Below are 288,358 nucleotides of genomic sequence, written 5' to 3'. Positions count from 1 at the left end.
TGCCGACTTTCCCATCTTCACAAAAGTTATACTATTCTTATATCAACGTAGTTCTATCCATCCTGAAAGAAGGCTAGTCCTACTGTGCATAGAATCATGGCATGATGGATCCTTTCTTGCGCTGCTCGAGATAAGGAATTGCCTTCTTCAAAAGTTCCATACTGTCGATATAGCTCAAGCAAGTCGACACATTGAGTCTCATAGACTTCTATCAGTGGCCAGGATCTGCGTCCAGTCATATGGGATAAAGTGTCTCGGGGGCCAAGTCCCTTGATGTTGATCAAAATTTGTTGTTCTAATGGATCCTCTGACTGACCAGCTGGCTCAGACAGGCCCATAATCTCTGAAAATTCATCCAGTAGTAGAGACATCTCTCCCCATGAGAATCAGAAGGTACAGGTGTACAAATTTCACCGCTCTACTAACGCTTGAATCAAATTACCGTTGATGATCTACTCTCCTACTGATGATTCCAGTTTCAATCCACAATCGCTCGGATGGTCTGAGAACATATGAGAAAAGATCTTAAGCCAAGAATGGTACCATCAGAAAAGAAAAGGTTCGGTGTTCAGAGTCTGATGTTCAGGAAGACCTTGTCACACCTCATAAGAGATATGACCCTCGGAGAAGATTGAATCAAGTTGACTAGATGCCATCAATATTGACTGGAAAATAAAGAAAAAGTAAGGACAAGACTTGAGAAGTATACACGATTTCTTTTGAAAAAATTGCAGGCAGGATCAAAACAAGGCTGAAAAATCGAGATTCAGATGAAAAGAAAGAAAAGAAAAATCACCTAGAGTTTTGAAGAAAAATAGAGGATTCATGAAAAATAGAGGTTTTGTGAAATCCTTGTAAAGAGGAGAAAATACATGAAAAATAAGGGGTTTTAAAAAAAATCGTCTAGGATTTTCAGAAAATTTATAGAAAAATATAAGAAAATAAAAGGGAAATAACTAAAAAATACATTCAATCACATCCTGCACAATCAAGTATGTGCATACAGCAATCCCTAAAAGACTGACTCTAAATGCAAAAGTTTTGAAATAGTTGTAGGACCCTAATCCTAACTCTAAAGCTCAGATCATCTGTGTCCAATCATGCTATACCGATATACTCGAGTCGAGGCTCGATGTACATGGCATAAAGAGAATTTCTCTGGTTCTAGGCTCATGTTTTCCAACATCCTTGAAAGTCTGTCGATATACTTTGGACTATGGCCTTAGGTATGTTGCAAGGGGGATCAACCCAAATAGGTATCCCAGTTGTGAGACTTTGTCCCAAACTATGGTTCTAGAAGAAAGCGTAGCAACATGGTGGAAAGGTAAAAATAGGTGGGGTTGTTTTTAAAATATGACCAACATGCAAGAAAACAAAAGGCTTTAATGACCTAAAGAAGTAGAATTTTGAAAAATTTATGAAAAGACATCGAGCTCTTTGCTTCATGTCAGAATAGCTTGAAAAGATTGCCAATATGATAAAAAATGCAATTGATTCGAAGTAATTGAAAATAAGCACATTTATGTGAAAAATATTCTCTCTTCTACCTAAAGTATTACCTCCGACTGGGCTAACTCCGTAGAATCAAGAGTCAAAAATCATGAGCCATATCTGAGAAGTATTTTTGAAGAAAGGAAAATTGATTTCTGAAGAAAAGAAGATCTTTTTGAGAAAATCAAATTCTGAAGAAACTTTGGAGATTTTTGAGAAAATTGATTTTTCTAAGTTTTGAACTCTTGAATTGATCAAAAGGATGGGCGTGTAACCCTGTGAAATCTTTTTATGATGCCATCTAAATCTAGATTATGCATGAATGCAATTTGAGAAAATATTTTCTGAAGAATTTATGAAAAATCATTAATAAAAGGATTTTATGCCTTATAGAATTTAGATGAAATAAATTCAACACATATCCAGACTATGGTCACAAATATGTATTGAATATAGTTCATTTGATTATAAAAGAGAAAAATACTTAGAGAAAGTTTTGAAAACATGTTATGATTTCTGAAGATAGCCTAAGAGTGTAGGGCATTTGTGGCTTAAAAGAATATGATAAATTTGGATATTGTTCGTATTCTGACTATGGCTACAAATATGAACTCAATCGAGTTTATCAACTCCTTAGCGAGTGCACATTTCATTCGTGTAGACCATTATAAATTTGAATATGCATGAATCATCATTCATGACACAATTAATATTTATTGAAAATAAACTATATGCAATGCAACCCTAATCTAAGCAGAAAAGAAAATTCTTATTCTAAATTTACAATTTGATTTACATCAATGATTGAATTAAAATAAAGAAAAACTAAAAAGGAGAATAAAGAAAAATATAGTTATGAGTGCCCCCTCAAAACTAGCAAACTCATTAGTGGATAAATGTCGGCTTTTTCAGGATTTATCTCATAATATTAAAAATTGAGGGATTTATCTAGATATAAGCTATTTTCCATGCTTCTCTAAAATAAACATAATAAAGAATGATGCAAAATTGAATAAATAATAAAAATAAACAACTTTAAAATTTGGAATTTTTGAAAAATAGCTAAAATACCCTTAAAACTGACCTTTATTGCAAAATAGGGTTTCTTAAAAAATAATTTTGTAAAATGCTTAATCTGGGGATCAAATGGATTCAAAAGAAAGCAAAATCGAGTGGAGGGCACCCTAGCATGATTATAAACATAATCAAACCATAAAATTATAAAACTTTTCATGAAAAATTTGAAATATTAGAAAAATATCAAATGTTGTCTGTGTTTCGGTTGAATCACGACTCCACGGGCATCCTATTTTTATGAAATAACTAAATAATGCATCACATGAATTTCAAAATTTGTGAAAATTGACATGGACACTTCTAATAATCTTAAAATTGAAATGCAATCGAAAAATATAATTTTTAGAATTATTTGGATATAAAAATTCAATAAAATTATAAAAATATGTGATTTGTTTGTGGTCACGTACCTGTTGCAGTGTTAGACCTGAATCAAGTATCAAACAGTAATGAGAAACTGTAAAATTTCACATGGAGAAACAAAACAAATTAACAAAAATAACCCTTTTTACAAATCAGAAAAATCATCAACGGTTAGGGAGATACATTTTTGGCAAGTTGTACCTAATTCTGGCTTATACGTAACGATATGAAACAGACAAATCCAATTTTGAGTGCAAGTAAATATATCAGACAGTCTTCAAATTTTAAAAACTTTTATATATATATATATATATATATATATATATATATATATATATATATATATATATATATATATATATATATACTATAGATTCTGACAGAAACAATCTACTTTATGGATCATCGATCGAATCTCCGGTTAGGGAGAAATTGTTCTTACAAGTTGGCTTTAATTTTAAATAACGATTGACAGTTGCAGAAATATAGATCTGATTCTTAACGAAAATAAAATATCAATTCACCATAGAAATTTTTAAAAAAATTATAGAACGAACTAGAGATTCAGACGAAAAAAACTTTTTTATGGATCGTCGATCGAATCTCGAGCGACGGAGATATGACCTCGAAAAAGTACTCTTGAATTTTCATAGCGTTTTCCTACCTCAGAAAATAGGTTCCGACTTTGATTTTTAAACATATAGTTACAAACTTTTAAAAATCCCAAATTTTTTATTGAAAATCGTAGACACATGCATGATTTCACCATAAAAAATTCAGATTTTTCTAACGAACATAAGCTGGCAAAATAAATACATTAACATATGGAAAAAATCAAAAATAACGAAACATGGATTATTTTTGTTAAAAATATAAAAAAATGTGCAAATAATGCAATAAATCATGATTTGATTCTTGAACAACTAAAATAAACATGAATATGATGAAATAAACAAAAAAAAATCAGGGAAGCACCGTTGAAAATTCGATTTAGCCCTTGAAAGAGGGATTCCATCTATAGAGAGATCAAATCTCATCTTTTCTTCGACATTAACAAAGAAAACAATAATCTAAGCTATTTCAATGGATTAAAAATATGAAAATCATCCTAATACAACATTAGATCATATTCTTGAATCATCTTGACGGTTCTTGAATGAAAAGCATGCTTAAATTCAATATCAAGAGGGCGGCAAAGGCTAAAATACTAAATAAAGCAATAAAAACTAATAAAAATAATGAAGGAAACCTTACCTTGGGGTTGCAACAATGGAGGAGTTGTTGGAGGAGAGAGAAGTTGATGGATGAGAAAGAGGGAGCAAGAAGGAGAAGAGGAGATAATGAGGGGTTTGACCTAGAGAGGCCCCTTTTATAGAAATTTTTGCCTTGTTAATTAGAGAGTTCAATTTAATTGGAACTTCTCCTAATTGTTTAAGATGAAGGGGCAATTTTTCATAATTGGGTTGACTTTTCAAACTTTTAATTCATTTAAAACCTTGATTAATCAAGCCTAATTAGACCTAATTAGAACTCCTAAATGATTTGAAAAACTCCCAAATGTGGTGCCACCCATGTGGGCCCCGTTTGGTTTTAAAAACGATTTTAAAAACAAGGGTTAAAAATGTTAAAAATAAAGAACAAAATCAAAGACCAAAATGGATTAACAATTCCTTCAATATGGCGCTACCTAAGTGGGCCCCATTGGGTTTTTCAGAAAACGATTTATAAACTTTGAAAATAAACGGGTTAAGAAGAAGGTTTTCAAAAGCGGTTCGAAACAAAAGATACAATGAAAGTTTTAAATCAACTAGAGTCCTAAATGAATTGAGAATACCTTAAATGTGGCGTTAGTTGTGTGGACCCCATATTTGGGTTTTGAAAAGGTTAAAATAAACACTTGAAAAGGGTTTTTAAAACAAGGTTAAAATCACCAGATAAAAATTGAAAGTTTAAACAGAGTCCAGAATCAACTGAAACTCCAGACTAGAGTTCTAATTCAATTGAAACTCTATGATAAAGTCCTAAAACTTTGAATTTTGGTTTTGAAAGACAAATGAAGAGGTTTTTGAAAAATTTTCTCAAAAATTAGATGAGGGTTAGAGTCCTAAACCAACTGAAACTCTTGAGCAGAGTCCTGATATGACTAAAACCCTAAATTTTTTGTTTCATTTAAAAGATTTTTAAAGATTTTTTTGAAAACAAGTAAAAATAGAAATGAAAGGTAGAGTCTTAATCCGATTGAAACTCTGGAATAGAATCCTAGTCTTATTGAAACTCTAAAATTTTGGCCAAAATGAAAGAAATGGGCAAGAGATAAGGTTACCTCTGATTTAAAACCAAAATGAAATTTTAAAAAGGTTAAAAAGGTAAAAAGATAGAGTCCTGAATCAACTAAAACTCTGAAATAACTAAAATTTGAGAAATCTAAATGAAAGAAGTGATCCATAAGCGACACCACCTAGATGGGTCCCATCTGAGAATTGAGATCAGTAAAAAATTGAGTTTAAAACGAATCCAGATCGCTTTCTAAGGAAAATATTTTGAAATAAAGGAATATAAGATCTTGGAGATTGACAAATGGCAAATGTTGATTTAAAAAACATAGGTTTTTGAAATTGATTTCGAAAGAGGGTTTTAAAACTCGAATCGGGATTGAAGATTTTGAAAAACTAGAGTGTTGGATCTCAAGAATGACATGCAACGACATGAAATGCAATGAAATGTCATGTAATGACATGAAATGACATGAAATGACATGAAATGATATGAAATAATACGAAATGATACAAAATGGTTTGAAATGAGATGCAAAATGCCAACCCTGGATGAGAGATTTGAAGTCTCGAGCTCCTGAGAGAAACAAAGAATTAAACATTCTTGTTCAAGGATGAAAATTGAGAATTGAACATCAGACCCGACATTGGATTCGATCCAAATGTGAATTGAGTCTCAAATATAACTAAAACTTTCAAGAAGGAAACTGATCCGAGCTTCGATTAGTGGTTGTACCCGCTGGGGGAATGATAAAAATGGAATTTTGGACAAAATGGCCGAGAAATGATTTTGCCCCTACAGGGCATGGAGTGACATTGGAAACGAGGTTTGAACTGATCTCAACTGGATTAAACTGAATCCTAAGGTTTATGAAGTTAGGTGAACTAAAATGACACTGACTCGAACAAACTCCTAGACTGGATGATCAAGAAATGGTACAATTCTCAGAGAAGTTTGTGAGAAATGCACACTAGAGTGAAGTGGACCACAAAAATGCATTGGGTTTGAGCTAAAATGGAGGCCAATAATATTGAGATGAACTAACTCCGAAGCTCTAACACCAGCTCAACCGACTGGATTTAGCTCAATTTCAGCTTAAATGAGCTGAAATGGGCTAAAATGGACTCCTAGACTACGAAAAATGGATTTGAACTGAAAGCGAGCTACTTGAACTCTTGGTGAGCTCAGGTTAGACTTAGGGGAATAGGGTCAACTGAAATTGACTGACTTAGGAACAATTGACAATAATTTTAGCTAGAATTGAGCTCATTTCTGAGAAAATTAATCAATTTTAGCTGAAATGTCAGAAATGAACAAGATTAGCTCATCGTGAACTCAGGTAAGCTAGAAATGACAAACATTCTAATTGTTCTGTACTTAAAAATGAGCTTGGTTAACTCTGACTGGCAGAAATCTAATCTTGTTAAACTGAATCCTAAGGTTTATGAAGTTAGGTGAACTAAAATGACACTGACTCGAACAAACTCCTAGACTGGATGATCAAGAAATGGTACAATTCTCAGAGAAGTTTGTGAGAAATGCACACTAGAGTGAAGTGGACCACAAAAATGCATTGGGTTTGAGCTAAAATGGAGGCCAATAATATTGAGATGAACTAACTCCGAAGCTCTAACACCAGCTCAACCGACTGGATTTAGCTCAATTTCAGCTTAAATGAGCTGAAATGGGCTAAAATGGACTCCTAGACTACGAAAAATGGATTTGAACTGAAAGCGAGCTACTTGAACTCTTGGTGAGCTCAGGTTAGACTTAGGGGAATAGGGTCAACTGAAATTGACTGACTTAGGAACAATTGACAATAATTTTAGCTAGAATTGAGCTCATTTCTGAGAAAATTAATCAATTTTAGCCGAAATGTCAGAAATGAACAAGATTAGCTCATCGTGAACTCAGGTGAGCTAGAAATGACAAACATTCTAATTGTTCTGTACTTAAAAATGAGCTTGGTTAACTCTGACTGGCAGAAATCTAAGGTGGCCAAGGGGTAAAATGGTAAAAAAAAATTGATAAAATGAAGTGAAATGACACCTAAACTTGGATCGACCAAGGCTAGACTCCTAAAGGGATTGGCATCTGCTAAAAGGGGGTGTCTGAAAATGTATGAGAAAAATTTGGGGTGTTTACATATGCCCCTCTTCGCTACTAAGCTGGTTGAAAGTCAAGCTTACCGACAAAGAAAAATACACCAAATTTGGGCTATAAAATGCCCCAGTTAGAAAGATCTGACTAGGTATGAAAGAATTAATCCTAGAAAAATATGTTGGATATGGAATGAAGAATGAACAAGAAAATTCACATCATCGAAATGAGGCTCAGTCTTGACCCTTACCTAAATGGAAAGAAGATATCTCGCAGAGGAGGCTCAGGTTTAACCCTTACCTGAACGGGGGGCTATAGTGGGGTCCTCAAGAGAAAAGATTGAGAAAACCATGAAAAATACCTCATAAAAAAATGAGGGGCTACAAAGAAGGCAATGAAGATCGGGTTCCCTAAAAGCTTTGGAAAAAGGAGTTGATCTTGGGTGCCTCATGATTGAGACTAAATAGCTTTTGAAAAATGACCTTTTTGTGAAAGATGATTCAGGTTTAACCCTTATCCTGAAAGGGAGAAAAATACCTCGTAGAAGAACGAGGTTCAGGCTTGACCCTTAACTTGAACTGGAAAAATACTCGTGGAAGAACGAGATTTAGGCTTGACCCTTAACCTGAATGAGAATGAAATCCTTGAAAGAAGAAACCATGATGGAACCTTCGGGTTTTGCATAATAAATCCTAGAGGTGTTTGCAAAAGGAAGAAAATGGGGTTCTCTAAAGCTTTGAAAAAGGGATTGATCTTGGGTGCCTCATTGCTGAGACTAAATAGCTTTTGAAATAACCTTTTGCTGAAAAAATAAATGTTGGCTCGACCTTGAACCAAAAATAAAAAAAAATGAACTGTCTATGGGGAGACAGTGAGAAAACAGGAAAATGTGCGAATCTGAGAGCCCATGCACTCAGATTAAAAACAGAAGTGAAGGATCTTGAAAACCCATGTTATCAAGTCCTAAAAAGGGATAACAACAATGTCAGGACATATCAAAGTGGGCATCAAGCTCTTTGCTTCATGTCAGAATAGCTTGAAAGGATTGCCAATATTATAAAAATTGTAATTGATTCAAAATAATTGAAAATAAGCATATTTGTGTGAAAAATATTCTCTCTTCTACTGAGTGTTTTACCTCCAACCGGGCTAACTCTGTAGAATCAAGAGTCAAAATCAAATTATTGTTGTTGAGTTTCTTCAAGGAAGCTATCCATTTCCTTGATATGAAAAGAAAGAAAGAATTTGCTCTCAGTATCATAAAAGCGATTTGTAAAAGGATATTGATAAAAGAATTTCACATAAATAAAGAAGATTCTTGGCAGTTTTGGCAATTTGATATCCGAGATTATCCCTGATGTTCTTTTTGCACTCTTTTAAGACATGAAAAGTAAGCTTTCTTGGGATTTGGCAAGAATTTTATCACATCAACCTTCAACTCGGTGATGTTCCGATTTTCCCTAGAAGGACACATCACATGCTCTTCAACTTTGGAGATGATCTGAGTTTTTTTGGTCCCAAGAATTATATTAATGATGTTGTCTCTTTGATTGAAATCTCTTGATAGTATTTTGTACTCTTTTGAGACATAAAAAGTAAGCTTTCTTGAGATTTGGCAAGAATTTCATCACATCAACCTTCAACTTGGTGACGTTATGATTTTCCCTGGAAGGACATGTCACATGCTCCTTCAACTTGGAGATGATTTGAGTCTTCTTTGATCCCGGGAGTCTAACTCATCCATTAGTCTTCAACTTGACGATAGTTGAGAGATCCCTTTTGCAGATAATTAATTGTAGCTTGAATGATTGAAGAAATATATTGAGATTGAGTGGATTCTTTTTTGCTCAAGATATTTCTACTGCCTTATTACCAGAAGAATAGTCTTTAAAAATGTGTCATAGTTATGATCAATATTAATTCATTTATGGCTTTCAACATCATTGAATTTTTTTTACCGGTCATATCGAGGATTTTTCTTCATCCTTTTGGTCGATCAACAGAAAAAGATTGAATTTTGATTCTTTCTTCGCAAGAGCTCTACCCTTTTGGAAAGAATACTGAAGGTAATTTGAGGTAATTCTTTGTGCAGTAAAAGTTTTGAGATCAACTATTTTTTATGACAAATTGGCAAAATATTCTTGAATTCCTTGGTGAAGAAATTACTTGATATTCAATTGACATATATGTGGTTAGATTCTCCTCTCCTTTCCTCAAAGGAGAGACTCAGGCTTGACCCTTACATGAACGGATAATAAAAAAAATACTTCTCTCTTCTCTGAAGAGGAGGTTTTTGCAAAATGAACTTTCAAAGAGAAATTAAGTTTTCATCAAAACTCCCTAACTTTAGGCTTGTCTTATGGAAAGGTGGTCGATTGGATAAGGTTGATGAATTGTCATAAAGGAGCAAGTCCATCACACTGTCCCCGAAAAAGGGTCCTCGATGACAGGATGACCTAACAAAAAATATTGGGGGGCCATGAGGAGAACGAGCTTCTGTCGAAGCTCTCCCTAAAAACAGGGTTCCTTATGTAACAATAAAAAATTATTTTGCAAACTGTTGGCGAAGATACAAGTTCATTCAAACTCTTCCTAAAAAGGGGTTCAGTGAATGAACGAATATTTTCATGTGAAAGGAACGAGCTCTCTCAAACTCTCCCTAGAAAAAGGGGTCTTCATAATAATGCAAATGAATAGGAATGAGTGTAAATTGATGCAAATGAATGCAAAATTAATGCAAGTGGGTGCATATACATGTAAAATGAGAGATTGGTTTATCCTGCCTGCATACAGGATGTTTTGAGGTAAAGATAAATTTTCAAAAAAAAAATGCCCTAGTGTAACTAGGGAGGAAGATTTTGAATAAAAGAAGGATAATTGATGAATAAGGCGACAAGCTTCTTGACTGAGAGATGTCTTCAAGATCATTTGTCACAAGAGACACATTTCGAAAAGGAAAAAGAAGCAAATAAGGTGACACCAAGCTATTGGAAAGTTTGATGATTTTATTGATGCTTTAAAATCAAGGAAAGAGAACGGGATTACATTATCCTTTCGATAAAAGCAAGATGAGAAATGAGAAAGTGCCGACATTGTCAGCTTCTGAATGATTGGAAGAAAAACTCAGTCAGGTTGACTGGTCCTCCTTTTCATCTTCAACGAGGAGCTTTTTGTCAATGCAGTCTTGAACAATGTTCTTAAGGATGAAGCAGTTTTTTGTATCGTGCCCTACTGCTCGATGAAACTTGCAAAACTGTTCTTTGAATCTGCCCATAATTGCTGGGGGATCAGTGACTTTAGGCAACCGGACAATGTCTTTCGCAAGCATATATTTCAGGATACTCTTGAGTGTCTGATCCAGAGGGGTGAATTCTCGATCAGTGCTCCAATCCTTGCGCTTTGATTTTTTCTGGTCTTTCTCCTTATGTTGAGGGCTAGATTGGAGAAGTTTATCATTGTTGATGTCCTTCCCTTTTTGCCTTTTGAATCTCTCCAAACTGCTACCATGATTATTCTTGTTGCCTTTGCTATTATTGGCCGAAAAAATGGAGTGAGCCTTCTTCTTGGCATCGTGACTGCTTCTTGCAATGGTAATGCCTTCATAGACCCCATTCTCCATTCTCGTCTCGAGCCATTTGGCTCGTTCAATGAGTTCAATGAAAGACTTGGAGGGTGAGGTAGAGATGAGACTCCTCAAAGGTTGTGAAAAGTTGTTCAGGATAATTTGGAGTGCATGCTTCTCTGAAATTGGGCTCCTCATTTTATTGCAGGTCTCTCTCCATCTGCGAATGAAGTCTCTTGCTTTTTCATTTTCATTCTGCTTTAGATTACAGAGATGGCTTAAAGTTGGGAGCGCCTCTGTGTTGAACAGAAAGCGTTCAATAAACAAATTTATAACTTTATCAAAATCCTTGAGCTCGATGGGATTGATATGCTCAGCATAACATTTAGCGGCAACTCCTTCCAAGCTGTGGGGGAAGCATAGAAATAGTGCTTTGTTGTCCCACTTGAACCTTGAGCATTCAGCGAAAAACATGGCGAGATGTGCTTTGGGGTCGCCAGAATCGTCGAACTTGATGAATTTTTTTGGGGAGGTTCTCCAGATTATCGTCTCCTTCTAAGCCGTCGTAGAAATCTTCACTTGTGAAGACTTTCTTACCTTTGTTGCGGGCTTGAAAATCCTTGACTACCCTAGCCATTTCCTTCAATTGAGCTTGCAGTGGGTCTTCTATGATTTGAATTTTTAGCTTGCGGCACCCCTTTGCTCTCGGCCATATTTCTGAAATGTTGGGGGTACCTCATATTCTTCATCGATATCTTCCGTTGATTCTGTTCCATCTGAGATATCTTCTGGCTGAACCTGCTTCTTGGAAGTCTTCTTGGCCTTATGACCATGGAACTTCTGCCTGAATGGATTCTTCTCTGAACTGGTCCCGGTCTGTTCGCTCATCATTTTATTCATCATTTTCTGGAACATGGCATATATCTGCGGATCTATGCTATCATCCTCTTGTTGGTCGTAACTTCTGACTGAGCGCGGGGAGTCCATCTCTTCTTCTGAAGCTGATGAGTACTGAGATGGTGTTGTCTTTCTTCCTGACCTTGTCTGAACCATCAAATGTTGTGAATGCTCTCTGCAAGGCAAAGACCTGATTAGATTCTAAGGGAACTTGTTTTTTGAAAGAAATATTTATTGGAAATATGGTAGACAATTTGAAAAAGTATCTCATTACTAGGGATTGAGTCGTCGCAGGAATTACGACAATGGTGTTGTCATTCTTTACAAATAAACAATGAAAATTGTGCCTTGTTACCTAGGCGAGGTCGTCAAACCATGATAGAAAGAGAGAAAATTTTATTGGAATGAGAAAAATATGATTCTATTGATCTTGACAAAGAGGTGGAGGACAAACAATTTGCCATCATTCATAATAGTCGGCAGACACTTTAGGACCAGGAAAGAATTTGAGAATAACAAAGGAGTCTCAGCCGTAGCAGGCGGAATGATATGCCTCGGACCATTATATAGAGATGAGGTCGAATTATGCCATAGCTCCTGATAGTAGTCGAGCTTCAATGTACTATTGTCTCTGAAAAAATTGCCGAACACACCGCTCTGGTTGATAGTAAGTGCAGAAGAAGGGTCCCAATAACTTGAATCGTTTGTCATAAGCATAGGTATATCTGGGAGGGGATAATTGTCGATCAAAGTAGTCCTAGACGATATCATCTTCTTGAATATTGTTGATCATGGACCGATACTGTGCCACTGGAAGGATCTCTTGACCATTGTATCTAAAAGAACTTGCTTGGGCTGGAATGTGCTGGAAGAACCAGAATTGAAGGGCATAAATGCATCCTTCGACGAGAATGGACTCTCCAAGTGTGAAGCGGGTCAACCCTCGGCACAAGAAGGCGAGCGTTGCCATGGCTATGAAGAGACGGTTGGTTTGTCGATTTCCCCATCTTCTCATGAGCTGGATTATTCTGATATCCATGTAGTTTTGTCCGTCTCGGAAGAGGGTCAATCCTACAGTACATAAAACCATTGCATTCTAAATTCTTTCTCTGGTTGTTCTTGATAGTGAGTTGACTTTGACGAATGTCCCGTACTAACGGTACAACTCAAGCAAATTGACATATTCATTTCCATCTATCTGGATCAGGGGCCAAGATCGATGGCATGTCATACGAGCTAAGGCATCTCGAGGGTCCAAACCCTTGACATTAATTAGAAATTGATGTTCCAACGGTTCTCCTGGTTGACCAACTGGCTCTGGTAATCCCATAATCTCTAAAAAATCATCCATTAAAAGGGTCATCTCTCTCCACGGAAACCAGAAGGTACATGTTCGTAGATTACAGCGCTCCGCCATTGCATGAATCAGGTTACCATTGATGGTCTGCTTTTTGATTGCTGATGTCAGTTCTAATCCACACTCGCTCAAATGGTCCAGAAACATGCGAGAAAAGCTTTTGAGCCATGAATAGTACCACCGGGGAATGAAAGTTCTGGTGTTGAGGACTCGATGTTCAAGACGACCTTGTCGCACCTCGTAGGAGATGTGACCTTCAGGAAAAATAGGATCGATTTGACTGGATGCCATCAGACTGAAAATAGATGAAAGCTTTGAATCAGACTTAGGGAAAATATGAAAAATTTGGAAAATTGCAGGCAGGATAAAAATGAGGTGGAAATTTCGAGATCCAGTAGAACGAAAGAATGGAAAATCACCAGGGGTTTTGAAAATAAAAAGTAATAATTTTAAAAATCATCCAGGCTTTGTAGAAAATAAGAGAAATATTTTATGAAAAATGAAAAATGAGGATATTTGGAAAATGTTCTAATAGTTTAGAAAAATTGGGAAATATGAAAAAAAATGAGGAAATAAGGTGCATACAATCACATCCTGCACAAACACTTATGCACATACAGCACTCCCTAAAAGGCTGACTCTAGATGCATGATTTTAAAAAGCAGTTGTAGGACCCTAATCCTAACTCTAGGTTTAGATCATCTTTGTCCAATCCAGTTATGTCGATATACTTGAGTTGAAACTCGAAGTACGTGGCATAGAATTTCAACTCCGGTTCTAAGGTAAGGTTTCCCAACATCCTTGAGCACCTACCGATATACTTCGGACTGTGGCCCTTAGTACATGGTAGGGAGGCGTCAACCCAAATAATTGGCCCAGTTGTGAGGCTCTGTCCCGAATTAGGGTTATGGAAGAGAGCCCAGCAACGTGAAGACTGGGTAAAGATAGGTAAAGGGGGTTTAGAAAAAATGATCACATGCAAGAAATAGAAGGCTCTAAATCCTAGAGAGATAGATTTTTGAAAACTTTTGAAGAAGCATACATTGTTTGCATTCAGATCCTAAATTGAGGAGAGTTGTGTTTAGACCTAAGTCTATGTGAGCATGAAAGTATCTCCTCAATATAGTCCTACCAAACCATGCCTAAGCTATATGCAATCAATGTCAGCTAGGTCAGAATCTAGGCTCCTAGGTTCGCATGATATCAGAAAGTAAAAGAGTTGACATTTTGAGAACACAATTTCGATAATTGAACTAAGTCAAACACACTTTTGATCAGACAAGGACAGGTCCCATCACGGTCGCCAAACCTGTTATTGTCGCAAAGTTTTTTCCTTCCCTGTGGGAGAGAGGGAAAACCTTTCGCGAGTCAAACTTGACCAAAATTTGAAAATTATTTTAAAATACTCACCTCCATTTTGAAAATAGCGAGAAAATTCTGAAGAATGGGACTTGACCTGTCAGTATGAGGTTCGACCGTTCCTAGCGCCTTTACCAGAGGTAATAGAACCAAAGACCAAATGTGTGCTTGACTTAGCTGAATTATCAAAATCGTGTTCTATCCTAAATGCACAGAGAATTCAGGCATGTGCTATGAAACTTTATAAAATGTAGGTTGGAAAACATGATGTATGCTTAGAAAATGCTTTGAAGTTGGAAAATATTTCTAAGGCAAAAGATGGAAATCAATCTCTCAGAAAAACTCTGATAAAAGGATTTGAAATCTCAAGAAAGTTTATAAAGATTTGGAAAAATCATGAAGGAATGAGAATCTTGGGAAAATAGAAAGAATTCTTGAGAAAAGATAAGCATTTGAATGGAAAATATTCCCACTTTGAAAATCGTCTTTGGAAAATGATTGAAGATTCATAGGAAAACTATCTTGAGAGAGGAAATTGAATCCTAGGAAATGGAAATCCTGAAAATCCTGGCCTTGAGGAATTGGAAATTGATTTTAACTCTGGAAAATGATGGAAAGTTTCATTTGAAAAAATGGAAATGAAGTCTAAGATGAAATATTTTCTGAACGAATCAGGGAAAACTTAGCTTGAGAAAATCAATCTTTGAAAACATTTTCAGAGCATCTTGAGAAATTGATTTTTTTGGAAAAGGATCTTTTTGACTTTATCAAAAGGAAAAGCCTATGAGTTCATGATGCAAACTATCCTGAATGAATGAATGTCTTTTCATGAAAATATCTTTTCAGGAAAATATGCAGTTTTAGAATTAAACTAAGGTAAGATTACCACATATTCTGACTATGGCCGTAAATATGTTTGTAATTTACTTAGTTAATTCTAAAATATTTTGTAAAAAAATCATGGATATGCAATGAATTTTGGAAGATAGCCTAAGAGTGTAGGCTCGGTGTGACTAGTAGGAAGATGCTGAATCTAGGTCTCATCCATATTCCGACTAGGGCCGTAAATATGGACTCCACCGAGTTCATCAACTCCCTAAGAGTTGGTGCATGTTTCATCCATGTACATCCATAGTGATTTTCTAAATACAATGCATGAATCATATAATCAGGATATTGCATAAATTCAAACTATATGATATGCATCCTAATCTAAGCGGGAAAGTAAATCTCTTATTCCAAAGTTACATTATTACATCACTAAATAAAATGAAAAAAGGAAAATTGCAGATTTCAGCTTTTTTCCTTGAATGTCCCTGCCAAACTTGAAATGGGGTTAGCTCGAATATGTGGGTTTTTCCAAGATTTTCCAATAATATCCTGAGATTATTGGATTGAGTTGGATATAAACCCAATTTTCATACTTCCTTGATATTTGAATAATGCAAATGCATGAAAATTAGGTAATAAATAATTTGAAATAAGGAATTGTGGTCAAAATGACCAAAATACCCCTAATATTGAGGTTATACCTTTAAAATCAGGGTTTTTTGAATGAGTTTTGACAAAATTTGGGGATTTTAAAATGCAAATGGAATCAAACGATGATGAAATGCATGATGACATGGTATTAAATATGATGGGACTGTTAAAATCAGAATTGACATTTGAAATTTGGCCAAAATAACAAATTTCACTTGTTTTTCGCCCGGATCAGGGTTCCACTAGAACCCTGATTTGATGATACGGCTAAACCGGTCATCAAACGGTTCTCAAATCATTCCAAATTCGGTAGAGAACATCTCTCTACCCTTTGAAACAGCATAGAATGATAAAATGCATGAAATGACATTATAACAAAGAATTATCGATTTACAACAAAGAATTATAGAATTACAACAAAGAATTATAGAATGCTAAACATTACAACAATTTACACTAATGAAAGTTAAATGCTACAACTATTTTGTAGCAGAATAATCCACACCCAATTCCTGTGTTGTGTTGCTCACTTTTGAATTGAACTGAGTCTGTCATGAAACAAAATAATATCAGACACTATATTAAGTTCAACAAGAAATGCAAACATCCTCCCAAAATTGCTACATACCAAAAGACTTGTCAAACTCTTGCCATTGTTCTACTCAAACAGGTCGGGAGGATTGCAGGTTCCAATATTGTAGTGCACGTCTGTAGGGTATTTGATGCAATAACTCGATGTTGAATAGATACACATCGATCCACGATCCAAGATCCAAAAATATCTCATCACACGCGGAAGCTTTTACGAAGATGAGTCTGAATAGGACTCAAAAAAATAGATTTTTGGGACTCGTGCACTCTATTTTGATAGAGGCAGCCCAAATAAAATTTGTGCACGTCTTACATAGCTTTCCAACAAATCTAAAAACACTGGATTTGAATCAGCGGTGTCTATCCTACGGACTCAAAATGGGGACTGACGAACAAGGTTATGACAGACTTCCAAATTCTATAGATAGTCTGTTTGACAGCATTTTCAGCCCTGCAAACAATGAAGTTTGTAAAAACTCCCAACTGAGAAGTCAAAGGTCAAATCCAAACCTTTCCAACGAACTAAAATTCAGAATTTTTTAAGTTTTCTATATGGCTCTACAAAATTTTGAATTCTGGAAAATGGTGTGAGTTATTAATAATAGAACTAAATTTTCTACTATTCAACAGTAGAAAAGATTGATATTTTTGAGGTACTTAAATAAAGATTCAATTAAAATTCAAAACATAAAAATTGTAGATCTAGGTTCTAGATTCCCACAAAATCAAACAAATCAGATTTTCATGCAAGGAATCTCCAGATAACGAAAAAATATCGAACACCACTAGGAGTGTTTTGAACCAAACTGGTAACAGTGGAGTCCTGTCAGTCTGAGACTTTGACAACACTTTTTAGAGACTCAAACGGCCGATTCACGAAATGGACTCAACCAAAAAGTTGTAGGAAAATGTTTTATCTTTCAGGGAAGCTAAATAATGAAAGAATCCGACCAGTATTGAGGCCGATACAGGCAATTTTTTAGAGTTGTTCCAGACAACTTAGGATTCAGGCATCCGGTTTTGATAGGAAACTGAGTTATGTAATATCAAAGATAAAACAATATATTTCTTGTGAGAAGAAGCACCACTTTGTAACATGAAAGACTTCTATTCATTCAATTGAAAAAAATCACACATAACCAATTGCAACTCACAAGCAATATACTTTGATAGAAACAACAACAAAAAAAAACACAAATGATAAAACAACGACAATGTAATAACAAATGAACCCGAAAATATGATATCCGGATAAAGAAGACAATGGATGTCGCTGGAAAGCAGTCGACACCGAAATGACGATTCACAAACAGACACTTGAATCAACCACTAACTCGAACCATGAACATTTGCATCAACTTGCAAGGTCAATCTTGACAAGATCACCTTCACACCAAAAAAAAAAAACTTTCGGTTCCACCTTCACCAAAGGAGTCTTTTTTTCTCAAAATCAGCCACCAAAAAAAAAAATCCATCACTCTAGAACCAACCACACACCAAAAATGAAAATGAAGAGCCCCCTCCTCCCTTTGGTCGACCTCCACACATTAAAAGGCTTGGGGCATGGGAAAGGGTCACATTAAAGAGCCAAATGGCCTTCCCAAGCCAAGCTCCAAAAACAAGCTTGACTAGCCTATTTTTGGCCATGAGCATTAACAAGGGCCAACAACAATTTTTGACTTAAGTCAAAACTGAATTTGAATCCGACCCACATTGGTCCATCCCAAAGTGGCGCCAACTAGGGATCCACTGGGATGGATTGAGATCCAGATCTGAATCATGCAGCGAATTGGATCCTGTACCAAAAACACATTAGAAAATGCAAATACAAAAAATAAAAAACTACCCACATTCCCCATACACCCTCTAGTACCACAAAAAAATCCTATAGGGTACCAAAACTATCTGGATCCATAGAATCTGGCTCCTAAAAAAAAAGATTACATAAAATAAATATTGTTGATACAATATCCAAAATATGATTCCACGAAGATGCAATGGAATCGAAACAACAAAAGAAAGAGCGTGTTGAGCATCAACTAAATGTAAGATCCACTAGGACAAGGAACGTCCTGCAAGTGTGTGGATCGCCTTGGGTAGCGATGCCCGGATCAGGTCTGGAGAGTTGGATTGGGATCCAACTCTGCTTCTGAACTCTGAATCTCTGGATGCTCTGCATTATCCCTCCCAGGTTGAAAAGGCTTTGTCCTCGAAGTTGACTCCTCTCTTTCAGCATCACCACGGTACCGCTCCAAGTGTTTGACGTTGAACAAGTTCAAAGTTGTGAATTGAGGTGGTAACTGAACCCTGTAAGCATTAGAATTAATGATGTCAGCAACTGCACAAGGACCAATGCGCTTAGGCACCAACTTACCATGTAATTCAGGAGGTAAACGTTCTTTAGTAAGAGTAACCCATACCAGATCTCCAAGTTCAAACAATACCTGTCGATGCTTTTTATCATAGCTTGCTTTATATTTACTGATTTTGTCTTGAAGATTCAAATATACCTATTCATGAATATCTTGCAACAAAGAAACACGATCTTGAACAGAATTTAAAACAGGACCAATAACAGGAATATGAGCTAAGTCAACAGGACAACAAGGATTAAATCCATACAAAATAGTAAAAGGGCTAAATCCAGTAGAACAATTAACAGATTTATTAAAAGAAAATTCAGCTTGTCAATTATTTGAGACCATAACATTGGTTTATCATTAATTAAAGCTCGCAACAAGTTTCTTAAAGACCAATTAACAACTTCAGTTTGACCGTCGATCCGAGGATGATGCATAGTGCTAAATTATAGATTGGTTCCTAACTTCTTCCATAATTGTCGCCAAAAATGTCCTACAAATTTAACTTCTCTATCTCAAGTGATAGTTTTTGGAATGCCATGCAATTTGTAAATCTCCTTGAAAAACAAATCCGCAATATGAGATGCATCCATGGTTTTTCTACATAGAATAAATCGAACCATTTTTGTGTATTGATCGATGACCACAAAGATAGAATCAAGACCATGAGAGGTCTTAGGCAACCCTAAAATGAAATCCATAGTTATATCTTGTCACGGTTTCTCAGGAATAGGCAAAGGCAAATATAACCCATCATTAGTGATGTTTCCTTTTGCGATATGACATGTATGACATTTCTCCACAAATCTATTCACATCCTTTCGCATGTGAGGCCAGAAATATGTTGAAGACACCAAATGCATAGTCTTGTCTCAACCAAAGTATCCTTCATTTTGTATCTCAGAAATCAAACGTTGTCTCAAGGAACAGTCTGGGATACAAAGCAAATTTCCCTTAAATAAAAATCCATCAATCAGGGAGAAATTGTCATGAGGTTGGATATTCACTTCATTAATAACTTTGGAGAAATAACTATCTGACTCATATAATGATGCGAATTCCTCAAAACCCCAAACGGATAACTTCATAGAAGACAGAAGAATGGTTTTTCTGCTTAAAGCATCGGCAACAACATTATCCTTTCCTGCCTTATGTTTCAGAACGAATGTGAATTCTTGCAGGTACTCTACCCATTTGGCTCTATGGGCATTTAACTTATGCTGACCGTGGATGTATTTCAGAGCCTCATGATCAGTATGGAGGATAAATTCTCGATGCACCAAATAATGCCTCCAGTGCATTAATGCTCTAACAATAGCATAGAATTCTTTATCGTATGTGCTATATTTCAGTTTGGCTTCATTCAGCTTCTCACTAAAGTATGCAACAGGCTTACCTTCTTGACTCAACACAACACCAATTCCAACTCCAGATGTGTCACATGACAATTCGAAAGCAAGTTTGAAATTGGGTAAAACTAACATGGATGTTGAACAGAGATAGGACTTTAAATGCTTAAATGATTGTTGAGCTTCGGGATTCCATTGAAAGGTCTTTTCTTTGATACAATCAGTCAATGGAGCAGCGATACTGCTAAAATGCAGAATGAACCTCCTATAGAAGGAAGCTAATCTATGAAAACTACGAACAACAATAATGGAGTTTGGCACAGACCAATCTCGAATTGACTCGACCTTTGAAGGATCAACAGATATACCTGTCGTCGAGACCATATAACCGAGGAACAAAACTTTAGTGGCCTAGAAGACACACTTATCTATAGAAGCATAAAATTGTTCCTTTTTTAGGATATCAAACACTAAACGTAAGTGTTCAAGATGCTTAGGCTCAATTTGACTATATACGAGAATGTCATCAAAATAAACAACCAGAAATTTGTCGATGTAAGGTTAGAAAATTTGATTCATGATTCTCATGAAGGTAGATGGAGCATTGGATAGACCAAATGGCATTATGAGTCATTCATAGAGACCATCACTAGTTTTGAATGCAGTTTTTCATTCATCGCCAGGCCTAACTCGTATTTGATGATATATTTTATGCAGATCTAACTTGGAAAATATTTTTAAACCAGTCAGTTGATCCAACAGATTGTCCAATCTTAGAATGGGGAACCTATACTTGATGGTTATTTTATTGATGGCTCGGCTATCACTGCACATCCGCCATGTTTCATTCTTCTTTAGCACAAGAAGAGCAGGAACCACGCATGGACTAAGACTTTCACGAATGTGACCCTTAGTCAGCAATTCTTCAACCTGTCTATGAAGTTCTTTATACTCCGTAAGACTCATGCGATAATGCGGGGTATGTGGCAATACCGCGCCAGGTTGTAAATCGATATGATGTTGGACTTCCCGTAAAGGAGGTAATCCATCTGGTAATTCATCGGGAAAGACTGCATGAAACTCCTCTAATAGGGGTGTGACTCTAGAATCCAGGGTGTCAAACTTTGACTCACCATGCAATGAATTAGAATCAACTCAGAATAAAAAATAACACATGTTAGATTGACTTAGAGCCTCTTGGAGCTCATGTTTGTGTAAACACCCCAAATTTTCACTCACCTCCCCGACATCTCCACCAACTATTGTGAACCAACCTTTAGGATCACCGAAGGGAAAAATGGTCATTCTCTGAGCTTGAATCCTGCAAAACTCCATATTTCATCCCCGATTCTCAAAATTTTCCTATTGTTTTGCTCAGAATCATCTCCAATCACAAAATCTTAAAGTCTAATTCACATCACGAGATTGAAATCTTCAGTTCTTCATGCAGTATAAAATCCCCTGAGACATGTCATTGCATATCATTGCATGAGCATTTCATATCAGTGCATGACATAACATGTCATTTTGAGGTCCATAACTCTCGATTTTAAAATTTTCAATCCAGATTTGAATTTCAACTCTTTTCAAAATTGATTTCAAAACCCTGGGTCTTCAAAATTGTCAATTTCTCTCATTTAAACCCCAGGACCTTAGATTGTGAAAAGTTTTCTCAGGAAAATGATCTGGATAGTTTTAATATCAATTTCCAAATTTTCTCAACTGGACCGGCTCTGCCGGAAGAAGGGGACAAAGCTTCGAATTTAGCAATTTTATCCCAGATTTTACCCTTTTATCAGCAATTTCAAAAATCATTCTTTTACAAAATCGTCTCATAGGAGCCACCTCTTTTCAAAATTTCCGCAATTAGGCCAAGTATTTCTTATTTGCCAGTTAGTCTAGTTTTTTATGAAAATTCTAAAAAGAGGTTTTACTTTCTTGCTTTTATTTCAATAAATAAGCAATGTGGGGTCCACCCTGAGGTGGCGCCACATATGCCTTCCTTTTGTAAAACTTGAATTTCGAAAAACCCAAAAATATAGTATTCTTGTTCCTGAGGTGGCACCACTTGGCACTTTCTCTCTCCTTCCATTTCTCTACCATGTGTCAGTGTGGAGTTCACCCAAAAGTGGTACCACATGTCACTTTCTCTCTCCTTCCATCCTCTGCCATGTGTCAGTGTGGAGTTCACACAGAGGTGGCGCCACATGTCACTTTCTCTCACCTTCCATTTCTCTGCCATGTGTCAGTGTGGGGTCACCCTGAGGTGACGCCACATGTCCTCCTCCTTGCACCTCCATTAGTTGCCACTTGTCCTCCCTATATCTCCCTCCTTTTACTTTTTGACATGTGTCGGTGTGGGGGCCTCTTTGAGGTGGTGCCACATGTCCTCAGTCTTCTTTTTTATTTTCATGACACGTGTAAGTGTGGGGTCTCCTTGAGGTGGTGCCACATGTCATTCTCTTTCTCTCTTATTCACTTGACACTTGTCAATGTGGGGCCACCCTGAGGTGGTGCCACAAGGCTATCCTCCCTTCCTCCAGAACCCACCAAGTTTAAATTTCAAATGATTCCTGAGGTGGCGCCATCTGAGGTACTTCCTTCTGCAACTGACATGTGTCAGTGTGGAGCCACCATGAGGTGGCGCCACATGTCCAGCTCTCCCTTCTTCAGAAAAAGTAGAAACACCCCCCTTTTGAGGTGGCGCCATCTCTGAAAAGAGCTCTTCTCAAAAATAGCTCTGCAGCTTGCTTTTAGGAAAAGACAAAACCAAAATTCAAAAGGCTTCTGAGGTGGCGCCATGTGCTTCCTCTGCTCCTTCCCTCTGACACATGTCAGTGTAGAACCACCCTGAGTTGATGCCACATGTCCATCTCTGCTTCCTCCAGAAAAAGCAAAAGTTCAAATTTTCAAATTCTACACTAAGGTGGCGCAAATCTAGAATTTGCAATTTTATTTTATACTTTATTTATTTTACAAAATCCCAAAGTGAGCCCACACATAGGTGGCGCCACATGAGAAGCTCCTGCAGAGAAAATCAAGCCAACCTCATTTCAAAAAAATTTAAATTCTGCTGAGGTGTCTTATTTACAAAATTTGTATTTCATTTGTTTCAAAAAAATCCAAAGTGGCATCCTCTAAGATGGCGGCACATGGAGGATCCAGATTCATTCTGTTTGAATTTCAAATCTGCCCAAAAATCTATAAATACCCTAGCCCATGCCCAGCTGGAGGAGGAGGAAGAGTCTTTGCTTTTTGGATATCAATTTCAACCTGAGTTTTAAATTCCCATTTTCTTCTCTCAGTCCATGCCCCCCTTTGGTCCCATCTAAAACTTTGCACCTGAAGCTTCAGAAATACCAGAAGAACACAAGGTGAGCTCCCATTCGAGTTGATTCTATTGAAATAATATTCTTGTTTCAATTTACATACTGAATCCCATGGATTTTTCGTTTTAAAGAAAGGGTTCGTCCGAATGATGGATCGAACCATTTTCATAAAATGACATATATTAAGTGTGATCATACTTCCTTGATGATTTTCTAGTATTAATGCATTAGATAAATTTAATTCATATTTTATTTCATTAATTTAACATATTTTAGAAGTTAATTAGGTTGTATTTAGTATTTATTTCAATTCTGTCTAGTTTCTGTAATTCTCTATCTTTAGCAGTCAGTCCACACGTTATTTTATGTTTTTATTTTTCTCAAAAAATGCCAAAAAAATCACATTATGGGAATATAGTTGTTCCTGATAATCTGCAAAACATCAGAATCGTTTGAGTTCATTTGCTTCATTCAAAATTCAAAATGCCAAGTCGGGTTTTAAGACCTGAGAAACATTGATGATGTTGGATCTCAACTTGTAAAATCGAGATCTCTTTCTTGGGAGATCTGATTCCCAACCTGAAAATTGCTATTAACTCGAGTTAGAGTCTAGTATTTAATTTGATTTTATCAGTTTTTTAAGATTTTTTTTTTTTAGCTAAAAAAAATCTAAGAGCTCGGGACACGTGTCAGAGCCCAATTTGAGCCTCTGAGACTCTGGATCAACTTGGGTTGACTGGTTCTCTCTGAATATAGCTCCAAATCCGGATCTGTAAAAAAAGAACTTTATTTTCTAAATGCCCTCTGTTTTATTCTGAAATTTTCTAATTTTTAAGACAGTCGGCATCCCATTTTCGTATTTTTTATTTTAGTCTTTTGTTTTGGTATTTATACCTACTCTTCTGATTTATGCGTATAATATCATATTTTTATTTCTCTGTCGGTTAGCCAAATGTTGTATCCATACAAATTAAAGTTGTTTATATGCATGTTAGTAGTTCCCCTTTTAATTTTCGGAAATTTTGGTGGTCAATTATCATTTTTTAGCCATTTTCACAGCATATCCTATTGATTTCAGTCCTATCAGAATTAAATCTCTACTACCGAACTCACCGTAGGTCAAATCCTGGGGCTGTAAAAGCAAAATATGTTCATTTTCATGTCCTTTAGCAGCCTGAAAAATATCAAACATTTCTATGGTGAACTTCTGCATTATTGCATTAAATGCAATGTTTGGTTCATACCCATATGCGAAATTCACATATTTTAGAATTTTATTTGAAATTTTGCATCGATAATTCTTTGTTGTAATGTTATAATTCTTTATTGTAATTCTACAATAGAAATCACACTACAAATATCATAAAAATTGATACTAGAAAACACATAATATCTTGCAAATCAATATACAACAATTGAGCATAATATATTACAAATCGATACGGCAATTCAACATAATAGCTTACTAATCGATATTAATAAACAAAACAATATTTCACAAAAATATGAAAATTTTTATCGATATGGAAATGTGTATTGATAGCATAAAAATCAATGTTAAGAATCAGCATATAAATTGATATTAAGAATGAAAACAATATCTTAAATCGATATTAGGAATCAACATAGAATTCAATATCAAAACAATATCTTAAATCGATATAGAAAATCCTATTGATAGATTAAAAATAGGTATTAAGAATCAGCATAGAAATCAATATTAAGAATCAAAACAATATCTTAAATCGATATTAAGAATCAGCATAGAAATCGATATTAAGATTCAGAACAATATCTTAAATCGATTTTGAAATTCGTATTAATATCTGAAAAAAATGATATTTAGAATCAAAACAATAACTTAAATCGATATTATAAATCAAAACATCTTAAATTGATATAGAAATTCCTACAGATATCTTAAAAATCAATATTTAGAATCAAAACCATATCTTAAATCGATATTAAGAATCAAAACAATATCTTAAATCGATATAATATCCTATAAATTTATTATACACATCGTGTTAGGAAGCAATATCTGCAAATCGATGACAAAATATCATACAAATCGAGAGGGAAATTCCTATTAATAGCTTAGAATTTGATATTAATAATAAGCATACAAATCGATATTAGGAATCGATTTGTAATATATTATACAATATTATATCGATTTATAAGATGTGTCAATTTGCAAGATATTTATATTATGATTTTGAAACGTGTGTTTGTGGAATTTACATTATTGTGATTTGCGCGCTTGAGGTGGCGATTTGCGTATTCAACACATGTGTGCCAGGTGCGTAGTTTTGGTTTTTGGATCAATGTGAATTTTGTACACAGTCTTATAAAATTTGTATACACAAACTACAAAATTTGTCATAAATGTATGTACACAAAAATTGTCTTGTTCGGCAAATTGAATATTGAACCACAAATTGCTCTCTCTTTCTCAGCAGTAGAACGTAACCCTCTTCACTTTATCCTTGAGAATAGGTAGACGTTTAAAACGATTTCCTCTTACTTCTAGGGGGGCTCGTGTCCTTTATTGCTTTCTAGGTAATCTTGCAGTCTGAGTTTTTGTATCTTATGCAATTAGAAAATTCATCAATTTTTTGCATAGTTCTATGCGGAATCCAGGTATATCATCCTGAGAAAAAAAAATGAAAGTCAGACCAATATAGAAACCCTTACACCAATAATATAGGATAATAAAACATGTTTAAGTGTACGGCATACAACAGTGAATTCTGGTTCTCGTCCATAGTATATTGCTCCAATATACTTCATTACAAATATGTCACAATCGATGCCATTATTTTGTAAAGGAGCATCCTCTGTGACGTGAAGCCTCCACAGGCCAATGACGACACCCAACATGTCTCTAAAAAATCCAACCTGTGGTTTATGCAAAAGCAAGTAAATTCTGGGCCACGGTACAAGATATGATAATCTTATAGATAGAAACTTACCAAATGCACAATGTCACGGTCTACACCAATGTTATAGTCCAAGGAGTTATATTACCATATTTTTTTATTTTCTACATCCAACACGTATAAGACCCAATACTTTTCTGATTGTCACAACGTAGGAATCAATATCTGCAAATTGATTATAAAATATCTTACAAAATCGATATGGAAATGTGTATTGATAGCATAAAAATCGATGTTAAGAATCAACATATAAATCGATATTAAGAATCAAAACAATGTCTTAAATTGATATTAGGAATCAGCATAGAAATCGATATTAAGAATCAGAAAAATATCTTAAATTGATATGGAAATTCCTATTGATAGCTTAAAAATAGATATTAAGAATCAGCATAGAAATTGATATTAAGAATCAAAATAATATCTTAATTTGAGGTTAAGAATCAACATAGAAATTGATATTAAGATTCAGAACAATATCTTAAATTGATATGGAAATTCCTATTGATATCTTAAAAATCGATATTTAGAATCAAAACAATATCTTAAGTCGATATTAAGAATCAAAACAATATCTTAAATCGATATTAAGAATCTACATATAAATCGATATTAAGAATCAGCATATAAATCGATATTAAGAACCAAAACAATATCTTAAATCGATATTAAGAACCAAAACAATATCTTAAATCGATATTAGGTATCAGCATAGAAATCGATATTAAGAATCAGAACAATATCTTAAATTGATATAAAAAATCCTATTGATAGCTTAAAAATAGATATTAAGAATCAGTATAGAAATCGATATTAAGAATCAAAATAATATCTTAAATCGATTTAGAAATTCCTATTGATATCTTAAAATTTGATATTTAGAATCAGCATAGAAATCAATATTAAGAATTAAAACAATATCTTAAATCGATATGCAAATTCCTATTGATAGCTTAAAAATCGATATTAAGAATCAAAACAAGATCTTAAATAGATTTAACATCCTACAAATCAATATGGTCACAAACCTTTTCACTTGACCAAAAGTCTGCCATTTGGTCATCGTTACCCCAGTATTGTAGTCCATCTAGAAATCCAACTGCGTATGACATTCGACGGACGATACTCTGTTGAACGAAATAGTAATAATAGTGAGTTTAAAACATGAAGGTACATTAGTAAATCAAAAAAGAAAATAAACATATAAGATAACTGATATACCATAAAATAAGGGGTGATGACGCGGACCGACATGATTGTTCCCTTGCTTTGAATATACATGACGAAATCATGTATAGTCTCATTACAACAAATATGCACTTGTTAATATACATACCCATGACATACGTAAATGTATAACTGATAGTGGTTTTATACGTACAAAATTACTGATAGTGTTTCCTTCTACAAATTCATCTCGCATCTGGTCAATGTTCTCTTCGAGCACTTTGTTGAGTTTTCTGACACCTTGTTTTGTAAATGTTGCACTGAAATTAACTGAATATTCAGTAAACGAACTGTAGCATTATATTCAGTAAACGAACTATAAACGACATAAAAAAGATGAAGCAGGTTAAAGGAATTAAAGGTACCCTTTTTTTGTGGACATTCAACTGAATCGCAGTGTCCTTCTTCGACATCGATACAGCTTTTGCGATGAAGGAGGTTAAAGGACACATCGATTTTTCTGTTCGTTGCTCACGAAGCAGGTTATAAGAAAGACTACAGTTCTTCTTTAAATGAAACATCGCCTATTTCATGCTCTTAAAGAAAATGTCTTGTGTTTCTTGCGGAAAACACTACTGAAGTTATGCGATGCTTCATTCATTTATTCTTCACGTCATTTCATGTCCTGCACATTTTCAAAAATCATGCCCAAAGAATATAATAAATAAATAAATTATATTGTGCATTAATTAAAAGACACCATTTCATTTGCTAGTATCAACAAAATGGCATTAGTACGTGTAAATGAATGACACGTCGCATAACATCAATAGTGTGTCAAATGACGTTTTCCTAAACTCTAAACCCTAAACTAATGTTATGTGACATTCCTTGCACTTAAAGGAAACACTATAAATAATAAACCCTAAACTAGTAATCGCTTAATGATTGAGCAAACCTAAGTACAAATCATGGTAACTTCATAATCGCTATAATGCGTAATCGCTATTATAGAAATCGTTATACATAATAAACTCAAAACTAGTAATCGTTGTACGATTTAGAAAACATAAGTACAAATCGTGGTAACTTCATAATCACTATGCCTATTAAACGCTATACTAAGTAATCACTATCACAGGAATCACTATAAATAATAAACCCTAAACTAGTAATTGCTATACAATTTAGCAAACGTAAGTACAAATCATGGTAACTTCATAATCGTTATACATAGTAATCGCTATACAGAGTAATCACTATCACAGGAATCACGATACATAATAAACCCTAAGCCAGTAATTGTCATACGATTTAGCTAACATAAGTACAAATCATGAAAGAATTATATAATTACAAACCTAAGTTTATGTAGTCTTGTCGATTTTTTAGTGGCACTTTTGTGTTATTAAAGAAAGAAATATATAATTACAACAAAGAATGATAGAATTGCAACATAGAATTGTCGGGATACACAAAGCACATAATATGTTTATTCAATGGCACTTGATGACTCAGATGGACATACAAATCATCTCTTTCTTTACCTTGATGGAGTCTCTTTATTCGGTGGCCTTTTCGTTCCCATGATCTTATTAAACCCACTGGTAATCTTCTCAACCAGTGACCCAATTTGTCTCCCTAAATTTTGCATGTCCTTCCGTAACTCCTTATTCTCTCTTTCTAGCATCGCTAATGTGATGCCCCAAACCTCGACCATGGAAAAAACTTTGAATTTTTAAGAAAAAAAAAATTGAAAAGAGTCTTTACAATAAACAGTGGAAAGCAAGGACACGGGGAGTAACTGAGACGCAAGGTCGCAAGTCTGAGCGGGCCATAGGTTCAGAAAAGCATATCCAACATATTTTAAAATTCACATGGGTATAAAATCTAAGTTTAAGAATTATACAACCCATAAGTTTAGTGATACAAAATGAGACAAATTACAACAAGTCTATCAGAGACTCAAAAACAGGAGAACATCCCCTCCAAACCCAAAACCGTACAGGAGCTGGATCAACAGATAAGTGTGGGTCCCCAAGCCTCCATCGTGTGTCATCGCATCGCCGTTGTACCTATTCATCGCCTGCATCCCCATAAAATGAGGTCAGCACTCTTGCGAGGTGGTGAAGAATCAACAACATTATATCTCATTTCTCAGGGAAAGGCAGGTAGTGAGAAAAGTGTAGCATGTGTACAAGTACAAGTGTCTGTGTCAGGTAAGTGCACGTGTAACAGGTGCTAATAGGGTAAAGCAGTGAACATAAAATGGAGCAACTATAATACGAGTAGCTAAGAAACAGTAAGGAATATAACAAGTACTAAAGCAAACAAGAAAGTAAAGTAACTACTATAGTACGTTAACTGTGATTGGTTAGTCTTTAAGTTCTTTTGATTACTCCTTCAGGTACGCGAAAGAACCTCGCATTCTATGAGCCATGCACCCGGCGTCTGTTATTCAAATTGTAAAGTGATAACCGATGATGCTACAGACCGAGTAAGCCTAATGCGAGCAGCACGCAGCTGAGAGAAACTCTTGCATAGGTAGGGATTGCAATCCATACTACTGCAGTAGTAAGGTATTTTAAAAGATCACCTCAACCTCCCTAATTCTGAGTGACTGGAGGTCAAAGGACGCTACAGCTCTTGTCAAAACACGTATCGTAGTAACGACTAGTCACTCAGGGTTATACCATCCACCCTCTCTAAGGTGAACCATTTTGTAAATGGGCGCGGCAAGTTTATCTTGCTTAGGCTCATTTATTAACTCATACCTCCCTTCGAGGTGTTCATGCCTCGTGGTCCCCGCAGGGTACGCAAACGAGGACTTAGCTTGCCCATTCATGTGATCAGCCTCACACGGCTAACAAGAGCACATCGCTCATGAAAGCGATCATAACACCATTTTCTCTTTTGCATTACTAGGGTATATACATACGTGAGCTCGCTCACGAACGAGGGGACACTGCCCAAAGACTCTAACAGAGTTCAAAACTACAATAGTGTGCTACTCATACCCTATGGTATTCAAGTTTTTGTGTCACTCTTTTCATTACATGTACAATGTGCACTTCGTGCACTCATCAATGCCTCAAACACGAGACCAAAATGTACCATTTTCGAGGTATGTACCAAGTAGTATAGGTGTCAAGTTGTGCTACGTGCAGGTGTGATCTAAGAACCACATGATCTTAAGTTAATTGCATAATTTAAGATACAGAGGCCATGTTCACATTTTAATTACGTGAGAATGTGCAAGTGAGTGTATAATTCTACAATTTCAAGAGATATGCAATTTAAGAGCATAACGTAAATACAACTGCAAGTACATTGAGCTGAAACAAGTAGTGCAAGCTTATAATTACAGTTTCAAGTAATTAGAACTTCAACTGTCAATATTTGGAAATTTTCGCATAACGAGGCCACTTTCATAGAAAAGATTTATGAATTCGGTACACTCATGTGTTGAGATTGAAATCTAGAATATTCTCATTTGTATGGGAATTACATGCGCATTTCCAAGGTGGATCGCCGCACTCGCGGGAGAAATGATGTAAATATGTCACAAGGACAAATATACGTATATGCATCACTGGGTTATTAATGTTCACAAAACATCTTGCTCTGATGCTGACAAGGTGGAATCAATTCCATAAGGGGATTCGTGAATTCGACACACTTACGTGTCGATAATGAAATCTAGGATATTCCCAACTTATGTGAATAACAATGGCAATACCACGGTTGGGGTACCGCACCGGCAGACCCAATGATGATATGACGAAAATCCTAAGGCTTACAACAAATGTAGGACTTATATCTGCGTGGGTGGCACAGGGCTTACCTAACTAGTCATACTGAAACATCCATACAGAGATCAAGGAAGGTACGAGGTTTGCTAAGGATTCGTACTCCAATTCGGCTACCCCTCACGGTTAAACCTGAGGTACAAAGTACCTAAGTGATGAAAACACTAATTTGGGTCTAAGGGTTACAGATAAAACATATGGACAAGACACATGTACCTATTGGGTCTGAGATAATAGTGGAGCTTGTAGGTCACAAAACCTACATTTAGACATGGCACACGGGTGTTGAGTGTCCGACTGGGTTCAATTAGACCGCAAACTCATGTCGTCCCACATCGATAAGTTCACAGTCTAATTCACATTCTTTCTTAATATGCATAACACTTTTACCAAGGAAAAACCTGTCCCCAGAGGCTGGCCCCCTTTTGACCAAACCCCCCTTGGGTCACACACGGCACTAGACTGAACCTAAGGGTTCAGTCCATATCCTGCACTCGTAGTGCAGTCCAGACCAAAGTCCGGTTGTGTCGGCTAGACCACACAAGCCCGCACCTAAGCAAGTTTAAATTGGGGCAGCAATGGGGGGAACGAGAGTCGGGTCTGGTTCTCTAGACCAGACCATAGTTCAGAATTGAACCCAAATATTGGGTCTAGAATCAAGACACAACAAGCTTGGGCTGAGTGCCTAGGAAAGCTACGCGGGTTCAACTAGCCCCCAACAGCTAGCTTAATCACAACACGAGTAGGTGCGGGTCTGGTCCCCTGGACCAGACCATAGTCCAGGACCCTCGCTGGAATGAACCCAAAGGTTCAAACTGGGCTAATCCACAGCAGTGGCTTGAAGCAACGAGCCCAGGCCCGCCAACAAACCGGGTGCAACTAGCACCTGGCGGCTATCAAGGTGCTAAGGCCAAAACCAGGGGTGTTAGACCTACGGTCTGGTCCTCTAGACCAGACCATTCGGTCTGACAGAAACGCTGGTCTGGGCCCATGGCTCAGACCATATGTCATGGTCGGGAGCCCAGTCCAGACCCTCAAGCCAAATGGGCTTCCCCAACACTTGTCGCGAGCACAAAGAAGGAAGGAGAGAGGAAATAAAGAGCTAAGATAGGGAGCCTGGGGTGATCCAAACTGGGTCTGTCCCAACATGGGACGGACCCACCGAACCCTGCAACCCAGCAAAAAGAAACAGCAACCAGAGGGTAATGGGGAAAAAAAAGAGAGAAGAAAAAGATACTAGTAAAGAGAAGCCTGGGCGATACTTAGGCAAACACAAGGGTGCGGAAAAAAAAATAGAAAGGGAGGCTTTGGTTAATCTAACAACTTACTTTCAGAGATTACAAGTGCATCATAAGGACCGAGAAAGAACCATTTCCTCGTTCTTTCCTTTTTGAACAACAACGAAATTAGAGGAATAATGCATAAAAATGAAAAAAAATATGATTGTTGTAGCATCCTCTTTCCTTTCATAGACCAAAAAACATAGAGGAGATGCTCAACCATACGAGTTGAACATTTGAAAGTAACGAAAAGTATCACTAAATCCACCGAAAATCCATGCTTGCATGGAGGAAAAAGTTTCAAAGTTTCATTATTCAAGTCGTATACGTTTTCTAAGAGAAATAAAGAAAACGAGGGAACATGTTATCAAATCTTCACCTTGCTACGGTTGAATGTGAGGCTAGGATGCACGAGCTCCACGAAGGTGGTGGCTAAGCCACACCACACAGCTAGAGGAAGAGAATGAGAGGGTGAAAGAGGGAGAGAGAGAGTGAGAGCTCCAAAAATCGCCAAAAGCTCTCTATCCCTATCTCACTTCAAGGCTTAAATATTAAGGGCCCAAATAGACCAAGGGTTGGGATTAAGGCAGGGGCAGATGAGTGGCTAGGGCGTCTCACTCCCCTCAAGGTTCTGAAATGAAATGAGTGCCCTGCATGGCCGCCCCTTCCAGCCAATGCATGTGTGCCCTATTGGAAAAGAAGGCAAACCTACTTAAGTGCCATGGGGAGTAACCTATGATCATCGCAAATTTTTTCCTCTTGTATCCTTCTCTCTTTTCCTTCTCTTTTCTTTTTTTACCTCTATTTTCCTTTTTGAAGGGTAATAATAAAAGACAGAAAAGAAGAGAGAAGAGAAAAGAAGGAAAAGAGAGAGCAACTCTTCTACGAAGGTCTCACTTGACCTTAACTTTGAAAATATTTTTTAATATTACTCACCTCTGTTTTGAAAATTTTGTGGGAAAATGGAGAGACGGGATTCGCTCATCGGTACGAGGTTCGACCGTTCCTGGCGCCTTTACCAGGGGAAATTGAACCAAAGATCGAATTTATGCATTTTTGCTTTGCCTAAATATTATCTAAGAATTTATTCTAAGTCTAGAATGCACAAAAAATCATGCTTGTGCAATGCAAATGCAAAGATATATGCTTTTGAAAAAATAGTTTAGAAATTCTGGGATTTTTCAAGTGATTCTGAAATAAAAAATGGAGTAAAGAAATGATTCAAAGGGTTGAAATTGATTTGAAAAAGTTAGATTTTAAGTTTAACTCAGAATTTGAAAGAGATCTGGAAGAAGAGACTTGAAATTCCAAGTCTTGGAGTAATCAGAGACTTGAAAAATAAATCTTGAATTTGAAGAAATAAAGGAAAAGAGGAGATTTGAAACTGAGATAGAGATTTTGAAGTAAAAAAAATAAATTTTCAAAGTTAGAATGAACTTTGAATTTGATTTTGAATCTAGAATTTGAATTTGAGATGGAATTTTGAAATGAGATTGAATTCCAGATTTAAAGTCTGAAGCTAGAATGGATCTTGAACCTAGGTGGGATTTGAAAACAGAATTGGATTTTAGATCTGGAATTCAGGATGGATTTGAATCCGAAATCTGAGATCCTAAATGGAATTGGATCCGAAATCTGGAATTTAAGATGGAGTTGAATCCGAAATCTGGGGTCCTAGATGGAATTGGATTTAAAGTTTGGAATCCAAGATGAATCTGAATCTGAAATCTGGAATCCTAAATAGAATTGGATCCAAAGTCTGGAATCCAAGACGGAGTTGAATCTGAAATCAAGAATCCTAAATTGAACTGGATCCGAAGTCTAGAATCCAAGATGGACTTGAATCCGAAATCTAGAGCCCTAGATGGAATTGGATCCAGAAATCTGGAATCCAAGATGGAATTGAATTTTAAATCTGAAATGAATTGGGTTTTGCAATCTGGAATCTAAGATGAGATTGGTTTTGAAAATCTGAATCCAAGGTGGAATTGGGTTCTAAATCTAGAATCCAAGATGAAATTGGATTTTGAAAATCCAAATGAGACTTTGAAGATGGATCTGAATTTTGGAAATCCAGATTTGAATTTAAAAGTGGGCTTTAAACTTAGAGAAAATTGAATTTTGAGATTTAGGATCAATCTCAAAACCCTGATTTCAAATTGAGAATCAAGACTCAATCTTTAGATAGAACTTTGAAGATTTTGAAAAATAAAGGATAAACTTGATTTAAAGCTTGAGTTTTGAAATTAGGAGATGAATCGGGAATTTCAAAGTTAAATTGAACTTTGAAATTTGATCTGAAATGCTAAATTGAATTCGAAATTGAATCCTGGAAATGCAAATGCATTTGAATTTTCAAAGTTGAATTTAACTTTGAAATTGGATTTGAATTGGAAATTGAATTTGGAATATAGAAGTGAATTCGAATTTTCAAAGTCAAATGGGACTTTGAAATTGAATTTTTGAATTTTGAAATGAGATAGAAAGATGAATAGAAATTGCAGATTGGTTTGAGAAATGAAGAAGATATTTGAAGAATTAACCCAAAATCACTTGGATTTTGAAAAAGAATTTTGAAAATATGATGTAATTTTATCCTAAATAATGAATGAATTTAAAGGATTTTGAAAATTGGATATTTGAAAAGCATATTTCATTCTTTAAATGAATTGAAATAAGATTGAAGATATAATACATTTCTGACTATGGTCATAAAATGTATTATATAATAATCATATTTGAATTCAAGTGAAGAATAAAACATATTTTGGTGCCTTTATAGAGTTTAAAATGAAATTAACTCTCAATATATCCTGACTATGGCCATTGATATATATTTTGAGTTAATTTTAAGTAAAACTCTGATAAAGGAAGAAAAATATTAAAAAATATGATGATTTTTTAAAAAGATCCAGTGTAGATCTAATGTTATTTCATAAAAGATGAAAATCATAAGTTTTGTTCAAACCCTGACTATGGCCATTGATGCAAATCATCAACTTAGAATTTAATCACCTCTTATTAGAATGGTGAGTGTGTTATTCGTGTTCCACCATTTGTGAAATTTTGCAATAAAAGAGGAAAAATGATATGAAAACAAGCAATTCTAGAGGATGTACATGCTCATACATTCTAATCTAGTACAAGAAATGTAAATTCTCATTATATCTAGCTATTACATTTCTGAAATTGAAATGGAAGTTACAATTCCTAAGCTAAGAAGGAAATGATATTTTCTGTACATTTCTGTAACACAAAGTTAGCACAAAATAAACGAATACAGAGAGAGATTACAAATATCACATTGAATTTGGAATACAAATGATGAAATTGTTAGATACGTACTTTGTGTCAATGGAGATGCCATGTAAATGACATAATGCATCTTGGAATGATATATTTAAACTAACGAGGAATGAATATAAAAAAAATGTGCATGTAATATCCTGAAATAATGAAGAGAATGGATGCGTTGAACTAGTGGGAAGATGCACATGCCTAAGTAGGGTATTCATGCTCAATTAAAGGGGAATGCATATGGAGGTTAGCACATGAAGGACAAGGGCAGGATGTGCATGATTCAAAACTGATGACTCTACAAATTCTGGCACAGTGCGGCAAGAATCTTCATATTTCCCTGTTGCCTTAATTTTATCAGTTGTGGTATTGGGATCAACATGGTTTACCAATTCCCCAGATCTGTGAGAAGGACCAGTTGTCGAGGACTCAGAATAAACTTGAACTATCAACTAGTTGCAGTGGTGCATCCTAGATCAGAAGTTATCAAGGAGGTCTACCTAAATGACTTACAGGACTTGCATTACCTTCAACATCTCTAGTATGCATATGAATCCGAACTGCAACAGTCAAAATTTCCATAGATTATGAAAATTGCTAATGAGGAACAGTATCTGAGCCAGATTCTGCTCCACCAGCGACTATGATGGCGGGTCCTTGTAAAGAAGCTGACTGGTTGGTGGTTGGTGACAGGTGATGGAGGGAAGCCTTGTGAAGGTATGGCAGCTACTGCTGTAGCTACATTGGGTGAGTGGTGTGGGCTGAAGGGTACAGCAGGGAACATTTGAATCACTATGGGGTTCAAGTGAAGATGAGGTGCAACTGTTGTGTTAAGAGCACAATATCCTGTAAAGTACAAGATGTTGCGTGTTGTTAGTAGGAAGGTGTATGGAGTGTGAATAGTGCCTTTTGCAGCAGGCGCAAAAGATGGCTAGATGGAGGTTGTAGCAGAGATTTTGTGATGTACTGTGTGGGGTGAGGAAGAACAGTGCATTTTGCAGAGAAAAATGTCATATCTTAAGAAAATCGGTAACCAAAGTGCACAAATAGAATGTTATGCATATTGTATAGACAACTTGGTGTTGGATTCCTCCTTCCTGTTTCCAAGACATCCTTCATCATAGATGCATCCATGAAGATTACCAGCAATTACGTCCTTTCCAGAAGTTGGGGCATCCCTGTGAGCCAAAATTTCATCTCATACATCATCTCTTTTATCCATAGACCCTAAAACCTGGGGTACTGGAGATTCATCATTCTTTTTCTTACAGAATTCATTGTCCCAGATGGTGATGATGTGGCTGTATCAATTAGGATTTTCCTCATCGACCCTTAATGCGGCAGTCTCTGTACTGAACTGGATTGGCAGAAATAAAGAAAAGAAACTGTATACACAATATAAAAAAAATGAAAATGTTACTGGAGTGTAAACTCCTTTTGCCACATATTCAAATGCATGTTTGCTAAGAAATAATGCGAAGAGGTATAGTGTATAACAAAATAGAGCCCAGTTATAGTGTGAACAGGGTGTCTCCACATATATCGCCACTTCTTTGACTGGTTTCAGAGATTTAGAAAGGGGACCTTCCCCTGCATCGAAAGCCTTATGTACCACCTGTTGCCATAGGTGTTTAAGCTTGGCTTCCGCTAATGGCTTTTGCAGGAGTTTTATTGTCCCAAGTGCTACCCATTTCCTCAGGATGCCCATGCAATCTACATCTCAAACAATGAAAACATTGGAGCTCTTGGCATCACCTACTACTTCTAAAAGCTTCATTCCCCTCAAGGAGTGTAGGAACAACGTGATTTACTCCTTTTGGCTTGGCTTTAATCCCAACAGCTGAAAGGGCATCCTAAAAGCAAAGTTCTGGGATCCTTAAGGAAGTCCTTCCATCTAGACGAGTCATCCGCAAAGAGGGGGGGGGGGGAGACCGTAGTTGGTTCAGACCATGCTCATCACAAAACACCCATTTAAAACCTTCATATCAAAATCATTCACTGAAGGTCTAAAACGAGGTTACCCTTTTTTTACCAACAACACTAAACTATATCCTAAAGAGCAAAGGATTCATATACCGAACATGACCTGATAAAATAAAGCAAGGCCACTCAAAAACGTGAACTGCAACAACAAAAAGTTTTGAAAAACAAGTCATCTCGTAACAGGGGATCAAGTCCTCACTATTGCCAGCCACAACATGATCGGATCTCATAACGCAGGAGATCAAGAATCTGGAGAGAATAAACAGGAAATCACAGATAGATTGCCATGTGGGATGGCCGAACCTGAATCTTCCCTACCAGAGATTAAATGGGACCCATATCCGAATGGACATAGTTTTATTGGATGGTGCAACGAAATTCATTAGGAAGATCTCGGAAATGCTAAGGGTATCATAAGAAAAAAAAAAGGGTTGGATGACATCGAACAATGAAATTGCTAGAGAAACATAGAGAGATGTAACAAGATCTTAACATAATGCAAGTCAATCATTAATAGGGTAATGGAAATCAGATACAAACCAAAAAAAATTAATGAAAGAAGAGCAAGATGGACTAAATCATAAAATTAAACCAAATGCAAAAATTGTAGAAAAGGATGAGAAGGAATCTAAGGGCCTCTCTGAAATGTGTCTCTGCACCCTATGATTCATCGGCAAACAGGTACTCAATGCTTGGATATGCCTCATCTGGGTGTCAACGGCCGAAAAGAACCAGAGAAATTCGAGAGAAGAATGCACAGATGTAGTGATTACAGATGTAGTGATTTTAGAATGATTGAGGTGCTCCTTGATGTGAGGAAATAAAATGTAGACGATAATTAAAATACGTAGCAAGGAGAATACAAAACAAAAGGAGAATAAGATCTCAACATCCTAAAAAAAAATAAGAAAGAAATCAAAACGGAGAAAGGAGATTGTCGTAATACAAAATATGAATCGGAATAGAATGTAAATGCAATAGCAAGATATATAAAAAAAAAGGAATTCGATATTTGAATGAGATTGTTCCTTTTTGCTATAGCATAGGGATGGATTGACGTTGCACAGGCAACTCAACACCATCAAGAATGTTGTAATGAAGCCATAATGGAAAAAATTCCAAGGAAAATAAAGAAAAAAAAAAGGAATCAGAGGGGAGATGGAGAACAACTTACCCGATTTCTTCTTGTTGCAAGGGGGGGGGGATCCGATATACTTCCCTTCTATTTTCCTCTTAAACTCTTCTTCAGATGGAGAATAAGAAGAAGAGGGGAGGCAGCTTGATCGAGAGGAGGTTCGGCCAAGTGGATTGTGGGATGCTCCCCGATATAGTGGATTAACAATGGATGCCTTTCATGGATGATGAAAGGAGAAATGGCGTAAAAAAATGAATGGATAGCTCAGAGAGACGTGTCGAGTGAAGATAGATGTAATTCCCCCCCCCCCTCCAATGAGACCCCTGTGCTCATTTTTATAAGAAACGGAAGAAGGGTCGAGAAGGGTGCGAGAAGGTTGGGAATCGATGGTTGAGGGAGGATCATGCCGATCAAGGGTCCTCCCTCTCTGATCAACCGCGATGGCTTCTCAGGAAGAAGCCGCTGGGCTCTTTTCAACGGGAGTCCCTCTACTTTTTAGAAATTTTCAAAAAACAGTGGTTTATTTTCAAAAAGTTTTTCAAAAACAGGTTTTTAGTAAAACAGATCTCAAAGGGTTTAAACCATATATTTTTTGTATATTTTTTCCTTTTTTTATTTTTTTTGTTCTTTTTCTTCATATTTTTTATTTTTTTGTATTTTTGAAATAAAATTCTAAAACTAAGGGAAAATAAGAGATTTAAAACTATTTTTTTGTATTTTTGAGAAATATTTACAAAAGAGGGGTTTTCAAAGAATTCACATTTAAATCCAGATTTTGAGGAAATATTCGAGTTTTGAACCTTGAATCGAGAAATACAGAGCATCGAACCCAAATGGACACTGGATCAATTGTCCGAGCCTTTGGGAAATTATTTTTGGTATTTTTGGAATTTAATTTTGAAAATTGGATAACGAGGCTCAGATTTGGATTTTAACACTGGGTCCGGATCCAAAATTGAGTCAGATATAGAAAATGGATTTGAGTAAGTCAGGGCTAGACTAGGGATAGTCAGTGTCTTGGTTAGTGTTAGAGGTTTAGAAGAGTCAAAAGTTATTTCAAAAACTCATTTTAAAAGTTAGTTTTTAAAACTAGTGATTTTAAAGGTTTTTAAAAGTGCTTTAAAAACCCAAATGTGGAAAATGCCAAGTGGCATCACATTTGGGGGATTTCTAGGATAGCCTAGGGGTTAATTAGGCATTAGTTAGGATAATTTAGGATAGGGGTAGGATACTAACTACACCCCAAAATCGCCCTCCCCCCTTTAGAGAGTCCAAAATTTTTAAAGGTGTGATTTTCTAAAACCTAATTTTTTTCTATAAAAACTCCCCATAGGGGGACAATTTTCCCAATTGCTCTCTCCTTGGATTCTTGGAGCTTCTCTCTCCTCTCCAGCCCTTCCTCCATTGCTGCAACTCCAAGGTAATAATTTCTTCACTTTTATTTATTTTTTTTAGTGTTTTTAATGCTTTAAAATTTGATTTAGCCTTGGACACCCCTCCTTATGTGGATTCAACCAAGATTCAATCTCAAGAATCATCAAGAACGGTCCATGAAGATGATCTAACTCTGTTTTTTGTGTTTTACAGGGATTCTAATCCATTAGAATCGATTTTAGCATTATTCTTTTCATTATTAACCAATAAAACATGTGATTTACCTTTTTAATGGGTTAAATTCATGCTTTTAAAGGTAATATTAAATTTCAGTCATTGATTCCTGAATTTTTATTTATTTATTTGTTTATTCATGTTTATTACATGTTTTCTAGCATATAAATAATTTTTATTTACTGTTTTATGGTTTGTTTTATTGTTTTTCAATAGTTAATGCATGATTTCTTAAGTTTCTTAGATTTCTGTGTGTTTTAAGTTTAGAACAGTCAAGATCATACTATTTCGGATTGAAGTACTTGCTGTTAATGTCTGATTTTTTTATATGTGATACATGCATATGTAAATGAACTACTGTAAAAAAATCAGAGATTTTGGGATTCGGGAACCCTGTCAGAAAAATCAGACATCAAATCAGGTTTTTAAAGCTTTAAAATCGTTGTTAAAATCAAGAAGGTAACTTGCTGTTATGATATTTTTATCATCTTATATCCGATTTGAAATCTGTAAAGTGTCATGGATTCATATTGATTATATCTATCTATTGTGAAATTTTGAGATTTTTTTATATCTGTTTAGTATTTTTCCTCTGACAGAAAGTATGATTTTAAATTTAAAACTCGTTAGGGTTTACCAAAACCCTAATCAGACTTGTGTTATTTATATATCCCAAACCACAGATCCGATTTGTAATCTGTAAAAAGTGAGTATTGTTATTTTTATGTTCACTGTTCACTGTTCACTGCTAAAATTTCAGAAAGTTTTGATTAAGTTTGCTATTTGTTTCTGTATTTTCAATCTGAAGTAGCCGTTTTAACCCCTATTAAATTTGTTAGATTTTAGTTCAGATTGCCGGAAGGGTTTCTCCCTAACCAAAGATGCTTTTTCCGATCTGTAAATTGGGAAATCTTTGTTTTTCTTCCTAGTTTATTTCTGTAAAAACTCAGAAGTTTTAATGGAGGATTGGTCCCTGATTCGGGTCTAACTCTGAAATTGGTTTGTGACCTAGTTTAAAAATAACTTATTTTAGGTTGTTAATGCAATTTTCGGATTAAATTAATGTCAAAAATTATTTTTATAATTCCAATCTGACATTAGGGTCATAACAAGTGCAAGTAGCAATTTTTATGAGTTTTGAAATCCGTTTGATGCCTGAATTATTCAAATTGCAAAACAGGGTCTCTGAAAGATCCAAAAACACTGCCAAAATCATGATATTTGTGATATTTCTTGATTTTTGTGTACAAGTTCATGTTTTAGGGTTTGTTCATGTTTAGAATCATATTAAGATGTTACATGCTTAATTTTGTGCTTATTTGACTTTATTTCAATCATAAATCTCAAATTTTTATCAAAATCTATTTCAGAAAACCCTGATTTCAAGGCCATAGTCTTGCTATCGGGGGTAGTTTGGTCATTTGACCTAAATTTCGAAATTCTAAACCCTAGTTTTCACATTTTTAAGCATGTCACATCATATTTAGTTTGATTTATTTTCATTTGAATTTTAAAAGTTGCATTTTTACAAAATATCTTTCTAAAAACCCTGATTTCAAGGCCATAGTCTTGCTATCAAGGGTATTTTGGTCATTTTGACCCCAATTTCGAAATTTCAAATTCCATTTTCATATTTATTCAATCTTATTTCATATTTTATCAATTTTGATTTAAGGGAATCATGGCAAAAAGGCTTATATCTAGTAAAATCTAGTAATTTCTAGATATTACTCGGTAAATCTAGAAAAGCCAACATATCATCACTAACAAAGTTTTCTAAGTTTTGTATGGACATTGAAGACTTTACTTTCCTTTAATTTCTTGTATTTAAATTTGATTAGTGATGTAAATTAAATTAAATTTGGAATAAGAATTTAAATTTCAGCTTAGACTAGAATTACATTGCATATAGTTTAATTCTGCAAATATTAAATGTTTGATGAATGTATCATTCATGCACATTTTCATAAATTCACTATGGTCTACACGAATGGCACATGCACTAGCTCTTATGGAGTTGACAAACTTGGTGGAATTTGTATTTATGGCCATAGTCAGAATACGAATGAGACCTAGATTTGTAATCTTCGTATTAGCCACATTCAGCCTACACTCTTAGGCTAACTTCAAAATGCACTGCATTTCTCAAAAATACAAAAAGATTTTCTCAAATTTTCAAAATCAAGTCTTTCAAATCCATATTCATTCATTTCATTCAATTTGCAAGTTCAAATTCCAAATCAAAAAATCAATTTTCTCAAAATTTTCTAAGTCTTATTCAAAAATTGATTTTCTCAAAACATTGAGTTTTCAAAGAATATTTCAAGTGTTTCTCAAGTTCCAAATTCAATTTTCTAAGTTATATTTTCAATTCCAAAATTTGAATTCAAAGAAATCAAGTTTTCCAAAGTTATTTCACATTTCTCAAAATCGATTTTCTCAAAATCGATTTTCACAAAAACCTCTAGATTCTTCAGAAATCGATTTTCACTTTCTCAGATACAATATCTCAACCATGATTCACGATTTTCCAAGTGTTATATTTTCCAAGAATCTCCAAATATTTCCAATATTCAAATCAAACATCATGTTTTCAAATATGCATTTTCAGAAATTCATAGCACATGCCTGATTCTTTGTGCATTTAGGAAATAGAACATGATTTAGGCAAGTTGAGCAAAGTTAAGCACACAATTGATCCTTGGTTCAATTACCTCTGGTAAAGGCGTCAGGAACGGTTGAACCTCGTACCGACAGGCGAGTTTTATTCTTCGAAATTATCCTGCATTTTAAAACGGAGGCGAGTTATTTTCAAAATCTTTTTCAAAGGCCAGTTTGACTCGCAAAAAGTAAAAATTTTGCGATGATAACACTTGCCAAGGCTAGAAACTTACCATACTGGTCATCAAGCTTCTGAGCCTCCACAATTCTAGGCAAAAACTCTGATTGAATAGCCAGACCTGTCAATCTAATCGATCCACTACCAATCGAAAAAGGCTTCCAAGTCACGAAATCTTCAATCAGCTTCTGGCTCCACACGAGACTAGCCAGAACACTACTCGACTTGCAACTAAGCGCATCTGCCACTACGTTCGTCTTACCAAGGAGGTAAGACAATGAGAAGTCGTAATCCTTGATAAACTCGAGCCAATGTTGTTGTCTCATGTTCAACTCCTTCTGAGAGAACAAATACTTGAGACTCTTGTGATCTGAATAGACCTCGAACGATTCTCCATACAAATAGTGTCACCATGATTTCAAAGCAAACATTGTTGTTGCTAACTCCAAATCATGCGTCGGGTAATTTCTCTCATGAATCTTCAATTGCCTTGAAGCATAAGCAATCATCCTGCCATGATGCATTAGCACGCAACCCAAACCGGTTCCAAATGCATCTGTATACACCACGAAACCACCTCTGGCTGAAGGCAATGCTAACACCGGTGAGGTCGTCAGCTTAGACTTCAAGATCCGGAAACTATCTTCACAAGCATCACTCCATTCGAACTTGATGCCTTTACGCAAAAACTTTGTCAATGGTAAAGCAATTCTCGAAAAGTCCTGGATAAATCGCTGGTAATATCCTGCTAACCCGAGGAAACTACAAATCTCTCAAACATTCTGAGGCTGCTTCGAGCCTAATACTGCTTCAACCTTTGTTAGATCAACTGACACTCCATCCTTGGATATCACGTGACCCAGAAACATAACTTGCTCAAGTCAAAACTCACACTTGGAGAACTTGGCAAACAAATGATGCTCACGAAGTATACTCAGAATGATACGTAGATGTTTTTGATGCTACTGAGAACCCTCTAAGTAGATCAAGATATCGCCAATAAACACGATCACAAAAGTGTTCACGAATGGATAAAAAATCTGGTTCACCAAATCCATGAATGCAGTTGGTGCATTTGTGAGGCCAAAAGGCATCACCACAAACTCGTACAAACCATATCTCATTCGAAAAGTTGTCTTTGTGATATCTTCCTTTTTAATACAAAGTTGATGATAACCTGACCTAAGGTCAATCTTTGAGAAAATCTTAGCTCTCTGCAACTGATCGAAAAGGTCCTTGATCCTAGGTAATAGGTATTTATTCTTAATAGTCGCTTGGTTGAGTATTCTGTAGTCAATGCACAACCTCAAGGATCTGTCTTTCTTCTTTACAAACAACATTGGTGCATCTCAGGGGGATGCACTGGGTCGGATAAAACCTTGCTTCAAAAGTTCTTCCAATTGCCGCTTCAACTCTTCATGCTCTGCCAGAGCCATACAATATGGTGCCTTACAAATAAGAGTAGTTCCAGGCAATAACTCGATACAAAACTCAATCTCTCGCTTCGGAGGTAATCCGAGCAATTCCTCTGGGAACACATCGGGGAACTTGTGAACCACGTCCAAGTCTTCAATCAAAATTAACTCAGGCTCAACTGGGGTAATACTGACCAGAAATGCAGTACCCCCATTTCGTAAATACTTCTGAGCTTTGAAAGCAGAAATCAAACGAGAAAGCTTGATCTCTAGAACAGGATGATTAGGCAGGAATAAGACTACCTTGCCTTCTCTACAGAGGACTTGCGTAAGATACTCGAACAACCAATCCATGCCTAGAATGACGTCGAACTCAGTCATATCTAGCAGCATTATGTCAGCTGGCAAGTTTTGTCCTACCACCGACACCTCGATGCTCGAAATATAAGAATTGCAAAATGATTGATCACCTGTCGAAGTACGAACCTCAAACGGGTAATTCAAAGACTCTACGGTCAAAGACAATGTTCTAGCAAATCTGACAAATATAAAGGAATGTGAAGTGCCACAATCAAATAACGTAAACGTTGCATGACCAGCAACTGAAATAGTACCTTAGACCAATTCGCCTTTGGTCACTTGCTCCACTGTTGCTGCGTAAGCACATCCTGCGATAGCTTTCTGGTTGCCTTGTCTCTGCTGATGCGGTTGTTGTGGCTGATGTTGATGAGGTTGCCTCTTCTGAATTGGCTGTGATGTTCCTGGTGTGTTTCTCTTCTGATCATTTGACTGCTTTTTTCGGCAATCCTTTATGTAGTGGCCCATCTTGCCACAATAGAGACATCCTCCAGTGTCACGAGGGCAAGGTCGACCCGGATGGTCGACGGGACACTTGGGACATCCCGTTGCAGCTGCAATCTACCTTTGAGGCTGTTGTTGTTGGTGATGATGCTGCTGGTACTGGGGTTGTCGATTTTCATACTACTGCGGCTGGTTGTTGTATCGGTTCTTCTTTGAAGGTGGATGGAATTTCTTTCCACTAGAATTCTTCTAAAACTGCCTCTTCTTAGGCCAACTTTATTGGCCTTGCTGCTGCTGTTGCTTCCCTTTGAAAGTTGGTGTCCTCTAGACTCAAACCACTCTTGTTCTAAAAGCGAGGTTGTCTCAAGAGCCTCATCCACGGTCGTAGGTGCACGGGTAACCTTGGTGCGCAAAACAGGCTTCAATCCTCGAGCAAATTTCAACTCTCGGTCTTTCTCAGTGGCATAAAGGTTGGGACAATATCTCTCAAGACTGCGAAGATGAGTAGCGTACTCCGCCAACGTAGAATTTTCTTACTGTAGGTCAAGGAATTCTTGCATCTTTTTGCTCTTCTTGTGAGCTGAAAAATATGCTGCGAAAAAGGTCTCCACGAACTGCTCTCAGGTGACTGGCTGGTTCTCAAACTTGATCTCCCAGGTGGTAGCCTACCACCTTTTTGCATCCTTTTAGAGACGGTATGTCCCGAAATCAACCTTTTTGTCATCATTCACTTATAAAACGTGAAAAAATCTGTTTGATCTCTCGCACCCAGTCTTTTGTTGCTTCTGGTGTTGATTTTTCGTCGAACGAAGGAGGGTTCATACCCATGAATTGCTTGTAGGGAACTGCAGTAGCAGGAACTTGAACAGGCGTCCTCTATCCTTGGGCGGTCTGCTGAATATGATCGCCCATGTTCCGCATAGCTTTCGCCTGACGGCCAACCACCTCTGTGAGGTTGTTGAGTGATTCCATCAGGTCGTCGCAACGAGCACGCCAAGTCATCTTAAACATGCAAACATCATATAAGCAACGAGACAAGTCCTTAAAGCAGAATTTCATTGCATTAATAAAGAGGTTTCATGCATTATATGCCAAAAATACCCTTCATTAAAGATAAAGTTACAAAAACACTACCAACTGCATAAGCAAAATCCCAAAAACGTAGCACTGACTCAGTGTTTCCAACAAAACATCATAACATCATCAAGGCTTGCTAGTGTAAAAGTTTTGGTAGTCCTTCCAACTTCCATAGCGTCACGGCCTAATACGTGGAGGAGAAGCAAGAGTTCTCAAGGGCGTATCAGATATCTCTTGGACTTCCATGAGTACTGGAGGCATAGGTGGATCTGGCACATACTCTGAGAAAACTGCGTAAGGATAGGATTCTGGCGAATACTGAGGAGAATCTGGTGAACCACGTCTATCTCCCTCCTGACTGTCCACTTCGACAATTGTTGGTTCAGTGACCGAGGATACATCATCAATATTGTCGGTGTTGCTCCTTCAAAGCTCATCGCGAAGTTTAGTCTGACAGTAAGGGCAATCGCTCAACTCATAGGAACAAATCTGTCCAACGTGATCCACAAGACACTTGGCACACGGAGGTGCCTGCTGTGCCAACATGTGAACACCTCGAGCTAGGTGTTGAACCGCTCGGCCCAAGGATTTCTCACCTCGAACCAAGTCTTGAAGAGCATCCAAAATCTTCTCGTAACTTGGGTTTGTCGACATCTAACCCATGCACATATAAATAAGCATACAATTCTGACTAAGAAGTAAGGAACATGTAAATGGCATAACTTCAAATCTAAACATACATACAGTGCGATAGACGATGCACGTTGAAGTCTTCGACCACACTTAAACAAAGCTCTGATACAAATCTCTATGATGCCCCAAACCTCGACCATGAAAAATCTTTGAATTTTTTAGAATTTTTTTTTTTGAAAAGCGTCTTTACAATAACCAGCGGAAAGCAAGGACACTGGGAGTAACTGAAAAGCAAGGCCGCAAGTCTGAGCGGGCCACAGGTTCAGAAAAGCATATCCAACATGTTTTGAAATTTACAAGGGTACAAAATCTAAGTTTAAGAATTATACAACCCATAAGTTTAGTTATACAAAATGAGACAAATTACAACAAGTCTATCAGTCACTCAAAAATAGGAAGAACATCCCCTCCAAACCCAAAACCATACAGAAGCAACATTAGCAGATAAGTGTGGGTCCCCAAGCTTCCATCGTGTGTCATCGCATCACCGTTGTACTTATTCATCACCTGCATCCCCACAAAATGAGGTGAGCACTCTTGCGAGGTGGTGAAGAATCAACAACATTGTATCTCATTTCTCAAGGAAAGGCAGGTAGTGAGAAACGTGTAGCATGTGTATAATAAGTACAAGTGTTTGTGTCAGGTAACTGCATGTGTAAAAGGTGCTAACATGGTAAAGCAGTGAACAGAAAATAGAGCAACTACAACACGAGTAGCTAAGAAACAGTAAGGATTGTAACAAGTATTGAAGCAAACAAGAAAGTAAAGTAACTACTACAGTACGTTAGTTGTAACGCCCCAACTTTTTATAGTAAAAATTTTTGGAGTAAAATTTTTTTTTGAGATAGCGAAAGAGTGAAAATAAGAGTTGGGTGCATTACAGGGTGAAACAGAGAAGTACCAAAAGCATATCATTCATTAATTAAAGTGTTAATGTCATTAATTACATCTCATAACAGAAATGTAAATTTACTAATCAGAGTTGAAACATAAAATACTGAAATAAATGAGATCTTTTGGCTATATTCATAACGACACCCCGATGCTCTGATTTAGTTGCTACCTAAAAAATATTTAAAACAGAAGGGTTAGACTCCCCTGTCTGTGTAAAAAGCATTATATTTATATGTGGTGCTTAGTGTCCTGTGTACAAATATGTGCAAATATCTAAATTTACAGATAGCAGGTAATTTGCACTATTCTAAGAAAATAAACGTGTTTTCTACTTTATGATACAGTATGAGAGATAACTAGACTAAAAGTACATTTATTCATACAAGCATAAGTTGTAATTTTTACAAGTTCTACAAATGTCATATCAACAGTACACAATTCTTTAGGAATAAGCTTCCAGTCAACTTAAGTTTTTTTTTTATCTTACTCTTACCCTGTGGGTACGCACAGGCATAGACCGCGTAGCGGACCGAGACCATACGGGGGTCTATTATTTAATAACCCGTATGAATAGCCGTACGGATATCCTAAGGGGACGGTTCGTGACCAAGAGAAAACTCCCTAGTGGCTAGAACAAGAATTAGGATGAACCCTTGACACTTCTGCAGAAGACTTGGATCTACCATCTAGGACGCAGTGGTAGTCCTGGCCCTCTTAACTCCGTGGACTAGGGACCAGGTGAGATGCCTAGCTCTCACGAAAACTTGAATGTCCACGAAGCTTGTACCACCTACCCTCTCTGAGGTAGACCATGGGTCTAGTAACATACACCGTCTTTCAGGTGTACCTAGAGCCCGGAGAATCCGGTAACATATATCGTCTTTCAGATATACCCAGAATCTCACAAACCATATATTTATGCATACATTTTTATTTATCAATTATTTTCTTGTGCGAACCACTGCACCACGAGGATTTCTAACATCCTGAACACAGCTCGAGGTTCCCAGTCTTGTATGAATTCGAGAGCCAGAGTGCCATAAGCACCATCAAAATAGCATTTCCCAGAATTATGGCCTGACTCGATGCTTATAGTTTCATCAAACTTTGGAAAACTGGTACTTCAAACTTTTGTGATCGGTGAAGACTTCGAACTGTTCCCCATATAAATAATGTCTTCAAACCTTTAAAGCAAAAACCACGGCCGCCAACTCCAGGTCGTGAGTGGGGTAATTTCTCTCATGAGTCTTCAGTTGTCGAGATGCATAGGTAATGACCCTGCCATGCTGCATCAGTACACACCTCAGTTCTGTACCAGAAGTGTCCGTATACACCACGAATCCTCCGCTTCTAGATGGTAAGGCTAACATCGGAGTTGTAGTAAGCTTAGCTTTAAGAGTTTAAAACTTTTATTCACTCTTCTCACTCCATTCAAACTTTACCCCTTTTCGTAGAAGCTTTGTCATTGGCATAGCGATTCGGGAGAAGACTTGAATGAATCGCCTATAGTTGCCAGCTAATCCTAGGAAACTTCGGATTTCGCTGACATTCTTTAGTTGTGACCAATTCATCACAGCTTCAACCTTGGCAGGATCCACTGAAACTCTGTCCTTCGAGATCACATGTCCAAGGAACATGATTTCTTTAAGCCAAAATTCATATTTCAAGAACTTGGCATATAACTGATGTGTCCAGAGGGTTTCCAAAATGATTTTTAGATGTTGTTTGTGTTCCTCCATGTTTTCCGAGTATATAGTATGTCATCAATGAAGATTATGACAAAAGAGTCCAAGTATGTCCTGAATACCCGATTCATCAGGTCCATGAACGCCGCTGGGGCATTAGTGAGTCCAAATGGCATCACCACAAACTCAAAATGCCCATATCTGGTTCGAAACGCTGATTTTGGTATATCCTCATCTTTTATTCTCAACTGTTGATAACCTGACCTCAAATCAATCTTAGAAAATACCTTTGCTCTTTTCAGTTGATCAAATAGGTCCTCAATACGGGGTAGAGGATATTTTTTCTTCACAATTGCTTGGTTCAACATTCTATAGTCTATGCATAGTCTCATAAACCCGTCCTTCTTTTTCACAAACAAGACTGGCGCTCCCCATGGAGACATGCTCGGTCGTACAAAACCACACTCTATCAACTCCTGCAACTGCTTCTTCAATTCTTCTAACTCTGTTGGTGCCATCCGATAGGGTGTTCTTGATATTGGCTTTGTACCTGGCATTAGTTCGATCCCAAACTCGAATTCCCGCTGAGGAGGAAGTCCTGGAAGTTCTTCCGGAAATACATCGAAAAAATCGCAGACAATTTCCAGATCTCCAATTGGAATCTACTTCATTTCTCCTCCAATCATACTGACTAGGAAAGCCATATCTCCCCGACGGAGAAACTTTTGGGCTTTGAGGGTCGAAATAACCCTTTTCTTTATTCCAGATCTTGCTAGTCGGAATTCAACTTCTGGCATATCCGGTCGAGACAGAATTACTTTTCGTTCTCTACGGAGAACTCTAGCATAGTGTTCAAAGAGCCAATTCATACCCAGTATGACATCGTATTCGGTCATATCAAGTATGATTAGGTTGGCAGGTAAATTGCGTTCTCCTAAAATAACTTCTACTTCTGGCATGTAGTTCACACAAATTTCATTGAATCATATAGGGTTATATACTACTAGTTCTTGCTTCAATGATTTTGTGGGGATTCTAAGTTGTTTTTCAAAATATAAAGAAATGAAGGAATGAGAAGCTCCACAGTCAAATAAGACAAGGGCAGCTTGGCCCAAAACAAGCACGGTACCTTGCACAACGTCCCCCTTCTTCATTTGGTCAGTTGTGGTGGCATACACTCGTCCCGCTATGAATTGTGGGGCCGCCTGTAGCTGTGGTGGCGGTGCACGGTGTCGCTGAGGTTGTTGTCCTCCAGTGTCGTGTCGTGCATCATCGGCCATTTTCTTCTCGCACTCCTTGATGTAGTGCCTCATCTTTTCACAGTAGATATAACCTCCTGTCTCATAGGGACATTGTTGTCTGGGGTGAAAGCGGTTGCACTTTTGAAACCTTTGATTTTGTCCTGGCTTAGGTTTGGTGTCATTCTTGTGTCGTGGCTTCTTGTTCTGAGGGTGGAATCGCGTCCCACCAAACTTCTTGAATTCGGGTTTTTTTAACCCCGATTTTGTTCTTCTGCGACTTTTGTCCCTCCTTCCAGTCGTCATCAAGGAGAGCCGTCACCTGTGTGTCCGGGACAGATAGGAACAATCATTACAATTTAATGGTTAACGGTACCTTATAAACCTTTATGCCACTAATACCACGAAGAGAAATTGTCTTTTACTTGAATAGCCTCATCGATGTTTTTGGGCCGTCGAGTGTATAGACGGTTCCTCAGACCCGTATTCAAGCCTCGAGCAAACTTCATTGCCCGATCCTCATTCGATGTATACACATTTGAGCAATAGCATTCCAAACTATGGAACTTAGTAATGTAATCGGCTAGGGGCATCTCGCCCTGCTGCAGATCCAAGAACTCCTGCATCTTCTTTACCCTCTCGTGCTTGGGAAAATAGGTGGTATTGAAGACTTCTATGAATTCAGTCTAAGATATTGGGCCGTCCTGGAACTTGACAGCCCTGATGGTTTCCCACCACTTTTCAGCATGATCCTTGAGACGATAAGTCCCAAAGTCCACCCGACGCTCCTCGGGCACCTCCAGTACGCGGAAGATATGTTTGAACTCTCGTATCCAACTCTCAGCAGCCTCCGGATCCTTCTTTCCGGAGAAAGCAGGAGGATCCATGTCCATGAATTTCTTTTAGGACATATTCTCACCGTTTGTACTCTTCTTGTGGGCAACCTGGTGTAAATTATTGCACATCTGCTGCATTGCCGAACCCTATTGACCCACCACCTCGGCTAGGTTATGTAATGTATCCATTATGTCATTGCAATGATTTGACCACGTCATCTATGTGGGTGAACAATTAAATAAAAAAAAATGAATTTGTCACCAACCTCCATATAATTTCATAGAAACACAATATAAAATTTTACCAATTTACTTATAAAATTCTAGAATCATATTATACCCTACTTAAAGGGTCATCGTGATCGCTGGATTAGCCAAGATCTCAAATTATTTAGTCCCGCTCTGATACCAAAGCTATAACGCCCCAACTTTTTATAGTAAAAATTTTTGGAGTAATTTTTTTTTTTGAAATACCGAAAGTGTGAAAATAAGAGTTGGGTGCATTATAGGGTGAAACAGAGAGGTACCAAAAGCATACCATTCATTAATTAAAGCATTAATGTCATTAATTACATCTCATAACAGAAATATAAATTTACTAATCAGAGTTCAAACATAAAATACCGAAATAAATGAGATATCTTGGCTATATCCATAATGACACCCCGATGCTTCGATTTAGTTGCTTCCTGAAAAACATTTAAAACAGAAGGGTCAGACTCGCATGTCTGTGTAAGAAGCATTATGTTTATATGTGGTGCTTAGTGTCTTGTGTACAAATATGTGCAAATATCTAAAGTTACAGATAGCGGGTAATTTGCACTATTCTAAGAAAATAAACGTGCTTTCTACTTTATGATACAGTATGAGAGATAACTCGACTAAAGGTACAATTATTCATACAAGCATAAGTTGTAATTTTTACAAGTTCTACAAATGTCATATCAACAGTACACAATTCTTCAGGAAAAAGCTTCCAGTCAACTTAAGTTTTTTTTTTATTTATATTACTCTTACCTTGTGGGTACGCACAGGCATAGACCTTGTAGCGGACCGAGACCATACGGGGGTCTATTATTTAATAACCCGTATGACTAGTTGTACGGATATCCAAAGGGGACGGTTCGTGACCGAGAGAAAACTCCTCAGTGGCTAAAACAAGAATTAGGATGCACCCTTGACACTTCTGCAAAAGACTTGGATCTACCACCTAGGACGCACTGGTAGTCCTGGCCCCCTAAACTCCGTGGACTGGGGACCGGGTGAGACGCCTAGCTCTCACAAAAACTTGAATGTCCACAAAGCTTGTACCACCTACCCTCTCTGAGGTAGACCATGGGTTCAGTAACATACACCATCTTTCAGATGTACCTAGAGCCCGGAGAATCTCGTAACATATATCGTCTTTCAGGTATACCCAGAATCTCACAAACCTAATAATTATGCATACATTTTTATTTTTTAATTATTTTCTTGTGTGAACCATTGCACCACGAGGATTTCTAAAATCCTGAACCCAGCTCGGGGTTCCCAGTCTTGTATGAATTCGAGAGCCAGAGTGCCATAAGCACCATCAAAATAGCATTTTCCAGAATTATGGCTTGACTCGAAGCCCACAGTTTCATCAAACTTTGGAACTAGGTTGTTTGCAACCGCATCCCACATACCATGCCATCTACGCGGTGCAATATATATATATATATATATATATATATATATATATATATATATATATATGTGTGTGTGTGTGTGTGTGTGTGTGTGTGTGTCTTTAGGCAAGCTCATAGTGAAATCACCTAGCCTTCGCGCAACACGTTGGCTGTCATGAGCCTAATTAGTGCTGGAATGGGGTCCAACCCAGCAGCAAATTGGATTTAGTTGTAGCATGTGGTCTATTTTTTTTTTATAAGTCTAACATTAGCCTTTCTAGTTAGGGGCACAACACTGATATACTTGGAATGACATGTGGGTTATGTAAACTAAGAAATCAACAAAAGTACTAATATCACTGGAAGTCCAAAAAAAAATTTGAACAATAATTCCAATCCATCAATGACTATAAATAGTAATATCATGCTGAGATTTATTTCACAAGATGGGCAAAATAGGAACTTATTTCTACCTATCTCACAGTTTCTCTTTTTTTTTCCTTTTTTTTTTAATTGGATATGGTAACCACCTTACAGCTCTGCGGCACACTTAAGTCAGTGTTCTGTTGTTAGGAGCAATGTGGCCCAGTTCTGGCCGTCCGTCAATACCCAAACCTCACCAACAATCCTCGCCTCTTAGGTTGCTGAGAGGCATGTTGTTCATGGCTAGCACTTAAACGTCCCGACCAAACCACCCTCAAAAAGCCCAATAGGACTAGGGAGGGTCTGTATGATTCTCATTCAGATCACGTTACACCAAAATCATAATATATCATATATATATATATATATATATATATATATATATATATATATATATATATATATATATATATCATATATATATATTCAATATGCAAACCTTGATGTATAAAAATTATATGTGAAATCCCATCGTGTGTTATGATTGAGTCTGTTTCAAAATGTGTCATTCATAAGTGTGTTATACCCTATTTAATTATGGGTGTTGGTTATATATATTGCAAAAGTTCACAGTTCATTAAGTAATAACCCAAACTAAAATTTCCAGACCTAACGTCATAACAACAAGTAATCAGATGTTATGTCAAGCCATTTACATTCCAAACATTAATCCCAGCCAATACATGGTGCGGCAGAGCATAAATCAGTAGCCTATCTAGCCCATGTTTAACAAACTGTCAAAACAACATTTAATAGACGATTTAAGCAAAAATCATTAGGTCAAGGCAAAGGCTTACATCTACGGGGGGTGAACAGACATGGGTCTCAACAACAGCCTTGTAAATAACCAGATTTACGTTACCTCTAATGAACCCTTGGACAACAGATCTGGGAACAACATATACATATATTTTTTTTCAAGATCATGTGACATGGTCTGTGTATATTGCTGAGCATATAACTTAAAATTTCTAACAACTATTGGAAGTTGAATGATTGTCACATCTCTGTGTTTTCAATACACATACACTCCACTGTAGAGTCACCCACTTTAATCGTTTGTTTCAAATGCCCATCAAACGTTTGGGATGAGTTCATATCCAGCCCTCCATCACTCGGGCCATCCAAAACCCAATGTTTTTTTTTTTTCATCATCCCAGTCCAGAGCTTGGACCCCTATATAACCCATCCATGTCTGGTATGGTTTAGTACAGGTTTCTAGGCGGCATCACGCCCCATAATCGTACTACAAGGCAGTGAGTACGACACATAAGTATAGTGCCCCTTACCTTGTTAAAACCTTCAACCGGCAACAATGGTGGTTTCTTCCTCACGTTGGAGCCGGCTACGTCCCAAGGGAGAAGACCCTCTCATTCAACTATGGAGATCAAGTACCACGGTGAGAAAGAAAGAGAAAACGTGTAGAGAGAGAGAGAGTCTCCAGTTGTTTCCCTCCTCATTAACTCCCCTTACTTAGGGGAAGTTTTAATTTTTCAAACCCTAACCTCCAGCCCATGTTTTGTGTGGTTGTTTAGAAAATTCCAAGATTGCCCCCTTTATCTCATTAGCAAAAATCCTTTCCAAGGTTGCTTTATGGGTACCCATCATCCCATTTGGTGGGATTCCATTACAAATGTGGAAAAAGGTGAAGTCAGGCATATCCACAACCTTTTTCACATTTTTTTTTTTAAAACAAGCAAAAAGATTTAGTTAACTAGTGCAAAAAGGACTCCGTGCACAGGGGGTTTTGAACCAGGGTCTTCCACCAAAGGGGCAACGAACCCCACCACTTGTGCTATATTACTTTTCATTGCAAAGTGTGTGGATTAAATTATATTTAACTCTTTCAATTTCGTTTTGAATTAAATGCAAAAAGGTAAGGTTGTTCATTTTCACATGGGTGCACATTGAGTTTTGAACTTGGGTTGCAGCTCCACACTACTGTGCGTCCAACCACAATACCACACCATCACTTGGTGTTTACTTTTACAAAGAAATTCCTTTTATGTCTTATTAGGACGTTATCCCCCCCCCCCCCCGTTGGTGGATCTTACCCGTTACATACGTGGATATTTGCTTCTGGTTGTTCCAACCTTGCACTCTCTTTAACTGTGCTTCGGATCCCACGCTATCATCTCGGAACCATTGGAATTTTCCGTTTGGCCCCATGAACCGGATCGGATTATCGGATCTCATTATGGTCCATATTCAAGTACCACTTTCGAGGGTTTGTTACCGGTTTCGTTCTAGAAACCCCAAATCATCAAAATTATATTGCATATCATAAAATCTTACTATTTCACATAAATGCTTCACTTTTATTCATTTAGAATTCCATAAATTTCATGGGTTTTACATCCTTCCCCTCTAAAAGAAACTTCGTCCGCAAAATTTCTAATATATATATATATATATATATATATATATATATATATATATATATATATATATCAATCAAACAATTGAGGGTACTCATCCTTCATTGTTGCTTCTGGTTCCCACGTGTATTCTTCTAAGCCATGATGTCTCCATCTCACTTTGACTAATGGGATGATCTTGTTTCGCATCACCCGCTCACTGCGATCTACGATTTCGACTGGTCTCTCTTCTACGGTCAAATCTTCTTGCACACTGATGTCCTCAAACTGAATCATGTGTGACGGATCTTGAATGTATTTTCTCAACATTGATACATGAATACATTATGAATCTTGGCAAGTTGAAATGGTAACTCAACTCGATAAGCAGTTTCGTCGATCCGCTCCAATATTGAGAAAGGTCTGACGTATCTAGGACTCAACTTTCCCGTCTTTCCGAATCTAAAAACGCTCTTGGTTGGTGATACCTTGACAAACACTGCATCTCCCACTTCGAAACTAAGCTCTCGATGTCGTTGATTCGCATAGCTTTTCTGTCGACTCTGTGCTGCTCTAAGTCGATCTCGTATCTTCTGTATCTGTTCAGTGTAATGTTGAAGTACCATTGGTGACTCAACTGTTCTTTCGCCAACTTCGTCCCAATGTACCGGAGATCTGCAAGGTCACCCATATAATGCTTCAAAATGTGCCATACTGATGCTCGCGTGGTAGCTATTGTTATAAGCGAACTCTACTAGTACCACGTGAGTGTCCCATTCGCCTTTCCAATCTAGCATACAGGCACGTAACATGTTCTCTAGTGTCTGTATGGTCCTTTCTGACTGTCCGTCGGTCTGTGGGTGAAAGGCAGTACTGAATTTCAACTTGGTTCCTAATGCCTTTTGTAACTGCCCCCACAGTCGTGAGGTGAACTGAGGGTCTCTATCAGAAATAATCGAGACTGGCACCCCATGTAGTCGTACTATCTCCTGGATATACAGGTCGGTCAGGCTCTTCAATAACTGGCCCTTCCTCATTGGTAGGAAGTGTGTTGACTTAGTGAGTCGGTCAACCACTACCTAAATAGAGTCATGGTTCTTCCGTGTTCGTGGTAACCCCATCACGAAATCCATCGTGATATGCTCCCATTTCCATTGAGGAATTTCCATCAGCTACATCGTCCTTCCTGGCCTTTGATGCTCAATCTTGATTTGTTGACATGTCAAACACTTCGCGACGTATCTGAAATTATAGCAAAAATTAGCATAATTCTGATCTTATATTGATAGAAAGAACAACCTAATTAGAATACATAAATGGTATTCGTGAATTGGTTACCTTGCAACATCGTGCTTTATACCATTCCACCAGTACCTATATTGTAGATCTTTAAACATCTTGGTACTGCCCGGATGAATGGTATACTTGCTCTTATATGTCTCTGCCAATAACTCTACTTTGGTCTATAGATCGCCCGGCACCCATAGTTGATCCTTAAACCATATACTTCCATCCTCTTTGCATTGGAAAGCGGTGTCTTCTTGCAACGCCAATGCCTCCATCTTTCCGTACTGCGAGTCTTCTTTTGGCTTAATCATGATCCGCTCTCGCAGTTCCGATCGTACCGTCAGGCTAGACAACCTAAGTATGCCTTGATCATCGGAGAAAGGTCTCCATTCTGTGAACTCAAAAATCATCTTCCATCCAAGACTTACCAGGCTAGAAAGATTTCCCCCAGCCTTGCAACTAAGGGCATCAGCAACAACATTTGCTTTCCCGAGATGGTACGAGATTGTGAACTCGTAGTCCTTGATGAACTCAAGCCACCTTCTTTGTCGCATATTGAGTTCCTTCTAGGAAAACTGGTACTTCACACTTTTGTGATCGGTAAAGACTTCGAATTGTTCCCCATATAAATAATGTCTTCAAACCTTCAAAGCAAAAACCACGGCTGCCAACTCCAGGTCGTGAGTGGGGTAATTTCTCTCATGAGTCTTCAGTTGTCGAGATGCATAGGTAATGACCCTGCCATGCTGCATCAGTACACACCTCAGTTCTGTACCAGAAGTGTCCGTATACACCACGAATCCTCCGCTTCTAGATGGTAAGGCTAACATCGGAGCTGTAGTAAGCTTAGCTTTAAGAGTTTAAAACTTTTATTCACTCTTCTCACTCCATTCAAACTTTACCCCTTTTCGTAGAAGCTTTGTCATTGGCATAGCGATTCGGGAGAAGACTTGAATGAATCGCCTATAGTTGCCAGCTAATCCTAGGAAACTTCGGATTTCGCTGACATTCTTTAGTTGTGACCAATTCATCACAGCTTCAACCTTGGCAGGATCCACTGAAACTCTGTCCTTCGAGATCACATGTCCAAGGAACATGATTTCTTTAAGCCAAAATTTACATTTCAAGAACTTGGCATATAACTGATGTATCCAGAGGGTTTCCAAAATGATTTTTAGATGTTGTTTGTGTTCCTCCATGTTTTTCGAGTATATAGTATGTCATCAATGAAGATTATGACAAAAGAGTCCAAGTATGTCCTGAATACCCGATTCATCAGGTCCATGAACGCCGCTGGGGCATTAGTGAGTCCAAATGGCATCACCACAAACTCAAAATGCCCATATCTGGTTCGAAACGCTGATTTTGGTATATCCTCATCTTTTATTCTCAACTGTTGATAACCTAACCTCAAATCAATCTTAGAAAATACCTTTGCTCTTTTCAGTTGATCAAATAGGTCCTCAATACGGGGTAGAGGATATTTTTTCTTCACAATTGCTTGGTTCAACATTCTATAGTCTATGCATAGTCTCATAGACCTGTCCTTCTTTTTCACAAACAAGACTGGCGCTCCCCATGGAGACATGCTCGGTCGTACAAAACCACACTCTATCAACTCCTGCAACTGCTTCTTCAATTCTTCTAACTCTGTTGGTGCCATCCGATAGGGTGCTCTTGATATTGGCTTTGTACCTGGCATTAGTTCGATCCCAAACTCGAATTCCCGCTGAGGAGGAAGTCCTGGAAGTTCTTCTGGAAATACATCAAAAAAATCGCAGACAATTTCCAGATCTCCAATTGGAGTCTACTTCATTTCTCCTCCAATCATACTGACTAGGAAAGTCATATCTCCCCAACGGAGAAACTTTTGGGCTTTGAGGGTCGAAATAACCCTTTTCTTTATTCCAGATCTTGCTAGTCAGAATTCAACTTCTGGCATATCCGGTCGAGACAGAATCACTTTTCGTTCTCTACGAAGAACTCTAGCATAGTGTTCAAAGAGCCAATCCATACCCAGTATGACATCGTATTCGGTCATATCCAGTATGATTAGGTTGGCAAGTAAATTGTGTTCTTCTAAAATAACTTCTATTTCTGGCATGTAGTTCACACAAATTTCATTGAATCCTATAGGGTTATATAGTACTAGTTCTTGCTTCAATGATTTTGTGAGGATTCTAAGTTGTTTTTCAAAATATAAAAAAATGAAGGAATGAGAAGCTCCACAGTCAAATAAGACAAGGGCAGCTTGCCCGAAACAAGCATGGTACCTTGCACAAGGTCCCCTTTCTTCAGTTGGTCAGCTGTGGTGGCATACATGCATCCCGCTACGCATTGTGGGGCCGCATGTGGCTGTGGTGGCGGTGCACGGTGTCCTGAGGTTGTTGTCCTTCAGTGTCGCGTCGTGCATCATCGGCCATTTTCTTCTGGCACTCCTTGATGTAGTGCCCCATCTTTCCATAGTAGAGACAACCTCCTGTCTCACAGGGACACTGATGTCTGGGGTGAAAGTGGTTGCACTTCTGACACCTTTGATTTTGTCCTGGCTTAGGTTTGGTATCATTCTCGTGTCGTGGCTTCTTGTTCTGAGGGTGGAATCACCCCCCCCCCCCCCAAACTTCTTCTTGAATTCATGTTTTTTGAACCCCGATTTTGTTCTTCTGCGACCTTTGTCCCTCCTTCCAGTCGTCATCAAAGAGAGTCGCCACCTGTGTGTCCAGGACAGACAGGAACAATCCATTACAATTTAATGGTTAACGGTACCTTATAAACCTTAATGCCACTAATACCACGAAGAGAAATGACTTTTTACCTGAATGAATAGCCTCATCGAGGTTTTTGGGCCCTCGAGTGTATAAATGGTTCCTCAGACTTGTCTTCAAGCCTCGAGCAAACTTCATTGCCCGATCCTCATCCGATGTATACACATTTGGGTAATAGCGTTCCAAACTGTGGAACATAGTAATGTAATCGGCTAGGGGCATCTCGCCCTGCTGCAGATCCAAGAACTCCTGCATCTTCTTTACCCTCTCGTGCTTGGGAAAATAGGTGGTATTGAAGACTTCTATGAATTCAGTCTAAGATATTGGGCCGTCCTGGAACTTGACAGCCCTGATGGTTTCCCACCACTTTTCAGCATGATCCTTGAGAAGATAAGTCCCAAAGTCCACCCGACGCTCCTCGGGCACCTCCAATACACGGAAGATACGTTTGATCTCCTGTATCCAACTCTCAGCAGCCTCCGGATCCGTCTTTCCGGAGAAAGCAGGAGGATCCATATCCATGAATTTCTTGTAGGAAATATTCTCACCGTTTGTACTCTTCTTGTGGGCAACCTGGTGTAAATTATTGCCCATCTGCTGCATTGCTGAAGCCTGTTGACCCACCACCTCGGCTAGGTTATGCAATATCTCCATTATGTCATTACAATGATTTGACCACGTCATCTATGTGGATGAACAATTAAATAAAAAAATTGAATTTATCACCAACCTCCATATAATTTCATAGAAACACAATATATAATTTTACTAATTTACTTCTAAAATTCTAGAATAATATTATACCCTACTTAAAGGGTCATTGTGGTCGCTGGATTAGCCAATATCTCAAATTATTCAGTCCCGCTCTGATACCAAAGTTGTAACGCCCCAACTTTTTATAGTAAAAATTTTTTCAGTAAATTTTTTTTTTTGAAATAGCAAAAGTGTGAAAATAAGAGTTGGGTGCATTACAGGGTGAAACAGAGAAGTACCAAAAGCATATCATTCATTAATTAAAGCATTAATGTCATTAATTACATCTCATAACAGAAATATAAATTTACTAGTCAGAGTTCAAACATAAAATACTGAAATAAATGAGATCTCTTGGCTATATCCATAACGACACCCCGATGCTTCGATTTAGTTGCTACCTGAAAAACATTTAAAACAGAAGGGTCAGACTCCCCTATCTGCATAAGAAGCATTATATTTATATGTGGTGCTCAGTGTTCTGTGTACAAATATGTGCAAATATCTAAAGTTACAGATAGCAGGTAATTTGCACTATTCTAAGAAAATAAATGTGCTTTCTACTTCATGATACAGTATGAGAGATAACTAGACTAAAGGTACATTTATTCATACAAGCATAAGTTATAATTTTTACAAGTTCTAGAAATGTCATATCAACAGTACACAATTCTTCAGGAATAAGCATCCAGTCAACTTAATTTTTTGTTTATCTTACTCTTACCCTGTGGGTACGCACAAGCATAGACCTCGTAGCGGACCAAGACCATACGGGCTTCTATTATTTAATAACCCGTATGACTAGCGATACGGATATTCAAAGGGGGCAGTCCGTGACCGAGAGAAAACTCCTCAGTGGCTAGAGCAAGAATTAGGATGCACCCTTGACACTTCTGCAGAAGACTTGGATGTACCACGTAGGACGCACTGGTAGTCTTGGCCCCCATAACTCCGTGGACTGGGGACCTGGTGAGATGCCTAGCTCTCATGAAAACTTGAATGTCCATGAAGCTTGTACCACCTACCCTCTCTGAGGTAGACCATAGTTCCAGTAATATACACCGTCTTTCAGATATACCTAGAGCCCGGAGAATCCGGTAACATACATCGCCTTTCAGGTATACCCAAATTCTCACAAACCTTATAATTATGCATACATTTTTATTTTTCAATTATTTTCTTGTGCGAACCATCGCACCACGAGGATTTCTAAAATCCTGGACTCAGCTCGGGGTTCTCAGTCTTGTATGAATTCGAGAGCCAGAGTGCCATAAGCACCATCAAAATAGCATTTTTCAGAATTATGGCTTGACTTGTAGCCCACAGTTTCATCAAACTTTGGAACTAGGCTGTATGCAACCGCATCCCACATACCATGCCATCTACGCGGCGCAAAACACACACACACACACACACACACACACACACACACACACACACACACATATATATATATATATATATATATATATATATATATATATATATTTAGGCAAGCTCATAGTGAAATCACTTGGCCTTCGTGCAACACGTTGGCTGTCATAAGCCTAATTAGTGCTGAAATGGGGTCCAACCCAGCAGCAAATTGGATTTGGTTGTAGCATGTGGTATGTTTTTTTTTATAAGGCTAACATTAGCCTTTCTAGTTAGGGGCACAACACTGATATACTTTGAAGTCCAAAAAAAAATTGAACAATAATTCCAATCCATCAATGATTATAAATAGTAATATCATGTTGAGATTTATTTCACAAGATGAGCAAAATAGGAACTTATTTCTACCTATCTCATGGTTTCTCTTTTTTTCTTTCTTTTTTTTAGCTGGTTATGGTAACCATCTTACAGCTTTGCAGCACACTTAAGTCAGTGTTCTGTTGTTAGGAGCAATGTGACCCAGTTCTAGCCGTCCATCAATACCCAAACCCCACCAACAATCCTCGCCTCTTAGGTCGCTGGGAGGCATGTTGTTCATGGCTAGCACTTAAATGTCCAGACCAAACCACCCTCAAACAGCCCAATAGGACTAGGGAGGGTCTGTATGATTCCCATTCAGGTCACGTTACACCAGAATCATAATATATCATATATATATTCAATATGCAAACCTTGATGTATAAAAATTATATGTGAAATCCCATCGTGTGTTGTGATTGAGTCTGTTTCAAAATGTGTCATTCATAAGTGTGTTATACCCCAATTATTTATGGGTGTTGGTTATATATATTGCAAAAGTTCACCATTCATTAAGTAATAACCCAAACTAAAATTTCCAGACCTAACGTCATAACAACAAGTAATCAGATGTTATGTCAAGCCATTCACATTCCAAACATTAATCCCAGCCAATACATGGTGCGGAAGAGCATAAATCAGTAGCCTAACTAGCCCATGTTTAACAGACTATCAAAACAACATTTAATAGACGATTTAAGCAAAAATCATTAGGTCAAGGCAAAGGCTTACATCTACAGGGGGTGAACAGACATGGGTCTCAACAACAACCTTGTAAATAACCAGATTTATGTTACCTCTAATGAACCCTTGGACAGCAGATCTGGGAACAACATATACATTTTTTTTTCAAGATCATGTGACGTGGTCTGTGTATATTGTTCAGCATATAACTTAAAAATTTTGACAACTATTGGAAGTTGAATGATTGTCACATCTCTGTGTTTTCAATACATATACACTCCTCTGTAGAGTCACCCACTTTGATCGTTTGTTTGAAATGCCCATCAAACGTTTGGGATGAGTTCACATCCAACCCTCCATCACTCAGGCCATCCAAAATCCAATGTTTTTTCTTTTTTTCATCATCCCAGTCCAGAGCTTGGACCCCTATATAACCCATCCATGGCTGGTATGGTTTAATACAGGTTTCTGGGCTGCATCAAGCCCCATAATCATACTACAGGGCAGTGAGTACGACACATAAGTATAGTGCCCCTTACCTTGTTCGAAGCTTCAACCGGCAACAATGGTGGTTTCTTCCTCACGTTGGAGCCGGCTACATCCCAAGGGAGAAGACCCTCTCGTTCAACTATGGAGATCAAGTACCACGGTGAGAAAGAAAGAGAAAACGTTTAGAGAGAGAGAGAGTCTCCAGTTGTTTCCCTCCTCATTAACTCCCCTTACTTAGAGGAAGTTTTAATTTTTCAAACCCTAACCTACAGCCCACGTTTTGTGTGGTTGTTTAGAAAATTTCAAGATTGGCCCCTTTATCTCATTAGCAAAAATCCTTTCCAAGGTTGCTTTATGGGTACCCATCATCCCATTTGGTGGGATTCCACTACAAATGTGGAAAAAGGTGAAGTAAGGCATATCCACAACCTCTTTCACAATTTTTTTTAAACAAGCAAAAAGATTTAATTAACTAGTGCAAAAAGGACTCCGTGCATAGGGGGTTTTGAACCAGGGTCTTCCACCAAAGGGACAATGAACCCCACCACTTGTGCTACATTGCTTTTCATTGCAAAATGTGTGGATTAAATTATATTTAACTCTTTCAATTTCATTTTGAATTAAATGCAAAAAGGTAAGGTTGTTCATTTTCACGTGGGCGCACAATGAGTTTTGAACTTGGGTTGCAGCTCCACATTATTGTGTGTCCAACCAAAATACGACACCATCACTTGGTGTTTACTTTTATATAGAAATTCCTTTTATGTCTTATTAGGACGTTATCCCCCCCCCCCCCCCCGTTGGTGGATCTTACCCGTTACATACGTGGATATTTGCTTCCGGTTGTTCCAACCTTGCACTCTCTCTCTCTCTCTTTAACTGTGCTTCGGATCCCACGCTATCATCTTAGAACCATTGGATTTTTCCGTTTGGCGCCATGAACCGGATCAGATTATCGGATCTTATTATGGTCTGGATCCAAGTACCACTTTCGAGGGTTTGTTACCGGTTTCGTTCTAGAAACCCCAAATCATCAAAATTATATTGCATATCATAGAATCTTACTATTTCACATAAATGCTTCACTTTTATTCATTTAGAATTTCATAAATTCCATGGGTTTTACATTAGCTGGGATTGGTTAGTATTTAAGTTCTTCTGATTACTCTTTCAGGTACGTGAATGAACCTCGCATTCTGTGAGCCATGCACCCGGCGTCTATTATTCAAATTGTAAAGTGATAACCGAGGATGCTACAGACTGAGTAAACCTCATGCGAGTAGCACGCAGCTGAGAGAAACTCTCGCATAGGTAGGGATTGCAATCCATACTACTGCAGTAGTGAGGTATCTTAAAAGATCACCTGGACCTCCCTAACTCTGAGTGACTGGAGGTCAAAGTACGCTATTGCTCTTGTCAAAATATCTATCATAGTAACGACTAGTCACTCAGGGTTGTACCATCCACCCTCTCTAAGGTAAACTGTTTTATGAATGGGGCATGGCAGGTTTATCTTGTTTAAGCTCATTTATTAAGTCATACCTCCATTTGAGGTGTTCATGCCTCGTGGTCCCCGTGGGGTACGCAAATGAGGACTTAGCCTACCCATTCACGTACTCAGCCTCACGCGGCTAACAAGAGCACATCGCTCGTGAAAGTGATCATAACACCATTTTGTCTTTTGCATTACTGGGGTATATACATACGTGAGCTCGCTCACGAACGAGGGGCCACTGCCTAAAGACTCCAACAGAGTCCAAAACTACAACAGTGTGCTACTCAAACCCTATGGTGTTCATGTTTTCGTGTCACTCTTTTCATTACATGTATAATGTGCACTTCGTGCACTCATCAATGCCTCAAGCACGAGACCAAAATATACCATTTTCGAGGTACATACCAAGTAGTACAGGTGTCAAGTTGTGCTACGTGCAAGTGTGAACTAAGAACCACATGATTTTAAGTTAATCGCACAATTTAAGATACATAGGCCATGTTCACATTTCAATTACGTGAGAATGTGAAAGTGAGTGTACAATTTTACAATTTCAAGAGATATGCAATTTAAGAGCATAACGTAAATGCAACTGCAAGTATATTGAGTTGAAACAAGTAGTGCAAGCTGCTAATTACAATTTCAAGTAATTAGAACTTCAACTGTCAGTATTTGGAAATTCTCGCATAACGAGGTCACTTTCGTAGAAAAGATTTATGATTTCGGTACACTCATGTGTTGAGATTGAAATCTAGAATATTCTTATTCGTATGGGAATTACATTCGCATTTCCAAGGTGGATCGCCCCACTCGCGGGAGAAACGATGTAAATATGTCACGAGGACAAATATACATATATGCATCATTGGGTTATTAATGTTCGCAAAACATCTTGCTCTGATACTGACAAGGTGAAACCAATTTCATAAGGGGATTCATGAATTTGACACACTTACGTGTCGATAACGAAATCTAGGATATTCCCAACTTATGGGAATAACATTGGCATTACCACGGTTGGGGTGCCGCACCGGCAGACCCAACGATGATATGATGAAAATCCTAAGGCTTACAACAAATGTGGGACTTATATCTGCGTGGGTGGCACAGGGCTTACCTAACTAGTCATACTGAACCATCCATACAGAGATCAAGGAAGGTACGAGGTTTGCTAAGGATTCGTACTCCAATTTGGCTACCCCTCACGGTTAAACCCGAGGTACAAAGTACCTAAGTGATGAAAACACTAATTTGGGTCTAAGGGTTACAAATGAAACATATGGACAAGACACACGTACCTATTGGGTTTGAGACAACAGTGGAGCTTGTACATCACGAAACTTGCATTTAGACATGGCACACGGGTGCTCAGTGTTCGACTGGGTTCAATTAGACAGCAAACCCATGTCGTCCCACATCGATACGTTCACAGTTTAATTCATATTCTTTCCTAATATGCACAACACTTTTACCCGGGAAAAACCTGTCCCCGGAGGTTGGCCCCCTTTTGACCAAACCCCCCTCTGGGTCACACGCGACACTGAATTGAACCTAAGGGTTCAGTCCATATCCTGCACCCGTAGTGCAGTCCAGACCAAAGTCCGGTTGTGTCGGCTAGAACACCCAAACCCGCACCTGAGCAAGTTTAAATTGGGGCAGCAGTGGGGGGAATGAGAGTCGGTAGTCCGAGTCTGAAGCCAGATATTGGGTCCAGAATCAAGACACAGCAAGCCTGGGCTGAGTGCCCAGACTCGAAAGCTACCCGGGTACAACTAGCCCCCAGCGGCTTGCTTAATCACAACACGAGTAGGTGCGGGTCTGGTCCCCTGGACCAGACCATAGTCCAGGACCCTCGCTGGAATGAACCCAAAGGTTCAAACTGGGCTAATCCACAGCAGTGGCTTGAGGCAACGAGCCCAGGCCCGCCAACAAACCGGGTGCAACTAGCACCTGGCGGCTATCAAGGTGCTAAGGCCAAAACCAGGGGTGTTAGACCTACGGTCTGGTCCTCTAGACCAGACCATTCGGTCTGACAGAAACGCTGGTCTGGGCCCATGGCTCAGACCATATGTCATGGTCGGGAGCCCAGTCCAGACCCTCAAGCCAAATGGGCTTCCCCAACACTTGTCGCGAGCACAAAGAAGGAAGGAGAGAGGAAATAAAGAGCTAAGATAGGGAGCCTGGGGTGCTCCAAACTGGGTCTGTCCCAGCATGGGACGGACCCACCGAACCCTGCAACCCAGCAAAAAGAAACAGCAACCAGAGGGTAATGGGGGAAAAAAAAGAGAGAAGAAAAAGATACTAGTAAAGAGAAGCCTGGGCGATACTTAGGCAAACACAAGGGTGCGGAAAAAAAAATAGAAAGGGAGGCTTTGGTTAATCTAACAACTTACTTTCAGAGATTACAAGTGCATCATAAGGACCGAGAAAGAACCATTTCCTCGTTCTTTCCTTTTTGAACAACAACGAAATTAGAGGAATAATGCATAAAAATGAAAAAAAAATCTGATTGTTGTAGCATCCTCTTTCCTTTCATAGACCAAAAAAAATAAAGGAGATGCTCAACCATACGAGTTGAACATTTGAAAGTAATGAAAAGTATCACTAAATCCACCGAGAAGCCACGCTTGCATGGAGGCAAAAGCTTCAAGGTTTCAATATTCAAGTCATATACATTTTCTAAGAGAAATAAAGAAAACGAGGGAACATGTTATCAAATCTTCACCTTGCTACGGTTGAATGTGAGGCTAGGATGCACGACCTCCATGAAGGTGGTGGCTAAGCCACACCACACGGCTAGAGGAAGAGAATGAGAGAGTGAAAGAGGGAGAGAGAGAGTGAGAGCTCCAAAAATCGCCAAAAGCTCTCTCTCTCCTTCACTTCAAGGCTTAAATATTAAGGGCCCAAATACACCAAGGGCTGGGATTAAGGCTGGGGCAGATGAGTGGCTAGGGGCGTCTCACACCCCTCAAGGTTCTGAAATGAAATGAGTGCCATGCATGGTCACCCCTTCCAGCCAATGCATGTGCGCCCTATTGGAAAAGAAGGCAAACCTACTTAAGTGACATGGGAAGTAACCCCATGCACCACTTGGAATGGAGCACTCCCCATCAATGCCCTTTTTAAAAGGAGCATAAAGGGATTTTCGAAATCCCATGGGGCGCCATCCTATGTAGTGCCTTGGAGGGTGCCCCACCCTCATAATGAGGCCTCATGCCTCATCATGAGGTCATGCTGATGGTGGGCTGGGCCAATCGTGGCCCTCCCTATGGAACTCGCCCCACCCTCTTACAATAATGCCCTAGCTCCTGCTGGTCAACGTGACCAGCAGATCTTTGTGACCTCCATTGTTCGAAAAAACTTCAAAAATGGTCGACGAAAGGCTTGGTCAACCCTTTGACCCATCATACAAAACGCACTTGTACCATAATTCATTAAATTTGTGGGTTAAGATCAAAGTATATTACGACATATATATTTATTTATTTTATTTTTTTAATACAATTTCCTTTCTTAAGCTTTCCTTAGAAGAAATTTCTATCTCCTACAAAAATTGTTCTTATTTGAATTCTCGTTCTATCGCTAGGCAATCTCCCATAATTCACATGCACTGACGAGGTTTTTTCATCGTTTGGGTCTCAAATTTGGAGACAAACTATACATATATGTTATAGACTTACCCTTAAAATTTTGAAAGTCAATTCATCACGGATTTTCTTCATTTGCCATTTACATTCTACTTACTAGATTTCGGACCTCGCATATCTAAACAGGTACAAAAATGAAAAATTCATGAATCGCACAAGAAATTTTATAAATTAAAACACTTCACGTAATATTAACTCAAAAATATCGTGGACCTTACAGCTAACCTTTTACCGGACAATACCTTCTTCTTTGGGAGTTATGTTTGCTCCTTATCGTGTACTGCAATAGAGGGGATCATAGTATCCGCTAATGGAACACGATGGACGTTGTGTCTATGCTGGAAGATGACATGCTCGGGGACAAGAGTGACCTTACTTTCAGGTTACTTCTCCTCAATTTGTCGATTTCGATGCATGGGTTGCCAATATTGTTTGAAGTAGTTAGGGTCATATTGTCGTTCTTTATAAACATATGGTATGGTACGAACAACTCCTTTGTTTCAGCTATCCAAATGTTTCCTGAAGTGTTCATGCCAATTCACGTTCCTGGCCCCACCACTATTCATCTTCCTTCTCAATACCACAAGCACTTTTGGTATCGACTGTCCCAAGCCAGCTTGTAGGAGTACTCGACTACCATGCTGCAACTCAGCTTCATATTTGTTAAAGAGCCAAATATCGCAGACAGACAGTCTCGCAGCCACAACAACAACCCCTTCATCGTCGTCATCTCCATCTCCATACGGTCTCCACACAACCTGTATAATCAAGATTGTGGTTTAGATATAGACATAATTATTCATGCAAAATGCTGAATGTAATAACGATTTATACTAAGGAAGACAAAATCCTAAAGCAATGATTACTTAAGAATGATAAACATTACAATGATTTACGCTAATAAAAGTTAGATGCAAATGCGATAACAATTTGTACTAAGGAAGACAAAATCGTAAAGTGTTGATTACTTAAGAATGCTAAACATTACAACGATTTACGCTAATGAAAGTTAGATGCAAATGCGATAATGATTTGTACTAAAGAAGACAAAATCCTAAAGCGATGATTACTTAAGAATGCTAAATATTACAATAATTTACGCTAATGAAAGTTAGATGCAAATGTGATAACGATTTGTACTAAATAAGACAAAATCTTAAAGCAATGATTACTTAAAAATGCTAAACATTACAACGATTTATGCTAATATAAGTTAGATGCTAAGGAGATAACAATTTGTACTAATAAAGATAAAATCCTAAAGCGATGATTACTTAAGAATGCTAAACATTACAATGATTTTAAACCATTTACCTCGTTTAATTGCAGACCATCTAAAATGAACTGAGCATTTTCCTCCTTGACATTTATTGAAGCCCACTAGCTGGTGTTGGAAAAAACATAAACCACAGGGCCACAGTGAGGACGCAAGGCGACAGTATGCTCCTACATCTAGGCCTACAAAAATAATATATTAATAAGACTACAACCTTCAACGAGCTTAGTCTACAAGTACTAAATATGTAATAAACAAATACTTGAACAAATGGCCAAAACCCTCCGACGGTTTTCATACCCTTACTCTCACGGTAAAGTTGATTGTACAAGTGTGCGAGCATAGCAACACCCCAGGCCCAGTTGTCGACTTCATCTAAGTCTTTCAGGAACTGCAGACACAAGTAACTTATTCTTGAACCAGAACAATCAGAAAATAAAGTAAGTCCAAAAAAATAGAAAAGGAAGTCGCAGAACTCTTGGTCAGCCGCTTTAGATGCACATGCATCGGACTGGCCTTCCCATTTTTTACGAAAAAAATAAACTTTCATAGATGAGGAATTGCTTCCACCAGAAATATACTCAAACCATTCCTCTATCGACATTCCTAGAAGTGTCATGCACTTGTCCCATGGGTTATAGTTTGAATCTCGTGTTAGGACAGCACTTTCATGGCACTTAAGACCCGTAATTCATGCCATATCTTATAGGGTCATGGTGTTCTCAAAACCCCCAAACTAGAATGTGTTCGTGTTATGGTTCCACTTATTGACCAGGTGGGTCATGGTGTTCCATCAATTTTCAAAATAATGTTGGTCTAGAAGGTCGCCGAAGTATACCTTTTGTAATCAGTGCTTCTGTTATTCGCTCAGTTTTCTGTACCATGACAGAACTACATGCCACTGACACCGGCCTTTTAGCTTTTCATTTGTTGCTCTACTTCTCTTCTGACTTGCGTATAACACAAAATATCAAATCACAATTAGTCCCATTATACATAGTAATCGCTATAAATAGTAATCACTATACATAATAATACATATCACAGTAAATCATGGCCGACTAGAGCGATTTGTATATCAAATCACTTTTAACAAATGTCATTTCATTTGCTCGTATTATAGCTATATGATTTAGCAAACTTAAGTACAAATTGTAGTAACCTCATAATCGCTATACACAGTAATAGCTATCATAGTAATCGCTATCACAGTAATCATTATATAGAGTAATCGCTATACATAGTAATCACTATACATAGTAATAACTATACAAAGTAATCAATGTCGCAGTAATCGTTATACATAGTAATCACTATCACAGTAATTGCTATACGGAGTAATCACTATTCATAGTAATCGTTATACATAATAATACCTACAATAGTACATCGCAACATATAGTAGTGACTAAAGTACCTTGGTCATACTTTTATTCTCTTAATCCACTTCCTTCCTCTGCTTTTGTACTTCTTCCTTCCTTCGCTCCTTCACATCCATCCTCTGTTTTTTTCTTTTCCTTTCTTTCTCTTCCTCCTTCTGCTTCTTCTTTTCTTTTTCCTTCTCTTTCCCGTCCTCCTTCTCCTTCCTTTCCCTTTCCTTATCTTCCTCCTCCTACTTCTTCCTTTCTCTTCCGCGTCCTCCTTCTCTTTCCTTTGTCTTTCCTTCTCTTCCTCGTCCTCCTTCTCCTTCTTTTGCCTTTACTTCTCTTCCTCGCCCTCCTTCCTTATCTTCCCCATCCTCCTTCTCCTTCTTTTGTTTTTCCTTCTCTTCCTTGTCCTCCTTCTTCTTTCTTTGCCTTTCCTTCTTTTCCTCATTCTGAATTTACTTTCTTTGCTTTTTCTCTTCCTTCTTCTTCAATTGTCTTTGCTTCTCTTCCTCATTCTCCTTCTTTTTCAATTGTCTTTGTTTCTCTTCTTCCTCATTCTTTTTCTTCAGTTATCTTCGCTTCTCTTACTCCTTCTCCTTATTCTTTCTTTGCTTTTCTCTCTCCTCCTACTCCTCCTTTTGCCTTCTTTTCCCTTCCTCCTTCTCCTTATTCTTTCCTTGCTTTTCCCTTTCCTCCTTCTTTTGCCTTCGCTTCTTTTCCTTCTCCTTATTCTACCTTTGTTTTTCCCTCTCCTTCTCGTTCTTCTTCGTTTGCCTTGATTTCCTTTGCTTTTTTTCATTATCCTCCTCATTCATTTGCTTTTGCTTCTCTTCATCATCTTTCTTCTTCTTTTTCATCTTTACTTCTTCCTTATCATTCTTCGTTGGATTATCATCTTTAATTTCTGACGGATTAGGCTCCACTCTATACTTTACCAGTAATTGATCCCTTTCTTTATCATTCTCAATCACCATTATTCTATAGTACTCTTCTAATTGCTCATACAAAGCATAGTATTCGACAATTTCGTCAAGAGTCATCCCCTCTAACGACGAAGTGTTTCTTTTCCTACGAATGTAAGCCATTGATAAGTTGCACAACACAAAAACATCGTTGTAAGATTTAGCAAACCTAAGTACAAATCATGGTAACTTCATAAATCATAAAAACACAAGGTTACACGAAACTCACTGAGACAAGCAAAGGGTGCTCCAGCGAAAGCAAACGACGACAAAGATTTTTTGTGGAATGTTTAGGGGGCAATATTGTGAGGAGCTCCTTTTATAGCATAGGGGTTTAATGTTTATGGGACCCGCCAAAGATTTTATAATAAAATAACATATACCTTTTTATGTTTTAGGCGGTTTACGCCAAAGATCAAATATCATACAAATCGATATGAAAATTCGTGTTGAGAGCTTATAAATCAATATACATAATCAACATACAAATCAATATGAAAATTCTTGTTTAGGGTTATAGGTTTTAGGTTTTAGGTTTAGGTTATAGGGTTTAGGGTTATGGTTTAGGTACGGTTGAGGTTTAGGGTTTAAGGTTTACAGTTGAGGTTTAGGGCTTAGGGTTAGGGTTTTAGGGTTTAGGGTTTAGGGTTTGAGGTTTAGGTTTATGGTTTAGGTTTAGGGTTTAGGGTTAGGGTTTAGGGTCAGGGCTTAGGGTTTAGTAATATATTAAGGGTTTAGGGTTTAGCGTTAGGGTTTATTAATATATTAAGGGTTTAGGGTTTAGCGTTAGAGTTTAGTAAGATATTAAGGGTTTAGGGTTTAGGGTTAGGGTTAGGGTTAGGGTTTAAGGTTTAGTTTTAGGTTTAGGGTTTAGGATTTAGGTTTAGGGTTTAGGTTCAAATCATTGCTCATTTAGCGATTTCAATGGAAATTGTTTCAAAGCATCATACCTATAATTAAATAGCTGTAACGTGAATCGTTATCGTCAACAAGTATAAATCGCTATTGCATCAAACATATAAATCGTTCCTGCTTTAAATGTACAAGTCGCTGCTTCAAACATACAAATTCATGCAGAAATCACATCCTTTATAAGTACATATTGTTGTAACGTTTGAGCTTCAACAGTAAATATCGTTGAACAATTTAGCAAACTTGAGTACAAATCTTTGTAACTTTATAAATTATAAATCGCTACTGCATTAAATTTATAAATTGTTGCTGCTTTAAATGTATAAATCATAAGTTGCCTCAACAATTTGCCTTTGTTACGAAAATATGTGTCATTCATTTATAAAAAAAACATCATTTCACATCCCGCTCATTGTCAAAAATCAATATGCCTTGTGAGATCTGGATTCTGGTTGATGATTTATGCAATTTACACAATGACGTCTATTGTTGGCCACAATGATTTGCCTTTATATAAAAAATAGTGGAATAGTATAACGCAAATCGCGATTGTAGTAATATACTATCGATTTGCAAAATATTGTTTTGTTTATTAATATCAATTTGTAAACTATTATGCTGAATTTTAGTATCGATTTGTAATATATTATGCGATATGTATATCGATTTGTAACATATTATGTGTTTGCTAGCATCAATTTGTAAGATACTTGTATTATGATATTGAAACGTGTGTGTGCGACATTTACATTATTACGCGCTTGTGGTGGTAATTTGCGTATTCAAATCGCTGTTCATTTAGCAATTAAAATTGACGCATCATAGCTGTCATTAAATTGTTGTCACGTGAATCGTTATTGTCAACACCCATATACGATAAGTCATTTCTTTTATTGGCACGATAAATAACAACTCGATGCATAGTATAATGTGATGCAACTAACGATCATGACAGATCACATGAAGAATGATGTGCATGTAGATTTAACTTTGCATGGTCGGTAGGAAGAAATCCTTTTGCCTCATAAGTGCGCATAGTTTTCATTCTCCTCCTCCTTTCTTTGCTTTTCCTTTTCTTCGTCATCCTTCTTCTTTATCTTTAGTTCTTCGTCATTTTTCTTTGTTTGCTTTTCGTCTTCAATATCTGATGGATCAGGCTCCGCATAATAAATATCCAACAACTTGTTCCTGTCTTTTTCATTCTCAACGTTTATTGTATTTTGGTACTTTACATAACCCTCATATATATCGGATTGCCAAATGATTTCTTCAAGAGTCATCCCCTCCAACGGTGAAGGATTTTTGTCTTATGAATTATAGTCATTGCTAACCTGCACAACACATAAATTTAACCAGATCATTATATGTTACAACCGCCTCCCCAAGTATATATTATTAAAAATTATCACATTCGTTACACAATCACCAACATTACAAGTCCTCATAATATTTGACTTCATAAGTAAACATCGTAATACAATTTAGCAAAATTAAGTACAAATCGAGGTGACTTCATAATTACACATCACTACTGCATCAAACGTATAAATCGTTGCTGCTTTGAACGTACAAATCGTTGTACAAATCACACCCTTCATAAGTATATATCGTTGTAAATTGTAAATCATAAATGTATAAATCATGAATTATAAATCATAAATCGCTACTGCTTCAAACGTATAAATCGTTGTTGCATCGAATAAATCGCTACTACATTAAATGCATAAATCAATATTAAATTCAAACTTACAAATCGTTGTAGAAATTTAGCCTTCATAAGTACATACCGTTGTAATGTTTGCCTTTCATAAGAACAAATTGTGCTAACTATTTTTTGACCCCCAGAATGTGGATAAGTACAAATCGATTTGTTTCAGTATAAAAATAGGTGTTATTTAGCATGAATAGTACAATCAATTGCAAGATTTCACATTTAAATTTATAAATCGATTTGTTTACATGACAAATCCTCAGACAAAACTCATCGAAATGACACAAGTTTTGCTAATTCGACAATGGAGGAAAAACACCTAGAAGGTAGATGCAGCCGATGGTGGCAACAATGCTTTGACTACGCTCCGACGACAGTAAACGATAAAAAGGGGTGCTCCGACGATAGCAGACGATGACAAAGAGGTACTTCGATAACAACAAACGATGATAAAGGGTGCTTACGCGACAGCAAACGACATCAAAGGTTGCATCGTCAAAGGGAGTTCCTGTTATAGCAGATGGTGCATCGTCAAAGGATGATCCAGAACATTTAGGGTGCCATGTTGAAAGAAACTTATGTTAAAGGAGAGGAGTTTACTCCTTAAAATGAAAACGATGATGATTTTAACCCTTTATGATGGGAGGACATTTTTGTTTTTTATTCAAAACATCGTTTTATGGTGTTGAAAACGATACTTAAAGTCTTTGAAAACCCAGAGGACTTGGATGCTAACCGTGCTTACATAATTGGCGCTCATTGGGACCCGAGAACCCGGGGGAACATATAACCTGCTTCGCACCCTCACAAAAACATCATGGCAGGACGTGGCCCTACCCAACTACCACGGCGATAAATACCCCTCCCAACCTCTTTCGATCATTTCCTTCTCCAAACCCTAATTTAATCTCTGGGGATCCCTGATTTTTGCCCCTTTTTCCCCGATTTGTGGCGATTTATGGTCTTTCTTGGTTGTGATTGAAGCGAATTCTTGCTATTAGCGGAGAATTTTGGGCTTCTAGGGCATCGGGTTCTATCTTCCTGGGCCTCGCTTTGGCTCCTTCCTGTTTACTTCTAGTTTGTTCGTCAATTTTCCGATTCCGTTTTGGGATGTTCGTTGAATAGGTGCGAAGAGGTTGATTCTTTCCTCCTTTGGCGTTGATGAGTTTGTGAGGATTTTGATTATCAAGGATGTTCTTCACGGGCGATTCGTCGACTCGGAAGAGGGTCGACCTAGGAGGACGCAGCTCGAAGGAGAGGGACAGGCAGAAGCTTCTAGAGCAAGCGAGGCTCGAGAGGAAGCGTCGTCTAGGGTTTCGTCAGCAGACACTTGCTGCAGTGAAGATTCAGGTATGGATTGGTTCCCTTCGCTCGTCTTTGTCTCTGAAGCCGGGATAAGCAATTTTGATCGATAGCGAATTTCTGGGGGATTGTAAAAATGACAATGCATGTTATTAAATTGCCAGTGGTTGCCACCCTTTATTTTCTCTAACTTTTGGGTGTTGATAGTTTCTTTTTTTTTGGATTAATTAGAATATGCCTTGCCACCACGGTGAATAATATTATAGGCTTGTGTTTTTCTTCGTTCAGTTTTTAGTCTGAATACTCGGATGATTGAATTCACCATGAAGATGATGTAGTTGTCTGCAAAGACAAAAATAAAAGGTCAGAAGCAATGGATAACTGAAATATGTAAACCAGCGAAATATGTAAACTTGTATGTTTTTTTTCACTTTTTTCTAAAATCTCACCATAAGGATGCGATATAGATGTTTGGTTTTATAGAAACAGACTCTTAGATCATCCGATTAAGATGTATAGATGGATCTTTTAAGGCTTGAAAATCAACTGCTCAGAATTTTTGTAAATATTCAAGCATACAAAATCACATTTCTTGATCCAATTACAATGGTCCAATAGTAGATTCCAAGCAAATGGACCACGCCTAATACATATGCAGGGTTAGATTTGCAAAAAACCCTATGAAAATCTCGATTCGTACTAGTTTACATATTTCAGTTTCCCCATAAGCAATATAGCTAACTACTTGTAAGACATACAATGAGCAAATCATGAAGGAAAAATAAGAATGCACTTAGGCCTATGCATGAGCAAAATAACAAACGAAAACGATTCTACAATGTGTCTGCACTTTGACAGTCAAGCTTAAACTTCACCAAATATAAAGAGCAATTCATGAAGGAAAAATAAGAAAGCACTTAGACCTAAGCATGAGCAAAAGAACAAATGAAAGCAGCTATCCCTATGCATCTAGACATGGACAGCATACTCAAACTTGATTGACAATCACATTTGAACTTGACCAAGGACTTTGAGAGTTTGAAGAGAAGGTGAGGAAAAATGTAAAAACTTATTTAATAGAAGTCAAGATATGGAAGCAAAATAGTCAAAGAGAAGAACTTTTGTCAAACATCAGAGCGATCTATTTTCATATGCCTGGTCTTTTTATGAAATTTCAAATTCCTGGCGAACTTTATCAGTTATCACAATTCATGGAAGTTTGGTCAGTGGAAGTAATACCTGCATCATTTGAAAGCTATATAGGCAATGCAAGTCTTGGGATTATTTGAGCCATAGCTTGATGCAGTTGCCTCTATAGTGGGTTGCTCTAATTGTTACACCTTGTCGCTATTCCAAATTTTCAATTAAGAAAATAATCACGAATAAAAATGTAGAATTATAAAATATTCAGTTGCTAGAAAATCGCCCAACACAGTACTTTTTAAAAAGATGGACATGTGGTTATTGATATATATGCACACACATGCAAAAATGCGCAACTGCATTTTATTTTACAAAATGCTCTAAATATAAAGTTATAGACAGTCAATTGCAAGCTAAAAATCTAGAGCATGTCATAGGTGTATGATTAACTAATATCTATGGCCAACAAATACATAGTTAACAATAGACACTTTTGATACTGCACATTGATTGGATCATTATATTGATAAAATAAGATGGTGTAAGTTCGAAAACCGGTTGACCCATACCCAGGAGTATCCAATACTAGTACAGGTGCACCACTAGTATGAGGAAGTACCCATTTGACATAGAAATGCAGTAAATCCAATGGGAAGGATGTCAAAAAAAGAGTGCATGGTTTGTTGTCTTCCAAACATATCCAAATGGCAATTGCTACTTGACTGGCCCGCCCGATAACGGACCCGATGGATCTGTACAGCCACTGAAAGCCCGACACTAATTGGGTTTGGCTTTTGCAGTGATGTCCATGACCTGCCCGAAAGACCCAATAATGTGACTGCCCAAAAGACCCCATAACATTACCCGCCTGTAAGACCTGATAAACCCAGTTGCCTAAAAACTAAAAAAAAAATGACTTGACAAACCAGAGAGGGAGAGAGAAAGAGAGGTTTCCACTTCTCAAGAAAGGAGAGAGGGAGAGAGGCATGTGTCTCTCTCTCCTTCTCTCCTGTCACATCTTGACAGTGACTGGTGGTAACTTTGACAGCTGCCAGCCTGCCACTTTAATTTTTCCAAGGCTGTAAGGGCTGCAAGAAAGGGGGGGTGGGAGGCACATTTTTTAAAATTGAAAATCTATTCATTTTTTTTTGTATTTTTTTGGACCCACAAAGGCCTGACTCGGGCTCAACCCTATGCCCGAGCCCGACCGATTAGTTATTGGGTTGGGCCCAACTCAACATTGATCAGGCAAGAACTTCAATGTTCGGCCCGAGTTTGGCCCAAGTCGGGCCGGGTACCCAATTGGCCATGGGCTGCCAGACCTGATGTCCAGCCCTATACTTGATGGATGGATTCAGAGCATTCATAAGCTAACAAAAAAATGTATTTTTGATGTATGGCTTAGAAATAAGCATTTGTTTGGGTGTTGGCGATAGTTATGGCCATATTCCTTTGTCCTAATGTTATAAACTTATATGTTGTACCAAGCATGTGCACGTTGTATGTTTGCATATGTGTAACATAGATAGAGGCACTTGTTTATCACATAAAATTTGACTAATTGCCACCAACACAAATCATCCTAGTAATATGTGCATGTACATAAGTACATGTGTGCAATGTTGTAAGTATCATACTCTATCGTACGATACAATATGGATCGTAACTTTGGGAGAAAACAATATGATACACACTCGTATTGTTGCACCCTCCTCAAGTTCCAGTTGGATTGGTTCGGAGTCTGGACTAGAAGAGAGTCCCTGGCTAGCAACAGACATGTACTCTAGTCTGAGCTCGATAGAAGCAAGAGGATCGGACCTGAGGTTATTGGCTATCTAAGGCTAGGTGGACGTGTGTGGGGTGCAGACCCCCGTTGGACACGAAGGGGCAGTGGTCTAAGAGTAACCATGGTGAAAGTTTTGGGAAAAGGTCTATGAAAATGAGAAAATCAGGTAGGCTAAAAACGATTCCAGAGGCCAATCGAGAGAGAGTTTCGATTCAGATCTGATATTGACTGAACCAAGGGCTTGCTGGACACCTAGGGATGTGTGTCAGGGTTAGAGTAGGCTGCCAGAGGTGGATCACTAATATGGGTCGTTGGAGGCTAAGAAAGTCAAACAGTAAAAACAAGGCTTTTCAGGTAGATGCGGTTTTGGTTCTAAGGCTACGGAAAGCATGGTAATGCAACCTAGGGTCTGGTTATAGGTTTAGAGAACTAATATAAGAGGTTTAGAGGGCTGAGTAATTGAGTTAGGCTTCAGAGAGGGCGGTACAACAGAACCATGATTGCAGAGGCTTCCAAATATCTTCCCCGGGCAATGTAGCCTTCTTGTATCTCTAAAAGAAAACACGTGAAGGGCTTGGGCCAATGTAATAATCTATTTTTTGAAAAATAAATGTATTAATTCTTACCAGTTATCATAATTTTAGTGAAGAACAAAAGTTTGTGTAAACTTATAATATTCTTCATGCATATTCTCAATATTTGCACTTTTTCTTCACACACATACACATTACACACAAAACACAGATATATATGTATGTATGTATCTCATTTCTGTTTCCCATCTTGGCAACCGTGGTTTGGATCTATTTAATGATCCCCTTAGGAAGATGAAGAAACAAAACAAAAAGTTTCTTCTTTTATATTCTTCTGCCTTGCTTTCTTCTTTCTTTTTGTTACTTACAACTGTTCTCTGAACTTCTAGAGTGGGGAATCATAAAGCACCTTGTGTGAAAGTTTGAAAGTCAAAAAGTTATGCCCTCCCAAGGAAGTTATACAACTCACATGATTGTAAAGATTTCTTGTTGGGCAATAACACTAAATAATTTAAGGATATTGTAGAAACAAAAAGACCATAGAGAGGTAAATGAGCCAAGTGCTTCATGATGAAAGTTACCCTTTCTTGAAACACTAAGGATGTCTGTGGAAGGAACAAAGAAAAAACCAATATTCATTTTATGCATTTTTTATTAACACTTGAAAGGCAATTGATTAAGTTTAGCTTACCATGGAACTGGGTATTGTTTGTGGTTCTAATTGCATGGTGCGATACATTTCTTCATGGTTGGCATTCTCGGATCTGGGTATTGCATTGGCTACACCTGACTTGGTGACTCGGGCAATTCAACTTGATAACTCGGGGTGCATCATGGTTTTCTATTTAATTTACTAAAAATAAATAATCATATATTTTGTAAATAAAAAAGCATTTCCCAAAGAATATATCCATTTGAAATATGGATTTCTCATATATATATATTTATATAAATATATAATTATTCATATATATTTATATTATCTTAATAACAAATCTTGTTTACGGAATATTCTCCATAAATTATTATTTGAAGGTATTTTCAAGAAAATGAGTTTTTTTTTAGAAAATCATGACAAACTAAACAATTGAAACAGAGAGAGAGAGAGAGCAGTTTGGGTTTGGAGAGATAGCATGAAATATCACAATAGACATGTAAATAAAGATATGGGACAGAGGACAGATGGCACAGGCGAAGTCCTATATCGAACATAATGTAAAAGAATGATCCTTCCATAATCTATAAAAGGAAGTTCTCTCTCCTTCACGCTTCACAACTCACAATGGCCTGCCCACATCACATGAGTTTTCTGCTTTTCTACCTTCCATCTTGGGAAAAGTAAAGATGCAGTGAAAGCTTTCTTCCATCTTGGGATAAGTAAAAAGCCTTCCAACTTCTGTTGGGAGCAAAAAAGAAATTATTACTTTTGTGGTTTTTGAAAAATCATGAAAAGTTACATTTTTTTTTCCGGACTTGGCTGAGTCACCATAAAATTCAGTTCACTCGGCCAAGTTTATGTTAAGACTCAGCGGAATTCAATCATTACCAAATAAAATTGATTTTCTGACTCAGTTACCTGCTGATATGAGAGTTTTCCAGCCATACATTTGTTGTCTCCTATAATTGTTGGTTTGGTCTTTTCTGAGAAACCAAGGTGGGCATGAGACTGCATCCTACTCTTAAGTTCTATGCGAGGATTATTTCTATCAGATAGACTTACAATATATTAAGGAAGAGAACCCCTCTTATTAACACATTCAACTTTGTCAACTTGATTCTGAGGTATTAAAGCATAAGTGAATTTTCATCTAAGTCTTGTTTTGTTTGAGATTTCCAGAATTTCTAGACGTATGTAAAAGATGGTGCCTAGGTCCCTTCTTCTAGCGTGATGGATCTGACGTAGAGTAAGGAAATGGTAAATATATGTAAATGTTCGTAAACACAATGAGCATTTGATTATGTGGAAATTTGTAGTCATCATCCATGTTTATGTATTTCATACTAGAGTCCATGCTTCATCTTTCAAACTACAGCTACTTGATGATGTGATGTGACATAAGAGACCTGCATTAGATTGGTTCTTGGGAATGGGAACTTGAGAGATGCTGATGCACAGGGATGAGATTAATGGTGTAAATGTACTTTTGTTTTCCTTTTCTCTTTGTTATTCACCATATAGCTCTTGGTAACTGCTTGCCACCCTTGGAATTCTTGTCACGTGTGACTACTTTTCTTGGTAGCTGCATTAAAATCCAAGCAAAGACGACTGCGGGGCCTTATGCCAAGTCACATATGTTGTTATTTATAACTGATACACTGGTAAATTTGAATGATTGTATCCTATTCAGAAATGGTTCAGAGGGAGGAAAGCTGTCAAGGTAGCATGCCTAAACGTACGAGAACAATTCTACACTCAATTTGGGGAGCATTGCCAGAAGGTGGACAGGTCTGTTTTTCTTCTTTTGTATAATCCAAGGTTGTAAGTTTTGTATCGTTACCCGTATCGGTTGGGCCCAAAGTAACACTGTACAGTATCATATTGTAAACGTATCGTAAATTTTTAATAAAAAATTTTCAAAAATAAATAAATAAAAATAATCAGAAAAAATTAGCAAAAATTCTAAAAAAATCATATCACATGAAACAATGATGAATTGCACAAAACACAACCATAAAATCACATATGAAGCATTTATGTCTCCACGAGCTGCTATGAATGGCATGCATATCTCCTAAGAAAAATGTAAATTGTGAAATAATAAACAACAACACTAAGCTAAGTCGTAAGATCCATAACAGTGCATGTTTACATAAACAAAAACAAAATCTCCAAGTGTTTCTCAATACTTAAAAATTTTACATAACCATTTTTTTTTTAAGTTCAAACAAAAATGAAGACTTCTTCTTCTTCTTCTTGCAAGAGATCAAACCCTAAATCCCTCTCAAGTTAGTGAACACAAACTTACCTTAAGGAGTCTTCTTATATATTTCAAACAACAACAACAAATTGAGTGCAACATAAAATGCACTGATTGTGTATTTTAAGATACACCCGATGTACGTACGATACAGACCCGTATCTCGATACGGGTGTGTATCGTATCGATTAGGTATGATACAACACTATAATCTACATCTAGACAATGAATTTGGTGTTGGGATCTTATTGTGTGCGCCTCTTTTTTCTAAATGTGTAAATTATGTTGTATTGGAGTGTGTTGGATGTACTTTTTTTTTTCTGACAAGTTTCTTCTAGCAGGCATTGTTTCAAACCTGACTCAGATTTTCTTCTTCAATTGCTTTTCTTCTTCAATGCACGTGATGTTGGAGACTTTAATCTTCTAGTGGAAGCCTGCCGCTTACTGCGCCATTTTGTTGACAATAGCGGTATGATGTTAGCTTCCATAGCAATTTTGACTAGGTTCTTGTTCATTGTTTACATTTATACTCTCCTTGTATCATTCCACAAGTGCAGTTCATGATTTTTTTAGTCTTTGCTTATTTTTCTTTGTTTTTTTCCTTTGTGTCTGTTCTAGCAGATTAGTAAATTATTTTTAGTGAAAAAGTATTCTCATTAATAGTAATTGAATGAAGGTGCCTCTGTGCATGCATGGATGCCTCAGGCCAGGCATGCATAGGTTAATAAATTTGCATAAATGGTGTGTGCACATGTGCAAGCACAACACACAGAGGTGCAGAAACACACAAATATATGTGCTTTTGTATGAACTTAAATCTTTGATGGGCTGCTTGCATGCATGGCTGTATATGTTGCACATATTTATCACTGCATGATATGGTCTACCAGTTGTCTTCATAGTATTAGAAGTGTTGCTTCATGTAATGTGATTTCTGTAACCGTACCTGTATTTACATTTTTTTCCTGTGCTTGTTATTCTTTTTATAGCGAAATCTACTAATATTAGAAGTTGATCATGTTCTCTATTGCGTGATTATAGAGGGCAACCACTATTTGCAGCCATGCGGTCTCTCTCTCTCTCTTGCTATTATGTCCTTGCTTTTCTCTTCCTACACCTATTTTCATTGCATTTGTTCTTTTTAGCTGTTAAAAGAAAGAAATACAATTAAAGTGGGAAAATCAAAGGAAAAGATAAAATACTTATCATTCAGAAGTGATAACATAGAGATTTTCTGCAAAAGAAGGAAAGGGGTGGAGTAGGGATGGTAGGGGAGGGGCAACAACTGGTCAAGTTTGTTCCCGTTGTTATGTGCATGCCATTTTTCTTTAGCCTGTATATTTTTTCTACTTCTGACTGAAATCTGTGTTTTTGCTATTATTTGAGCTTTTTGTTTTTAAACATGACTTCTTTCTTCTTTAATGTTGTCCTGGCTTTTTCCTGAAAACTAGTTTCTAGTTTCCCTGAGGGAAATGTCAAAGAACTCATTTTGTTAAAAGTGCAGATATTGTGGAACATTTAGATGGATCCAAGTCTTATCTTGTGGAATTTGTTAGTAACTAAAGTATCTGGGAGAAATGAGTGGCAAAGGCTGCCCTTGTTGATACCCAGCACATAGCAACTGGAAATGACCTGGCATAAATTCTGTTGTCTAAATATTATCCAGTTTGTCTTAAGAAGTTCTAGTTAGAGGTATGGCTTGATCAATTGTGATTTAGCATTTAGATAAACGGCATCCAATTTATTTTGAATTTTGGTAAGCTTGAACATCATAATTTAAGATGGATTTTGAGAAGCTAAAAGTAGAGCAACTTTTTTGTCATCAAATAAAATCAGTTGCTTGTTAGTTGGCTGTCAAAGTTAGGGGTGTGTAATGGGGCCCATGGCTTGCCCATTAGGCCCGTGGGCCTAATCGGGCTGGGCCAGCCGCCAGATATATATACATATAATAGGTGTGTATAATCACAATATAATGATATTATAATATATATATATATATATTAATACATATATATTTATATATATATTTTATTTATATATGTACATAAAAGTTACACACACACACACACACACACATATATATTCGTGCTAGGGACGGCCGGGCCCGTGTCGGCCTGCTTTGGGCCTGGCTGGGCCAAAGGCCTGTTTCAGGCCGAGCCAAGGCCAAATTTAAAGGCCCAGCCCCGGCCCATTGCCCACCTCTAGTCATAGGTGATTCTATTCCACCAAAGGAAAAGGTGCAGTGGGTTTCTTGCTGGGTTATGATCCAAATGCGATGCCATAGTGGTATCCCTTTATTGTTAGGGACACTTGCCTGCCTTTGAGGGTTTGAGGCCTATTCATATGAGATTATCCATCTTAGCATAGACTAATGACTCTTAGCGTGCTGAATATGGGCACTTTATCTTTTTTGGTTGTTAGACCCTTTTTGGATGACAAGGGCAAAACCTGGTTTTTGGCAAACCAGGTTAAATGGCCTGTTTGGATGGCCCAAACCAGGTTTTTATCAACAACAATAAAAAAAAAAAGAGGGCCGACCATCAGCTGGGAAATGGTCGGGCCAGTGTTGCCCTTGCTGGGTGACATCGGTCCGGCCATTTCCTGGCTGGCTGGTACCAGCTGTGCCATTTTCCTTCCGTTGACTAGCTGGGGTACTGGTGGTGGGGGGATAACAAGAGAGAGAGAGAGAGAGAGAGAGAGAGAGAGAGAGAGAGAGAGAGAGAGAGAGAGAGAGAGAGAGAGAGAGAGAGAGAGAGAGAGGTCTCTTTTGCAAAAGTGGGTTGAAAACCCTGTTTTGCCCAAATCAAGTTTTACCCAAAACCTGGTTTGGTGGCACCCAAACAGCCACCAAACCTGATTATTTGGGTAAAACCTGGTTTGACACCCAAAACCAGGTTTTCACCTAGGTTTTGGGTGTCATCCAAACAGTATCTTAGGCTTTAGAAATCAAACATTTCTGGGATTCAGCTCCAAAAATTAACAAACTCCAATGTCAATGTAGCTGCATAGTACTGGAAAGAGCGGGAGCAAAAGAACCTATAATCTACAGTTTTTTTTTTGTGCAGAATGGTTGCTGACCCAGATCAAAGTGATTGTTTTTGCTTGACAACATCTAGCTGGTAACTGTACTTGTGCACCTAATCAGTTACACCGATAGGTCATCAGCACAAAATGGTTGTTAACATCTTTACCATGATCATGATGGGATGACCTCACTGGAATTAAGGAGCTTTCGTAATATTGATATTGGAGCTAGCAACCATGTGATACAAATATATGAGTTGTCTAACTTAAGCCTTTAGTGTGGTCATGGAAATATCCTTATCTGAGAATGAATAATTTATGCATCTTTAAGTCCTTTATTTTTTCTAATCCTATTCTCAACATAAGAAAGAATTTATTATTTATGTGATGTGGCTTTCATTCTTCTTTTACTTCTTCTGTCTATGTGAAGGATCTCCAGCAAAAGGACATGTGAGGGAACTCCAATTATGGGAGTTAGTTCCCACAGTCCTAACCATTTCTGGATCCTTAACAGGTTCTGGAGTGGAAAAAAATGTCTGAAATTCTTTTTACAGGATATGTGGAATGAGATTTTTTTTAACTGCAGGCTGTCAGACATTAACTTCACGCTTTCTATAAGTTGACAAGAAGTGGGCATCTTTCAAAATGAGACCACGAGTCTTGTGGATTGAAAACTTTAAACTTCCTCAAATAGCTTGAGACTTGCTTGTCTGCACTAGGGTTGTATGAATGACCTTCAGGAACTCAATAAAAAAGACATGCCAAGAGTGAACTATAACTTTCACATCTGACTGCTTCTCAGGTTGCTAAGTTTTGGATGTATGAAACTCATGCCATGATCTTGTTGTTTCCAAAGTTTGTTTTATGTAGAGACTAGCTCATGCAATCTATGACTGAATCCGTGTCTATCTGTTTGTCCTTGTGTATGTACATGCTTCTGGGTGTATGTGCGTGTGTGTGCACATCTGCATGGGGTGGTGTGTCTGTGTTTGTGTTTGTTGGTGTCTTTGTATGTTGTCCGCGTGTGCCTGTGTATGTGTGTGTGTGCACGTGCATGTGTGTGTGTGGTTGGTTTTCCCTTCAAAACAAGTTCCTTTTTTCCCCTCCATCCTTTCTATCCTATTCTGCTTAGAGCCTCCCAAGAACAGAACCTTTATTCACTTCATCTATTTGTGAATATGCTTTAGTAGAAAGCGAGCCATCCAATCCTATACAACAAGAAGAGAATAACTAAGACCAACAAGAATGACCAGTCCTATCCGATCCTTCCCAAAATCTATGAAGTAGGGATAGTGGATGCACTTTTCATCATTCCCATGACTTCTCCTTTTTGCTTTTACGGTTAGTAAGCTTTCATAGGGTTGTCTAGTAGGATTATGAAATGAATGAGGCTCAAGAGTGGGGAAGGTGATGATTAGTCATAGTTGGCAAACTCGGCGAGTCGACTCGGGAATCACCCGAGTCGACCCGCATCAGACCCCAACTGGGTCACGATTCAGGAGTGCCGGACCAACCTATTAAATAAAATTGTTATCATGTATTTTATTATTTTAATGCATAATTCTTATATAAAGTCACTTGTTATGAAGAATCTAATATTGTTCAATGAAAAAAGTTAATAATGTATAATTATATGTTTTTGTAACTTAGCTATTGACATATTAGCTTGAAGTTTAGTTATTTCCATGTCTTATTCATATGCTTACACTATAAAATATAGAGTCCTGACTCGTCCGAGTCACCGAGTCAACCCACTGACTCGGTGACCCAGAAGGGGTCCGATCCGAGCCCGAGTCATGAGTTTGCCAACTATGGATAGAGTATCTGGTGGGTGGATCTTTAAATTGGCCTTTTTTCTTGAATGTTGTTACTGGTCTACCAATGCTGCCCAATCCTTAGATGTCATTGCCCAATACCTCACTAATGCTTTCTCTCTCCTGTTCGTTTTAGTAGCGAGATAAGAATTCAGTTGTCTGACGACTCCCTAGCTGCAACCTCTCTTCCTTCAACCGTGCACGTGTTGGTGTGTACATGCATGTTGCGGGTGCACGTGCATGCACACGTGTGTGTCTGTGTGAGCGTGCATGTGGACGAGCACTTGCATGCCTACGGGCATGTGTGTGTGTGTGGAGGCTGTAGGCATGCATGTTCGTGTTGTCAACACTGTGAAAGAAGTTAGCTTTTATGATAAAAATTCCATTAGAATTAAGTTAAAAAGTTCCTATGGTAGAATTCCTTTCGTCTATGTTACCGCGACACGGCACCTTGGGTGCCATACCCGTGTCGACACGGGTACCGGTACCTGGACAAGGCATTTGCTGTGTCCTATATTATATTATATTATGTATTATATTTTCAATATATAATATATATTTTAGATACATAATATATATATTTTCAGTATATATTTAGCCGTGCCCCCGTACCCATATTTTTTGAAATTGCCATGTCCTACCCGCACCCGCACCCAGCTGACATAGCCTTTCAGACTTTTTTTGCAAGCACATTTTCCTAATTAAACTACTTTCATGCCAACAACCAATGACATCATTTACTCAAATTTCTTAGTGCCCCTAGATATGCGTTTGCTTCATCTTGGATGAAATAATATCTGACTAGCATGGTTCTACTGGCAGTATTAAGTATTAACCATTGAAGGTGAATGAGTTCTTTTTTTTTTTTTCGTCTGGTTTGCAATTTGTAACTGTATCAATATCTTCCCCTAAAACGATCCTCTGAATAATGCATCTATTCATATATGTTGCTGATAAAACTCAAGCTTTTATCTCTAATAATTTTTTGTTATAAACAGGAAATATTATGAATATCTTTGGATTTTGTGACCTTCCACCAAAGAATGCTATTGTCGAGAATAGAGTGAAGCGATTTTCTTTTGCTTGCATCCAGGCTATCCATCAGAACAGGTGAGTGCCATAAAAGTTTTGTTGCATCCATAAATTTAATATATGGAACAAGGTTCTATTTCCATTCCATTTTAATTTATTTAGGTTAAGCTCACGATCTTAATAATTAATTAATTGAAAATGAGAGGAACACTGAAACCATGGTGCTGGGAGAAGATTTTAAGTCAAATCTCTAACTCTTATTCAATTGGATTACTACCAAGTATAGTTTAAAATTTGCTGAAGGGAACACAATGGGGTCCATGTGGGGGCACGAGAGTTTCCCAATGGGTCTCTCTCTCTCTCTCTCATATGGAAGACACTTCCTTCTCATCTCGTGAAACCAATTGGCTCTTAATCTTTTAAAACCTACAATTGTTAAATTCCAAAGTATCCTTAACAAATAACAATCTATTTCTGTCAGAGACACAAAATCCTTGAATCAATTCACTTGCAACTCGAATTTACAATTGGTTTCAGCCAAAGGGACAGCTACACCATTGTCGCAAATGTTGATAATATTTTGAGAATATTGTGATCTTATCATGATATGTTCAAAAGCCAATACATTCTCAAAAAACACAATATTTTCATATTTCTTTTAAAATATCATGTTTTTATCTTGAATTCTTGATATTAATGTGACGAACACAAAATTCTAATATTTTATAATTTTATATTTCTAATATTTTTATATTACTGATATTTTCTTGAGATTCTTTCTGAAACTAAACAAATTTTAATTTGCCCAAAAGGGCTCCATTCATCTGGTAGAGGCGACTTGGTAACATCACCAAGCTGAAGGGGCATCAAGAGTTCAAAACCCATAGGTATGCATCCCTTGCTCATCACCAAAACTGGGTGTACTCCCTTGTGGGCAAGTACCAATGAGCTTGCGAGTGAGTGAGGTGGTCTTCCTCGATTATCCAAAGAAAAAGAATCTTAAGTTTTCCTCATGGAGATTTTGTGAGAATTATATTTTTAAGTAAATGATTCCAAGAATGATATTTTGTTGGATTAGGGTACACTAGTAATCTTAAAAATAGTTTGATATTTTAAGATATTTTTGAAGGTACATTTTACATCCTAAAGGACTAAATGAAAGGTAACTTTAAGTATTTTCAAGTGCCTTGATTATTTTATCGTTCATAACTTTTGAACAACGGGTAACTAGTGTGTGTTAGAATATGGTGCTTATTATATGTATATATATATTTGTCTGTAATATGTTTTACCTAGAGTTACTGAAAGCACCTAGGTAAGTGGGGAAGCGCAATTTGTCGCGCTTCCAAAACGCGCGGGGAAGCACCATTTTTAAATGGGAAGGGCACTTCCCTTTTATGGGAAGCACACTTCCCTTTAATGGGAAGCGCACTTCCCTTCACGCTTCCCCCTCGCCTCTCCCATTTTTTTCAATTTTTTTTTATTTTTTTATTTTTTTCGCTTCCCCCTCGCTTTCTAGGTCGCTTCCGGTTCGCTTCTTAGGTCGCTTCTGAGACGAATCCCGATTCGCTCCTAAGTGGTCTCTCGCTTCCCGCTCTCGCTTCCATGGTTTTACCCTTAGGGGTATTTTGGTATTTTGACCTTTGTAATAGGAACAACCCATTAGGGGCTAACCTGTCTTTTTCTTATTTTTTTGTATTTGTCTTTTGTTATATTGTCAATGACATATCTGTCCTTGACAATATAACTGTTGGGGGCTCCCTGACAGTTAGAATTCTAACTGTTGGGAGCTCCTCACTCCCTCTTTTGTGTATAAACATGGGACCTTGAGTCCCTTGTAAAGCATGCATTTTGTGTGCATTAACATTACCTATTACATAACATACAATATATATATATGATTATATATATATATATTATAACACATTTACCATTAAATAAAGATTATATTTTTTATTTTTTGAGTGTTCCTCTAAGCAAGTGGCTATTGTTCTTGTGCTCCTTTTGTGGGGGTTGTATTTGCCTCTTGTTTAAGCTGTGTGGGGACATCTTAATCTCATTAATGTTATCAGAGCCATCGACATTTTGATCTTGGTGGAGCTTGTTCGTGTGGATGTGAGATCGTGGACTCGTGGTATCCAAAAAGAACTCCGCTTCCATTCTCTCTCTCTCTCTTTCTATTCTTGTCTCCATGGAGGATAAACGAGAAGGGAATGTCATCATGTCTGTGAGACTCAACAACACGAACTATCTGATGTGGGCATCCATAGTGAAGCATAAAATTTGAGAAAAAGGTCTATGGGGCTTGTTTGACGAATCTAAGAAACAACCAAAACTTGCTTTCCAAGAATGAGAACGACAAAGAAGTAGCACTTCAACGAGACAAAATGAGCAAAGCCGTTGCGGACTACGAAATTAGATGGAAGGAGTGGAACATGGGTCATTCCAAAATCATGGGATGGCTCATTAGTAGTGTTGATATAAAGAAATGTTCTAGTTTGACAAAATTTGAATTGCGAGTGATGCTTAGAAATATCTCCAAGATATGTATTCCCTAAGGGACATAACTCATTTATGTAACTTCCAAAAGAAAGCGATGACTATGAGACATGAGCATAAGAGAATATTGCAATGCTCTTTCTCTCCTTTGGTATGAACTTGCTCGCTTAGAGTCTAAGTGGCACTGTTCACTTGACAACCAAACTTTTTTATCATTTTGTAAATGGGCTTAGACCTGAAGTTGACGAGACCAAATTGACTCTCTTTCGTAGAGGAGGTGTTCCTTCTATAATTGAAACTCTAGAAGAACTAAATATGGAAGAAAATAGATATAAGAAACCCTCCTCTATCAAAGATGAAGAATCTGTGCTTACTATGTCAAGGCCCGAAAATCACACAAGGACTTACAAGCCTCCTCACTTTGGGAGACTTAAATGATTATGGAAGAAACTCAAATGACTATGAATACAAAAAGAGTGGTAAGATAATATGCCACACATCAAGCCATTTTGCCCAAAGAGAAGAGAAGATCAAAGCGATGAAAAAAAAGTGGCCTCTATGGGGCCATCAAACTAGAAGGGTGGTGTAAATGAAGGCTTTAAAAATATGTCACTTGCTTAACTCATGGAAGTTTTTTAACCACTATTCAAGGCTCAAGCTTCTTCTCTTTCCGGTGTGGCCGTCCCCTGATAAGAATTTTTGGATTCTTGATTCCGGTGCTTCGTTTCATATGACTCCTAATGAGTCCATACTATCCAATTGTCACGTTAACTCCAATGATTCTTATGTTTCAACCGCCGATGAAACATCTTTAAAAATCCAAGGTTTTAGTACGTTGAAAAACTCTTTTAAAATTAAACAATTTTTATGTTCCAAACATTAGAATTGTACCTAAACTAAATTTAAATCTTCTATCTGTTTCACAAATTACTGGCCATGGATTTAAGGTCACCTTTTCATTTAATGATTGCTTGATACATGATCTCCAATCTGAGAAGCCGATTGGCTAAGGCCACAGAAGAGGTGATCTTTACTACATGGATAATTTAAAACTATCTAATCAAGTTTTTTGTAATTTTATTAAAAATAACAATATTGAAATTTGGCATAAGAGATTAGGACATCCAAGTATGTCAAAAATGTATTTATTTATTTTTTTTTGAAAAATCAATGAAAGAGATTTGATTTGCAAAGATTGTATTCTTGAAAAAATGAAATCTCTAACTTTTGGACCTAGCCATTTTGTATCTAAAGAACTATTTGAGTTAATACATTCGGACCTATGAAGGCCGACACCGATTATGTCTAAGGGAAGAGTTTCTTATTATGTTATATTTGTGGATGATTATAATAGGCATACATGGATTTATTTTTTTAGACTCAAATCCAAAGTATTTGATTGTTTTCAAAAATTTCATAATTGTGTCAAAAATCAATTTAAAGCCTCCATTAAAACATTTAGATTCGATTCTGAAGAGGAATTTTTATCAAACGATTTTTAAAATTACCTTGATCAACAAGGGATTATTCATCAAAGATCTTGCCCCTACACCCTACAACAAAATGGGTTAGCCGAAAGAAAGCATTGACACATTATTGAAACCACTAGGACTCTTTTAGTATCCAAAAATGTTCCTAATAGATTTTGGTTCGAAATCGCTCCTATGGCGGTCTACTTAATTAATAGAATGCCTTCTACTATTCTTGAAAATATTTATCCTATTGAAAAATTATTTAAAATCCCTTCCAATTATAAAAGATTGATAATCTTTGGTTCTAAATTTGTTGTCCTTTCTAGCCAAAATGATAAGCTTTCCACCAAGGTTGTTCCTTGTATTTTCTTAGGCTATGCCGAAAACCAAAAAGGATTTAGGTGTTATGATATTGCAAAGCACAAACTTTATTTTTAAGAAATGTAGCTTTTCTTGAAAAAAAAATGGTTTTAAAAAAATTGAGTCTAAGAAACCATGTGATTACTCTTTTTTGTTCGATTTAGTGCATGATATTGTTGTTGAGCATGATATTGTGGATGATTGTATGAATGAAAGTAATGATATTCATGATATGCATGAGAGTGATAATGATGACACTCATGAAAGTGATATTATTATTGTTGAATCTCACATTGAAATACAAACTTATTATTGATGAACTCAAGACCAACCACCATATGCATTAGAAAGATATTCCCAAAGTCAAGACACAGATCGATCTAATGTTTGAAAATCTAAGAGAATATCCCAAGCTCCTAGTAGGTTCGTATCTTATGAGTCATTTGAACCCAACTATAGAGCTTGTCTTATGGCCATTCACTTTTATGTTGAATCATCCTCCTATAGTGAGGCCAAAAATCATCATGAATGGATTAAAACCATGAATAATGAATTAGAAGCTCTATAAAAGGCCAAAACTTGGGAGATTCAGTCCTGACAGTTAGAATTCTAACTGTTGGGAGCTCCTCACTCCCTCTTTTGTGTATAAACATGGGACCTTGAGTCCCTTGTAAAGCATGCATTTTGTGTGCATTAACATTACCTATTACATAACATACAATATATATATATGATTATATATATATATATTATAACACATTTACCATTAAATAAAGATTATATTTTTTATTTTTTGAGTGTTCCTCTAAGCAAGTGGCTATTGTTCTTGTGCTCCTTTTGTGGGGGTTGTATTTGCCTCTTGTTTAAGCTGTGTGGGGACATCTTAATCTCATTAATGTTATCAGAGCCATCGACATTTTGATCTTGGTGGAGCTTGTTCGTGTGGATGTGAGATCGTGGACTCGTGGTATCCAAAAAGAACTCCGCTTCCATTCTCTCTCTCTCTCTTTCTATTCTTGTCTCCATGGAGGATAAACGAGAAGGGAATGTCATCATGTCTGTGAGACTCAACAACACGAACTATCTGATGTGGGCATCCATAGTATGAGCCCAACAACTCTGTGAAGCATGGGCTCATCTTAACATTTCCCAAATAGGTTGCGTAAATTGAAGGAAGTATACCACTCTGTCCCAAAACTCATCATCAAGAATAAATTTCTTAATTTTTTGAGCCTTCATATCATCATCAACACGATAGAATGTCCAATTTTCATCAGTCACCATGTTAATCAAAGCATTCTTCACACTTTTAATCTTTTTCATCATCACAATGATGGACGCAAAACGTGTTTCAGCGACCTTCAACAATTTCAAATCAGAATGCCTATTAAATATAGTATTAGCACGATGGTGGTTAACAACAAAATTCCTAATGCTTTTGACATTTCTTTCTAAATCTTCAATCCATGAACATAAAGCATATGCTTGTGAATTTTCTTCTTCTTTGGGGTTGCATATGCTCTTTAGGGCTAGATTTAAGATGTGTGCTACACAGGGAGTCCAAAACATATGAGGGTACTCACTCTCCAAACTCAACGCTGCACTTTTACGAACCGGAGCGTTGTCTGTAATGATTTGTACCACTTTCTGATCACCCACTTCTTTTATCACTTCCATAAACAATCCCTTCAAATACTCTGCATTTTTATATTCCCCAGATGCATCAACTGCTTTCAAGAATATTGGGCCACTAAGCGAACAAGCAATGAAATTGATTAATGGACGCCTTTGAATATCTGTCCATCCATCAGATACAATGGAAACTCCATTTTGCTCCCATGAATATTTTTTAATTTCTAGCAACCTCTCCACGTTTGCCCTCTCTTCTGCAAGAAGTGTGGTTCGTATTTTTTCTGAACTTGGAGGCACATAACCACTCAAATTACAATTTGCCAAGGATGTTACTAAATCCTTCCAATAAGGATTTCTAGCCGCATTAAATGGGAGTGAACCAGAATAAAAATAACTCCCAACTTTTCTATCCAATTCTTCTCTTCCATATGTATTGAATGCTGCTTGTATCGTTCCTCTACCTCCTAGATTGACTTTTCTTTTTTTTTTCAGTATCTTCTTGGTGGCTTGCAAATGGCACACTGAGTGCAGAAGAATCGGCCATTGCCTTTCTCTTCTCATATTCTTCTTGTATTTTCTTGTATTGCCTTCGCATTGCCTCATCAACTTTTCTGCAAGCTGAAATGCCATGTCCTGGTATCTTCAACAAATGAGCCTTCACTCTTGTGTAAGACCCAACAAAATCTTTTTCGCAGAGCTTGCATCGAAATCTTTTGTTTCCACCACCTCCTTCTCCAGTTTTTGCAAGTTTATCTACATGTATCCATAGTGGCCCCACATCATCAATCCCACTACAACTATCAACAAAACTAGCAGCAGAACTCACATGTTGGGATGAGGATGACGCAAGTCCTTTCCCTTTATCCGTCATTTTTATCCTGAAAACACAAAAAAAATACATTACAATTTTCAAATAAATTCGAAAACACAGGGAGAAGGGGGGGCTCAGCCCCTCCCCTGCCAACCCAACAAGAGAGCGAGAGCGAGGGGGGCTCGGCCCCTCCCCTGTCGACAAAAAAAAAAAAAAACAGATGGAGGAGGGCCCCCCTGTCGACCCAAAGAAAAAAAACAGATGGGGCTCGGCCCCTCCCCTGTCGACCCAAAAAAAAAACAGATGGGGGAGGGGCTCGACCCCTCCCCTGTCGACCCAAATAAAAAAATAAACAGATTGGGGAGGGGCTAGGCCCCTCCCCTGTCGACCCAAAGAAAAAAACAGATGGGGGAGGGGCTCGACCCCTCCCCTGTCGACCCAAAGAAAAAAACATATGGGGGAGGGGCTCGGCCCCTCCCCTGTCGACCCAAAAAAAAACAACAGATGGGGGAGGGGCTCGGCCCCTCCCCTGTCGACCCAAAGAAAAAAACATATGGGGGAGGGGCTCGGCCCCTCCCCTGTCGACCCAAAAAAAAAAAAACAGATGGGGGAGGGGCTTGGCCCCTCCCCTATCGACCCAAAGAAAAAAACATATGGGGGAGGGGCTCGGCCCCTCCCCTGTCGACCCAAAAAAAAAAAAAACAGATGGGGGAGGGGCTCGGCCCCTCCCCTGTCGACCCAAAGAAAAAAAAAACAGATGGGGGAGGGGCTCGGCCCCTCCCCTGTCGACCCAAAAACGAAAAACATAAAGGGGAGGGGCTCGGCCCCTCCCCTGTCGACCCAAAAAAGAAAAACATAAAAGGGAGGGGCTCGGCCCCTCCCCTGTCGACCCAATCGACCCCAAAAAAAAGGTAGATGGGGGAGGGGCTCAGCCCCTCCTGTGCCGAAAAATGAGGGAGCAGGGGAGGCTCAGCCCCTCGCCTGCCGACCCAACAAGAGACCGAGAGAGGGGGGGGGGGTGCTCGGCCCCTTCCCAGCCAACCCAAGAAGAGAGTGAGAGACATACCTGCGAAAGGAGAGGAGGAGCCGAGAGGAGGAGTCTGGGAGGCGGAGCTGGGGCGGCGATGGGAGAGCTCGAGCTCAGGGGGAGAGAGAGAGGAGAGATTAGGGCAAAATTTTTTTTTGCCCTAATCCTCCTCCTTTTCATCTGGGGGGGGATTTTTTTTTCTCCCAAAAATGTGGACAAAAATGACCCTGGGTGCGTTGACCGCACCCAGGGTCGTGTTGACCGCACCCGGTGCCGCACCCGCACGCGATCCCGCGTCGCGTCGCGTCGCGTCGACGCGGGTGTGGCATCTGTTTTGCCGAGTCCCTGTGACATAGGTGTAGATAGGTATACAAAATCAAAACCAAAAGTGATGAAACACTAGAAAGATACAAAGCTAAGCTAGTAGCTAAAGAGTATAGCGAAGAATATGGAATAAACTATAAGAAAACCATTGCCCAAGTAGTTAGGATGACCACAATTAGAACTCTCATCACTATAGCATTTATTAGAAAATGACCTATCTTTCAAATGGATGTTAAAAATGCTTTTCATAATGAAACCCTTAATGAAAAAGTCTATATAGAACCTCCTCCTCGGTTATATTTGACACACGGGAAAGTTCTTTGTATGTGAAACTCTTTGTATGGTGTAAAACAAGCTCCTAAGGCTTGGTATGATCGTTTTAGCAATGTGATGATTTAATTAAGATTTAGATCTTGTCATACTGGATATTACATTGTTTGTTAAGTCTTCTAATGCAGGTCTAGTCATTTTACTCCTCTATGTGAACGATATGATTATCACAGGAAGTGATAAACAAGGAGTTAGTCGTATCAAAGATGTTCCTAAAAACAACTTTAATATGACAAATCTTGGTCTTCGATATTTTCTTGGAATTGAAGTAGCTATATATTTTTTTTGTCTCAAACTAAGTATACAACCGAGATAATTAGAAGGTCAGACCTTACTGATGAAAAGAAAGTTGACACACCAGCGGTTATCAATGCAAAAATAAAGAAAGTTGATGGATAGTGATGAAAAGAAAGTTGACACACCAGCGGTTATCAATGCAAAAATAAAGAAAGTTGATGGATAGCTTCTGAATGATCCAACCCCATATCTTCAAATGATTGGCGCCCTAAATTACCTTTATATTACTCATCCTGATATTGCTTATGCTATTCATACCAGAGTTACCAGAAGCTTCTTAGATAGGTGGAAAGCCCGCTTCCCGAAAACTCGCTTCAGAAGTGCGATACTGAAACGAAGTGATTAACAATCACAAAGGAATGCCACTAAGGGCTACAGGCCATCACAAATACACAAGGACCACTATTGGGTCAAATACAATCTCACAAAGGAGACATGCACAAGATCAAAATCTCACCAAAACACAATGAAAAATAAATAATTTTTTATCACTTCAAATATGCTTGTAAAAAACATAACATTACATGGAGTAGAGGGGCTCTATTTATTGAACCATACATGGAAGAGATGGAGGCAGTCCAATAGTCGTTGACTCGTTGGAATGCCTCTAACGGTCATATTTATGATCGTTGAGAGCAGTCCAACGACTAGTTGAACTGTCTCCCAACAATCATATTTGACTTAAAGTATTAAATGAAAAAAAATCAATAAATATAAAAAGACTATAGCATCCCTATTAGACTGTGTTTATTACAATAACCAAAAAGACCAAAATACCCATGATATATATATATATATATATTTATTGATACATTATTTTAGCACTCCCCTCAAACTTACGGTGAGATCATCAAAAGTTTGTTAAGAAGAAAAAAATCGGGGTAGAGGAAGAACTTTAGTGAAGAAGTCCGCAATCTGAAATTCAAACAGAACATATAATAAAGTAATCGTCCATTTCAAATGTTATTCTCGAACGTAATGGCAATCCATCTCGATATGCTTCGTTCGTTCATGAAATGTATGATTGTTGGCTATATATGACACTTTTGTTATCACAACATAACTTTGAAGGTTCTGAGACATCAATGCCCTAAGGATCTCATCCACACGACGTTAGTTGTTATAGTAAGTACCCTATATTCAGCTTCTGTGGACGATAAAGACACTTTATGCTGCTTTTTACACCTCCGATGATATAAGGGAATCACCTAAAAACATACAAAAACCCGTTGATGAGTTTTAGTTATTGGGATCTCCTCTCTAGTAAGAATCAATATATGCAATTAGATTTAAAGATGAGGAAGAGGATAAGAATAACCCTTTAGATATTGTGTTTTAGATGTATCGAACTATTCTCAACACAACATTCATGTGAACTAACGTTGGCACATGCTGAAATTGACTTGCAGTAGGTACTGCATGCACAATATTTGGTCTAGCAATAGACAAGTACATTAGTGATCCAATAAGTTGCCTATAAGGAGTTGGATCATCTAATAAAACTTCGTCTTCAACTCTCATTTTGGCGTTAATCACTTCAGGAGTGTCAACATATTTTGTATCTGTGATTCCTGAACGTGCAACAATATCTACTGCAAACTTTATTTGAGACAAAATGTATTATCTTGACGAATAAGCTACTTCAATACCTAAAAGATATATAAAAAAACCAAGGTCAGTCATATTAAAGGATTTCTTAAGCATAATTTTAATTTTCTTAACTTCCTTTCGATCATTCCCAACGATGATCATATCATCAACATACAAGAGTAAGATGAAACGCGAAGTGCCTGTAGACCTTATAAAGAGAGCACTGTCAGTGTAACATGATTTAAATCCAAGATTTAACATAGTTCTACTGAATCGATGCTTTAGGGTCTTCTTTAAGCCCATATAAAGCCTTCCGAAGGAGAAGAACCATAACCATTTTCAATAGTCAGACTAGGGGGAGGATCCGTGTAAATTTCTTCACTTAAATTTTCATTTAAAAAAAAATATTAACATCTAACTTATATATAGACCATTTTCTAATGAACACTACTGCAACTAGAGTCCTAATTGAGGTCATACGAGCTACTGGAGCAAAAGTTTCTTCATAGTCTATACCATATTCCTGAGAGTATCCTTTTGCAGCCAACCTAGCTTTGTATCATTTTAGGGATCCATCACTCTTTATTTTGGTTTTAAATACCTATCTACATTCCATTGTCTTCTTTCCATTGGGCAGATGTTGAACTTCCCAAGTATGGGCTTTATGTAATGCATCTAATTCTATTTTCATAGCTTCGACCCATTCTTTTTTGTCTTTGGCTTCTCTATAGTTGGATGACTCATGATATTATTGAATTGCTAGAAAACGTGCCCTATAATTTGGAGGAAAAAAAATTATATTAGACAAACCTACTTGGGGTTCTAGGAATTCGTTCAGATCTTCTAACACTAGGTTCTTCTATACTGAATGATTGACCATATTTTTCAAATGCACATGGATGCTCCCCATTATCATGTCTAGAGTATATGAATCAATTCTCTTTCTTCACTTGTTTCATTACTTGGCTCAACATTATCACTAACTTTATTTTCATCATTTTTATTTATGGACTTAGGTAATAAGTGAAACAAAAAAGCATACTCAAATTCTTCTTTAGGTCAAATCCTTTTCTTTTTTAAGAAAAGTAACATTTCTAGACACAAAGTTTATTATTTTTTGAGTCATAACATCGATGGCTTTTTCGATTATCGACATATCCAACAAAAACACATTTAATAGCTTTGAGAGAGAGTTTGTTGTATTCTTCAAGAAGTACAAAGCATTTACATAAAAAAAACCCTTAATCTTTTCAAATTAGGAGTAGTCTTAAAGAGTTTTTCAATTGGAAATTTGTTTTCTAAAATTTAGAAGGCAATTATTTATCAAATAAACTACGGTTAGAGCGGCTTCGGCCCAAAACTTTTTTAGAACATCTTTTGAAATAAGTAAAGTTCTCGTGGTTTCAATAATATAACGATGTTTTCTTTTGGCAATTTTGTTTTGTTGAGGGGTCCTAGGACATGATTTTTGATACAAAATATTGTGTTTTTAAAATAAAATTGAAATTCATTTGAAAGAAACTCTCTCCTGAGCCAGAGCGAAAGATCCTAATATTGGTTTTAAATTGATTTTTAATAAGATTATGAAAATCTTTAAAACATGAAAAAACTTCGGATTTGAACCTGAGAAAGTAGATCCAAGTATGTGTACTAAAATCATCCATGAATGTAACATAGTATGAATAACCACCTTTTGACATGACAGGACTGAGACTTTATACATTCGAATGCACCAATTCAAAAATTCCATTAGTCAAAGAAGTTCTAGATTCAAAAGGCAACATTTGCATTTTTCCAAGTATAGAATCCTTACATACATATTTTTTTCTTCACAATTTTTTTTAAACAAAAAGAGAGATAGTTTGGGTATACTTGGGTGTCCTAATCGTCTATGCCAAAGATCTAAGTCAATTTCTTGGGCATGATCACAAAAAGAGTGTTTAGGGAGACATCAGAAGTCCATATAATAAAGGTCTCATCTTTTATGTCTTTGCCCAAACAAAAGGAGAGATCCTGCACCCAATAAGCCTTGGATAAAAAGAAGAACTTACAACCATCATAAAAAATTTGAGAAATCGAAAAAAGATTTAAATCAAGTTTTGGAATAATCCTAACATTTGAAACAAAAAACTTGTTTGAATCACTTGTGATTTTGTCTAGATTTCATATACTTTTAACTTTTAAAGAAGTACCATCTATAGTTTATACACATGAAAAATATGAATTAGTGCAATCGGATAGTAGTGACTCATTATGTGTCATATGAAAAGAGGCTTCCGGATCCGAAATCCAAGAGGACTTACTCGAAGGAGAAGAAGAGACGACGACACCGGATCTATGAGTGGCTTTTAGGATTTGTGATATGGCCTCCACAATTTAGGTAATCGTCAAATCATTGAAGTTGCCTCCCTTGTTTCTTGAGGTTCTTCACCTACCACGACCATCTTTTTTTAGTTTGGGACAATCCGACCTTATGTGCCCTGGTTATTTATAATAATGACAAGTAATTTTACTTCCTTTGTAACCTCCTCCATTGTAGCCTCCCCTATTATATCCTCCTCCATTGTATTTTTTCTCAAAGTGAAGATGTTTATATGTTTTTACATAGTTTACGGGTCTTGATACAACAAAAACCTCATCACTAGTCTTGTGCATTCCAAGTCTAGTTTCTTCTTTGCATATTTGAGCAAGGGCCTCACTTATAGAAAGAGCGGAAGTTCTATGAAGTAGTGATGATCGGACTTGCTCAAATTCCGGTCCAAGACCATATAAGAAAGATAAAAGATTCTCTCTCTCTCCCTTTGTTGCTTCATTGCAATTGCCGAACCTTTTTACTTGGGTTCTAGCATAGCCAATTCATTCCAAATAGGGGATAAGAGACCATAAAAATCTCTTACACTCTTATCTCCTTGCTTGGTAGTACGTACCTTATCTTGGAAATAGTGTAGTCGAACCATATCCTTTGAACATGTTCTTTAAGAGGTCCCATGCATCACATGCTTTTTTTAACTATGCTATTGGTAGCAATCTTGAACTCTATGGTATTCATGAATCATGAGAGTATTTTAACATTATTAGCCTCCCAATCCTCCACTTTTCCTTGTTATTCTTGCCAATCTTCTTTTCTTCTTCGGAAAAATCATTGATTTGGTATCTTTTTCTTGTTAGCTTAAGTTGAGGTTCATTAGTGGTGCTACTAACATGACCCCATAGTTTTTCCCCTTAATACGGTTCCATGGCGATAACCCACATCAAATAGTTGCATTCATTGAGCTTGTAGGAGATGACAGAGGGAGATTCTCTTTCACCCATGGTAACAATCTAGGTGAAGGAGATGTCTTGAAGATGAAGAGCAATGCTTGAAGATGACCACCATCACAAAGTAAGCACACTTAAGATGACTTTTAATACTACAAGAACCCTAGGCTCTGATACCATGAAATGAAGTGATTAACAATCATAATGGACTACTAAGGGCTACAAGAGAACATAAACACACAAGGACCACTATTGGGTCAAATACAATCTCACAAAGGAGACAAGTACAAGATCACAATCTCACCAAAACACAATGAAAAATAAATAATTTTATATCACTTCAAATATGCTTGTAAAAAGCATAACATTACATGGCATAGAGGGGCTCTATTTATAGAGCCATACATGGAAGAGAGGGAGGCAGTCCAACCAACGATCGTATTTATGACTATTGGGAGTCCAACGACTAGTTAGACTGCCTCCCAACAATCATATTTGACTTAAAGTATAAAAAAAGAAAAATAAATAAATATCAAAAGACTATACACTCTCTATTAGACTGTATTTATTACAATAACCAAAAAGACCAAAATACCCTTGATATACATATATATAAATATATATGTATATCTGATATATATATATCCAAGGTTATAAGTAGTACCCAATAGTAACATCGTATTGTATTGTATTATAAATGTATCATAAAATTTTAATAATAAATAAAAAAACAAAAAATAAAGAAAAACTTGAAGCATTTATGTCTCTATTACATACCACAAGAGTCATATATCTGCTGTCTTCAGCGTATCATACAAATCAATTGATTTCCAAAACATGGTTCTTTTAGAGCATTAGACAAAGAAATTTATCAAGGTCTTCGACTTTCTATTTGTCCACCCATCTGTCATGATGCTACACCCAGTCTTTCTCCATGCCTTCCTCATCTTATCACAATAAGCCTTTACTTTATTCACATTAGCATCTAAAATCTTTCCAAAGCATGATGCTGATCCTATGCTATGGGCTTTAGAATCAGAAGTAGTGAGCTCATCTTTGTAATACACATTCTCGTAGGGCTCTTCATACGCCATTTCTGCCTCATTCATCTTCTCTTTCTTGTCTTTTTCTTCTCAGATCATCAAGTAATTGCTGGCATCCATCAAATTTCTTGACGTGCATGCGACAACATTATGACGTGTTCAGGCTAAATGATGCTTCAACCGAGAGATACCACCCAAAAACTAGTTTGGCAATAGTTGTATTTGATTCTTAATCGGTTTCTACTCGTTACTTGAGTGTACCATTGCCATGTCGGATCTTTCAATGCCATTTTCCCCCAAAAACACTCAATAACAAGCAAAGAATAAATATTTTTTACCTTAACCCACTTTCCTGAGTGAAAGAATGGGTGCAAATGCACTCTTGAGAAAATCACAAAAGCCCTCTCCCTTGCGCACTAATCGCCCCCTGGGTTCCCTTCCAAGAGCCTCCACACATATGTAGAAGTCGGTCCTTAAGAGGGCTTTTAAACCAAAAAACGAAAAGGCCTGTTTTTGGGTCTTTTAAAGTGCGTCAGACTCGTATCGTACGATACGATATGAGTTGATACAATGGTGTATCGTACGATATACCCAACACAAGTATGATAAACACTCGTATTGTATCGTTAGACCAAAAAGTAACAATGCATATCGTGCTGTATCGTACGATACGACACGTTACAAACAACCTTATATATATCGATACATTATTTTAACAAATACTCCTCACTTCCGAAACTTGATGGAAATCTCGATTCTCCCACGCTTCTCCTATGCTTTCCACACACTTCATCTATTCTTATTATAGGTTTTTTCACTCTACTTTTTGTATTTTCTCTCACGCTTCTCACTCACTTCCATGTGCTTTCTTTAAATTGACAGTCATCATTTTTAGATTTGTTAAAAATTTAATTCTTACACTAAAAAATCATGAAATTTAATAATAGTCACTTTTATTTTAGTTTTTATTTGCGTTCCATTTTTATTCCTGTTCAATTCTTATATTGTTTTTTTATCCTCGCTTCCTGCTTCCTGTACATTTTAAAATGCATCGCTTTTCGCTTCTGCTTCCCGTATCATTTTTTGCTTCCGCTTCCTAGTATGCCAACTTTGATTCATACAGCTAGTCAATTTCAGTATTCTCCCACTATAGTACATATGAGTGCTGTAATGAGGATAGTTAGATATGTTAAAAATATGATTAATCATGATATATTTTTATCATCTTCATCCCCATTAGATGTTATTGCATATTCTGACTATGATTGGGGGAGGAGATGTAAATGATCATTACTCAACCATTGAATTTTCTATTTTTGTGGGTGATACTTTGATATCTTGGAGATGCAAAAAGCAACAAAAAGTGTCCATGTCTTCTACAAAATTCGAATACCGTTCCATGACCACTACGACTTCTGAATTTAAAACAGTTACTGGAACACTTGGGAGTTTATATTAACTGAACTCTCAAAATTATGATGTGAAAAAAAGAGCGCTGTCTATATTGCAAAATATTTCATGAGCGAATAAAGCACATTGAAATGGATTGCCACTACGTTCGTGAAGAATTTCTGAAGAAGACCATCACATTGCCGTATGTGCTATCTCAGTATCAACTTGCATAATTTTTCACCAAAGCGCTTCTGTCGCCCAGATTTCACTTTCTCCTTGGCAAACTCTAAGCTGTTGCACTGTGTGTTTGAGGAGGGTGTTAGGATATGCATTTAGGGGGGGGGTGTTAGAATATGATGCTCATTATATATATGTTTTTATATATATATATATATATATATATATGTCCAAATACATATGTGTGTATATATATATATATTTATTTATTTGTGATTGTAATATGTTTTACCCTTCATGGGCATTTTGGTCTTTTGACTTTTGTAATAGGAACACCCCATTAGGGGTTAACCTGTCTTTTTCTTAATTTTGCTTTTCTTATATTTTTGTATTTGTCTTTTGTAATATTGTCAAGGGCATTTCTGTCCTTGACAATATAACCATTGGGGGTTCCCCAACCGTTATAATTTTGGAACTCCTCCCTCTTTTGTGTATAAATACGAGACCTTGAGTCATTTGTAAAACATGTATTTTGTTTGCATTTACCATTCAATAAAGATTATATTTTTTATGTTTTGAGTGTTCCTCTAAGCCCCTAAGTGGCTATTGTGCTTGTGCCCCTTTTGTGGGTTTGTATTTGCCTCTTGTTTGAGGTGTTGAGACTTATTGATCTCATTAGGGTGTGTAGAGCAAGGTTACCGGGAAGGGAGACAAAAATGAGAAATGTGCTAGGGAACAGAAACAGGAAAGGATGCTATATATAATTATATATACATATAAAGCCACTAGAACACATTATCTGGAAATATGTGAACCAGAGCGTGAACTAGGTATTTCCAACTCTTTTTTTGCAAATCTGACCCCGTAATGTGTTTGACATGGTCCATTCGCTAGAAATCGACATTTGGATCGTGCATTTTTGACAAAAAATACGATTTTTGAATGGTTGAACATTTACGAAAATTCAGAGTCCTTAATTTTCAAGCCTAAAAATATCCTGCTTATGCGTCGTACTTGGACAATCTGAGATCTGGTCTCCATAAAATCAAGCATGTAGATTGCATCCGTATGGTGAAATTTAAGGAAAAAAAAATGCTCACGAAAATCTCGGTTTATACTTCTTTTTCACATATTTTCAATCAATATATTCTATTCTCTCTCTCTCCTTTATATATATATGGGATAATATTTGTGCTATTGAAGGCACAAAACTAGAGTATAAATCACCTTCTTTTCATATTTTTTTAACTTTCATGGTCCATTTGCTAGAAATTGACTTTTGGATCGTGTATGTTTTGACGAAAAAATGTGAGTTTTGGATGCTTGAATATTTACAAAAATCCCGAGTCATCAGTTTTCAACCCTTAAAAGATCTCAGAGCTGGTCTCCATAAAATCAAGCATGTAGATTGCATCTCTATGGTGAAATTTATAGAAAAAAACAAGAAATCTCACAAAAATCTTGGTTCGTACTACGCTTCACATATTTCCAATCAATATATTCTAGTGTCTCTCTCATTCATATATATATATATATGGGATAATATTTGGTGCTATTGAAGGCACAAAACTATTGAGTATAAATCACCTTCTTTTCATATTTTTTGGACTTTTTTTGTAGATCGGTCCTTATGGATGTGATCTACAAGGTTCATTTATTAGAAAATAAGTTTTGAATCATGTGATTCTAACATATAAGCATGTCTTCTAAGGGCTTAAAAAAATGAATGGCCCTATAATGAACTAAAGCAGTTCATATCTAGGCAACTCATGTTTGCACTTTGTTCTACTCAATTTTATTATGAATTGAAAATTGGTGGGTAGATAAGGTTAGATGAGGCCTTGCTTTGGACTTGACTAGTATTTTCTAGAACCATGTTCAAATGCACAAAACTCAGGTCTTACCCATTTCTATTTCGATATTAGTGTGAGCATTGTATGTATCCATAAAATTGATATTGGTTAAAATGAGTAAGCAATCCATGTCCTATCATTTTTCATCCCTCCAACCATTTTTCAGCCCTAACCATTTCCTACACAATTCATATGAAGAAAACTTGGCATGGTTTTATTAACAACTGACTATTAGATTGTGGCTTCAGTGGGTTGAAAGCAGAGTTACCAGAAGCTTCTTAGATAGGTGGGAAGCTTTCTTCTCGGAAACTCGCTTCGGAAGCGCGATACTCCTCGCTTCCGAAACTTGATGAGAACCTCGATTCCCCTACGCTTCTATGCTTTCCACACGCTTCATTTATTCTTATTATATGTTCTCTTAACTTTTCATGCTTTTTATGTGTTTTCTTTGACTCTTCTCACTCACTTCCATGTGCTTTCGCTAAATTGGTAGTCATCATTTTTAGATTTTGTTAAAAATTTAATTCTTACACTAAAAAATCATGAAATTTAATATAAGTCACTTATATTTTAGTTTTTATTTGTATTTTATTTTGATTCTCATTCAATTCTTATATTTCTTTTCTTTTTATTCCTCGCTTCCCGCTTCCTATATAGTTTAAAATGCATCGCTTCTCGCTTCCGCTTCCTGTGTCGTTTCCCGCTTTCGCTTCCTAGTCTGTCAACCTTGGTTGAAAGCATGTCCACTTTAAGGTGTAAATTTTTTATCAGTGGGACGGATATGAATTTTTTTATTTAGATCCCTTGTAGATGCATTAAAATATGTATGCAGGGGCAGTTACGACTGTTAGAACTACATGCGGGGAGACAAGGTTGTTTCTAATTAAGGTTCTGTTAATTCAAGGGTCTGTTTTAAGCCTGTACTTTTGCTTTAGTTATGGATTAAATAATGTCTTATATCCTGCCAGAAGTCCCTTGGTGTAGTACTGATTAATCAAGATAAAAATGATATACATAAGCAACTAAAACTTTGGAGGATCATGCTAGAAAAAAATGGTTTATGATTTAGTAGAACAAAAAGTGAATATATGGAGTGCAAGTTTAGTACAAAAGCTAGTGATAGCAATGCCATTAGAATACAAGAGGTGCCTATTCAACAATGCTATAAGTTTCAGTATTTAAGGTCTATATCAAGGTTGTAAGGATCATATCGTAAACTGTATTAGTCAGGCCAAAAACAAGATAAGTATCGTAAAATCATAAATTTTGAAAAACTTTTAAAAAATAAGAACAATAGCAAAAATTCTATAAAATCATAACACACAAAACAATTATGAAATGCACAAAATGCAACCATAAAATTACATATGAAACATTTATGTCTCTATGAGCTTCATAAGACATCATCAAACATCAACTATCTCACAAGAACAATGAAAAATATTAAATATCTTGCAATTAAGAACATGCCACTAGACTCATACTTTCATATTACATGAACAAAAATATTAGCAATAGTTGCACTCGATTTTCAATCGGTTTTCACTCATTACTTGAGTGCCCCATTGCAATGCCGGATCATCTGATGCCATATTTGTTGGAGTGTGGAGCATGGTTTCTACTTTGATATAAATCTTTAATTTTCGTAGATCCAACTTCGTGGTAAGTTGGTAGGGGGTTGTAGGGGGCAACACCCCTTGAGGCAATTTTTTTTTGGAGAGTAGCTTTGTAATTTCACTCATAATAAATATTTTTACCTTAACTCATTTTTTTTGAGTGAAAAAATAGTGGAAATGCACTTTTTTCTACCTTAACACACTTCTTTGGGTGAAAAACAGTAAAAATGCACTCTTAACGAAATCACGAAAGCCTTCTCCCTGGTGCAAAGGTCGGTTCCCAAAATGGTCTCACTGCTTCTAGGGTGCGTGAGAAACTCTCTAGTATGTTCTATACAAATGAGGGTTTCGACCCTCAAAAGCTGTTTAAAACCCAAAAACATGATAGCACTATTTTGCCCATTTTTAAGTTCGCAAGCACTGCATTGTACGATACAATACAATACAACACCGTATCGTACGATACAACACCATATTGTATGATACATGTAATACACCTATGCATCAATACGCCGGTTGGGTTAAGTGGAGATAGGCTAGTGGTTTGTTATGTGATAAAAGAGTACCTCTACGATTGAAAGGGTGTTTCTATAAGACTGCTATAAGACCAACATTATTATATGGAGCTAAATGTTGGGCAACTAAAAAATGACAAGAAAGAGTGCATGTTGCAGATATGTGTATGTTAAGATGGATATTCGGGGTTACAAGAAAGGATAAAATTAAAAATGAATATATTAGAATGCACCTAGGAGTCAGACCAATAAATGATAAAATAAGTGAATGTTGTTTAAGATGCTTTGGAAATGTTGTACGAAGATCTCTCACAGTGCCGTGCCTGTGACAACGGTTGACATAGTACAAGTAGGAGTTAGGAAAAGAGCAAGACCAATGAAGATTTGGAAGGAGGCACTTAGAGGTGACATGAAAGATTTTAAAGTGACCGAAATTTTAGCTCTAGATAGACAGGAATGGAGAAACAGGACTCGTAAACCTGACCCTATGTAGCGGGGATAAGGCTTGATGATGATGATGATGACGAGGAGCAATATGAAGAATTAAGCATCTAGCACATGATTTTCTTTTCAAATAGATTCATATCTTATCATAAACTTCTCATAGTCAACAACACTAGATTATATTGGCAGGTATGCCTGGACTAAATTTCGGAATGTGATGAATATACACAGGTGGCACCAGCAGAAAATAAACTGAGTTATTAATTGGGCAGAAGTTGATTCATGAGCAAATTTATAATCTTTGAATCAAAATATGGACTATTTGATAAAGAATATCACGTAGAAATATATTTCTTCTTGATGGCGCCTTTTTTTTGCTGCTTACCTAATTTGTACTTGCACAAACTTCTGGATGACCGACTTGTATGCCTTTAAAGAAACCATGCTTTGTGCATAAGCTTCTGACATGACTTCTGGATTTGCGTTGCTTCTCGGGCAATACGCTTGCCATATTATGTTTTCCTGAATGAATTATTGTCCTCTTTCCTTTTGTTTCTGTATGGAAAGAGGAAGGAGGAGATTACTTTAAATGATATGTCATGGACAAGATGCAAATATAAGATGGTTGAATTCATAATTTAACTCCTGAAATCAATTGATGTACGAGAAAATTCAAAGTCGAATCAAGCCCTTTCCATCAGAATGTAATTGTTAGTATTAGGAAATAAGACCTTTGAGCACAATGTTGTTTTGGTTGCCTATATTGTCTACATTGTTTTGATGTGCCTAAAGAAGCAGATCCTAATCCTAGTTTCTCAATATTAAAAACTTCTGACTTGGCTTCTGTTTTTAACTGTAATATTTTTCTCATATGTGCTCTTATGGCTGGCTCAAGCATACTTATCCTTTTTTCCCTAACTCACCATAGGGATCGACTGAAGGATCAGCTTTTTCTATCCCCTAATTCTGCTGGCGTGCCATCTGTGATTTTACTGGAGACAGTTGCTAGCTTGATAGAACCCAAACTTCCCTGGGTTTGCAAAGTTGTTGGATTTATTACTGAACAAAATGCATTTGGCTTGTTAAGGGATATTATTCTAACTGGGCTGGTATGCATCTCCTTTGGAATTTTCTCCACCTTGAATTGTTCTTTCATGGAACCTTTTTTCTTTGTTCTCATTGATTATCATCTTTTACTTGCTGTTTGTTGTGGTGGTGTTATTCAAAAATTTCCAAGTGGTTTATCTTCAATCCACAGCTTCTCTTCTATTGCCAAATAGATGAGATAGTGGTTTGTGCATGTCAACCTAAGTACATAACATGGGTACTCCAAACTGCTTAGGGTGTCCATGATGATGCTGGTACTTCTGGTTGTTGGTGCTGGACGCTTCTAGGTGCTGCCTTATGTCACATGGACACTTCACTTTAACATGCATGTCTTGTGTAGACACAACATCACACCAGTCGCACCATGGCACTTCATGGACACAGTCAAACCTATATTAGAGATGACTACCGTGTTCCTAACTTCATTTATCCTTTTAATGATCTAGGTTGTTCATTTTTCCTTTTCTTGCTTGATTTTTCTCTTAAAATTTGCCATTGATTGCATTATATATCAAATTTCAACTTGAATTTCCTATTAATTATGGCTCTAATGATTTAGAATGGTTCAAGAATTTGCACTTGAGGGTATTCATTTTTCATTGCTTTAAGAAATTTGAATGTGCATTGTCTAGCACATGCACACACATGCATAGACGAGGACGTGCACCATGGTCATAAATCTCATAACTATGATTTTCTCGGCAAAGGAAAATCTTGCAATAAATTTTCAAAAAATATTTTTTGAGAAAATCTTAAAAAAATGCTACATACAGTTTTTAAAATATATAGAAAATATGAGAAAAAACATTAAAAGCATACAAAATATAATGAACATAAATATCACATTAATAATGCGATAAGATCAGGATCGAAACACGATATTTTTAAAATATGTGATATTTTTGGAATTGTATTGTTTTTTAAAATCTCATCATAAAAGTGCAAGATTTAAAAAAAACGGTGATATTTGTTACTATGACGTGCACACACACACACACACACCATACATTCATAACGTATGGTTGTGTCCCCTATCCTAGTTCTACGCAACTCCCATGTTGTGTCAAGCGTCTCTGTGTCATGTTCTGTACCCGTCTATGGCATAAGGGCTGCCTCATATAAACATAGTACATAATCTATAAGATAATTTGTGTAGCTCTATAAATATTTTGTAGTTTTTATTTATTTTTCTTGTATATGTTTTAGTGTGACTTGTAGTTAGTGTCTGTGTGTGTGCGGGTGCGGGTGGAGGTGTGTGTGGGGTCATATACAATGCATATCGTGTATATTACCTGTGTACATGAATGCAACATACATAACCAGTTGAACCCTCTCCTCTTTGTAGAACGACAGTCATACCAGCCTTACTGATGTCGTAACATGAACCAAGGCCAATACCTATGTGATATATATATATATATATATATATATATATATATATATATATATATTTGTTTGTTTATATTAAGACCTGCTTGAAACATGGTACTTTTCCGATGCTAAATCATAAACCAAAATGGTTAATTGACCATGTAGGAGAATTATAGACACATGCACAACATAAACCATTGGCTGAGACAGGCTGCTACCCCGTGTTCTAGAGATAAGATGATACAGCAACCTGCATGGGCTTTGGTCTAGCTAGGCATACACTTTTTAGTGACAAGAAAGGGTATGCCTCTCAAGAACAATATAACAGTATACAAAGTAAATTATGGTTCTTTTTTTTTTATTTTCTTATTTTTATTATTTCTCTTATTCTGATTAATTATTTTAATTAATATTTCAGTTGGGTCAAATATTTTGTTGATGATGGTATCCTTAACAAGGGCCTTGACTTTTCTCATCTTTTGCCTTCCACAAAATTGATAAAAAAATGATACAACTAAACAATGGTGTGCTGCATCTAAAACAGCCTATTTTATGTAACCATCTATAGCTTTAGCTCTCTGTTCGTGGGGAATTCTTGGTTATTTAGCACTTAAAAGAGAAAAAAAGATTATGCAGTGCCTCTTCATGAAACTTCTGACAGTCTTATTTGTATTAAAATGGACAAACAGAAATTGAAAAAATCACTCTAAACTCCTTTTTGGGTTCAACAGCTTCTTTTGATAGCTCTAATATCTAGTCGTGATCAGATTTGGTGAAAACTCAAGTTCTAACAGTTGGTACTTCTGAATTATCATGTCTGCGTGCGTGCATGCATCTGCGTGCCTGCGTGTGTGTGTGTTTGTGCATGCTGTGTGTGTGTGCGCTTTCCTCTTTCGTAACATTATTAACTAATTATGACCCAACACCTTTTGACCTTGTATATTCTTGTAATGAGAGGCCTGCATGCATGGACATGCTTTCTCTTGTATTTGCTATTTGCTGTTTCTAATAGTGGGGATGGTGGTGGTGCTGTTGTAGAGAAGCACGTCTTTTGGAAGTTCCTGCAGTAGAGCATCATCCTTAGAACGCGTTCTCACTATTCTTGCTTCTCATGTTGATTCATTACCATGCACTTGTCCAAAAGTTGATCCTCAGCGGAGTTTCCCTTCAAAAGTTCTCACAATTCCTTTTCTTTGGAAGCATTTTCCATATTTTAAGAAGGTAACTTTATGGTTTTCCTGTACTTTCTTTTTTACATATTTTATCAATTCATTCTATAAGTCTGGTTTGTGTTTTTGTCCAATCTCTTACAGTAAATGATTAGCAACTTATTCATACAATATGCAGAGAGGCACAGATCGTGCTATTTTATGGTAAAAGAGGAAAATAATTCTGCGAATAGTTGTAGGACAGAAACCCTATGCGCTGAGAAAATTTGAAGATAGATGCATTTTCTATTATAAGTTCTTGATTGCTAGAAATCCTGGAACATTAAAAAGATTCTAAAATAGTTTAGTTTTATCATTCAAAAAGTATTGCTGCATACATATCTGCGAAGAGTGGGTGCTGTTTGGGTTATTTAGGATCATTCGGGCAAAGCCTAGGGTAAGGCATATGATAGAGAGCAGCAGCCACCATGTGAAGGATCAAAAGAAAGAAAGATGAGGTCTATGAACAAAGTACTGGATATGCCAACATACTGGATTCTCTCTTCCTTTTTTTTTGTATTCTACCTGTTAAATACTAGCAGGGTGTAGCAGGCTACCCATACATCGGGCTCTCGATGAATGAAGTTTATCTTAAAGTTTTATTATGACAAAACTAAAATTCATGAAGATATTAAAATAAGTATACATTAAAATAAAATGTTTTGATCTTAATTAAAAAACTGCATGTGATAATATTAAAGCAAACAACTACCTTTTTATACCCTTCGTAGTTTAGGAAGGAAGCTCTAGAAAAATTAATCATGCATCCTTTTTTACCCGTCCATCTACTGAGAAAAAAAATTAGAAAAAGTAGAAAGCTAATTTAATACATTTTGTGGCTAAACAGTACACAGGAAAAAATGAACATACCATTTAGGTTAAGCAGTGCCTGGCAAAAATTGTAGTGGCTATGTCACATTGGTGCTGGTGCGAGTGCAGATGCGGATGCGGAAATACAGAACTTTCAAAAAACTTGGGTGCGGGCTTTCGGGTATGGTGTGTGTGTATATATATATATGTCAGTCTTGAGTTTGAGTTGACTCAAGTTTCACTCAGACCTGGGCCAAAACAGATCCAGGTCTGATTCAAATCTGGGTTGCTTTGACCCAAGTCTGAATAAGATCTGGGTCTAAACAGATTCAATTCCGGTCAATCAGACCCAGGCCTGATTTCAGACTCAGGTTTGATTCAGACCTGGATCCATCCAGGATAACTGAGGTCTGATTCAGAACTGGATCAGATCCAGACCCAGGTCAGATTCAAACCTGGATCTGGTCCAGATATGAATCAAACCTGGATTTGGGTCTGATCCAAGTCTGAATCCGACCTGAGTCTGACCCAGGACTGAACCAGGCCTGGGTCTGATTCTGACCCAGACCCAGACCCAGGTCTGATTCACAGCGGGATCAGCCTGGGTCTGACCCAGTTATGATTCAGATTATAACACCTGGCTGCATAATTGCGCCAGGTGTTACAAGGCACCTTAAATGTTTGGAAAAGGAAAAGGAGAGAGAGATAGAGGAGGAGGAGCGGAAGAACTGGAGAGAGAGTATTTTGTTTGAGGGCTGCCGAAGGATTGTTGAAGAGTCGTCGCCGGTGAGTGGAGGAAAAGCACGGGAGGAAAGGGGTGTGTGTTCTTTTGACTCTTTTTGATTTTTAAAATTTTGTATTTTTCAAAATTTTGGCCAAAATGAACTTGGTCAGCATTGACTGAGTCCATTTTGGGACATTTCTAACCTCGGGTGCGAGTTGAGTGCATGTCACAGGCAAAAAGTTACCCTTCCTTTCACCACACGGAGAGGGTGCTTGGCGAACCCTGACCACCCTGACCGACACAACTCACCTTAGAGGATGTGTTTAAGCTTTGGGGCAACGAGCTACATAAGCCTTAGCGAGTGTGGAAGCGAATTCAAGGCCGTGCATATCCTATGCATGCTTAGCACAAACGAAGACTTGAACAAGCCAAGCTGAGTTGGTCGAAAGCATAGCAATGCCAATGCCTTTGGCGTAGAAGTAACCAAGCCAACGATGGACATATGCATCACCTTTCTATGACGAGTGCACAAGCAATCGAGGGTCGAATAGACAACAACGCGTCTGAACACGCGTCACGGACACGAGAACATGAGTTCTAACAGGGCGTGAAATGGGCAGGTACAGAGTCCTGAAACCTGTGGGCCCCGTGGGGCGTATAGTGCACCCCTCGGGAGACCTCCCATTGCGGTAGAAAAAGGTCTTGCGACCTCCAGCCGAAGGCAGTTGCTAGAATGACTTAACACAACTCTCTAGCCAAGAGGAATCATTGTTGCTCGACATGCACTCATTGAGCCCCTCGCATGGGTGCGAGGTTGGGCAGCAAGGTGGGGAGCAAAAGCGGGCCCCAACACATGCTTTAGACGCTCAAGAGGGGAATTTGCATACTCATGGGTACTCCCGTGCGCACCAAAGTGCTGCCCATCAGATATAGAGGTTGCCTCTTCAAGACCGCATGGTTGGCATACCAATGCTAGCTATAAGAGAAATGGTCCTTATATAGGTGTTATGAGATCTGACCCCCACTACTAGGAATAACTTGAAAAACACTTAGGAACCATAAAATTTTACTTAGCCAAATTCTCGAAAGTCTGCCCGAATGAAGTATTGAATTTCGCCAAACTGACCTCACCATGGTCTTCTCTATATATGAATGTGTTGGCAAATTTTCGATCTTGGGTAGTAAATTCTCAACGTGTATTGAGGAAAGCGGGCCCGAAGTTTTAGGCGGTCTCGTGTGGGCACCGACGAAGCACCCCCCGACGAAGTTGCTCATTTTCATGTTCTGACTTTACGGACGTGTTATTCGTATATGATGAGTAGGGGAATGCCAAACTTTAATAAAACAAGAAGTCTTCACACACCTCGCTCAAGAGGCACAAATCACACCCACAAATCGTTCGAAGCACAAAAAACCACTAAGGGATTATGAAGAACACAATCACAAATTGCACATGCACAAGTCCACTATGGGACAATCCAAAAAGCACTAAGGCTTACACAAGCACAAGAGTGCAAACAATATCAAAAGAGAGACAACACTTAAAAACAATGAATTTATTTATCAAGGAGCTTCAAAGAAGCTTACAAATAGAAGGGGCTTTAAGCCCATATTTATAGAGAAGAAGAGGCCAAGAGGGAGCCTCCAAATAGACGTTGGGAGTAGTGTTATTAAAAACACGCCTTGAGGTGCAAAAGGCACGCCTCGCCTTGAGGTGAGGCCCTCTGTGCCTCAAGGTGCCAACATGAGACATGAGGCGTGAAAAAAAAACGAAGAAGAAAAAGTTCTTAGTTACTTTTATATGTTTATATTTAATTAGTTTCTTTACATTTTATAGGTTAATCTCATTTTTTATATAATTAGTTTTCCAGTTATGTTAGCAGTTTGTTAGTTATTTTTATATGTTATATTTAATTAGTTTCTTTCCTTTTTATATGTTAATGTCATATGTTTTAACTTTTATAGGTTAATCTCGTATTTTTAGTACTTATTTGAGATTTTCTATTGCTTATTGGTTGTTGCTTTATAGGACATTATATTTTTCAATTATATAATTAGTTGCCCAGTTATGCAATAAGTTTCTTAGTTACTTTTATACATTAATCTCATATTTTTAGTACTTATTTGAGATTTTCTATTTTTTATTGGTTGTTACTTCATCAATAAAGCATTTCTTTATTTATTTGTATTTTTAGATATTTTTCTACAATTTTTTTAAAGTTTTCAAAAAATAATTTTGAGGCTTATGCCTCGCCTCAATTTTTGGTGGAGCGCCTCGCTACGCCTCAACGCATTTCACAACACTGGTTGGGACGCTCCCAACGGTCATATTTGTGACCATTGGGAGTACTCTCAACGACTATAATAAGGCATTTTACAAGAATTCCCTTACATAATGAGATTAAATACAAAAAATTAAAAGAATAAAGAAAAACTTATTTTCTAGCATGCACAAAATGACCAAACTGCCCCTGGTGGGCAATCTAAATTATATTATGAATTATAGTTATATCCCCCCCCCAAACTAACAGTGATGTAAAGGAAAGTTTGCAAATACAAAAGAACCCATGTCTTTAAGAGTCTTCATAGTCTCCATCATGTTTCTTCATTAGTTCCTTCCATTGAATGATGATTAAAGTCTTCAATATTTTTGTTCAATCATTTGCTCAAAAACGACTCTTCAGAACCTGTAAAAATGATCAACACGCCAAATATCCCAACTATATAAAAGAACATATATATCATAAAAACAAAGAACATTTTTAAATATTATTTGTTTAAAATATATTGATATTATAAAAGAAGGCATAAATCATTCATCACTTTAAACATTCATGAAAACATTTATGGAAATATGCACAATACCCCAATACTTTGAAATGAGAAGGTAAAACCTGCTAGGAAAACTTCAAGAGTCATGCATAAGATGTGAAAAACTCAAGAAACAGGATTTGTCAAGAAAAAACACATTAATGTATGCAAGACATAAAATAGGGTTTGTTGAGTAATATTAATACAATGAATAAATGACTCACAAAAAGGTGTTTAAATCATAAAATCCCACAAAGAAAAGTATTTGACTCATAAATAGATTTACTTTTGAGAACAAGTCATTTTTACACAGTGAAAAATATAAGAAATAATTCAATAAAGGCTATGATAAGTCAAATATGAGAAACATGGATGAATCAAACATTATGTTTTAGAAGCAGTATTAATCATGCATATATGAACGAATCATGCAATAGTTTATAGCAAATGAAAGAGTCACTTAATCATGCAATAGTTTAGAGCAAATGAAAGTCACTTATGGACCAATAAAAACTTTTCTAAGAGAATAACTTATAAGAGTTTTAAAATTCAACAAATCTCATGAAATAATATTTTTGCAAATAGTAATATATATCTAAAACACACAAGGCAGCTTATCATGAAAAAAATTTAAAGTGTCCGTAATCATGCAATTAGAGCATATTCGATACAAAATGCATGAAAATATTTCAATAACCATTTTTTATATAAGGATAAATGAGTAGTAGAAATTCAGAAATTTTGTGAAGAAATTAAAAAAATCTCATATAAATCTCAACAATAGCTTGACCATTACAAACAATCACCTCACTAGACCTTAAATCCTCAAAATCAAGTGTATCTGCTACTAGAACAAGAGCATAAACATAAAGCCACTAAAGGGCCAAAGACACACACAAAGGTGTGTATAAACATCTCTTGTTTACATATAATGATACTCTAAACAATTGTATCAACGATTAGAATAAGACAATAATCATAATGCCAATAATAAGCTAAAATCACACACGAGGTGTGAACAAACATCTCTTGTCTACATATAATGACACTAAAAGACAAGAGTATCAATGACTAGAACAAGAGCATAAACATAAAGTCACTAAATGGCCAAAGACACACACGATGGTGTGTATAAACATCTCTTGTCTATATATAATGACATTCAAAACAAGTGTATCAGCGACTAGAACAAAAGCATAATCATAATGCCAACAATGAGCTAAAATTACATACAAAGGTGCGAATAAACATCTATTTTCTACATATAATAACATTAAAAAAATAAGTGTATCAGTGACTAGAACAAGAGTATAATCATAATGACAATATTTGGCTAAAAACACATACGAAGGTGTGAACAAACATCTCTTATCTACATATAATGACACTTAGATAAGAGGCATAACAATGGGAAGACACTCGAGGTAAGAAAGCTTGTAATGGAAATACACTAATGTCACAAAAAAGAATATCAATTTTAACAATCCTTCGAAACACCATGGTTTCAAACAATAGATTGCCATCATAAATAAATAGAGTTATAAGCATTCATAATAATAACAATGGCCAATCAACAAATGAGTGATACTCACAAATCTAGAGATCAATCAACCGTCAGTTAGAGCCAAACCACAAATTACAATCTAAACTGACATAAAACGAGATGCACACGACTCACCCCAACAAACATCTCTGAGCAAATAACAAGGCCAAGAAAATGATGCATCATATAAAATTCTGTGATGGACAATCCAAATGCCATAAAAAGCAATACATACTCACATAATTTAATTTTCAAATAAGTGAGTTCATATCAAATATTCAATTTGAAAAAGCAAGTTTCAAATTAAGTCCAGTAAAGTTAGGTAAAAACCTTGTAAAGGTTTGTGCAATCATATGCACATAAGATATTAATTTATAATTTTTGATAAAACCTGTAAGTAAAGACAATTAAGGTTACATCAATAACAATGAAGAATGAGTATGGCCAATATAAACAAGCTATATAGAGAGAGAGCTCAATATAGGTTATAAGTCTATTATGAGACAACAATGGTATACAACATAAAATGGGCCAAAAACTTACAAAGGTTCTCAACGAACCATACACAAGACCAAGAGCATACCCAAGCATACTGAATCATAGATACTCACAAAGAGATTAAAATTCATGCATATCCAATAATCTAATAACTTTAAGGCCACATAAAATCCACTATAATATTTAACATTTTATAAATGACAAGCGTTGTTAATAAAAAAAATTACTGTTCATTAAAGATCCAAGTGGACAAGCATAACAAGTGTCTATTAGGGGCACACCAACAAAGCCCACAAATGGGCATCAGTAAAAGGCTCAAGATATAAATTTCATTTGTTGAACAAAAAAGAAGAGGCATAGAAAACATATAATCATAGTAATTAGAGTCCTTAAGAAACCACATACTTAGTGTAAAAGTATCTTCAACAAGATACCAAGAACAATATTACAATATTCTTGGAAACAAATGTGAACACACACGCACAACAAAAACACTTGTGCACAAAGAGCACAATACAAACTCACAGATGCACAAATGCGAACCCAAAAGTCATAAGTTCCACTAAAAGAGCTTGGGCTATAATCCCACAAGCTTAAGAAATACAAAGGGGAGAGCCCCTTATTTATAGAATGCAAGAGGCCTTGGAGGGGCCAACATGTAGACGTTGGAGGCCCTCCAACGGTCACAATTGTGTCCGTTGGAGGGGTCCAACGTCTACACGGTTGGGCCCTCCAAGGCAAGTCAAAGTCAAAAAGAAAAAGACAAAAGAAAAGAAAAGAAAAGAAGAAAAAAGAAATTACATGCATATTCGAAATGTGAATACACATAAAAATAAAAGGAAATACCTAAACTACCCCTATGGCTAATATTGAGAAAAATACATATTATATATATATATATATAAGTATTATATATACATATACATATACATATACATATATATATAGTATATGTATATGTAGTACTTATATATATAAAATATGTATTGTATTACAAGATTAAGATACATAATTTAACACCCCCTCAAACTTAGGGCAGAATGACCAAGAGTTTGCCAAGAAGAAAGTTGAATCGCAGAGCACACAATGCTTTGGTGAAGAAATCAACCAACTGATATTCTGATGTGACATATGAAAGGTCAATGACTCCTTTGAGATACGCCTCATGAACATAGTGACGATCCATCTCGATGTGTTTAGTCCGCTCATGGAAGGTGTGATTTTTTGCAATGTAAATTGCATTTTTGTTGTCGCAGCACAACTTGGTGGACCCTTCTATTGTGATCCCCATGTCTTCTAGCAACTTATGGATTCATACAATTTCCATTATAGTAGTTGCCATGACACGGTATTCAACTTCAGTTGAGGAAAGTGATACTTTTTGTTGCTTCTTGCACCTCCATGAAATCAGTGAGTCTCCTAAGAACACACAGAAACCAGTGGTGGAGTGACGGTTATTTGGGTCACCTCTCCAATCAAAGTCAGTATAAACAATTAATTTTAAATCAGAAGAGGACAAAAAAACTTCCTTATTTAGAGTACCCTTTATGTATCTTACGACTCGCAAGATGACAATCATGCGGACTGAAGTTGGTGCGTGCTGAAACTGGCTTGCAGTATGGACTGCATGAGAGATATCTGGTCTGGTAATACTCAGATACATCAAAGACCCTACAAGTTGAGTGCAGGGGGTAGGATCTGAAAGAGGAATCCCATAATCAATTTTCATTTTAGCTCCTACTATAGCAGGAGTTTCACAAACCTTTTCATCTATAATGCCTGACCTGTCAATGATCTCAGAAGCAAACTTAGTTTGAGATAAAAAGTACCCTCTATGAGAGTAAGTTACTTCAATACCCAAAAAATAAGTTAGAAAACCCAAATCAGACATTTCAAATTTATCTTTTAAAACTGACATTATATTTTAAACCCCAATAGTATTACTTCCTGTAATGAGCATATCATCCACATATACAACAACAAAATCACAATCCCTGCAATGGATTTTCTAACAAACAAAACACTGTCAGTAAAGCAAGAAGAAATATCATTTTCCAACATCACAAAATTAAACCTATCATACCAAGCCTTAGAGGCTTGTTTTAGGCCATAGAGTGCTTTCTTAAGACGAAGCACTTTCCCTTTGGGAGTCTCCATTCCAGGTGGAGCATCCATATAAACTTCTTTATTCAAATCACCATTCAGGAAGGCATTCTTAACATCCATTTGATAGATGTTTCGATTGTTAATGAATACAACAATGATGAGACATCGAACAATGACCATTCGGGCCACATGTGCGAAAGTTTCTTCATAGTCAATCCCATACTCTTGACTATAACCCTTGGCAACTAATCGAGCCTTATATCTCTCAAGAGATCCATCACTCTTAGTTTTAACCTTAAAGACCTATCTACACCCTATTGTTTTCTTAATCTTAGGAAGATCTTGAAATTCCCATGTCTTAGCCTTTTTTAGAGCTTTGAGTTCATTTCCATCGCAACTATCCATTCAGGACTTTTACTTAGCTTCCGCAAAGTTTCTAGGTTCTACATAAGAATGAATAACACTCAGACAAGCTTTATATCTAGGTGAAAAGGAGTCATACGATATGAACCTAGATGGAGCCTTTCTGTGTCTTTCGGTTCTACGAAGATTTTCCTCTTCACGAGGAACAATCTGACTACCATATCTTTCAAGAGCACTTCTAAAGGTGCTTCTATCTCTATGAATATAGGTGATGGGATCTCTAGATGGTCCTTCATTGATAGGTTGTTGTGAGGAGATTTTCTCAATATCAATATCACTTGGGTCATTTTGATTTGACTCATCATCACTAGAATCATCATCTTTGGCTAATAGTTCAAATAAAAAAGAATAGTCAACATTTTCATTATGTGATTCAGAACTTTAAAAACCACTCAGATTTTTCAAAAAACTCACATTTCTAGAAACATATAGTTTGTCATTTTTAATGTCATAACACCGAAAACCCTTATGGGTTTCTGAATACCCAAGAAAGGCACAAGAGATGGCCTTTGGCGAAAGCTTATCATTTCTATCTGTAAGGACAAAACACTTACATACAAACACCCTTAACCTGCTATAATCATGTTTTTTTTTTATATAACTTTTCAAAAGGAGAAATTTTGCTCAAATTTTTTGATGGAAGTCTATTTATGAGATATACCGTGGTAAGGGCGGCTTCAGCCCAGAGTTTCTTTGGAATGTTTTGCGAAATAAGCAAAGTTCTAGTAGTTTCTATAATATGCCTATGCTTCCGTTCAGCTAACCCATTTTGTTGCGGGGTTTTTGGACAAGATTTCTGATGAAGAATACCATAACTTTCAAGATAACTCTTGAACTCATTTGAAAGATATTCACCACCAGAGTCAGACCTAAGAATTTTTAAACTTCCATAAAATTGATTTAAAATCATCATATGAAATGTTTTAAAAGTTTAAAAAACTTCATGTTTATGTTTAAGAAAATATATCCAACAAAACCTAGTGAAATCATCAACAAAAATAACATAATACGAGAATCCTCTTTTAGATATTACAGGAGCGGGACCCCATACATCGGAATGGACAATTTCAAAGGGTTTTGTCGAAAACATGGATCTTTGAGAAAAAGGTAGACTTTTCATTTTCCCAAGAATACAATCATTACAAATAAAATCTCCTTTACAAAGATGTTTAACAAAAGGCAAATAAGAGATTTTAACAATGTTGGGATGACCCAGTCTCTTATGCCATACATGAATATCTTTGTTTTGAACAACATTACAAAATTGATTCTTGGAGACTTGAAGAAAGTCAATATAGTAGAGGTCGCCTCTCCTAGAGCCTTCCCCAATCAATCTCCCGGACTGGCGATCCTGAATCCAACATTTATCAGAAGTGAATTTTACATCGCAATCATGATCCGAGAGTTGAGAGACCGAAAGTAAATTTAAATTTAGTGTAGGTATAAGACAGATTTTAGGGATAAAAAAATCTTGTTTTTCAAAATTTTCTATTCCTTTAATTTCAAGTAGTGTTCCATCCGCCGTTGAGCGAATATGCATAACAATAAAAGGAAATACTTAAACTACCCCTATGGCTAATATTGAGAAAAATATATATTATATATATAAGTGCTATATATACATATATATAGTATATGTCAGGGTTACCGGAAGCGCCTAGCTAAAAGGGGAAGCGCGCTTCGGAAGCGCGAAACGTCGCGCTTCCGAAGCGTGGGGGGAAGCGTCCCCCTTTTTTGGGAAGCGCGCTTCCCTTTAATGGGGGACGCGTTTCCCTTTAATGGGAAGCACGCTTCCCATCATGCTTCCCCCACGCTTCCCCCTCGTTTCCCCTGTTTTTTTCATTTTATTTTTTATTTTTTTTTATTTTTTTCGCTTCCCCCTCGCTTCCGAGATGCTTCCTAGGTCGCTTCCGAGACGCTTCTCGAATCGGTCCTAAGTGGTCCCACGCTTCCCCGCTTCCTAAAATTTTGAAAGTGCCTCGCTTCCCGCTCCCGCTTCCTCAACTGGCAACCATGGTATATGTATATGTAGGACTTATTATATATATGAAATATGTATTGTATTACAAGATTGAGATACATAATTTAACACTTAGAACATCATTTTTGATATATTATAGGAATATACACCAATAATCATAAAGACATTAATATACCCAAAATATACTTTGTTTCAAAAGATGCTCACCAATGAAAGGAAACAAGGTCCTCCAAAAGATATTTACCACAACAACAAAGTGGACACTCAAAGAGTTTCACCAAAGTACCTAAAAAACATTCACAAGCCACAAAAGGGCTCACACTAAGTCACCAACAATGGACACTCAAAAGAGTTCCATTAAAATACCAAAAAGAATACTCAAAGAACCACAAAAAAGTTTACTCACAAACACCCACTAAAGGGGTACAAGAACAAGAGATAAAAATACTGATTTTATTGATCATAACACATGCAAGAAGCATTAACTTATTTTAAAAAAGCTCTACATAGATTTCAAAGAACATGCTTTGACATATGTATGAAATTATCAATAATCCTAAAAGTGTTTAAATTTTTTCAAAAAAAAAATACTTTGAATGAACACGTACACAAATTTACTAATGGATATACACGAGAGCATAGAAAGTATATATTTTTGTAGAAAAATAAAAAAATGGAGGATTTATCATAAAGAGCTCAACAATATGTGCTACGTATGAGTTAATATCAAAACACAAACTTTAGTTCCAATTTAATTTTTAAAGAAAACACATTTTTCATGATTAAGAAATAACTATAATATTTCAAACAAAATTTTCAAAAATATATCAATACCTTTTTAAAGATAAAGAACTAAAAAATTATCTATATATAAGGATTTTAGAATACATACCGAAGCCCACAACATGTAGCTCTATTTAACTTGAAAGATTACAAGAGAGAAAGAAAGATGTATACAACACAACCTCTTGGTCCCCACAATCACCACGATCACATGGGTACCATGATCACGTGATGATCACACTTCAAAGTTCCAAGAACACCCTCGCTCTGATACCATGTAATAAAACAAGGAGTCTTCACACACCTCACTCAAGAGGCACAAATCATACCCACAAATCGTCCAAAATACAAAAACCACTAAGGGCTTATGAAGAACACAATCACCAAGTGCACATCCATGAGTCCCTTATAGGACAATCCAAAAAGCATCAAGGCTTACACAATCCCAAGAGTGCATAAAACATCAAAAGAGCGACGACACTTAAAAATAGCTTCAAAGAACCTTACAAATACATGGGGCCTTAAGTCCTTATTTATAGACAAGAAGAGGCCAAGATGGAGCCTCCAAATAGACGTTGGTAGGCTCCCAATCACTATAAGAAGGCATTTTACAAGAATGCCCTTACATAATGAGATAAAATACAAAAAATTAAAAGAATAATAATAAAGAAAAACCTATTTTCTAACATATAAAAAATGACTAAAATGCCCCTAGTGGGCAACCTAAATTATATTATTAATTATAGTTATATATATATATATGATATACATAGTCACATATGCATGGAAGACCTCCAATTGCGGATGTGAAGTTGAGTTGGGCCATAGGTGGCCGAAGACGCCTCTGAGGCATGGAGCATGGAGATGAGCAAATGCACTTGAGATAAAAGATACACACCAACGCTTTCTTGTCGAGGCTCTATCGAGCGTGTTGTGTTGCCTCGTGCTGCCACCACATGCCATAGCAATCAGCATGGGCTTTTCACTTAGCAACGCTTGCATTACCATAGGCACCACCGCAATGCGCACCCCATGGCACACCATATCTTGTTAGTGACGAACAAAATTCAGAACATTCTCCCCTACTAGAACAAAGTCGATGTCCTCATTGATAGTTCATCGATTTGGAGGTCGTTAGTTCATCGATTGGGAGAAGACTAAAGCCGAAGTAGTAGAAGTTGAAGAGCAAGCATCCATCAAATACTATGTGGTAGGCAATGAATGCAATCAGCCAGGTTCTGAGAGAGATCTTAATGTTGGTCCCTTAGAGGTTGGTGGGGGCTAAGTCCCTGAGAGAGTGCCCGACTCCCATTTTTCGTCACACTTGAAACAAAACCCTTTCATCCTCTTCTCTTCGATGGTGGCTCGACTCAAACGCTCCACCTTAGGGGTAGTGGAGCCCCCACCTGATTTGGGAGGCCTCTGGTAAGGAAGAGTTTCTCTACTGCAGGTGTCGGGGGTCTACTCGGTTTCCGTAGGGCCGTGAATTGCTTATTCTTCTCAATGCAACGAGAGAGAATAAAGCAATCACTCAACATACAAGGTTTGTGAACTGTAACTCCACCCATATCTCCTCCTTGAGTGCACCCACATACGCAACCATGAGCGCATGCTTCGGCCAACCATGCACCATAGAATTAAGATCTTCAAATTTCGCTTGGAATTCTTAAACGAATCTACTTTGCCTCAACCCATGTGGGCCTCCTATGCTCTTGCATTTGCCATTGCAACCATAAGGAGATTTCACCCTCTACATTCATAATCACCCAATCCATCTTATATTCTTCCGACATCGATTGGCCCATGAAGAAATTCTGAGCCTTAAACAACCAATCATGTACATCTGATCCGCTAAGCTTAGGGAAGTCATACCTTTGCATGTCGGCTTGGCTAGGAGTCTCCGCATGTGTCCGTTTCAGGGTGATGCAGTCTTGTGCGGTTTCACTCAACAATTGGTGGGCCGACACCTCACGTCACCCAAAGAGGGGTTCAGTGGGTCGAAGGGGTACATTAACGTGCCCATTGAAATGAAATAAGCGAAAATAAACACAATGTCCTATAATAGACATTCACAAGCAAAATGCAAAGAACAAGTCCACAATGGACAAGAATTACAAGAAGCACAACAAAGGGCAGGTTGTGACTTGTTGGTTCTGTGGCGATAGGCATATTTCAAGACAATGTCCAAAGCGCCTTGTGAAGGACGACGAATAGGCCAATGAAGTATAGGCAAAGAATTGCGACACTGAGGTCATGCAACCAAGGATGGGAGCTATGCGGTCGATCAACGCAGTAAGAAGCTGTGCAGTCGAAAGCATATCGGTTAGTAGAGAATTCATGTATCTATAAGTCATTGCAAATGGAAAGTCTACTACGACAATGGTAGACTCTGGAGTCACGCATAATTTCGTCTCGCCGGAAGAGGCAAAGCGGTTGGGCTTGAAGCCCGAGCCAAAGCAGAGGACCATCAAGATGGTGAACTCTGAGGCCAAGCCCATCCTTGGTGAAGCAAGGGATATGGCTATCCAAATTAGGAGTTAGGTCGGCAAATCCAATTTCTCAGTGGTGACCCTGGACGATTTTTGAATGATTTTGGGCATTGAGTTTCTTCGCAGCCAGAATGTGATGTTGTTGTCGAAGTTTAACTCGTTGACGATCATGGAGCCAAACTTTTCACACACGGTGCAGTGCCTTATTGTAAAAGGCAAGTCTTTAATGCTATTTACCATACAATTGAAAAAGGGTGTCAAGCGAGGAGAACAGACATTCCTAGTTGCCGTGCGCACCGAAGAAGGGAAGGTAGAAGCAACAGTGCCGTCGACCCTTGCCCCACTATTGGCGGAGTTTCGAGGAGTGATGCCCTCGGAATTGTCGAAGCGTCTGCCGTCGAGACGTGCGGTCGACCACAATATAGAGTTAATCCCGGGAGCAAACCCCCCTGCCATGGTCCCTTATCGCATGGGATCTGCTGAATTGAAGGAGCTGCGCATGCAGCTGGACGAGATGCTGGAGGCGGGCATTATTCGTCCTTCCAAAGCACCCTTTGGTGCTCCTATGCTCTTCCAGGTGAAACATGATGGTTAAAAATAAGTATCCGTTGCCATTGATAGCGAACTTGTTCGATCAACTAGGTAGTGCCTATGTCTTTTCGAAGCTAGATTTATGATCGGGTTATTGGCAAGTGAGGATTGCTGACGGTGATGAGCCCAAGACAACTTGTGTCACTCGCTATGGTGCTTACGAATTCCTGGTGATGTCATTCGGGTTGACCAATGCTCCGACTACATTCACGACATTGATGAATAATATCTTTTACCACTACTTAGACAAGTTTGTGGTGGTCTATCTTGATGACATCGTGATCTACAACAATATCATAGAGGAACATGTCGGGCACTTGTGAACAGTGTTTTAGGTGCTGAAGTAAAATGACCTCTGTGTCAAGCGAGAGAAGTGTCTCTTCGGCCAAGAGGAGATTAGCTTCTTTGACCACGTCGTGGGGCGTGGTTTGCTGCTCATGGATGGGCAAAAGATAAGAGCTATCCAGGAATGTAGTCTGCCAACCAAAGTGCCAGAGTTGCGGTCATTCCTTGGCTTGACAAACTACTATTGACGGTTCATCGAAGGCTACTCTCTCATTGCTGCGCCCCTCACGGATTTGCTGAAGAAGAATCAGGTATGACTCTGGACATGAGCCTGCCAAGATGCTTTCGATGGCTTGAAGAAGGCCCTGGTAAGGGAACAGTGCTGCGGTTGCCGAATCACACAAGACCCTTTGAAGTCCACACAGATGCTTCAGACTTTGCCATCGGCGAAGTTATCATGCAGGAGGGACATCCGTTTGCTTATAAGAGTTGAAAGCTGAAGGATGCGGAGAGGCGCTACACTGTGCATGAGCGTGAGATGACAATCATCGTGCACTGCCTCAGGACCTGGCGGCACTATCTTCTGGGTGCCTAGTTCGTCGTCAAGGCCGACAACGTCGCCACAAGATATTTTCAAACACTGAAGAAGTGGGCATTGTCAAATGTTCCTAGCTGAGTTCGACTTCACTTTAGAGTATAAGGTGGGGAAGACCAATGTTGTTGCTGACGCTCTGAGTCGCAAGGCAGAACTGGCGGCTGCTCGGGCGGAGCCTTCCAAAGTTCACTTGCAGGGTGTGTTGGTGGACCGCATCCGCGAAGGAATGCAGCAGGACACAACCACGCAACACCTTGTCTCTCTCGCGCAAGAAGGAAAGACTCAACGATTCTGGCTACGGGACGACCTCCTTGTGACTAAAGGGGGACGCGTCTTTGTGCCGCAGTGGGGAAGCATTTGCCGCAAACTGCTTAAGGAGTAACATGATACATTATGGGCCGATCATCCAGGTCAGGAGCAGACCTTAGCACTCCTTGAGTGCGACTACTATTGACCGCAGATAAGAGACGATGTTGAGAGGTATGTGTGAACGTGCCTCGTCTGCCAGTAAGATAAGGCGACAAACCAGAAGACTGTCGGCCTCCTTAAGCATCTACCTATTTCAGAACGTCTTTGGGAGAGCATTTCCATGGACTTCATTGTTAGTCTGCCAAAGGTAGATGGCTTCAGCTCCATCTTGGTGGTGGTGGATCGTTTATCTAAGTATGCCACCTTCATCCTAACTTCGAAGGAGTGCCCCGAGTTGTTCATCAAGCATGTTCTGAAGCACTGGGGTGTTCCAAAAAGCACGGGCAAATTATGACGTGAAGTGTTTCGGCTACTCGGCTCCGATCTGTTTTTTTTCAACAAGTTTTTACCCACATATGGATGGACAGACGGAGCGCATCAACGGACTGTTGGAGCAATACCTCAGGCACTTTGTTAGTGCCAATCAAAAAGACTAGGTGAAGCTCCTAGACGTGGCCTAATTCTGTTATAATCTTCAGAAGAGTGAGTTTTCAGGACACAGCCCGTTCGAGATAGCTACGGAGCAGTAGCCGCTGACCCCACATACTCTAACCGCACAGGAGAAGGCAAGGTCATCCTTTGCCTATCAGTTTGTTCAAGACTGACACGAGCAGACCGATCTGGCGAAGACGTTTCTGCACAAGGCGACTAAGAGGATGAAGAAGTGGGCGAACAAGCATCGTCGGCCTGCTGAGTTCCATGTTGGGGAACAGGTGTTGATGAAGCTTTACCCTGATCACACATGCATCTTCCGTGGGCGGCACCGCGGACTGATTAGGAAGTACGAGGGACCATTCACCATCATCAAGAAAGTGGGCAATCTGGCGTACAAGCTGGACATGTCCCCTGACTTCAAGGTGCACCCGATGTTTCACGTGTACAACCTGAAACCGTTCTATGCGGACGAGGGGGATCTAGAACGTAGCGTGCCACAATGCACTCCTATCTTGCAGAGGGTCCTGGCAACACAACGGGCCGTAGGAAAGAGAAGTTAAACTCTTGGCCTTTGGAGAGGAGAGGGCAGAGAAGAAAACATCCTTTGTGAAAGTTTTTTTGCTTCTTGCATTGATTTGACTCTTTAACAAAGGATGCATGATGGGTAGAAGGCTGACCAAACCTTAAGCCTCCATTGGTTCAAGACAAAATCAAGCTACCTTTCTTTGATCCACTTTGCTTAGTAGGGATAGGGAAGAGAATGAAAAAAGTCTGCAGATGATGGCCATGTTAAATTTGAGGATCTTACGTGGTGGAGCTTGCTAAAATATGTGTACATACATACATGTCTTGTCTAGAATACCCAATAGGGGTATTTTAGTCTTTTCACATAGTTGTTTCTAGAAACAACTATTTTATTAGGTTAGATTTTTCTTGTTTTAATTAAATGTAACTTTTTATTTCTTTTTTCTTTCTTTTTGAATCACATTGGGGTCCCACCATAGAGTCGTTGGGACCCCCAACAATCATATTTATGACCGTTGGGAGCTCCCAATGACTCTACGTGTGAGCCCCCAATGGTCTCTCACTCTCTCCTTTTTGTGTATAAATAGGGGACCTCTCTCCTTGTATTTCTAATGTGTTCTCAAGCTCTCTTCAATAAAGATCTTATTCTTTACTTGCTTATGTTGCCTTTTTAAGGCTTTTGTATTATCCTATTGTGAACTTTTTACTTATATTCCTCCTCGTGTTTGTTCATTATTAGACTTTGTTAATGCTTTTGCATTCTTGGGTTATATTTTCGCGTACCTTTTTACATGGTATCAGAGCAAGGTTATGCTCTTGATTTTGTTAAAACCGTCTATTGATAGTTTGTAATTCGGGAATCTCTTCCATACTTTTTGCTTATCCTCTCTCTAAGTCTCTATGGAGAATGAGCATAAGATTGATCTTTCCTTCATGTTAAATGACACCAACTATATGACGTGGGCATCCGCCATGGAGAACAATCTCAAGGGTAAGAACCTTTGGGGAGACATGATGGGCTCCATTCCAGAACTACAACTCAAACTTAACAAAATGAAAGGAGGACAAGAAAAGACTCTAAAGGGAAATGCTCGCACCAAAGCCATTGAAGATCACTAATCCAAGATAGAGGATTGGAAAAGTAAACATGCAAAAATCCTTGCATGGTTTATGAACAACATGAAGCTTAAGATATGTGCCAACATAACAAAATTTCGCAAAGCAAACGAGGCATGGTTATTTATGAAATGTATGTATACTCAAAAAGACCTTGCAAGACACTTTTTTCTTCAAGAAAAAATTCGTACCATTAAGGAAGGGGACATGAGTGTCCGCGATTATTTTAATACACTTAGTCTTTTGTGGATTGAATTATCTCTTTTTGAACCCAAATGGGTTGATAGTGAAGATGTTTAACTTAGAAGAGAGCAAACGGAAAAATAACACTTTTTTCAATTTTTACACGGGCTTAGGCCTGAATATGAACAAGTTAGATCTTCCCTCCTTTACAGATCTAAGCCTTTTCCCTTAGAGGATGCCGTTGCCGAAATATGCCAAGAGAAAACTCGTCTTGGCATGATACCAAGCCCGACAATCATGTAAGCCTCCACACTTTGGGAGACAAAATGGCTATAATGGAAACTATAGTAAATCCATTTTCCATCATTTCCATGAACTGGGACATATAAGGCCTAATTGTCCCAAGTTATATGAAACCCCAAAGAACAAAGTTGCTTCTGTCGAAGAAATTACACCATGGAAGAACCAACCAAAGGAAATGATTTTTTTTCACTAGCTCAATTATCGAGGGCACTTCAAATTCTACTCAAATCTCCATCTACATCGAGTGCCACCATTGCCTCTTCCTCACCTACAAGTATGTCTTCTTGGATCCTTGATTCAGGGGCTTCTTTTCATATGACATCTCTTGAGAGTGGTTTATCCGAATTATGTACTAATTCAAAAATCTCTTATGTTTCAACTGCCGATGAAACATCTTTTCAAATTATAAGTGTTAGAACTTTAAATTCTTCTAAAACCTTTTTTTTGTCAAATGTTAGAGTTGTTTCACAACTAAATCTAAATCCTCTTTTCTTTTCTCAATTTTTCGATCATGGATGTGGAATCTCCTTTTCATCTAAGGGTTGCTTCGTGCAGGATCTCCAGTCTGGGAAGCTGATTGGGCAAGGCCATAGAAATGAAGATCTCTACTACATGAACTATTTAAATCTTCCTACAAACTCTTTATGTAATTATGTCCAAGATAAAAATATTAAAACTTGGTATAAAAGTCTTGGACATCCAAGTTTATGTAAGATGTACCTTTTTCCCTTTTGGAAAAAATCTTGTAATTTGAAAAATTTTGCTTGTAAGGATTGTATCTTTGGAAAAATGAAATCCACTCCCTTTCCAAATAGAACTTTTATTTCTAAGAGACCTTGTGAATTAGTGCATTCGGATTTTGGGAACCTTCTCCCGTCATATCAAAAGGAGGATACTCATATTATTTGACGTTTATTGATGATTTCACTAGATATGTATGTATATACTTTCTTAATTTCAAATCCGATGTCTTCTCATTTTTAAAAAAAATTCATATGATTGTCAAAAATCAATTTTCAAGCAACATCTCTATCCTTAGATCTGATTCGGGTGGTGAATATTTGTCAAATGAGTTTAAAAAATATTTAGAAACAAATAGAATTTATCATAAAAAATCATGTCCTAGAACTCACCAACAAAATGGATTAGCTGAAAGAAAACATAGACACATCTTGGAAACCACTAGGACATTGCTTATTTCTAAAGAAATTGGGCCAAAGTTGCTCTAACATCAACTTATTTAATAAATAGAATTATCTCATCGTCTTTACAAAATATATCCCTCTATGAAAAATCATTTGAAAGAACACCAGACTTCAATAGATTAAGGATTTTTGGTTGTAAGTGCTTTGTGCTTTTTCATAAAAGAGATAAAATTGTCTCCAAAAGCTATTGAATGCGCATTCTTAGGTTATGGAGAAAACTAAAAAGGATATAGATGTTTTGATCAAAAAACAATAAACTATATGTTTCTAAAGATGTACCTTTTTAGAAAATGAAAATGGTTTTGAGAAGACTAAAGACAACAATAAAGTTGACTGTACTTTTTTATTTGATTTTTTACCACAAGAAGAGTTGAACTCTTGTGACGAAGGGGATAACCCCCTAAATGTCAATGAAAATGGTAATAAAAATATGGAAGAAGAAATATATATAAATGATGATATTGTTGATAGACCTATGCAAACTTATACCTGGCGTGATTAAAGAATTCCTCTAAATGCTTTAGAAAAATATTCTCAAAATTCAAATTTAGAGGAAACCTCTTTTAGGAGATCCAATTGTATTTCCAATCTACCAAATAGATTTGTATCCTATGACACATTAACACCAAAATATAGGTCATGTTTAATTGCATTACATTCATTTCATGAACCATCTCATTATAATGAAGCAAAAAATCTTCCATAATGAGTTGAAGCTATGAACTTAGAACTTAGAACTTAGTGCACTTGAAAAGGCTAAAACTTGGAAGATAACTTCGTTACCCATATGAAAGAAATCTATAAGATGCAGATGAGTTTTCAAAGTTAAGACCAAGAGTGATGGGTCTTTAGAACGTTACAAAGCTAGACTAGTGGCTAAGGGATACTCTCAAGAGTCTGATATTGACTATGAACAAACATTTGCCCCCGTTGCCAGGATGACTAGTGTTAGGACCCTCATAACCGTTGCATCTATTAAACAATGACCCATTTATCAATTAGATGTGAAAAATATTTTTTTAAATGGTGAGTTAAGTAAAGAAGTTTACATGGATCCTCCATCGAGGGTTTGCATTGAAAAAGAAAAAATTTTTAAACTTAAAAAAGCCTCCTTATATCATCTAAAACAAGTTTCAAAAGCTTGGCATGATAAATTTAGTAGTGTTATGACTCATCTGGGTTTTCATTCGTGTTACACTAACACTACTTTTTTTGTGAAAAGTACAGGTTCTATGGTGGTTATTCTTCTACTTTATGTAGATAATATGATTATCACTGAAAGTGATAAGAAATGAATCAATGACATTAAGAATATTTTAAAAGAAAATTTTGACATGTCTGATTTAGGATTCTTAGGATACTTCTTAGGTATTGAAGTTGCGTACTCTCCCAGAGGGTACATTCTTTCTCAAATGAAACTTGTTGCTGACATTTATATTAAGTCTAATATTTCAGATAATAAGAAGATTGAAACCTCTGAAGTCATTAATGCCAAATTGAGGCCGAAAAATGGGACTCTACTCGAAAATCTTACCCCTTACTGCCAACTTGTTGGATCACTCACATACTTATCCATCAATCGGCTAGTCATAGCTCACACAATTCATTTAGTCAGTCAGTTTCAACATGCTCCTACCATCGTGCATATGAGTGCTGTCTTAAGAATTATCAGATATATCAAGAATACTATAACCAAAGGGTTTTTTCTTTTCTCAACCTCTTCATTTGATTTATATGCCTATACTGATGCTGATTGGGGTGAATCTCAATGATAGGGTCTCAACTACGGGTTTCTGTGTGTTTTTAGGTGACTATAATCTCATGGAGATGCAAGAAACAACACAAAGTATCTTTATCCTCAACTGAAGCCGAATATCATTCTATGGTCACTACGACCATAAAACTTGTGTGGCTTAGAAGTCTTCTCAGTGATATGGGCATAGTCATCTCCACACCTTCAAAGATGTGCTGCGACAATAAAAGTGCAATTTACATCGCAAGCAATCATACTTTTCATGAGCGGATTAAGCATATTGAGATGAATTGTCACTATATACGTGATGAATATTTGAGAGAAACTATTACTTTTTCATATGTCACATCCGAGTACCAGTTGACGGATTTCTTCACCAAAGCTCTTCCTGCTCCTCGTTTTATTTTTTTCCTTAACAAACTTTCGGTTATCTCCTCGTAAAGTTTGATGGGGGGTGTTAAAATATATGTACACACACACACATACACACACACACACATATATACATGTCTTTTCTAGAATACCCGATAGGGGTATTTTAGTCTTTTCACATAGTTGTTTGTAGAAACAACTATTTTATTAGGTTAGATTTTTCTTGTTTTAATTAAATGTAACTTTTTATTTTTTCTTTCTTTTTGAATCACATTGGGGGTCCCACCATAGAGTCGTTGGGAACCCCAACGTTGGGGCCCCCCAACGTTGGGGCCCCCCAACGTTGGGGGCTTCCAACGACTCTATGTGCGAGCCCCCAATGGTCTCTCACTCTCTCCTTTTTGTGTATAAATAGGGGACCTCTCCCCTTGTATTTCTAAAGTTATATTTCCGCATACTTTTTTTACAGCGCTTTCTCTTTTATCATGTTGCATCACCTCTTTGGGCATAGTAACATTCCCTCGATCCATCTTTTACCTTTTCTGAGGGTAATAGGAAAATCAATGTCTAAAAGAATGCTTCTATGAGTTCTTTAGCACAACTTAAGCTTGGGCCTGATTTTTGAGAAGCATCAGTAAATGATGAGAGGATCAAGCAAGACAATACTTTTTTCTCCTCTGGTACGGTTCTGTATGGCCTTTCGTTCCTCAAGGATAATCATATCTTGATCTCCTTAACTTGGTACTGACGGCAATAGACAAGTGTTTGGCTCCTTACCTCTTGAATCGATTCCCATCACTCTAAAAGTACGGTTGATTTCCAAAGTGTAACATTTGTAGTTACATCTTTTTTTAATAGGATGATAGCACTTGTATCCCTTTTGAGTTGGTGAATATCCTAAAAATATGCACTTAACTGCTCAATGATCAAGTTTATCTTCGAGAGTTGGTAAATATATGTACGTGGTATGTACATATCAAGTTATCAATGCCAATAGTTTCCATAAATGTTCTACACATGAAGTTATAAACTCTCAATTGCAAATTAAAAGTGTAGAGCATGTCAACAATATATAGTTAACTAATAAACAATAATCGCTGAATGTATGGTTAAAAGTAGACACCTTAATGTTGAGAGTAGGCTAAATACTGGTTGGATTATAAGATGGGTAAAATTAATCAACGTAAGTTCAAAACCTAGTTGACTTGTATCTTGGAGTACCTTGTACCAATACGGGTGCAACTGTTGACCTATACTTTCAGTTCCAAACTAATATAACATTGTATGTTCTTTACTAATAAGAATAAGCAACCAGAAGGACTTAACAATTCCAATACTGCAATTGTTTGGCTGTTCAGATAATTCGAGGAGCAAATTGCTCAAAATTTTGTCTTTGTTATATAATCTTGTTCAATTTGGTGTCGCTATGTGGTTTTTCAGGTCTTCACAACTCAGGGTCTGGGTGGAAGCTATGTTCGGCAAATGGCATCTTTCTTGCCTCTTGGCATGAATGCACTTCCAAATGGTATCTCAAAGGAGTATCCAAGCTATGCTTGCTTGCTTGGAAATACTCTAGAAGTTGCTGGCATTGCATTGTCACAACCAGACTGTACCTTTGAGAGGGTAAGTCTTCTAGCAATCAAGTCATATTTGTCAAACTTTCCATTGTGCTAAACGTTCAAGATTTGCATATGTTTCTCATTTTCACAGAACACTTTCCAGTTATACGAAATGATTCTTTTCATGCACTTTATATTAGGTTAGTGCTAGTTATAGTATCTAAGAGTATTGATTGATTATGTGCTAAATTTGAGTTATGATCCTATGCATGAAGTGAAATGTTGTTGGTTTTGATCAGTTTTGGGTACATTTTATTGTACGTAAAATTTGGGAGATGATGTGGATATTAATGTCTTTGAGGTAGTTGGCATTGACACATTTTTTCTTTTATGCTCCTAATAATCCTGCAAATAACTCGAATAAAGCAGGAAAGGTACTTTAAATTTCTATTTGTTCTTTTTCAGTACTAGCTGACTTGAGGACCAGCTACAGGCTTCTAAGAGGTCTTGTAGCTGCAGAATGTCCATGCACTGGACTTATTATGATGTTTCAGGCTCAAACTACCTTTCTTAAAATGGTTGAGTCGGACTTTATTAAAAACAATACAATCAGGCCAGATCAGTCAATTCACATTGGAAAGCACATTAATTAAGGGACTGAAATGCCATTCCCACAAAATCAACTAATTTTTGCTCGCACTGGTCTGAATCAGACCAGTTCCTTCAAACCGACCTTCGTTGATATCTGTATATGAACAACTGGGGAAAAAATGGTGACTGGAAGTCTTGCTTAATTGGAAAACAGCCAGGCAGTTATCACCATGTTTAGGGTCTTTTTTCCTGTTTGGGCTGAAATCAAAATTTGACTACTAAAATCGCAAGAGTATTCACTGATGATTGATTTCTATGCTGAAAATGGCCGGGATAGGATCCCCAAAACCCTCAAATCCAATCTTTTGAGCAAAATCATGCCAAAGAAAGATATTTTCTTCAGTATTGAACTGCTTTCTCATATTTTGATTACTTATTTTTTCATTTTCTTCATACAGCTGCATCATGCTGAACAATTGCCCTTTTCCCTCTAAAAACAGTTTGCTAGCCGGTTAGTTATGGGTGGTCAAGCTTTAACCTGACATTGTATCGGTTTTCACCATGTCAGGTCTGGATTCAGATCCAACTTGGATATGGAGAGGATTACGGGTCCAGAACTAACCTGAACTTTTGTGATGCAAAGCAAAGACCATTATCCCCTATATTTTTTTTATAGAATAACAGGTCAGGCTAGACTCTACAAAATCCTAGCTCATTTGTTAAACTACTACCCGGTTGTGGACCCTCACCTAATTATACTAAGCACATATGCCCCAAATCCAACATGGATTCAGATGGGCTTAGATTAAAAAATGTGGGTTGTATCAGTTCGAAAGCCAGGCTGAATTCCAATCCACTTGTCTATGACTTCCAAACCAAATTTAATGGATTATTCTAGGATATGGATCTTCAAGTAAAATCATAATGTGCATCTGGATCAGATTAGGATTTGAAATTTGGATTCAATTATGTCACGTAGGTGCGGGTGTGGGTGCAGTTACGGGTGCAGAAGGTATGACATGGGGACTTCTAGAATTGCTGGGGTATCGTGGCATATATATATCTATCTATCTATCTATCTATATATATATATATATATATATATATATATATATATATATATATATATATATATATAGTGATCAGGTCAGATTCATACACATAAAAATTTTATATAAAAAGAAGAGGAGGGGGAAAATGATATTTTTCATAAAAGAAAAGTTTTTTTGGGAGGACTGTTTTATATTTTGAGTAAAATAGAAAGGGGGGAGGGCTTGAACCTATCCGCCCCCTCTCTCTCCCTTTGAGGTGAAGTAGGTCATCCCCTACCCCCTCTCTCCCTTCCTCCCTGAACCCTTCCTCCTTTCTCTATCTCCTTCCTCCCTGAACCCCTTCTCCTTTCTCTTCTTCTCTCTCCTCTTTTTCTCACTTTCTCCTTCCTCTTCTCTCTTTGTTCCTCCCTCTTCTCTCTTTGTTCCTCCCTCCTCCTCCTCCTCCTCTCTGCAGCCGGTAGTTCTGGGGAGTGTTGTGTAACAGGGTTTTTTTGACACCAATCAAATGTTAAAAAAGAAGATTCGGTTCGGGTTTGGGTTGGATTTGACCCAACCCAACCGAACCCAAGACATGCTGGATACGCACCCAACATCCGTACTCATGCCCTGCCATGTCGACATGGGTACGGCGTACCCGTGTGACATAGGGATTCAGATTCATCCTTACCCAACATCCGTACATGGTGGGTCGGCTTTAATCTGATTGGGCTCAAACTAGGTTAAAAAGGTTGTCCTCGTCCAGATAACTTGATAAATTTAGGGTTATTTAGTGTTGAAAAATGATATTAGGATGCTTTTGACTAGGTAACATCCTAAAAGTAGCAACATATGTATGTTCATATGGGGCTTAAATCAGTAAAGATATAAATTTATTGCAAATTCTTCATTCAATCAAGTATGGGTTGGTTTGGGTCCTGATAGGGGTATTTTGATAATTTCCCTGTACCTTTTTATTTTTAGGTTTTTCTTTTAGTTCTTTTATTTCTTCCTCTTCTTTTCCTTTTTCTTTTTTATTTTTGTATGTAATAAGGACCACATGGGGCCCCACCTATCTAGTCGTTGGGGCCCCAACGGTCATATTAATGACCGTTGGGGCTCCCAATGACTAGAAGGGAGCCCCATGTGGTCCCCTCTCTCACTATTCCTCTATAAAAAGAGGGCTCTCCCTCTTGTAATGTATTGGCTTTTGAAGCCTTCTTGTTCTCTTCTTGAATAACATTTTCATTGCCTTTTAGACACTTTACCCCTTAGTGGGTTATTTGTGCACGTTACGTGCTTGTGTTCTTGGCTCTTTGCTTGCCTCCTTTGAAGAATTCTTTGCATCATTTGTGCTTCCGCTCTTTTCATTACAGTTGGTGCAGGTTGTTTTGGGTTTGGACACAAATCAAGGTTTCTAGAAAGGGAAACAGATATGGGAAATGTCTAGGGGAGGTAAATGAGAATGTTGTTTTTTTAGGCTCATGAGAAATAGGGAGCTGGAAATGGGAGAAATGAATTGGGAAACAAAATGTGAAACAGATTAAAAAACATTTGGGAAGCATAAACATTGTTGGTTTTAAATTTTAAATGTTAGAAAATGAAAAACATAAATTTTATAATGCATTATACAGTCTTTTTCCTTTTTGAAAGACTCTAAACTTAGGTTGTATACCACAAGAGAAACTAGGTTTTTCAATATATAGCAAAATCACCAAGTCTTGTACTACTTCCATTGTTTCTTACTAACTTTCTTACATTATTTGTATTGTTCTTGCTCCTGCTGGAATGACGTTCCCCGAAAGCGAGAAAAATGGTTCATTCGTACTTTCTTTCCACTTTAGTATAGTGTAGAACCTTCACATACGGTAGTGCACACCATGTACTTCAAGAAAAAAGAGTGAAAAAATAATTAAACTGCATTCAAGAATGGCTGGAACTTCAGAAGTACAAGAGGAATGTGCCTTAAGATACGAGAGATTGTTGTATGCACTTTCTTATGCTTTAAATCTAAAGATGCTTTTGGTGGAGCTAGTAAAGGCCCTGTCAGGTGCAAACCACGGAAGAGATGGAAGTAAAATTGCCACCATGGTATTTTCAACAAGCACAAAAAATGGTGTAATCATGTGTGTTTTGCTGATGGAATTTCATTCTCATTCCAATATATCATTCCTATAATTAGCAGTAGTGCTAGTTGTGAAGAGATGCATATTGGTGCATCACTTTCCAATAAGAATGAAATTATTAGAAGCAAATCCATTGAATTCTTAATCATTGCCTATTAGTAACCCACTCCATAGATGGATCCAATCCTACTATTGTGATTAGCTGACAGTCTGGATTTGCATTCACATCCATGGCTGAAGCATACATCAATTACAGTGGAAACTGCTTCAACATCAACCTCCTGCATCAGTATCTCCACACCCACCTCCTTTGTTACTGTGCTTACAACAACCATTTGCTTACACTGTCACCTCCCTTGTGCTATATCTACTTTCTTCATCCAGCCTCCTGCATGTCTCATCACTGTTATCATGTCAACAACCACCACTACAGCATCCTTCCACTCCCATCACTTCTGTGGAATGAGGTGTGGGAAAGAGTGAAACCTGGACTTTCTATACTAGTTAAAAAAGCAAAAACAATAGTGCAACCTGTCTTCCTCAAGGACAAAAAATATGTAAAAGCTAAACAAGCAGCCATGAGGAAGGCACATAAATAAAAACAAGTGCAAAAACGGAATCGTCACCTCCTAACTAATGATAAATGTAAACATTCATCTTTTATCGTCTGCTTAAAGTCAAGATGCCTTAACTGAAAATAGCAAGAGTTTGGGGAACTGCAATCCATAAAAAAGGAATGAATAAAAGTACTTTGTGACGAGCATAATGGAAATGTTGATGTCTTCATGCATGTACCTGTGCATGTTGTCATTTGTCTTCTCCTGGAATTCGATACTTGTTCCAGTTCAGATAGCAATCTTATTATTAGTAATAAGGTGGTACATCTGAAAGATGATACATATATATCACTATATTACGACTAAATCCATCAATCACCATTGTAATCTGAGTTTTTCCTGCGAATTAAATCAGACATCTTTGTTTCTTGCTGTTCCAAGAGAGCAGATGAACACCAAGGATAATAAAGGTGATCCACCAAACTTAAAACTTTTCCCATGGGTCAAGATCTGATCCATTTTCTACCTCTTTGACCAATCTATTTATCTGATATTATTTGCAAATCAGCGATGCATCCGTGGCCACTTCATGTGTCAATCATCTCAGGAGCAAACCAAAGAAAGGGCAACAGTTGCGCTATTCTGATTTGCTTCCATGTAGGATTCCTTCAGTAGCCATTTGTAGTCTTTTTGCTTGAAGATTATCATCATCAACATTAGTGGCCTCTAGCGATGTTTTTAGTTATATTTTTTGCTTTCGTTTTAAATTCATAGTTCCATAAAATCTTGAATATGTAATGTTGTGGAAATGTTTTGATTCTCAGCCTATGCCCTTGAGTTGCTAACCTGTCTGATTATTTACCAAAATTTGTTATGCTACAACTCTAGACAAAAATGTGTAGCATTTTATGATAATTTTACTTAGCAGTTGATACTTTCAAATATTATGCCATGATTTGGTTAATTATGCTTTTTTATGTTATCTTTTCCTATTTAATTGAAATTTTAGTTCCCCTTAAAGGTTAAATCATTGCTGTCTTGTCCAGGCCATGGATTTTGCTGTTGTTTTGACGTTTTGGCTGGAATCTTTGCCAATTTCAATGAAGGCCATCAATGAAAATACGATAAGTATGTCTTTTGGACTCCATATAATGCTCGTGTGCCCTTAACGTGAAACAGAATAATTTTTTGCTTGTGCCTGTCTTGTGTTCTCTCCCACTCTCCTTTCTTTTTGTGTATTTTTTGCTTCCAATATGACAATGATTTGTATTTAATTTTTTCTTTATATCTTGAATTCGAGTATTGTGAAGGCAACCTGATTTCACATGAACTCACATTTATCACCCCTGTGTACATGACCAATACAGATTGATAATTTTTTTCCATGTGAAATCTAAAAGGCCTTTAATGGACCAAAGGGTGGCTACTATTCAAGTTGAGTCAAACGCCTTATCTAAAGTGTGTTCAAGGAGCACACTGTGAATACTAACTGAGAACCCTCTCTTGGACCATTAGTAATACTGCTGACTTGGCTATTCGCTAGTGAATTAAAGTGGTATCAGATTCTGGTGTAATTTCAGCCAATACTTGATTTGATTCTGCAAATGATAGCAATTAAGGTAAACTTGAATTTGATCAAGAAACCACAAAAATCGTCTAGTTCAATGAACAATGACAAGTTGAACCCCATGTCCCACAATTACCGAAGAATATTCATGAAGTCTTAAATCTCTTAAGTTGTAATCTCTACCTCGCATCAAGGAAGGCACCCTATTTAAGCCAAAATGAATGAATGCACTATTTGAAAAATCACCTTTTCAGGAACCACACAATCCCTTTAATATATTGAAGAGGATAGTGAACCACTAACGCATAGGAAAAGCAAATATGAAGACTTTCTCTAATGTTAAGTGGCCAGAATTTATCCAACTGTCTTTGGAAGAGGTATATTAAAAGGAAGATTAAGCACTTGCAGAGAAGATGAGGCTCATCAGGAGGTCCGAGTGATATATTTAGATGAATCTATTGCGTTTGGAACATAAATAATCACACCCAATCCTAGCCTATAGTTGGACAAAATGGTCCTTGTTTCTTGGTTATGATCCTATGTCACATGGGTATGGGTACGAAGGGTACAACAATGAAATTTCAAAAAATGAGGGTGTATATATATATATATATATATATATATATATATATATATAGAGAGAGAGAGAGAGAGAGAGAGAGAGAGAGAGAGAGAGAGAGAGAGAGAGTAATGGGTCCGTGCTAAACCAATTTGGTGCTAAACCACATGCTAAATGGGTTTTTCAGGCTTTTTTCATTTTATTTTTAAATTCTGACCGTACAGATGTGATCTATTTTCTTGATTTTAGAGGGATCAGCTCTAGAAGCGTTTGATTCCAACACAATGCTGGGTTTTTATAAAGTTCAAAAAATCAATGGTCCAAAATCTTTGTAAATTTTTGAGGCTCCAAACATCATTTTTTCATCGAAAACACATGATGCAGGTGTGGATTCTTAGTAAATCGACCATGCCTAACACATTTATGGGTCCGGAACCGCATAAAAAGCACCGGAGAAGCCCGAAAAACCCATTTAGCACGCGGATTAGCACCAAATTGGTTTAGCACGGACCCATATATATATATATATATATATATATATATATATATAGAGAGAGAGAGAGAGAGAGAGAGAGAGAGAGAGAGAGAGAGAGAGAGAGTTTGGGTCTGGATTATATGTGGATCTTTATTAGGGTCCATATTAAAAAATTAAAAAACAAAGTCTGTAACTGTAAATTTTGAAAATAAGGGGAGGGTAGGAGTGGGGATCAGGACAGGCGGCCCGATGGGCCAAGCCGACTTGGCCCGCCATGGGCCGGGTTTGGGTCAAGGTTTCAGGCCTGGACCCGTTAGCTACCGGGCCGAAACCCAGCCCGTTATATAGGTGGTCCGGGTTTGGGTCGGCCCGCGAGTTATCGGTCTGGCCCGACGGTCCTGAGCTTTTTATTAATTTTTAATAATATAAAACTTAAAAAATTAATTAATTGCATAGTAACTTGATAACTATTATTATTTACCTAATTAGTTGCATTAATTTTATGAAAACTAGAAAGATAATTATTTGGGTACATGGGAACTTGTTAATTATTTATTTTTTACCTAATCTGTTGCACTAATTAGTTGGGTTTGGGTTGGGTCGGTCCGGGCCCGGCCTACTTCACATTGACCCATTGGGCCTGGTCATGGGCTGCTCTTTAAACCCAAGCCCGTTAAGAATAGGGCCAAAGCCCGACCCGCTAGTAAATGGGCTGGGCCGGGCCATCTCCCTGCCAGGCCACACTTAATGACTGGTAGGCTGAGCTCTAAACGGGTCTGGGGTGACTCTTTGGTTTGACTTAACACAAACACCTGGCACTGCAAGGGCAGTTGTCAGTTTGGTTTGACATGAATCAGATCTGGTCTGATTCATGTCTTTGGCTGAATGAAACGAGACATGGGTTCTCATTCAATCTGAATCAGATATGTGTTTGGATTCATGTATGATTCGATTAAATCAGATCTGATTCCAACTAATTCAGATCTAGATCTGGGACCAGATCTGATTCCAAGTCCTATATCTGTTTTTGGGTTATTTTTCGTAAATCTGACCCTGCAGATGTGTGCTAGGAAACGATACTTGAGTCATGTTTTTTTGATAAAAAACAATATTTTTAAGCTTTGAATGTTTATATAAATCTTAAACCGGTGATTTTTAAACCCTATAAAAACCAAGGTTGCAAAATTAGGAAGCGAAAGCAGGTAACGATACGGGAAGCGAAAGCGAGAAGCGAAGCATTTTAAAATTTATAGGAAGCGGGAAGCGAAGTATCAATTTAAAAGCAAAATATTAAAAAAAATGAAGCAATATGGTAATTGAATAGGAATCGAACAAGAAACAAATAAAAACTAAAATAAAATTGATCATTCTTATATTTCATGATTTTTTCAGTAAAAGAGTTAAATTTTTGTTAAAATCTAACAATGATGGTTACTAATTTAAAGAAAGTACATGGAAAGTGAGTGAAAGCGTGAGAGAAAATACATGAAAAACATGAAAAGAAATGTAAGAGAAGCATATAGGAAACATAGACCATGTGTGTGGAAAGCATAGAAGAAGCGTGGGGGAATCGAGATTCCTATGAAGTTTCGGAAGCGAGGAGTATCGCGCTTCCGAAGCGAGTTTCCTAGAAGCGAGCTTCCCACCTACCTAAGAAGCTTCCGGTAACTCTGATAAAAACCTACCTGCATACCGGAATTGGACGATCCAAGAGTCCATTCCTATAAAATCAAGTATGTAGAACACCTGTAGCGTCAGGTTTAAGGAAAACATGAAAAAAATCCTTCGAAAGCCCGGTAGGCTTGCAATAGGCAGCTACCACCTATTCTCTCTCTCTCTCTCTATATATATATATATATGTGAGAACTGAACATATTAGGCTCCCTTTTTTTGTTAGGTCTCGTTAGACCCCCATAGTTTGAGGTATTTTATGTTAGATATGAACCGTTAGATGTGTTTATCATGCTCGATTTAGTAGGAATTGACTCTTGGATCATGTTTTTCAACGAAAAAATGTACTTTTATGAGTCAGGAAAATTTGATGCCTTTATAGCCATTGATTTTTGGATCACCGGAAAAACCTGTATGCAGGTCAGATTACGACGATTCAAAAGCCGGTTCCCACTAAAAAAAATCTATAGATCACATCTATGGTGTTAGATGTGAGAAAAAAATACTAAAAACTATAATTTTTGAAGGGACCTAACGAGAAAAGGGGTCTAAGGAGCACATTACTCTCTCTAATACACACACACACACACTTGCACCTAAGTTTTTTGAAAGTGCTGCATCGCCACACCTACAGCCGCATCTATGTGACATAGGTTAAATGCTGAAAGTGAGATATGTATGTGAGAGTTTTTGTTAATTTTTATATAAAATCCTGAAAGCATGTTTAATATTACTGATTATCTACTTATATAGGTATGTGCTGTTGTGCTCCTCTCTGTGTGTATGTGTTACAGTCAATTTTTCTGTGAAAGGCATAAACAAATTTTGTTGATTATACTGAATATGTTATGAGTAATTGAATATATATATATATATATATTGCGAAAGCATGTGCAATTGTGTACTTGTCTGATGAATATATCTTATTACCAAAATAATTAATTTTTTTTGTATATGTTTTTATTTTTTAGTTGGGGGTACCGACTATTCCCTCCTAGTCCTCAACTACTCTTTTTAGGGGTCTACTGACTGGGCACTTCCTAGCGCTTTTGACTACTTAGGACCTTAGATTCAAGCTCAGTCTGGATGTCTGGACTATTTGAGTTTTGCCAAGCTCAGGCCTAGTTGCGTTTCAGATTCAACATGCAGCTCGAGCTGGGACATAATGGTCCTTCAAGTACCTGCCTGATTTCTTATCCTATCCATAAGGTTGAAAGTTTTGATTGTTTTGAGGTTTGGACATGCAACTTGTTCGAAATGTTGAACAATTCCCCAATTTAAGCATCAGAATAGGTCATTTTGTTCTTTTTTATGACATTAGTGATTAAGTTATTGTTTCCGTGCATTATATATTTCCCTAGGATATCTCATGTTTGTTCTCATCTGTCTAATTACAATGAGAATAGTGGTCTACAATCCTTAATGCAATGGACCTTCTTTCCTTCCCTTTTCTCTCTCTTCAAGCTGTTTGCTTCTTCTTTTATCCTCTATTATATCTGTGCCATTTAACATTATTAGATCTAGGTGCATTTATAAAGAGATGGATCTTTTAACCACTATTATAAGAGGTTAGTACCAATGTTTTTTCACATGCACAAGACTCTGAAAATCCCCTTGCTCGATTTTTGCATGTGGATCGCTTGTAATAGCACCTAGATTTCCCTGGTTGACTTCCCTCTGTAGGGGTGGACACCAAGCCAAGTAGCCTACGGGCTGTTGGGCACCTGGCCCTCCGGCCGGGCTCGGGCCTCACTTTGAGGACCCTTTCTGATAAAAGTCAATTTGGGTGTGGGTATACCAGACTTTATGAGAAAACAAATAAAATTATATTGTGCATTCATAATACATATTTTAGTTTTGGGTCTTGGGTCGGGCATAAACATGACAAACCCCAACCCATTGGATTAAGAAAGTGAAGGGCTCTTCCTTTTATAACCCATGGAGGGATCTTCAATTTTTGTAAAGGGGCGATTGTTTTGGATATGTGATTATTCATCCCACAAAGTAATTATACATGGTATATGGATGATATATGAACACGTTTCTTTTTATGTATGTCACCATTTAATACTCTCCCTCTCTTTCCAAGAATGCCAGCACAACATTTAATGCTCTCTCTCTCTAATAAATGCCTTACTATCTATGTCACATGGGTGCGGGTGCGGGTGCGGGTGCGGGTGCGACACGGGTGCGGCACAATTTAAAAATTTTTGGACACGGGGACTCGACAAAAATATATATATATATATATAATTATATATATATACTTTTATTTTATTTTTAAAATGCCACAGCACAGTCTGTGTGACTGTGCACAGTCCACAGCACTGTGACTGTGCACAGAAGTCACAGTCTGTGACTATGCAACTGTGCACAGTCACACAGTCACAGACTGTGCACTGTGCACACTGCACAGACTGTGCACAGTCTGTGACTGCAGCACAGTCACGGTCTGTGACTGCAGCACTGTCACAACACTGTGCCTCTTTTTATATATATATTTTTAAATAAAAAATATAAAAAATTGGTTTTTTAGGGACATTTTTGGACTCGGTCAAAGTTGACCGAGTCCAAAATGTGGACGGACTCGGCCTGGACTCGTTGACCGAGTCCGACTCAGCGTTGACCGAGTCCGGACCGAGTCCGGGCCGAGTCCGAAGCCGCACCCGAGTACGCACCCGTGTCGGGGCGTGTCGACTCGGGTGCGGCACCTCCTTAGCCGAGTCCGTGTGACATAGCTTACTATTAATATTCCTTCCCTCTTATGCCAAACAAAAAACAAACCTTTAGTCCTATATCGATCAGTTGAGAGAGGTGTGCCCCTATCTAGTGCATATAAAAAGATTACATCCCTCTTCCTTTATAGACTATAAGACACGGGTCCTTTTTGGACCTATGAGTCAGTTTGCCCCGATCCAACCCGATTAAATATTGTCAGCGGGTCGCGGGCATGCTTTTCATGCCCGAGCCTGAAAAAAGTTGGGCCTAGCCCGACCCGATAACTATTGGTTCAGGCTTTCGGTGGCCCATGATTCTTATCAGGCCCTAATGGGTAGCTAATCGGGTCATTCCGACCCGACCCAATGTCCACCCCTAGCACTTTGTGAATTGAAAACATATTTCTGGATAGCTATTCAAGTACAAGTTACATGATTTTACTATGAGACTTCATATTTTTCATATTTGTTTCAACTATGGAAGCTGGATCCAGTTTAAGAAATGCATGCAAGCTTGTCATTGCAGGATCATTGTGCACTATTATTGTCTATAAGAGGGCATTTAGCTGCTCAAGCCATGCAATTACCTTTGGCATGCATAGGAGGTTAATGACTTTGTCCTGACTTTCATCAATAATTCCTTAACCTGAACTAGTTTAGTAGATGATTAGCAAATCTAGCTGATAATTGCAGTCTCCACAGTGGCTATGATCACCTTTACTGAGTTAGACATTTCTTCCCTTGTATTGCAACTTTATGCCAGCTTCATATGTGGATGTAGCATCACACCTTTCAAAATTCCTTTTCTACTATCTGATCTCATTGCTCGTATCATATGTGGGGTTTGGCGGGTGGATAGATTTTCATTTGTACATTCAGAAAACTGAAGTTGGAGTAATTTGGAAATACATGGTATTAAGTGCAGAATGAATATTGGATGATCATTAAATCTGTTGTAACATAATTGAAACTGTTATTTTGTATTTAGCTGGCTGCTGGAGGCACTTTCAGATGATGCTTGTGCTTTTGTAATGTGTTCATATATGCTTAAGTTTCTGATCAAATGCTACCATTTGCTTTGAAAATGTATTAACTGTTGTGTTGCTTGGTGCCAGTCTTTGTGTTGGTTGTTCTTTTCACATACCTTTTAATGAAAAATTTATGTTTCAGCGTTTGAAAAAGGATAATTTTCATAGCAATCTCCTGCAAATGTCAGATATATATTATTAGCGCTTTTGAGTTTATAATGTTTTGTAGCTTCGCTTGCTTTCAACTGTTTCAATTGGCAGATTCCAAGGTTGATGATGATGGTGATATTGACATGGATGAGGAACCAAAGGAGGTCTTTCTGGGAAAAGATTTGGAACAGCAAATTTCCAATGCCATAGATTCCTTCTTCCTAAAGCAGTTGGTGTGCAGTATTTCCATCTATTGCCTCTTATATGCTGTCAGACATATTAAGGGCCCTTCTACCATTGGATCTTTTTTTTTTCAAACCAACTGCTTTGTGCTGAAATTGATATTTTTTGCAAATTGTAGGTAAATAATGTATTGAAGGGAATGAAACATGATTATTCACATGAAAGTGCACTAAGTAACTCTGAGATAGCAGCTGTTGGTGCAATCTGTGCATTACTGCATGTTACTTTTACAATATTACCATTGGAACGCATTATGACTGGACTTGCATACAATACTGAGCTTGTTCCTACCCTTTGGAACTTTATGAAAAGGTGCCATGAGAGTCAGAGGTGGCCACCCTTGTCTGAGTTAACAGCATGCTCATCTGTGGATGCTCCTGGATGGTTGTTACCTCTGTCTGTTTTCAGTCCAGTATATAGGTAAGGTTTCTTATTTTTTTAAGGTTCTGAGTGGAATAATATATTCGGTCAAGTTTGTAGTTTCATCATTTGGTAAAGGCCACTCATTTTTAAGCATCCTGTTGGATTGAGTACTTTTGACTTGTGTATCATGCATGACTAACATGTTATTTTCTATGTTGAATCAGGCACATGCTGATGATAATAGACAACGAAGAGTTTTATGAACAACAGAAACCACTGACTCTGCAGGATGTCAAGACCTTAATAATCATTTTGAAGGAGGTATGACTAGTGGTTGGGCCACTACTTATGCATCATACACCAGCTTGAGTTGGTGCATTGATTGTACACAGGGGAGATGACTTTGTGAATATTCTGATATGCACTGTATTTATGTAGGCTTTGTGGCATCTCCTGTGGGTGGTTCCTATAAAGAACTCTACAGGACAGAAATCTACTGCGAGTCTTTCCAGTCACAAGCGGCTTTCGATTGAATTTATTCACCAAAGAGTTAGTATTGTGACATCTGAGCTTTTGGCACAGGTATAATAATGTGTGGTTCCTTTGAACTAATAGAAACAGCCTGTTCTAAATGATTTTCTTCTATTTAGTATATTACCCCTAGTTTTATTTTCCACTCCATGCTCGCATGAGTGTGATTTTCTAGTTTAAATTTCAATCCATCATCCTGCATTGGCTTGTGAACCACAACCATAGGAAGTATTCTGTACAATGTCTTGAACATTTTTTGACTTGTACTATTTTCTTGGTATGGTTGGCTGGGATGGAATGCAGAGTAACAAGGGCAGGTTCACCCAAAATCCCTTAGGAGGAGAATATTGGAGCTTCTGCAGCCTTCATAATCTGTTGGTATATTACCTTGGCAACATCATTCTAGTTGGGACTGTGCCATTGTACATCACTGTGGGAGGCTTGGAAAGATACAATGTCTTCAGCACATTCTCGTATCATAATTCAAACCTTATGTCGATGAGAAACTAACCTCTGGTGTGAGCATGAAATTGGACATGATTCTGGTTGACTTCAATATACTTGAATGTAACTTGAAAAATCAGCAGTAGAAGAACAAAATACAGATCTCCACCTTTATAAGATATGGAGATAGGGACAATCAGTATATCTGAGAAGAAATGGCCTTGGATCTTTATTCTCTGATAAATATGTGTAAGCCATAAATTTAGAAAACTTTTTTTCACAAGGCAATTATTTGATGATAGTGTCATGAATGTGTTAAGCAAAAAGGAGAGGATGGCCGAGTGCAGAATTACTGCTGTTGAAGATGATTTGTATGCTTCCAAGTGACTGAACCAATTTTCATGTAGTTGACTAGTTAAACTCATCTAAATAATATAATATCCTCACTCTATGATGAGTCCCAGTTTACTAGCTTTAACTATATGGTCTTTTGATAGTGCAATCTATAGAAGAAAAATAACATGACCCCCATGGTAAATATTTGGAGGGAAATGGATTGCCTCCAAGGTGATGAGAAAGCCTAAAGCTCATGTGGAGCTTGATGAACTACTAGTTAAGGAAAGTAACGGGGAAACACTTGAGTGCTCACTAAGTTGAAGGAGGATATCTTCAGTAATATTTTGGAATGACACATCCAAGAAGAAATCAAGAGACAAAGGTGTACGATCTCATGGTTAAATGTGCGGGGCCAAAATATGAAACTCTTTTATGTCATGATCTCGACAAGAGAAAGAACAAAAAAACTGTCTTTTTAAAGGTGGGTTCATCTCATTGTCTAGGGGAATCTGAAAATGTACATACAATCACCTCACAGTCTCACACTTTAAAGAAAGATATGGAAGATTCCCAAAGAAACTTTTCCTTCCCTTGCCTTTCCTAGTATCAAGAGAATATTGGATAGTGTATTGAGTCTTCCTTCTAGGAAGGAGAGATCATGGGAACTATTTGGTCACTTATGAGCAGTAAAGTGTCTCACCATTGTTGGTTTCTAATTTGTTGCTTCAAATCATTCTAGGAGATATATGAGCCAATCTGTTAGGGGTTTTCAAGTATTTGTACTCTAATGGTGAGCAAGAAATACCGGTGAATGATTGTTTCAAATATTTGGGATCTATCATTCAAAAGTATGGAGAAATTGATGGAGATGTAAATCATAGGATAAAGGTTGGGTGGATGAAATGGAAAAGTGCAATTGGAGTGTTGTGCGATCGTAGAATGCCATTGCGGTTGAAGGAAAAGTTTTATAGGACGACTATTAGGCCCGCTTTACTATATGGTACGGAATGTTGGGCTGCCAAGAGAGATGATATTCAAAAAATGAGTGTAGCTGAGATGGATGTGTGGAAATACAATAAAAGATAAGATTCGGAACGAGGAGATACGTAAGAAGGTAGGCGTTGCACCCATTGAAAATAAGATGAGAGAGAATCGTTTACGGTGGTTTGGGCATATTCGGCGAAGGCCTAATGATGCTCCAGTTAGAAGGATGGAGAGATGGGAAAATATATTAGTTAAAAGAGGTCGGGGTAGGCCTAGGAAGACATGGATGGAGGTGATAGGAAAGGATATGAATGCTTTGAACCTCACCGAGGACATGGCATTGGATAGAAATGATTGGAGGAGAAGGATTCATGTGGATGACCCAGAATGATTTTCTTTTTTGGTTCATATCGCTGACCCCAATTGTTTTGGGATGAAGGCGTAGTAGTAGTAGTTGTTGTTGTTGTACTCTAATGGTGCTTTTCTCAAGGCATGTATTGTTCTCTCTTGCTACTGCTTTCAGCTAACACTGCTACTAAGAAATGTGTATAAAATCATTGCCAAGGCATATAAAGAGGTTAAATAAAGTTACTAATGATAATAAGGGAGCCTTGATTGGAATTAGAAATATCGTGAACATGGTGGCAACTTTAGATAAAGTATATTGGGACTTTCTCATTCTCTAATGGAGAAGATGGGGTTCAATCCATTATAGGCTTGTTTTTCATTTTGATCTATTACCATTGCCATAATTGGTAGGCTCTTGGAGCAAGGAGGCAAATATGTTCAGGCCGCCCTCTAATGAGTGAGGACCTATGCCTTCTCTTGACGAGAGCACTATAGGTCAAATTTTTAATGTACTAGTTTCCGAGCATTACCCCTTCAATCCCTTTGTTATAAGTCAGTTACATTTTCACTTTTGGTATAAGCAATGCCATGCAAAGTCAGCAGATGCTGGTAATTTTTTATCTTTTAAAGATATTTCAGGACTTGATACCAATCCTCACAAAATTCAGTTTGCTTCATTTAGTCTTTAATGGGAAAGCAGAATTTTTTCTTTCCAATACTCAATTTGATCTAAGAAACTTCCATTTAAATGCCTTGGCATGTCATTGTTTAAAGATGCCCGGTTGCTTCTCCTCGGAAGGACATTAAAGACAAGAGATTGTTTGTGGTAGTCAAGATACCTCATGCTATCTAGTATATGGACTATTGTTAAACCGATCCTTGCAATTGTACTGTTATGTTATATGTCCTTTCAATTACTAGAATAACTCATTTCATTCATTGTGAATTTGTGAGAGCGATTTAAAACTTCCTTTGGAAAAAGGATTCTATTTATTTCTTGTTTGATGAGTTAAAAGCTGGTCTTTATGCCCATCAAATAGGCCTCAATATTGTTACATTAGACCACTGTCACCGATATCGCTGATATTTTGAATATATCGCGATATCATCGGCAATTTCAAGCTTGCTGATAATATTGGGAATATATCACGATATTTTCAAAATATCGGCAAATGAAAAATATCGTGGTAATATCACGATAAATTTTTTTTTAAGTTTGCATTTCCTATTTTTTATTTCTTTTATATTGTAAAAACTTTAAAACATATTTATTTATATTTTTGAAAGAAAAATAATACAAAACTTATTATTTTCTTAGGTTTTTTGTTGTTATTTATATATATTTTTTTCAATTTTTTAAACTCCTGAGATATTCCCGAGATTTATCAACTTTTGAAAATCTCTCTGAGAAATTACCTCTAACAATACAAGTGACTATGCATTAGACATCCTCAAGTTCCATCTATCAAAGGCCTTAATATTAGGATATTGGGTATGCTTGAAAAAATTCTTGTGACAAATGGTAGTCAGAGCTTACTATTATGAGGCAACTATGAATTATGTAGCTGGCACTAAAACTAGTGGAACAATGTAAATGGGAAAATTGCTTCGGTCTTTGGAAGTTATGGGGGTTAAGGAACTTTTCTTAGAAAGATAGGCTTACAAAGATATCCACTTTTTGGGAGAACCTTTAGATTAGGGAAGGAGCTTCTTAGGTCCAATTTCCCCACCCTAGGTTCCTTGGCACATTGTCAAGACAAAACCTTGGAATATCACATGATTCTTTCAGATCATGGTGGGTAGGGTGAAGATCACTAACAAGAGAGGAATATCATGGTGGGTAGGATGAAGAAGATCGCTAACAAGAGAGGAATATCATATTGTGCTATGATACTCTGATAGTAGAGTAATGATTAGAAAGCAAATTTGACAGCTCATCAACGCAATGAATGAGTAAAATGTATGTTTATATATGCAATGAAACAAGTGCACAAAGACCATGCTACAAAGGGGATAAAAATGTGCATATTCACAAATACAAGAGCCACTTACGGGCCAAGTACAAAAGAGCCACTAAGGGCTAACACATAAAGCTCTCAAATGAGAGCAACAACACAAATAGAAAAAATAAAAATATTATTCCAAAATGCTTAGAATAAGCATACCTTTACAAGAGGGGGTTTATCCCTTTCTATACACATTAGCCCATACACAAGGCCATTGGGACCATCCCCAACAACTAGAAATATTGTTGTTGGGGAGGTCCCAACATCTCTTAAGGCCTTTTACAATGATGTCCTTAACCAAATGGTTAAGGACAAAAGGGTTAAAAATAAAGAAAATATTTTGATGACCAATGTGCCCCTGATGGGTGGGGGTAAAGAAGATAGTTCAAGACCATAAAATTAGGTTAGCCACTTGGAACATAGGGTCTTTAACTGGTAAGTTGGTAGAGTTAGTAGATGTTATGTGTAGGAGAAAGATGGATATTTTATGTCTACAAGAGACCAAATGGGTAGGTGAGAAAGCAAAAGTGATAGAACCTTGAGGATATAAGATTTGGTATACAGGAATAAATATGAATAGGAATGGAGTAGGGATTGTTATTAGTCGTAAGTTTATAGATAATGTAGTTGAGGTCCGTAGGAAGGGTGATAGGATTTTACTTATTAAATTAGTATTAGGTACGGATATTATTAGTATTATTAGTGTTTATGCATCTAAGTAGGTTTAGATGATTCCATTAAGCGTCAATTTTGGGAAGATTCAGATGGAGTAGTACAAGGGATATCTTATGGAGAAAAGCTTTTCATCGGCGGTGACCTTAATGGACATGTAGGCATTAGTAGGGATGGATTTGAGAGTATTCATGAAGGCTATGGTATAAGAGAAAGAAACGAAAGTGGAGAAAGGATTTTAGATTTTGGTTTGTCCTATGATATGATCTTAGCAAATACTTGGTTTAGGAAGAGGCAGTCTCACCTAGTAACATTTAAAAGTGGGGTTAATACGAGTCAGATAGATTTTTTCCTACTTAGAAAGAGAGATAGGGGTTGTTGCATCGCTTGTAAGGTTATATCGGGAGAAAGTGTAGGTACACAACATAGAGTATTAATTTTAGATCTTAGAATTAGACAATGCCGCAAAAGGGATAGACATAGGATAGATCCTAGAATTAAGTGGTGGGCACTGAAAGGAGCTAAACAAAGAATGTTTGTAGAGCAGGTAGTTAAGGAAGCTGATTGGTGTCTCGAGGAGGATTTAGAATCAATGTGGAATAAGATAGCGGGTGGCATGAGAAAGGTGGCTAATGAGGTATTGGGTGAGTCTAAAGGCGGTGCACCGCTAGATAAGGATACATCATGGTGGAACGAGGATGTCAAATTAGCTATTAAGGTTAAAAGAGAGTGTTATAGAAATATAAGAGTCGTGATAATAAGAATTTGGAGAGGTATATGATAGCAAAAAAGAAAGCTAAAAAAGTAGTTCGAAACGCGAGGGATAAGGTATATAAGAAGGTTTATGACAAGTTGGATACAAAAGAGGGCGAGAAGGATATTTATAGGCTTGCAAAGATGAGAGATAAGAAATCGAGGGATCTGGGTATGGTTAGATGTATCAAAGATGAAATGCAAAGAGTTTTAGTTAAAGATGAGGAGATTAAGGAGAGATGGAAAGATTATTTTGATAAGCTATTTAATGGAAGTCATGTTCAGGATCTTGGAGACTTCTCCATTCCTTTTCATGAGATGAATCATGACTTCATGCGCAAGATTCAAAAGAAAGAAATTGCAGAGGCTTTGAAGAAAATGAAATCAAGAAGGACAGTTGGCCCAGATGGTATACCTATCGAGGCTTGGAAATGCTTGGGTGAGAAAGGTTTAGAATGGTTGACAAATCTTTTTAACAAGATTTGACAGACAAATAAGATGCTTAATGAGTGAAGGAAGAGTACTTTATTTATCTTAAAAATGCTTAAGAGAAGCATGAATCACAAGAGGGGAGTAACCCCTATATATACACAAAGGGGAGAAAAGAGAGACTCAACTAGCTGTTGGGCTAGTCCAACGGCTAGTTGGCGCCAACCCAAATGCTAAAAAAAGAATGACAAAAATGCCATCAAGGGCATTTTTATCATAAAGCAAAAATAAATAAAACAAAAAAATAAAAATACATGATTTTCCTAAAGTACAATCTAAAAAGAAAGAATATATATATACATATGAATGCATATATATATATTTATATATAATACACAAAAAAATATATATTCATAAAGAATATATATTTAACAATAACACCTATATCCTTTTTTATTTTCAACATATCCTAAGAAAATACAATGAATGTATTTTGGGGAAAGTTTATCATTTTTATCAGTGAACACAAAACATTTACAACCAAAAGCCCGTCTTTTATAATTGGGACTTAGTTTGAATAAATTTTCAATAGGAGATACATTATTTAATGAGGATGACACCATTCTATTAATTAGGTAGACCATCGTAAGAGCGGCCTCAGCCCAAAAGTTCTTAGGAATGTGTTTCGAAATAAGAAGAGTTGTGGTTTCAATAATACGACGATGTTTTCTTTCAACTAAACCATTTTTTTGAGGGTTTTTTCCGCAAGATCGTTGATGAAGAAGTCATGTTGGTCAAGAAATTTTTTAAAATCATTGGATAAAAACTCTCCTACAGAATCAGATCTAAAAGTTTTGATGTTAGTCTTGAAAGGATTTTTGATAAGGTTCAATGGGAGCGAGACCCCAAACGTTCGAATGCACTAAGTCAAATGGTTCTTTAGAAACAAACTTACTAGATCTAAAAGGTAGAATTTCCATTTTCCCAATGATGCAATCTTTACACAAAAAGTCCTTTTGATTATAATTCTTTTCAAGAAAAGGAAACAAATACAATTTTGATATACTTGGATGACCTAATCTCCTATGCCAAGTTTCATATCACAAGAATGGCATGTATCATATGTTTTAATTTGTTAAAGAACCATTCTATGTGCATACATACATGTATATGTATACATATATATATATATATATATATATATATATATATATGTGTGTGTGTGTGTGTGTGTGTGTGTGTGTGTGTGTGTGTGTGTGTGTGTGTGTGTTTCATTTCTCATTCAATTCTTGGTTGATTCTCATTTTGCCTCCAGTCCAGTTCCCACTTTGTTTCTTGTTCAATTTCTGTTTTGTTATCGGTTCAACTTCCACTTTGTTTCCAAATCATTTATTCTTGCTGCGTAAATTTTTTAAAGTGCCTCCAAGTTTCCACTTCTTGTATCATCTCCCACTTCCGCTTCCCTGTCTGGCATTATTGTATAATACCTTTCTTGTTCTCAGATGTTTTGGAATTTGAAAACTTTCAATCAGGTAAATCAACTTAGTGTAGCTCATAGAACACGTTTTACAGCTGGCATGTTTTTTTGCTGCCACAAGATGTCTCTATTCTTTGCTCTTTTCATGACAATCAAAAGATCAATATATGGGAACAAGTTGGTAGTGAGATTTGAGCTTCAGATTGAACAGTATGGCTACCTAAGTTAGTTGTGATTTTCTCATTTATAGCTGCATTATGTTGTCTAATGACCACCATTAGTTGCACTGTTCTTGAAACATCTGACATCACTTAATGGTTGTTTCTTTCACTCATTTTTTTCTCTGATCAAAGCTCTCTTTAAAAAATGTTGATAATAATGATACTGAGAAATGACATTTATATTCCAGTTGCAAGATTGGAATAGCAGGCGGCAGTTTACATCACCTGATGACTTTCATGCTCATGAAGCAATCAGCGAAAATTTCTTTTCTCAGGTAAACACTTTTAGCGCATGTGGGTCTCTTGTTTGTCTTCAGAAGGTATTTATTTGTGGTTTTCTCTTCAGGTTGTAATTGAAAACACGAGAGCCAATAACATATTAAAGCAAGCTCCTTTTCTGGTGCCATTTACGAGCAGAGTCAGAATTTACACTGTAAGCGATGATTTTTTACAAACTTGATGCCAATCACTGGAGACGTTTGGTAGCTTGAAATCACTGTCCTATAGCTTGTTCACTTTAATCAATTACTTGTGAAAGTTGATGGCTTATATTGGGCATGATGCTGGCTTTGCAACCATCTATGCTAGGTTTCCTGGTTGGTAATGGCTTACACTCCTTGGGTTATTTTATCAGTCACAGTTGGGAGCTATACGGCAATCAAATGGGGCTCATGCTGCTTTCACTAGACATCGATTTAGAATAAGACGTGATCGAATTGTTGAAGATGCATTTAGTCAGTTGAGCCTATTGTCTGAAAAAGATCTTAAGGGAATGGTATGGAATGAAACTTTCAGTCAATGAGATGTTTTTTACTGTGATAATTCTAAGAAATTGAATGGCTACTGTTTCAGCATGTTTTTTCTCATAGGAGGCAAGTATGCTTTTATATGGTCTGTTCTAGGTTATATGGCTGATTATGCTCTGATGTTTTTCATTTGTGATTCATGCAAGATCCGGGTGACATTTGTCAATGAATTTGGAGTTGAGGAGGCTGGCATAGATGGAGGAGGGATTTTTAAGGATTTTATGGAAAACATAACCAGAGCTGCTTTTGATGTGCAATATGGCCTATTTAAGGTTAGTTCTATTGCTGAAACATGTTCTTTATCTTCATTTTTCTGTTAGTCATTGTGATGTTTATAACGGTGGATTTTTCTTACATTCAAAACTTGTTGATGCCTTGGTCTTCTCTCTTTCATTTTCATTTTTCCCTCACTTTTTTTTCGTGGTATCTTGTCACCCTTTTATTTATGTTTTTTTTTTCGTGCCTTGAAAAAAACAATAGGCTTTTCTTTTATCCTCCTGTTTGACTTTGTGGTTTGATATCTGAACTAGCACCCTTCTCTATTTTAGGTGTTGGCACTGCCTAAAAGGAAATTAAGTTAACTAAAGAAAAAAAAGTGAAATTTTTGATCTCAAAGGTGTCTCTTCTCTACTTATCAACAGTTCCAAAACTGACCACTGACATTGAATGGTAAAATTTAACTCAGACACTGACTGAACCAGTTCAGTTCAGGTTCGTATGGGTTTGGATGCCTGAGTTGCCTTCTATTAGTAGTGCCATCCCTGGTCGAACTTGGGATGTACCTAGTCGTTCTGTATCTGAATATGACCTTAGGGCACATGTACCAGGTCCAGGTCTACTTGAACCTAATTAGTTGGGATAAGATCCAGGTCCTGGATGGGTTGAATGGGGACCGACCATCCTTATGTTGTGAAACTTGTATATTTTGAAATTTTTGCACATAACGATGTCCTAACTTATTCAGAACTCAATGGAACTCATATCTAGTTTATAATGTGCTAGCCACTTACAAGTCCAATCATTATCTTTACTCTCCAGATCCCCACCCAAATTAGTGGAGTCTGTTTTTGTGAGATGAACTCTAATTAATGTCAGATCGTGTCTGGTAAAACCCATCCACTTGGCAGCGTACATGCAAGTCCTTAGAGCAAGCAGCTACTTGGATAAAGACCTTTCCGACTGCAGCCAGGTTACAAAGTTATTATTGGGCCTCGTCCTGGTTTGTAAATTGGTTCACAGTCACCTTCACTGTTGATAGTGGCTGCTTATGGAAGTTGAAATTCAGGACATGGAAGTACAGTCCTTATATACATGGTAGCACATTTAGGGTCCTTAAGTATAGTGACTGAACCATGTGGCCTTTTTATTTTCTTACCACTTTTACTATTGTTCCTTCTTTGAGAAGAAAAGAAAATAAAGAGGGAAGGAAGACGAAGAAAAAGAACGGAAGGATAAGGTAGAGGAAAAAGATAGGATGGATGGAAGGAAGAGGAAGAGGGGGAGAGAAAGAGTCTCATCAATTGCTTTTTTTCTTTTTTTAATTCCTAAGATGACTCTTCTGGAAAAGACCATTCTGTGACTTTCTTGGTCACCCTTACTGAACCAACTTGAATATGAACTTCAATTCAGATCAAGTCTTATCGAATTGGATTTCCTTTTCGTGCCATATGGCTCTTTTCCAAAAACAAAACTTTTAAAAAATCTCACAAGAAAAACTCTTGCCAAGAAATTGCTGAGACTGATACTGGTAAGTTTGATCTAAACACAAAGTTTATGGAAAGTAGGATATTTTGGTTTTTTCTTGACAGTGCTTCTAGCCAACTGCCTACCCTGCATATTTTTGAGTTTTCTTGAACCAACTGCTTATATCCGTTTCTTCTAATTGTATTGGTCTTTCTGATAAGTTTCTTCTCCATTGTGTCTAGTGTTAGATATGTAATTTTACTGAAAAAAAAGTTGTTGAGTAGTAGCATGCTAGTGGTTATCCTCATTGACAAGTTCATGTTTAAAATAAGGTTGTGCTACATGTAAAGATATAGGATCCATGGGAAGGACATCTCCATTGAACAGCAAACTAAACTGCCCTTCCCCTTCAAATTTTTAGTTTAGCTACAAGCTATGTAACACAGACTCTTCTAACAGGGCACCACACTCCCGTCGCACCCACACCCATGCGGGTGCGACACTTGGACACAACTTCCTTTGTGTCAGGTGAAGTCAACCACACTGAGGTTCATTTCTGTCCAAAAGTAGATTCAGTTAACCCTAACCAAGTCTAGTTTTATATATATATATATATATATATATATATATATATATATATATATATATATATATATATATATATATATACACACACACACACACCCTCCTTGCACCCCTACATCCAAGTTTTTTTAAACTGCCACATCCTCACCCGTATCTGCACCCGCACCCACATATACACGCACACCCACACCTATATGACATAGGCTACCAGTATTAACTCATCCACAAGCAACTTGTATTCTCTACAGATGTATTACCTTCTGTATTTAACAACTAAGAAGGTACAAGATGATTCATATGATGCATGGTCCTGGTCTCTAAATTAAAACCATTTGGTGTTCTTGTAACATACCATTGAGGCCTTGTAAATGACCCTCCAAATAATTCTCTTTCTTCTCTTTGTTTGTAGTCTGGCTAGTTTTTCTCCAGGTATATAGGCATGGAGCATGTGTGGTGCAGCACCTGCCTGTTTGGGTGTTGCAACCTATTTGATGGATTGGACCCGGTTTGCTGAAATCCGTGAAACCCAATGTACATGCTTGAGTCTTTAGGCAAAAAAAAGTAAGGAAAGAGGTATTTCCATTGTTGAATCTTGGGTTGCGAACAGGTTGGATTTTGGCCTGATTCTGACCCGACTGAAGATAATATGGGCAGATCTGGGTTCAAAATATTGTTCCATTTTTAGAACTGACCGAACCCAAAGCTTATAGTTTCCAGTTCAGTTGGATCTGGGACAGAACTGGACAAATAGATATATAGAGGCAGGTCTGACCCGACCCGACCCGACCCCTTAACCATGTGTTTTTGTAAAGTGAAAGGAAAGAGAGTACTCCAAGGTGTATATAGTAACCTATGTCACATTGGTGTGGGTGTGGTGCAGCGATGCTTCACTTTAAAAAAAACTTGGGTGCGGGGTGTGGGGAGGGTATATATATATATATATATATATATATATATATACATACTGTAATGGTTTTAAGTTGCCATTACTAATGAAAAAAAATAATTATCATATCATAAAACAATTATTATATCATCAATTTATTATGCATAAATTCACACAATAAATCAAATTAACTACGAGTAACGAAGTACAAGTCAAGCATATTGCGTATCAATAAAAAAGGCAAACAATTTAAGCAGAAAAGAAGCAAACAATGCATAATTGCATACCAAAAGTATATCATACACAATGTATATGATGATAACGTAATGATCTTAATAATTTTCTTCTTCTTCATCAATTTCATCATAAGAAGGAAGAACTGACTCAATTAAGTCCATGTTTGCGGTGTTGAAATCATGCTCCCCTTCCAAGTCATACTCATCTAGGTTTACATCCCAAAATTTAGATGATCGTTGTCTATACTATAATTAAAATTTAAAAATGTTAAATACATACATATTTAAATGAACTACGAAAGCCTGGGTTCAGTTGTGTTGAACCCAACAAACCATGGGTTCAACTCTATTGAACCCAACAACAATGGGTTCCGTAGAGCCGAACACAACAACTCTCGTTTCGGTTCTACTAAACCCAAGAGCATAAACTAGCAAGCCTAGGTTCAACAGAGTTGAACCCAAGGTTGGGTTTAGGTTCTGTTGAACCTAGCAAACCTGGGTTCTGCTCTGTTGAACCTAGCAACCATGAGAGCTGATCTTGGGTTCGGCCCTTGCTAAAATGAGGGGAGGAGGAGAAGGAAGAAGGAGAGAGAGAGAGAGAGAGAGGAAGAGGAAGAAAGATTGAGGAGAATAAAGAGCGGAGGAGGCAGTGGAGGGAGGAAGAGAAGGAAGAAGAATGAGGAGGATTACCTGTTGCCGTGGGTGCCAGTAGGAGGAGGAAGAGCAGGGACGAGAGGCACAAAGGAAGGGTCGAGAATGATGTGTGTGTGTGTGTGGGGGGGGATTGTGTTTTGTGCAAATGTGCTAACACGATTTTTTTGGACTGAAATGGATTTGAGTCCATTTATGGACACTTATAACCCTGGGTGTAGTTGACTGCACCGAGGAAAGTTTGGCTGCACCTGTACACGCGGGTGCGGCGACCCTTTAGAAGAGTCCATGTGACATAGATAGTAACTGTAAATAAAATATATTATGTGTGAAATTTATAAGTGGATGCCACTGCCTTTGATTTTGTCAACGGAGGCAAGGCATGTTTTGCTCCACTTTTATTATAAATTTGCCACTGCTAATGGAGTTTGCGGATCTACTATCATAAAACTAGGATCCAGTCCCAAATTCGGGTCTCTCTGTGAGTTCCAAGTTGGATCCAGGTCTAGATCCAAACTAACTGCTGTAAAATCAAACCTAGGACCTATTTTGCCTAGGTCGGACCCATTTGCAACCCTAGTTGATGATGCAAATGTAATAGCTCGTTAGAAAAAAAAAATCGCGTCCGACTCGTGTCAGACACGTGCCCTGCACGTGTCGGACACGTGTCGGGGTTTGGTTCTCTGTGTCGGGCCCAGATCTGGGTTCGAACCGGACCCGAGCCTGACCCGGACCCGGGTTCTCGAGGCCTCGAGAACCTGCGTCTTTTAAAAGATGCATGCGTCTCAGGCGAGGGTTCAAAACCCTCTCCCCTTCTCTCTCCACTGCTCCGTCTCTCTCACGCTGCCGTCGGCGATTAGAGACACCGGTGAGCAACTCTGTCCGACCGCCTCCTCTCTCAGTCCGGCAGGACTCCCGACGACGCGATGAACCCCCTCTCCGTCCCCTGTGTCGCAGGACGTCGGCGATCGAAGCCGACGACAGCCTCCAAGCTCCGGTGGTCCCCCACCTTCACCGCCTGTGTTCCTCGTCGTTGCCGACCTCCGAGCCTCTTCGCCTCCCCCTCTCTGAGTTTGGCAGACTTCCCGTCGGTCACCTGCGACAACAGCGACGACCTCCTGACTGGCGATCGGCTGTGCCAGAACCCTGACGCCGGGAAAGTCGGTGCCCCTTCCACTCAGCCTCTCTCCCTGTTACATCGGCGGTCTCATTTCCTACGACCACCTGACGTCTACAACTGCCGGCAACAGCACCGTCGCTGTCCCCTCTCTGCTGTGGTTGCCGTGGTTCCCGATGAGTCAGCGAGCAACCCCGGCGGCCCCGTTGCTGCGGCCTTTCGAGGTGAAAAACCCTTCCCTCCTTTTCTTCTCCTTTGTGAGGAGTTGGTCGACAGGGGGTTGAGCCCCCTGTCGTTACCTCTTGTCGACAGGGGGTTACCCCCCTGCCTTTTTGCAGTCGATCGACCGGGGGGGCTCAGCCCCCTATCGTCGCCTCTTGTCGACAGGGGGCTCCACCTCCTGTCGCTTTATTGTTTTTTCGGCAGGGGTTTCGCCCCCTACCTCTTGGGGTCCTCTCTCAGGGGGCTTTGCCTCCCTACCCCATCCTGTGTTCGGTAGGGAACAAGCCCCCTTCCTTCTTTTGTTTCCTGGCAGGGGGCGAGGCCCCCTTGTCGTTGCTCTTGTTTTTTGGCAGGGGGCTTCGCCCCCTTGCCTTATGTTGTTGTCCCGGCAGGGGGCGGAGCCCCCCTGCTCTCTTGTTGTTTCTCGATAGTGGGTGAGGTCTCCCTGCCTTTGTGTTGCTTCTCGGCAGGGGGCTTTGCCCCCCCCCCCCCCCTTCTTTTGTTTGCCGGCAGGGGGCAAGGCTCCCCTGCCTTCAGTCGTTTTCCCTGCAGGGGGCAGAGCCCCCCTGCACCCTCTGTTACTCCTCGACAGGGGGTTCTGTCCTCCTGCGTTTTGCTGGCAAGGGGCGAAGCCCCCCCTGCTTTCCTGTTTTCGAGCAGGGGCTTGCCCCCTGCATTTCATTTGTTCTCCGGCAAGGGGCTTTGCCCCCTTGCCTTGTTCTTGCTGTCGGCAGCCCCTGCCTGTTTCCTTCCCAGCAGGGCGGTGCCCCTGTCCGAGATCCTGTTCTGACAGGGGGTGTTTTCCCCCGTCTTGTTGTGGCATGTCTCGTTGTGGCAGGTGTGGCAGGGAGCCTCTGCTCCCTCCCCTGCCTTTCTCTGTTCCGGCAGACAGGGAGCTACTGCTCCTTGCCTTTGCTTCTGTTGCCAAGCAGGGTTGAGGCCCCTACATCTGGCACCCTTGTCTGCAGGATGCAGAAGTTCCTGCCTCTGCCTCCTGCAGGCAGGAGGCCTTGCTGCCTTTGTTGCTTCTCATTTACATTATGGCATATACTAACGCTCTAAGCTTTCCAGGTTGAACGGTGGATCCAGCTCGCCCTTGTGGCTCGAGCTCGTGCTTACCTACGCTGCTGGTGTAAGAGGACCCGCAACCCCTTAAGGTAGGGGATTCTTGCGTGAAAGGACAATGAACGAATAAATGCTAAAATAAGGAAGATAACTAAAAGAGGATGATATATGTATACGTATAATATATATACGTATGTCTTTACCTTCAAAGACACGGTTTCACGATCCTTGTCCTCTTTACTTTCTCGCACTTTCCTTTCTGTTGCCGCCGCACTATATGTGCCCGGGCTTTTCATTCCTGTCTTTACATTTCATGTCTTTTAACTCAAGGATGCGGTTTCGCGATCCTTGTCATCTCTATTTTTTCGTACTTTATTTTCCTGCTGCCCCGCGCTTTGTGCCATGGCATTTACTTGTATATGTCTGCCTTTTTACTCCAGGACATCCTGGTCCTCTTTTACGTTCCCGCACTTTGCTTTCTGCATTTACTTTTATTGCCCCGTGCTTTATGCGCCCTGGCCTTGCTACTTGCTTTACTCTTCGTACTTTACGTTCCTGTGCTGTGATGCTGGCTGTGCACTTACTTTTGTATGTGTTCGTCTTTACCTTATTGACGCAGTTCGTGCATATGCATTGCTCATGCATGCATTCTTATCTCTGTCGTATGCTTCTTTACTTGCTTACGCTTATCGTTTAATCGAGGTGCAACCCCATGCCTCGTGAGTCGTCCTTTACACTTGCTTAGTCAGTATAGGATCTCATACCTCGTGAGTTGCTTGCGTAGTTGTCTGCTTGTGTGTTTCGATGATCGATGTATGATTTCATACCTCGTGTGTAGCTCTAGCGTTCTACCCTCGCGGTGCAGCTTCGCCTATCGAGTCTTGCCCTTCGATTTGCCATTGTATTAGCATGTGCACAGGTTTGCCCCTTGTCAGCTTGTACTCCTTGAGTGCAGCTTCGAGTGTATAGTGTATATCGTTTCACTTGTCTTAAAGGTCACGACACACACTTATGCACTTCGATTCTCCAAAGATGATGGTCTTAGGTGCAAACCTATTTTCAAGGATGCATAGCTTTGTAAAGCAGAGATAGCAACTGGATCTCTCAAATCAATGTATTTGGGAGAGGTGTGTTACAACCTCAGTTCGCCTATCCGATACGACTTAGATAACCCTGTTTAGGGGCCTGTGCACGAGTAGGGTGAGGACCCTATTGAGGTATTTGCGCCATCGTTAAATCGGTGTTACATCACCTTTGATGCGAGACCTAATTTCTAGGCTTTCTGGTCAAACCACGATAGTTGGCGCTCTTCCTTCTCTCACGAGATTATTGTTGGATTTCTTATGAGGAATCCGTGCTCCCCCTCTTGTAGTTGTACTCTTAGTCACGTACGATATGTTTGGACTACGAAGAGCAGGACGAGAGGTCTGTAGTAACCTCTAAGCGTGTATTGACGCATTAAGCTAAATCCTGTTATGTTGATTTCGCCTGATAGGCAGAATGCTTGCGATTGTCTAAAGGACCCGAGCACGATAAGTTGGAACTTGAATGAGTTCACTGTGGAGTTCTGTAAAGCAAAAGTGTTGAGATTTCCTGCGAGAAATCCATGCCCCTCTTATCGTGGTTGTACTTTTGAACAGGTACGTTGCATACTACGATGAATAGGATGAGAGGTCTATGTCTACCTCGAACATGCAATGGCATGTGCTTGAGATCACAAGGGTGATGTTTCTACCCTCACTACGGGTTGACCCCTCTCATCGTGGTTGTACTTTTGAACAGGTACATTGCGTACTGCGGTGAGTAGGATGAGAGGTGTATGGTTGCCTCGAACGCGCGATGGCGTGTATAATTCACATAAATGATAATCATGCGCCTTCACAGGCAAGATGCTCGATTGGGTTGAAAGACCAGAGCATGTAGAATGGAACGACGGTTAAGAAACCCCCCGTCGTGCTCATTCAGGACAGTTCATCAAGAGAGAGGTTGGATGGTACAAAACTCCGATGGACAGTCATTAATGACAATCTTGGGCAAAGATTCGACTTCTCCAGTCATTGGAGGTTAGGGGAAATCCTTCAGGCCACTTATGCAGAAGTTCGGATGCGCATCCATTGGGCCTTTGTTTGCCTTTGGGGATTTACTCTCTTGGTCACTGGTCGTCCCCTTAGGAGTGGACTCAGTCAGTCATTCAGGGTATAATAAAATACATTGCATAATGAACCCCTGAATCGATTCCGACTGTTTCTACGTTTGCCTTGTGCGTACCTACAACAGCGGATAAGACAAGATATAACTTACACAGATGATTATGAGATATGCGTGTTGTGACGTGCATTGCTTGCTTGCTTGCTAGCTCGATAGTTCGGTACGCTACTCGTTGAGCTATGTACGCCTGTCGAGGCGTTACTCTAGTTGGTTAAACTGCTTACGCAGTTCTTTGCTAAGTAATAACTACCTTCCCATACTAGTCAATTACTTATACTATTAACATTATGCTAGTTATTACATTTTGTGATATAACCGCTACCGTATGATTGCTTATCATGTGTAGCTTATGAATTGCTTGTGATCCAATAGCTTGTGCCTTACGATTAATGTAGTTGTTTGCCGATAAACTGAGCCATCCAATGGTACTTGTATGTTTTGCGAGCATCGTTATGAATGTTCGTCTTATTCACTTGCTTTGCTTGACTGGTGGATAGAGTTAGTTACTCTTCACCTATAGTATCTGTGGGATTGCTATAGTTGCTTGTTTAGCACTATGATCCTTACTGCTCTTGTATTGTAGCTGTTTGCTTTACTAGAGCTTTGCTTACTTCATAGCACGTTTTGTCCAATCTGCTAGTCTTGTTTTTCCCTGCTTCATTTAGCAGATATCTTGCTTATTGCAACATTTGTTCTTTCTTGTCTTTTGCACCCCTACTAGTCTGTTGTGAGACTGACCCATTTCATGGGTAGGTGCTGAACAGGTTGAGACAACTTGCGATGACACGATGACGTGATGCATTCAAGGCAAGGCCCCTTTCCTGACGTTGCGCTCCTGATAATACTTTTGGTAAATGTGGTATAAAGTCTCTTTGAAAGTATTTATTCTGATTAGAACTCTGGATTTCTAAAACTGTATTACCAAAACTTGGTTCTTCATTTCATTTCAATAAAATATATATTTGAACTGTAAATCGGTTTGTAAAAGGGGAAGTCTGCATTCGTGTTGTAATGCACCCAAGGTCTAGGGATTTGCTAGTTTAAACCTGATCTTCCGCTGAACTTCTGTTTCAAACTCTGATAAATGATTGATTTCAAAGCTTTCAACCTTTCTCATAAAAGGTTTCAAATCCACGATTTTGGGGCGTTACAGTAAATGTTCTATTTTATGTAATCCATTATATATTAAAACATTTTTGCACATATAACTTATTCGATTACTCTAACTAGTTATTATGTATTAAACTTTTAACATTTAATCTATTTAATCTTCCTCCCTCCCTCGCTATATGTGTGCGTGCCGGTCTCTTGATGAACAAAGTCTATGTTGATGATGATTTTAATGGTTCATTATGGTCCACTGATTTAGACTTCTTCTCCCTTTCCCTATACAAAAAAGTCTGATGTTGCTATGGAGAAGTTCCATATGATACTTTTCAACATCAAAGTGAAGTATGGTACTTAATCCCGTTTTCTTTAATGCAATGCCCATTAGTGTTCCAAAAGTCTTTTTTTCGGGCTCCAGGAGAGGAAGATGCAGTTTGGGTTGACATATAATGCGACTTGTCAGACATATTGGCTCACATGGATTTCCCTGTTCTCTCCCCCATCCATATGCTCCGATTGGAACTGGATATTTCGGAATAGGCTGCTGGTATTGATCCATTGATTTAATGGGATCCGTTTCTCTCAAATAGGAAGGGATATTGCAAAAAATGTACTTCCAAGTAATTGCTCCATAGATCCTAAAATCATGTAAGGAAGGGGATTCCTATTTGTCCAGATGGTACTTCGAACTTGGAATGAGCATGAAGAAATTAATGATACTTCTTTATTTTTTAAGTTGTTCTGCCAGATTGGTAGATCAAGATCTTTGGTCTTCACCCAGACCCAATGAAAAAAATTGGATCACTGCTTATGTATTTGTTGAGAATGATTCTATAATATTAACCTGCATTTTAGTGCAAAATGAAACGTCATCATGCTCTTGAACGGCAGAATCTTTCTTTTATCATCTTTATACCATCAATATATTCCACTTTGATATGCATAATCCTAGGGGGTGGTCTTTTTCCCAGGTGAGATTTCTTTTTCTAAATTCTTTTTTAAATGAACCTAGGTGAGCAATTCAAAGGCCTAGTTCTTCCCCTTTCCCCAAGTAATCAAGTTGAACCTGCGTAACCCAAGTAACATATGGAACTGGGTCTGGTTTTTATATTTTCAAACCAGACCTTGTTCCAACCCAAGTGTTCTATCTCATTCTATTTAGTTTTATGCATCTTTTTTCATTTGCTAGGAATGGAGAAAGGGCCACATTATTGTAGTTTCATGACCTGTTTAAAAGTTAATAGCACTATTAAAAAGAATTTTTTGGTTTGTGTTTGTTGCATGCCTTCATTATATCCATTTTCTTTGTTGTAGGTATTCGTTACATTCATCATGGGATCCTACATCTTTGTCAAGCTTGTTCTTCATTCCCTATGAGTCCTGTTCTATCTTATCATTCTGATTCTCTATTGGCTATGTAGGGAAAAACACCAACCCGTAATCAAGAAGATAAGTATCCAGCCCGACAAAAAAAACGAAGGAAGAAAAGTGACAATTTCACTAATATTTTTTACTTTTTCACACATAAACTACAATCCCCACACATATTTGTAGGTATTGTTATAGCTGAAAGTATCAAGATGGAGTTCAGTTCTTTGTTTATCATCTCTCCATCTTTGGATCTCTCCTTATGGTCATATTACTATTTTCTTGCCAGTCTTTCAGACTTGTATCTCATCTCTTATTATTTATTGAAGTTGTGTAAGCATGAGTGGTTAGTTCTTTACCATGCACTTTACCTTGTTAAGATTCCATGATATCAAAGTCAGCATTTAACCCCGAAGATATTTCATATCTATTTCTAGCAATGACATTGGTAGTCATACCCACTATTATGTTTCGGTAATATTCTCAACATTGTTGTTTCATTCTTCACTTATTAATTTTCAACTAGCATTTTAGAGGAATGCTGATATGCTTTTTTTTTCTTGACTTTCTTTCCTTGTATTTGATGATTATTTCCACGTGGCAGCTTGTCTCAGTAACCTCTGTAATTTGCCATAGGATATTTTAAAAAAAATTACTTCTTTTATTTGTTCTTTTTGGTTTCTCAGTAGCTTTTATCGTGGGTCAGTATACTTGATGCAAATGTTTAACTATCTTAATGATGATGTTCATTGAAAACAAATCTTACTGTTCATGTAAAATTATGTCATAGTTTTCAGAACACCATCTGCTTGTTTTTTTTGGCATGAAAAATGATATTGTTTATTTCTTATCGTTGCATTTACTATTTGACACGAGTTTCTCTGGATTCATTTGTGTGACAATTTTTTTATTTTAGTTTCAAGCTTTCAGTGGCTTATATTAACATTTTAGGTTTCTTGCACACATTGCATGTATAGTGCTGACTAAGCTGTCTGGAACTGCTAGGAAACCTCTGATCACATGTTATATCCAAACCCTGCCTCAGGAATGATACATGAACAACACCTCCAGTACTTCCGGTTTCTTGGAACTGTCCTTGGAAAGGTATGTCTTAACATGCACAGTGAGTTTTGGATGGAAGCTACCATGATAGTTATTTTTGGTGAATCCTTGGAGCTTTTTCTACATTTTTCATTTACAAAAACAAGTCCTATGGAAGTATGTTGGAGTTACAGTAGTTTGCTATCTCCTGTTAATTGGAACCAGTAACCAATTTTTATTTCTATCTTTTCAAACAGACAACTATTGCAAAAAATAATGCAGTTCATATTTTGCATTAATGGTACTAATTAGACATTATATATAGAAATGCTTACACGACAATAGAATGCGAGATCTGTTTTACATAGAAACTTCAACTAGTCAGCCATGTCTGTATTTGATACATCTTGAAGCCAACACATTGACAATTTTGGACGCTTTCTGCATCTTCAATTTTTAGCTGGCGAGAGGTTAAATGCTGTGGGACACTATCATGCATGTAGAGACATTTTTTAATTTTTGCTTTAAGTTTTCTTTTCTTGTTTGCGTTTGAATCATGCTTCTGTGGTTAATTTTATTAATTTTGTCAAAAATGTCAAACATCTCGATAATCTAGTTGGAAATCATATACATTTTTTACATGAATCAAGTAACAATGATTTTTTTTAGGCAAATCATGTAATAAAGAATTGTACAAATACTATTAGCTTATTGGCTTATTCTCATACCACACTACTTTTGTTTCTTTGCAAATCAGGAAAATTCTGTTGATTTTTTTTCTGCTTCATGTGTATTATTTTGAACACACACCTGCACACACAAGTTTTTTTTTCGTGTTAAATTTAAGAGTATCGAACTAGCATGAAATTATCAAACTACACATAAGGTGGTGGCACTTTTTGAAAAATCTGTTGCTGCTTTCCATGGAAAAAAGAAAAGGTCATTTCATAAAACTAAAACCATTAAACTAGCTTTGTTTCTTTTAGAAAAATGCTATTTGACTTTTACATCCCTTCAAATAAAATGATCTGATCTATCCCTAAAAGTAACAATGTAAACCTGAAAAGTTCAACCACCTTGATGGTACTTCGGTAATTTATGTTAGTTGAAGTCACCGAAAGTTAATGCAATGGATTTGAACTCTGAACTATGTGTGTGTCTGTGTGTGTGTTTGTGTGCAGAGTTGTCAACTTTCAAGTGATTTTGTGGACATTAACATGTTCATGAAAAAGTTGTGCCCTGATAGATTTCAAAGGGGTTGTCTTTTTATGCATTAATTGTTGCCATTATTAGTATTCTAGTAATTATAAAGAGCAGATAGAACATTTGTTAGCTGTACGTGGGAAATGCACTGTCACAGGCTATTTTTTCACGACCCAGTGCGCCACCAGGACGAGGTCAGCCTGTGACATGCACAATGTCTTTTAATAAATTTTTTTTCTTAAATTATTGAAGTGTTCATTGTGGTGACAATTAATATATCAACTCACTGTGATTTTTATATATGTTAGGGGTATAAATTTGTCAGAAACTTGCTTGTATCCTGGTATCTAGTTCTCTAAGTTTCGGCATGCCTTAACACTGACCCCTGCCTGTATTCCTGGTGATATAGGACAAAATGAACGTAAAAACCATTTTATTCCAAAAGATAGATGGGTGGGTCAGGTGATTAAAATAAATCAGCCGCTAGCATTGTCATAGCAAACACTTGGAAACTGATTGTGGAATTTTGATCTTTATGTCTTTTAGCAATGATTTACTTGTGTTCTTCTATTCAGTGAATTAACATTTGTGTAGTCATGTAGGCATTTTCATGTACTTTAATTTTAATTATTCAAGTTATGATGTTCTGGTGTTGGATTGTTTCCCAGTTTATATTTTATTTAAATATGAATTCTTGTGTTGTATTTCATGGCTATACTTTTTCTGCTTAAATGTCTAGGCAATGTTCGAGGGTATTCTTGTCGAAATACCTTTTGCGACTTTCTTCTTGAGCAAGTTGAAGCAAAAGTAAGTCCACTTTAGCCAGTTAAGGGATGTCACTGCATTATATTTGTGGTCAAGTTCCTTGTATTTTTTAATGAAAATAATGCTATATTAATTGCCCTTGTTATTCATGTGTTCTTCATTTTAATTTAGTTTTTGAATATATTATGTTGCTGCCTACTGTGACATATGGATCTTATGATTCCTTTCCAATTTATGAGGAATTTTTGTACATACAAGCTTCTCAATATTTTAGTTTTAATCATAGTCACCTATATCGTTCAAGGTAATTTCTCGGTGAGGGTTTTTATCAGAGAGATTTTCGAAAGTTTCTATTTCTCGGGAGTTTAAAAATTTGAAAAAGTACAAATAATAACCAAAAAGATAATAAAATTCAGTTTTGCATTATTTTTCTTCCAAAAATATAAAGAAACAAGTTTTAAAAGGTTTTAAAAATATAATGAAACTAAAAAACAGGAAATACAAACTTTAATATAAAAAAAGAGTTTTTTCCCAAAAATATTGTGATATTATTGCTATAATATCATGATATTTGACTTCTGACAATATTTTGAAATTATTGCGAGATATTCACGATATTATCGTCTACCTTGAAATAGCCGATATTAAAGTGATATTTTCAAAATATAGCCGATATAGGTGACACTTGTTTTAATCATCATCAATTGTTCAGATAACTAAATCTATCTGTTCTTTCCCTTAGAGAATGCTGGCTGAGAGAAAAATTAAAAGAACAAAAATGTGAGGAAAAACAATTAGATAATTTGCAGAGGATGTGGTTCATGGGGGATCTATTTAAGAAGAATATCTTTTTTCAGTTAAATTCAGAAGACAAATAGATAATCTTCCGAGGATGTAGTTCATAAGGGATCATATTTAAGAAAAATATCTTTTTTTAATCACATTCATCGATATCGCTGATATTTTGAAAATATCACGATATTATTGGTATTTCAAGGTCTGTTGATATTTTCCCAAGATTCTCAAAATTTTGTCAGAACATAAAATATCAAGTTATTATCACGATGTTTTCCCGAGATATTGCCCAGATCTTCAATTTTTTTTTTTTATATTTTAAGTATCATTTTTTGTTTATTTTATGTTTTAAAATGTTTTTTATTGTTTCTTTATATTTTTGCAGGAAAATACTATAAAACCTATTATATCTTATCTTTTTTTATTATTCTTTATATTTTTTCAAATTTTAAAACTTCCGAAGTTTTCCCAAGTTTTTTCGTAGAAAAACAACCTACAAAAAAGTTTCGAGAAAAACCTTCTCCAGAACGGTATTGATGACTTTTTAATTGCACAATAAATTTTGGTAGAAATCTTGATTGCTTCAAGTTAGACCAATGACATAAGAAGCCAAATGACTTGACAAACTTGACATATATGTGGGTTCTGGTAGATGCTAGACATGGGTATGGCTTATTTGTTTTAGTTAGTTTTCAGAAGAGAAGGGTGTGGCGGTGGTTGGGTTGTATGTGTTAGACATGCACATGGAAGCATACACATAAAAGCACATATTAGAAACGAATAACTGCAGTAGATGTAAAGAAAAGAATGAAGTACAAAATGTAATGTAAATAGAACGTATAATCTGTTGTATACATAACATGCATATGTGGCAATGTGCACTGGACACCAACACCGATGCATGCATGGTGGGCACTTATGAAGCACCCAAGTTGTAACGCCCTAAAATTTCGACTTGTGATTTCGAAAACCTTATCGAAAAACCCTTTCAAAAATTTAAAGTTTAATATTTAAAAACAACAGCGGAAGGCATTTATAAAGGAACACAAGTCAACAATCCTGGGTACGTTAGCTGAAAAACCATCATTCACATGTACAACATCTTAAAGGAATTTAAGAAATAAGGCAATCGATTAAAATCTGCAGTTTATTACAAAATGAGCCTTTTATTCCAAAGTTCAATAAATCTAAGAAAAACTCCAAAAAGTCCCAGAGCCAAGCCGCCAGCAGAAAGAAAATGAATCTTGATCCACGTTGCACCACGCCATCGGCCGCCAGTGAAGTCCTACTCCTCACCTGCCCATGAAATGGGTCAGTTTCATAACAAACTAGTAGGTGCACGAACAGATAAGTAGAATGAGAATAAAACAGGACATTCATGAGATAAGCAGTTATGATATTTAAGCAATTAAAGCAGTTGTAGTCTATTCTAGCAAATGTAATAAGTGCAAAGAGAAACAGTGTAAGTCTCAGTCATCTATATCTATTCCTGAATATATTCTTTAAGTTCTGATATTAACTGGCCTGTGGGTACGCACAGACGCGAAACGTAGAAACAGCCGAGACCGATCCGGGGGTTTATTATGTCAGGTGTTTTCATTAACCCGGATGGCTGACTGAGTCCGCTCCTAAGGGGACGGTCAGTGACCAAGAGAGTAAATCCCCAAAGGCATTCGTGGCCCATGGATGCATCCAACTTCTGCAGAAGTGCCTGGGAGTTACCACCTAGGATAATTTATGGTAATCCCAATTCCCCTAACTCCGATGACTGGGGAAACCGAGTCTTTTGCCCGTGGGGTGGTTGTTAACAACCTGTCCATCGGAGTCTTTGTACCATCCATCCTCTCCCTTGATGAACCGTGAAGATCGAATGGGTACGACGGAGTTTTCTTAACCGCCGCCCCATCCTACATGCTCTGGTCTATTAGACCCACTCGAGCATCTTGCCTGTGAAGGCGAAAGGTCACCGTTTATGTGATCTCAGCATTGTGCCAATTGCACGCATCGAGGTTGCTACAACCTCATCCCCCAACCATCGTAACCCACATAGGACGTACTTGTCCAAAAGTACGGTTGTACCTCCCTAGAGATACGACTACGATGAGAGGGCAACATAAAATGTTCTATGATACTTTTGGTTCATGCATGTATTGCCTTATAAGCAAATGGGCCTGTGGAGGCCGGTATTATCTCATTGATATCAATAAAGAGTTGCTTGATCACTTCGAGGTACTCAATGACCCCCAGTACTATTTGTATCATACCTGTCTTCAGTTCTAATGATAGTAATTTGTGGGTTTCTCGATAGATAACCCATCACAAAGTTTTGTAAAAATCTGTATTATACTTGGCATGCTCGAATACTAAGAAACAAGAAGTCTCATACAAGATTCATCAGGCAATAACCAATAATGCATCTATAGTAACTTATAACAAGGAGCAAGGCGGAAATACAATAATAAGATCTTTCTAGCAAGGAGTCTACTCGTAGAGCTCACAATAAGCATGTAATTTCAAAACAAATACGAGAGCGGGAACACCATACAGACAATCACCCGTTAAGAAATTCTACGAGTAAGAATGCATGTCAAATAAACTATTCAATCACAGAATCCTTATAATTTATTTCATTTACACAAACCCTTCGTGCGACTTTCCCCTACCTCGGGATGTCGTGCAGCTGCGTGCGTCTACGCGTGTAGATGATACGAGGCTCGGGCCGCGGAGCCAGAGTGGGGGTCCGATACGAAGTCTGCAACAGTGCTACGTTAATTATCATGCGGAGCAAAAGGACAATCCTGTCTATAGGAAAAAGAGAGGCAGCAGAGGTGTGCCCCTGCTGGCCGAAAACAGACAAGCGGTGGGGGAACAAGCCCCTGCCTAAACATAGCGCAGCGGCAGGGGGTCACCCCTGCCGATGGCCACCAAGTGGCAGGGGCTGAGCCCCTGCCAACGGCACACAGTGGCAGGGGCTGGGCCCCTGCCGACAGCAATGGATGGCAGGGGGTCAGCCCCTGACGAAAGCATAAGGATGGCAGGGGGCCAGCCCCTGCCAGGAGCAAGAAGGGGCAGGGGCTGAGCCCCTGCCGACAGCACTGGACGGCAGGGGGGCCAGCCCCTGCCGAAAACACAGGTCGGCAGGGCCAACCCCTGCCGACAGCACGAAGTGGCAGGGGCTGAGCCCCTGCCGACAACACAGATCGGCAAGGGGCCACCCCTGCCGACGGCACAGGTCGGCAAGGGGCCACCCCTGCCGACAGCACAGGATGGCAGGGGGCCAGCCCCTGCCGGAGGCACAGGTCGGCAAGGGGCCACCCCTGCCGACAGCACAGGTCGGCAAGGGGCCACCCCTGCCGACAACACAGGTCGGCAAGGGGCCACCCCTGCCGACAGCATAGGATGGCAGGGGGCCAGCCCCTGCCGGAGGCACAGGTCGGCAAGGGGCCACCCCTGCCGACAGCACAGGTCGGCAAGGGGCCACCCCTGCCGACAGCACGAGGTGGCAGGGGCTGAGCCCCTGCCGACAACCCAGGTCGGCAAGGGGCCAACCCCTGCCGACAACACAGGACGGCAGGGGGGGCCAGCCCCTGCCGAAAGCCACAAGGTGGCAGCAAAAACAACAAAAAAAAGGGGGGGGGGGGGTTGCCGCAGGGGCCACCGGACCCCTGCCGGCACTCCGGCGATCCCCAGCGAGAGGCGGGGACGACAGGGGCTGCGTAAGCCACCTATCGGCCCCGATGGCACAGGGAGGCGGTGGGAGGCCGCGGCAGCGGCTGTGAGCCGTCGGCCGGCCTCCCGGCGAGGTGACAGGAAGGGCGGTGAGGAAGAGAAGAGGGAGGAGAAGAGAAGAGGGAGGAGCATACCTGGGAGTGGGGGCCGGCGTCGGCGGCGGGCGCAGCAGGGAAGGAGACCGGCGCGGGGGAGGAAGCTCGAGAGGGCTGCGAGAGGGAGGCGAGACTCCCCTCGCCCTCCGACCTCTCTCTTAAAGGCGAAGGGGGGCACCGGAAGGGGAAACCCCTGGTGGGTTTCCCAAATCCTCCCGCAAGAGAAGGGGGAGAAGGGGGGGGGGAGTGCGGCGCTCGGGACCCTGCGTCGGGTTACGCAAAACCCTAAAATAAAAAGGGGCCCGGGTCGGGTCCGGACCCGACCCGGCCCGGGTCCAAACAGTTTTTTTTTTTTTTTAAAAAAATGGGATTTTACACAAGTTGTATGGGATGCACTTGTCATGAAGACCTTTGTGCATTACCAAAGCTATGTTAATAATTTTGTTTCTTTTCTCAGTTTGGTGAAGATGAAAATTTGCTTCTTGTTGAAGAAGCTTAGATTTGAGTTCACCAAATCTTAGTCATGGGTGCTTTACCAAAGGCAATGAAAATCTTGTGTTCAGAACCGAAAACTTGCAAAGTCTGTCCTTTGATATGCTTTTTTGATATTGTACCTGTAATGAAATGATATCCCTAAACATGCAATAACAAGCCACTAGTGGGCAATAAAGTCACAAGGTGCTTAGGCACAATAGCATTAGAGAGCACAAAGGAACATAAAAAAACAATGTATTTTATTGATAAAAAGTTCTAAAGAGCCATACATACAAGAGGGGACAAGGTTTCTTATTTATTCAACAAAGGGGAGCTCCCCAACGGTCACAAATATGACCAATGGGGAGAATCCCAACAGTCCTATAATGTGGACAGTTTAGTCCGTGGTCAAAAAGTCAAAAAAGTGAAACTAGAAAAAGTATAAATAAAAAAGAGAAAAGTCCCTAATGGATTATGCTAAGTACATGTGATAAAAAGACAAAAATACCCCTGAGGGTTACGTTAATATACAACTATTATACATATATATCAAAATATATATGTATATAATAGCATACATGAATACGTAAGTGCATACATTTTAACACCCCCCCTAAACTGACGTGATATCACTGAAAGTTAAGTAGAAAAATAAAACGAGTGGAAAGGGCTTTGGTGAAGAAATAAAAAAGTTGGTACTCTGATGTGACATACGGTAACTCAATAGTTCCTTTTAAAAATATCTCACGAACATAGTAGCAGTCTAACTCAATGTGTTTGGTTCTTTCATGGAAGGTGTGATTGCTTGCTATGTAGATTGCACTTTTGTTGTCATAACACATCTTCGAGGATTTGAAGATTAAAACTCCCATGTCTTGAAGAAGAGACCTAAGCCAAACAAGCTCCATTGTTGTCATTGCCATTGCGCGATATTCTGCCTCAGTTGAAGATAACGAGACCTTCTGCTATTTCTTATACCTCCAAGAGATCAACAAATCCCCTAAAAAAATACAAAAATTAGTAGTTGAGGCTCTATAATTTAGGTTACCACCCCAGTCAGCATTAGTATATATAGTTAGATCTAAAGATGATGATGAGGATAAAAAAAACCCTTTTGAAATGGTGTTTTTAATGTATCACACAATCCTCATAACCCCCATATGCACTGTGGTAGGGGCATGCTGAAACTGACTTGCTGTGTGAATGGCATGAGCGATATCTGGTCGGGTGATAGAGAGGTAAGTGAGAGATCCAATCAATTGACAGTATGAAGTAGGATCTTCAAGCAATACACCATCTTTGAGTATTAATTTTGCATTTATGACTTCTGGGGTCTCCACTTTCTTTTCATTTGAAACTCCTGACTTAGCACATATGTCTACAACTAATTTCATTTGAGAGAGAATATATCCTTTTGGAGAGTAGGCAATCTCAATTCTTAAAAAGTATCTCAAAACCCCAAGTCAGACATATCAAAAATTTTCTTTAAAATTGATTTAATTTCAATAACACCTTATTTGTCATTTCCTGTGATGATTATATCATCAACATATAGCAGAAGAATCACAATTGTAGTACCTGTTTTATTGACAAAGAGAGCAATGCCATTATAAAAAGGGATAAATCCTAAATTAATCAAAACATTACTAAATTTATCATACCAAGCCTCAGGAGTTTGTTTAAGACCATACAAGGCCTTTTTAAGTTTTAATATTTTTCCATTTAAATTAACTCCTTGAGGGAGGTTCTATGTAAACTTTCTCACCAACTTCTCCATTGAAAAGACATTTTTAACATCTAGTTGGAAAATAAACAATTTTTTAATAGAGGCAATGGCAACGAGAGTTCGAACACTAGTCATTCTTGGCTACTAACCTTGCATTATATCTTTTTAATGATATGTCACTTTTGGTTTTGACTTTAAACACCCGTCTACATCCTATAGGTTTCTTGTCTAAAGGAGGATCAACTATTTCCCATGTGTTGGCTTTTCTAAGAGAATTAAGTTCTATTTCCATTGCTTCAATCCAATGAGGTTTTTGTTTTACATCATAATGAGATGGTTCATAATAAGAGTGAAGAGATAAAAACATTCTCTAAAGCTTGGAGAAAATGAGTCATATGATACAAATCTACTTGGAGCAATAGAGATTCGATTTGATCTCCTAAGTTATGATTCTTCTAATGGTATGTTTTGAGAGAACTTGTCAAGGGCACATGGGTAGTTACCTTCCACCATCTAGTTTACACATGCATATCATTTGATACATTTTCATTTAAACTTTCATGTTGATGACTAACTTCATCAACAATCGGCTGATCAATAATAGAGTTATTGTCAAAAGAATCAAACACCTCAATAGAGTTAGACTCATCATGTCTTGGTAATAGATCAAATAGAAATGAGTAATCAATTTCTTCTTTAAGTCCTTCGCTATCAAACCCATTTTCATTTTCAAGAAAGGTGACATCTTTTGAAACATAGAGCTTTTTATTTATCAGATCAAAACATCGGTACCCTTTTGAATTTTCACCATATCCCAAGAAAACACATTCAATGGCATTTGGAGATAGTTTATCATTTTATGAGTAAGTACATAACACTTGCAACCAAAGATTTTTTGTCTTTTAAATTTGAAAGTCATTTTAATAAGTTTTTGAAATAGAGAAATATTTTGTAACGAGGACGAAGGAGTTCTATTTATTAAGTTGATTTTAAAACGACTTCGACCCAAATTTTTTTTGGAATGTCCCTTGAATTTAAAAGAGTCCCAATGGTTTCTTTTATATGTCTATGCTTTCTTTTCGCCAATCCATTTTGTTGCGGAGTTCTAGGACAAGATCTTTGATGACAAATTCCATTTTGTTTCAAGTAGCTTCAAAAATTATTTGACATGTACACTCCTCCCGAATCTAATCTAAGAATAGATAAGTTGCTAAGAAATTAATTTTTAACCATTATATGAAATCCCTTTAAAAAAGAGGACACATCTGATTTATGATTTAGAAAATAAATCCATGTGTATCTAGTAAAATCATTAAAAAAAATAACATAATAAGAGTAACCTCCTTTTGGACCGGTGAAGGTGTTAAAATGTATCTCCTCCTAAAATCGTTGATGTAAATATAAATATATATACTTATATACTTAGAGATACATATACATATAATATTTATATGTATATGTATCTATATATATATAAGTATATATATTTATATATTATTTTCTTTTTGTTCACCCAATAAGGGTATTATTGTAAATTTCCTTTTTGCGCATATTCCAATAGGAATATGTTGTATCTTTTCTTTTTATTTTTTTATCTTTTTGTTTTTTATTTTTTATTTTATTTCTTTTCACCTTTTCACAAAAGGTGCATTGGGGATCCCCCAATAGAGTCGTTGGGGGGTCCCCAACGGTCACAAAAGTGACCGTTGGGGGGTCCCCAACGGTCACAAAAGTGACCGTTGGGGGCTCCCCAACGACTCCTTTGGGAGCCCCTTTGCACCCTCTTCTTCTTGTATAAATAGGGGTGATCCCCTCTTGTTTTTTCTAAGCTTGAGAGTCTCAAGCATTCGGTTCCTTCTATAAAATACATGCCATTGTGCATGTTTATTGTTTTTACGCTTTTGCGTATTTGTTCAAGTGTTGTGAGAGTGCCTTCGTGCACATCTTTTCCATATTTTTTGTGCTCGTATGTGTATTGTCTTTTCATAGACAATTTTACATGGTATCAGAGCAAGGTTGATTATTGAAGATCGTGGGATTCTCCTTTTTTCGAGTGCCTCAAAAAACGTGCCTTCCGATCCTTGAAGATTGAAGTGGTGGATCTTTCTTCTCAAATATTTTAGAAGAATCTTGTGCAAAATTGGTGTTGGAAATATTGTGTTGGTACGCTTTTTTCTCTATCTCTCTTCTCTCTAATGGGCGAAAAAGAGTCCCATTTTGCTCTTGGTTTCAAATTAAATGGGTCCAACTATCATGTTTGGGCCGGAAATATGGAGGCTCATATAAAAGGGAAAGGCCTATGGGGATATGTTCTTGGCACAATTCCGGAATCGGAACCCAAGATTACCATAGTAAAAGAAGGCGAAATCAAGATTCTTGAGGGAGAAGAAAGAACCAAAGCTCTTGAAGAATACTCCAAGAAACACGATGAATGGGAAATGAAGAATTTCAAGATTCTCTCATGGTTTTTCTCATCCGTAGAAACCAAGATTAATGCCAACATTATTAAATTCAAAAAGGCATCGGAAGCTTGTCATTATCTTGAAAAAATGTACACCTCAAGGGATCTCTCTCATAAGTATTACCTTCAAAAGAAGGCTATCTCTCTCTCCCAAGGTGAAATGACGATTAGGGAATACTTTGTCGATCTTTCCTCTATTTGGGATGAACTTGCAATGCTTGAACCAAAATGGAGTGGAGAGGCAATTGAGCTCCGTCATAAGCAACTTGAAGAAGATCGGTTCTTCAATTTCTTAAATGGGCTAAGGCCCGAATTTGAGCAAATAAGGTCATCTCTTCTCTCCTCTTTCACTCCCCCTTCTCTTGAAGATGTTCTCACCAAGTTAAGCGGTGAAGAGACTCGTATGAATTTATGTAAACAAGGACCAAATGTCCTTGCAGTCCCTTGTAATATTGAAGAACATAGTGAGGTCAATGCCGTATCAAGACCCGGAAACAATGTAAAAACCTATCGTCCCCCTCATTTTAAATTCCAAAATCAAGGTGAAAATGGTGGTCAAAGAGGAAGAAGGGACTATAGCAAAACTATTTGTCATTTTTGTAAAGAACCGGGACACATCAAACCCGTATGTCCTAAATGGAAGAGACTTCTAGCTATGGCTACCACTGGTGTACCACAGAAGGATGAGGCGTCTTCAAGTGAGACTCTTTCTATAAATCAAATAGTGGAAGCCCTTCAACCTCTCCTCAAGGGATCTACCTCCGGTGCGGCCGTATCCACTTCTTCTCCTCCAGGTAAAATCTCTTGGCTTTTGGACTCTGGTGCATCTTTTCATATGTCCCCAAACTTTTTGTCACTTTTCGATTATTTGAAAAACCGTTCCCCATCTTATGTCTCCACTGCTGATGGAACCTCCCTTGAAATTAAAGGAATAGGTAATTTTGAAACTCAAGAGTTTTCTATTCCAAAAATCAGATTTATATCTAAACTTAACTTAAACCTCCTCTTTGTTTCTCAACTCACGGACCATGGCTGTGATATTAAATTTTCTTGTGACAAATGCTTAATACAGGATCGCCAGTCCGGGAAATTGATTGGGGAAGGCTTTAGAAGAGGAGATCTATACTATATGGAATCTCTTCAAGTTCCAAAAGTTTTGTGTAATGTTGCCCGACATAAGGATATAAATGTATGGCACAAAAGACTTGGTCATCCTAATGTAAAAGCTTTTTTTCTTGTAATGACTGCATTCTCGGAAAATGCGCCGCTTACCTTTTGAGCAAAGAACTATGTTCTCTTCCAAAACTTTCGAAATTGTTCACTCAGATGTTTGGGGACCCGCACCTGTTGTTTCAAAAGGAGGTTTTTCTTATTATGTAATATTTGTGGATGACTTTTCCCGTTACTCGTGGATATATTTTCTTAAGTTTAAACATGAAGTGTTTTCATGTTTTAAAAATTTTCACTCAATGATTAAGAATCAATTCAATAGCAACATAAAGATTTTTAGAAGTGACTCTGGGGGAGAATATCTCTCCAATCAATTTAAGGTATATCTTGAGGATCACAGTATTATTCACCAAAGGTCTTGTCCTAAAACACCTCAACAGAATGGGTTGGCTGAAAGAAAACATAGGCACATTATTGAGACCACTAGGACTCTTCTTATATCTCAAAATATTCCTAAAAACTTTTGTGCCGAAGCAGCCCTTGCTTCTGTTTATTTAATAAATCGTCTTCCATCTAGGTTATTAGGTAAAATATCTCCTTTTGAGATATTACATAAGCTTGAACCTGATTATAATAGGTTAAGGGTCTTCGGATGTAAGTGTTTCATACTTACGGATAAGAATGACAAGCTTTCACCCAAGGCTATCCCTTGTGCTTTTCTTGGTTATTCCGAAATTCAAAAAGGGTTTCGTTGTTACGATCTTCGAGAGGATAAGCTATATGTCTCTAGAAATGTAACTTTTTTAGAAAATGAGAGTGGTTTTGAAAAAAATGTTTCTCAACAAGAAATTTTGATTACTCCTTCTTATTCGACTTGTTATCTAGTAATGATGACATATCCAGTGATGATGATGTATCATTAAACCATGATGAGGAAAATGGTGAAGATATTGGTGAACATAATGATCCAGAAAGTAGAGTTCCAAGTGAGCCTATTACCTACTCTCGTAGAAACAAAGACACCTTTAGAAGTGCTATTGATCAATATAGTGAGCTTTCCACTCCTCTTGACCATAGAAGATCTGAAAGAAATAGAAGACCTCCAACTCGCTTTGTATCGTTTGATTCTTTTTCACCCCGATATAGGGCTTGTCTTAGTGCTATTCACTCTTATTTCGAACCAAGAAATTTTGCAGAAGCTAAAAAATGTATAGAATGGCAAGAAGCCATGCAAAGTGAACTTAATGCTCTTAAAAGGGCAGGAACTTGGGATTTTCAAACTCTACCTATAGGAAAGAAAACTATAGGCTGTCGATGGGTCTTTAAAGTTAAAACTAAGAGTGATGGTTCTTTAGAAAGGTATAAAGCTCGCTTAGTTGCTAAAGGGTATGGGCAAGAGTATGGAATTGATTACGAAGAAACCTTTGCCCCTGTAGCTCGGATGGTTACCGTTAGGTGTCTTATTACTATTGCATCTATTAAAAATTGGAACATTTTTCAAATGGATGTTAAAAATGCTTTTTTAAATGGTGATCTTAACGAAGAACTATATATGGATGCCCCACCAGGCATGATAATTCCTAAGGATAAAGTTTTTCTTCTTCGTAAGGCTCTCTATGGCTTAAAGCAGGCCCCCAAAGCCTAGTATGATAGATTTACCAGTGTAATGTTGGAAAATGGTTTTTCATCGTGTTATACTGACACTGCTTTGTTTACTAGAAAATCTAATGCAGGGATTGTAATTTTATTACTTTACGTTGATGACATGTTAATAACAGGTGATGATGTTCAAGGAGTCAAGGGTATTAAGTCCGTCTTGACTTCAAAATTTGAGATGTCAGACTTAGGTTTTCTGACATATTTTCTTGGAATTGAGGTTGCCTATTCGCAACGTGGTTATTTTCTATCTCAATCTAAACTTGCCTGCGAGATTATTGACAGGTCAGGTATTTCTGATGACAAAGTATGCGAAACTCCTGAAGTTGTGGGAGCAAAAATGAAGATTGACGACGGTGTTCCTCTAACCGATCCTACTCCTTACAGGCAGTTGGTAGGGTCTTTAATGTATCTTAGCATTACTCGACCCGACTTGTCACATGCTATACACATCGCCAGTCAGTTTCAGCATGCTCCTACAACCATTCATATGAGTGCTGTGCTCCGCATCATCAGATATTTGAAGGGAACGGTAAATAAGGGAGTATTTCTATCCTCTTCCTCTGAATTGAAATTGCTTGCTTATACTGACTCAGATTGGGGAGGTGACCCTAGTAACCGTCACTTCACCACTGGTTTCTGTGTTTTCTTAGGTGAGTCCTTGATCTCATGGCGATGCAAAAAGCAACAAAAGGTCTCCCTGTCATCCACTGAAGCCGAATATAGAGCCATGGCATCTACCACCATGGAAATTGTATGGATTCGAAGTCTTTTGGAAGATATGAGAGTGTTTATCAGAGAACCAACAAAGTTGTGCTGTGACAATAAAAGTGCAATTTATATTGCCAAGAATCACACCTTTCACGAGCGAACAAAGCATATAGAGATGGACTGTCATTATGTCAGAGAAGAATACTTGAAGAAGGTCATTGATCTACCATACGTAACGTCTGAGTATCAGCTTGCTGACTTCCTCACCAAAGCTCTATGTTCGCCCAGATTTCATTTCCTCCTTGGCAAACTTGCGGTTATCACACCGTAAGTTTGGGGGGGGTGTTAAAATGTATCTCCTCCTAAAATCGTTGATGTAAATATAAATATATATACTTATATACTTAGAGATACATATACATATAATATTTATATGTATATGTATCTCTATATATATAAGTATATATATTTATATATTATTTTCTTTTTGTTCACCCAATAAGGGTATTATTGTAAATTTCCTTTTTGCGCATATTCCAATAGGAATATGTTGTATCTTTTCTTTTTATTTTTTTATCTTTTTGTTTTTTATTTTTTATTTTATTTCTTTTCACCTTTTCACAAAAGGTGCATTGGGGATCCCCCAATAGAGTCGTTGGGGGGTCCCCAACGGTCACAAAAGTGACCGTTGGGGGCTCCCCAACGACTCCTTTGGGAGCCCCTTTGCACCCTCTTCTTCTTGTATAAATAGGGGTGATCCCCTCTTGTTTTTTCTAAGCTTGAGAGTCTCAAGCATTCGGTTCCTTCTATAAAATACATGCCATTGTGCATGTTTATTGTTTTTACGCTTTTGCGTATTTGTTCAAGTGTTGTGAGAGTGCCTTCGTGCACATCTTTTCCATATTTTTTTGTGCTCGTATGTGTATTGTCTTTTCATAGACAATTTTACAGAAGGACCCTATACATCCGAATGCACTAATTCAAAAGGATGAGTAGAAATAAAGGTTCTACGAGGAAAGGGAATAACTTTTATTTTTCAAAAAATGTAATATTTATAAGATATATCTTTTTCATTTCATATATTTTTCAAAAAAGGAAAGAGATACATCTTCGAAAAACTAGGATGCCAGAGTCTCTTATGCCAAGTATCAATACTTTTGTCTTGTATATAATTACAAAATGACTTGGGTGGAAGGGATAAAAAATCCATAAAGTAAAGATCGCCTCTCCTATGACCTTGCCCAATCAGCTCCTTGATTGGATATCCTGCACGGTGCAATTTTTAGATGAGAATTTTTTTTTGCAACCATGATCGAAAATTTGAGAGACGAAAAACATATTTAAATTTTATTTTGGAACCTCCTTTATTCTTGAAATAAGATTTTTTTGAGAATTTTTTGAGTCAAGTGTTCCAAAACTATTTATTTTTAAAAAAGTTCCGTCGGCCGTTGAAACATAAAATATGTAAAATTAGTGCAAACTTCAGAGATAGCATTCTTATGCGGTGTCATATGAAAGGAAGCACCCGAGTCAAAAATTCACATACCTGGGCGAGATAAAAAACATGCAATGGCGACACTCGAAGCAGAAGATTATTTGAGAAGTTGTTGAAGTGTCTTTGATATTTGGCTAAGTGTGTCTTAATATCTCCTCCATTTTTGCTTGTTTCTTCTTTCTTGGGTGTGATTTATCTAATGGAAGCGATTTTGCCTTTAAGCTTTGAGCATGCCGGTTTAATGTGTCCCGGTTCTTTATAATAGTGGCAAATAACACCCTTCCTACATCAACTATTATAGTTGGAACCATTATTATAGTTATTTTGTTTTACAAAGTGGGGGTGGGGGGGGGGGGCTTATAGGCCCTTACATTGGAACCCGACCTAGTAACGGCCAAAACATCATCATTCTTATTGGTCATATTAAGATGAGTATCTTCTTGACATACCTCGGCAAAAGCATTTTCAAGAGACATTAGTTCTATGAAGGAAAGAAGACCTCACTTGTTCAAATTCCGGTTTTAAACCATGACGGAATTGAAAAAAGTGTTCCTTCTCAGTTTACTCTCTTCTAATCTCAACATCTTCAGGATCTACCCATTTAGGCTCAAGAAGTACCAATTCATCCCAAAGAGGAGACAAAATACTAAAATAATGCCAGACACACATGTTCCTTTGCTTAGTGGATCTAATCTTGTCTTAACAAAAATATTGTCTAGTAAGATCCTTTTGGGTATACATACCTTTAAAAAAAAACCAAGCTTCATTAGCTCTTATAAATTTAGCAATGTTGTCACATATTTTTAACATTATTCATAAACCATGCTAAAAATTTTGCATGGTTGCTTTCCCAATCCTCTACCTTTATTTGATGTTTATTGATGGCTTTAACACATTCATCTCCAACATGAGCTTTCTCAACACCTTTTTCGACTTTGGTGAGCTTTAACGATGGTTCAAGAGAAGTTTTCATCACAAAGCCCCAAAGTTTCTTTCCTCTAAGATGATTTTCCATAGCCGAAGTCCACATCAAGTAGTTGGATCCATTGAGTTTGAAGGAGAGCTCTACTCTTAATTCATACTCCACGACAGAAATGAGATAGGTAAAGAGGAAGAGAGGGCAACACACCTTTGCCACAATCTTCAATCACCACAAGCAAGACCTCAAAGATCAAGTTTACCCAATGGGCTCTGATACCATGTAATGAAATGAGGGATCACAAGTGATATCCCTAAACACGCAATAACAAGCCACTAATAGGCAAGATAAAGTCACAAGGTGTCTAGGCACAATAGCACAAGAGAGCACAAAAGAACATAAAAAAATAATGTATTTTATTGATAAAAAGCTCTAAAGAGCCATACATACAAGAGGGGACAAGGTCCCTTATTTATACAACAAAGGGGTTCTCAATAGAGCTGTTGGGAGCTCCCCAACGGTCACATTTGTGACCATTGGGGAGAATCCCAACAGTCCTATAATGTGGATAGTTTAGTCCGTGGTCAAAAAGTCAAAAAAGTGAATAGAAAAAGTAAAAAATAAAAAAGAGAAAAGTCCCTAATGGACTGTGCTAAGTACTTATGATAAAAAGACAAAAATAGCCCTGAGGGTTATGTTATATACAACTATTATACATACATATCAAAATATATATGTATATAGTAGCATAAGTAAGTGCGTACATTTTAACAGGACCCTCCATGGAAGTTACTTGCTCTATAACTAGTCTTGGTCATATATTGTAAGAACTACCATAATTGAGTTTCTACATGTGGCTCTTGCAAGAGTTACTTTAATTGGTACGTTTTTTGGTATTGGGATCTGTTTGATCCAATGATGTGAAAAATACTGGTTTTGGCAATATTTCTAGAGAGGCAATTTCTTGGCATATGCTAGGTTTTCTATAAATTGAAAAATCCCTATGAGATAAAAAGAGAATATTGTTTATATTATTCTTCAAAAACATTAAAGCAAATGTAAGTTTATCATGGGAACAGTCTAGTTAAAATACCTTTTTTAAATAATTTAGTAAAATAAAATACCTTATTACTTTTATACTTTTTCAAGATATTCTTGATGTTTTTGTGTTTTGAAAATATTATGATGTTTTTCCTTTTTTGGACAATTTCAGAATATTGTTGATGCTTGTGTTCGTCTTGACTATTTCTTGGCAAGGGTTTTTCAAGGGAGATTTTTGAGTTGTTTTTCTCGAAAAAAGTTTTCGAAGCTTTATAAAAAGGAAAAATAAAATAAAAAATCACAAGATTCCTTCTCCTTGTCCATTTTTTTTCTTCTTAATTCCTCTTCCTTCTTTCCTTGCCTTCTCCATCCTTCTTCCTTAGTTCTCCTGCTCAGTCAATGAAAGCCCTAAATGTTGAGGGTTGAGATCCAGCGAAGGGTTTTGTTGCGACTCTTATAACTAAGTTTAATATCCTTCTTGAAATGTTTTATTTAAATCTTTCCAACTTTTCCATTTGGAAACTACAGCACTAAAATCTTTTTTGAAATTACCAAAATTGCCTCTCTTCAAAAGCGGCCGTCTATTGATGGTGGCTGACTTGGGGCTTTTTTAAATAAAGCAAATTTTGAAAACTTCTCAAGATTTTGGAAAACGAAACTCAATTTGATTTGGCTAGTTTTGTGGTTGGATCACTTTCTTTTAAAGGAAATTTTGGTTACAATATTTTTAGTCGCGATTTTTTTTTAAAATCTTGTGTATACAAACCTTTAAAAGTGTGATATTTTCAAATATTGCTGATATTGGTGACCATGTTCAAAACCATATCATATTTTGTAGCGTTCCGAAGAAGTCGAAGGATTTGGTGCTTTACTGACTTCTTTTGACTCCTATCATTCTAGATGTTTTTGGGTCTCTGAATCATTGCATCCATCTATGATGTGAGCTTCTTCTATGAAAAATCTGATAAAATGGTGTTTATCTTCTTGATCCCTATTTTCTACACAAATTCCTTAAGTATGGATCTCGAACTCTGAAACGAAATCCTTAAGAATATGCACTGCATCTGGGACATCCAGAATGGAATCACGATCACTTCTCATAACTGCATGCACTTGTGGTAATAAACAATTGGATCAGAATTGTTGTGACTTTCATCGGACTACAACTGCTGCAGAAAAACTAGCTTTGGATACTTGCTTCCTTGCCCTTCATTTGTTTTGTGGAGATCTACTCCTATGCTCACTGGAGATAGATTCCTACGCTAAGTGTTTTTGTGTGGTTTCTTTTTTGTGTTTGCATGTATGGGCCAAAACCTAGTCTAAAGTGTTCAATGCTTATGTTAATATAGTAATAAAGACTTTCATATAAATGTGCTTCAAATTCATGTGAAAGTTGAAATAAGGTGTAAGATAAGTGTACTGGAGATGTGCTTATTAAGCCTTTCTAACTCTGAAGCTTCCTTCTTCCTTGAGTCAACGGCGTCTGAAAAACCAAACCCTAAATCTTGCTCGTTCTTTAATTGAAAAAAAAATGAACGTCATTTATGCAGCTATTCATTTGATATTTAAAAATGCTTTAAAGTAAAAATTTCAACTTTTTTTATTAATTAAAACATAAAAAATTATAAGATGAAACAACATTTTATTCAGTATTGTTACTAAAGAAGATTATGTTACCAAAATAAACAAATTAATTAAATAAGAATGTAATGGTGCATGGAAGAACCTCATAAATATTACATGGCTGTTGGCAAGATGTAAACAAGATCTAGTGGAGCTGATCTCTGCCATTTATCTCCCATTTTGATTCATGTCGGAGAGTCATCTGAAGCCCAAGTGAAAAGGATAAAGAGAGATAGGGACGATACTGAAGGATCCTTTACCCAGACAATGGAATTGAGAAGACATTAGTGCATTATAGTGTTCATTGTTGAGTAGTTCTTACTTTATCAAAACACCATTGCAACATACTAATAATAGTGTTACATCATGATACTATAAGAAATGCAGTACATGACACGCATTACAAAATTGACATATTCAGTTTCCCTTGCATGTCACCGAGCATACGCTGTTTCATACTGCTGGTTCTAGAGTCATTCTGGAGCAATGAATTCCTGATCACATCCTCATCTGTACATGCTGGTATACTGGATGGCATGCCATTCAACTAGGATGAAGTTGTTACTAGTCACGTGATACAATTTTAGGTCATGCAGCATGCACTATTAAATAGCTAGAGTTGTTCTCCTTACATAGCCATAGCACACACTGAAAATAACTGGTGTGTTTTGCTATGCATTGAATCTCTGGGAGAATTCTTCCATGTTGGTTAAGCAAGCAGTTTGCCATTTCATGAATGATGACCAATTAATGCAGATTAGAACATCGTGGAAATGTAAAGTTGAATTTATTTATTAGAATAAGCATGAGTAGTCTTGGCAACTTCTTACGCCTTTCATTAGCTACAGTGACATAGTGATAACAAGATCACTTCTAGATTCTAAAAGCCTTTTTGATATTATAATTTCCTTTTTTGCTGCTTTTGAATATCTGATTTTCAAATTTTTAGGCATAACTACCTCAATATTATAATTTCCTTTTTTGCTGCTTTTGAATATCTGATTTACAAATTTTTAGGCATAACTACCTCAATGACTTGCCTTCTTTGGACCCAGAATTGTACCGGCATCTCCTTTTCTTGAAGGTATGCTTATGGTAATTTTCACATATATTGTTTTTTTTCCATTTTGGTGATTCATTCTCTTATCTTATAAGTTTGCTCAGAAGTATTTGGTCTGTTGTAACATTGGATTTACCAAGTCCAATTTGATGGTGTGATAGTAGGCTCCGAAAAATTCTCCAGTCCTTTGAACGCAGATCGGGCATGATCATCAAAAAGACAAAAAAAGATAGATAAGAGGAAGAAAAAGGGAAGAGGAGATGAGAGGGAAAAGGGAGAGTATGATGGAGAAATGGGGTCTCAATAGAAAATAAATAGGTTAAAAAAGATATATAGGAAAACAAGCTGCTTCGGCCAAATTTTTAGAAACAGGGCTGTTTTATTCTTATTTATTGAAATCTGTTAACCTTCATTAAAAATAAACATACAAACAACTTTAAATATTTAAAGTAACCGTAGATTAAAAAGTTTATAAATACATCCAAAGACTACCCTAGAGTCACTCTGATGCCATCAGCATACAAAAGCTAGGAAGCAACACTAGTTACATGCTCATAAAAAGTCTAACCCAAGTTGCAAGAGCAAAGAAAATTAAAAAGGGAAGGGACACAGACCATAATGTGAATTAATAAGAGAGTTCCACAATGCACATATAATGACTCAATGTGTTTACTAATTTCCTTTCCTCATTTTCTTTTTTTTTCAAATGAGACTTTATGGGATGTTTCAATTTGTGGAAAGCAGATTCTTAGGCAACCATTTTTAAGCTGAATTCCAAATAAATTGTGTTTGATGTTTCTATTTTCAGTCAACAATTTGTTAACCCTATGGGTTATGATGCAAAACTGCTCCCATATGAACAATGGTGGGAGCATGCTGAAACTGGCTCGCTGTATAAACTACATGCATAATTTCAAGTCTCATAATTGAGAGAGATAACAATGGCTCAACAAGTTGTCTGTATGCTGTTGGATTTTCAAATGATTTCCCATCATCAATCTTCTTTTTGACATTTACAACTTCGGGAGTGTCAACCTTTCTTATCATCTGACATACCAGGCCTCTCAACAATATCTAATGCAAATTTAGATTGAGTCAACAAATAACCTCTAGAAGAATAAGTAATTTCTATACCAAGAAAATATTAAAAAACCCCCAAATCAGTCATTTCAAAATGTGTTTTAAGAAGTCTTTTAATGTATTTAACTCCCTGTTTGTTACTTCCTGTGATGATCATGTCGTTCACGTAAAGATATTACGAATAGTGAGTTGATCCCTATTTCAAAAGGAAATTATTGAAATACCCCTAATGAGTATTTCAGTTTACATATAATTATATATATATATATATATTGGGTACACTATCTTAACAGTGATGAAAACAACCATGATGAATGGACATAATAGGTAATGGATCAGGTCTAAGTGTAATGAGATATGCGGAAATACAAAGAATCTTTGCATGCTTGCTTTTCTAATCTTCCACTTTAGATTGATGATCTTCAATGGCATTTATGCGGGCATTTCCTTCAGGGGATTTTTCTTGATCACCATCCATCTTGGTGAGTTGGAGTTGCGGTTCCGGAATTGTGCCCATAACGTATCCCCAAAGCTTTTTACCCTTGAGGTTGTTCTCCATGGCGGCGGCCCACATCATGTAGTTGAAACCATTAAGTTTGAAAGAGTGATCAATCTTTTGTTCTCCTTCCATTTTAACCTCTCTCAAGAAGATACACCAAGGAAGAGAGATACAAAATAAAAAATATATAACTAGTCAACTAGTTATATAAAAAATCAAGAGCATAAACCTGGCTCTGATACAATGTAATGAGATATGCGGAAATACAAAGAGTGCTATAAGCACTTACAATGTCCACCAATGGACACACAAAAGAGATAATAGCCAAGTCCACAAGGGACAACACAACACAAAATATAAATGCCTCTTTATTGAAAGAGAGGGAGCTCTCAAGAATGAAAATATACAAAGCGGTTCACCCCTATTTATACAAATAAAATGAGAGAAGGGGGAGGCCAAATGGCCTCAAAAGAAGAGCCACAAAGGGGGCTCCCATGGAGTCGTTGGGAGCCCCCAACGGTCACAAATGTGACCGTTGGGGCCCCCAACGGTCACAAATGTGACCGTTGGGGCCCCCAACGATTCAATGGTGGGGCCCCCTTAAGTGGGTAAAAAAGAGGAAAATAAAAAAGAAAATAAAAAAATAAATATAAACAATAAAAAGATTAGAAAAACAAGTACCCCTAATGGGTACATGTGAAATGACTAAAATACCCCTATCGGATATTGAATATATATATATATATATATATATATATATATATATATATTATTTACATGTATTTTAACACTAAGTCGGGGCAGATCTGAAATTGGCCTAACCCATACTCATGAAGTGCCATTATTGGTACCAGTGTTGACAGCTTGACATGGGTTTGGCACCCTTATGGAAATACCCATGTTACATAACTTTTTACATGCCTCCTGTATATTTGTTTAGATGTATTGCAATTTTTTAATGATTTCATCTCTATATTGCAGTTTTAGAGCATTTATTTTTCTGCTGTCGTTGGGACCTTGTGGTTGCTTAATTTTCATGATCAATGTCACATTTATTTGGATGATTGTTGAGAGTGAGATTTGGGGTCAAACATTGCAGCATTATAAAGGCGACATTTCTGAGTTAGGCCTATATTTCGTAGTCGTAAATAATGAGTACGGTGAGCAAATTGAAGAGGAGCTCCTTCCAGGTGGAAAAGATTTACAGGTTACAAATGAGAATGTAATAATGTTTATTCACCTTGTTGCCAACCATCGTTTGAATATTCAGGTGATCTGTGCTCCCTCTGGTCTATTCTTTTGCGAAGGCTGGTTTCTGTTTTATCTCAACACCACAATTTTTTCCTCAATTGCAGATTCGTCAGCAAAGTTCAAATTTTTTGCAAGGATTTCAGCAGCTCATACAGCTAGATTGGATAGGGATGTTCAATGAGCATGAACTCCAGGTATATTTGTTGGACTTTTCTGGTTATCTGAACTTCCTAAATTTTCTTTATTGTTAAATACATCTTCAGTATATTTTAGTTCAGCTGTTTAGAAAATGAATTTTCTAGGAAGTTTTCTTTGTTTTGCCCCTTTTGCTTTGACTGCTGCTCTTTCACGGTTTTAGTTCACAAAAATGCAAGTATGAAATGGTTTTGTTGTTGTTCATAGTTAAGGAGCTAGCCAATGAGTCATTGACTATTTAATGTACTACTAATAAAACTCTTCTTTTATAGTCAATCTTCCATATATGTGGCTTGCTTTTAAGTAATTCAAGAATATTTATGTTTAGTTTTAGTATCCTCATCTACGTGTGTAACATCCTTTGGAGCAAATATTGAAAATAGTTCTGTTGATCTATACCTAAAACCACGTGTTTGATATAAATGTGGTGCATGCAGAAATTAGAGACGATGATTTACCAGACAGTCACATACTTCTCAAGTTCAGCTTGAACTTAATGCCATTTGTTAAATAAGCCAGGCTCAAACTCTTAAAATTTATGTTTAAGAGATCAATAAGCCCAAGAGCTTGATAGAATGTACACACCACAATAAAATTTATTAATCAAAATGAAATGAAGTTCATTGTTTGTATTCAGTCCCAGCTTGAGCTTGTTCTTATCTTAACAATCTTCAGCTGAAGTTTAACCTAGTTTCCAGGTTAATGAACTGAGCTTTAACAGCCACAGTTCAGCTTGAACTCTTTTATGTTCTGCCCTATTCAGAAACTTTTTAGCACATAATTTTGAAAAATTAATGATTATTATTTTTTCATCCATTGCTTGCCCTTTTTGTGATAAATTTGCTCTATAATGAAGTCTGCATTTAATTATTCTGAGGTTTGCGGCTGCCTGTAACCAAATGTGTTGAATCATACTAAAATATTGACTGTGTCAACATACTAAAATGCTACAATCACCCTGGGTCTATGTCACAAGGAAATGTGGGTTTGAGTCACGTGTTCTAGGTAAAGAGACATGACGTGACATCATGCAGGAAGCACAGACAATGTGTTTTTGGCATTGGTTTCTATCATTTGTTCTTTTTCTTAATTTTATGTTTTTCCAAATGAATTTTAGTAGATTTTAAAAATTCATGCATATGTCAAGGAATTTTCTTTATGCGCCGCTTTGACTGATCCTCATGGTTCTGTTCCTGAACTAGCCAGCCGGCCTTGTTAGCTGTGTTGAGTTACTGAGAAGTCTTTATTCAGTGCTGGTGATGGGAACCTGTTCGCCTGTTCGCCTTCATAGTGTTTGTCTTAGGTCATGGGAACCTGTTCGCCTTCATAGTGTTTGTCAAAATTTTGTTTTGTAGTACCCGATCTCAATTATTTCAACAGATTGGATGGAAATTATATCCGACTATTTTCTTGTCCACAGTCTCACTTTAATAAATAATTTTCTATTTATTTAGCAGATTTTTTTTATAAATTCAAATTTCAAGAGAATTGTAATGGTTAGTTCAACAAAAGATCATGAAAATATCTTTGCAAGGTTCAACTTGCAATTCTTATTCTCTGTTAGGGAATCAACCATAGATTATTTTCTTTCATTGAGTTTTTTCTTTTTTAGGTGGTGGCATTCCGTGCTGATCTCAGCTTGCCAATGTCTGCATTGCTACAGGAAATTGCAGAGTGAGATACCAAGAAATGAACAAGGGTTTCTAATTCAGATATTGTAATGCCCCCAAAATCCCGAACTTATAACTTTTAGGAAAAATTTTGAAAGCCTTGAAATCATTCATTTATCAGAGTTTTAAATAGAAATTCAGCGGAAAATAGTAATTTTGAAACAAGTCAACGGACCTTGGGCGCATTACAGTGTAAACTTTCTTTCATAAACAGATTTGGAACTCCGTACATTTAAGAAACCAAATAGATTATGAAAATGCAATTTTTAACAATTTAAGACTTGTACAAAAGAGATTTTTTTCAAGAAAACCTTTATGCAAATTTATCGGAATGTCCTCAAGAGAGAAACGTCAGAGAAAGAGTCTCATCTTGGTACCATCACGTCATCGTGCCATCGCCTGTCTCGTAAACCTAATCATCACCTGTACCAATAAAATTTGTCAGTTTCATGAAAAACCAGTAGATGTACACGTAAGACAATAAAGAATAAAAGTTAAGCAAATGCATATTATTTAAGGGATTTTAACAAGGAATAGGCTAACATAGCAACAAGTAAACTATCTCTAGCATAGCAAAAGTTTATACAAATGAACAATTGGTTATGCAGTCTAAACAAGTATCTCTAATATGAACAATTGAACATGCAACCCTGTAAGTGTTCCCGATATGAACAATTAATTATGAAATCAAGTGAGTTATTAACTACCACAAGATAAGAGTTTATTCATCACAAGATATACACAATTTCATGACAAGTAGATACATGAATCATAAAATGTAAGCAGTTCGTAAATCTCAAACTTATACGCGATTACACCATAAGCAGTTCTATTAACAAGATGTAAGCAACTTATAAGACAAGCAGTTACATTAGTCATAAGTTGTAAACAGTTCGTAGATTACGAGTTGTAAACAATTGCACGACAAACAATTCTATTAATCATAAGAGACTCGTGCCAACAGTTGTTGTAAACAAGATATTTATTGTTTCGATATTAGTTGACCTTGGGGGTACACACAAGGCACGACACGTAGAAACAACTGAGACTAGTTCGAGGGTATATTATGCCATGTATTTTTATTATCCCGAATAACTAACTCAGTCCGCTCCTAAGGGGACAACCAATGACTAAGAGAGTTTTCTCCAACGACCACTCGTTCAAATGATGCATCCAACTTCTGCAGAAGTGCCTAAAGCTATCTTTTGTAGCCTATTTTTTCTAACTCCGATGATTGGGAAAGTCGAGCCTTTTGCCCGTAATAGCCATTAATGGCCTGTTCATCGGAGTTTTCGTATCATCCATCCTCTCTCTTGATGAACCGTGGCGAACGGGCACGACGGAGGTTTCTTAACCGCCGCCCCGTTCTACATGATCTGGTCCATTAGACCCACTCGAGCATCTTGCCTGTGAAGGCATATAATCACCATTTTGTGAATTTCAATATTTGTGCCCATTGCACGTTATGAGGTTTTATCGACCTCACGAGCTACTCATCGTCCCTGTCCAAAGGTACGACTACGACAGTAGATAATGTTAGAATTGTATTTGTATCGGATATGGATCCGATATTGGATCCATATCCGAGCGTATGCTTTCCCCATGCTTGGGCGGTGGCATACTTGTAATTCTGTATATTTTTCATGTATTTTGTTCAGTAGCGTTAGATCCTATATATATCTTATTAAGAGAGGGTCACGATATTTTTTAACGTGCCCTACTTTTCATTTGGCATCCTCCTCCTCTCCCCCTCTCCTCTCTTCTCTTTATTTTGTATTTTCAGATTGAAGGCTATTCTCCAAAGCTTGAAGGCGCACTATCTTGAAGCCCTATTCAGATTCTTTCATGGTATCAAAGCAACCCACGATCGACGCCTGTTTCTCCAGCCACGAGCGAGTCTTCTCCAGCCACGATCGACGAACTGCTGAGTTACGTCTGCCTTCTTCATCACGCCTGTCAACCAGGCCACGATCTGCTGAGTTTGATCTTCATTCTTCAGCCGAGTGCCTGATCCTCATCCTTCAGCCGAGTGCCTGATTCTTCAGCCGAGTGCCTGATCCTCATCCTTCAGTCGAGTGTCTGATCCTTCAGCCGAGTACCTTTGGAAACACAAATATTATATCAGCATAATCATGTCCACCCTCTCTTCGAGTTTTCTCTCCCAACTCATCTCCCAAAAGTTAACCCATTCCAACTATTTGACGTGGAAACGTCAGATAGTCCCTTTCATTAAGAGCCATTGTCTATATGGTCATATTGATGGCTCTACTCCAGCCCCGCCTGAATTGATTTTGGGTGAAACAAAGGATGCTACTAGTTCGGTGACTGCTACAGATAATATCCCTAATCCAGCATATGCCGTATGGATGGCACATGATCAGGCTTGAGTTGCTTATATTACTTCTACCCTCTTTTGAAGACTTAAAGGCAAAATTGATCCAGCATGAGGCTAGTAGAGTTCACAGGCATGATGCTTCCATTTCTACTTCGCCTAGTATTTTAGTTACCTCTACACATGGTGTGTCAGGACAGCGTGCACATACTTGGGCTCATACATCCGGACAAGGAAAGGGTATTCTTCCTACTCCTCAGGGCAGCACTCTTGTTAACATGCCAAAGCGTATCCCTACATGTTTCTATTGCAACAAGAGAGGACATGTTAAATCTGAATGTTGGCACAATCCTCAGAACAAAGCTAAGGGAGGTCGACGTGATCACAGGCCAACCCCCTCTATCATTTCTAGAGCGTCTTCCTCCTCATTCACGCCCGATGCACAACAACTCTTAATGACAGCTATTTCTAATCTGAATCTCAAGCAAAATGATGATGGTGTCTGGTATGTGGATTCTGGTGCTGCCGCCCATGTGACTGATGATGCAGGTAAACTCTCTAGTGCATCTCCATATTTAGCAAAAGGTTCTGTAGTTACAGGTGATGGCACTCACCACAAAATTACTCACATTGGTAATGCATATGTTTCTTTGCCGCATACTTCTCTTCCTTTACACAATGTTTTAGACGTCCCTAATGTCAAGAAAAACATTATTTCAGTATCTAAACTCATTGATGACTCTTCCACATCAGTTGAATTCACTCATTCCTCTGTTTTTGTCAAGGATCCTCTCACCAAGACGATATTCGCTGAAGGAATTCGTGAAGGCAACATGTACGTCCTCAAAGAAGCTCCTCCAGTGTCCAAGTCCAGTTCATCTGTTTCTTTTCCTATCAGTCCGAATGAAGTCAATTTGACTCAAATTGATATGCCGTCCATTTGGCATAATCGATTAGGCCATTGTAGTCATTCTTTTATTTCTAGCCTTGTTAATAATGGATTGTTGCACAAATCCAGTCTGAGACCTGTTAGTGAGTCAGGCATGTGCTCAAGCTGTCAACTTTGTAAGAGTCATGCCCTTCCCTTTAATTCCATCAATAAAAGAGCTTCTAAATTGTTTGAAACGATTTACTCTGATGTTTGGGGACCAGCTCCTGTCTCATCTCCTTCCGGCAGTAGATACTATGTCATTTTTGTTGATTCTTTTTCTCGCTATACATGGATACACTTCATAAAACACAAATCTGAAGTGTTCCGTTTGTTTAGCCAATTTCATGCCCTCATCCAAAATAAATTTTCATCCAACATAGTGCATTTTCAATGTGATGGTGGTGGTGAATATTTATCATCTGAATTTACTGAATACTTGCTAAATCATGGCATCACTAGACAGATATCTTGTCCACACACACCACAGCAAAATGGCATTACAGAACGCAAGCACCGACACATTGTAGAGACTGCCTTAAGCATGCTCCATGACACTGATCTCCCTATGACTCTATGGACTGAGGCATTTCACACGGCCGTTTATGTTATAAATCGATTGCCTTTAGCTCTTCTCGCAGGGAAATCTCCTTTCTTTCTTTTGAATCATGAGCATCCTAAGTATGATGAGCTTCGGGTTTTTGGATGCATTTGCTATGTTCATGTTGATTCCAGCCTCCGGAACAAACTTCAGGCTCGGGCTATAATGTGTCAGTTTGTGGGCTATGCAGACCATTATCGAGGCTATAGGTGCTATAATCCCCTAACAGGCCGTATACATATTTCAAGACATGTTGTTTTTGATGAACTCAGATTGCAGTTTCACACTTCTTCCAAGGCTATTCATGATTCAGCGTCCAGACTATATGATCCATGGTTATGTGCTAATATCTTAGGCGATGGGATTCAACCGACCACTTTTCCAGCCCCTTCTGACAGTACTCACATTGAAGCAGAAATGTCTGATGCCCAGATGGATAGTACTCACATTGAAGCAGACATGTCTGATACTCAGATGGCTGATCCTCCTTTAGACAGATTTTTTGGCTTGGTTTATTCTCGTCGCACTCCTGCCTCTACTACTGATTCTGTCATTGTTCCTTCTCATCCACGAAGGTCCACTCGAGCGAGACATCCCGTGGATAGATGGATAAGCTATAACACTTTCACTTTGGATTTTCAGCTTTTTATGACCAGTTTGCATAAACAGACTGAACCAAAGTGTTATTCTCAGGCCTCTCAAAATTCCCGTTGGATTGAAGCCATGAATGAAGAAATGGAAGCCTTGAATGAATGTCAAACATGGGAAGTCGTTCCACGGCCAAGGGATAAGAATGTTGTTGGGTCTAAATGGGTTTATAAAATCAAATATAAACCAGATGGCAGTATTGATAGGTATAAAGCTCGACTTGTGGCTAGAGGATTCACTCAACAACATGGGGAAGATTATGATGAGACTTTCAGCCCTGTTGTTAAGATGAGTACCATTCGAGTTATTCTCTCTCTTGCTGTTACTTTTGGATGGTCATTACATCAACTTGATGTCAAAAATGCTTTTCTTCATGGTTTCCTTAAAGAGGACGTCTACATGGAACAACCACCCGGATATGCTACTAATGATTCTAATCTATGGGTATGCAAGTTGCACAAGTCATTATATGGGTTAAAACAGGCTTCTCGTTCATGGTTTGAAAGGTTCTCCCTTCACATTCAAGAAGCTGGTTTTCAGAAAAGTGCTCTTGATCATTCTCTTTTTATCTATCACAAAGGAGGGATCACTACTTGGTTATTGATATATGTGGATGACATTGTTCTCACGGGAAATACTTCCTCTCATATCGTCCAAATTAAAGAAGTGTTAGAACAACACTTCAAAATGAAAGATCTCGGGGACCTCAGATATTTTTTGGGTGTTGAATTAGACAGGACTGAGGATTCCCTCACTCTTTCTCAACACAAGTATGCCCTTGATATTCTCACATCCTCTGGTATGTCTGATTGTAAGCCCATTAACACGCCCAGCGTTTTGCATGCAAAGTTGAACGTTTCAGATGGCAGTCCTGCATATCCTGTTCCAACCCTTTACCGCAGTATTGTTGGGAAACTTCAATATTTGACATTCACTCGGCCCGACATTGTATATGCTGTCAATCAAGTTTCCCAGTTTATGCATGCTCCCACAGACACTCATATGGAAGCTGTCAAGCGTATCTTACGTTATCTCAAGGGGACTATTGGCGATGGACTTACTTATAAACGCATGTCTCCTACTGTGGATGGTCATATTATCTCTACTTACACTGATGCTGATTGGGGAAGCGATCTTGATGAACGCCGATCTGTTTCTGGCTATTGTGTCTTTCTCAATTCTAATCTTGTCTGTTGGAGTAGTCGCAGACAACGCGCCATTGCAAAATCCAGCACAGAAGCTGAATATAGGGTCATGGCTGCTGGCACTGCCGATGCTACTTGGCTTCGTCACCTCCTTGGGGAATTATCTCTTCCTATTGCTCAATCTCCATGCTGGTTGACAATCAAAGTGCCATTAAAATTTCATTCAATCCCATACTTCACAGTCGTACCAAGCACATTGAGATTGATCAACATTTCATTCGTCAGAAAATAGAAGATGAGGAAATCTCCCCTGCATATATACATACTTCTGAACAAGTTGCTGATCTTTTCACCAAAGCACTCACTGGATCACAGTTTTGGCATTTGAAGAACAAGTTGGGCATGATGAAAACTCATGCACAACTTGAGGGGGGATGTTAGAATTGTATTTGTATCGGATATGGATCCGATATTGGATCCATATCCGAGCGTATGCTTTCCCCATGCTTGGGCGGTGGCATACTTGTAATTCTGTATATTTTTCATGTATTTTGTTCAGTAGCGTTAGATCCTATATATATCTTATTAAGAGAGGGTCACGATATTTTTTAACGTGCCCTACTTTTCATTTGGCATCCTCCTCCTCTCCCCCTCTCCTCTCTTCTCTTTATTTTGTATTTTCAGATTGAAGGCTATTCTCCAAAGCTTGAAGGCGCACTATCTTGAAGCCCTATTCAGATTCTTTCAGATAAGGGTTACTCAAAAGTACCCCACCACAGAGTAAGTCCATGCATGTCTGCCCTCTCTAGAAAATTCAAAATCCCCGTAGGAAAACATTTTCTCGAGATCGAGGCACTAGTACCCAATTTTGCATTTTATCGAAGAGGGCGAACATTAGTACGTGTGTTCGCATGCCCTGCAAGGTTTGCACTGGAAGAATCGCAAGAGTCAAATCCTCGCATCATGAGTGGCAGCTCAAGACAGTAGTAACAGAACACAACATCAACATGACACGCATGCCTTGCGATACCAGTAGTGGTGCAATCGATCCCCAAAGTGAAAAGCTGCGCATTGAGCGCAAAAACCTTAAAAGCAGTGCACGAGGTACAAAACCATACATCGACCCAGTAAATACGAAAGCAAGTAAATGTGTGAGGCAATGCACGAGGTACAGAGCCGTACCTCGACTAAACAGATGTGTAAGCAAAGCCTGTGCATGAAGCGCGACGACAAAGTAGGAACATAACAACACATGCAAAAGCAAAATATATGCACAAAGAGCGACAACAAAGTAAGAAACAATACATGCAAGTGCAAAGCATATGCCCAAAGTGCGACAACAAAGTAAGGACAAAAGCAATAGATACAAAAAGTAAATGCGAAAGAAAGCCAATGCACAGTAAGCGCGGCGGCAACAAAAAGCATTAAAGCAAGTAAAGACAGGAAAGTAATGACAGAAATTTAAAGACAGGAATTTAAATGCGGAAAAGAGCCTGTGCATGTGAAAGCGCATGGGTGACAAAAAGTAAATGCAAAGAATAATAAGCCTCAGCACATAAAGCGCGACGACGACAGAAAGTAAATACAGAAAATTAAATAGGACAAGGATCGCGAAACCACGTCCTTGAGTAAAAAGTGTACGTATGTGTATATATATATATATTATTGTCCTTTCTTTTCACATTTTAATTTTAATTGCTTAATTTAAGTTCATCCATTGTCCTTTGCGCAACTTTCCTCTACCTTGGAGAGTTGCGAGGCTGCGTGCGCCTACGAGCTTACGTAATGACGGTCTCGGGTCACGGGGCACGCGTGGGCTCCATTGTGTAAGATGCAAAAAGTACACATGTCAGTAAAATAATCATGAAAGAGGAATAGAAAAAGGGGCAGGGCAGCGCCCTCGCCCGATATCTGCCATGTTGAAACAAACAAGGGCAGGGGGTGAATCCCCGTGCCGGAAACACAAAGGCAACAGGGGCCTCGCCCCCACTTGCCGAGAGGGTAACAAGGGCAGGGGGTGAGGCCCCTATCGAAAATCCTAACAATGGCAGCGGCTCTGCCCCTGCCTGACAAAATAGCAAAGGGAGGCAGGGGCTTTGCCACTGCCTGCCGAGAGAACAGAGAGGGGCAGGGGTTTTACCCTTGCCAAAAAAACTAACAGCGACAGGGCATTGCCCCTGTCAGACCGGGAAGACGTCGATGGCAGGGGCGAAGCCCCTTGCCGGAAGGGTAGAGGTGGCAGGGGCTTTGTGAAAAGAAGTCGTTTTTGGTTCTCTAATTTAAGTCGGGTCTGGACCCGATTTCTGTAATGGATCAGATCCAGATCCAAAGTGATGGATGTCTGTTGTAAATTTGTATATTATTAGAGGGTATTTTAGTACCCTAAAAAGGTTATGTAATAGTTATATATTAAACCTCTTATAGAATGTAAATCACGCTGGAGTTAAAAGAACGAGTTTTTGCAGCCTCTTCTTCTTCTTCTCGTTTTTCTCTTTCCTACACAGGTGAATGTGGAGATCCTCACTTTCCAACATGGTATCAGAGCAGCGTTGAATGCTGGGCCTGAGATTGCCTTCCAGAAAGATCGCCCCTATCCAACTCCAACTCTGCGTGCGTCTTCTTCCTTTCTTCCCTATTCTACTTCGGCCCTGGTAAGAATCCTTTCAGATCTGGTAACCCGACCTCTGGGTATGTCTCCTCCTTCCTTTCAAATCTGGTAACCCAGTTAATGGTTACGTCTTCTTCTCCTTTTTCAAATCTTCTTTTCTGTTTTGTCAATGTGTGATCATCTTCAGATCTGGTAACCTCTCAGCGCATGTTCTCTTATATTCTTTTCTGTTTTGTCGATGTGTGATTATCTTTTTCAGAACTGATTCCCCTATAATCAGTTAACTGATTCCAGAGGTGTTCACTTAAATCTGCATATTTAGTCGTTAAGATTAATACTTGTGATGTTTCTTTCCTTTTTTCTTGAATTATTAATTGTCCTGTTTCATGTTTATCAAATCTGAAACTACTTCCATCTTTTGATATTCATTATTGAAATGTTTTAAGTCTGGATACTATAGATATAAAGATCGATATTGTGCTGCCACAGTTTGCAATATTCTGTTTCACTTTTTCATATTCCTCTGTGCGATTTTCAGGTTGTGTCTCGAAAATTGTTTAAATCAGTTACCTATCTGGTCATACCGGAGTATAATAAGTCTGTTAAAAAAAAAGGCAGGACACTCAGGTGACTGAATTTTTGTTTGATTCAGACTCTTCTTTCCATTTTCTTTACCAATGGACTCAACCTTCCCACAGTCAGGTCTTTCCTCCAACTTCCTTAGCCAATTTGTTTCTGAAAAGCTGAATAATTCCAACTTCTTGACTTGGAAAAGGCAGATCCTTCCTTTTATAAGGAGCCAGGATCTCTCTGGTCACCTGGATGGATCGGTCTCAATCCCTCCAGAATTCACCTCGCAGGAAAAGACAAACGATAAAGAGGCACAATCCATCGTTCTTCTCAAAAATCCAGATTATGTCGCTTGGATGAAAAGAGATCAAGCATTAGTGGCATACATCACATCAACACTCTCACAGGAAGTTCTTGTTGCCATTCCCGATGATTGTTCAGCCAAAGAGTTGTGGGACAAGTTAGTTCAGACATATTCACAGATCTCTGAAGCAAGAATTGTGTTTCTCAAGCGAGAATTTCAAATGTTGAAGAAAGATTCGATGTCTATTATGGAGTACCTGAATAAAATGAAAGGCATTACAGATCAACTGGCTATTGTGGGATGTCTCGTCAGTGATAAAGACAAAGTGCAACAGACCTTGAGTGGATTAGGGCCGGACTATCATGTTCTGGTGACATCCTTGTTGTGTCTCCCGGAACTTCCAAAATTTGAAGATCTTCGTGCAAAACTACTGCAGTATGAAATGACCCTGAAAGGGTTCTCTGAGGATACCCATGTTCATTCAGGAACTCAAGATGTGCTGGCCACGGGACTGACTTATGGCAAAGGTAGAGGAGGAAATTCTTTTCGAGGAAAGGGAGGACAAGGGAGAAATGTCTTTAGTGGTCGTGGTATTCTTCCAACGCCCAATATACAGGGACAAAGGCCTATTCCTACCTGCTTCCTATGCAATAAGAAAGGACATATTAAGGCAAATTGTTGGTTCAATCCTCAAAATAAGGGAAAAACTCCACAAACAGAGGCTAAGAAGGATGGAGAAGTAAAAGAGTTGTTATTGGCAGCCTTAGCAGACTTAAATATGAAACAAAATGATAAAGGCATTTGGTACGTCGATTCCGAAGCAGCGACACACGTCTCAGGTGATGCGGGTAAACTCTTGAATCTTAACCCTTATGTTGGTAAGAGTAGCATAGTCACATGAGAGGGTTCTCATCACTCCATCTTGCATATTGGAAATGCCATTATACCCATGTCCAAGTCTTCTCTTAATCTTTTAAATGTTATTCATGCTCCTAATATCCAGAAGAACATTGTTTCTGTCTCAAAACTTGTTGATGATGTTAATGCCTCAGTTGAATTTACTCCCTCTTCTGTTTATGTCAAGGATCTTCGCACGAGGGAGACATTCGCTGAAGGAAAAAGACGAGGCAACATGTACATCTTCCAAGAAGATCCTTCCTTCGCTGTTCATTCTGCTGATTCATCCTTGAAGCCTCAATATTCGTCTTTTGTTCCTTCTAAATATGTGTTTGCCATATCTGAATGTAATAAGCCAACTCTTTGGCATAGTCATTTGGGTCATTGTGGTCGTCATTTTATTGAAAAACTTGTCTCGAATAATTTCATTCCTAAGTCCAGTCTGAGTTCAGAAGCCAATGAAATAAAATGTCCTAGTTGTCATTTATGTAAGAGTCATGTTTTGTCTTTCAATTTAATTAATAAGAGAGCTTAAAGGCCTTTTGAGACCATATGTTTTAATGTTTGGGGCCCTGCCCCATTTGCTTCTGTTTCTGGTAGCAAATATTATCTCATTTTCATTGATAGTTATTCCCGCTATACTTGGATATTCTTCATGAAACATAAATCAGAAGTTTTTAGATTGTTCCAAAATTTTCATTCCTTTGTCAAAAATCATTTCTCTACCAATATACTCAATTTCCAATGCGATGGAGGAGGGGAATTCTCTTCCAGTGATTTTGTTAGTTTCCTTCAACATAATGGGATAAAGAGAAGAGTGTCTTGCCCACATACACCTCAACAGAATGAAATTGCAGAGAGAAAGCATCGACATATTGTTGAGAGTGCAATGAGCATGATGCACGACACTAATTTACCTATCACTCTACGGACAAAAGCTTTCCACTCCACAGTTCATGTCATAAATCGATTGCCCATGACCATTTTGGAAAATAAGTCTCCTTTTTTCTCTTTATTTGGAATACATCCTGACTATCATGAATTACGTGTGTTTGGATGTGTTTGCTATGTTCACGTTGACAACTCATTGGGAAATAAGTTTCAAGATAAAGCATTGAAATGCAGGTTCGTGGGATATGCTGAAGACTATAAGGGGTATAGGTGTTATGATCCATTGAGCAAACGTGTCAAAATATCTAGGAATGTCGTTTTTGACGAGATGAATTTTCACAATCAGCCTGTTGATCCAAGTTCTCATATTGCTAGTTCAGGTTCAAGTGTTGAGGTGTGATCCATGGTTAAATTCAGAACTCTTCTCTAATGCTAGAGAAGATTGTCCTGCAGATTGCAGCCAGAAGGAAATATGTCAGGAGTCATCAAATATACCCCAAACAGAAGAGGTTACCACACAAAACTTGGAGCCAGTAAAGTATAAAGGTATTGTATACACCCGGCGAGAAAAAGAGCAAGAGCCCTCATCCACTTCTCGTGATAATGATTCTGGTCCTTCTACTTCCGCTCCACATATGTTGGACAACATCAGAAGATCCACGCGGGCCCGACATCCGCTTGACAGGTGGGTTATAAAAAATTTTCATTGGATTTTCAACTGTTCCTAACATCCATAAATAAAGAGGATGAGCCTCTCACTTTTTATTAAGCTGCCAACTCTAGAAGATGAATCGAAGCAATGAATGAAGAGATGAAAGCTTTACATGAATGTGGTACCTGGGAAATTGTGCCTAGACCACTTGACAGGAATGTAGTTGGGTCGAGATGGGTATACAAGATAAAATATAAACCAGATGGGAGCATTGAAAGGTATAAAACTAGACTTGTAGCTAAAGGGTTCACACAAGAACAAGGACAAGATTTTGATGAAACCTTCAGCCCTGTTGTTAAGATGGGAACCATTCGTATTGTGTTGGGTCTTGCCATTGAACATGGATGGACGTTGAGCCAGCTAGATGTTAAAAATGCATTTTTACATGGGGACCTAAAAGAAGAGGTATATATGGAACAACCCATCGGGTATGCAGAACAAGATGCCAATCATTATGTATGCAAGTTGAAAAGAGCTTTATATGGATTGAAGCAAGCTTCTCGGTCCTGGTTCGAGAGTTTTTCGTTGGAAATACAGAAGCACGGTTTCTCTCGGTCTCTTCTAGATCACTCATTATTCATCTACAATGAACGAGATGTAACCACTCTTCTGCTAATTTACGTCGATGATATTATCATCACAGGGAACTACAGAAATCATATTGAGGAGGTAAAGAATATATTAAATCAGAGATTCAAAATGAAAGATCTCGGTGATCTGCGATATTTTCTTGGAGTAGAAGTTGATAAAACGTGTGATACACTTACTCTTACTCAACACAAATACACGATGGATATTCTTAGTAGAGCAGGCATGAAAGATTGTAAGCCATTGGCAACTCCAAGCATCGTCCATCAAAAATTGAGTTCCAAAGAAGGAGATCTATATAAGGATCCCACTAGATATCGCAGCATCGTGGGCATGTTACAATATCTGACCTTTACCAGACCTGACATAGTCTATTCGGTAAATCAAGTATCTCAGTTTATGCATGAACCTCATACATCGCACATGGAGGCAGTTAAGCGAATACTTCGTTATCTAAAGGGTACAGTTGGTGATGGGCTGGTGTACAGGAAAAGTGAATTAAATAAAGGTGGTCATGAAATAATTATATATGCTGATGCTGATTGGGCGGGTGACCCAGATGAACGACGGTCTGTATCTGGTTATTGTAGTTTCATTGGATCCAACATGGTCTCTTGGAGTAGTAGAAAGCAAAAGGCAGTCGCTAGGTCAAGTGCAAAGGCGAAGTACAGATCGATGGCTGCTGCGACTGCTGAGGCTACATGGATAAGACATCTCTTAACAGAGATGGGAGAACCGATTGTTCGTTCACTCCTGTTGTGTGATAATCAAAGTGCCATCAATATGTCCTTTAACCCCATCTATCACAGTCGAGCAAAGCATATTGAGATTGATCAACATTTCGTCAGAAAGAAGGTTGAAGAGAAAGAGATTGAACCTATGTTTGTGCGAACTGAAGAGCAAGTTGCAGATATATTCACCAAAGGACTGACGAAAGATAAATTCTGGTTTCTAAAAGGCAAGTTGTTCATGGTCTAGGACCATGCACAACTTGAGGGAGGCTGAAAAGAAGTCGTTTTTGGTTCTCTAATTTAAGTCGGGTCTGGACCCGATTTCTATAATGGATCGGATCCAGATCCAAAGTGATGGATGTCTGTTGTAAATTCGTGTATTATTAGAGGGTATTTTAGTACCCTAAAAAGGTTATGTAATAGTTATATATTAAACCTCTTATAGAATGTAAAACACACTGGAGTTAAAAGAACGAGTTTTTGCAGCCTCTTCTTCTTCTCGTTTTTCTCTTTCCTGCACAGGTGAATGTGGAGATCCTCACTTTCCAACACTTCGCCCCTGCCTGACCCGAAATAGAGGGCCGGTAGGCGGGAGTGTGGGCTCGGGTGACAGGTCGGGCCCCGCCCCACACGTCGGACAGGAAGGAGACGAGGAGGGTCGAGCCCCTCCTCTGCGAAGTAGAGGCGCAGGGAGGGGGCCAAGCCCCTCCACTGTCGCTTGTACCCCAAGTGAGAGGGGAAAAGGGCGAGATGAAGAGGGGAGGAGGGGGGCTCGGCTGACAGGCCGAGCCCAGCCTTGCCCGTCGGTCATAAGGGAAACGAGGAGGGGCCGAGCCCCTCCTCTCCGAATCAGAGGCGCAGGGAGGGGACCGAGCCCCTCCCCTGCAAAAACAAAAAAAGGGTGGGTGCAGGGAGGGGTTTCTTTGCGAACCCGACCCAGAGCGAGCGAGAGGGAGGGCAGCGATGCCCTCCCCTCTACCGCAAACAGCGGGAAGAGGAGAAGAAGATAGAGTCTAGGAAGACGAAGAAGACAAAGACCATGAGGGAAGACAAAGAGAGAGAAAGAAGTTTACTTGAGAAGCGGCGTTGCCAGCGAGACGAGTGTTCTAGTGAGGGTTCCGGTTACAGTAGGTGCTCGAGAGAGGGTGAACTCGAGAGGTTGGGAAACCGAGAGGGAGAGGAGGTAACAGAGAGAGGGAGGCAGGTTGTGGCGGAGGGTCGCCGACCGCTGTGGTAGCCGGTGGCCTGCCGAAAAAACGCAGCAAAGAGGGAGAGAGGGCAAGCGGCGGCAGACGAAAGGAGAAGGGGAAGGTTAGGGTTTCTCATACGAGAAACCCTAACCCTCGACCTTCTTAAAAAGAGCTCGGGGGGAGGGGGGGTATACCCGTGTTCGGATCCGGGTCAGGTTCGGTCTCGACCCAAAATCGATTTTTTTTCAAGGGTTTTACAGATCTATGAAAAAATCCTTAGAATCTAGTTTCTCTACTCTAAAACCATGAAAACCAAAGATGAAAATGTTCAGGATAAAGTAGATTGAGTTTGCTAGCACCAAAGGAGAGTTCAGTGGTGTGCACATACAGGAAGTCTATAACCCTTTGACATAAAAAACTCCCAGTACAACGCCAGCTTTGTAGCAAGCAATCAAAGTACTGCTGCTTACAATGTTGAGAAAACTGTCCATGCAAATATGAAATATTACACCAACAAGATGCAGGTAAGTAAAATAAGATCAAATAGAGAACTTGTCTTTCTTTTAGGAATAAGCAACAGTACAGGGAAGTTTGGCACAGACCCACATAGATTCGTAGGTAGTCCAATTCTTGATGGTGTATTGGATGGAAAAAATGTATAAAGAAAGAAGAAAATATTTCGATGACGCAAAAGAAGGGGGAATCAACCGACAACCACCACAAGGGAGAAAACAATCGAGAGAAATCCCAAAATGACAAAAACTCAATGAAGAACCAACATTTTAGAGCTTGAAGAGGATTGAAGTAAAATTCAAGACTTGGGAAAAATGAGCATGCACTTTAGCAATTCAAGTTGGTGTAGGAAAGCCCTACCAAATTCTCCCATTTTTTATTCCTTCTAGGTGAAATCCATTTCTTTAGGGCTTTCTCACTGTTTGTACCTAGTGGGAAACTGAACAGATTTTTTTTTTTATATTCCAAGGGTAAACACCGCACCATTCAATCCACCCCCTCCCCCAAATCACCGACCGCACATTGGTTGACCTCCAGTTGGTAAAACCCTTGAGACCACCCTGCCCACCGAGGAGTACACTGTTAAAATACTGTGTATATATTTATACTTAACTGATATATGTATATTTATACAATATTCGTATATCAGGGGTATTTTGGTCACTTAATAATATGTATTTTATTACAGTTCATTAGGGATTGTAAGGTCTTTTTTTATTTTCTTTATTTTTTTGTTTTTTTTATTGTAAATCCAAAAGTGCTGTTGAGATGACAGTCCAACTAGTCGTTGGACTGCCGCAACGGTCATAAATATGACCATTGGAGGCAGTCCAACGACTGTTGGACTGCCTTCCTTAAAGGCATGTGAGGCTATATAAGTAGAGCCTCACCTCACTATGTAAATTATGCTTTTTCTAAAGCATTTGCGTGTTAATACAAAATCCATTTTTTATATTGTGCTTTTGTGGATTTTGTGCCTTTGTACTCTTGTGGAATTCGTGATTTTGTACATCTCTTTTATGAGATTGTAATCGGTCCATTAGAGACCATAGTATACTTGTGCACTTGTGTAGCCCTTCGTGGCATTGTGATTGTGCACTCTTGTTTCATTACATGGTGTCAGAGCAAGGTTCTTGAAGTGGTGAAAGCTATCTTGGGATTGCTCTTTTTGTGGTGGTGTTTTTCAATTCTTAGTCCTTGAACACAAGTCTTCTTCATTATGGGAGAAAGAGATTCCGCCTCCGTCATCTTCTACAAGCTCAACGAAAACGACTATTTGATGTGGGTGACCGCTATGAAAAATCACATCAAACGTAAAAGCTTTGGGGTTTTGTTAGTGAAACCACTAATGAACCTCACCTTAAATTGACAAGAAGAGAAGGAGATCAATTTAAAGCCCTATCCGAAGAAGAAAAGGAGATAGCTTTGCAAGAATATCAAAACAAGTTGGAGGATTGGCAAGCTACCAATGCTCAAATTCTTTCATGGTTCATGAATACCATGGAGTTCAAAATCGCCATCAATATCATCAAATTTAAAAGGGCATGTGCTGCATGGATTTTCCTAAAGAACACCTTCATTCAAAAAGATATGGCTAGGCTATATTATCTTCAAGAGAAGGTACGTAATACCGAACAAGGAGATACAAGTGTAAGAGACTTTTATGTTATTTTATCTCCTATTTGAGATGAACTAGCTATGTTAGAACCAAAATGGCAAGGTTCGGCTATTGAAATGAGGAAATTACAAGTTGAAAGAGAAAACATTTTATCTTTTCTTTATGGTCTCCGATCAGAATTTGAGCAAGTTAGGTCCTCATTGCTTCATAGGACTTCAACTCCTTCTATAAGTGATGCTCTTGCTCAAATTTGTTAAGAAGAAACAAGACTTGGAATGCACAAGTCAAATGATGAGGTTCTTGCCGTATCAAAATCCAAATTTTTTGTAAAAACTTATAAACCACCTCACTTTGAAAGAAAATTCAATAAAGGACATAATGAGAGATGATACAAAGGAGGATACAAATGTAAAATTATTTGTCATCATTGTAAAGAATCAGGGCATATAAAACTAGATTATCCCAAGCTCAAGAAAGTGGCCGTCGTAACTGAAAAACCTCAAGAATCAAAGAAAGGGGACAACTTCAATGATTTAACAATTGCCCAAATAGCAGAGGCCGTCTCACAAATTCTTAAAGTCGCTCATTCTACATCCGGTGCCGCCATCTCCTCTTGTTCTCTTCTGAGTAGGTCTTCTTGGATTTTGGATTCGAGCGCCTCTTTCCACATGACTCATAATGAGTCTCTATTATCCGATTACACTAATTCATATTTTTCATTTGTATCAACCATCGATGGTACTTCTTTAAAAGTTAAAAGTATAGAAAACCTCAACAATATTTCAAACAAAAATTTTATTCCAATTGTGAGGGTTATTCCAAATTTAGATTTAAACGTTTTTTCGGTATCTCAAATTTTTTATTATGGGTATAAAGTATTCTTTTCATCTAAGCCTTGTTGGGTGCAAGATCTCCGGTCAGCGTAGCTGACTGGGCAAGGTCATAGAAGATAAGATCTTTACTATATGGATTCTTTATGTTTACCCAAAAACTCTTTTTGTAATCATATCAAAGATATTAATTTAGATCTTTGGCATAAAAGATTAGGACACCCAAGTATATGCAAATTATCGCATTTTTCATTTTTGAATTTTTTTTGTAAGAATAAAGAATTTGTATGTGAAAATTGTATACTTGGAAAAATGCAAATGATGCCTTTTGGATCTAGAACTTCTTTATTTAATGAAATCTTTGAGTTAGTGCATTCAAATGTATGGAGTCTCACCCCGTTATGTCAAAATGTGGTTATTCATGTTAGTTTTTAGTAGACATACTTGGATATACTTCCTTAAACTCAAATCCGAAGTTTTTTCGTGTTTTAAAAATTTTCATAATCTAATTAAAAATCAATTTAAAACAAATATTAAAGTCTTCCACTCCGACTCAGGGAAACATTTTTTTCAAATGAATTTTAATTCTATCTAAAAACTCATGGTACTTTACACCAAATATCTTGTCCTAAGACACCCCAACAAAATGGTATTTTCGAACGAAAGCATCGTCACATTATTGAAACTACTAGGACTCTACTCAATTCAAAAGGAATTCCAACAAATTTTTGGGCCAAAGCCGCTCTCACCACGGCATATCTAATAAATAGAATGCCTTCTTAAACTTTGGAAAACAAATCCCCTATTGAAAAACTTTTTAAAATCTCTCTCGATTTGAAAAGACTAAGGGTATTTGGATGCAAATGTTTTGTGCTTCTTGAAAAATATAACAAACTCTCTCCTAAAGCTATAAAATGTGTTTTTCTTACATATGCCAAAAATAAAAAAGCCCATCTATGTTATGATCCAACAAATGATAAACTTTATGTTTCTAGAAATGTAAAATTTCTTGAAAATGAAATTGATCTTGAAAAACCTAAGGAAGAATCTCAGTATGCCTTATATGATTTGTTACCTAAATCAAATAATGAAATTATTGATAGTAATGACATTGATCATTTTGAGTCTATTAATGGACTAAGTAAAGAAAGATAACCAACTTATAACTGGTCTGACTATTGAAAATGGAATGATTCTTCATCTTCAAAAGTTTTTATATGGGTTTAAACAAGCTCCTAAAGCATGGTATGATTGTTTTAGTGGAACTGTGTTGAATCTTGGATTCAAATCTCACTTATTCTGCTTTTGTATGTTGATGATATGATCGTCATTGAGAATGATCAGAAGAAAATTGAAGAAATTAAAATTATGCTTAAAAAATCTTTTGATATGACTGACCTTGGTTTTTTGAGATATTTTTTAAAAATTTAAGTAGCATACTCGCCAAGAGGGTGCATTTTGTCTCAAATGAAGTTTGCAGCTGATATTATTGCTAAAATGAGAGCTGAAGACGTAGTTTTATTAGATGATCCAACTCCTTATAGGCAACTTATCGAATCATTAATGTGCCTATCTATTACCAGGCAAAACATTGCAACATGTAATACATACTGCAAGTCAGTTTCAATATGCACTCACATCGGTTCACATGACTGCCATATTAAAAATAGTTCGATATATCAAGAATACTATATCTAAATGGCTATTCTTATCCTCTTTAAATCTTATTGCTTATACTGATTCTGATTGGGGAGGAGATCACAATAACCGTCACTCAACTACAAGTTGTGTATTTGTAGGTGATTCCCTCATTTCTTGGCGATGCAAAAAACAACAGAAAGTTTCTTTATTTCCCACGGAAGTTGAGTATAGGACGATGACTATAACAACCGAGGTCGTGTGGATAAGATCATTACTTTCAGATTTGTGTATTGATGTTTCAGAACTTTCAAAAATATGCTGTTATAACAAAAGTGCCATATATATAGCCAACAATCACACATTTCATGAGCGAACGAAACATATTGAGATGAATTGCCACTATGTTCGAGAAGAATACTTGAAAGGGATGATTACTTTACCATATGTTCAGTCTGAGTTTTCGATTGCGGACTTCTTCACCAAAGCTCTTTCTCTACCAAGATTCTTATATCTTCTTCACAAACTATCGTGATTTCATCGTAAGTTTGAGGGCGAGTATTAAAATACTGTGAATATTATACCTAACTGATATACATATATTTATACAATATACGTATATCAAGTGTATTTTCATTATTTAATAATATGTATTTTAGTACAATCCATTAGGTATTGTAAGGTCTTTTTTATTTTCTTTTATTTTTTTTATTGTAAATTCAAAAGAGCTGTTAGGGTGACAGTCCAACGACTGTTGGACTGCCTCCCTTAAAGGCATGTGAGGCTCTATAAATAGAGCCTCACCTCACTGTGTATCTCTTGCTTTTCTAAAGCATTTCATGTGCTATTATAAGATCTATTTTTCTATTGTGCTCTTGTGGGTTTTGTGCCTTTGTGTTTTTGTGGAATTTGTGCTTTTGTGTATCTCTTTTATGAAATTGTCATCGGTCTATTAGAGACCATAGTATATTTGTACACTTGTGTAGCCCTTCGTTGGCATTGTAATTGTGAACTCTTGTTTCATTACATACACCCAACTTCGACCTTGTGGCAAGGGACGCCACCTGTGGGTTTCGAACTTGTGACATCCTGTCAACTTGGTGACATTCGCAAGTCACCCCTACTGTAAATATGAATGGTTTTTTTTCGTCTTCACTTGATTATATCTCTTTTTTTTTCACTTTTGGCTCTTCTTTGGTGAAATGCAAATTTTAGTTTAGAGATTGCAAGACTTATCTTTCTTTTACATTTGCCTTTGCATTCAATTTCTTTAGGTTTTCATTCTAATGAAGAGGTGTACGTTGTTGTGGAATTACTTGAACAAGTGTTGTTCGCTTTTATTTTAAGAAACTAATGTTGTTTCTTCTATCTTGTTGTCTTCCAGCTTCTTATTTCAGGATCACTTGATGGTATGGATGTTGATGACTTATGCTCAAGTGCACATTATGCTGGTGGATATCATGAGGTATTTTCATTTCTCTTGCCTATTGCAAAGTTTCATGTTTTCTTGCACATCATTGTGCTTTAAATATTTGACACCCTCCTTTTGTACAAGGCTTTCCATTCATCCTATTTCACTTTACATTATATGTGCTCACTCAGCTGAAGATATGCTAATAGCTTGACAGCTATTGGTTTTATCTTTGTAGTATCAACATGAAGACCACTAATACAATACAGAGAAGTTTGGTTTCAAATTTGTCTTGTTGCATCTTTAGTACCAACACTTTTTTTGTCTACAAATGTTAAAAGTTCTAGTATAACATCTTCTGCTGCTTCATTGTCATTCATCATTGCATAAATGACATCTTTAGCTTTCCGCATGACAGGTTTATTTTGATCTAAAAAATGTAAAACATGAAAAATTTAGCAACTAATTAACAAGTTACAAATTAATTAACAAAATTGAAACTAAATACATGTTTAAGATGTAAACATCATCTTAAACGAGAGAGAGAGAGAGAGAGAGAGAGAGAGAGAGAGAGAGAGAGAGAGAGAGAGAGAGAGAGAGAGAGAGAGAGAGAGAGAGATTTCATTCATACTTTAAGGATCTGAACCCAAAACATATCAGACAAAAGTTGAACTTTTGATCTACCAATATCTATGCACACATAGAATGGGGTCAGGTTAAACTTGGTTTCAACCTACGTTACAGCATATTTACGCCTGACTATATTTACTCCAAATTATTATTAAAAATGTGTAGTTTCATTAAAAAATACATATAAAATATTTGGGTCAGCCGCATTGGATCACATATCCAAGAAAAATTATATCCCAAACCCTACCCACATGTTACACTGTATAGTTTTGCGTCAGCCTGAACAATATTTAGGTCAAAATTTTTCATGCCCATACCCGACTATTCGGGTTTGGGTATCTAACACAAGCCTGACCTATTTGCACCCTAAGCACTATCACATTGTAACTTTTTTTTATATTATCCTTTCCATTTCTATCTTTCTTATTATATATAGTCATATTGTGCAATGATTTCTAAAATTTATGTATATTTATATTTTTAATAATTTTTAAAAAACATAATCTTTATTTATAATTACTAATTTCCATGTGTATGAAGCTCTAATGCTATTCCTAAAATTAGATTTTACATTGATAATCATCCTCAATTTCATTCTTATTTCAACAATTTAGATGGTGCTCTATCTCTCTCATGTGCAGATGCACGTGCCTGCCCACTAGTTTGTTCTAATAATATATGGGTTTGGATTAAGTTAAAATCCAAACCCATATATAAAGATATAGGTTTGGATTTTAACTCGATCCAGGCCCCATATTTTTATATATGGGTTTGGATTTTAATTCAATTTAAACACATTATATGTATAGTTAAACAATGTCTTTTTGATGTCTTATATTTTTTTGTATTTATCTCTTCTTTTATTCAAGGTATACTCATGTATTGTATACCTATTAGGTTTAGGGGTTAAGTATATTTAAAAGTATATTTTTAGGCTAGTTTAGGTATTTTCTTATTTTTTATTTTTGTTCTTATCTTGGTCATTCTTAGGATGACTAAATAATTGTTTTTTCCCTTTTGGTCATATTTCAAAATGACCAGCTAGCTGTTAGGCATAGTGCCTAACAGCTAGTTGGATGGGAGTCCAACTAGCCATTGGAGCTCTCCAACTAGCCGTTAGGCTAGCCCTCTTAATATATTAGTGAGTGTGAGAGAGTAATGGGTTTGTGAATGTATGTAATGTAAACATGAGATGTGTGTAATCGTATGATGCGTAAGTTTATGTTATTTATTATTCAGTTTATTAAATCAAGATTTATATTTTTAATTATTTGTTGTCGTTAAACCAGTTTGTGGTTTTCTATGCCTTTGTTAAATGCATTATGATAAAGCATAATGACTTTTTTGTATTCATTTGCAATCCTTGTCATAAAAACATTACTATTTTTAATTTATGTTGTGTGCCTCGGGTTCCATATCACGACATATATATACTAGAATATGAGAACTACGGCGTGAACCACGATTTCCATGGATTTTTGTGCTTTTCTCTTAAATCTAACTGTACGGATGTGATCTACATGCTTGGTTTTATGAGGGCCAGCTCTTGAATCATCTGATTATGATGCATAAACAAAATGTTTTAAGGCTTTAAAATCTTCATAAATATTCAAGCATCCAAAGATTGTATTTGTCATCGATAATACACAATCCAACAGTTGATTTCTAGCAAATTCACCATGCTGATCACATCTACATGGTTGAATTTGCAAAAACAGTTTGGGAAATGCCCAGTTCACACAGTAGTTCTCCTATTTCTAGTTCTCATATTATAGTGACTCTCTATGTATATAGCATCATACCCTTGTACCTGCATTTTTAGAAATTGCTGTGTCATACCCTCGAACCCGTACCTGCACCCCATAGCTATATGACATATGGAAGAAGTAGAAGAGACTGGAGAGAATAAGAAGGCATGAGATTTTTCATGTGAAAATTAGATATGGAGGAAGAGGGTTTTAGAAGGTTATATGCATTTACCAGGCTTTAATCATGTTGGATGGAGCCAGAGGCTCAATAAAAGATATCCTGATTAAACAGAAGTAACCCGTGTTCCTTTAATGTGTGGTTCATACCTCTATGTGAAAAGCAGTGAGATGGGTACCAGATATGACACAGAAGCCACTTGGTGTGATGTGGTGGCTATGTAAAACTGCATGTTCAGCTATACGTGTTTGTTTATGTCTGTGTAATCTCAGTTAATAATGCATGAATGCTGTATTATAGTTATTGCAATTCAGAAATAACCTATTTACTTGACTGCCTGTAGGCTAAAGAAACTATAGGGGAAGTTTTAAAAGGAATAGTTTTTGGTATGGATATCTTGCTAGAAATGGATGGATTTGATCAAACATGACACTGACAACGTCCATCTAAATTATGGCCATCTCCATCTCTAGTGATGTGTTTCCCATCTATCTCTGTATCTAACCATGTCAACATGCAACATGAAAACTAACGCATCCTTGTAGTAGGTTTCTCTTGGTACTTGAAATCCAGTCGTTACATAATAGAATAAAGGACTTATAAGTTACAAAAATAACCCTGCCTGCTTCTTTGAGCAATTTTTTGTGGATATGCTCATGAATTTAATATTCTTTCTAGAGGCTGTTATCAATAATGCAGAACTTTATATTTTTATGTTATTCTGTCCTTTTCCAGTGGTATTTTTGTTGAGCATTTCTAATCATCTCTGATTTTTCTCCTTTCCAACAGAAGCATCCTGTCATTGAGATGTTTTGGGAAGTCCTAAGGGGCTTCTCACCAGAGCACCAAAAGAAATTTTTGAAGTATGTATTCTTGTCCTGTCTTGTCAAATTATGTACTCCTGCCTGTTGACGACATACTACCAGTTAGTTTCAATTGTCTTCTCAGCATGTCAATGGGAAATATTATGCAAGTATGCTTAAAATGTTGGATCTGGACCTTGTTTTTATTTTACTATTGGTGCTTGATTATACCAATCTTTTGATATTATATTATCCATGATATACTGTGTGTGTGAGCATTTGGTTGCACAAATGCATGCATATGTTTGCGTGTGAATGCGAGCATGATTCTTTGTGCATTGCATGGTGTCTGACGGGGTTTTATGATTCTATTTCTTGTCAAAACTTTTTTCTTCCCTTGCTCAGTGTTAGTTCCATGCATGGGATTGCCTCCATATAATATCTTTCAAGGATGAAATTCTTTTTGAATTGTTGAAATTTGTTAAGCAAAGCACATATTTTTGGAAATGACTTTTGACATTTTTTCACTTAAGTTCATCATTTCATAGTTGGCAAAATTGGGCCCAATTTCTACTTTTACTACAATAAAATCCAGCAATTTGCTTGCCTAACAACTTTTTCACGTCTTAGCATTACACCATATTCTTCACCTGTTCTTTGTGAAGTAATTCCCTATTTCCTGCTCAAGGAAATTATTTTTTTTAAAATCACATCCAACGAGTGGAAAATATTACACATGCTCTGATCAACTTTAGAGATAATTTGCACATGCATTGGTACGACCTTAATGCAAGTAAAGATCATAAAGACTCCTGGTGACTCGGGTGCACAATCATGTGTTAACTGTCAACCTAGATGATAATGATTCATATGTTTAAACTGGAAATCTGTTGGTACAATATATGTGTTCATATGCCGTTGAATTGTCTAAAGTCAAATATTTGGCACATTGTTCTTCCCATCTAGCATGATGTCATGTGATGATTAATGGTTGCTAAATTAAATGAATTTTAGAGACCTGAAGAAAATGCATGTGATAGAAAGGCTGGACAGAAAAATACTTTTGTGAAGTTTGTGGAAGAACCAAGGTTACCAGACTAGGAAGCAAAAGCTCGAAACGGTACGGGAAGCGGAAGCGAGAAGCGATGCATTTTAAAATGTATAGGAAGTGGGAAGCGAGGAATTATATATATATATATATATATATATATATATATATATATATATATATATATATATATATATATTGAATGAGAATCAAAATGAAACACAAATAAAAGCTAAAATAAAAGTGACTAATATTAAATTTCAGGATTTTTTAGTGTAAGAATTAAATTTTTAACAAAATCTAAAAATGATGGCTACCAATTTAGAGAAAGCACATGGAAGTGAGTGAGAAAGAGAAAACACTAAAAATATGAGAAGTTGAGTAAGAGAACATACAAGAAGAATAGATGAAGCGTGTGGAAAGCATAAAAGAAGCATGGGTTAATCGAGGTTTTCATCAAGTTTTGGAAGTGAGAAGTATCACGCTTCCGAACCCAGTTTTCGGGATATTTTGGGTTCAAATAATTGGCAGTTCGACCTTGGGATTTACACAAGGAATAATTTAACACATGAAAACCCTGGAAGAAGATTAACATGTTCTCTTTGCTGCTGCCTTCCTTTTTCAGAATTTAATTAGCTATGCCACATTTTCAGTTGATAACCTTTGGATATTACTTGCATGTCTGCAGAGTCAATGCTGTTATTTTTTTTTTTATCAAGTCGTTTATGTGAATCATGCCAAGCCCCAGTTTCTGTATAAAGCATGATTAAGCAAAAGCTTTTCTGGCTCATACGCTTGGGGCCTTCAACAACCTTGGCGGTCTCACAGTGCAGATCCTTTGTGCTTTACAGTGATAGATTGCCAGTGACTTGATTCAGTGGAGTTTATGTCAGTAATGCTCACATGTACATGTCTCGACCTGCCCCTAACAGAAAATAAAAAATAAAGAAATAAATTGTGATTTGCTATTGATATCTCAGGTTTGTTACTGGATGCTCTCGTGGACCCCTTCCTGGATTCAAGTACTTGGAACCAAGATTTTGTATACAAAGGTGCATTTTTGATAAGTTTTTCGTTTCTGTACTAGCACCTATAAAACAAGATCTTACTCATGTTCGTTCTTTTGTGCAATCTGTAGGGCCGCTACTGAAGATGCGTCTGACACCCTTGATCGATTACCAACCTCTGCAACTTGTATGAATCTTTTAAAGCTTCCTCCTTACAAAAGGTATACGTTCGCATCCTCTTATGTTATTGAAAGACCACCTTTTTTCATGGTCTTTTACAAGTTGCTTAGCTGTTGTGTTTGTTCGCGTGTGTTCTCAGCAAGGAGAAAATGGAAATGAAATTGATGTACGCAATAAGTGCAGACGCTGGATTTGATTTAAGTTGATCATATGTCAATTCAGTGACATGTCTAATAGATTGCTCACCCAACTGCTGTGGTCCAGTTCTTCCACAAGCCCTGACTAATCGTGGCTTGTCCTTAAAACAAAAAGTATGGGTGGTACAGAGCATTGCTCTATCTAAATGAGCTTGTGGCTTCCCCCCGTCTGGAGTTTTGTACATATATTACATATATGCTGAGGGAAAGGCTATTATTTATTTTTTGTTGATGTACATAGGGTGGAGGCGTCCGTCCCCGACCTGTATAAGCTGGAGACATGCCTGAAATTTGTAAGGTTACATATCCAGACAGGCTGTTGTTACTGGATACGCCCATGGGACATAAAATTATGATCGACATCTGCATGTTTCTAATATATCAATCTTTCATGTTACGGGAGCCTGTGCACTGATGTTTCCTTTCGTCTGAGTTGATGAATTTGTATGTTCCCTCGTAGTAGTAGAATTGCATGATGTGCATATAGAAAAGATCATTGTATAGAATGCATCCATCGAATGTTCCCTCAGCAGTGGAAATTGTAAGATGTATAAAATGCATCCATTGAATGCTGTGAGGTCCTTTCAAAAAATTCCTGCAGTTGTTTTTTGCTCAAGCTAAACCTTTGTTTGGTGATGCATTGATTTTTATCTCTGAAAACACGTCCAAGTGTGAAAAATAATATGATGTTTTTTATACCGAGTAAACTATGACAAACGCGTCCACATGTTCAGATTAAGCAAAAGGCAACTGCAATTAGGATATTTTGAAGGAACCTAACGGTGTGTGTGTGTGCGCGCGCGCGTGCCAATACATTTTTGATCTTCTAAGCATGTTTTGCATATTAGGTTTTTTCAATTACAAAATGTGATTTTATGAGCATTGAAATTATAACTAGAGGCCTTTTATTTTTGAATCATTTCAAAAACTTGCTGACCTTGACAATTTGATGGTCTAGGAAAATTAGAGGCCTTTGAATTTTGAAGCATTTCAGAAACTTGCTCTCTTAGATCCAAGATTCGTCTTGGGTTTATTTATTTATTTTCATTGGATTTTATATCCTACTCTCTTTAAATTAATTTTGTCTGTTCAAATTACAAGTTAGGGTATTTTTTTTTTATATCCTCTAGCTTCCATGTACATTCTTCGATTTCGTGACGATGCCAACAGACCTTGACATGTGATATCGTTTTTGACCTAAACACTTGGTCTTGTCGATCAACGATTGCTATCGGTCTTTTTTCGAACGTCAAGTCCCTTTGAATATCTATATCATCGTAGTGAATGATGTGTGATGGGTCACAAACATACTTTCTTAGCATAAATACGTGGATTTGAGCGTATTGAGGTAGCGTCACATGGTAAACTGCCTCACCGATCTAAGATCTTGAAAGGTTCGACAAATTTGGGACCCAACTTTTCTTTTTTTTCGAACCAAAAAACGCTCTTTGTCAGAGATATTTTTACAAAAACCATACCTCTAGTCGAGAGTATGTAAAGCCTCATTAAAAAAAATAGTTGGATCTGGATCCGACCTGGATCCAAACCCCCCCTCCCCCTAATGCCTTTAAATAAGCGTACAGGGAGGGTTTCCTCTTTCACAGAAGAGGAAATCCCCCAACTCGCTCTCTCTCTCTCGACGCCTCTCCTCTCTCCTGCTCTCGTTTCCTTACAGTGAGCTTTCGTCCGACTGACCCCCTCGCCCCCTCAACAGCAGCTCCCTCTCCCTCATTCTTTCTCTGCTCCCCTCTCACCCTCGCCTGACTCTCTCTCTTGTTCGTCTGTCGACGTTGGTGACCTCCAGGTATGCCCCTAACCCCCCCTCTTTCCTCTAATGTATTCTTTCGTTTTCTTCTTCATCATCCCCCTTTTATCTTCGTCGGTAGGACGACAACGGCGACGCCCCCTGTCGTTTGTATTGGGTCGATCGGCAGGGGCAAGGCCCTTGCCCCGGTCCTTTCAACTTTAGCAGTGGAGGGGCTGACCCTCTCCATGCCTTCTCAAAATGCGAGGGAGGGGCTCGACCCCCTCTCTGTTTCCTTTTTCGCCAAGGAGGGGCCGAACCCCCTCCCTGTTAAACGGGAATGTAAGGGAGGGGCTCAACCCCCTCCCTTTTTCCTTTTTCGCTAGGGAGGGGCTGAGCTCCCTCCCTGTCTCCCTGTTTTACAGGATGCGAGGGAGGGGCTCGACGTCCCTCCCTGTTCCCTATTTCGCCAGGGAGGGGCTGAGCCCGTCCCTGTCTCCTTGTTATATGAGATACAGGGAAGGGGCTCAACCCCCTCCTTGTTTTCCTCTTTCGCCAGGGAGGGGCCGAGCTCCCTCCTTGTCTCCTTGTATGGGTTACGGGGAAGGGGCTCGACCCCCTCCTTGTTTCTCCTTTTCACAAGGGAGGGGCTGAGCCCTCTCCCTGCTTCCCTTTTTACGCAAAGGGAGGGGCTGAGCCCCTCCCTACTCTTGTTTGGGTCTAGGGTCTTATTCATCTCATCAGCTCAACCCACCCTTCACCTTTCACTGTTGTAGGCAGGGCTGAGCTTGGTTTGATTGTCGAGCCCACCTGGCTCTCCTGTTTTATCTTTCGAGCTTGTTATATATATTCATGCTTTGCTCTTTCACAGCTTACACGATGGATCTTGCTCACGCCCCGCGGCTCGAGCCCTTCGTTACTTACACACGAAGGCAAGTGTAACCTCTAGACTCCCCAAGGTAGGGGAAAGTTGCACAATGAACTTTGGACGAACTGAACTAAGTTAAAACACTTAAAATGTAAATTAAATATATATATATATATATATATATATATATATATATATATATATATATATATATATATATATATATATATATATATATTTATAGTAGTATGCTTTTAATCTCAAGGATGCAGTTTTGCGATCCTTGTCTTCATTACTTGCTGTCATTTACTTTTCTTCGTTGCGCTTTAGTGCATAGGTTGATTTCCTTTACGCATTTATTTGGCTTGATACATGGTTTCATGTATCAAGCATCACTTTGTATCATTTACTTTTCGCCGTCACACTTTAGTGCACAGGCTAATTTCTTTTACGCATTTATTTGGCTTGATACACGGTTTTGCGTATCATCGCTTTCGGTCATTTACTTTCATCACCACGCTTTAGTGCACACGCTATTTGCTTTTCTGCATTTACCTGCTTACGCATTTGTTTAGCCAAAGTATGGTTTCATACCTCGTGCATTGCTTTGTGCATTTACTTGGTTATGTCTCTATTGCTGTCATGTTTATTTGGCTGAGGTACAATTTCATACCCCGTGCACCGCTTACGCATTCTTGCGCTCAATGCGGGTCTTCACATTTTAAGGATTGTTGGCACCTTGTTGTCGCACTGCTTCATGCACGGGCTCACATTTCTATGATAACTTACACATGTGTAAGTTTAAGACTAGAGCATAATCTATTTCGCTTATTTGTTTCAAAATAACACAAGCGACACTTGTGTATTCCAGTTTTTAAAAAGGGATTCCTAAAGCGAATCCGTGTTCCAAATGCGTAGCCTTGATGAGTTGGATTTTAAAAGTCTGTCGTTGCGAATTTGCAACCCAGTCTCTCGAATCAATGTATTTGGGAGAGAGGGTTTTACTACCTCTGTTTGTGTATCCGATATGACTTGGATAACCCCTGGTTTATTGATACAAAAATGTATTTGGGTGAGATTCTTTTGAGAAAACACATATCTTGTTTATCAAAACTAGTATCAAGTCATGCGTTGCGTACAAATACTTTGATAAACGGACGAGAGATTAGTGACAATCTCATAACGTGCAAATAACACAAGTGTTGTACATCAATTTCGAAAGATAAAACTTGTCAAAGGAGTTTCTGCATTACATTGCTTCTTTGCGAAACTTTGTGCTGGGGTTTCTTTTTTGTGAAACCTATACCCCTTTTGTTGTAGCGTACTCGTAGACATACGGGTCATGTCAGTGCTACGATGATCTGATGAGACAGTCATGTGATCTCGAATCGTGCTAATGACACAATGTTGTAATCACATAAATAGTGATAACTCACCTTCACCAGCAAGATGCACGAGTTGGGTCGAATAGACCAGAGCATGCAAAATGAGTCTTCAGTTAAATAAAACCTGAAGCGCTCATTCGACATGTTTCCTGTCAAGAGTGAGGATGTGATAATACAAAAACTTTGATGGACAGGTTGTTAACAACCACTCCTTGGGCAATGACTCGGTATCCTCAGTCATCAGAGTTAGGGAACAAGACTACTAGAGATTATCTTAGGTGGTAGATCCCACAGACTTCTATAGAAGTAGGATGCATCCGTTGTCTACGTATGCCCTTGGGGAATTCTCTTTCGGTCACTGACCGTCCCCTTAGGAGGGGACTCAACTAGCTATTCAGGGTATTGGAAAATACATGGCATAATGGACCCCCAAACTAGTCTCAGTTGTTTCTACGATTCGTGCCTTGCACGTATCCGCATGCCAACTAAGTATCAAAACAAAAGTTATCCTGTTCACTTCTTGTTTGCTTTGTACTATTTGTTAATTGTTGCTTATGCTAGTTATAGCATTTACTTCTAGTGATGAACTGTTTATGCTAATTGTAGCATTTACTTGTTTTGATGAACTGCTTCTATAGTTTCTCATTTGTATAAACTGTTGAGCACTACAGAATTAAATGCATATACTTAATTTTGTTCTCTTCTGTCCTATTTAAGCACCTACCAGTTTTTTGTGAGACTGACCTATTTCATGGGCACAAATTCCGAATAGGTTGCAAGAGAGGCGATGTCGCGATTATGAGATAGTTCAAGATCCCACTGTTTTGCTGTCAGCTCACATCCTATACTTTTGGGTTTTTGGCAAGGGTTTTCCTCAGAAAAACCAAATTTTGTACCATCAGATCTTATTTTGAATGCAATAGCTTATTAAAATGTTTGCAAGTTACTTCTATGTGAAAATTTGGATTTTTACGCTAACGTGCCCATGGTTATATCTTTCTTATTCAAAGAACATCGTTTCCGTTGATATGTTAAACAAAACTCTTTAAAAAACTTTGATAAGAAAATAAATTTTCAGTCTTTTGAACTTTTAAAAAAGGTTTATAAGTTCAAAATTTTGGGACGTTATAGAAGGTGAGTTCTCGATGACGCCGATCAACATAACACTTCTGCCGACACTGAGCAGAACAGAGACATTCCCTAATCATCTGTACTTGCTGAGTATAGTGTTGTAGCACTATTAGCGAATCCAGCTTCCATTCACCGACCTCGTCCCAGTAGGTGGGTGATCGACAAGGTCTCTCGTACAAGGCCTCGTACGGGGCCATCCCGATGCTAGCATGATAATTGTTATTGTACGCGAATTCTGCAAGACTGGTATGAGAATCTCATTCTCCCTTCCAGTCCATCATGCAAGCCCGCAATATGTCCTCCAAGGTCTGAATGGTGTGTTCCGACTGCCTGTCAGTCTGAGGGTGGAAGGCAGTGCTGAACTTCAACTTCGTTCCCAAAGCCAATTATAGTTGTCCTCAGAACCTCAAAGTGAGTCTCGGGTCGCGATCAAAGATAATCGAGACCAGAACACCGTGCAACCTCACAATTACCCTGACATAAAGGTTTGCCAAACTGTCTAGTGACTGACTAAGGTGAATGGGAAGGAAATGAGTCGACTTGATGAGTCTTTTGACTATCACCGAAATCACGTCATGTTTCCTTTGCGTCCTTGGCAAACCAACTATGAAGTCCATAGTGATGTCCTCCCACTTTCATAGTGGGTTTTCCATCTGCTGCATCACACTGCCTGACCTTTGGTGTTCGATCTTGATTTGTTGGCAGGTCAAACACTTTGAAACATACTCGGATACATCTCGCTTCATTCCGCTCTACCAGTACCTTCGTTGCAAATCCTTAAACATCTTTGTGTCACCTGGGTGAATAGTATATCTTGACTTGTGAGCCTCTGCGAGTATTTTCTCTCTCAAAACCAGATCGTTTGGAACCTAAAGGCGATTCTTTAGCCATATGCTTCTTTCCTCTTTCAGGCAGAAGGGGGTATCAGCCAGTTGCGCTTGAGCCTTTAGCTTCTTATAATGCGCATTCATCTTCTGTCCGACAATGATCCTAGCAAGTAGCTCAGGTTGAGCTACCAGGTTGGATAAATTGATCAAACCTTGCGTGATTGCAAATGATTCCCATGAGACCAAATCTTCCATCAACTTCCATCCAACGTATAACAGACTGATCAAAACGCCAAAAGCCTTGCAGCTGAGGGCGTCAGCCACAACATTCGCCTTTCCTGGGTAGTAGGAAAGGGTGAATTCGTAATCTTTAAGGAATTCTAGCCAATGTCGCTGATATTCAACTTCTTCTGAGAGAACATGTATTTTAGGCTCTTGTGATGTGTAAAAGCTTCGAACTGCTCTCCGTATAAGTAATATTGTCATATCTTTAATGCGAAGACCACCGCTGCTAATTCCAAATCATGAGTCAGATAATTCTTCGCATGGATTTTAAGTTGATGCGAGGCATATACAATCACTTTTCCGTTTTGCATTAGGACACAACCTAAGCCTATCCCAGAAGCGTCAGTGTGGATCATGAAACCGCCTTGACCCAAAGGTAAGGCCAAAATAGGAGTACTGGTGAGTCTTTCCTTCAATATCAAAAAACTTTCCTCGCACTTATCGTCTCACACAAATTTTGCCTCCTTCAGCAAATTCATCATAGGTAGAAAAATCTTAGAAAAGTTCTGGATAAACCTTCGGTAATATCCAGCTAATCCAAGAAAACTCTTAATGTCACAAACGTTCATCAGTTGTTGTCAATTCAATACAGCATCTACCTTTGTAGGGTCCATGAACACTCCTTCTTTGGAGATAACGTGTCCAAGGAACATAACCTCCTTGAGTCAAAACTCACACTTAGAGAACATGGTGAACAAGTGTTCCTTTCGCAAGGTTTCCAAAATGATGCCCAAATGCTCACGATGTTGCTCTCGGCTTTCAAAATAAACCAGGATGTCATTGATTAATATGATTACGAAGGTGTCCAAAAATGGCTTGAACACTTGGTTCATGAGATGCATGAAAGTTGCAGGTGTGTTGATGAGTTCGAAGGGCATGACGGTAAACTCGTAATGCCCGTATCTAGTCTGAAAGGCCGTCTTGGAGATATCATCTCCCTTAATTCTAAGTTGATGGTACCCAGATCTAAGGTCGATCTTTGAAAAGATCCTGACCTTCTATAGCTGGTCGAATAAATCCTCGATGTGTGGCAATGGATACTTATTCTTTATTGTGGTTTGGTTGAACATCCGGTAATCGATGCACAACTGCAATGATCTGTCCTTATTTTCACGAACAGGACAAGCGCTTTCAAGGGCGAAACGTTGGGATAAATGAATCTCTAATCCATTAACTTTTGCAACTACTTCTTGAGCTCCTTGAGCTCGACTAGCGCCATCCGGTAGGGTACCTTGAAAATCAGTGCAGTACCCGATAGCAATTCAATGTTGAATTCTACCTCTTGGGCCAGGAGAAGTCCTGACAGCTCCTCCGAGAATACATCGGGAAACTCATGAACCATGTCCAGATCTCTTATAGGAACTTGCACCAGTTCGGATTGGACGACACTAACGAACAAGGCAGTGCATCCTTTCCTCAAGTAGTTATGCGCCTTCAACATTAAAATCATTTGGCTCGCACGGAGAGGCTTTGTGAGCTTGAAATCCACCCTAGGCAATCCTGGTGGAGATAAAATGACTTTCCCATCATGACAAAAAACCTTTGCGTGATATTTATGCAGCCAATCCATGCCTAAGATAATATCAAATTCGGTCATATCAAGCAGGATTGCACAGGCAGGCAGATGCTGGACTGCCAAAACTACATTCATCTGTGGCACGTAGGTAGCACAAACCGTGTTTTTCTCAATCGGGTTATACACATTCAAAGCATTATTAAGGGGTTTTACACGTACATGCAATTGATCAATAAAATTTACAAAAATGAAGGAATGTGTTGCACCACAATCGAAAAGTACGAGGGCCACTTGGTCAGTGACCATAATGGTACCTTGTACGAGTTCTCCCTTGGTCAATTCCTTGATCGTGGTGGCATAAACGTGTCCTGACGCCTTCTTCTGATCGCTCGACTGCGGTTGTTGCGACTAATGCTGCTGCGGTGGGTGAGGGAGCAGAGGTGCTCCGTTGTTCTGCCTAAGGTCATCAGCCACCTTCTTGCGGCATTCTCGTATGTAGTGGCCCATCTTGCCATAGTATAGGCATCCGTCTGTCTCGCGCGGGCAAGCCTGCCCAGAGTGTGATCGTCTGCATTTGGGGCAGATATCGCCAGCTTGCTGCCTGGCTGAAGGGTTGCTCTGAGGTCGTTGATGCTTTAAAGAAGGAACCTATTTCTTTCCTCCTTCAATCTTTACGTGAAAGGGTGGCCACTTGACTTGGCCGCCGGATGGAGTCTTTGGCTCACCACTCGCAACGGGTGGCTTTATGCTCGAGGTGCTCTTAGAGCGCTCCCACTCTTCGCTCAGGAGTGTAGTGTCTGCAACCACCACAGAGAAGGTTGATGGCATACTGGTTAGGACTCGATGTCTGAGTCCTTCCTTCAACCCTCGAATAAATTTTCTCACTTGTTCGCGATCGTCTTTGAACAGGTTAGGGCAGTAGCGCTTCAGCCTTTGGAATTTAGCGATGTAATCTGCGAAGCTCAAATTGCCTTTGCTGAGCTTCAAGAACTCCACCTTCTTCTTTTCCCTCGCATGAGGAGAAAAGTAGTTCCCCAAGAAAGCTTTTTCTGAAGGCTTCCCAAGAGATCGCTGAAACTCTCGGGAACTACACATCCCGAGCTATGTCCCACCAATTGCGGGCATCGTCCTTCAGTCTAAAGGTCCTGAATAATGTCCTTTTGTCATCTGAGACCGACAAAACTTGGAACACACGTTACAGTTCCTTAACCCAGTTTTCAGCCATGTTTAGGTCTGGCTTGCCGGTGAAGGTCGGGGGATTGAGCTTCAAGAATTTCTCATACGACCCTGTCGTATGCTAACTGAGCTCAGAGAAGGATGCTTGATCCCTTTGCGAATGAACCTGGCTTCGTATTGCCTCAACCAGGGTACTCAGGGAATCCATCACGAAACCCTGCTGTTCTGACCATTAGTCAGCAAAATTCTCATTCGAGCTCCTCACTATCCTTAATGTAAACAAAGGATACCATAAAATCAGAAATTCAGGGAGCTCGAGATAGAAGCCAAAACCATCCATAATATTCATACTTAACATGAGTAGTTTACAAAAACCCAACAATGCTGGTACATAAGCAGAATGGGAAAACATTATCTGCAAAAACATGGAGTTCACAGACTCCAACACAAAACAACATGTACTAGCTCCCCTCAAGGATGGTTAGTGAACTGTCTCAGGTATTCCCTCTTGTTGCTTATGCACGGGGAAAAAGAGAGGTGCAGATCCTCGTTTGGGACTCCTGGTTCGTAGAGGGGCGTTGTGGGTATGTATTTGGGAGAGGAGTCTGGTGCGTAGGTTGGTGAAGCCAGAGTGTAGAATGGAGAATCAAGTGAGGGTGTGTAAGTAGGCAAAACGTTTCCTTGTGTGCCTACTGGGTGGGGTACTAACCCAACAAACATGGGTATTCCCAAGGCGCTCTGGATTGAGGAAGCAGAGTCCTCTAATCCCTATGCTATTGACTCCTTTTTGTTGCAAGCTTCCTTGAGCTGGCAAGTACTCAGGGTATGTCTAGCTTCTCCGCAAAACATGCAATCTTTTGAGACTTTCAAAGGAAACCTTGCCTCTGCGGGCTCCAGCTTGACAGGATGGTTAACAAAAATATGCGATGGTACTCGACCATTCTCTCGAAAGTGCATTGCTGCCCAAGTTGCGGCTAGCGGTGTCTGGTAAACATCTAGAAGCAAAAAGCCCCAAGAATTAGTGAAGCTGGGTGGGGGCGACTTGTTTGTCCAGTATTCCGACCAGGAAGTTGGACGACCATGTCTTTCCACCACATGGCCTCTACCCTTAACTGAATGACAACGCATCCTTCGCGCGCCTCTGCTCGGCCCACACTTCGCACCGTCTGAAGCATACATATTGCTAGGTAGAAGACTTCAAAAAAAAAAACATGCAAAGTTCTTTTAGACTAATGATGCAATAAAATTACCAACAAGAAAAAAGTTTACTTCCATTGCAATGTGGATGCTCGGGGGTCAAGAACCACTATTTATTCTAGCTCTGATACCAAGTTCTAACACCCCAAAATTTCAAACTTATAAACCTTTCCAAAAAGTTCAAAGGACTAGAAATTTCTTTTTTTTTCCAGAGTTTTGTTTAACAAATCAGCGGAAACGATTTTTCTTTAAATAAGAAAGATAAAAGGCAAGTTGACAATCTTGGGCGCGTTAGCGTAAAAATTCACATTTCCAAATAGAAGTAACTTGCACCATTTGCATTATAAATAACTTCAAGTTGTACAAAATTAGGATTTTCTGAGAAAACCCTTGCCAAAAACCAAAAAGTCTAGGACGCGAGCTGCCGGCAGAAATAGTGGGATAATCATCTTGCAAGCACGTCATCGTCTGTCTTACAACCTATTTATCACCTGTACTCATGAAATGGGTCAGTTTCATGAAAAACTGGTAGGTGCACAAATAAGATAATATAGAATAGAATTAAGTAATTACTTTTAATTTTATCATGCTTAGCAGTTCAACAAGTAAAAAACTACTACTAGCATCAGCAATTAATTAACGCAAAAGAAATGCCATAACTAGTATTAACAGTTAATCAACACGATAGAAATCTTACAACTAGCATTAACACAAGTAAAATGCTACAACTAGCATAAGCAATTAATTAACAAGTAGTGCGTAATCAACAAGGAAAGTGGACATGATAACTTTTGTTTCGATATTAGCTGACCTGTGGGTATGCGCCAGGCATGAATCGTAGAAAGAACTGAGACTAGTTCAGAGGTTTATTATGCCATGTATTTTTAATACCCCGAATAGCTAGCTGAGTCCGTTCCTAAGGGGATGGTTGGTGATCGAGAGATGATTCCTCAAAGGCATACGTAGACAACTGATGCATCCTACTTCTGTAGAAGTCTATGAGATCTACCACTTAGGATAATCTCTAGTAGTCCCGTCCCCTAACTCTGATGACTGGGGACACCGAATCATTGCCCGCGGGGTGGTTAACAACTTGTCCATTAGAGTTTTTGTATCATCCTATCCTCTCCCTTGACGAGAAACAACAGGTCGAATGGGTGCTTCAGGTTTTATTTAACTGAATACCCATTTTGCATGCTCTGGTCTTTCGACGCAAGTCGGGCATCTTGCCTGTAAAGGTGAATCATCACTATTTATGTGATTTCAACATTGTGCCAGTAGCACGATTTGAGGTCGCATGGCCGTCTCATCCAATCATCATAGTACTAACATGGCATGCATGTCTACAAGTACACTACGATGAAAGGGGTATAGGTTTCTAAAAAAGAAACTCCAACACAATGTTTCATAAAGATGTAATGTAATTCAAAAACTCTTTTTTGGTATGTCTTATCTTTCGAAACAAAAGTACAACTCTTATGCCATTCACACGGTATGAGATCGTCATGGATCTCTTATTCGTTTATCATAGTAGCCTTATACTAGCTTCGATAAATGGGATACGAGTTTCTCAACAGAATCCTGCCCAAACACTTGCTCAAGCCCCTCATCGGGGTTATCCGAGTCGTATCAGATACACAGCAGAAGTAGTAAACATACTTCTCTCAAATATAGCAATTTGAGATACTTGGTTGCTATCTTGTGACAGAAAGGACTTTCAATTTCTGCTTTGCAAACTACGTATTTGGGAAAACAGGTTCACACTAGGAGTCCCCTTTTTAGAGAACTGAAATGCATAAGTGCGACTCACATCTTTTAAAACGATGAATGAAATAAGATACGCTCAAGGCTGCACTTATGTAAGTGCATGTCAACAAAAATGCGAGTCCAAACACAATTCAGTGCAACTGCGAGATGCAAGCAAACATCATCATGAGAAACTACACATTGAGTGCAAAAATGCATAAGCAGTGCATGAAGTACAAAACTGTACTTTGGCTAAGTAAATGTGTAAGCAGGTAAATGCATAAAGCAAATAGCCTGTGCACTAAAGCGAGGCAATGAAGTAAATGACATAAAGCAGTAGCTTGTGCACTGAAGCACGATGGCAAAGTAAATGACATAAAGCAGTAGCCTGTGCACTAAAACATGACGCGAAGTAAATGGCAGAAAGCATTAGACTATACACTAAAGCGCGTCAGCGAAGTAAATGACATAATGGAAAGGATAAGAATCATAAAATTGCGTCTTGAGTTAAAATGCACACACACACACACACACATATATATATTTATTTATTTCCATTTAAATGTTAATGCTTAATTTAGTTTGTTCATTGTCCTTTGCGCAACTTTCCTCTACCTTGGAGAGTCCCAGGGTTGCGCTTGCCTTCGTGTGCAAGTAACGAAGGGCTCAGGCAGCGGGGTGCAAGCGAGATTCGTCTTGCAAGCTGCGAAAGATCTAAGCACGAATATATATACTAATATTAAAAAATAAACAATACCTGAGAGGCAGGTGGGCTCGATAATCAAACCGGGCTCAGCCCTGCCTGCAACAGCCAAAGGTGAAGGGTGGGCTCAACTGATGAGCCAAACCCGACCCGGACCCCAACAAGAGTAGGGAGGGGCTCGACCCCTCCCTTTGCGTAAAAAGGGAGGTAGGGAGACAGGGAGAGGGATCAACCCCTCCCTTACGAAAAGGAGAAACAGGGAGGGGGTCAAGCCCCTTCCTCGTAACCCATACAACAAGGAGACAGAAAGGGGGCTCGGCCCCTCCTTGACGAAATAGGGAAACAAGGAGGGGGCCGAGCCCCTCCCTCGTAATCCATACAACAAGGCGACAAGGAGGGGGCTCGGCCCCTCCCTAGCGAAATAGAGAAACAAGGACACTACAAGAAATTTGCGGATTAGCGACAACTGTATTCTGTCGCTAATCTGTCGCCAATCCCTTGCTGTAGAGTTTAGCGATGGAGTAGCGATGGGTAACTTTCATCGCAAATTTCTAGTCGCTAATTAGTGATAGAACGTATCTGTCGCTACTTCCATCTCTAAATTATGATGAATTAGCGAATGCTATAATTCGTTGCAAGGCCATCGTTAATCTGCATAGATTTGGGTTTGTGACAGATATAAATTCGTCGCTAATTCTATCACTGTTGTAGCTACGAAATTATGACGAATTACAATCCATCGCAAAAACATCGGCCGATTCAGTTTTGCGATGGATAAATATCCATCCCTAAATTGGAGGCCGATACTAATTAGCGACGGATATTATCCATCGCAAAAAATAAAAAAAATGACTTTTTAAAATATAAATATCGAGAAAAAAATTCTCGTGATACAATTTATATATCATGTGAATAAAAAACAAAGTACGCATAAAAAATACATATACAAACCAACTACAAACAATTTATCGATCCACTATAATCCTTGCCAAGTTCTAATTAATTAGTTACAAGTGAACAATTACAAATAGTTTCTTTTGAAACAACAAGAAGCTACAATAAATTCAACACATGAATCTAATCATCGCCAAGATTTTGTGTGTCATCTTCTTCATTGTCTCGATCTTCCCCTTCATCCATGCCTCCATCAGCTCCTTTACGCTGATTATCTCCAACATCCTACAAGTGAAAAGAAAGGTTAGTATTGATAAACAAAATATAATGAAATAAATTATATGCAATGCACCTAAGCTAAGGCAATCAAAGTAATATGAGTGAATTACACAATCTAGCTAGCAATAAAGCGAAGAATATTAACATAATTCAGATATGTTCTAAGACTGATATAAAAAAATTCATAATGATGATCAGACGATTCTACCTCATCTGCGTTGATCAGACGATATGCATTACGAGGCAGCGTTTCTTTGACCACATAGGGACCTTCCCAATTGGGTGTCCACTTTCCCGTGGGCAATGCTTGAGATGAGTTGTTGATCTGAGTACCAGGTCATCAACTCAAAATCTTCTCTCAATGACGGACTTGGCATAATGCCGAGCTATCCTTTGACGATAGGCTTGAGCATGTTGTATTGCCTTGAGTCTCTTTTCATCAAGTAGGTAAAGTTGTACTAGTCTCTGCTACTGATACTGACCAAGTGGCGATTCTATAAGTGAGGCAAATTTGAGAGCTGACTTTTGAATGTGGAGAGGTAAAACCACCTCAGTCCAATAAACGAGCTCAGAAGGAGTGGCATTGGTCGGAGTCCGAATAATGGTTCGGTACGCCCAAAGTGCATCATGCATTTTCTCATGCCAATCACGGCCTGTTTCCACAATTCTTTCCATAATGCAGATCAAAATCTTGTTGGTGGCCTCTGCTTGACCATTCCCTTGAGAATAATAGGGAGATGAGAAATGATGGCAAATTTTGAATAGAAGGTCTTCATCCACTCGTTCTTGAAGTGATTGCCATTGTCAAACACAATATCATGTGGTATGCAAAGCGACACAGAATGTCGGCCTTCTACCATTCACAGAGTCACAGCCTCAACCCATTTGGTGAAGTACTCTGTAGCCGCGAAAAAATATTTGTGGCCATTAGAAGCAGAAGGAGTGATCGGGCCTACGACATCGAAAGCCCACATAGAAAAAGGCCAAGGGAAAACCATAGACTGTAGATATGCGGTTGACGCATGAATGGAAGGTACGTGCATTTGGTATTTGATGCACTTCTTCACAAATCGATGGCAGTTCTGCTGCATGGTTTTTCAATAATATCCGGCATAGATGATATGCTTGATGAGTGTTTGGTAGCCGACATGGCCACCACAAATTCCCTCGTGTGTCTCTTGGACAACTTCCATGGCCTCATCTCTGTCTAAGCATCTGACATATTCAAAACTGAACACACGGCGGTAGAGAATATTGGCAAGAATAAAATAGCGGGCGAACATGTGTTGGATTGCACATTGCTCCCTTCTAGGCATTTTCGGTAGAAATTTACCAGTTTCGATAAAATTCTTGATGTCTTGATACTAGGGCTTTTCTTTCTGATTGGTCTGGTTTACTTGCTCAGCTGAAATAAAGACAAGTTGATCAAGTCTACCAATTTCGATAGAACAACAAGATTCATTGTCTTTAAATGACAAGATGGATCCCAGATAGGCCAAACCATCGACTATCTGATTGTGCTCTCTTCTGATGTGATTGAGTTGAAATTCTTCAAAGTTGCCTATGAGAGCTAAGGCAATCTTCTGATAGGGGATCGATTTCTGATCTTTGACTTGTCACTCAACGTTAACTTGACTGACAACAAGCAATGAATCACTGAAGACATGTACTCTCTTGACACTGAAGTCTTGCAGAATCTTGAGGCCATGTATCAGATCTTCGTACTCAGCGATGTTGTGAGTATATTGAAAGCCAATTTTGAGGGAATAATGGATCATCTCCTTTTCGGGAGTGATCAATAAGTTTCCGATCCCTATGCCAGACATGTTCTTAGATCCGTCAAAGAATATGCTCCAAACTGGGGATTCTTGAATGTTGCAGATACGATCATCAGGAAAGTCATCTTCCGTCTTGATCTCTTCTGTCAGCGAAAAATCTGCCAAGTGATCTGTGATCGCTTGGCCCTTGATCGACTTTTGAGATACATACTCTAAGTCGTATTGTATCAGGAAGACTTGCCACTTCGCAATCCGTCCAGTAAGGAAAGGTTGCTGAAGGATGTACTTGAGTGGATTCAACATTGATAGAATTTTGATCTCTGATGCCAATAGATAATGCCTCAGCTTCTGACACATCCGCACCAAGGCTAGACATGTCTTTTTCATCTGAGAGTATTTCTTCTTATAATCAATAAAAGTCTTGCTCACGTAGTAAATGACATGTTCTATCTGACTGCCTTCTTCATACTGTGCAAGAAATCCACCACAAACATTTTGATTGAAAAAAATGTATAAGATGAGTGGTTTTCCAAGTTCTCATGGCTTCAGAACGGGTGGATTGAGGAGATATTGTTTGATGTGCTCAAATGAAAGTTGACATTCCGATCCCCATTCAAATTTTACTCTTTTCTTAACAAATGGTTGAAAGGCTCACATCTCATGGCCAAATTGGAGATGAAGCGCTGAATTGACTGAATGCGCCCTTGAAGGCTCCTCAGCTCTCTAAGATTAGTGGGAGACGATATATCAATGATTGTCTTTGCCTTAGCAGAATCTACCTCTATCCCTTTTTTGTTGATCATAAAGCCAAGCAGTTTGCCTGACTCTACTCTGAAGACACATTTCTACGGGTTGAGTCTCAGCTTGTAAAGAATAAGTCTTTCAAAGACTTGGCCGAGAGCATCGAGATGATCCTCTCCTTCTTTGGACTTGACTAATATGTCATCTACATAGGCATCCATGTTTTTATGCATCTGATCATGAAAAATAACAGTCATTGCTCTTTGATAGGTTGCCCCATCATTCTTGAGCCCAAACAACATGACTGTATAACAAAATGTACCCCAAGGCGTGGTAAAAGAAGTCTTTGACTAGTCACGAGCGGACAGTTTGATTTGATTATAGCCTGAATATCCATCTATAAAGGAAAACATGGCATGGTCTGCCGTGCTATCGATCAGAAGATCAATGTTGGGGATTGGATAATCATCCTTTGGGGTGGCCTTATTGAGATCTCTGAAATCAATGCAGATTCGGACCTTGCCATTCTTTTGGAGAACTGCTATAATGTTCGCCAATCAATCTGGATAATCAATAGTGCGGATGAATCCTACCTTTAACAAATCCTTAATTCCTTCTTTAACTTGTGGTGCCACTCGGGGATCCATTTTTCTTAATTTCTGCTTGATTGACTTGAAGTCTGGCTTTAGAACAAGACGATGCTAGACCAGTTTGGGATCTAAGCCTGGCATATCCTCATAAGTCTAGGCAAACACCTCTTGATGTTGCTTGAAAAAGTGGATGAGACACTCCTTCTCATCTGAATTCAGACTGGAGCCGATTTTGAGGATTTTCAGATCATCTTCCAAACCAATATTGATATCCTCCATTGGATCCTGAACCAAAGGCGATGGTTCATCTTGTTTCTGAATACTGACAAATTTTGGCAATTCTTGAATCGTTGAGTCAAACTCTGCTAGCTCTTCAATCTGCCCTGTCACCTTGTCAACCCCTACCCTTGCCTTTATCTTATGAATTCTGGCCGGTTTGGAGTTGTTTTGAGAAAATTCAGAATTGATAATGAGCCTTTTGATTGGATTAGGAGTCATGATTTAATAGTTCTGAAAATATAAAGAAAGGCTTTTAAAGGAAAATACAAACTTCAAAAATAACCTTTTGTACAGAATCAAAGAATAATGACACAGACAAAATATAAGTAAAAATGATAGACATCAAGATGAAGAGAAAAGCAAATTTTCATTGATTTGAACAAAACTTGAGAACAATAACTGAATATTTACAAAGATTTGATAAGGACAAAAAAGACCAGGACTACACTGTCCCTACAAGATGACGGGAAAAACAAAGAAAGAAAAGCAGGAAAACATGGCATCGTCCTTCTCATTTGATTTCTTTGATGGAAATGGTTGCTGCAGAATGATTTGTGAATGGTGATGATAGTATTTTCAGCTTGCTTTCCTCTTCATCCTCTACCAGAAGGTTTTTATCGATGCAGTCTTGTATCATATGCTTGAGGACGAAGCAATGCTCGCATTTAGGATTTACAGGAAATTTAGTGACGGAGTAGCGACAAAAAATTTCTGCTGCTGAGCCGTCGCGAAGTTGTGATAGAGTTTGAGACAGAATTGTTCTGTCGCAAATCCATCACTAATTCGTGATGGATTCTCGATGGAATTTTTTTCATCGCTAATTCTGCAAATAATTTGAATGTTAGCGACAAATAGTTTTCTCTAGCTAATCCGTCGCAAATTTGTGACGAAAAAAATTCATCGCTAATTAGAGTTTTTCTTGTAGTGAGAGGGGGCCGAGCCTCTTTTCTGTATCTTGAGAAAGCAGGGAGATGGCTCAACCCCTCCACTGCGAAAGGGGAAAAAGAAAAGAGGTGGGGCCAGGGTCCTTGCCCCTGCTTGCCAAAGATACCTAGGTGGCAGGGGCAAAGCCCTTGCCATCCTGCAAAAAAAATATGAGGCAGGTGCCAATGGCCCCTACCGATTGTGTCGTCACAGACGGCAGAGAGGGGCTCGACTCCTCCATTGCAAAAGGAAGATGACAACAACGAGGTGGGGGCAGGGGCTTTGCCCTTGCCGACCAAAAATGTAAGGGCGGTAGGGGCTCTGTCCCCTGCTGGCCGAAAATATAAAGGCGGCAGGGGCAAAACCCTTGCCATCCTGCCACAAAGAAGATGAAGAAGACGAGGTAGAAGAAGAAAAAGAAGAAGGAGAAGAAGAAGAAGAAAACAAAAGATGAAGATGAAGACAACAAAGAGGAGAGGGAGGGGTTACCTGCAACGACCACGGAAGAGGGGCTAAGGTCGCCAGCATCGGTAAATGAGAGAGAGGGAGAGAGAGTTGCGGGTGAGGGGGTCTGTCGGACAGGAGCTCGCTGGAGGGAAAACGAGAGCGCGCGAGAGAAGAGGTGGGGAGCGGGGGTGTCGATGTTAGGGAGAGAGAAAGGGCAGGAGAGGGTTTCTGCAAAGAGAACCCTCTCCCTGATCATGCATATAATTCAGGGTTTATTAACATTTAAATATGCATGATTTTATGAAATAATGTTTCAAAAACCCAATTTTATGTTAGTTTTTGAGTAAATGTGCTAAAATAATTTAAAATTAGAAAATGAATAAAAAATAGTTTTATTTTACATTCTTATGCCTATTTTAGTTTTAGTTTTTATTAAAAAGAAAAAATAAAAAAAATTAGAGAAAAATAGTTTTATTCATTTTAAGTGTTGTGTTTTTTAAAAAAAAAAAGAAAAAAATATATAGTAGATTAGTTTTGAAGTTCTTTTATAAATAGTTTTGTTTTTGAAAATTTTCACAGTTTTCTTTACTTTTGAAAAAAATAAAAATAAAAATAATAAATAAAGAAAAAATATCTAAATAATAATACAAACCGGGTGGAACCGGTTTGTATTTCTAAAAAGGTGAAAGTGAAAAACCAAACCGGCTGGAACCGGTTTGGAAGTTTTGAAAATAAAAAAAAGGGGTTGTTTCAAACCGGTTCCAACCGGTTTGAACCCTTTTAAAAAGGGGCGTAAAGCAGATCGGAAGGGGCTCCATGTTTTTGCGCCAAAAATTTTCTTTTCCCCCTCTGCTTTTCCCCTCTTCCTTTCGTTTCCCAGTTGCCGGATCTCACGCTACTTCTTCTTCTTCTTCTTCTTCTTTTTCCTCCAGCAGCAGCAGCAAAGATTCTTCATCCGGTGGCAAGAAAATCTTCACTCGATGGCGGCGCCTGAAGTGGAAGCCACCTCTTCCTTCCTTTCCCGGTAGGTCGTTCTTCTTCTTCTTCTTCCAATTAGTTTTCTTCTTCGTTTTAATTTTTTTTTGAAAGATAGTATGCTAAATCTCAATTTGGAAAATGAAAAAAAAATATAAAAAGAAAACATAAAAAGAAGAAAATTATGTGAAGAATCCGGCGATTGACAAATATTCTGCCGGAATATTGTTTTGATGAATAAGTTTCTGATCTGATCGAAAATTTTGATATAAATCCAGTGGATTAAATTCAGCATATTGAAAAGGAAAAAAAATTTTGTTCTAAGATCGATTCCAGTGTTATCCGGTGAAATTTGTGTTTTGAATTTTCCGGCAGCCATCAAAGATCTCTGGTGCATTATCCTTTGTTTAACAAACTGAAGAATGTTTCAATTCGTATCTGACAAGGATTGAAGAAGCTTTGATCCAGCAACTAGCTGCTGGAATGCTGTGTACAAATTGAAGAATCATGATCTTCTGTAAAAAATTTCATGGTGAAATGGCCGGACTTATTTTTCTTGCTGGAAGCTCTTGCTTATTCTGAAATATTCTGCTACAGTCCATCAAAAATAAATTTGATATTCATCTGAAGAAAAGAAATTTAAGTTGCTTCATTACATCTGATGCATGAGCAACTAGAAGCCAGCAAATGAATACTGGATTTCTGAAGTAAATGACTGAATTTTTTTAAGAATCTGATTACATGTGTGAATTTTTGTTCTGAAAGATATTGAATATCTACTTGAATTTCTTTGAAATTCTGTTTTGTTGTTCTGTTCTCAATTAGATCATTTCTGTTTTTTTTTCTTTTTCATTCAGTTCAGTTTTTCTTTTAAATTCCTTTTCTTTTCATTTTGATAAAATCCTGTTTTTTTTAGTAAATTCATATTCATATTTTCTGTTTTGCAAAATCCTGTTTCTGTTTTACATTTTATTTTCTATATTTTTACTTGACATAGGTCGATTTGCTATTTGTTTTTCTTCCAAGGATTTCTCTTGTTTTGCTTTAGTCAATATCTTTTACAAATTTGTTTCTTTTGCTATGTCTGTGTAAGTTTTCAGCTTGTTGTTCATTAAGTCATTCCTTGATGATTAAAATTCTTGATTTTACTGTTTTCAAAAGTTTTAGTGTTGTATTTTTCAATATTGTAAGTGCATAGCTTGTTAATAAAGTGTTAATTGTCTTTACTGTTCATTAATTGAAATAATTAGATTTCATAAAGTGGAGTGTTAGTTACTTGTGTTAGTTAAGGTAGTTTCAATTGTCATGAAAGTCTTTTGATAATATTCTTCAGTGTTCTTAAACATTTAGCTAGTTAATATAGGTTTCTATTTCTATCTCTGGTACTGCTCGTGTTCGTTTTATTTGTGCAGGTTCGCACAGGAGTGGAGCAGAAGCGATTGCATGACATGGGAAGTGCAAGAATAGAAGATGTTTTTCTCTTATTTTAGAATTTAGGAATTCAATTGGGTTTGTAAATATTGCACTTTACGCCCTCTGCGAAGGGTATTCATTTGTTGTAATAGCTAGTTGTGTTTACTTTTCTTAACATTTTACATTTCCATAATTCAGCAATAAAGATTAGTTTAGAATTGTGTGCTTGAATACAAAATATTCTCGTTCCCTGAGTTCGACTCGGTCTCATCCATTAGTGAGAACCGGTTTTTATTATTTGATGTCTGGTTTTCACATGCTTTTCATATAAAAATCTTTTCAAAATTACAACGATTTAAAAGAAGACATCAAATTTTTGGCGCCGTTGCCGGGGAACGGCGTAATATTAGTATTCACTTTATTGCCTAGTGTTTGCTTTGCATTTAGGTTTAGAACCACGTATGTGCATATCTTAGAGAAGAGCTTACTTTTCTGCACAGCCCACCTATTAGGATTCCCTTAGAGGTGACTGTGTACGATTGGTACCGTACACATAGATTTTATATTTCTTTGCATAATCTCTGTTATGTGTAACTGCGTGGTGTTTGTTTAGTTTTTGTTGTTTTTAGTTTACTCGCTTTGTGGTTTGCGTGGTTTGGCCGCTGAGTGTGTTAGTTAGGTAGAAAACCCAAAGTTAGGACAAGAGCGACACCGGTCTAGTAAGAGGTGTATGCAAGGGCGACACTCACTTGACCCTGAGCTGGTAGAGCCGATTGAGGACCCCGAGTCCCTTATTAGGAGAGCCCAAAGATCTGCAACCATGGCTGAGAATCAACAGATTACTCGTCCCCTTAGGGAGTACTTCATGCCTAACACCTATACTCCCGCCTCCTGCATCACAAGACCTGATGTAGGAGCAAATCAGTTTGAGATTAAGGCCAGTGTAATCCAAATGCTACCATCATTTTATGGCCTTAGCAATGAAGACCCATATCGTCATCTCGACGAATTCTTAGAGATTTGTTCTACAGTGAGAATCAACAACTTTGGAGATGATGCTATGAGGTTGACCCTGTTTCCCTTCTCTCTGAAGGATAAAGCCAAACACTGGTTGAAGGCATTAGATACAGTTAGAATTACCACGTGGGAACATATGCAAAGAGAATTTTTAAAGAAATATTTCCCAATCGGTAAGACGAATCAGTATCGAAAAGCCATCACCAGTTTTACGCAAATAGAGGGGGAACTGTTTCATGAGACTTGGGAGAGGATGAAGGATCTTCTCTGCAAGTGTCCCCACCACCAGGTGCCTTGATGGCAACTGGTGCAATATTTCTATGACGGTCTTACTGAGAAGAATCGTCAAATGGTTGATGCCGCATGTGGGGGCACTTTCATGCTCAAGAGTGAGGATGAAGCGTGGTTGCTTTTTGAGACATTAAGCGAGAATTCGATGCACCATGCGACAACTTCACAATCTGATAGAGTTACACCTGTACAGGATAGCGCTAAGAAGGCAGGTATTTTCGAGATAGGGATGAACCTTGAGTTGAGCAACAAGGTAGACCAACTGTCCCAGAAATTAGATCAATTGTTGTTGGGTCCCTCTCCTGCCATGCAGGTGTGTGCGTTGTGTGCAAGTCCTGCACACCATGTTCTCCAGTGTCCAGTTGTGTCACAGTATCCTGAGTTTGTCCAAGAGCAGGCTCAGATGACTCAGAACTTTGCTAGGCCCGCACCCAATCCATTTGCCAATACTTACAACCCGGGCTGGCGAAACCATCCAAATTTCTCATGGCGCAACTCACAAGTCCAAGCCCCTAACCCTTCCCAGAGTCAATCCAGACAAGGTGGTTATACACCTGGATTCCAAAGATCCAATGACCCTCCAGCCCAACCTGCTTATACTCAACCCCATTTTCAGGAGCCTTCACCTAGTCAATCTTTTGAAGATAAGATTTTGCAAGCTTTGAGCTCACATACCCAGTCAATTTCAAAATTAGAAACTCAAATGGGGCAGCTCGCTGAAGCACTTAGCAGGAGAACTGAGGGAGCATTGCCTAGTCAGCCTATAGTTAACCCTAGGGGTAAAGAACCTCTGCAGAGTTTGCATATGACAGATACACATCAAGAGCAAGCTCAGGCAGTAGTAACCCTTAGAAGTGGGAAGCAGTACCATTCGAGGGAGGCTGCAGAAGAAAGAGAGAAGATAAGTAAGAAGCAGCCTGTCCCTAATGTTTTACCTCAGGAAAGCGAGAGGGTTCTTCCATTTGAGCCTTCCACAACCCATATTCCTAAAGCTCCCTTTTCCTGAGGCGTTAGAGAAACCGAGAGCATTAGGTAAGTCGGGAGTAAACATGCAAGAGATGCTTGAGATATTCAAGCACGTCCATATAAACCTTCCCTTACTAGATGCCATCCAGCAAGTCCCTGCATATGCAAAGTTCCTCAAAGAGCTTTGTACGCAGAAAAGGAAGTTGAGGTCCCACGCGCAGAAGAAAATATATTTGACGGAGCAGATCAGTGCAGTATTGCAACACCAAACTCCACCCAAACTTAAGGACCCAGGGACCCCTATCATCTCATGTGTCATAGGAAACATTACTGTTGAGCGTGCTTTGCTTGACCTTGGGGCAAGTGTTAACATTTTGTCGGGTTTCTTCTATGACAAATTTGGATTGAAAGAGATGAAATCTACACCTATGACGCTTCAATTAGCGGATAGATCGATTAAGGTCCCGAGAGGGATACTTGAAGATGTGTTAGTCAAGGTGGAGGATTGTTATTTCCCTGTCGACTTCGTGATATTAGATATGGAGGGAGTTGATAGCATCAGACAGACTCCTATTATTCTTGGTCGCCCTTTCCTAGCTACCGCCAATGCGTGCATCAATTGCCGCACTGGTGAGATGGATGTTTCATTTGGAAATAGGAAAATGAGGATGAACATTTTTTGTGCATCGATGGAGTCTGATACTGAAGAAGCTTCTTTTGAGGTTGATATCATTCAGGATATTATAGAAGCTGAACATGATTGGTTGTTGAGTGATCCACCTCAAGAGGAGATTGATGAATCATTCAAAGATGATCGTCTTGATATGATAGATAGTGAGGCAGATAATGTCAGTGGGATTTGGCATTCTGAACCACTTCCAGAGTTAGCTGAGAAGCCCGCAAAGCCATCGATAGAGAGTCCCCCAGAGTTGGAGTTGAAGCCTTTACCAGCTTCACTCAAGTATGTCTTTTTAGGAAAAGAGCAGACTCTCCCAGTTATTATTTCTGCAAACCTGACAGATTCACAGGAGCATCAGTTGTTACAGGTTTTGCATGAGCACAAGGAAGCTATTGGATGGTCTGTGGCAGATTTAAAGGGGATTGACCCCTCCTTTTGTATGCATCGGATCATTATGGATGAGGGAGCTAAACCCTCAAGAGAATCACAAAGGAGATTAAATCCTCACATGAAAGAAGTGGTAAAGAAGGAAGTAGTTAAATTGTTAGATGCTGGGATTATTTATCCTATCTCCGATAGTCAGTGGGTGAGTCCTACCCAGGTTGTTCCCAAAAAGTCTGGGCTCACTGTGGAAAAGAATGAGAAAGGAGAGAGCATTCCCATGAGGATTACTACAGGATGGCGAGTATGTATTGACTATAGGAAGTTGAACAGTGCAACTAGGAAAGATCATTTCCCGTTACCGTTCATCGACCAAATTTTAGAAAGACTTGCAGGCCAGCAATATTATTGCTTTTTAGATGGATATTCCGGGTATAACGAGGTGGCCGTTCATCCCGAGGATCAGGATAAGACGACATTTACCTGTCCCTATGGTACATTTGCGTATAGAAGGATGCCGTTTGGGCTTTGTAATGCCCCGGCTACATTTCAGAGATGTATGATGGCGATTTTCTCTGACATGATGGATGATGTCCTTGAGATTTTCATGGACGATTTCTCGGTTTATGGCTCTTCTTTTGATGATTGTCTCCAAAAATTATCTCGTGTACTTCAGCGCTGTAGGGAGACAAATCTAGTGTTAAGTTGGGAAAAGAGTCATTTCATGGTACAGCAGGGGATTGTTCTTGGACATATTGTGTCTGAGAAAGGTATAGAGGTCGATAAGGCCAAAGTGGAGACCATTGTCAAATTAGCTCCACCGACCTCTGTGAGGCAAGTGCGTTCATTTTTAGGGCATGCAGGTTTCTATAGACGGTTCATTAAGGATTTTAGTCAGATTTCTAGACCGTTGTGTAACCTGTTGTCGAAAGATCAGTTGTTTGTGTTTGATGATGCCTGTCTGAAGGCATTTTTAGCCCTAAAGGAAGCATTGACCACTGCTCCTATTCTCAGATCTTCTGAGTGGTCAGTGCCTTTTGAGATTATGTGTGACGCTTCAGATTATGCGGTTGGAGCAATTTTAGGACAAAAGATTGAGAAACGATCTCATGTTATTCATTATGCTAGTAGGACTCTTTCTGACACACAAATGCATTATACTACCACTGAGAAGGAGTTACTAGCTGTTGTATTTGCACTTGAGAAGTTTCGATCATATTTGTTAGGCTCCAAAGTTATCATTTACTCAGATCATGCCGCATTAAGATATTTGATGAGTAAAAAGGATGCTAAACCGCGTCTCATTCGTTGGATTCTTCTGTTACAAGAATTTGATATTGAGATTCGAGATAAGAGTGGATGTAAGAATCTTGTAGCAGATCATCTGTCTAGACTGACTATAGATTCATCTATTGATCAAGGACAGATTGTTGATTCTTTTCCGGATGAGCAGTTATTTCATGTCAAGCGTTTACCTTGGTTCGCAGATATCGTAAATTTTCTGGTTACTAGAGAGTATCCTGCGCACTGGAACCGGAATGAAAAAGATAGATTTTTTGCGCAGGTGAAACATTATTTTTGGGAGGAACCAGAATTATTTAGATCCTGCCCGAACCAGATGATTCAGAGATGTGTGCCCGAAGAAGAGTATCATTCCATTTTATCATTTTGTCATTCTTTAGCTTGTGGAGGTCATTTTTCTAGTTGGAAGACCGCTGCAAAGGTCCTTCAGTCTGGATTTTGGTGACCCACACTTCATAGAGATGCTCACGAATTCTGTAGGAAGTGTTTGCGATGTCAGCAAACAGGTCGCATTACCAAGCGCGACATGATGCCTCTTTTACCTATTCTGATTGTGGAAATTTTTGATGTTTGGGGCATTGATTTCATGGGTCCTTTTCCGCCATCATTTGGATTTACATATATTTTAGTGGCGGTTGATTATGTTTCAAAATGGGTCGAGGCTGTGGCCACCCGGACCAATGATCATAAAGAGGTGCTTCGATTTATTAAGCACAACATTTTTAGTCGGTTCGGAGTTCCTAGAGCGATCATCAGTGATGGTGGTACGCATTTTCGTAATGTGCAGGTAGCTTCCTTACTTAGGAAATATTCTGTGCATCATCGGATTGCTACACCTTACCACCCACAAACCAGTGGCCAAGTTGAGGTATCTAACAGGGAGATAAAGAGGATTCTTGAAAAGACAGTCAGACCAGACCGCAAGGATTGATCTCAGCGCCTTGATGATGCCTTGTGGGCTTATAGGACTGCTTTCAAGATCCCGATTGGTATGTCACCATTTCGATTAGTTTTCGGGAAACCTTGCCATCTTCCTGTTGAGTTAGAACATAGAGCATATTGGGCTATAAAAAAATTCAATTTCAACATGACCCAAGCTGGAGTCGAGAGAAAATTACAGTTGAGTGAGCTAGAGGAATTGCGTAATGAAGCCTATGAGAGTGCAAAGATTTACAAAGCTCGAACTAAGCATTTTCATGATCGATATATTGTTAGGAAACAGTTCGAGCCTGGGCAAAAGGTATGGCTTTATCATTCACGTCTTCATCTTTTTCCAGGTAAGTTGAAGTCAAGATGGAATGGTCCATTTGTTGTGCATAGGGTGTTTCCATATGGAGCGATAGATCTTTTTGACCCTCGTACGGGTGCTATTTTTAAAGTAAATGGGCAACGGCTGAAGCCTTATATCTCAGATATTGTGACAGGACAAGACATTGAGGATGTTGATCTTTTAGAAGTTTAGGACTCACACATGTTTGTATATATTTTAAAATTTTTGTAAATATTCATAGAAAAACAATTTTTTTAAGAGTACTTTCATATAGTTCATGTGCATAATTCATAAACCATGATCAGGGTAGGCATATTTTCACATTTTAGATTTCATTGAGTTTACTTTCTTTCCCTCATTGATTTTATCTCATGTGCATTCACTTAGTTTCACATAAGCATGGGGGAATGCCACTAGGACAGTGTAATTCAAGCATGGGGGAGGGTGTAGTAGCTCACCAGAATATTTTTGTCTACGTTCTTGCACATGTTTACACATCTCTCATAAAAAGTAGATTTTTAAAGAAAGAGTTTGAACTTATATGAATGTTATTTCAAATCTGATGTTTTTAGAGGATTTTTAAGCCCCACGAAAATTTTTTCTGACATAGATCTAAAAATTATGGTTGTTTATGCGGATTTCGAGGAAATGATGATAGATACATGTTAGAATTTATTTTGAGTCATAAATATGAATATGCACAGTTCTATTTTTGAAAAACTAAGCAAATGAACAAAAGCATAAAAATGAGCTCAAAAAGTGAGAAAAAGCATGCGTTAGGTTGTTTGGATAATTCCACAATCCTTAGTAGATGGAACTTAGACGTAAGTTGAAACTTTTAATTCCATTTTCGAAAAGGAGAGTGGAAAACTTCGTGATCCTAAGTAACTGAGAACAGATACAAGTTGAAATGTTTGACTCTCATGTTATAAGGGTGAATGAAGGAAGTCACTTTTATGTCTTAGTTGATATCTTTTGGTATGTATTGAAAAAGTATAGAAGATATTGACATTGCACAAGGCATAAAAGCAGACCACACGCAAGCTATATGAGAAAAATAAGTGCGCAAAAAGAAAAAGCGTGAAAAAAAAAGGAGAGGAAAGAGCTTAAAAAGAAAGAAAAGTTCAATGCTTAGAAGTGTGATTGAGAAAACCTGTGTAGAAAACATATGAGTGAGGATAAGTAAATAATAATATGTTTTTATTGGATTTTCTAAGAATAAAACATAAATAACTGTGATATTTAGAAAAGTGAAAGGAATTCTTTTTCTGTGGTGGTACATAAAAAACTCTAATTATATTTTGATTTTGAAATAACAGGAAATATTTGTGAAAATAAAGTCTTTGATTATCTACTGATTGTGAGGATGTGTAATATTATGCATACATGACAGAGATGTTTGTGGGTAGCATCACTGCAAACCCTCACGAGACCTTACTCGTCCATTGGGGTAACCCAGGGGGTGAAAGGGCTTGTTGCATGAGCTAAATGCAACCGTGATTCCTACGAAAGTGAGTTAGGTGATAGTTTGATTTCTTGCATTTTTCTAGTTTGCTCGAGGACTAGCAAAACATAAGCATGGGGGTATTTGATCATGCATATAATTCAGGGTTTATTAACATTTAAATATGCATGATTTTATGAAATAATGTTTCAAAAACCCAATTTTATGTTAGTTTTTGAGTAAATGTGCTAAAATAATTTAAAATTAGAAAATGAATAAAAAATAGTTTTATTTTACATTCTTATGCCTATTTTAGTTTTAGTTTTTATTAAAAAGAAAAAATAAAAAAAATTAGAGAAAAATAGTTTTATTCATTTTAAGTGTTGTGTTTTTTTTAAAAAAAAGAAAAAAATATATAGTAGATTAGTTTTGAAGTTCTTTTATAAATAGTTTTGTTTTTGAAAATTTTCACAGTTTTCTTTACTTTTGAAAAAAAAAATAATAAATAAAGAAAAAATATCTAAATAATAATACAGACCGGGTGGAACCGGTTTGTATTTCTAAAAAGGTGAAAGTGAAAAACCAAACCGGCTGGAACCGGTTTGGAAGTTTTGAAAATAAAAAAAAGGGGTTGTTTCAAACCGGTTCCAACCGGTTTGAACCCTTTTAAAAAGGGGCGTAAAGCAGATCGGAAGGGGCTCCATGTTTTTGCGCCAAAAATTTTCTTTTCCCCCTCTGCTTTTCCCCTCTTCCTTTCGTTTCCCAGTTGCCGGATCTCACGCTACTTCTTCTTCTTCTTTTTCCTCCAGCAGCAGCAACAAAGATTCTTCATCCGGTGGCAAGAAAATCTTCACTCGATGGCGGCGCCTGAAGTGGAAGCCACCTCTTCCTTCCTTTCCCGGTAGGTCGTTCTTCTTCTTCTTCTTCTTCTTCCAATTAGTTTTCTTCTTCGTTTTAATTTTTTTCTGAAAGATAGTCTGCTGAATCTCAATTTGGAAAATGAAAAAAAAATATAAAAAGAAAACATAAAAAGAAGAAAATTCTGTGAAGAATCCGGCGATTGACAAATATTCTGCCGGAATATTGTTTTGATGAATAAGTTTCTGATCTGATCGAAAATTTTGATATAAATCCAGTGGATTAAATTCAGCATATTGTAAAGGAAAAAAATTTTTGTTCTAAGATCGATTCCAGTGTTATCCGGTGAAATTTGTGTTTTGAATTTTCCGGCAGCCATCAAAGATCTCTAGTGCATTATCCTTTGTTTAACAAACTGAAGAATGTTTCAATTCGTATCTGACAAGGATTGAAGAAGCTTTGATCCAGCAACTAGCTGCTGGAATGCTGTGTACAAATTGAAGAATCATGATCTTCTGTAAAAAATTTCATGGTGAAATGGCTGGACTTATTTTTCTTGATGGAAGCTCTTGCTTATTCTGAAATATTCTGCTACAGTCCATCAAAAAGAAATTTGATATTCATCTGAAGAAAAGAAAATTTAAGTTGCTTCATTACATCTGATGCATGAGCAACTAGAAGCTAGCAAATGAATACTGGATTTCTGAAGTAAATGACTGAATTTTTTAAAGAATCTGATTACATGTAGTGTGAATTTTCGTTCTGAAAGATATTGAATATCTACTTGAATTTCTTTGAAATTCTGTTTTGCTGTTCTGTTCTCAATTAGATCATTTCTGTTTTTTTTTCTTTTTCATTCAGTTCAGTTTTTCTTTTAAATTCCTTTTCTTTTCATTTTGATAAAATCCTGTTTTTTTTTAGTAAATTCATATTCATATTTTCTGTTTTGCAAAATCCTGTTTCTGTTTTACATTTTATTTTCTATATTTTTACTTGACATAGGTCGATTTGCTATTTGTTTTTCTTCCAAGGATTTCTCTTGTTTTGCTTTAGTCAATATCTTTTACAAATTTGTTTCTTTTGCTATGTCTGTGTAAGTTTTCAGCTTGTTGTTCATTAAGTCATTCCTTGATGATTAAAATTCTTGATTTTACTGTTTTCAAAAGTTTTAGTGTTGTATTTTTCAATATTGTAAGTGCATAGCTTGTTAATAAAGTGTTAATTGTCTTTACTGTTCATTAATTGAAATAATTAGATTTCATAAAGTGGAGTGTTAGTTACTTGTGTTAGTTAAGGTAGTTTCAATTGTCATGAAAGTCTTTTGATAATATTCTTCAGTGTTCTTAAACATTTAGCTAGTTAATATAGGTTTCTATTTCTATCTCTGGTACTGCTCGTGTTCGTTTTATTTGTGCAGGTTCGCACAGGAGTGGAGCAGAAGCGATTGCATGACATGGGAAGTGCAAGAATAGAAGATGTTTTTCTCTTATTTTAGAATTTAGGAATTCAATTGGGTTTGTAAATATTGCACTTTACGCCCTCTGCGAAGGGTATTCATTTGTTGTAATAGCTAGTTGTGTTTACTTTTCTGAACATTTTACATTTCCATAATTCAGCAATAAAGATTAGTTTATAATTGTGTGCTTGAATACAAAATATTCTCGTTCCCTGAGTTCGACTCGGTCTCATCCATTAGTGAGAACCGGTTTTTATTATTTGATGTCTGGTTTTCACATGCTTTTCATATAAAAATCTTTTCAAAATTACAACGATTTAAAAGAAGACATCACTCCCCCATATGCCTATTTAAAGGCACGCGTGGGTGAAAAATGACCTGAGTTTGAATCTGGGTTTGATCCGGATCCGACCCGGGTCCAGTATTTTTTTTCATTAGATTTTACAGAATGTGAACCCTTCGTTCTCGTTTAATGGGTTCTCATACAATGAAAAACAATTAAAAATCATTAAAGAAGATACATCTCATTTGTACAAGCTATTGGATAATGAAAGACTTAGTGATTGTAAACAATTCCAATGGCTATCAACACACTCAAACAATCGAGAAATTGTTTTGGGCAAAAGGTTTAATGATCTCCAATATTGCCACAAGTTTTTGAAAAATCATGTGATCAGAAATAACTATAAAACAAAATTCTTAAAGAGCTGCAATAGTAGTCACTATAAAGTCTCCAAATTTTTTAGAATTTTTAAATAAATAAAAGAGAATATTTGTGAATGGTTTTGATTTATAACATTGATTGAATACTGATTTCTGGCAAATTATTGATCAATTAATCAACAAATTCATTATCGGTAATATTATCAACATTTATTCAAGATTATTAGTTAACTCCGCCTGTGTATAACTGTTTAGTTATACACTGCCGGTCCCAAGCCCGGATAAAGGAGGAGGGTTGCGGTAGGCCTGTGACAGCCAACATAAAAACTTAGTCATACCCTATGAATATGAACCAATATGAGAATTTCGTTGGGGCGTTCCCTACTGAGCGATGCGCTGTACTCTATAGGCCCGGAGGCAGTGATAAATGGGCAAGGGTTGTTAGGTCGTCGCCTGGAAGCGACGCGTCACACCGGCGCCCGGGTGTGGTGTCAAATAGGCAAGGGTTCCCTCACTTTGTTGGACGGGTGGGGGTAAAGAAGTTAGTCCAAGACCATAAACGTAAGTTAGCCTCTTGGAACATAGGGTCTTTAACTGGTAAGTTGGTAGAGTTAGTAGATGTTATGTGTAGGAGAAAGATTGATATTTTATGTCTACAAGAGACCAAATGGGTAGGTGAGAAAGCAAAAGTGATAGAACATTGGGGATATAAGATTTGGTATACAGGAATAAATAGGAATAGGAATGGAGTAGGGATTGTTATGAGTCGTGAGTTTATAGATAATGTAGTTGAGGTCCGTAGGAAGGGTGATAGGATTTTACTTATTAAATTAGTATTAGGTACACATATTATTAATATTATTAGTGTTTATGCTCCTCAAGTAGGTTTAGATGATTCCATTAAGCATCAATTTTGGGAAGATTTAGATGGAGTAGTACAAGGGATATCTTATGGAGAAAGGCTTTTTATCAGTGGTGACCTTAATGGGCATGTAGGCATTAGTAAGGATGGTTTTGAGAGTATCCATGGAGGCTATAGTATAGGAGAAAGAAACGAAAGTGGAGAAAGGATTTTAGATTTTGGTTTGTCCTATGATATGATCTTAGCAAACAGTTGGTTTAGGAAGAGGGAGTCTCACTTAGTAACATTTAAAAGTGGGGTTAATACGAGTCAGATAGATTTTTTCCTACTTAGAAAGAGAGATAGGGGTTGTTGCATCGATTGTAAGGTTATACCGGGAGAAAGTGTAGCTACACAACATAGAGTCTTAATTTTAGATCTTAAAATTAGAAAATGCCGCAAAAAGGATAGACATAGGATAGATCCTAGAATTAAGTGGTGGGCACTGAAAGGAGCTAAACAAAGAATGTTTGTAGAGCAGGTAGTTAAGGAAGCTGATTGGTGTCTCGAGGAGGATTCAGAATCAATGTGGAATAAGATAGCGGGTGGCATGAGAAAGGTGGCCAATGAGGTATTGGGTGAGTCTAAAGGCGGTGCACCGCTAGATAAGGATACATCATGGTGGAACGAGGATGTCAAATTAGCTATTAAGGTTAAAAGAGAGTGTTATAGAAATCTAAGTAAGAGTCGTGATAAGGAGAATTTGGAGAAGTATATGATAGCAAAGAAGGAATCTAAAAAAGTAGTTCAGAACACGAGGGATAAGGTATATAAGGAGGTTTATGACAAGTTGGATACCAAAGAAGGTGAGAAGGATATTTATAGGCTTGCAAAGATGAGAGATAGAAAATCGAGGGATCTGGGTATGGTTAGATGTATCAAAGATGAAACACAAAGGGTTTTAGTCAAAGATGAGGAGATTAAGGAGAGAGAGAAAAATTATTTTGATAAGCTATTTAATGAAAGTCATGCTCAGGATCTTGGAGACTTCTCTATTCCTTTTCATGAGATGAATCGTGACTTCATGCACAAGATTCAAAAAAAAGAAATTGCAGAGGATTTGAAGAAAATGAAATCAAGAAGGGCAGTTGGCCCATATGGTATTCCTATCGAGACTTGAAAATGCTTCGAAGAGAAAGGTTTAGAATGGTTGACAAATCTTTTTAACAAGATTTGGGGGACAAATAAGATGCCTAATGAGTGGAGGAAGAGTACTTTGGTGCCTCTATATAAAAATAAGGGTGATATACAAGATTGCATAAACTATCGTGGTATAAAACTCATGAGTCATTCTATGAAACTTTGGGAGAGGGTGATTGAGTCTAGGTTGAGGAAGGTTGTCATGATATCGGAGAATCAATTTGGTTTTATGCCTGAAAGATCAACTATGGAAGCTATACATCTTCTTAGACAACTTATCGAGAGAAATAGAGAGAGGAATAAAGATTTGCATATGGTTTTTATTGATTTAGAGAAGGCATACGATAGAGTACCTAGGGACGTTCTCTAGTGGACAATGATGAAGAAAGGTGTTTCTCTCAAGTACATTAAAATAATTAAAGATATGTATGAAGGAGTAGTAACCAATGTCCGCACTTGTGGAGGGGTGACAACCAATTTTCCTATAACGGTTGGGTTACATCAAGGATCTGTTTTAAGCCCTTTCCTATTTGCTATAGTGATGAATGAGCTTACGAGATCAATTCAAGAAAATGTGCCGTGGTGTATGTTGTTTGCTGATGATATTGTTTTGATTGATGAGTCTAGAACTGGGGTTAATGCTAAGTTAGAATTATAGAGACATACATTGAAAGCAAGAGGTTTTAAGTTGAGTAAGAGTAAGACAGAATACATGGAATATCGGTTTAGTAAGCAACGAAGTAATGATGAGAGTGTAGTGAAGCTTGGTGAGCAAGAAATACTGGTGGATGATTGTTTCAAATATTTGGGATCTATCATTCAAAAGTATGAAGAAATTGATGGAGATGTAAATCATAGGATAAAGGTTGGGTGGATGAAATGGAAAAGTGCAACTGGAGTGTTGTGCGATCGTAGAATGCCATTGCGATTGAAGGGAAAGTTTTATAGGATGACTATTAGGCCTGCTTTACTATATGGTACGGAATGTTGGGCCGCCAAGAGACATCATATTCAAAAAATGAGTGTAGCTGAGATGCGTATGCTGAGATGGATGTGTGGAAATACAATAAAAGATAAGATTCAGAACGAGAAGATATGTAAGAGGGTAGGCATTGCACCCATTGAAAATAAGATGAGAGAGAATCGTTTACGGTGGTTTGGACATATTCGGCGAAGGCCTAATGATGCTCCAGTTAGAAGGATGGAGAAATGGGAAAATATATTAGTTAAAAGAGGTCGGGGTAGGCCTAGGAAGACATGGATGGAGGTGATAGGAAAGGATATGAATGCTTTGAACCTCACCAAGGACATGGCATTGGATAGAAATGATTGGAGGAGAAGGATTCATGTGGAAGACCCATAATGATTTTCTTTTTTGGTTCATATCGCCGACCCCAATTATTTTGGGATGAAGGCGTAGTTGTTGTTGTTGTTATTCAAGATTATTAGTTGTTTAATCTGGCCAGATTACCGAATTCGGTAAAAATTCAAAGGGCACCAAAATAATAAAGGTCTATCTTTCATGCAAAGAGAAGGTTAGCAAGGATAGAAAGAATCTCTCCAGCAAAGCAAATGATTCTAACAAAGAGGAAGACAATCATGTTTCAACTAATGAGAATAAGACAGACTTACCTACCAGAAATCTCACCTTGATTGTAGATCATTGTGGAAAAATAAATTGTGATCTCTCTTATCTTGTAAAGATAATTAATTCCTTATATAATATGAAAGATCCCCACCCTTGTTCTCGTTGAGCATGTGAGTGTTCTCGTGAACATAGGTAGCTTACTACCGAATCACTTATATCATAGTATCTCTCTCTCTTGATACCATTATTTGCTTTTATAGAGATGGAGTTGGAACTCCAATACCACATTTTAGGAGGCATGGTTTCTTTTTTAAAGAAGATATCATTCGTAACATATCGCAATAAAACAATTACAGTACAGTCAAGTGATGAGATATCACTTGCTGTTACCGAAAGACATATACAATCTTAATTCTTTGAATCCAGGTGCTTCAGAACTCCAAAAAAAAACCTCAGCAGAAAACCAGAGGCACAAACACAGCCCCACTGATAAAGGCAGATGCAAACAACATTCAGGCTGCAAAGAGAGAAATGAGCCACCAAATGCTGTTCAAGATAGAGAGAAACCGCCTATACTCGATCCTCTCTAAGAATAGATAAAACAGAATACTGTGACCCGTTGGCACAACGAACACAGGAGGCATGGTTCTCTAACAGGGGGAGATAAGTGTTCTGCCCTTTTGAAGGGGGGGAGGCCGTACACTGGTCCCCTCCCACCTCTTTAATAGTGGGGCAGCCACTATGTGGCTCCCCCTAGTTGGTCTGAACACGAACACTGGATCTGCTTACACATTTGAGCACCATTCACAGGAGGGTGCTTTTGCCAACTCCATCCCCACCACATATTGACAACACTATTTTGTACGACACCCAAATTTTGTTAGCACATGAAAACATTGTTTCCATTCTAATGCAATGCTCTTAAACAAAGCCTTAAAGCCCACACTATGAAATTATATTCACTGGTTTATCATGAACAACAACACTTAAGCTATGTGGGATTGTGCACCATTTTCTTCTGTCCATCCATTCTTTGAGAACAAAAATAATGCTGATTTACTAGTGAGTATTATTTGACCTTCTATCCTATTACAATAATATTCTTGTCATTAATATAAAAAGTTTTTTTTTATAATTAACATAAGAAATTCATCCGCCACCGCAGGGTCGCCCACATGGCTAGTGGGGTGGTTGTGAAGGCGTTGAGCTGAAGGTGCCGGATCAAACTCCGCTGACACATGGGTGTGTCCATAACATTCGAAGCTGGTGCACATAAAGCAGGATGGTCGTGGGCCCCACCCCGGGTTTGCCTCGCTGGGGGGTCGGGTCCAACCTGGTTCGCTGCGAGAGTTCATTGTTATAAAAAAAAGAGTTTCATCCATTAGAAAATTCATAAAATTGCATTTGGAATGACAATGTTTCCGAATTGTGGCTTGCTTGCAATTAAGAAAAAATGGTACACCTTTGAAGAAAAACACATGTTCGTGGTTTAATTTGTTTTTTTTTGAAATATATATATATATATATATATATCATAATGCTTTCATTATTAGTTTCTTAGTTGAAAACAATATTTTTGGATATGTTGTGCTAGAGTTCATAAACTTGCTCACACACATTCGGTGATAATTGTGAGCTAAATTCAGACACTTTCTATTTTTAACTTTGCAGTAATTCATGTAAGCAAGTACTTAATGAAGCTGTCTCTATTGCACAGTCTTAGGATGCAACTTCCACAGTAGGTCTTGATTGCTTCGGATAAAATCAATTTCTTTTCTAGCATCAAAAGAACAAACTTTTTTCATATTTAGTTAAACCATTTTCTACTTCATAATAAACATATTAGAATTGGTTTTCTACATTGACACTACTATATATATCAACTTGTTTCAAGAGCTGGCAATGTTCATCAAAATGATTCTTAATAAGCAGATCTGTTAATACTGAACTCTATTCATGTCCTTTTTGGCTTCTTCTGCTGCATCATCATCATCCCTATCATCAATACTATCCCATGGCACTACCACTGCATCTTCTTCACATGCATGCATAATGGTTTCAAAGGGGAGGAGGTACATGATTATGTCCACTCAAATCCAATTGAATGCAGCACATGCGCCGCCACTATATTTGACCAACCCATGTTAAAGGTCTTCACAGCAACAAACTACCCTAAAATCTGATTTTTCTTTTTCAGGTATATATCTTCTAATGTCTACTGTGCCGTACTGTCTAGTTAGAAAACCATAGGTGCAAGCTCCATGTAGCCAATCTGATCCCGTAAATGCATTCAACGTCTCAAGGATTTCATCTTGGATTGTGTTATTTCCAAGTAAAAACATGTTAGTCATGAAATTTTAGTGCATTGTGAGCCGTTGAATTTTTAAAGACTTGGAAAATATGCTTACATGGCAAAATCTAAAACATGCTTTCCACTGGACAATTAAACAACGTAGATCACATCTATAAGGTTAGATTCGCAAAAAGAATCAGAAAAGAGAAAAAAATGGTGTTTTTGCTAGATTGTACATACTATTTACAACAGCAATTATTTGACCTTCTTTTCTTTATCAAATTGCTCGTTATTGTCATGATATGTTGATACATGGTTGCTCCAATATGTTACTAATGCATTATTTAATTGGAAACATGCATGGTAAGGCCTGATAAAAACATGCTAAAATATGCTTTTGCTTTGGTTTCCCTAGTTTCTTTATTTTAAATTATTTTTATATCTGCCCCAATTTTTACCTCTTGAATGTTAGTTTGATTAGACACTTTCTTGCTAGATTCTTCCCATGTCCAAAGGCTACTATTGTGTAAAGTACGCATAGGATGCCTATGATTGTCGCTTCCAATTGTGTAAGTTTTTCCTTTGAATGCAAAGACCTCAAAAGTTAAGAAAACCAAAACGAAATGTACCTATGACTATGATGCTTGAATTCTGCGAAAAGTACGTAATGAAGATGAGATGTTATTTAGTAGCCTCATGCTAGCCGTGCTCGACTATGTTTCCTTGATTGTGATAGGATTTGGAAGGATAAATCCCCTAAAGTGGTTCCCTGAGGCAAGCAGGTTAGGCAGACTCCCACCAGTTATTATTCAAGGTACCACTGGGGTTTGAACCTGCAACGTCCCACCACAAGGTACTGACAGCTCCTACCAACTACGCGTAGCCCCCCTTGGTCCTGATGCATATCTTATCAATGTAAGCTAATGTATATATCTTGATGTGATCTGGTAGTGGTCTGCCTAACACCGGCTTGTCAATGAAAAAAAAAGGTGGCCTTATGCTTGAATATTGCACTGTAAGTCGCCAAATGGGTTGCTTTCCTCTTGAACCAAAGGATCCAGGTTCAAACTTTGGGAACCACTGATTGGATCTTATGTGATATGAACCCAGTTTGACCTGACATGGAGATCCATTTATTCCAAAAACTCATAATATTGCCTTCAAAGTTGTGTGTCATACTTAGGGATGGCAGTGGACCAGGAGGTCTCCACCCCCGCCCCGTCTCAAAATGCTGCCATCCATCCCTGCACGGGTTTTGATTTTAACTTTCATTCCCACTTTCATCCCTGTTTGATATCCTTCATCCCCAGTCTAAATGAGGTGAGGCGAGGCGGGGCACCGATTCCCCTCGGTCCATTGCCATCCCTAAAGAAGGATTGGGGATGGGGCGCGGCAAGGCGGGGATCAGAACGGGATGGGGTGGGGCGGAGTAAAGTGTAAGTCCATCCCCTCCTTCATCCCCGCATGGGTTTTGATTTTAACCTCCATCCCCGCCTCCATCTCCGTTCCATGTCCTCCTTCCTCGGTCCAAACGGGGCAAGGCAGGGTGGCCCGGTCCACTGCCATCCCTAGTCATACTGAACCTGGCCTGATCCATTGCCAACCCAAGTCCAAATGAGGACATCTCCTTTGATCAATCAAATGAAAAGAGACTAGGATCAGGTCATATATCCATTCACAAGGCATCGCGCAACCCAGTGGGCCCCACCACAAATTAAAAAAAGGAGTTCCTGTACTCTGCGGCGCAGCACCGCCCAAAGACGTGTACTATTCGAAAACCATTTCGTGGGGCCCACGGATCGCCAGCCCTCCTTGGACTGAGAAAATTTTTGGTGCATGTTTGGACCACGCACAGTTGGACTTGATCCATGGTAGGCCACCAGTGCATGCAACTCTTTTTGTAGAAATAAATGCAAAAGAGAACTGTCCAGGGAATTATGATATGGTTAGGTGGAGCAGCTCTGGCCAAGCGGGAACGGTGATCTTTGCTGTAAGCATCACAAATGAAAACAAGCCGGACTGCAACTCTTTAGTTCAGATATGGAAGTGTCTGGACCCGGATAGATCTGGTGTAGGCAGGTTTGGATCTGAAGATGAAAATGTTCAAACCATATAATTAAGGACATGAGAATGCTTCCATCCTACTCATTAGTGTTACAGCATGGAGCAGCATTCTAGATTAAACCATGACTGGGTCTAGGTCTGCTAGCATGGTACGCTTGGATCTTGATATGGTGAGGTTTGTCTTGGAATTGTGCAACTTAATATAATATAACTTTATCAACCAAAACATCATATTTGTACGTAGAGTAACGAATAACTCGGTCTTATCTCCCAAATCGTCCTAAATGGCTTCAAAGGGAAAAAATTCCGGTGTTTGCTTAATTTGAACTCATAAACGTTTTTTCCATAGCTTACTTAGTAGAATACATATATTGGATTAGGCATTTTATGTTTTTAGAGTGATCAAAACTTTTTTTTTATGAAAGAAATAGAATGATGAGGGCTCATATTGCACCAAAACTTGGTATTTTCTAGTTTCTACACCCACCCAGGTCGCCTAAATAGCGGCCGGCCTGGGGAAAAGGTGCTGACCCCTTCATCCCAGGTTCGACTCTAATCGCGGATGCCTTTAACTGGTAGGCTTTGTAAGGGCTTGGGTGTCAGTGACTCCACTCCACCAGAAGTTTACCTCACAGGAGGGGCAGGCATCACTTTTCTAGGATGGGATCGAGTAGTGAAAGTCATCCAAAAAAGTGGTTTCTCTCCTCGGTCGGATCCATTGGAAAGGTAAAATGTTAGGATTAAGCAAAAAAAAATTACACGCAATTAAGTTTTTTAGAAGCATTTAAGATTTTGGTATATAAACTGTTTAGGAGCTACTTATCACACTTTGTATATAATTAATGCATCAGTCTAGATTGAACCTTTCCATCAACGAGGGGGAGTCTCACACGACACATCCATTTTAATGGAGTTATAATGGGAAAAGAAGCACGATGGACCACATGGGATTTTGGCTTTAGCCATTGACTGGTCACTTTTTTCCAGTTGTCACGGAGTTGCTGAATCAAGAAATCATATTAAAACTCTGATGCCAAATGCAATGTGAAATAGAGCTCTCTCTCTCTCTCTCTCTCTCTATATATATATATATATATATATATATATATATATATATATATATATATATATATATATGTGGTGATGGGGATAGAACGTAGTGTAGATTCGCCAACCGAGATTGTTGAATCTTCAGGATCTTGTCCTTGAATCTGCTTCCCAAGTGAAGCCTTATCACGGGGGATAGAAACCCCATGGCTACTGCCTTCTCGTTGTCCATGCAACTTAACCTGCATCTCTAAAGGTCATGAGAATCAATAACAACCTGGGCGAAGCAGGTTATATGTTCCCCCTTGGAACATGCAGGTGCTACGTATGTAAGCACGTGGGGCTTGTTTCCCCGTGTGTGTCTGCATCACTTAGCATCGAAGTCCAGTGTGTTTGCAAAGACTTAAGTATCCTTTCCCGCCATTAGCTCCATGAAACGACGTTTTGAGTAATGTACCAAAATCTCCTCCAGCCAGAAAATGGAGGATAACCGTTTGTTTTCGCCCTAAGCAGTAAACACCTCTGCTTGAAGAGTCTCAACCTCGAAATATATCGCCCTCTTCGTTCCGGATCACCCTTATACCTCCGAAGGAGCACCCTTTTCCATCGTCTGCTGCTGCGGGAGCACTCTCTGTCGTCGTCTGTTGCCGGAGCACTTTTTACCGCCGTTTGCTGCCGGACCACCTTTTATCATTGTCTGTTGTTGGACCACCCTTTGTTGTGCAACTAAGGATCTATCAGATATTAAATCAACAAGAGCAGATGCAAAAGTATACTCTGCAGCTGGAAGCTCCATGTTCTTCTGCAGAAGTTCTGACAACAACTCTGTATCAGGGGTCAGATCTCACATATCCTTTGCAAGCAAACAAGCTCATTCGTAATGGCAGCCCACTGCACTATTCAAATCCATACAGTTTCTCAGATGTTTGTTATGTTCAATATTGTTTCAATTGGTGGTTGTACATACTCATCGAAGAGAAATAATTGAAGATTTTTATAAAGAATGGGTTGACCCTGCCAAATGAAAGGTGATTCAGTTATTTATAATGATCTTCGAGTTATTATTTATCATGCCAATAAAAGTAATGATTTATAGTATTAGCATGTGTTGACGCGATTTATATGACAAATATCGTAATAATTGACACTAGCAAACACATAATATCTATTTACAATGATTCATACTTCAAATAATGTGCAACAATTTTAATATAAATCGCTAACTGAGCAACGATTTGAACACACAAATCGATGTACATATCGCATAATATACTATAAATCGATACGATAATTCAGCATAATTTCTTATTCATATTACAAATCGATATGATAAACATAAGTACTGTTATGCCTCACAAACCCTGAACAACAACAATTGTGGTAACTTCATAAATCATAAATATAAATCGTGGAGCCTGATCCATCAGATATTGAAGATGAAAAGCAAATGAAGAAGGATGAGGAATAATTAAAGATGAAGAAGAAGAAGAAGGAAGACGAAGAGAAGGAAAGCAAAGGAATAAGGAGGAGGAGAATGAAAACTCGATATACATATCGCACAATATATTACAAATCGATATGAAAATTCAATATAATAGCTTACAAATCGATATTAACAAACAAAAGAATATCTCTAAAATCGATAGTATATTACTACAACCGTGATTTGCATTATACTATTCCAATATTTTTTATATAAAGGCAAATCGTTGTGGCCGACATAGACGTCATTGCATAAATCTCATAAATCGTCAACCGGAATACAGGTCTTACAAGGCATATCGATTTTTAACAACGAGCGGGATGTGAAACAATGTTTCTTTTATAAATGAATGACACATATTTTGAGAACGATTTATACGTTTGATGCAATAGCAATTTATAATTGTTGATGATAGTGATTCACGTGACAACTATTTAATTACAGGTACAATGCTTTAAAGCGATTTTCATAGAGATCGCTAAATGTGCAACGATTTGAACACGCAAATAGCTACCTCATGTCGCTACAATTGTTATTCCTCACGCACAGGTTTCAATTACATACTACAAATATCTAGCCCTAAACCTAAACCCTAAACCTTAAACCCTAAACCCGAAACCCTAAACCCTAAACCCTAAACCCTAAACCCTAAACCCTAAACCCTAAACCCTAAATCATAAACCCTAATCCCCAATCCCTACAATATAAACCCTAAATCTGAAACCCTAAACCCGAAACCCGAAACCCGAAACCCTAAACCCTAAAACCTTAAAACCCTAAACCCCAATCCCTACAACATAAACCCTAAACCTTAAATCCTAAATCCTAAACCCTAAACCCTAAACCCTAAACCCTAAACCCTAAACCCTAAACCCTAAACCGATCAACATATCGATTTAAGATACTGGTTTGATTCTTAATATCGATTTCTATGTTGATTCTTAACATCGATTTTTATGGTATCAGTACGCATTTTCATATCTATTTTTAAAGATATTTTATAATCGATTTGCAGATATTAATTCCTATATTATGGCAATCGGAAAAGCATTGTGTCTTATACGTGTTGGATGTACGAGAACAAAAAATATGTCTATACAACTCCTTGGATTATGACCTTGGTGTAGACTGTGACATTGTGCATTTAGTAAGTTTCTATCTATAAGATTACTGTATCTTGTACCATGGCCCATAATTTACTTGCTTTTGCATAAACCACAAGTTGGATTTTTCAGAGACATGTTGGGCGTCGACATTGGCCCGTGGAGGCTTCACATCGCAAAGGATGCTCATTTACAAAATAATGGTGTCGATTGTGACGTCTTTGTAATGAAGTATATTGAAGCAATATACTATGGTCGAGCACCAGAATTCACCATTGTATGTTGTACACTTAAACATGTTTTATTAACCTATATTATTGATAACTACATTTTTATATTGGTCTCATTTTCAGTTTTTTTTTTCATTCATGATGATATACCTGGATTCCGCAAAGAACTATGTGAAGAATTGAAAGATTTTCGTGTTGAGAAAGATACAAAAACCCATACTAGATTACCTAGAAAGCTATGAAGGATGCGAGGTCCCCAGGAGTAAAAGGAAGTCATTTTAAACGTCTACCTGATCTCAAGGATAACGTGAAGAGGGTTACGTTCTACTGCTGAGAGAGAGAGATAACATATTTTGGTTCAACTTTCATTTTTCAAATTTTTTGTGTACAAATATTTGTAATAATTTTTGTTAGACTGTGTACAAAATTCACATTGATACATAAACAAAAATTCACATTGGTTCAAATTTCTAGTGTCGATTTGTGAGAAATGATTTTTTTGCTAACATCAATTTTTGATAACGTTCGATTTGTGGTTCAAATTTTGTGATTTCAAATCGTTGTAATAATAGGCGTTCGAAAAAAAAAATTTACATATTATCTTACAAATCGATATTTACGAAGGGCGAACATTACAAGCCTTTGTACATCGCATACATCGCTAATCTCTTTTGCGATTTGCATTTACGTAGGGTGAGCATCACAACGATTTCTGAATAGTACACGTCTCTAATCGCTTATTAGATTTTCATTTAAGAAGGGCGAACATTACAAGCCTTTGTACACTGCATGCATCGCTAATCCATTTTGTGATGTTCATTCACGTAGGGTGAGCATCATAATGATTTATTAACAATACACCTATCTAATCGCTTATTGAATTTTCATTGACGAAGAGCGAACATTACAAGCCTTTGTACACCACATACATAGCTAATCCTATTTGCAATTGCATTTACGTAGGGTGAGCATCACAACATTTTCTGAATAATACACGTCTCTAATCGCTTATTGGATTTTTATTTACGAAGGGCAAACATTACAAGCCTTTGTACACCACATATCGCTAATCCCTTTTGCGATTTTCATTCACGTACGGTGAGCATCACAACGATTTATTAACAATACACCTATCTAATCACTTATTGGATTTTCATTAATGAAGGGCAAACATTATAAGCTTTTGTACACCGTATACATCGCTAATCTCTTTTGCGATTTTCATTCATGTAGGGCGAGCATCACAATGATTTCTAAACAATATATGTCTCTAATCACTTATTGAATTTTCATTTACGAAGGACAAACATTACAAGCCTTTGTACACCACATACATCGCTAATCCTTTTTGTGATTTGCATTCACGTAGGGTGAGCATCACAATGATTTATTAACAATACACCTATCTAATCGCTTATTGGATTTTCATAAACGAAGGGTGAACATTACAAGCCTTTGTACACCGCATACATCGCTAATCCCTTTTGCGATTTTCATTCACGTAGGGTGAGCATCACAACGATTTTTGAACAGTACACCTATCTAATCGCTTATTGTATTTTCATTAACGAAGGGCAAACATTACAAGCCTTTATACACCGCATACATCGCTAATCCCTTTTGCGATTTTTATTCACGTAGGGTGAGCATCACAACGATTTCTGAACAGTACACCTATCTAATCGCGTATTGGATTTTAATTAACGAAGCGCGAACATTACAAGCCTTTGTACACCACATACATTGCTAATCCCTTTTGCGATTTTCATTCACATAGGGTAAGCATCACAACGATTTATTAATAATACACCTATCTAATCACTTATTGGATTTTTATTAACGAAGGGCGAACAATACAAGCCTTTGTACACCGTATACATCGCTAATCCCTTTTGCAATTTTCATTCACATAGGGTGAGCATCACAATAATTTCTGAACAATACACGTCTCTAATCACTTATTGTATTTTCATTAATGAAGGGCGAACATTACAAGCCTTTGTACACCGCATACATCGCTAGCCTTTGTATACTGCATACATCGCTAATACCTTTTGCGGTTTGCATTCACGTAGGGTAAGCATCACAATGATTTCTTAACAGTACACATATATAATCACTTATTGAATTTTCATTTACGAAGGGTGAACATTACAAGCCTTTGTACACCGCATACATCGCTAATCTCCTTTGCGATTTGTAAGATATTATGTGTTTTCGAGTATCGATGTTTGAGATATGGTTTTGTTTGTCAATATCGATTTGTAAGCTATTATGTTGAATTTCCGTATATCGATTTGTAATATATTATATGTTTTCTAGTGTCGATTTTTAAGATATTTGTAATATGATTTTTATTGTAGAATTACAACAAAGAATTATAACATTACAACACAAAATTATCGATTTACAACAAAGAATTATATAATTACAATAAAGAATTATCGATTTACAATAAAGAATTATAGAACTACAACAAAGAATTATAGAATGCTAAACATTATAACGATTTGTAATATATGAAAGTTAAATGCTACAACTATTTTGAAGCTGAAGAATCCACACACGATTCATGTGTTTTGTTGCTCGGTTTTGAATCGAACGGTGCCTGTCATGAAACAGAACAATATCAGACATTGCATTAAGTTCAACAAGAAATGCTAACATCCTCTCAAAATTGTTACATACCAAAAGACTTGTCATACTCATGCCATCATTCCACTCAAACAGGTCGGGTGGATTGCAGGTTCTAACATTGCAGTGCACGTCTGTATGGTATTGCTACATGTTGAAAATTACATAAGTAAGATATTGATATGTTGCACGCAATACAATTTACATAAGAAGCAATATACTGTATTACATACCTGTTCATGCGAAGGGCTTGGTTGCTTAGGGGTTGGTTGTGTCTTAAACATTTTCTTGCTAACCAATTTCAATGCACCCTTTGTCCTCCGACGACTGCGATCAGAGGCAGATTTCCTTTTGATACCCTTCGCTAGGTGAATATTTTTCTTATAATCTACAACATTTACTCCTGACTTGTCGAAGATGACGTTTATGCTTCGACGCAACTTCTTACAAGGGTCAGGTGAAGCATGATTTTTACCTGCATTGTTCGATCCTGTTTTCTTAGATTGGTCTTTACGAGCTGCAACAGACTCATGGTAAATTAACTGAACTTTTTAAGTAATTCCCTTGACATGTTTCTCATGCATACATAGGCTCCTTCGCTTTTCGATGCCAAATCTGCAACATGCATAAGTGACCTACATAGTTGTTGGTACCGGGAGGTTATCTGGTACTTCTCATTAATACTAGATGGACTGACATTATTTGTCTCTAGCAGTTCAATCTTTACTTGTCTCATCCATCTTCGCATTATATATGACTAAGGTATTTCTTGTATCTTCTCTTGATTAAATGCCTTTAATGCATAACGACATAAAATACCTTTGAATTCAAACATTCTGCACATACATTCAACTATTTTGTTGTCAATATTGTACGTAACATGTGCTTGATATTAACAAACAAAACAATATCTCACAAATTGATAATAGAAAACACATAATATCTTACAAATCGATATAGGACAATTCAACATAATATATTACAAATCGATATACGACAATTCAACATAATATTACAAATCGATATCAACAAACAAAACAATATTTAACAAATCGACACTAGAAAACACATAACATCTTATAAATCAATATATGATGATTCAGCATAATATATTACAAATTAAACAATATCTTACAAATCGATATACATGTTACTACAATCGCAATTTATGTTACATTGCATATACTGAGTGAATGGACGATATCGAATGGGGTAGAGGCCCTTCCTCGCATCTGTAACCAAGCATTCTTGTCAATAGGTCCCAGCATCTTACAAATGTCTTCAAGTTTCTAACCGTTGAAACGATAAAATCTACTTGAAATAACAAAACAACGCCTTAAAGACACTCACGATGACATACGTTCTTCAACAATAGCACAATGACATGGAAAGGTACTCACGACACTTTAATGGCACTTGTTGAAATGTTTGTGCTTCATTGATTTTTTTCATACTGCCTAACGAAAATGAAGAAGAAGAGAAGACTGTAAAAAGAGAACACAAGGCAAGGCAATATGTTTGTGCACGATACTGTTTATTAGAAAGTTTTCTATCTAACACAAGGCAAGAACGAGGAGGCATCCATGTGTTGTAGCACAAGCTAAAAGGAAAGGCAGAACATGCAAATCTATATACAGTGAGCGGGAGGACATTTTTGTCCAACACATATCTATCTTACGAGAGGACATTTCTGTCAAAAGCATATCTACCTTTTTGATATGTTATTTTATTATAAAGTCATCATGGGTAACATTGGCATATGATTTATTGTGGGTCCCAAGATATTCCTCCGTACACACAGGAACACGCAAATTTATGTTTTGGAGAGAACACACAACACCCTCTCCAACGTGGGTGGCTCTAATTTGAGCACAGAAGTCTCATGCTCTGCTTATCCTTTTACTCTTTGGAATTTTGAAGCACAAATTGGTGGAAAGTCTTTGAAAATTGCTTGTGGTTTTCGAGACATATACGAAAGCTTAGGGGAGGATTAATTCTCATGGACTTCCTAAAAGTCTTCTTTGGTTTTTACTGGAAGAACAGTGAAGAGTAATTATCTTAAAATCTGTGGCGTACACCTTTTATACTTGAAAAAAAATAACAGTAACAATCACAATTGTGGAAAGAGTCATGTTGGATATGTCAACTCAGTTGTGGTGAATGCTTTTGCAAGCTTGTGCTACACACGTGTTTTTTTTTTTTTTATAACCGAAGAAACTGCACCTAGGGTGCAGAGACAACTGCAATTTCAGCATCATAGAAACTTTTCCACCGACTGCACATTGACTGACCTTTGGTTGGTAAAACCCTGGAAGTGGGTGTTGTGTGTTCTCCCCGGAATACAAATTGCATGTTCTGGTGTGTACGAAGAAATATTTTGGGACCCATAATAACTCATATGCCAATGTTGCCCACTATGATTTTATAATAAAATAACATATAAAAAAGGTAGATATGTTTTTGACGGAAATGTTCTCTCGTAAGATAGATATGCGTTGGACGAAAATGTCCTCCCACTCCCCGTAAATAGATTTGCACGTTCCACCTTTGTTTTTAGCTTGTGTTACAACACATAGTCGCCTTCTCATTCCTGCCTTGTGTTAGATAGAAAACTTTTCCAAGTTCATTCCTACCTCATGGAGATAACTATAAATCGAACGACTGGTTCGATCATTGGTGGGCGTCATAAGGGGATTTGTCGGCCATCTCTTTTTACAGACTTCTCTTCTTCATTTTTGTTAGGCAGTATCAAAAAAAGCAATGACGCACAAACATTCCAACAAGTGTCATTAAAGCGTTGTGAGTACCTTTCCATGTCATCATGTTATTGTTGAAGAACGTATGTCATCGTGAGTGTCATTAAGGCATTGTTTTGTTATTACAGGTAGATTATATCGTTTCAATGGTAGGAAACTTGAAGATACTTATAAGGCAGTGGGATCTTCTGACAAGAATGCTTGGTTATAGATGCGAGCGAGGGCCTCTACCCCATTCAATATCGTCCATTCACTCAGTATATGTAATGTAACCAAATCGTGGTTGTAGTAACATGTATATTGATTTGTGAGATATTGTTTTGTTTGTTAATATCGATTTGTAATATATTATGCTGAAATGTTGTATATCGATTTGTAAGATATTATGTATTTTTTAGTGTCAATTTGTGAGATATTGTTTTGTTTGTTGATATCGATTTGTAATATATTATGCTGAATTATCGTATATCGATTTGTAAGCTATTATGTGTTTTCTAGTGATGATTTACAAGATATCGTTTTGTTTGTTAAAATCAATTTGTAATATATTATGTTGAATTGCCATATATCGATTTGTAAGATATTATGTGTTTTCTATTGTCGATTTGTGAGATATTGTTCTGTTTGTTAATATCGATTTGTAATATATTATGTCGAATTGTCGTATATCGATTTGTAAGATATTATGTATTTTCTACTATCGATTTGTAATATATTTTGCCGAATCGCTGTATATCAATTTGTAAGATATTATATGTTTTCTATTGTCAATTTGTGAGATATTGTTTTGTTTGTTAATATCGATTTATAATTTATTATGCTAAATTGATGTATATCGATTTGTAAGTTATTATATGTTTTCTATTGTCGGTTTGTGAGATATTGTTTTGTTTGTTACTATCAATTTGTAATATATTTTGCTGAATTGCCGTATATCAATTTGTAAGATATTATGTGTTTTTTATTGTCGATTTATGAGATATTATTTTGTTTGTTAATATCGATTTGTAATCTATTATGTTGAATTGTCGTATATCAATTTGTAAGATATTTTGTGTTTTCTATTGTTGATTTGTGAGATATTGTTTTGTTTGTTACTATTGTTTGTAATATATTTTGTTGCATTGCCTTATATCAATTTATAAGATATTATGTTGAATTGTCGTATACCGATTTGTAATATATTATGCTGAATTGCCATATATCAATTTGTAAGATATTGTGTTTTCTTGTGTCAATTTGTGAGACATAATTTTGTTTGTTAATATCGATTTGTAAGCTATTATGCTTAACTAATTGGTAGCCATTGTTATATGCATCTTGAATAAATTGTAGTAAACATATGCGCTGGCTAACGCAAATTGATATTTTGCTCATGACAGTGTTGAGCATATCAACTAGTTGCAGTGAATATGATGTATCTCAATCATTGGGAAGTCATGGAGCAACAGACATTCGTACTATCGACGCACCTGAAGAATTAAATATGTGCATTATTGATGCACATGATAAGAAGGGTGCAAGAATTGGATTCACTCTTGACTTGAATATTCCAGCAGACGAAATGCAATTTGATAATGAGGTAGACAATCATGACAGTGCACTTGACAAAGGTGCAGACACCTCAAGTCTACATGATAGTACACTTGACTCTTTTTCCATAGAGGGAATGCAGTTTAATAATGAGGAAGCTACTAGGGGTGGCAATCGGGTCGGGTTGGCGGGTTGGCGTGTCATCATACCTCAACCCGAACCCGACCCGTTTATTAAACGGGTCGGCTGTGGCAAACACGAACCCGACCCGTTTAATAAACGGGTAACCCGACACGACCCGCCAACCCATTTAATAAATGGGTTGGGTCGGGTAAACAGGTTTTCAGGTTGGCGGGTTAGGTTGGCGGGTCGGGTTGGCGGGTTGATGGATCGGGTTGGCAGGTAGGCAGGTTGGCGGGTCGGGTTGGCGGGTCGGGTTGGCGGGTTGGGAGCCGGGTTGGCGGGTCGACCCACCCGCCTAACCCGTTTATTAAACGGGTTGGCGGGTTGGCATACCCCCAACCCAAACCCGACCTGTTTAATAAACGGGTTACACGGGTCGACCCGTTTATTAAACGGGTTGGCTTAAGCCCAACCCGAACCCGCCTAAGAGGCGGGTTGGCGGGTCGGGTTGGCGGGTCGTGTCAGAAATTGCCACCCCTAGAAGCTACATACAAATTTTACAATGATTATGCCTTAAAACTTGGTTTCAGTGTTAGAAGGTATTCTTGGGCAAAAAATGCACAGAGTGTCATGGTGAGAAAGGCATATGCTTATTCTAAGCAAGGTTGGAAGAAGTCAAGTGAAAATTCAACAAGGAGCAAGCCGGATTCAAGATGTGGTTGTCCAGTGAGACTGGTGTTAAGAAGACTTCCGAATGGGAAATATGTAATTAGTACTTTAATCAATGATCATAACCATGAATTAGCTGATTCATTTATGACTCCTATGTTAAGGTCACATCGTAAAGTAATTGAAGTGCATGATGCAATTGTTGAAATAACTGATACCGCCGGCATTGCACCAAGGAAGACATATAATTTTTGCGCGCACGTAGATAGTAGTCGCGAGAATGTACCATTCACACCTATGGATCTAAGAAACCACTTGAGAAGGAAGAGGTCAGAAAACATGAAGAATGGAGGAATATGTTCTTCGGTTGATTACCTACAGAAGCATTCAATCAATGACCCAGGTTTCTTTAGTGCAATACAACTGGATGAAGATGGGTATGTTGTGTATATGTTTTGGGCATACTCAAAGTCAAGAGTGGATTATGAATGCTTCAATGATGTGCTTATTTTTTATACGACAGTGAAGATTAATACGATACAATGGTCATTTGCGCAGTTTGTGAGAGTGAGCCATCACTCACGGAGTTGTATATTAGGCAACACTTTTTTGTATGATCAGACCAAGGAAACCTTTGAGTGGTTGTTCAGAGTATTTACATAGGCAATGAATGGGAAGCACCCTGGAGCTGTACTTACAGATGATGATCATGCAATTGCAGTTGCAGTGTCTCATGTATGACCATATGCACATCATCGCCTATGTTTGTGGCATATCTTTCAAAATGCAACAAAGAACATAGGTCACATTTTTAATTAGAAGACAGGGTTTGATAAAAAGTTTAGACAGTGTGTACTTGAGAGCATAGACGTGGTCATCTTTATGTCTGATTGGGAGAAAATGATTCAGATGTACGACCTTAAAGACTGTGTGTGGTTACAACATTTATATGCAAACAAAGAGAAGTGGGCATTGACATATGAAAGATAATACTTTTGTGCATGTATGATAAGCAGACAAAGAGCTGAATCTATGCATGCCACACTGAAAAAGAACCTTGTATTCGTGTTAACAATGTTTCGTTTTATGGAATAGTATGAATTATTTGTAGACAGTCTTAGACAGAATGAGCTTGAACAAGATGTGAAATACTTCAACACCCGCTCTGTAACTTTGGGCATGAAAATATTGACGCGATCTGCAGATCTGTATACAATAACTGTATTTGAATGAACTAAGAAGGAGGTTATACAGGTCGTGAATTGCAATATAGAAGGACGTATGCAATATGGGAATATGCACAAATATTATGTTGTATGGGAGGGCGAAGAGCATCCAAAAAGGCAAGAAGCACATATTACGTACAATGTTGACAACGGAACAGTTGAATGTACGTGCAAAATGTTTGAATTCAAAGGTATTTTATGTCATCATGCATTAAAGGCACTTAATCAAGAAAAGATACAAGAAATACCAGAGTCATATATAATGTGAAGATAGACGAGACAAGCAAAGATTAAACTGCTAGATACAAATAATGTCAGTCCATCTAGTGTTTATGAGAAGTGCCAGATAGCTTCCCGTTACCAACAACTATGTAAGACACTTATGCATGTTGCAGATTTGACATCGAAAAGCGAATAAGCCTATGTATGTATAACAAAAGTGTCAGGGGAATTACTTAAAAAAGTGCAGTTAATTTATCTAGAGTCTGTTGCAGCTCGTGAAGACCAATCTAAGAAAACAGGATCAAACAACGTAGGTGAAAATTGTGCTTTCCCTGACCCTTATGAGAAGTTGCACCGAAGCGTAAACATCATCTTCGATAAGTCAGGAGTAAACGTTGTAGATTATGATGAAAATATTCACCTAGCAAAGGGTATCAAAAGGAAACCTGCCTGTGATCGCAGTCATCGGAGAACAAAGGGTGCACTGGAATTGGTTGACAAGAAAATATTTAAGAAACAATCAACCCCTAAGCAACCAAGTCATTCGCATGAACATGTATGTAATACAATATATTGCTTTCCATGTAAATTGTATTACGTGCAACTTCTCAATATCTTGTGTAATTTCCAACATGCAACAATATCATACGGACGTGCACTACAATGTTGGAACCTGCAATCCACCCGACCTATTTTAGTGGAACGATGGCACGAGTTTGACAAGTCTTTTGGTATGTAACAATTTTGGGAGGATGCTTGCATTTCTTGTTGAACTTAATGTAGTGTCTGATATTATCAATTTCATGACAGGCTCTTTTCAATTCAAAATCGAGTAACGCAACACAGGAATCGCGTGTGCATTCTTTAGCTACAAAATAGTTGTAACATTTAACTTTCATATCTTACAAATTGTTGTAATGTTTAGCATTCTATAATTCTTTGTTGTAATTCTATAATTCTTTATTGTAAATCGATAATTCTGTGTTATAATGTTATAATTCTTTGTTGTAATTCTACAATAGAAATCATACTATAAATATCATAAAAATTGACACTAGAAAACACATAATATCTTATAAATCGATATACATCAATTGAACATAATATATTACAAATTGATACATAAATTCAACATAATAGCTTATAAATAGATATTAACAAACAAAACCATACCTCACAAATTGATACTCGAAAACACATAATATCTTACAAATCGATATACGATATACGATAATTCAACATAATATATTACAAATCAGTATATGGTAATTCAACATAATATCCTACAAATCGATATACGGCAATTCAGCAAAATATATTACAAATCGATAGTAACAAACAAAACAATATCTCACAAATCGACAATAGAAAATACAAAATATCTTACAAATCGATATACGACAATTCAACATAATAGATTACAAATCGATATTAACAAACAAAACAATATCTCATAAATCGATAATAGAAAACACATAATATCTTACAAATCGATATACGACAATTTAGCAAAATATATTATAAATCGGTATACGACAATTCAGCATAATATCTTAGAAATCGATATACGACAATTCAACATAATATATTACAAATCGATATATGGAAATTCAGCATAATATATTACAAATCGATAATAGAAAACACATATTATCTCACAAATCGATATACGGCAATTCAACATAATATATTACAAATCAATGTACGACAATTTAGCATAGTATCTTATAAATCGATATACGACAATTCAGCATAATATATTACAAATCAATATTAACAACCAAAATAATATCTCACAAATCGATAATAGAAAACACATATTATCTTACAAATCGATAATAGAAAACACACATTATTTTACAAATTGATATACAACAATTCAACATAATATATTACAAATTGTTATACATTAATTTAGCATAATATCCTAAAAATCGATATAAGGCAATTCAGCATAATATATTACAAATCGATATTAATAAACAAAACAATATCTCACAAAACAACACTGGAAAACACATAATATCTTACAAATCGATATACAACAATTCAGCATAATATATTACAAATCGATTTTAACAACCAAAACAATATCTCACAAATCGACACTAGAAAATACACAATATCTTACAAATTGATATATGGCAATTCAGCATAATATGTTTTAAATCGATAATAACAAACAAAATAATATCTCAGAAATCGACACTGGAAAACACATATCTTACAAATCAATATACAACAATTCAGCATAATATATTACAAATTGATATTAACAAACAAAACAATATCTCACAAAAATCGATATAATATCCTATAAATTATAAGATGTGTCGATTTATAAGATATTTATATTATGATTTTAAAACGTGTGCCTGCAGAATTTACATTGTTGCAATTTGGGCACTTGAGTTGGCGATTTGCGTATTCAACACTCGTGTGCCAGGTTCATAATTTTGGTTTATGGATCAATGTGAATTTTGTACAGTCTTATAAAATTTGTTACAAATGTTTGTACCAAAAAAATTGGAAATTGAAAGTTGAACAAAAAATTGATATCTCTCTCTCTTAGCAGTAGAACGTAACCCTCTTCACGTTATCCTTGAGAACAGATAGACGTTTAAAATGACTTCCATTTACACCTGGGGGCCTCACACCCTTCATAGCTTTCTACATAATCTTGCAGTTTGGGTTTTTGTATCTTCCTCAACTAGAAAATCCTTTAATTTTTTGCATAGTTCTATGTGGAATCCAGGTATATCATCCTGAAAAAAAAAACCTGAAGGTCAGACCAATATAAAAATATAGTCACCAATAATATAGGATAATAAAACATGTTTTAGTGTACAACATACAACGGTGAATACTGGTGCTCGTCCATAGTATATTGCTTCAATATACTTTATTACAAAGATGCCACAATCGACGTCATTATTTTGTAAAGGAGCATACTCTGCGACGTGAAGCCTCCACGGGTCAATGTCGACCCCCAACATATCTCTAAAAAATCCAACATGTGGTTTATGCAAAAGCAAGTAAATTCCAGGCTACAGTACAAGATAATGTAATATTAAAGATAGAAACTTACCAAATGCATAATGTGGTCTACACCAATGTCATAGTCCAAGGAGTTGTATAGCCATATTTTTTGTTCTCGTACATCCAACACGTATGAGACCCAATGCTTTTTCGATTGCCACAATGTAGGAATCAATATCTGCAAATCGATTATAAAATATCTTAAAAAATGGATATGGAAATGCGTATTGATACCATAAAAATCGATGTTAAGAATCAACATATCAATCGATATTAAGAATCAAACCATTATCTTAAATAGATATTAGTAATCAGCATAGAATCAGAACAACACGAAGGTTTGCCAGAATTAGAATCAGAATCAAAACAAGATCTTAAATAGATTTAACATCTTACAAATTGATATGGTCACAAACATTTTCACTTAAACAAAAGTCTGCCATTTGCTTATCGTTACCCCAGTATTGTATTCCGTCTAGAAATCCAGCCGCGTATGGCATTCAACAGAGAATACTCTGTTGAATGAAACATTAATAATAATAAGTTTAAAACATGAAGGTACATTAGTAAATAAAAAAAGAAAATAAACATATAAGATAATTGATATACCATAAAATAAGAGGTGATGGCGCAAACTGACATGGTTGTTCTCTTGCTTTAAATATACATGACGAAATCGTGTAGTCTGTTTACAATAAATGTGTACTTGTTAATATACATACCCATGACATACGTAAATGTATAACTGATAGTGGTTTCATACGTACAAAATTACTAATAGTGTATCCTTCTGCAAATTCATCTCGCATCTGGTCGATGTTCTCTTCGAGCACTTTGCTGAGTTTACTGGCACCTTGTTTTGTAGATGTTGCACTGAAATTAGCTGAATATTTAGTAAAATAACTATAGCATTATATTTAGTAAATGAACTGTAAACGACGTAAAAAAGATGAAGCAAGTTATAGGAATAGAAGGTACCTTTTTTTATGGACATTTGACTGAATCGTAGCGTCCTTCTTCGACATTGATACAGCTTTTGCAACGAAAGAGGTTAGAGAAAATGTCAATTTTTCTGTTCGTTGCTCATGAAGTAGGTTATAGGAAATGCTCCTTTTCTTCTTTAAATGAAACGTTGCTTGTTCCATGCTCTTAAAGGAAATGTCTTGTGTTCCTTGCGGAACATGATGCTTCATTCATTTATTCTTCACGTTGTTTCACATCCTGCCAGTTTTTAAAAATCATACAAAAAGAATATTAACAAATAAATAAATTACATTACGCATTAATTAAAAGACGTCATTTCATTTGTTAGTATCATCGAAATAATGTTAGAACGTGTAAATGAATGACAAGTCGCATAACATCAGTAGTGTGTCAAATGATGTATCCCTAAACTAATGTTATGCGACATTCCTTGCAACTAAGGGAAATGCTATAAATAATAAACCCTAAACCAGTAATCACTTAACGATTGAACAAACCTAAGTATAAATCGTGGTAACTTCATAATCACTATACATAGTAAGCGCTATTACAGCAATCACTATACAAAATAAACTCAAAACTAGTAATCGCTATAGGATTTAGCAAACGTAAGTACAAATCGTGGTAACTTCATAATCGCTATACCTATTAATCGCTCTACTAAGTAATCGCTATCACAGGAAACACTATAAGTATTAAAACCTAAACCGGTAATCGCTATACAATTTAGCAACAGTAAGTACAAATCATGGTAGATTCATAGTCGCTATACTGAGTAATCGCTATTACAGGAATCACTATACATAATAAACTCAAAACTAGTAATCACTATACGATTTAGCAAACGTAAGTACAAATCGTGGTAACTTCATAATCACTATACCTATTAATCGCTAAACTAAGTAATCACTATCATAAAAAATGCTATAAATAATAAACCCTAAACCAGTAATCGCTATACGATTTAGCAAACGTAAGTACAAATAATGGTATCTTTATAATCGCTATACTGAGTAATTGACATATTAAGTAATCGCTATCACAAGAAACATTATAAGTAATAAACCCTAAGCTAGTAATCGCTATACGATTTAGCAAACATAAGTACAAATCGTGGTAACTTCATAATCACTATACATAGTAAGCGCTATACAGAGTAATCGCTATCACAGGAATCACGATACATAATAAACCCTAAGTCAGTAAGCGCTATACGTAAGTACAAATCATGAAATAATTATATAATTATAAACCTAAGTTTATGTAGTCTTATTGATTTTTTAGTGGCACTTCTGTGTTACACTTATTAAAGAAAGAATTATATAATTATAATAAAGAATGACAAAATTATAACATAGAATTATTGGGATACACAATCACATAATATGTTTATTCACTGGCACTTGATGACTCAGATGGACATAGAAATTGTCTCTTTCTTAGACTTGGTGGAGTCTCTTCATTCGGTGTCCTCTTCATTCTCTTGATCTTATTAAACCCACTGGTAATCATCTCAACCAGTGACCCAATTTGTCTACTCAAATTATGCATGTCCTTCCATAACTCCCTATTTTCACTCTCCAACATTGCTAACCTTTGGTCGGATGATACCTTCTTCTTTGGGAGCTGTGTTTGCCCCTTATCGTGTACTGCAACAGAGGGAATTGTAGGAAGTGCCAAAGGGATACAATGGATGTTACATCTATGCTGGAAGATGACATGCTCGGGGACAAGAGTGACCTTACTTTCAGGTTGCTTCTCCTCAATCGGTCGATTTCAAAGCATGGGCTCTCAATATTGTTTGAAATAGTTGGGGTCATATTGTTGTTCTTTATAATCATATGGTATGGCATGAACACCTCCTTTGTTCCAGCTATCCAATTGTTTCCTAAAGCGTTTGTGCCAACTCACGTTTGTGGTCCCACCACTATTCATCTTCCTTTTCAATGCCACATGCAATTTTGGTATCGACTGTCCCAAGCCAACTTGTAGGAGTACTCAACTACAATGTTACAACTCAGCTTCACATTTGCTAAAGAGCCCAATATCACAGGCAAACAACCTCAGCCTCAGAAACAACCTCATCGTCCTCGTCCTCCCCATCCTCATAAGGTCTCCACACAACCTGTACAATCGAGATTGTGGTTTAGATATAGACATAATTATTCATGCAAAATGTTGAATGCGATAACGATTTGTACTAAGGAAGACAAAATACTAAATGTGATTATTAGTTAAGAATGATAGATGCAAATGTGATAACCATTTATACTAAGGAAGACAAAATGTTGAATGCGGTGATTACTTGAGAATGCTAAACATTACAATGATTTATGGTAATGAAAATTAGATGCAAATGCGATGACAATTTATACTAAGGAAAACAAAATCCTAAAGCGATGATTACTTAAAAATGCTAAACATTACAAAGATTTAAGCTAATGAAAGTTAGATGCAAATGTGATAACGATTTGTAATAAGGAAGACAAAATGCTAAAGCGATGATTACTTAAGAATGCTAAATATTGAAACAATTTACGCTAATGAAAGTTAGATGCAAATGCGATAATGATTTGTAATAAGGAAGACAAAATCCTAAAGCGGTGATTATTTAAGAATGCTAAACATTATAATGATTTACGCTAATGAAAGTTAGATGCAAAGGAGATAACGATTTATACTAAGGAAGACAAAATTCTAAAGCGATGATTACTTAAGAATGCTAAACATTACAATTTTAAACCATTTACATCATTTAATTGTAGCCCATCTAAAATGAATTGAGCATTTTCCTCCTTGACATTTATTTAAGCCCACTCGCTGATCTTGAGAAAACCATAAACCACAAACCACAAGGCTATATTGAGGACGCAAGGCGACAATATGCTCCCAAGTCCAGGCCTACAAAAACAATATATTAGTAAGACTACAAGCTTCAACGAGCTTAGTCCACAAGGACTAAATATGTAATAAACAAATACTTGAACAAATGGACAAAACCCTCTGACGATTTTTGTACCCCTACTCGCACAGTAAAGTTGACTGTACAAGTGTGAGAGCATAGCAACACCCCATGCTCAATTGCCGACTGCATCTAAGTCTTCTAGGAACTGCAACCACAAGCAACTCATTCTCAAACCAGAACAATCGAAAAATAAAGTAAGTCCAAAAAAATAAAGAAGGAAGTCACGCAACTCTTGGTCAGCTGCTTCAAATGCACATGCAGCGGACCGGCCTTCCCATTTATTATGAAAAAAATGAACTTTCATCATTGAGGAATTGCCTCTACCAGAAATACACTCACGCCATTCCTCCATCGATATTCCTAGAAGGGCCATGCAATTGTCCCTTGGGTTATAGTTTGAATCCCGTGCTAGGACAATACTTCCATAGCACTTAAGACTCTTAATCCATGCCACATCTTCTAGGGTCATGGTGATCTCAAAAACCCCAAACTGGAACATATTTGTCTTATGGTTCCACTTATTAACCAGGTGGGTCATGGTGTTCCAGCAATTTTCAAAATAATGTTGGTCCAGAAGGCCGCCGAAGTGCATCTTTCGTAATCGATCTTTTTGATATTCACTCAACTTTCTGAACCACGACAAAACTACAGGCCACTGAAACTGCCCTATCAGCTTTTCACCTGCTGCTCTGCTTCTCTTCTGACTTGCCTGTAACACAAAATATCAAATCATAGTTAATCGCTATATATAGTAATAGCTATCGCAGTAATCGCTATACAAAGTAATCGTTATCGCATTAATCGCTATAAATAATAATATCTACAATAGTACACTGTGACATACAGTAGCGATTAACGTACCTTGGTTACACTTTTCTCCTCTTCATCTCCTCCCTTCCTCTGTTTTTGTACTTCTTCCTTCCTTCCTTCCTTCCTTTCGTCTGTCCTTCGCGTCCATCGTATGCTTTTTCCTTTTTTTTTCTTCTCTTCCTCATCCTGTTCTTCCTTTCTCTTTCCTTCTCTTCCTTGTCGTCCTTCTCCTTCCTTTGTCTTTCCTTCTCTTCCTCGTCCTCCTTCTCCTTCCTTTGTCTTTCCTTCTCTTCCTCATCCTTCTTCTTCTTCCTTTGCCTTTCCCTCTCTTTCTCGTCCTCCTTCTCCTTCCTTTGTCTTTCCTTCTCTTCTTCGTCTGCCTTCTCCTTCTCCTTCATTTGCCTTTCCTTCTCTTCCTCATCCTGATGCTTCTTCCTTTGCCTTTCCTCTTTTATCTTCATCATTTGGCTTTCCTTCTCTTCCTCCTCCTTCTTCTTCAACTACCTTTCCCTCTCCTCCTTATTCTTTTTTTGCCTTTTCCACTCCTCTGCCTCTTTCATTTGCCTTATCCTCCTTTGCTTTTCAAAAAATTTCCGCTTCATCAGTTGCCTTTCCTTCTCTTCCTCCTCCTTCTTCAATTGCCTTTCCCTCTCCTCCTCTCGCTTGTTCCCTTGTCTTTCCTTCTCTTCCTCATCCTCCTTCTCCTTCCTTTGTTTTTCCCTCTCCTCCTCCTCCTCCTCCTCCTTCTTTTGCCTTCGCTTCTCCTCCTTCTCTTTATTCTTCCTTTGCTTTTCCCTCTCCTCCTCCCTCTTCTTTTGCCTTTGCTTCTCTTTCTCCTTCTCCTTATTATTCCTTTGCTTTCCACTATCCTCCACCTCCTCCTTCCTTTGTCTTGATTTCCTTTGTTTTTTTTCATTATCCTCCTTCCTTTCATTTTGCTTCTCTTTGTCATCCTTCTTCTTCTTTTTTCATCTGTACTTTTTCCTCATCATTCTTCGTTGGATTATCATGTTCAATATCTAACAGATTAGGCTTCACTCTATACTTTACCAACAATTACTTCCTTTTTTTATCATTCTCAATCTTTATTATTTTGTAATACACTTCTAATTGCTCATACAAAGCATACCGTTGGACGATTTTGTCAAGAGTTTTCCCCATTGACGATAAAGCATTTCTTCTCTTAGGAATGTAAGCCATTGGGAACCTGCACAATAGAAAAACTTACCGAGATGACAAAGGCTGCTTCGACGAAAGAAGATGAAGCGTTAGAATTTTTGTGGAACGTTTAGGGAGAAATATTGCAAAGAACTCCTTTTATAGAGGAGGAGTTTAATGCTTATGGGACCCGCCAAAGATTGTTTGTTGTCTCACATTTTTGGCGGTTCATGTCTTATAATAAAAGATTTTATAATGCCATCATTATCGGCTACAAAGATTTGCCTTGGTTACGAAAATATTGTCATAATGTAACACAATTCGATGATCAAATATAGAATGTCTTAAATCGATATGGAAATTTCTATTGATAGTTTATAAATCGATATACGGAATCAGGATAGAAATCGATATTTAGAATCAAGTCAATATCTTAAATCGATATTAAGAATCAAAACAACATCTTAAATCGATATGAAAATTCCTATTGATATCTTAAAAATTGATATTTAGAATCAAAACCATGTCTTAAATCGATATTAGGAATCAAAACAATATCTTAAATCAATATTAAGAATTAGCATATAAATCGATATTAAGATTCAGAACAATATCTTAAATCAATTTGAAAATTCGTATTGATATCTTAAAGATCGATATTTAGAATCAAAATAATATCTTAAATTGATATGAAAAATCCTATTGATATCTTAAAAATCGATATTTAGAATCAAAACAATATCTTAAATCGATATTAAGAATCAAAACAATATCTTAAATCGATATTAAGAATAAGTATAGAAATCAATATTAAGATTTAGAACAATATCTTAAATTAATTTGAAAATTCGTATTGATATCTTTCAAATTGATATTTAGAATCAAAATAATATCTTAAATCGAGATTAAGAATCAAAACATCTTAAATTGATATGTAAATTCCTATTGATATCTTAAAAATCGATATTTAGAATCAAAACAATATCTTAAATCGATATTAAGAATCAAAACAATATCTTAAATCGATATTAAGAATCAGCATAAAAATCGATATTAAGATTCAGAACAATATCTTAAATCGATTTAAAAATTCGTATTTATATCTTTAAAATCGATATTTAGAATCTGAACAATATCTTAAATCGATATTAAGAATCAAAACATCTTAAATCGATATGAAAATTCTTATTGATATCTTAACATTCGATATTTAGAATCAAAACAATATCTTAAATCGATATTAAGAATCAAAACAATATCTTAAATCCATATTAAGAATCAGCATAGAAATCAATACTAAGATTCAGAACAATATCTTAAATCGATTTGAAAAATCATATTGATATCTTAAAAATCGATATTTAGAATCAAAACAATATCTTAAATCGATATTAATAATCAAAACAATATCTTAAATCGATATACAGAATCATGATAGAAATCAATATTATGAATCAAACAATGTCTTAAATCGATATTAAGAATATTTTGCAGAATTGTTGTATCGATGATTAATATATTATGCGATAAGTATATCAATGTGTAAGATATTAGGTATTTTCTAGTATCGATTTGTAAGATGTTATACCATGTATTGTCCTATCGCGAGCTACACAATGACGTCTATGGCGGCCACAATTGGATGAAAATTGTAATTTGCATGAGTACAAATCATGATACAATTGCACGAACAAATCGTTGTCTCATCTAGCCTTCAAATTTACACATCGTTATATACATTATTTAGGGTTTAGGATTTAGGTATAATGTTTAGGATTTAGGTTTAGGGTTTAGTGCTAGGGTTTAGTAAGATATGACACAATTTGTAATATATTTTGCCAAATGTGCATCAATTTGTAAGATTTTATGTGTTTTGCAGTGTCGATTTGTAAGCTATTAGGTTGAACTTCTGTATCGATTACGTTCACAAAGAAAGAGTTTTGGGATGAATCCATTTTCATGAATCGTGAGCCTTAAAAATAGAATTGTTAATAATTTTTTGCATCACCATTCATGAAAATGGCTTCATTCAAAAGCATGTGAATTCTGTTTAATAATGTATCATTCACATGTACAAATCGTTATAATAGGTATCATTCACATGTATTAATCGTTGTCTCATCTAGCCTACAGAGCTACAATTTTGAAAGTCTTGTTGATAGTATCATACAAGTCGATTTGCCTTTGTTACGAAAATATTGTCATAGTATAACGCAAATCGATGATCAAATATCATACAAATCGATATGAAATTTTTTGTTTGTGGCTTATAAATCGATACAACGAATCATCTTCGTAATCAAGGGTTTAGGTATAGGGTTTAGTTTATAGGTTTTAGGGTTAGGTTTTGGGGTTTAGGGTTTAGGGTTTAAGGTTTAGGGTTTAGTAATATATTAAGGGTTTATGGTTTAACATTACAGTTTAGTAATATATTAATGGTTTAGGGTTAGGGTTTAGTAAGATATTAAGGGTTTAGGGTTTAGGTTAAGGGTTTAGGGTTTAGGATTTATGGTTAGGGTTAGGGTTTAGTAAGATATTAAGGGTTTAGGGTTTAGGTTAAGGGTTTAGGGTTTAGGATTTATGGTTAGGGTTAGGGTTAGGGTTTAGTAAGATATTAAGGGTTTAGGGTCTAGGGTTATGGTTTATTAAGATATTAAGGGTCTAGGGTTTAAGGTTTAGTAATATATTAAGGGTTTATGGTTTAGCATTACAGTTTAGTAAGATATTAAGGGTTTAGGGTTAGGGTTAGGAAGATATTAAGGGTTTAGGGTAATTCGTTTAGGGTTTAAGGTTATATTAAGGGTTTATGGTTTAGCATTACAGTTTATTAAGATATTAAGGGTCTAGGGTTAGGATTTAGTAAGATATTAAGGGTTTAGGGTTTAGGGTTTTGAGTTAGGGTTTAGGGTTTTGAGTTAGGGTTTAGTGTTAGGGTTTAGTAAGATATTAAGGGTTTAGGGTTTAGGGTTTAGGGTTTAGGGTTTAGGGTTTAGGGTTTAGGGTTTAGTAAGATATTAAGGGTTAGGGTTTCAGGTTTTAGGTTTTAGGGTTTAGGGTTTAGGGTTTAGGGTATATGATTTAGGTTTAGGTTTAGGTTTTAGGTTTTAGGTTTTAGGGTTAGGGCTTAGGCATTAAGGGTTTTAGGGCTCCTACTTTAAACATACAAATTGGTGCTTCAAACGTATAAATCAATATAGAAATCTCACCCTTCATAAGTACACATAGTTGTAACGTTTGGACTTCAACATTAAACATCTTTGTACGATTTAGCAAACTTGAATACAAATCTTGGTAACTTTATAAATCATAAATCTATACTGCATTAAATGTATAAATCGTTGATGCTTTAAATGTGTAAATCATGAATCATAAATCATAAATTGCCACAACCATTTGCCTTTGTTACAAAAATATGTGTCATTCATTTGAAAAAGAAACGTCGTTTCACAACCCGCTCGTTGTAAAAAATCAATATGCCTTGTGAGACCTGGATTCTGGTTATGATGTTTGTGATTTAAACAATGACATCTATGTAAGCAACAACGATTTGCATTTGTATAGAAAATATTGGAATAGTATAATGCAAATCGCGGTTGTAGTAACATACTATCGATTTGTGAGATATTGTTTTGTTTGTAATATCGATTTGTAAGCTATTATGCTGAATTTCTGTAACAATTTCTAATATATTATATGTTTGCTAGTGTCGATTTGTATGATATTTGTATTATGATATTAAAACATGTGTGTGCGATATTTACATTGTTGCACGATTGCGGTGGCGATGTGCATATTCAAATCATTGTTCATTTAGCGATTAAAATTGAAATCACTTCACAGCGTAGTAGATGTCATTAAATTGTTGTCTCTTGAATCGTTATTGTCAACACACATATACGATAAGTCGTTTCTTTTATTGGCACGATAAATAACAACTCGATGCATAGTATAGTGTGATGCAACTGACGATCATGACAGATAACATGAAGAATGATGTGCATCTAGATTTAATTTTGCATGGTCGGCAGGAAGAAATCATTTTGCCTCATAAGTATGCGTAGTTTTCATTCTGATCCTCCTTTTCCTTTGATTTTCCTTTTCTTTGTCATCCTTCTT

The 288,358-nt window shown here is 37.7% G+C and overlaps 2 protein-coding genes across 2 annotated transcripts; one reads left to right on the top strand and one right to left on the bottom strand.

Moving 5' to 3' along the window:
* Nucleotides 1-45,000: 45,000 nt before the first annotated feature.
* LOC149826781 (uncharacterized) lies at nucleotides 45,001-45,733 on the bottom strand. The gene is made up of 2 exons (XM_090018378.1): nucleotides 45,681-45,733; nucleotides 45,001-45,604 (listed from the first exon to the last, which is right to left on the bottom strand). The coding sequence occupies exons 1-2, from the start codon at nucleotides 45,731-45,733 to the stop codon at nucleotides 45,001-45,003; spliced, it is 657 nt and encodes a 218-aa protein (XP_089874504.1).
* Nucleotides 45,734-76,517: 30,784 nt separating this feature from the next.
* Nucleotides 76,518-223,443, top strand: LOC149826780 (E3 ubiquitin-protein ligase UPL6-like). Its single transcript, XM_090018976.1, has 26 exons — nucleotides 76,518-77,148; nucleotides 82,911-83,008; nucleotides 83,822-83,949; nucleotides 89,317-89,428; nucleotides 110,919-111,099; nucleotides 113,507-113,689; nucleotides 137,116-137,298; nucleotides 142,583-142,664; nucleotides 149,815-149,936; nucleotides 150,065-150,366; nucleotides 150,534-150,630; nucleotides 150,748-150,891; nucleotides 158,699-158,785; nucleotides 158,857-158,943; nucleotides 159,145-159,285; nucleotides 159,463-159,588; nucleotides 171,450-171,548; nucleotides 173,428-173,495; nucleotides 192,366-192,432; nucleotides 195,087-195,257; nucleotides 195,343-195,432; nucleotides 217,232-217,312; nucleotides 220,604-220,677; nucleotides 222,646-222,717; nucleotides 222,804-222,893; nucleotides 222,992-223,443. Exons 1-26 carry the CDS (start codon nucleotides 76,990-76,992, stop codon nucleotides 223,056-223,058), a joined length of 3,111 nt encoding a protein of 1,036 aa, XP_089875102.1. The 5' UTR covers nucleotides 76,518-76,989; the 3' UTR covers nucleotides 223,059-223,443.
* The last annotated feature ends 64,915 nt before the right edge of the window (nucleotides 223,444-288,358 follow it).

The sequence above is a fragment of the Nuphar pumila genome, chromosome 10 (assembly GCF_984573655.1).
Source record: "Nuphar pumila chromosome 10, dmNupPumi1.hap1.1, whole genome shotgun sequence".
In the NCBI taxonomy this organism is placed as follows: Eukaryota; Viridiplantae; Streptophyta; class Magnoliopsida; order Nymphaeales; family Nymphaeaceae; genus Nuphar; species Nuphar pumila.
The sequence above is the reverse complement of the archived record's forward strand: the minus strand, read 5'-3'. Positions and strand labels throughout refer to the sequence as shown.

Coding starts and splice junctions, on each gene's coding strand:
- LOC149826780 (XM_090018976.1), top strand. CDS start 76,990: ATGTTCTTCACGGGCGATTCGTCGACTCGGAAGAGGGTCGACCTAGGA. Junction 111,100..113,506: donor ATATTATTCTAACTGGGCTG/GTATGCATCTCC, acceptor GTGCTGTTGTAG/AGAAGCACGTCTTTTGGAAG. Junction 222,718..222,803: donor CCAAGATTTTGTATACAAAG/GTGCATTTTTGA, acceptor TGCAATCTGTAG/GGCCGCTACTGAAGATGCGT.
- LOC149826781 (XM_090018378.1), bottom strand. CDS start 45,733: ATGTGCTTACGCAGCAACAGTGGAGCAAGTGACCAAAGGCGAATTGGT. Junction 45,605..45,680: donor CAAAGGCGAATTGGTCTAAG/GTACTATTTCAG, acceptor TATATTTGTCAG/ATTTGCTAGAACATTGTCTT.